Below are 288,358 nucleotides of genomic sequence, written 5' to 3'. Positions count from 1 at the left end.
CAGGGTCGTCAGAAGAGTTTTAACAAGAAGGGACCTGCCAGCCAAACTGGGAGCCACGTTCACTGAATGTAATATTGGAGTGAGCCAGACTGACTGCGAAGAATTCCAACTGCAAAGCAAGATGACACCCTCATACCTAGGACTGCTAGAGAAACAAGGACCTAGACACAGCCCCCTTTGAGTACAATGAACCCAGCCTGCCATAGATAATAATGTCTACCATCCATTAGCACCCTCTGTGTGAGGGAGTGCTCTGAGATAGAATTGAACTGGACTAGATACTTGCATGCATTTGGATCCCCGTGGGCTCTCTAAAGGCTGAGGGAACCTCAGTTGTTCAACAGAACTAGACCTAGTATAAACACTGATTGAGAAATTAGATTGGGACACCTCCCAACCAAATGACACTTCCTGTAAAACTTGTTAGAACTTCAGTGTTGTAGGGGAAAAAAAAAAGTGTGAAATGTATTTCTGATAATGCCGATAAGTCTGACAGCACATTTTGGCCTGCCTTCTTGCCTTCTTTAGCCTAAAGTATTCCTCCAGATCAGCCATTTCTGCCCCTGTCACCAAAAATAGCCCCTCAATACCAGAGTGCCCACTAGGAATGGCCCACCTGTGCTGTGAGGTCCCTCTAGCTGGATTCCTATAGCCCCCGGTTCTAGGGCTGGCTTAGTATTAGGATAAAACCAGTGGCCACTGATCTTCCCCCGTTGAGGTTACCTCTGTTGAGTTCAAAAAGCATTTAATTCAGAGGAATGTCCACTCTCATCCTTAAATGTTCAAAACTTCAGACTCTCCCCTGGCCACCCTGTCTTTGCTCATATGTGAAATAGGTGGGTACTTCTGTGGTGAGTTTGAGGGACTCCAAGGGAATTCCCTTGATATGACAAAATTCCCCACTGTACCCCCAAACCATGGGACATTAGTGATTCACTTGTTGGTTAAATATTAATTTTTAAACATACAAACATGTTTTGTAGGGATAAAGAGTAAGTAAATAGTTTTTTCAATCATTTTTTCTAGAAAGAAAGGAAGGGGGCAAAATCATAAAACTGGGTCAGAAGGTGAGGGTGGAACACTGACCAGGGCACATCTTTCTCAAAGGTGATGCTCACTAAGGGGACAATTTGGGAGTCATTGGCTCCCAGTCCTTCTCACAGGCCCAATGTCAGAAGCCTTTGCATTTGTGTCAACAAAATTGCAGGGAAGGTGTTTCAACCTGCTCTGAGGATCAGGCATCTAGCACTTCAAAAACATCTCATGAATGTCCTAGATAACAAGGGAAAATTGGGCTGTTATTTTAACCAGGTGAAAGCTCATTTGACACTTTCTGATTTTCTTGGCCCCAGAATTCAATCTCTTGGTAGCAAGGTTTTATTTTGTTTGTTTTTTCCTGAGTTATTTCTACCCCCTAGTCACCAAAGTTGGTTTAGTCACCAAAGAGCTATAATATTTGATTCAGTTTCATATAGAATAATTATAAAACAGATCAGAGAGGGGATCATTACAGAAATGGGAACCCAAAGGGACCAGGAGCACTGGACCTGGACTCATTGGGTTGGGCTAGCCATTGACACTGGAGCTGGCTGGCTCCTTAGCACCTGACGGCAGCGTTGTTTGTTCTGTAGGGCCAGACACCTGCCTCAGGGACTTCACCTACACCCGCATGACATACTTGGAATCAGTGCCTGTTCAGACTCTGGGAAGTCTTAGATAATGAGGTACCAACCTGTTTGTATGTGGGGCCACACCATGCAGACCTCTGTACAAGGCTTCTGGTACAGTCCAGAGGCCATTTCCAGGGCTGGAATGCCTCCGAGGAATTATCATAGAAGGCCAAACATCAGGGAAGGAAGTATCTTAGTTTCCCATGGCTGCCATAATAAAATACCATAAAATGGGTGGCTTTAAAGAATAGGAATTTATTTCCCCACAGCCCTGGAGGCTGAAAGTCCAAATCAGGGTCTCGGTCATACCAATTTCTTCTGTGGGCTTCTCTTGTAGTTTCTGATGATTGCCAGCAGGCAATCCTTGGTGTTCTTTTGCTGCTTATAGATGCATCTGCCTTCGTTGTCACATGGCATCTTCCTCTTTTGTATCTCTCTAAGTCTGTACTCCCCTTTATAAAACATCACTCAGAAAGGGTTAGGTTTACGACCCAACTGACATCATTATGGCCTCATTAATACAACAAGAGAAACCCCCTATTTCCAATCAGGATTACATTACAGGTACAGGGGCTAGGACTTGAATATACATTTTGGGGGGACACAACTTGATCTGTAACAGAAAGTGTGCCCAAGAGAGGCACCCCCAAAACTCTGGCTAGTTAGAGGAATAAAGGCTAACCCTGAGCAAAAGGTCAAAGCCTGCCAAATATGGCTTTTATTTTATAAACATTCTTTGAGCAACTTATTGCCTGGCAATTACTATAACAAGCCCTGGGAAACACTGGTGAACAAGAAACAAGAACTTGCAGTTCAGTGGGAGGTAGAGACTTGTGTAACTCAAATGTCAGACTCAAATCAAGTGTCCTCCCATGCAAAGTTCCCCTTCTCACTCCTAGAAATGTCCTAGCACAACAAGTACCACCCAGCCTATGATTTCCCATCACCACCACATGCCCTGCTTCATTTCTGCTCTGTAAAGGCAGCACCCATGCTCCCCCAAATCCCCTTCTCTCTTACCTTCCCCCAACCCTTCAGTACTTTGAAACTACTTACTTACTGGAGAGAATAACTCCACTTATCGATCATTCACAGATTCTCTGTTACCTTTTTTTTTAAAGAGAACACCAGGAAAATAGCTCCTTACCCCAGAGTGGAATCTCAGGTAGCAGAATTTCTGACACTGGGACAGAACGGTAAAGGAGATATTTTTTATTAGTGACATTATTTCAGAATTCCTGTTTATCTATATTACCTGACTGAATTTTATAACTCTCATATGACATAGTCATTAAAATCATATAGATAAGCATATAAAATGCAGAAATCTCTAGAGTTTTACATAAGAGCACATAGGAAATAAGCGAGAGTGAAGCTCGGAAGCTGGTTGTCTGACTCCAAAGCAGGGACCTTCCACTGCACAGTGCTTCCCTTAGCAATCCCTTTGTGGAAGTCTGCAGGCCATCAGCTGGTGTGAATTAGGGATGCACATGGACTCCAGTGGGCCAGCAATGTTTATAGGATTTCCATAACTCAAACAGGTACCTTGGGAATTACTTCTACTTTTCCTAGATGATCTGCCAAAAGCATTTCCCTTCCTTTTTACTCTGAACCTAGTTAACAGCTCCCTTCTAAAAAGTCAAGGTGTTGAGGGGAAGGTGTAGTAGCTTATGGAATCATGCCAATGTCCCCAGAGTCCTTGGGCATTTGCACATGGATTGGCCTGTCCTTTTCCCACCTTCCATGAACAATGAGGTCAGCCTTGATCATTGGGAACATCTCCTAGTGGGCCGGCAGCATGGGAAAAACACTGCCTGTTTGGTGGCCTTGGCCCAGCCCTGGCCATAAAAAAGGATTTCATATCATTAGCGACTTCCCTTTCACAGTTCGTTAGCATGAAATGTCTTGGCAGCTGAAATGACAATGGGGAGTCTCCTTCCTTACCAGAGATTTTACAGCAAGAGTTGGAAAACACCCCATCCTAAAAGCAGCCATGGCACAGCTGGACTTGCTGCTTTAATTTGTGGCTCTGACTGAACAGCAAATGCCTGTAGCAGCAGTCAGCTGGCAGCCAGATGGCAAGTGGGATTTAACTTCACACGGCAGATCTAGTTGATAAACTAGTTGAGTCTGGATGCCTAGCTTTGTCTACATTACTAGCAGGGTCTGCAACCAAGGTGAGCTGAGATAGTGGGGTAGGGAATCCCAGGTGGTCCCAGTGGAGTGTATCTATGTGTGTATACAGATATACACACATATACATATATATGTATATATTTATGAATATATACAAAACAAATAAATATTACACAATATTTGTTGTCTGTCTTCTGAAGAGAATGAGTACCTTTTCTAGGAGAATTAGTATTGAGTTAGGGCCAGAAAAGATATGAACGACTTGAAAACAATTGTTCCCAAGGTTGTTTGAAAGTTGCACTCCTTTAAAAGACAAAAAGAGAGTGAGTGACCCTGTTGACTAATGCAGTCACTCCAGCGATACATGAGGTGTTGTCCATAGCCAATGCTGTCCATGTGAAAATTCATGCATTGAACTGCACAGACTCGCAGGTCAGCTTTCCTTCTGTTTTGGGCCTATTACTACCATCAGCAGGCAGAGTTCACTCCAGCCCCAATTCTGCTTGCTTAACAGGTAGAAACTGAAGGTTGGAGGTAAGGGTGGTTTGGTGTAGAATTTTATCTCTGCTGTTTGCCTAGGACGGTGTGGCAAACAGCCTCTAAGATGGCCCTCAATGACCCCTGGTTTCTGGTATTCACATCTTTGTGCAATACCACCACCACCACCACCCCACCCAGTGCAGGTTGAACTTATTCACTTGTTTCTAATGAATATAGAAAGGTGATGGGATGTCACTTCCCAGATCAGGCCATAAAAGATTGTGGCTTCCATCTTGAGTTTTCTCTCTCTCTCTTCCTTTCTCTCTCTCTCTGTATGTGTGCGTGTGTGTTTCTCTCTCTGTGTGTCTTGGGTTGCTCACTCTGTGAGAAGTCAGCTGCCATGTTGTGAGGTTGCCCTGTGGAGAGGGACTAAAGCCCACTAAGAACTACATAAATGAGCTTGGAAGCCAAATCCCTCCACCTTCCTTCTCCCCTCTGGTCATCCTATGAGACCACAGTCCTGGCCAACAGCTTGTCTGCAACCTCAAGAGAGACCTTGAGCCAAGGGCACCTAGTTAGTCTGTGCCCTGATTCCTATGCACAGAAACTGAGATAATAAATGTTTGTTGTTTTAAGACATTAAGTTTTGGGAGTAATTTGTTAAACAGCAATAAATAACCAATGCAGGCAGCAATAGGAAGTGAGGGGATTCCACCAGTAACCATTGGGTAGATAGGCGAAGTGTTTGTAGAACTCAACGGCCAGTACACTCAAGCTATAAATGTGTCCTGATCTCAAGGAGGAGTTTTTCCAACCTAAAATAGGGGAATTATCAGCTGTGACTTACTGTGCATACAGACGCCTATGGAACACATTTCTAGCACTGTCTAGAGCAGCTTAAAAACAGTCCTGCCCTGAGTGCTTTCAAAAATACAGAGGGCCGTGTTCTACCCTAGGCTTACTATGGGTAAATATTGCTAGGCTAATCAAAACAGTAACGGACTCTAGTGTAATTCTGTGAATGGTTTGTTTTCTAATCATTTAAACCATTAGTGATGTGTTGCTCAAGCTAAATGTTTCAGAGGCACCATGGTATGGGAACAGAGATGTAGGGATTAGAGGCAGAAGAAATGGGTTCAGGTGGTAGGTCCTCTGTTTAGCAGTCATGTGACTTTGGAAAAGTTAACTAATGTCTCTGAGCATATTTCTTTTACTTTTTAAAAGAAGAACTTTTACTGTTTTCTTTTTTCTGATTATAAAAGTAAAACATAGGCCTTTGTACTTATTAGTATATTCCATATTTTTAGAAAAGGGTAAGTGTTATTTTTATAATCAGAAGAAAAAACAAACAAAACCAGGACCAGGCAACACTGTGTTCTGTTGTACATAAAGTCATCGACTTGAGAGCAACTAACAATAGCAACAATTTTTTAAATCCAAAATTATACATGACCCAGAAACCTCAAAAAACTAGTTTTATTTTCTTCCAGGCTAGTTTGAAAGGATTTACATTCATGTCTTTACACAGCTGTGATCATGCCATCATGTAAGTCCTTCACCCTGCTTTTAACATTACATTCTGGACACCTTCTCACATCATTTTAAGAGTTCTTCCAAAACATCAATTTTGGGGGCTTCATAATATTCCATTATGTAGATGTATCATAACTATTTCCTTATGATTAAGTATTTGGGTTATTTCCAGAGTTTTATCATTATAAAGAGCATTGTGAGAAATACTTTACATACAGATTTTGTCCACATTTTTATTACTTTCTTAGAAGGGAACCCTGGAAATGACATTACTGAGTCCAAAGGTATGAATACTTTTAAATGACTTGATACATATTGCAAATTGCTCTTCTAAAATTCTTAACCAAAGCATACTTTCTTCTCCTTTGCCAGCCACAATTTTGCATGTCTCAATGCAAACTTACCAGCATAAAGCATTATCTCCTTTCTAATCTTGATAATTTGATACTCCATAGCTTTGTTACTTTGATGGTCAAAATATGCTTTTGTGTTATTTTAATGTATGCTGCTTATAATGCTAATAGGATCAAGCAGTTTTCCTATATTTGTTATTGAGATTCTCTCTTAATTGGTAAAATGAAAACAGTAATCCCTGCCCATATCATAGAGTCTGTCAGTTTGTCATACTGTGGTGGCTGGCTTGTTGCTGCAATACTGGAAACTTTGCCACCAGTATTTCAAATACCAGCAGGGTCACCCTTGGTGGACAGGTTTCAGCTGAGCTTGAGCTTCCAGACTAAGACAGAAGGAAGAAGGACTTGGCAGTTTACTTCTGAAAAAAAAAAAAGGGCAGTGAAAACCTTACAAATAACAGAGAACCTCGTCTGATATACTGCTGGAAGATGAGCCCCTCAGGTTGGAAGGCACTCAAAATTTCCTCCGGGGAAGAGCTGGCTCCTCAAAGTAGCATCCACCTTAATGACATGATTGGAGTTAAGCTTTCGGGACCTTCATTTGCTGGTGTGGCATGACTCAAAATAGAAGAAAAAGCTGCAAACATCTATTAATAATCGGCATGAGGTATGAATCTAGGAAAAATGGAAGTCCTCAGAAATGAAATGGAATGCATAAAGATCAATATCCTAGGCATTAATGAGCTGAAATGGACTAGTACTGGCCATTTTGAATCAGACAATCATATGGTATACTATGCTGGGAATAACAAATTGAAGAGGATTAGCATCGTGTTTATCATCCAAACGAACATTTCAAGACCTATCCTGAAGTCAAGGCTGTCAAACTCCTAAAAACCAGTCACTAATGCCAAAGGTGAGGAAATTTAAGATTTTTACCAACTTCTGTAGTCTGAAATTGATCAAAAATGCAATCAAGATGCATTGATAATTACTGGTGGTTGGAATCCAAAAGTTGGAAACAAAGAAGGATCTGCTGTTGCAAAATATGGCCTTGGTGATAGAAACAACTCTGGAGATCACACGATAGAATCTTGCAAGACCAACAACTTCTTCCTTGCAAATACCTTTTTCAACAACATAAATGGTGACTATACACGTGGACCTTACCAGATGGAAAACACAGGAATCCAATCAATTATATCTGTGGAAAGACACAGTGGAAAAGCTCAAGATCATCAGTTAGAACAAGGCCAGGGGCTGACTGTGGAACAGGCTATCAATTGCTCATTTGCAAGTTCAAGTTGAAGGTGAAGAAAATTAGAGTAAGTCCATGAGAACCAAAATACGACCTTGAGCATATCCCACATGAATTTGGAGAATATCTCAAGAATAAATTTGATGCATTGAACACGAATAACTGAAGAAGACCAGACGAGTTGTGGGAAGACATCAAGGGCATTGTACATGAAGAAAGCAAGAGATCATCAAAAAGACAGGATAGAAAGGAAAGACCAAAAATGGATATCAGAAGAGACTGTGAAACTTGCTTTTGAATGTAGAGTAGCTAAAACAAATGGAAGAAATGAAGTAAAAGAGCTGAACAGACTATTTCAAAGGGCAGTTTGGGAAAACAAAGTGAAATATCATAATGAAATGTGCAAAGACCCGGAGTTAGAAAGCCAAAAGAGAAGAACACGCTCAGCATATCTCAAGCTAAAAGAAGTGAAGAAAAAATTCAAGCCTTGAGTTGCAATTTTGAAGGATTCTATGGGAAAATATTCAATGGCTCAGGAAAAATCAAAAGCAGATTGAAGGAATACACAGGGTCGCCAGAGCAAAAAAGAATTCATTGACAGTCATTTCGGGAAGTAGCATAGGATCAAGAACTGATGGTATTGAATAAGAAGTCCAAGCTGCACTGAAGGCACTGGCAAAAAAAACATAGCTCTAGGAATTGACAGAATACCAATTGAGATGTTTTCAACAAAGGGATACAGAGCTGGAGGTACTCACTTGTCTGTGCCAAGAAGTTTGGAAAACAGCTACCTGGCTAACTGACTAGAAGAGATCCATATTTGTGCCCACTCTAAAGAAATGTGACCCAACAGAATGTGGAAATTATCGAATAGTATCATTAATATCACACACAAGTAAAATTTTGCTGAAGATCTTTCAAAAGCAGCCACAACAATACATGAACAGGGAACTGCCAGAAATTTAAGCCAGATTCTAAGGAGGATTTGGAATAAGGGATATCATTGCTGATGTCAGATGGTTCTTGGCTGAAAGCAAAAGATACCAGCAAGGTGTTTACCTGTGTTATATTGACTATGCAAAGGTATTCGACTGTGTGGATCATAACAAATTATGGATAACATTGCAAAGAATGGGAATTCCAGAACAGTTAATTGTGCTCATGAGGAACCTGCACACAAAGAGGCAATCATTCAAACAGAGCAAGGGGATACTGCATGGTTTAAAATCAAGAAAAGTGTACATCAGGGTTCCATCCTTTTACCATACTTATGCAATCTGTATGCTAAGCAAACAATCCAAGAAGCTAGACTGTATGAAGAAGAAGGGGGCATCAGCGTTGGTGGAAGACTCATAAACAACCTGCAGATGACACAACCTTGCTTGCTGAGAGTGAAGAAGACTTGAAGCACTTACTCATGAAGATCAAAGACCATAGCCTTCTCAGTATGGATTACACCTCAAGATAAAGAAAACAAAAATCCCCACACTGGACAGACAAGCAACATCATGATAAATGGAGAAAAAGTTGACTTTGTCATGGATTTCATTTTACTTGAATCCACAATCAACACCCATGGAAACATCAGTCAAGAAATCAAATGACACATTGCATTGGGCAAACCTGCTGCAAAAGACCTCTTTAAAGTGTTAAAAAGCAAAGAAGCCACTTTAAGGACTAAGGTGTGCCTAACCCAAGCCATTGTAATTTCTGTCACCTCATATGCATGGAAAAGCTGGACAATGAATAAGGAAGACCAAAGAAGAATCGGTGCCTTTGAATTATGTTGCTGGTGAAGAATATTGAATATACCACAGCCTGACAGAAGAACAAGCAATTCTGTCTTGGAAGAAACACAACCAGAGTGCTCCTTGGAAGCAAGGATGGTGAGACTTTGTCTCAAGTACTTTGGACATGTTATCAGAAGGGACCAGTCCCTGGAGAGAGACATCATGCTTGATAAAGTAGAAGGTCAGCAAAAAAGATGAAGACCCTCAACAAGATGGATTGACACAGTGGCTGCAGCGATGAGCTCAAACATAGTAATGATTATGAGCATGGTGCAGGGTACATAGGGTTGCTGTGAGTCAGAACCAACTCAACAGCACCTAACAACAAATGAAATGATGATTGTGAACGCTTCTTATAAATGAAATTGTATGGCACTTATGGGTTGAATTGTGTCCCCCCAAAGCATATGTTGAAGTCCTAACCCCTGTTACCGTATTTGGAAATACGGTCTTTGCAGATGTATTACTTAACATGAGTTATACTAGAGTAGTGTAGACCCTACTCCAACATGACTGATGTCCTTATAAAAAGTGGAGAAAAGACACAGAGAGAGAGACACAGAGGGAAGACAGCCATGTGAAAATGAGGCAGAAATTAAAGGGATTCTGCCACAAGCCATGGAACGTCTGGGGCTCCCAGAAGCTGGGAGAAACAAGAAAAAACCTTCAGCTAGAGCTTTCAGAAAGAGCATAGCCCTGTCTACACCCTGAATCTGGACTTCTAGCCTCCAGAACTGTGAGACAATACATTTCTGCTGTTTTAAGCTATTGCTTTATGGTAATTTATCTTGAAAGCCCTAGGAAATAAATACAGGTAACTTTATATAACTTCTAAAAAAAGAAAAGGAGAATTCTTCTCTTTTCTTCTTATATAACTCTTATGGTCACAATTTAGTTGATAACTAATTTATGTGTAAACCATTCACGCTCATGGGGGTGTGGAACCAAGGGCACATCTCTCTAGTCCTCCTTCATCCTATACATTTCCACATCATGAAATCAGAGTTCAGTAGCATTAAGAGCTGAATGAAGGAACACTCTGAAATGATAAGTGGACCCAGGCAGCCTACATGGTTAGCTCCATGGAAATGAGAGTAGGGGCTCTCATATGTGCCTTGGTGATGGTAGGTGGTAGGGGTGAGATGACTTGGCCCATTGTGTATTTGTTTGTGGATCCAGCTATTTAACAGTGGCTCTTCACAGCAACTTCCTTCTCCTTGGCCAGCCATGTCCCCAAGTCACTGTTCAACTGTGGGTCACAGCAGCAACGACAGCTTTCATACAGCAGGGACCAATTCGTTGCAGCTTTCGACATACCCCAGGTCTGCGTCTGTAGAAACTGCTGATTTCAGCATGCAGAAATGATGGCAAGCATCAAGAGAAATCTAGAACTCTGTAGAATTTCTAAATTAACTAGATAACTTGTATATTTTCACTAATATAACTTGATTCTCTCACTCGTTTAAAAAAATAAAGTAAGAAATAAATAACATTATGATAAAGGCCTGAAAGTACTTGGATAAACCATTCGAGATCTTAAGTAATATGTGGTCTTCAAAGTATGGTAGATTTAAAATGTACTCAATGTTCAGTCAGACTACAACTTCACCATCAGAGGCTTGGAATTCAGCGTTCCCTTTTTCCATAAACTCTGTCCTTTGTGCCTGGCGGCGGCTGTCACGGAGTGGAAGTTGTGAGGGCATAGAATCTGTTCCTCCTTATTTATAATTAAAAAAAAAAAAAAAAAGGTATTTGCGGACCACTTGCACTAGTGTCTATAAATCCACAGTAAAGAATTTTGCCTTAGTAGTTCTAAGCAGGCTATTCTTTTTTTCTCCGAATTTATAGAAGAACTTTAAAGGCATTTTGTGTACATAATTATGCAGTTTGTGATTTAATTCAATGGGAATTTTGGCTGAGTATGGACTGCAAAATTAGTCTTTTTGGGTTCAATTCTCTTTCGTGTATCTTTCTCACGGTGTCTCTATAAATTTGTTTTCTTATAATTGTCTTCTGAAATCTCACACAATAAATAGTTGTCATGAAGAAAAACATCCTCTCCCTAACTTCTTTAAAAATGAGAGAGCCACCATTTTGCCTAGAAGGGCAGTTCAGCTATTACTGCCTTCTTTCTGATGACCAGATTTGTCTCTGCAACCCCGAGGAGTGAGTGTGTCTGTAATGCTGAGCAAGCTTCCACCAGGGAAGCCTGAATCAATCATTCCACCCACCACCTGGGGTCTGTAGCACTGGAAAAGCTTTGTCAGGATGCCACTGAGCTTACCATAGAGCAATGTTCCCCAACTCATGGCTGATTTGAAATGACCCCTGAAAACTAAAAGAAGAACCAAATGAAGCTTGCCCCAAGTGAGAAAAAGTCACTAAGGAACTCACCAGTTTGGAAATGACCATTTTTGACCTTCATACTGTCATATATGGCAACACTAAATTATTTGGAGTGGGCTGAACTCAAGGAAGGGCCTGTGTACACCTTCTAGCATCCTTCTTGTTGCAAGTTCTCTGGCCAGTGCAGGGTATGTACCATTGCTTTCTCACTTTATTATTAGAAATACTATTACTGTATTAAATGATAGTAAATAACTAATGTTTATTAAATATCAGATACTGAAAAAAGTGCTTTACATGAATTATATCACTTAATCCTCGCAATGCCTCAGTGAGGTACATGCTATCATTATCCATGTTATAGACTAGGAGACTGCGTTGGAGAGGTTATATAACTTGCCAATGCACTTCCCTAGGAATGAGCACAGTTGGAATTCAAACACAGGCAGTTAGACCCCAGAATCCAAGGCTCCTCACCATCATGAATACTGGATCCCCAAACAAACATACAGTGGGACAAGTCATCCCACGCCCACCACCTACCATTACCAAGGCAGATATGAAAGCCCCTTACTCTTCTTTCTGTGGAGATAGCCACGCAGACTGCCTGAGTCCACTTGTCATTTCTAAGTATCCATGGTATATAGCACAAACTACTATAGTGGGCAAAGCCATTAAATGGCTACAAGACCCACACTCATTTCTTTCCACTGTCTACCAGAGAGTGAAGAAAAAGGTCATCTGACCTGTAGGGAACCTTGCCACAGATCACAAGGCCAGCACTTTTTGTCTTTCAGAGCATAGTCAGACAAGGTAACTTTCCCTTTCCAAGGCTATAACTGGGATGGGAAGGCAAAACAGGAAGAAATAAAAATAAAATATTTCTTCCCCTGCTTGTCTCAAAGGAAGAGTTCCATAGAAACCTGAGAAACAGATTACCCAAGGATAAAATTTAACAAGTTTGATGTCCAGGATTAAAAATCTGATGCCACTAAATAATTGTTGGAAGCTTCTAGAGGAGCTTCAAAGAAATCATCCAAAGTCCCCCTCCCCCGCATGAAGGCAAACAGACTTACCTATTTTGCTCAAATAACACATGCCTTCCACATTTGTTTGCTGGCCATGTCCCTCCCCTATGAAGCACCCTCATAAGTGCTGCCATGCCAATCCTCTTCCACACGTTGCTGTAAAAAAAAAATTAGCACAGCGAGCTTACAAAAATACCTTGGGTCGGGGGGAGGGCATGGCTGGCAAACAAACGCGGAATGCACGAGTTATTTTCGTAGAAATACGGTAGTCACTGTAAGGGTTAATGTTATGTGTCCACTTGGCTAGGCTATCATTCTCAGTGACTTGGCAGGCACTGTGTAATCACCTTCCATTCTGTGATCTGATGTAAGCAGCCAATCAGTTGAAAAGAAAGGTTCTTTGGGGGTGGGTCCTGCCTCCAGTATATAAATGGATGTTCTGGCAAAGCTCTCTGTCTCTTAACCTTGCACTGTTCTTACCTCTGGGTTCTTGGGGGACATGAGCTTGCAGAAGTCTCTGGCCTGCCACCCGACCTGCAGATTTTGAGTTCCTTAGTCCCTGTAACAACTTGAGCCAGGAGAGGTCTTCAGCCTATCACCTGATCCACTGATTTGGGGCTTACCAGCCCCCACACTTGCATAAGCTGTTTCCTTGACGTAAATTGCTCTCTCTGTATATTTATATACACTTTGTTTTGCTCCTCTGGAGAACACAGACTAACACAGTCACCCATGCTTCTTTGCTGCCACGTTCTTCTTTGTCTGTTGCAATTACCACTGAGATTCTCCCCTGCCAAGAGTTTTCCCTGGGATCAAACTAAGCACTTTGGGAAGCAAAAGTAACTTTTCAGGTCACCAGGAACAGAGAATTTTAGCATCTCATAACTTCCATCAACTTAGTTGTTTCACATGGTGGACTGACAAGCCAATGCATCGGCAGGCACTGACCCTCCTTCCTCTGACTTTCTCAGTTTACAACTCAGTTCACTTCTCCTTCTGGAAATTTCTCTCTCACATGTGTACATCATGTCTGAGTTTCCTCTTAGTGCTTCACAAAGTCATCTCTCGTTTTCAAACTCTCTTTCCCTCCTTTATCCCTCCTTACTCCATTTGTGAACCTGAGAGTGAGCCTCATAACTCACGACTCCAAACCATAACAGTGGTGCTAGAGACACAGCCATGTAAAGGAAGAGGAAAGAGGAAGATGTGGAAGTAAAAGCTGAATAATATGAAGCTGAGACTATCAATCTCTGGAATTCTGGAACCATCCATTGAGCTTCTTCAGAATAACCCTTTATAAATAACCTAGAATCACAACACAATCTCCAGTTTGGAAAAGATCTTAGAGGTAATCTGTCTTACCAACCATCTGAAAATTGCATGTCCTTTACATCATTTACATATTCATTTAAAAATATAGCCAAGCTATCATTGGACCCCAGCACTGTGTCTGGTGATGGAAATTTGGGCCAAATGAGAAGTTGCCCTCCAGAAGAGGTCAGAGATGCATAGGGAGGCAGGCTCAGGTCGCTTGACTTGTGGGAAAGAAGTGGGGAAAGTTTTTGCAGACTAAAAGATGCTTTGGCTGGATCTGGGAGACAGAAGAGGACTCTCTTGGTTGCAAGTAACAGAAATAGCTTTCAAAGTACTTAGGCAAAACAAGGGATGAATTGGAAAGATATGGGCTCTCTCAACTTACTTAGGAAGGGCGGGCATACAACTGAGTCCCATGGTTTCAATGCTGCTTGGACTCTCCCCATATGCCTACTCTGGTATTCTCTGCACTTCAGTTTCATTCTCTCTGATTGCTGACTGGCTGGAAACTTGGTTACTTAAGGTTTCTACTTCAGATTGCACAGCTCTGCCACCAGACATGGACTGATCCTATTTTTCTGGTTTGAAAAAATCTGGGGATTGGGTTGGGGCTCACCACAAAGCTAATCAACTATGGCCAGAGAGCAACGCCACTTTATACAGATTGGGCCACTGGAGTGCAAACTGTACAACGGATGTTTTCCCAGAAAAGGGAAACTCTGGGGACTAAACAACTATTCCACTTGGTGTGTAACACAGACATGTCACTCCAGAGCACTAGTTTCACTTTAAATGGTTTACCTGGCTTCCAGCTCAGTGCTGTTCCAAGTACACACTCTCTGTACAGTGCCTACCACAATTAATATGCTCAATAAACATTAGTTACTTAGCAAATGGGGCTGGTGGGGGCAGTGGTTGTTCAGTGGTAGAATTCTTACCTTCCATGCAGGAGACTCAGGTTCGATTCCCGGCCAATGCGCCTCATGTGCAGTTATTACCCAACTGTCAGTGGGGGCTTGTATGTTGCTATGATGCTAAGTAGGTTTCAGTGGAGCTTCCAGACTAAGACAGACTGGGACAAAAGACCTAGTAATCAACTTCTAAAAATCAGCCAGTGAAAACCCTACGGATCACAACAGCCTGATCCTGTTGTATATGGGGTCATCATGAGTTGGGGTCTATTGGACATCAGCTTACAACAACAATATTTAGCAAACACAAGGGCACCATGACCAGGGAGAGTCATTTAATGGTGATAATGATGGTGATAATTAACAATTGAATAAGCTCCATGCTTCTAAATACATTACCCCATTTGATTTTCACCACTGCCCTATGGGGTCAGTTGTTGTTGTTAGGTTCCATCGAGTTGGTTCTGACTCATAGCAACCTTATATACCACAGAATGAAACAATGCCTGGTCCTGTGCCATCCTCACAATCGCTGTTATGCTTAAGCCCATTGTAGCCATTGTGTCAATCCATCTCATTGAGGGTCTTCCTCTTTTTTGCTGACCCCCTATTTACCAAGCATGATGTCCTTCTCAAGGGATTGATCCCTCCTGACAACATGTCCAAAGTGTGTGAGATGCAGTCTTACTATCCTTGCTTCTAAGGAGCATTCTGGTCCTACTTCTTCCAAGACAGATTTGTTCATTCTTTTCGCAGTCCATGGTATAGTCAATGTTCTTTGCAAGCACCACAATTCAAAGGCATCAATTCTTCTTTGGTCTTCCTTATTCATCATCCAGCTTTCACATGAATATGAGGTAATTGAAAACACCATGACTTCAAGGTGACATCACTGCTTTTCAACACTTTGAAGAGGTCTTTTGCAGCAGCTTTGCCCAATGCAATGCGTCTTTTGATGGCCTGTGGGGTAAATAAAAGTAGTATAGTGACTAACACTTAATTGATCATATACCATGTGCCAAGCACTGTTCTAAGGGCTATATATTTATTAATTCACTCAATTCTCACAGCAACCCTACAAGGCATATATGATTTTTATCCTGATTTTATAGATGAGAAAAATAAGGCACAGGGAAATTAAATAACACATCCAAGGTCACACAGCTTGTATAGAGCTAGGATTTGAGCCCAAGCAGTATGGTTCCTTAGTCCATGCACACAGGTTCTCTTTTGGTAAATTATTATTACCTTCATTTTATATTGGTGAGTTTGACTGATCAAAGCAAGGCCATAGTGAGTAGCCATAGTAATAGTAATAAAAATAACAACAGCTCATACATATTCAATACCCACTATATTTCAGGCCCTGTTTTGACATGAGAATGATTTCTCTAATTATTCTGAAAGGGAATCGTTATTGTTGTTGTTGCTTTGGGAAACAGGATCAGAGATATAAAGCCTGGTGCTGAATTTCACATGTTCATTTACATCTGCTCTTTGTTCTGGATGACCCTAGTAAGTCAGGAAGATCTTGGCCAAGTTAAGAGTTGGCTCACTTTGTAAGAAAACCAAATTCAGGTCTCAACAATGCTCGATCCAAGTCCTAGGGCTGGCTCTGGTAACTGCACAAGTCCTAATGCTTGCCCTGGCCCCTCGTGTCTTCCACACCCAGGTCTACTTACCAGAACATACACCCCTAGAGTGAGGAACCTGAGAGGAAGCTGGCTCTACCATCAAGTCCTTATCACATACGTGTCAGCTGCTGTGCCTGTCTGAGCCTCCTTTTCTTCATGCATAAAATGAGGCTAAAACTTTCCAAGTCTTTACTAGGACATCTATGACTTCTTCCTAGAGAGCATTCCTCTTTTAGAATTGTGTCTTTCAGGAATTCACAGGAAAATAGAACAAGTGATCCTGAGAGTAGGGAAGGCTATTTGAGGCCAAGAAGTGCAGCCTCCTAGGCATCAAACCTCTCAAGACCCTCTAATAAGCCCCTCCGTACAGACCCATTGATGGAGAGCATGAGTTCAGAGAAAACATGCAAATGACTTTTCATAGTATGTTTTCAAAGCTCCAGCACAAAAATTGCCTGAAGTCACACTTTTCCAAAACCAGTCATATTTAGAGGCATTTAAATCACAGCTCTTGCCCAGATCCCTGCTCCTGTTTCGTATTCTTCTGCTGTTTGGGAAACATTGCTGAGGCAGATTCTCCGAGAAGTTTCTGTTTTCCAGACTGTGGTTGAAATCGAAGCTCTGTGCATTTGCCTGCTGCCGTGGTAGAAGCATACACTGGATATAAGACATTGCTCTAAGCTGGCCACCTGTATTAAGGCATTTCATCCTCACAAAAAGCCTAGCAAGAGGGTTTTACTCAGAGGCAACTGATTCATGGAGGTTAAATAACTTGCCCAACGTCACTCAGCTGGTGTAACAAATCACTACAAGTTTGATGACTTGAAACAATAAAAATTTATTCTCTCACAGTTCTGAGAAGTCTAGAATTTTGAAATCAAGGTATGGGCAGGGCTGTGCTCCCTCTGAGGCACTACAGAGAATCTGTTCTTTGGATCTTCCAGCTCCAGGTAGCTCCAGGCATTCCTTGGCTTGTGGCTGCATTACTCCAGACTCTGCCTTTGTCTTCACATGGCCTTCTCTTCCTCTGTATCTGTGTCTTCTCCTCTTCTGTCTCTTATAAGGCCGTTTGTCATTGGATTTAGGGTCCACTGGATAACCCAGAATGATCTCATCTCAGGGATCCTTAAAGAATTACACCCACAAAGATACTTTCTCTAATTAAGGTCACATTTTACATGTTACAGGGGTTACGGCTTAGAAATATCTTTTGAGGGGCCACCATTCAACGCAATAAAACTGAGCAGCTGGGATTCAACCCAGGGGGTCCAGCTCTAGCGTGTGGTCTAGAAACCATTATGCTACACTCTCTCACGCATTGACTTTTCACAGGTTTTGGGAAAACGCCTGCTAAATTATCTGAGCTTTTCACAAATCATCGCAAGGTTGGAGGGTTTGTTTTTCTGTGCTAATGTTCTGCCCATGTTTCAAAGGGCAGCACTTAAATCCATGTCTACACCACCCCACAGATTCACTGACACAGGGGGCAGGAATACCAGCAAATTGGGTTACTTTTTAAAGAGAACTGGATTAAGTTCTGCAAATGTTAAAAGCTTGTATATTTTAAAAATTTCAAGGACAAGTATAAAACCTCGTTGCCTCAAAACCACAGTTGACAAAACCACCATTGATGAGGAATTGCTCTGTACGTAGATGACAATCTGACATAATGCAGCCATCGTCCAAAATATGAGTGTTAGGTCATTACCCAGACGCCAGCAGAGTGGGGAGGTCCGCCATAGTTTTTTTTCCAATGAGAGAACACAGATTTTTAAATGGAGTCTGCAACTTAAGTGTAGAGAATGTAAAGCTGTGGACAATCAATATTGTCATTTAAAGGGTGAGCTTTATTTCTTCTGAGGTAAAGTGAGGAGCCCAGGCAAGGCACTCACGCTATCAGCTATGATTTGAAACAGCTGAAAAATAAAAACCTCTCACAATAAGATTTTAGGAGAGAAACTCTGCCAGACCCTTAAGTGCTGTTCAGAATCATAAAAAGAAAGTAAACAACGCCAAAGGCCAGACGAACAAAAGGAAAATTCTTACATCGTTTGTTCTCGTCAAATACCACAGAAAGATAATCCGTGCTTAGGCAGTTCTTCTGGAGTCCAAATTCCTGCCCCTTGCTCATCTCTTCTTTCTGTTTAAGCTCCATGCTTTTCCAGCTGTCATTAAATCACTTACATTAGTGAATGAAGCCAAGGCATTTTTCAATCTAAAGCCAATGATAGCCTTGAGACAGATTCTGAATGCCTATATCACCTGAGCCTGACCAGGTGGGACACCACCTTGGCATCTGACATTTATGGGAAGATCAAGTCCGTTAGAAGAATCCTCATACCTTCACCACCTTCAGTTAGCCAAGAGCATGACACGGAGCAGGAGTCATTTGGTGGTGCAAAATGGTTAATGTACTCAGCTACCAACAAAAAGATTGGAGGGTTGAGTAGACCCAGAGGATTACAGCCATTGGAAATCCTATGGAGTGCTGTTCTACTCTGACACACAGGAGGTCAGCATGAATCAGAGTTGAGTTGATGGCAGCTGGGCTGTTTTGTTTTGTTTTGTTTGTTTTTCTGCTATGGAGCAGAGGTGCTGGTAATTAAAAAAAAAAAAAAAAAAAAAAAAAAACAGCTTACGAGAAAATGCTTTGGATTAAGCCTTCCAAACAAGAGGCATTTATTTTGTCAGACACCCAGAGTTGCCCTTAAAGACAAGCTAGAAGCTCAACTGGACATGAAGGAATGAGGAATGGAGGCATGACAAACTGGGTCACTGATTCTTATGTAACTAGTCTTGACTGGATTAACAAACATGGAGTGATAAACCAGCTAGCACCCGAATCTTACCAGCTACTCTGAAGCCTGCAGATTAACACCGTCCCTGAGGCTCGTGCTGTAATGAGGTCCTTCTGACAATTTACTTTTTTGGATGAAGTCCAAGGTGGAAATGTGCCACACTATAACCGGCATGCTTCCGAGAGATTCCAGAGTAGAGATGATATTACTTATTTAGACTGAAGGTTATCTGCTTGTCCTTCTCCAGATCCCTTCAAGCCAAGAGAAGGGTATCCTCATTAGTGTGAGATGACAAGGGTCTGGTTCCTTTTATTAGTGAGCTTTTTGTGTCTTACATCCTGTGGAAGATCTGAAAAGCCATTTCTTTTGGCCTCTACTTACTGACGTGGAAGTGAGGACAGCTGAAGCCTGGGTTACTGCTTATCCTTGTTGCTATTCATGGAGACTCTTGGGGAAATGTCCAAAAAGCTCTTTAGAGTTCTTGCAATTAATCCTGAAATTCTGGTTGCCACTCCTGGATAGAAACATATGGATCACAAATGGTTTGATTATTATTATTTCAAGAAAAGACTAATGCCTTATAATGGGGGTGTTAGGGAGGTGGGATAACACGGACAGGGAGGAAAAAAATGACATTTTAAAGGAAACTAGTGGGATTTGAGAAGGTCCATACATAACATCTCCCTTTCCCCCATCTGGACATCTGAACTAGTTCAGGGATAGAGAAAAGGCAAAGGGAGATCAAAATAACACCTTTGTTAAAGAAAATGGCTAAGCTGTATGACACGGCTTTAAGTCTATAAGCCAAATGGGCTTGCCTGCTCGGTGCCCCAGAATTAGGAAGCAGTATCTTTATCCACATGATTGTGGGCCGTCTAAGGAAACTTAAGCCTCCCCACTGAGGGACCCAGTAAAGAATGACAGAGGAAAGCAGAAAGCCAGCTTTTCAGGGGAGGCTGGTTCCATGGAGTCATTAACAAGTAAAACTTCCTGAGTCTTTACTCAGAAAATGGGAGGGAGGAGGGGCCTGGGCTGCATATGTCCAATTCCCTTCTCTTAGTTACCATTGGGTAACTCATCTCACCTTCATGGGGCATTAGGGGCCAAAAAAGGAGTAAGGGGGTTTAGGGAAACCCTTGCTCCTAGAAACTAAAAAAGTAAGGAGTGAGTGCTCAACCGTTAATAGGAAGGTAAATAGTTAAACTTATCTTCTTGAAACATACAGCCACTTGAGCACTGGAAGCCAGAAAAAATTCCTAGTTGTGTTCCTTTGGGTGACTCCTCCAGTGGAAACCTGTGGTGTGCAGAAATTCTTCACTGAGACCAGAGTTCTCACAGGGTTAGAGCCTCATCTATCTCTAGAGGACTCAAAGATATGTGTCCACAACCTCAAATCTGCCATGGATACATATGATGAAGGCAGCCCTGAATCTGAGTTTGATTTATGTGGAGTCTGGCATTTTTCATCATTGATGCTCACCATGACTGCACTTAGAATCATCTGGAGTTGGGGGAGATTTTAAAAACTGTGGATGTCTGAGCTCCTCCTCATACTAGGCATATTGGAAACTCTGCGAATGGCCTGGTGTGGATAGCTTTTAAAAGTGAACCAGGGGATCTTAATATGCAGCCAGGATTGAGAATCATTGATGTAGATGGTTTCCTTTGAGTGTTGATAATCCACTGCTTCTCAGGTGGGCAGAACCCTGAAGCAGGCAATGTATAATGTGGCTAAAACTGCTCTGGAGTCGGGCTGCTTGAGCTTGAATCTCAATTCTCCTCCTTACTGAATGTTGGTAAATTAACTAACTTTTCTTAGTCTCCAGTTTGACCGAGGTCATCCATAAAAGAGAATCTACTCGGGTGAGCATGGCTGTGCTGGCTTGGTCTTCAGCATTTATGATAGTCAACCCCAGAGGTGTTCCTTCTGTTTGATCCATCACCGTTTCATTTCTGTTACAAATGGCAGTGGCACACAGCTCTTCCATGCAGACACTGGGGATATGCTCCATGCCAGAAATTGAAATAGAAGGTACCATCCAAAAGTCCAGAGCTGAGTTTCCTTTGGTTCCACTCATTGAAAAATGGAGTTCCATAGACCGGTTTCACTCACTGCCCTATGGTATAAACGTTTCTTTTGGCTTATTCATAGTATTCACATTTAATTAGTTGAACTTTTATACTCTTGCATGATTAATTGCTGGTCCATATCACAGCTATCTAGCCTATAAGGACCATGACTTCTTGATATTTTCTTCAGAAAATCACACACTGGTGCTCAATCAATAAATAGTTCTTGATTATGGAAGTGATGATGATCTTGGAAGAACCCTGCTTATATAATTAAGAACTTCTAATCTTACACCTGAAAGGGACCTTAGAGATCCAACCTCATTCTTTAAGATGAGCAATCCAGGTCTTATGGCTGAAAGGCGACTCGCCAAGGGCCACACAGATTAGAGTCCAAAGTGAATCTTCTGCTTTAAGTCTGTTGTTCTTTCCCCTTTATCACATTCCCTCTCTAAGTGCCTTTATAACCTTCTCTCTCTCTCTTTTCTAAATCCACATTGTTCTGTTTTCTCTCTCTGCCCCCAAATGCTCTAAATATGTGAAGAAAGTAAATGCAGGAAAGATCTGAATATAACCCTCTGGCTTCTGTGTTTAGATTTCTCTGGAGGATTGGTTTTATTGCTTTCTAGCTTGTTCCTCTATCAACTTCAAGAGGAAAAGAATCCCTATGCTTTTGAACCAGCAACAGGCCGGTACACTCTACCATACGCCCGTACAGCCAGGCAGAGCCAACCACAACCCAAGGGCAACAATTCTTCCATCCTGCTCCCAGGAATAGAGTCCAGGTCAAGACAAGCAGACCTGCAGAGGGGTGACCCCTCAGCCCGGGCAGCCAAAGCAATATCTGTCATTGCTGTAGTTGGCTTTAAGCCTAGTGCCTTCACTGTCTGCCTTGATGGCTTTAGCTGTTAAAACTCTGTACAAAGGAAGCTCTCACAGGCTCCAGCCATGGAAGCCCTCTTGCCTTGGTTTCAGGAAACTGGGGTGAAATGGGCAGAACAAGAGTTTGTCCAAAGACCAAGCAGGACAGGAGGTTCCCACCATTTGGAAATCTATCTGTGTGTTCCTGAGACTTGCAGAACAAAGACCTACACATGGTTATTTTGGCAAGAACAGGAAGGTTTAGATTATCCTTTTCCACCCCATGAAAGTGGCCACCTAAGACGTGAGTTCTGAAGGAACATCTGTTTTAGCGCTAACAGAGCGTCTGTAAGGGCCTCACCGTGGTCTTCACTGCACAGCACAGGAATAGCAATGGGAGAGCTGCAGCTGTCGGATGCACGCATAGTTCAAGGTTTTGCCTCTCCCTTTCATCTTCAGTATTTCCAAAGTGACAGTGGACATTGAGTGTGCTCTGATGCCTTCAGGTCCCACCAGCAGCTCTGAAGTATCTTGTAAGGCCACATCTTGCCTCCCTAAGATGTTATTTTTGGAGAGGGCATTTGGGGAATGACAAAATTAAAATATCCAGCAAGAGACTTTGCATGTCTTTTGTGCATCGGGTGCCTGAGTGAAGGAATTGGATCAGGCAACATATGCTGCATGTAGGATGACTTTCTCCATCTGGTGCCCAGGTGTGAGGGTTCACCCCTGAGTCCTAGCTATAGATATCTGTAAGTAGGAAGAGGAAGACAAATCCCAGTTCGCCTACCATTTTTCCACAAAAATGGTATTAGCCATTGATGTGCAAGGTCAAGGTCCACTTTAGTTTTATTTGTAGATCAAGTTTAGCTACAATTAAATAATTGAACACACTAAGCAGGGGACCTGGGTTCGATTCCTGGCCAGTGCACTTCATTCGCAGCCACTATCCATCTGCCTGTGGTGGCTCTAGTGTTGCTATGATCTGAACAGCTTTCAGAGGAGCTTCCAGACTAAGACTGACTAGGAAGAAAGGTCTGATGATCCACTTCTGAAAACCAGCCAGTGAAAACCCTGTGGATCACAAGAGTTCCATTCTCCAACTGACCATGGAGATGGTTCAGGACTGGGTGGCATTTTGTTTCACTGTGCACGGGGTCACCATGAGTCAGGGGACAACTCAACAATAGCTAGCAATGACAACCTCTGAGTACTGTTGTGATGACTAAGAAGAATGGTTGTAAAAAAAATAACATATCACAAGGAAGCTACATCGTAAAAGCACAAGTCACTGGCTGCTATCATTATTATCGATTTTAGAGATGTGGACTACTCTCTGTTGTTGTTGTTAGGTGCCGTCAAATCTGTTCCCTCTCACAGTGACCTCATATAAAACAGAACGAAACACTGTCCAGTCCTGCACCATCATCAAAATCATTGTAGCCCATTGTTGCAGCCACTATGTCAATCCAACTCGTTGAGGGTCTTCCTTTTTTTCGCTGACCCTCTACCAAGCATGATATTCTTCTCCAGGGACTGGTTCCTTCTGATAGCAAGTCCAAAGTAGGTGAAACAAAGTCTCACCATCCTCCCTTCTAAGGAGCATTCTGGCTGTGCTTCTTCCAAGACAGATTTGTTTATTCTTCTGACAGTCCATGGTATATTCAATATTCTTCGACAATACCATAATTCAAATACATCAATTCCTCCTTATTCATTGTCCAGCTATCGCATGCATATGAGGAGATTGAAAACACCATGGCTTGGGTCAGGCACACTTTAGTCCTCAAAGTGACATCTTTGCTTTTTAACACTTTAAAGAGGTCTTTTGCAGCAGACTTGGCCAATGGAACACATCATTTGATTTCTTGACCGCTGCTTTCATGGGCATTGACTGTGTATTCACGTGAAATGAAATCCTTAACAACTTCAGTATTTTCTCCATTTATCATGGTATTTCTTATTGGACCAGTTGTGAAGATTCTTGTTTTCTTTATGATAAGGTGTAATCCATACTGAAGGCTGTGATCTTTGATCTTCATCAGTAAGTGCTTCAAGTCCTCTTCACTTTCAACAAGCAAGGTTGTGTCATCTGCATACTGTAGGTTGTTAATGAGTCTTTCTCCAGTCCTGATGTCCCATTGTTTTGCACATAGTCCAGCTTCCATCTTATTTGTTCAGCATACAGATGGAATAAGTATGGTGAAAGGATACAACTCTGACACACACCGTTCCTGATTTTAAACCATGCAGTATCCCCTCGTTCTATTCAAACAACTGCCTCTTGGTCTATGTACAGGTTCCTCATGAGCACAATTAAGTGTTCTGGAATTCCCATTCTTTGCAATGTTATCCATAATTTGTTATGATCCACACAGTTGAATGCTTTTGCAAGGTCAATAAAACACAGGTAAACATCTACAAGACCCCTTTCCAAATACCTCCAGTGTGGTAGGCAACTTACTATACCTAGAGGTGCTTGTTCTATCTTTTCCCATCTTTCACTGTTAGAATGTCCTCATCTTGAACCAAAATCTCACTCCCTTTATCTTCTGCTGTTTGATTTTTATCTACTTTCTAGAGGCACAGGGAAAAAATCAAATCCCTTTCCATGGCAGTGACTGGACCACTGCATTTCACAGCTCTAAGGGGCACTCTTCACATTGCAATCTGTGTAAATAGTGCCCCCTGGTGTAGTACTGACTGGACACGCAAGTAGGGAGGATGGAAACCAAAAAAACCAAACCCGTTGCCACAGATTCAGACTCATAGTGACCTTATCGGACAGAGGAGAACTGCCCCTTAGGGATTCCAAGGAGTGCCTGGTGGATTTAAAATGCCGACTTTTTGGTGAGCAGCTGAACTCTTAACCACTACACCACCAGGGTTTCCAGCGAGGGCAAGGATTGTGGAGAGTCCAGCCATATTCTTTTCCCTGAAAATCCCCAGTTAGGTAATTGATCACACTAATGCTCCACCTTCTTATCACAAAGCAGCTATAATTCTATCAATGCTTCTTCACAGGACACAACTTCACGTCAAACCCATTACCCCGTGGACCATGTTCCTCTTAAAGTAAGGCGTCCAGAACAAAATCAACATGCCAGTGTGACCATAGCCAAAAAAAAAAAAAAGCCAAGTAGAGTGAAATTTAACCTTCTTTGTTTTTCTAGGTACCATACTTAAGAGTGCCACTGTAAAAATACAAGTCAACCTTAGCACTTGTAGTAGGTAAAACAGTGTCCCCCGAAAATGCGTGTTTACCTGGATCCTCAGAGTGTAAACTGATTAGGAAATAGGGTCTTTGCAGATGTAATTAGTCAAGTTAAGGTAAGGTCATACTAGATTAGGGTGGTGCCTAAATCTAATGATTGGTGTCCTTATAAGAAGAGTAGACGTGTGGAGACACAGACATACGAGGAAGAAGGCCAAGTGAAGCTGGAGACAGAGATTGGAGGGACGCAGATACAAGCCAAGAAATGCCAAGGACTACTGGGAACAGCCTTTTTTGTTGTTTTTGTCTTTTCAAACTGTCTTTATTGGGAGTTCCCTGTGATACATCTGTGTTTTAAATATTTTGATGACTCTTGTCAAGTCTTAAGCAAGAAAAGAGGCAAAGAAGGATTCTTTTCTAGAGCCTTCAGAGGGAGCATGGCCTTGCTGAGCGCTTGGTTTCAGACTTCTAGCCTATAAAACTATGAGAGAACAGGTATCTGTTGTTTTAAGCCACCTGGTTTGCGACAAATTGTTATGGCAGGAAACCCTCCAGGTGTAGTGGTTAAGAGTTTGGCTGCTAACCAAAAAGTCAGCAGTTTGAATCCACCAGGAGCTCCTCCGAAACCCTATGGGGCAGTTCTATTCTGTCGCTATGAGTTGGAAGTGACTCAACAGCAACGGATGTGGGTTTTGTTTGTTTAGGAAACTAATAAATACAATATTTAATTATTTTTGGACAGTCATTTTGGCATTTGCTTAAATATTGTCCTGCAACATTTATTTGTTTTGAATTGCTATGTATACTTTTTATTGTTATTCCACTTTTTATATGTTTTTGTCTTTTCAAACTATCTTTATTGGGAGTTCCCTGTGATACACCTGTGTTTTAAATATTTTGATGACTGTCGTTAAGTCTAGTGCAGTGTCTGGGTCAATAAAAATGTATCTGACTTGAATATTTAAGTAGAACAAAAGCAAAGGGACAGTGCTTAGTAAAATTTAATATAGCCACTGTGACAACACAATAAATCCATTTTGTGTGCACTTGGATATTCCTGGGATAAAGTGCCCTTGAAGAAACGGTGGTAAGTTTTTGTTTGGCTAATGAATCATAATTCCCCAAACTGCAAGCATGACACGTATGGGAGCTCTTAGTAATAATTCTTCACGTGTGGTTTTCTCTCATGTTTTTTATATATGCAGTGATTTCCAAACTATGCTCTGTGGGTCTTACGAAGTTCCAAAGGGATGTATCAGGGATGGGGTTGGGGGGGCAGAAAGAAAGGGAACAAAGGGTGAGGCTCCCATCAGCCCTCTATTTCACCCAGAGCTGCTGGCTTTTAGTTGTAATGTGTACTGGACTTCCCTGTGTATTTCCTTTGGAAAAAGAATAAGTTTGAAAACTACCAGCTAAGCCACTCCCTGGACATCTCAGAGGGGTGGAGAATATGATCACTTCCATGTTTCTTCTCACTAGGTAAAATGAACTTAAAAAAGAGTCAAAAGTAGATTTCAAGTGCTCAAGTTGGCGCTTTGGGGTGTAAAACTCTCAACATCCCTGATCTAAAGGCAAAGTAAATCACACTGGCACCATCTGGGTTGGCCTCATCTAAGTTGGCCCCTGTGTAGAGGTGTTAGTTAAGCACACCGCCCCCCCCCCCCCCGCCGCCACCACCACCAAGACACGGCTGTAGATCGAACTCAGACCTGGAGGATCCTTGGGGTTTTGACAAACACCTTCTAAATCGTGCTTTGGATTTGTGATTTAATTTACTTCAGAACACTTTAGAGAGTTCATGGAGAACTCTAACCCTCCTTTTCTGATGGCAGGAAAGAAGGGGATCTATTCTGCTTTCTGAAGAAGATGAGCCCGTGGGTTTTGCTTATTCACAGATGAAAGACATATATTCCTTTCAAAACCCTTGGGACATACAGTAACCCACCCAATTTTTATGCTTATGGAGTTCTTTGGAAAGGAGGGAGCCCAGTTTTAACTTGTTTAGTCTTGTAGCTGAAGCCTTTTGAAATGTATGAAACTCAAAAATCCTGAGTTGGAGCCTCATTTTTGTGTAGATTGAGCATTGTCTTAGGTGAAGCCTCCCTGGTGTGTGAATTTTCTAAATTTTTGGCAGGTTTGCCTTTATTTCTGTGAGATAAGCCTCCTCACTGTGTTTTCCAGTTACTGTGTCCTCATGAGAATGTACTTTTCGGGAGAATAAGCTATTGTCAGTCTTCATTCAGTCAGAGTGGCCATTTTTCCTTGATACCGTTCATTGTTTCCAGGTATTACTGGCTCCCTGCTTTTCTAGCTTCTAAACAGTAAATAGTGCCTTTGGAATAAAAAAAAAAAAAATTTTTTTTTTTTTTTTTTTTTGGAATAAAGACTAATGCATTGCAGTGGCACTTTTCAGGAGACTGAAACCCCCATAAATTATTCTTACCCTGCATTCAATCTTAGGGCCCAGTCATTGCTTCTACATGTAGCAGGTGGACTCCACTGACGGAAACAGTTCTGCAGTACTCAGGGCAGCTGCTTCTGCTGCTTAGCTTTTAGAACTGCTTTTTTTTTTGTAATGAAGAATACATAGTAGTGATAATTTTCCTGAAATTCAAATTCATTTGATTTTATTTATTTGGCTTGTAAGTACTGCTTTTGCAGTAATGAAGAATAAATTGCAGTGGTAATTTTCATGAGATAAAAAAATCCCTTGGTTTTATTTATTTGGGCTGTAAGTACTGCTTTTGTAGTAAAGAAGAATGCATCGTACCATGTTTTGAAAAGCTTCATTAACAATGCTAAGGGCCACATAAACCAGGACTACTTCAGCCTGGACCAGAAGAACTAGATGGTGCACGGCTACAACAGATGACTGCCTTGACAGGGAACACAACAGAGAACCCCTGAGGGGGCAGGAGAGCAGTGGGATGCAGACTCCAAATTCTCATAGAAAGACCAGACTTAATGGTCTGACTGAGACTAGAAGGACCCTGGGGGTCATGGCCCCCAGAACTTCTGTTGGCCCAGGGCAGGAACCATTCCCAAAGCCAACTCTTCAGACAGGGATTGGACTGGACAATGGGATAGAAAAAGATGCTGGTGAAGAATGAGCTTCTTGGATCAAGTAGACACTTGAGACTATGTTGGCATCTCCCATCTGGAGGGGAGGTGAGTGGGTAGAGGGATTTATAAGCTGGTGGAATGGACACGAAAAGAGAAAGTAGAGGGAAGGAGTGGGCTGTCTCATTAGGGGGAGAGCAATTAGGAGTATATAGCAAGGTGTATATGAATTTTTGTATGAGAGACTGACTTGATTTGTAAACTTTCACTTAAAGCACAATAAAAATATTTTTAAAATAATAAAAATGTTAAGAAGGAGACTGAAATAAAATGTATGTGCAGCCTTTGCCAAGTGCCTTCGTGTTTTGCAAATTTTCAAGAAATAAAACTAAAAAAAAATTTTAAACCCAATTTTTATGTCATCCAGGGTCTGCTGAGTCACTGTGATCCCAGATAGTGGGAATCAAAACCTATAATGCATAACAAAAATTCTGAATTGGTCCTTTAAGCAGCATGTCTTCATTAGTGAAAACACGTTGTTGTTAGGTGCTGTCAAGTCAGCTCTGACTCATAGTGACACTATGCACAACAGAACGAAACACTGCCGGGTCCTACACTATCCTTACAATCATTGTTGTCCTTGAGCCCATTGTGCAGCCACTGTGTCAATCCATCTCATTGAGGGTCTTCCTCTTTTTCACTGACCCTCTACTTTACCAAGCATGATGTCCTTCTCCAGGGACTGGTCCCTCCTTATAACATGGCCAAAGTACATAAGATGAGTCTTACCATCCTTGTTTCTGGAGCATTCTGGCTGTAGTTCTTCCATGATAGATTTTTTCATTCTTCTGGCAGTCCATAGTATATTCAATATTTTTTGCCACCACTATAATTCAAAAGTGTCAATTCTTCTCCTGTCTTACTTATTCATAGTCCCGCTTTTGCATGCATATGAGGTGACTGAAAATACCGTGGCTTGGAAGGCAGAGCCAACATGGCACTAGACAGAGCACCATGCCATCCTTCTGCAGCAAAGACCTGAAAAACTAAAACAGATACAAACGTCAATTCTGGAATTCTAAGCATTAAATGAAGGAATAAAGAACTTGATCAAGTACAGAGTGGAAGAAGAAACTGACAGAGCATAGGACAGAGCAAGGAAAGAAAGCTATGGAGTGGAGATCCTCTGCCAGCTAACATGGCAGAGCTTCACCATCTTGGAGCACAGCCAGCAACAACTCTAGACTGGGAGTACGGGAAGGCAACTTCATGGAGCTCCCAACAGGAGACAGAGCACCCAGTAACCAGAGACACATGCTTTCCCACCCCTCACCCTTTTGCCCTGTATCCTGCCTCCACTGTTCTCAATAGGCCACCATTGCACCCTGTCTATGCCACCCCCATGGGCCAGCTCCCTCAGCACCATTTTTTTCTCTCTCTTTCCCTTTCTCCTTCTCACCTAGCCTTATGGGCCTTCTCCACCCCTTCTCAACTAGCTGTACCACACCATGCAGCAAGAGAGACACCAGCTCACTGTCACCCCAGTTCTGCCACAATCCCACGGCTGGCTCCCTCAGAGCCCTCTTCATTTTTTTCTCCTCTCTCCTTCCCTTCTTTCCTTTTCTCTCACCTGCCCACCTAGCCCCATGCACTGCCTCCACCCCTTCTTGACAGGCTGTGTGGTACAGCTCAGCTAGAGAACCACTGGCACATGGCTACCCTGGGTCTAACCCTCCCTCCCACCTGCTGGCTTCCACAGTGCCACCATTTTTTCCCTTTGTTTCTCCCTCTTCTTTCTTTTCATTTTCTCTCCCACCTAGACCAGCACATCACATCCCCTCCCTTCCAACTGGCCCTTAAGGCCGCCCCCCCAGTAGCCAGCTCCCATTGAGCCTTTTTTTCTTTCTTTCTTTTATCCCTTTCTTGCTTTTCTGTCCCCCTCCTGTCTACGCTCTTTGCCACCTCTGCCCTTTTCTGACAGGCTATGCTGTGTCACTCGGTGAGAGACACTGGCTTACCACCACCCCCAGTCCATCCTACCCCCACTGGCCAGTTCCCTCAGTGCCATTTTTTCTCTTCTCTCTTTCCCTTTATTCTTTTTCTTTTTCCTTCCCACCTAGCCCTGTGCACCACCTCTCCCCCTTCCTGACCAGCTGCACTGCAGTGCCCAGTGAAAGAGAAACCACCTGGCCCCTACCCCTACCAACCAACTTCCTCAGTGCCATTTTTTTTTAATTATATTTTTCCTTCTTTCTCTTTCTTTCCCTTCCTTTTCTTTCTCCTGTCCACATAACCCATGTACCATGTCTGTCCCTTCTCTATGGGCCAGGCCATGCCACTAGAATAGAAAGCCACTTGGACACAGACTCCTTCGGTCCACCCTTCCCCTATCTACCAGCTTCTGCCATGTTGCCATTTTATTGTCTTTTCATGTTTTTCCTTTCTTTCTTTTCTTTATTCCTCCCACCTAGCCCCATACACCACCTCTACCCTATCCTACCAGGCCACACCTTGCTGCCTTGGTGAGAGAGCTGCTGGCCTATGGTCACCCCACCCTTACTTGCTGGCCCCTGCTGCACTTTTTTTTTTTTTGCTTTTATTTCTCTTTCTTCTTTCTTTTCTTTATCCCTCCCACCTAGTTCCACATATCACACCCCCTCCCTTCCAATCAACCCTCAGGTACACCCTGCCCCCACTTGCCAGCCCATACCACACTGTCTTTCTCTCTCTTCCTTCTCCCTGGGACCTAGTCCCAATTCTACTACCCCCTTCCATGTTGGCCCCCAGGCCTACCCAGCCACCAACTGTCGGTCACTTTTTTTCTCTGTCTTTTCTACCTCCTCTCGACCTAGCCCTGTATGCCACCCCCACTTCCCACAGCTCCCAACATGCAGCTGTGGCTAGAGAACCCCCAGTGCTCAGGCCAGCCACCACATCTCAGCCTGCAACATCCCTCACTCCCACCACTTGACCAGTTGCTGAACAGTGGAAAGGGAACCTGTATCACCCCCCATTTGAGACCCTCGCCTATCTTGCAAGGGGTTGGGAAAGCTCCCACACTTCTGAACCAACATCAGGAGACAGACAGTGCCCTCACAGTCTGTCCTCAGCCATCTCACTAAACCAGTGTACAGCGAAGCAGGCTTACCCAGCCTGTTGCTGTCCTGCCCACCCAGATAAGGTGATAAGAACTACCATGACCACAGGCAAGCAAGCAGCAAAACACACCTGGCCCACCCACCCTGCCGTATCAAAACAAAACAAAAATCAGGGCAAAAAAATGAATATACAATCAATATATAAAGAAAATCATAACTTAATGCCTCGGAGACAGCAGACAATATTGAAACATCTAAAAAAGCAGAACAAAATGGCTCCAGCAAATGACCAAAATAAAGAATCAGGTGACCTTCCAGTAGAACAAAAGGCATTGGAACTACCTGATATGGAATTCAAAAGACTAACATTTAGGACTGTCCAAGAGATAAAGAAAGAAATGAAGGAAAGCACAGACAAAACCAATGAAAACAACCAAAATCAAGGAAAACGCAAACAAAACAATAGAAGAATTCAGGAGACTAATACAAGAAAAAAAGTTGAAATAAACAATTAGAAATCATACAAAAACAGCAACTAGAAATCAAAAAAGATAAGCAACAAAATTTTAGAAATGACACCTCAATAGAAAGTTTTGGGAGAAAATTTGAAACAGTGGTGATATTGAAGACAAATCCATGGATGCCGTTTCAGGAATATCAACTAATAAAATGCCGGTTCAAACTTAGGAAGGTAAGGATAAATTTCAAGGTAACCACAAAGAAAATTAAGCCTACTCATCAGAATAAAAAAGAAGAAAAGCATAAAGATTCAGTAAACACAAAATCTGCAATAACATAAGAAAAGAAAATCCACAACAAAAGGAACTCAGCACAGAAGAGTAAGAGTAACAAAGAAAATGTTGGCAATACAAAAAAAAAAAAAGCACACTGTGACTGAAATACTCATTTCTATTGATAATCACACTGAATGTAAATGGTTTAAATGTGCCCATAAAAAGACAGAAAGTGGCAGAATGGATAAAAGTACATGAACCATCAATATGCTGTCTACAAGAGACATGTCTTAGACACAAAGACATAAATTTACTAAAAATCAAAGGATGAAAGAAATATATCAAGCAAATGGTAACCATGAAAAGGCAGGAGTGGCAATACTAATCTCAGATAGAATAGACTTTAAGGCAAAAATCAACAATAAAAAACAAGGAAGGACATTACATAATGATTAAATGGACAATCTACTAAGGAGACATAACCTTAAAAAATATCTATACACCCAATGATAGGGCCCCAAAATACATAAAACAAACTCTAACAGCACTTTAAAGAGAAATTGACAGTTCCACAATAACAATAGGAGATTTCAACACGCCACTCTCTGTAAAGGACAGAACATCTAGAAAGAAATTCAACAGAGATACAGAGGATCTAAAGACCCAAATAAAAAAAAATCACCTCATAGACCTACAATGAACACTTCACCAAATAGCAGCAAAGTATACATTCTTTTCCAACACACATGGAACATTCTCCAGAATAGACCACATTTTAGACCAAAAAGAAACACTCAATAAAATCCAAAAGATCAAAATAATACAAAGCATTCTCTCTGACCACAGCACCATAAAAGCAGAAATCAATAACAGGAAAAGAAAGGATTAAAAAATTAAATACTACAAACTGAATAACACCTTGCTTAAAAACAGCTACATGATAGAAGAAATCAAAAAAGGAATAAAATAATTCCTAGAATCAAATGAGAATGAAAACATCTCATGCCCAAACTTTTGGCACACAGCAAAGGCTGTGCTCAGAGATTAATTTGTAGTGATAAAAACAAATATTAAAATGAAGAACAGGCCCAAATCAAAACTTTAGGCCTACAACTTGAAAACTTACAAAGAGAATGGTAAAAGAAGCCGACAGCCACCAGAATAACGGAAATAATAAAAATTAGAGCAGAAAGAAATGAAATAGAGAATAGGAAAAAAAAAAAAAATCAGTGAAACCAAAAGTTGATTCTTTGAAAAGATCAACAAAATTGACAAACCATTGGCCAAGTTGACAAAAGAAAAACAGGAGAGAAAGCAAATAACACAAATAAATGAGGGACATTAAACAGACCCAGCTGAAATAAAAAGGATCATAACAGAATGCTATGAAAAATTGTACTCCAACAAATTTGAGAACCTAGAGAAAATGAAACAAGTTTCTAGAAACACACTGCCTAGCTAAACAAACATAATACAAGAGAAAATCTGAACAGACCAATAACAAGAGAGGAGATTGAAGAGGTAATTAAAAAAAAAAAAAAAATTCCCAACAATAACAAAAGAAAGCCAGACAGCTTCACTGGAGAATTCTATCAAATATTCAGAGAAGAGCTCACACTAGTACCACTCAAACTATTTCAGAGCATACGTAAGTAAGGAATACTCCTCAGTTCATTCTATGGAGCCAGTATAACCCTGATACCAAAGCCACGAAAAAAGAAAATTACAGACCAATGTCTCTCATGAATATATATGCAAAAATTCTTAACAAAATTCCAGCCAATAGAATTCAGCATCATATCAAAGAAATAACACACCATGATCAAGTGGGATTCATGTCAGGTATGTAAGGTTGGTTCAACATTAGAAAGTCAATCAACATAATCCACCACATAAATAAAACAAAAAAATCAAACGATCATTTCAATCGATGCAGAAAAGGCATTTGATAAAGTCCAACACCCATCCTTGATTAAAAAAAAAAAATTCTCAGCAAAATAGGAATAGAAGGGAAATTTCTCAACACAATAAATGACATCTTTCAAAACAAATGGCCAGCATCATTCTCAAGAGACAGAGGCTGAAAGCGTTCCCCCTGAGAACAGAAAGAAGACAAGGATTCCCTTTATCACCACTCCTATTTAATATTGTGCTGGGAGTCCTAGCTAAAGTAATAAAAAAGGCAAGAAAAAGAAATAAAGGGCATATACATTGGTAAGGAAGAAGTAGAAATATCTCTATTTACAGATGATATGATACTATACACAGAGAATCCCAAAGATTCCACAAGAAAACTACTGGAAAGATTCAGCAGAGTAGCAGGATACAAGATTAATATACAAAAATCAGTTGGATTCCTATACACCAACAAAGAGAACTTCAAAAAGGAAATCAAGAAAACAATATCATGTATAATCACCCCTAAAAAAAAAAAAAAAATTCATGAATAAATTTGACCACGAATGTTAAAGAGCTATACAAAGAAATCTACAAAACACTACTGCAAGAAACCAAAAGCCCAAAACCCATTGCTGTCAAGACAATTCCAAGAAACCAAAAGAGGCCTACATAAATGGAAAAACGTACTACGCTCATGGATAGGAAGAATCAACATTGTGAAAATGTCAGTTCTACCCAAAGCAATCTACAGATATAATGCAATCCCAATGCAAATACCAATAGTATTTTTTAAAAAGATGGAAAAACTATTTACTAACTTTATTATGGAAAGGAAAGAGACCTTGGATAAGTAAAATATTACTGAAAAATAACAAATTAGGAGGCTTCACACTACCTGATTTCAGAAACTACTATACAGCCATGGTACTCAAAGCAGCCTGGTACTGGTACAATGACAGACACATAGACCAATGGAAGAGAGTGGAGAACCCAGACACAACCCAGACATAAATACATCTACCTAGGGTCGTCTGATCTTTGCCAAAGTTTGAAAGTCCATTAAATGGGGGAAAAGACAGTCTCTTTAACAAATGGTGCTGGCAAAATTGGGTGTACATCTGTAGAAAAATGAAACAGGACCCATACCTCAGACAATATACAAAAACTAATTCAAAATAGAATCAAGGTCATATTTTCCAACTAGTGATGTTTCTTCTTGTTTCCAGCTTTCACATTCCAATCACCAGTAATTATCAATGCATCTCGATTGCATGTTTGATCAATTTAGGACAACAGACGTTGGTAAAAATCTTCAACTTCTTCATCTTTCGCCTTAGTGGTTGGTGTGTAAATTTGAATAATAGTCATATTAACTGGTCTTCCTTGTAAGCATATGGATATTATCCTAGCACTGACAGCGTTGTACTTCAGGATAGATCTTGCAATATTCTTTTTGATGATAAATGCGACACCATTCCCCTTCAGTTTGTCATTGCCTGTGTAGTAGACCATACGGTTGCCTGATTCAAAATGGCCAACACCAGTCCATTTGAGCTCTCTAAATGCCTGGGATATTGATCTTTATGTGTTTCTTTACATTTCTGAGGACTTTTAATTCTCCTAGATTCATACCTCATACATTCCATGTTCTGAATATTAATGGATATTTGGAGCTGTTTCTTCTCATGGCACATCAGCAAATGAAGGTCCTGAAAGCTTGACTCTATCCACGCCATTAAGGTCGACTCTAAGTTGATTAGGCAGCCTTCTAACCTAAGGGGCTCTTCTTCTGGCACTGTATCAGGCAATGTTCTGCTGCTATTCATAAGGTTTTCATTGACCGATATTTTTTTTCAGAAGTAGACTGTCAGATCCTTCTTCCTAATCTGTCTTAGTCTGGAAGCTCTGCTGAAACCTGTTCACCAAAGGTGGCCTTGCTAGTACTTGAAATACCGATAATGTAGCTTCCAGAATCACAGCAACATGCAAGCCACCACGGTGTAACAAACTAAAAGACGAGTGGTGGAATGAAAACACAGAGCATCAACAAAAATTTCAAAGGAGAAAATAATTGAGTCTTGAAAGGAATATCTGAAAATGGGTCATTTACTTATCCCAGTTGTTGGTCTCCTCTGGACAATTTGCAAAGAGGAAAGGGTAGGTGGGTAGACATATTTCCTTTCTCCACACCTAGCCAGATTCCTGGAGGCCCGTGATTGGAGAGACATGGTAGGGCACCTGGCAACCACCTTCAATCCCCAGATTACAGTTTGTGGCTGTAGGGCCTCCTCTAAGAATCATATTTTAAAAAGGATTTGAGGATCAGGCCAAACTTCTCACCACTTTATATGAGCTATAAATATTTAGGAATATCTTAACTCTTGGTTTCATGTTGTAAGTGTAGATGGCAGAATTTCCCACACACTTGCTTAACACATGAGGATTTCTGCTCCCAAGTTTAAAGTAAAGAATTTGTTGGGGATAATTTTAAATAAAAAATAAAGATTAACTTTTTCAGAATTTTTTCCATAAGAAACAGAATAAAGTAGGAACTTACTCTCCGTCCCTCTCTTTGCAAAAACACCTCATTTTTAGCACCAGTAAGTGACTCTGTTACTTAACTCTGCTGATCCATTACTTCTTTGTCTGAAAAATGGAGATAATTATATATTTCATAGAGAGTATTTGGGTTGACTCAGTGAAAATGGATGACAAAATAATTAGGAGAAATCTGAATAAAACTGGAAAAGGAAGGTAGCAATAACTTACTGGCATTTGGCTAAGATGATGACCCAAACCCTGAAGCACTAAGATGGAGAAGGATGGGGAACACCATAAACGGTGAAAATGTCATTGCACCAAAAGAGGGGACATTGCTGCATTAGCTTTACCCACCTCATACTTATGGAGTGTCAGGGGAAAATCTTAACTGTGTGTTTAATATAAAAAAGAAACAAATTCAAACATAACGAAATATTTCCATTTTTCTTCTCTTTCAGCATTATAAATAAAATCAGTTCACGCCCAATAAGATGTAGAAGTTTTCTTCTTAATCTGTATTGCTGTTGTTAGCTCCCGTGGAGTCCATCCCCAACTCTTGGGGACACTTCACACAACAGAACTAAAGCCTGCCCTGTCCTGTGCCATCCTACTGATCAGTTGTGGATTAGACCATTGTGACTCATAGGGTTTTCATTGGTTAATTTTCAGAAGTAGATTGCCAGGCTTTCTTCCCAATCTGTTTTAGCCTGGAAGCTCCTCTAAAGCCTGTTCAGCATCATAACAACATGGAAGCCTCCAGTGACAGACTGGTAGTGGCTGTGCATGAGGTCTTTCGGCCAGGAATTAAATCTGGGTCCCCAACATAGAAGGTGAGAATTTTACCACTGGACCATTACTGTCTCAGCCTGTATTAAAAAAACAAACACACAAACCAAACCCGTTGCCATCAAGTTGATTCCAACCCGTAGAGACCCTATAGGGCAGAATAGAACTGCCCCATAGGGTTTCTAAGGAGCAGCTGGTGGAGTTGAACTGCTGACCTTTTGGTTAGCAGCCATAGCTCTTAACCACTATGCCACCAGGGCTCCAATCTGTATTAGCAGTTCTTAACATGCCAAGAATGTACGAGAGAAGCTGGTATATTGGTAATGACACATTAGATATACCACTTAATATACCAAAGGAGCTTCTTTAGAAGTAAATTTAGTTAAATTGATCTTTTCATTTTGAAGGATTCCAATCAATTTGATATTTTCAATTTCATTTAAGAGAACTCACATGTATTGAGTGTCTACACTCTATGGTGTTGTTAGGGTTAAAATATGATCATCTATAACTCATTTGGGCCTCTTTTTTTGTCTGCAAAGGACCTCTGCAACTAATCCTCATAAGTCACCATTCTACTGGGCCAGAGGGTAAAGGATGGGCAAACCAAACCAGTTGCCACTGAATGTATTCTAACTCATGGTGACCATATGTGTCTCAGAGTAGAACTGCTCCATGGGGTTTTCAATGGCTGAATTTTTGGAAGTAGATCAGCAGGTCTTTCTTCCAAGGTGCCTCTGCGTGGACTGGAATGTCCTACCTTTTGGTTAGCCGCCGAGCATATTAACTGCACCACCCAGGGACTCCCGAAGAGTGGACGGGGGCAGAAAATTTTCCATTTACAGGAGTCTTTGAATTCAAAACAGTATCTTAAAGTTTGAGTAGATTCTTTAGGGTAACCTAAGTATCTTTGGGAAAAATACTTAATCTTTCAGATTCCCTATCTCCCAGCAACCAATGGCATCAGGCTAAAGAGGAAAGCTCATATCCTCATGGCAATGAAGAAGAGGGTTCACCAGCTGGGTCTGTGACCCAGTGTGGTTTCTAGATCTGTATTCTGGGCACATGTCTGGTATCTGTGGCTAAAGTCCATGGCTGATATGCTGATAACACTCGTGGTCTGTTCTCTGCTGACCCCAGCTGCTGGTTCCCTCACGTGGTCTGGTTTGCAGTATTTTTGACACCTAACTGCTGATTCTATCATGCAACATATTCGCTGGTCTTTGGACAACTAGCTAGACACTCACTCTATAGTTTCCTGATACTACAGAGTCATGACCTTCCTCTCTACAGCCCCACATCTGTTGTCATTTTTAGTTGCCATAGAGTTAATGACGCCATACCTAAAAGCGGCCTCTACTCCACAGTCATTGTGTGAGGTTCTTTTTCCCCGTAGTGCAGCTTCACCTGGGACTGGTACAGTCTTCTCTAGGTCCCAGGAAATCTAGGAATTCCCACACTCTTTTTTTTTTAACCTCATGTTTGGAGAAAATCTATGCTGTATCCTAGATCATTATGCTACCACTTTGCCTTTCCAATCCACTACCCTAAGGGATGGCACATTTAATGCAGTAATTCTTTAAGGGGACTTAACATTTTGTCAGAGTCCCTGGGTGGTGCAAATGGCTAACGTGCTTGACTGCTAACTGAAAGGTTGAAAGTTGAAGTCCACTCGGAGATGCCTTGGTGGAAAAACCTGGTATCTACTTCCAAAAAATGACCCATTGAAAACCGCAGTTCTACTCTGAAACACATGGGGTTGTCATGAGTTGGAATCAATTATACATCAAATTCTTTTTTTTTTTAAAACATTTTCTGTCTCTGCCTAGGGGAACCTCTCTGCTCTAGGATTCCCTCAAAGTTATTTTACTTCCCAGAATCCTTTCCAGAGTTTTAATTGCCTAATGGGGATTCTCCTACGTAATATTCTTGCCCTCCTTGAGGCAGCACCTACTCTCTTCTTTCCCCAAGGTCATAACAATGGCAAGAAATTCATCAAAGGAAAACACATCAGGAAGTATTTTTAATTATTATCCTCTTTGAAATGATTTACCTTATTCAATCCTTGCAATAACTTTGGAGGGTATTTATTATTATCCCCATTTGAAGATAGGGAAACTGAGGCTCAAAGTGGCTACACTTTTCCCCAAGTGATTGAACCAGGGTTGACTCCAAATCCTGTGCCATTCAACCGGGCCACACTGCCTCCCAAGTACCTACCTAGAAGACGCAGACACTGCTAAGCCGTCTTCTAGTGACAGGAAGTTCCTATTCTGCCTGGGTAGCCCCAGAAATTTAATTGGATTCACTTTTCAGAGGCTCCCAATGCAGTGCAGGAGAGGAGAGTGTCACGGCCTTTCATGGTGCTTGATTAAAAAAAACCCATAATACATCATCACAGCACAGAAGTTTATCCATGAAAACAAATTAGATGCTCAATCATTTGTCACGATTCCCTTCAGAGTGAGCTAGAGGCTGCAGCGAAGAAGCAAGTTCACAATAAGCAACAGGAGAAGGTGAATGTAGGGCTTTTTAGAACAAGTCCAAACATTTGGCTGGAGCCCAAAAGACATTACTCTTTGTTCTTTAGGATTCTCTCCTACACAGTTTTCCAGAGGAGGATGAAATTCCTTGGATCATGTTATAAACATCCATCTGCCCCCTAATAGAAAGAACAGAAGACAAACATGCGCTGTAAGTCATCCGCCTGCCGAATGCGCTCTGCACACAGTAATATAACATGTGGGGTCAGCCCTGCGTCAAAAACCAAATACACAAGTGTAAAGGGATGGGAGGAAAAAGACAGTCTCCACATGGCCAGCCTGGGGAAGGGTGGGGTGTCCCTCAGGGGCGGGGTCTTGGGAAAGGCTTGTCGGGAGGAGCTGAGGAAAGCATGGCTTTGCTGGACTTTGCAGGGGACTGGGATAGAGACGGATATAAACGTGTGGGTGTGGGGGAGTGATCAGTGGGTTTGGGAGGAGAACTTGGGTGGGGTTGTGGGGGGCTGAGAGACTTTTTGGAGAGTACACACAATTAGGTATAGTCTAGAAGCAGTCCAAAGTTAAGAAAGAAGGCATCTTTCCGATTTCCCAGGCCTCCAATCTCCTTCTGGTTTCCCCAAATCTTCCTCTCTAGCCAGCTCCTCTTTGAACTCTAATCTACCCCATTGCCGTGGAGTCCATTCCATCTCATGGCAACTCCATGTGTTACAGAGTAGGACTTCTCCATAGGGTTTTCCTGGCTGTAATCTTCCTGGAAGTGGTTAGCCAGGCCCTTCTTCTGCAGAGTGGCTGGGTGGGTTAGCAGCCAATTGCAAACCATGTGTGCCACCTAGGCTCTAACTCTAAAACCTGTTCCCCCAAAAAGGTTTGCACCCTACCAAAATAGGCAGCACTGTAGACAGGCTCTTCCTCTCTTTCTTCTCAACTCTTTCCTCCCCGGCCAGCACAAGATTCTTCTTCTTTCTATTAAGAGGTATGACTTAAAGATGAATATTTATAACATGAACGAAGTCCTTTAGCGTTTTCCTTCCTCTCAAGCAACATATACATTCAGCCTTAGCCCTGGATTTCCTGGGTTGACCCTAGATGGCCCTTCCTGAGTGACCAATGAGTGGGCCTTTTCCTCACCTTTGTTAGTCACCACCCTTACCTTTGCCCCCCACCCCCAAGTTCACAATGCTCTTTTAGCCATGCTACTTAATTCAGGCATCATAACCCCAGTGAAAAAGCCCTAATAGAGCACTGGGTAAGGAGTGTGAAGGCCTGCGTTCAAATATTGGTTCTGCTTCAGATTAGCTGAGCTACTGAGAGCAATTATAATAATGGTGACAAGATCTACCATTGATTGAGCATCTAGTAGGACGCGTTGTATGCTAAGCACTTAGTTATTATTTTAGGAAAATGATTACCATTATTTTTAAATTCCTAGTAAGTAGAAGCTCTGGTATTTCATTAATTTATTGCATTCCTCTGTGATTATTAAGTTTAAAGACAAAACTCCCCTCACAACACTGAAAGGATGCTCCTGATTCTCAGGGTCAGCATGGGGGCAGACGTGGGAGTGAGAAGTCAGGATGTCATGGTGTTTTTTTCAGTGGCCTGGAAGGAGAGGAATCCCAGTGGGAAAACAGGTGGTAGAAGTAGAAAATGGCAGGAGGGCAAATCCCTGGAACACTTAGGGTATAGGCAGGAAGGAAGCAGGATGCTTCCCCGGATGACATGCATCCATGGCTTGAGCAGTGACCACTTCCCTTGGTATTGCTAAATAACTCCCTTGGTGACCTCACCTTGACGACCTTTGGGTCCTGCTTTGTAGGATTGGCAATGGTCAGTACCAAACTCAGTATGCAACCATGGCTCAGGCTCCTCGCTGACAGACTAACTGCATGTGACCTTGGGCAAGTCATTGAACATTTTCTGAGTTCATTTTCTCTCGTAAAGTAGAAACACTGACACGTACCCTACCTTGCAGGAGACCTGGGTTCAATTCCCTACCAAAGCGCCTTATGTGCAGCCACCACCCATCTGTCACTAGGGGCTTGTGTGTTGCTATGATGCTGAGCAGGTTTCAGTGGAAGCTGCCAGACTGACACACTAGGAAGAAAACCTGGTGACATACTTCTGAAAATCAGCCAATGAAAAGCCTATGGATCACAAAGTTCTAAACCACAACCAATCACAGGAATGGTGAGCAGGACTGGGTAGCATTTTGTTCCGCTGTGAATGGAGTCACCATGAGCCGGGAGCCGAATCCATAGCAGCTAACAACAACAACCCTACCTTACAGAATGTCGAGAGGATCAAATGTGATAACACCGAGGCCAATGTTTCAAAGCTCAAAGGCACAGTGTGAAGTGATGGGGCTGGACAAGTGAAGCCCCAGCTCCCTTTTAGCTAAGTTGCACTCGGATTTCACGATGCGGTGACCTTATTTATGGGAGAACAGAGTACACTCTTCCTTGCTAGGTCTCCAGGAGCCCCCACCACCCTATATGTCTACTCCTCGTTTCCTGCAGCTGTGGGTTGACAGAAGGCTCCTCAGGAGTGCTCACTCAACAGGCATCATTATCTTGTTTCTCTGTTGATAACCCAGTCTGGCCAAAGAATAAAAAGTTCTGCTTCATTCTGGCAGTCATTTTCCTCTTCACTCTAGAGTCGTTGAAAAAGGTCAAGTTCAGGGAACTGAATGCCTTAGAAAAGGATTCCCTGATTGTCTGGGAGAACTGGGTTCATAGTTAGGATGTGAGTGCCAAGATCCCTGTGGTTTTCTCGCTCATAGGGTTTTTATTTTTATTTTTTTAATTAAACCAAAGGTGGATTGTGTTGACCTAGGAATTAACTATGGCTGTATTTTATGGATAGTTTCAGGTGCTCTTTGTGAATTTTGTGATTCCTCACCCCATGCACTCCACCTCCCTCCATTTCTTTAGGGAAGGGTGGAGTGGTTTTTCAGTTATTGATTTAAATTAATCATAGCTCATCCTGTCCAAACACTGAACTGTGTACACAGGTGGACAGGCTATTCATCTTTAGGCATTTCAATCCTGGCGGCTTTTGCATATTGGTATAGATAGATTATCAAGCTGCAAAAATACAAGAATCATCTCCCAATGAGCCCTCTCATACAGCTTCTAAAAGGTTATGAAAATAGAGAAGAAGCATTCAGCTTTGAAATCTTTACTCTGATATTTTTAAATGGCTAATGTTGAGGAGAAGTCCCTGGGTGGTGCAAACGGTTAACACATTCAGCTGCTAACAGAAAGGTTGAAGACTCAAGTCCATCCCGAGGTACCTCTGAAGAAAGGCCTGGCGATCTGCTTCTGAAAAATCAGCCTTTGAAAATCCTATGCAGCACAATTCTACTCTTATACACATGGGGTTACCATGAGTCCGAACTGACTCAATGACAACTGATTTTAAATGTTGGGGGAATGAATTTAATTCTGCCTTTAATCAAACTTGTTGATCTCTTTGGAAAGCCCCAACTCTACTACTTAGCAACTGTGTATTCTTGAATAAATCACTTCACTTCTCTGCTCAGTTTCCTCATCTGAAAATGAGGGTGGGGTACGAAGCTATACTACCTAATTTAAAAATATATTTGTTTTAATTCTAATATGCCAAAGTTTCCTCTTCCCTACTATTTTATGAGCTGAGAGCAAGGATACCTTTTATTTTCTATTGCCATTAACACAGTGCCTTGCATGTGATAGATATTTGATATGTATTTGTCGGATGAAGTGGAATGGAACGGAGTTCATGGTAAGTGACACTAACTCAGAAAAGTTCCTCAGCAGGTTGATTTCCCAGCAGAAGCACTTTCAATCATCCTCATTTCACAGCGGGAAGAACTGAAGCTTTGGGAGGTGAGCTGATAGGCCCACAGGCACATAGTCAGTGAATGGCGGAGTTGAGACTACAACTCAACTTGCCTAAATCTCTGTCCGCCATCTTTTCCACCACATGCAACAGCCCCTCGCAACTTCCTTACATTTATTTAAGGAAGAAAGAAAAATAGATGATACAACAAAAATAAATGATTAATATATATGTACGTATACGTATATATAATATATTGAATATATATATAGTTGTTGTTAGGTGCCACCAAGTCCGTTCCAACTCATACTGATTCTACGTACAACAGAATGAAACACTGCCCAGTCCTGTGCCATCCTCACAATCATTGCTATGCTTGAGCCCATTGTTGCATTCACTGTGTCAATCCATCTCGTTGAGGGTCTTCCTCTCTTTTGCTGACCCTCTACTTTACCAAGCATGATGTCTTTCTCCAGGGACTGGTCCCAACTACTAATGCACGCACACAGACACACACACACTTTTTAAGCCAAACCCTTTGCCATCGAGTCGATTCCAACTCGTAGTGACCCCATAGGACAGCGTAACCCAGAAAAAAACAAACCCAGTGCTGTCGAGTCGATTCCAACTCATAGCAACCCTATAGGACAGAGTAGAACTGCCCCACAGAGTTTCCAAGGAGTGCCTGGTGGATTCAAACTCCCGACCCTTTAGTTAGCAGCCATAGCCCTTAACCACTACTCCACCAGGGTTTCCATAGGACAGCATAGAACTGCCCAATAGGGTTTCTAATGCTATAAATCTTTATAGAAGCAGAATACCATATTTTTCACCCATGGAGCAGCTGGTGGGTTTGAACCACTGATCTGTTGTTTAGCAGCTGAATGCTTAACCGCTATGACACCAGAGGTCATATATATATATATATATATATAACATATGCCAAACCTATTGCTGTTAAGTTGATTCTGACTCATAGCAACTCTATAGGACAGAATAGAACCGCCCCAAAGAGTTTCCAAGAAGCAGCTGGTGGATTCAAGCTGCTAACTTTTTGGTTAGTAGCTGCCTAGTTATCCAGTGCTGCTATAACAGAAACACCACAAGTGGATAGCTTTAACAAAGAGAAGTTTATTTTCTCACGGTAAAGTGAACTAAAAGTCCAAATTCAGGACATCAGCTCCAGGGGAAGGCTTTCTCTCTCTTTTGGCTTTCTCATCAATCTTCCCCTAGACTGGGAGCTTCTCTATGCAGGGACCCTGGGTCCAAAAGACATGCTTTGCTCCCAGCACTGCTTTCTTGGTGGCATAAGGTACCCCTGTATCTCTGCTTGCTTCTTTCTGTTATATCTCAAGAGATTGCCTCAAGACACAGTCCAGTCTTGTGGATTGAGTCCTGCCTCACCAACACAACTGTTCCCCATCCTCTCTCATTAACATCATAGAGGCAGGATTTACAACACATAGGAAAATCACACAATACTGGGAATTAACGGCCCAGCCAAACTGATACACACATTTTGGGAGGGACATAATTCAATCTATGACATTCCACCCTTTGGCCCCCCCAAAATCACATCTTTCAACATGCAAAACAAAATCACCCCATCATACAGCAGAAGTCTGAGCCCCAAGTCCAAAATGCAAAAATTCCTCTTCATCTGTGAAATCTGGAATACAAGCTATTTGCTTCCAAAGATACAATGGCAGAACAGGCACAAGCCAGACATTTCCACTACAAATGGGAAAAACTGGAGGAAAAGAAGGGGTAACAGGCACCAAGCAAGTCAAATGGCCCTGCCTTCCAGGCTGTAGGTATTGGTCACACTCTCCAGGTTCTGCGTGGAGGCCCCTCAGCCCTGGGCTTCAGCTCCATCTTCCAGGCCCACTGGGATGGCAGCTCTGCTCCCTCAGCTTTAGGCACACCATTATCCTAGTCCATCTGAGTGGCAACGCCACCCTTAGAAACACCAGAGGCCATGGCTCCACCCTTTGAAACCCCAGAGGTCATGGCCATACCTTTTGAGACAGAGGCACCTCAGCTTCTTGTGTTCTTTGTCTCTTCAGCTTCTACTTCCTGGTTTCTTGGCCTCTCGACTCCTTGGGCCTCACACCCACATCTGCCCTGCTGGGGCAAGTATTTCAAAGCATTGCAGCTCTGCCAATAAGTGCCTGGAGACACCCCACCCCACCAGGAAGCCTCCTGCACACAGGCACTCAGCTCTCTTGCTCCGTGGGTTGGCTCTAGCAGCATCTCGAGCTGGTCACCTGGTTCCATTGCTGCTGGTACTCTCCTGTTGGTGCTTCTCTGCCACTGCAGGTTCTCCACTGCTGTTGGTTCTCTATCCATTCAGAGTTTCAAAACCACTTCCACATTTTAGGCATCTGTTAGAGCAGCACCCCACTCTCTCGGTACCAAATTCTGTCTTAGATATCTAGTGCTGCTATAACAGAAATACCACAAGTGGATGGTCTTAACAAAGAGAAGTTTATTTTCTCACAGTAAAGTAGGCTAAAAGTCCAAATTCAGGGTGTCGGCTCCAGGGGAAGTCTTTCTCTCTCTGTCGGCCTTTTCATCAATCTCCCCCCAGACTAGGAGCTTCTCTGTACAGGGACCCTGGGTCCCGGCACTGCTTTCTTGGTGGTATTATGTACCCCTGTCTCTCTTCTCACTTCTTTCTTTTATATCTCAAGAGATTGCCTCAAGACACAATCCAATCTTGTAGATTGAGTCCTGCCTCACTAACGCAACTGCTGCCCATCCTCCCTCATTAACATCATAGAGGCAGGATTTACAACATGTAGGAAAATCATACCAAAATACCTGGAATCATGGCCCAGCCAAACTGATACACACATTTTGGGGGGGACATAATTCAATCCATGACAGCTTAACCACTATGCCACCAGGGCTATACATATTTGGAAGACAGGCCTGGCAGTCTGCTTGTAAAATGTCACAGCCTTGAAAATTCTATGGATCATCAGTTCTACTCTGCACACAGGAGTCTCCATGAGTTGGAATCAACTTGATGGCAACTAACAATGACAATATTTTTATAAAATCAGAGTCTCCACTTCAACACACCTCTTTCGGAGAAGGACAGGACATCCAGTAAGAAGCTCAATAGAGACATGGAAGACCTAATTACAACAATCAACCAATTTGACCTTATTGACTTATACAGAACACTCCACCCAACTGCTGCAAAGTATACTTTTTTTTCTAGAGCACATGGAACATTCTCCTGAATAGACCACATGTTAGGTCATAAAACAAACCTTTGCAGAATCCAAAACATCGAAATATTACAAAGCATCTTCTCAGACCACAAGGCAATAAAACAGAAATCAATAACAGAAAAACTAGGGAAAAGAAATCAAATACTTGGAAACTGAACAATATCCTCCTGAAAAAAGACTGGGTTATAGAAGACATTAAGGAGGGAATAAAGAAATTCATAGAATGCAATGAGAATGAAAACACTTCCTATCAAAACCTCTGGGACACAGCAAAAGCAGTTCTCAGAGGCCAATTTATATCGATAAATGCACACATACAAAAAGAAGAAAGAGCCAAAATCAGAGAACTGTCCCTACAACTTGAACAAATAGAAAGTGAGCAACAAAAGAATCCATCAGGTACCAGAAGAAAACAAATAATAAAAATTAGAGCTGAACTAAATGAATTAGAGAACAGGAAAACAATTGAAAGAATTAACAAAGCCAAAAGCTGGTTCTTTGAAAAAATTAGCAAAACTGATAAACCATTGGCCAGACTGACGAAAGAAATACAGGAAAGGAAACAAATAACCCAAATAAGAAACGAGATGGGCCATATCACAACAGACCCAACTGAAATTAAAAGAATCATATCAGATTATTACGAAAAATTGTACTCTAACAAATTTGCAAACCTTGAAGAAATGGATGAATTCCCAGAAAAACACTACCTACCTAAACTAACACAATCAGAAGTAGAACAACTAAATAGACCCATAACAAAAAAACAGATTGAAACGGTAATCAAAAAACTCCCAACAAAAAAAAGCCCTGGCCCGGACGGCTTTACTGCAGAGTTCTACCAATCTTTCAGAGAAGAGTTAACACCACTACTACTAAAGCTATTTCAAAGCATAGAAAATGACGGAATACTACCTAACTCATTCTATGAAGCCACCATCTCCCTGATACCAAAACCAGGTAAAGACATCACAAAAAAAGAAAATTATAGACCTATATCCCTCATGAACATAGATGCAAAAATCCTCAACAAAATTCTAGCCAATAGAATTCAACAACATATCAAAAAAATAATCCACCACGACCAAGTGAGATTTATACCAGGTATGCAAGGCTGGTTTAATATTAGAAAAACCATTAATGTAATCCACCATATAAATAAAACAAAAGACAAAAACCACATGATCTTATCAATTGATGCAGAAAAGGCATTTGACAAAGTCCAACACCCATCCATGATAAAAACTCTCAGCAAAATAGGAATTGAAGGAAAATTCCTCAACATAAGAAAGGGCATCTATACAAAGCCAATAGCCAACATCACTCTAAATGGAGAGAGCCTGAAAGCATTTCCCTTGAGAACGGGAACCAGACAAGGATGCCCTTTATCACCGCTCTTATTCAACATTGTGCTAGAGGTCCTAGCCAGAGCAATTAGGCTTGACAAAGAAATAAAAGGCATCCAGATTGGCAAGGAGGAAGTAAAATTATCTCCATTTGCAGATGACATGATCTTATACACGGGAAACCCTAAGGAATCCTCCAGAAAACTACTGAAACTAATAGAAGAGTTTGGCAGAGTCTCAGGTTATAAGATAAACATACAAAAATCACTTGGATTCCTCTACATCAACAAAAAGAACATTGAAGAGGAAATCACCAAATCCATACTATTCACAGCAGCCCCCAAGAAGATAAAATACTTAGGAATAAATCTTAGCAAAGATGTAAAAGACCTATACAAAGAAAACTACAAAGTACTACTGCAAGAAACTAAAAAGGACCTACTTAAGTGGAAAAACATACCTTGCTCATGGATAGGAAGACTTAACATACTAAAAATGTCTATTCTACCAAAAGCCATCTATACATACAATGCACTTCCGATCCAAATTCCAATGATATTTTTTAATGTGATGGAGAAACAAATCACCAACTTCATATGGAAGGGAAAGAAGCCTTGGACAAGTAAAGCATTACTGAAAAAGAAGAAGAAAGTGGGAGGCCTCACTCTACCTGATTTTAGAACCTGTTATACAGCCACAGTAGTCAAAACAGCCTGGTACGGGTACAACCAACAACAGGCACATAGACCAATGGAACCGAATTGAGAACCCAGACATAAATCCATCCACATATGAGCAGCTGATATTTGACAAAGGCCCAGTGTCAGTTAATTGGGGAAAAGATAGTCTTTTTAACAAATGGTGCTGGCATAACTGGATATCCATTTGCAAAAAAATGAAACAGGACCCATACCTCACACCATGCACAAAAACTAACTCCAAGTGGATCAAAGACCTAAACATAAAGACTAAAACGATAAAGATCATGGTAGAAAAAATAGGGACGTTAGGAGCCCTAATTCTAGGTATAAACAGAATACAAAATATTACCAAAAATGACATAGAGAACCCAGATAACTCAGAGCTCCTAAAAATCAAACACCTATGCTCATCTAAAGACTTCACCAAAAGAGTAAAAAGACCACCTACAGATAGGAAAAGAATTTTCAGTTATAACATCTCCGACCAGCGCCTGATCTCTAAAATCTATATGATTCTGTTAAAACTCAACCACAAAAAGACAAACAACCCAATCAAGAAGTGGGCAAAGGATATGAACACACACTTCACTAAAGAAGATATTCAGGCAGCTAACAGATACGTGAGAAAATGTTCTCGATCATTAGCCATTAGAGAAATGCAAATTAAAACTACGATGAGATTCCATCTCACTCCAACAAGGCTGGCATTAATCCAAAAAACACAAAATAATAGATGTTGGAGAGGCTGTGGAGAGATTGGAACTCTTATACACTGCTGGTGGGAATGTAAAACAGTACAACCACTTTGGAAATCTATCTGGCGTTTTCTTAAAAAGTTAGAAATAGAACTACCATACAACCTAGAAATCCCACTCATTGGAATATACCCTAGAGAAATAAGAGCCTTCACACTAACAGATATATGCACACCCATGTTTATTGCAGCTCTGTTTACAATAGCAAAAAGCTGGAAGCAACCAAGGTGTCCATCAACGGATGAATGATTAAATAAATTGTGGTATATTCACACAATGGAATACTACGCATCAATAAAGAACAGTGACGAATCTGTGAAACATTTCATAACATGGAGGAATCTGGAAGGCATTATGCTGAATGAAATGAGTCAGAGGCAAAAGGACAAATATTGTATAAGACCACTATTATAAGATCTTGAGAAATAGTATAAACTGAGAAGAACACATACTTTTGTGGTTACGATGGGGGGGAGAGAGGGAGTGTGGGAGAGGGTTATGTACTGATTAGTTAGTAGATAAGAACTATTTTAGGTGAAGGGAAGGACAATACTCAATACACGGAAGGTCAGCTCAAATGGACTGGACCAAAAGCAAAGAAGTTTCCTGGATAAAATGAATGCTTCAAAGGTCAGCGGAGCAAGGGTGGGGGTTTGGGGACTATGGCTTAAGGGAACTTCTAAGTTAATTGGCAAAATAATACCATTATGAAAACATTCTGCATCCCACTTTGAAATGTGGCATCTGGGGTCTTAAATGCTAACAAGTGGCCATCTAGATGCATCAATCGGTCTCAACCCACCTGGATCAAAGGAGAATGAAGAACAAGAACACCAAGGTCACACAACAACTATGAACCCAAGAGACAGAAAGGGCCACATGAACCAGAGTCTTACACTAGATGATGCCCGGCCACAACCGATGACTGCCCTGACAGGGAGCACAACAGGGAACCCCTGAGGGAGCAGGAGATCAGTGGGATGCAGACCCCAAATTCTCATAAAAAGACCAGACTTAATGGTCTGACTGAGACTAGAAGAATCCCAGTGGTCATGGTCCCCAAACCTTCTGTTGGCCCAGGACAGGAACCATTCCCAAAGACAACTCATCAGACATGGAAGGGACTGGACAATGGGTTGGAGAGAGATGATGATGAAGAGTGAGCTACTTGTATCAGGTGGACACTTGAGACTGTGTTGGCATCTCCTGTCTGGAGGGGAGGTGGGAGGGTAGAGAAGGTTAGAAACTGGCAAAACCAGCATGAAAGGAGAGACTGAAAGGAGGGAGCGGGCTGACCCATTAGGGGGAGAATAAGTGGGAGTATGGAGTAAGGTGTATACAAGCTTATATGTGACAGACTCACTTGATTTGTAAACGTTCACTTAAAGCTCAATAAAAATTATTTAAAAAAAAAAAATCAGTCTCCAATCAATGAAGCCTGAATTGTTTTTAAATTTTCAGTTAATGAGAGCAAATTTTATCTTAAAATTCAGAGAAAAACTTTGTATCCTCAACACATTCTAATGCAGCTAGATGGGGCTAGAGAGTGATAAGGAGGTGGTGCTATCTTACAAACAGGTGACTAGGAAGGCCTCTTCTATAGGGTAAAATTTAAGTGGAGACGTGAAGTAAGGAAGGGAATAAGCCATGGGGGGGAAGAGCATTCAGCAGAGAGAGAACAGAGCACGAAGGTGCTGAAGTGGGAGGGTGCTGAGGCCGACTTGGCTGGGGTGGAGTGAGGAATGGGAATAGATGAGGTCAGAGACATAATGTCCTCATTATATCTCAGGACATGGTGGACCTCTGTAAGGGCTTAATTACTTACTTAAATGACATGAAAGCCTTTGGAGGGTTAGGAGCAAAAGGGGAGAAGTGATCTAAGTTTTAGAAGGATTTACTGATGACTCTATGGAGATTCATCTGGGTTTTTTTTTAACGGGGTCTATGGAGATTAAACTATAGGAGAGTGGCTCAGTTAGCTAGTGCTGTTGTAACAGAAATACCACAAGTGGATGGCTTTAAAAAACCCAAATTTATTTTTTCACAATTGTAGAGGCTAGAAGTCTGAATTCAGAGCACTGGCTATAGGGGAAGGCTCTCTGTCGGCTCTAGGGGAAAATCCTTATTTCTTTTAGCTTCTGTAGCTATAGTGTTCCTCGGTTCCTTGAGATGTTCATACAGCAAATATCTCTCCCGGCCCCCCCTATTTTGTGCTTACTCCTGTGTTTAACCTGCTCTTTTTATAAGTCAAAGGTGATTAGATTTAGGACACAGCCTACACTGATATGGCCTCACTAACATAACATAAAACCCTATTCACAAACAGTGTTATTTCCACAGGTATAAGAGAGAGGATTCCAACAGATATTTTGAGGGAATATAATTCAACAATTGACAACAAGGAGCTAGTATGTGTGGGGCACCAGTCATAAATGCAGGAGAAGGATGATGGTAATTTTTTTTTAATAATTTTTATTGTGCTCTAAGTGAACATCACGTGCACCTTAGTCACTAAAGTGAAATCTTCACTTTTTAATGATTTAAAGAGACCTTTCACAGCAGATTTGCCCAATCCGATGCGTTATTTGATTTCTTGACTGCTGCTTCCAGGAGTTAGAGGTCAGGAATATAAGAAATAACCTTGTAAATCAAAGGACACTGAGATAAGAAACAGAACCAAAATAAGTGGTGAAATTCTGTCAAAAAGAAGACATGATTAACTGTGTCAAATGCTGAGGACTGAGATCTGATCATTGGACTTGGCAACATGAAGTTGTCAGTGAACTTGGCAAGAGCTGTTTTGGTAGAGTGGTGGAAATGAGAGCCTGTTTGGAGGGTTTCAAGAGAGAATGAGAGGAGAGAAAGTGGTGACTGCATGTACAGACAACTCTTTGTGGAGGGTGCATGTAGAAACAAGGGAGGTGCTTGAATGATAGTGGAAATGATCCCAGGCCAGAGAAAAACTGATGCAGAAGATAAAGGAGAATGGCTGGAGCTAAGTCCTTGAGTCAATGACAGGAGAAGGGATCCAGTGCACCTGTGGAGGGTTTGGCCCCAGGTTGGAGTCCAGACAGTTAATCACTGTAACCAGACAGCAGGCTGAGGATGGATGTGTAGATACAGCTGGTGGAAACAGTGGATGCTCTCTTCTGTTAGCTGCTATCTTCTCAAGGAGATAAGGAGAAAGGTCATCAGCTATGAGGGAAGAGGATGGATGAAGTGTTGGAAGATTGAGAAGAGTTGTGAAGTAATTGCCAAGGAGAATAATGGCCTCGAGAAATGAAGTAGGACCTCTGGACTCCTTGCACACTTTCTGGCACAGAGTCGGGCTCAATAAATCTCCCTCAATTGAACAATGACTAAGAAGCTAAGGAAGGAGCCAAATTGAGGATTCAAGTCCCAATATAGAGTACAACACAGCTCATCAGATTTGATTCCATATTCAATCATGCATATTTGGCCATTTTCCTGCAATTCCATTGAAGGAAACTATAAAAATTGTGATTTAAGCATCTTTCCTGGCAACCCAAAAAAGGGCTCGAACCTTTGCCAAATGAATGATAGAATTACAAAACCTCGTTTTGGAAAGCTCCTTTCCCCATTAGAGATTTTTATTGCCACATTTCATTTCCCGATATAGTATTGTTCTCTTCATTGGTACCTTGCATTCCTTACAGGTTTTGAAACATCGGTTCTCCAGCATCCATCATTTTTACAGCCCCTCTTGCCATTTTCCACATTAAAAACAAAACAAAATCTTACATTTCCTTTAGGAATGTCTTCTTAACTTTAAGTTTACAAATTTTTACTATTCCATAAATTTCCTTCTCACTACCCCCAGAGAAGTATCTAGTCAGAGAATTAAAATCTGTGAAACAAAGGCTTAGCATTCTTTTCAACTCATTCATCTACATTAGACAAGGTCTCCTGAGACTTCGACTGCCTTATAAATGGATGATTCACCTTCTTGCAGAGAATTTCAGTAATTTTTTTGTAACAAAGCTTTTGGTTTTCAGCCAGAGGTGACCTGTAGAAGCGTATGTTTTTAAAACCATGAGACTCACAAACTTTTACCAGACAACAATTCTCTAAAGACCTGTTGAAGGTTTTGCTTTTTCCTTTCTTTTTCCTAAGGAAACCTATCTCAGGTACTTTTGATTGAGAACAATTCTGCTGAGAGGCAAAAAAAAAAAAAAAAAAAAAAAAACTACCTTTAGAATTAACCCAAGTCTAGAACTTAATTATTTGGAGAAGTTTGCAACCAGGAGCTGTGCTTCTTTAGATAGATATAGAATAGATAAATAGATAGAAAATGTTTTATTTTATTTTGTTTTACTTTAATTTTGAGACATCAGAAAAATGTGGAAAATAAAAAAATCGCTGCTTTTTTACCCCACTCCTCTCTGGGTTCAATTTCCCTCTTCCTGAAGTATATACTACTTCTTTCAAAAATACTCTATGAATAGTAAACTCTCTCGGTTTTTGTCTGAAATGTCAGTATTTTACCCTGACTCTTGAATGATGATTTAGCTGGCTGTGGGATTCTAGTATGATTTTTATTTCGGTTCAACATTTTAATGTATACACTATATGTATCACTATATATCATCATTTGGTCTTTTTGGGACTGCTGAGAAGTAGTGAAAAGTCTAAACAATTCTCTTTTAGAAAATTGTTTTTTTAATTGGGATGCTTTTTTTTTTTTTTAACTGCACTTTAGGTGAAAATTTGCAGAGCATATTAGTTTCTCACTCAACGATTTATACCCAAATTGTTTTGTGATATTGGTTGCAATCCCCTTGATGCGTCAGCACTCTCCCTTCTACATCTCAGTTTCCGGTTTCCATTCCTCCATTATTCCTGTCTCTTCCTGCCTTCTAGTCATTGCTTTTGGGCAGGGGGTGTTGTCCTTTTAGTCTCATATACATGATTGAACTAAGAAGCATATTCTTCATGTAAGTTATTGTTTGTTTTATAGACCTGACTAATCTTTGGTTGAAGGGTGAACTTCAGGAGTAGCTTCAGTTCTGAGTTAAAAGAGTGTTCGGGGGCCAGAGTATCAGGGGTTCTTCCAGTCTCTGTCAGACCAATAAGACTGTTTCTGTTTGTTTGTTTGTTTGCTTTTATTTTGTTATGTTTTTTGTGAATTTGAATTTTGTTCTACATTTTTTTCCCACTGTGTCCGGGATCCTCTATTGTGATCCCTGTCAGAGCTGCCGGTAGTGGTAGCCAGGCACCACCTAGCTCTTTGGGGCTCAGGCTAGTTGAGGATATGGTACATCTGGCCTATTGGCCCTTTGGACTAATATTTGCCTTATGTCTTTGGTTTTCTTCATTCTCCTTTGCTCCAGATGGGATGGGATCAGTAGATGTACTTAGATGGCCTCTCGCAAGCTTTTAAGACCCCAGATGCTACTCAGAGAAGTTGGATGTAGAACATTTTCTTTATGAACTTTGTTATGCCAATTAACCTAGATGACCCCCAAGATCATGGTCCCCAGCCCTCAGCCCCAGTAACTCAGACCTTTGGAGTGTTTGAATGTGCCTATGAAGCTTCTGTGACTTTGTCTTACTCAAGCTGTGCTGACTTCCCCTATATTGTGTACTATCTTTCCATTCACCAAAGTTAAAACTTATCTACCATCTAGTTAATGATTTCCTCTTCCTACCCCTCCCCTACTTTATAAACATCAAAAATTGTTTCTTTCTTGTGTAAACCTTTTCTTGAGCTTTTATAAAAATGGTCTCATATAATATTTGTCCTTTTGTGATTAACTTATTTCACTCAGCATATGCCCTCCAGATGCATCCACATTGTGAGATATTTTGAGAACTCATCATTGTTCTTTATCACTGAGTAGCATTCCATTGTGTGTATGTGCCATAATTTGTTTATCCATTCATATGTTGATGGGTGCTTAGATTGTTTCCATCTTTTTGCTATTGTGAATAATGCTGCAGTGAACATGGGTGTGCATATGCCTCTTCATGTGACAGGTCTTATTTAGGATATATGCCCAGGAGTGGGATTGCTGAATATTATAGTATTTCTAGCTTTCCAAGGAAGTGCCGTATTGTTTTCCACAGTACTTGGACCATTTTACATTCCCACCAGCAGTGCCCAAGAGTTTCAATCTCCCCACAACCTCTCCAATGCTTGTTATTTTCTTTTTTTTGATTAGTGCCAGTAATGTTGGGGTGAGACAGTATCTCAATGTAGCTTTGATTTGCATTTCTCTAATGGCTAATGATAGTGAGCATTTCCTTGTGTGTCTGTTAGCTGCCTGAATGTCTTCTTTGGTGAAGTATCTCTTCAAATCCTTTGCCCATTTTTTAACTGGATTATTTATCTTTTTGTTGTTGAGATGTTGTAGTAGCTTGTAGATTTTAGAGATTAGTTGTTTGTCAGATACGTCATAGCCAATTTTTTGTTTTTCCCCAGTCTGTAGGTTCTCTTTACATTTTCGGTGAAGTGTTTCAATGAACATAAGTGTTTAATCTTTAGGAGCTCCCAGCTATCTAGTTTATCTTCTGGTGCTTGCCCATTGTTAGTTATGGCTTGTATTCTATTTATGCCATATATTATGGTCCCTAGAGTTGTCTCTATTTTTCCTTCCATGGTCTTTATAGTTTTAGGTTTTATGTCGAGGCATTTGATTCACTTTGAGTTAATTTTTATGTATAATGTGAGGTATGGGTCTGGTCTTTTTTTTTTTTCTACCCAAAGACAATCAATTTTATTCCTTAATACTTGTTCTTCTGTGTATGAATGATAAAATACTTTTTGAATTACCCTTTTTACTTAATGATATATTCCAAACATATTTTGTATCAATTTAAACATTTCTGAAACATCTTATAAAAGGATACAAAGTATTCCATTATATGCACAAACCAAAATGAGCTGTGGTCAGTTATTACACATTTTTCCTATTATAAACAATATGGTGATGAATAACCTTTATGCGTATCTTTGGCATACGAGTGAATGATTTCCCTAGGATAAATTTCCATAAGCGAGACTGCTGTGTAAAAGGACTCGAAGAGCTCAGTTTTTTGTCTTATCCAGACTTTTTTTTTTATTTTTACTGTGCTTTTTTCTTTTTTAAGTGAAAGTCTACAAATCAAGTCATTTGCTCATACAAAAATTTATATACACCTTGCCATATACTCTTAGTTGCTCTCCTCCTAATGAGACAGCACACTCCTTCTCTCCACCCTCTGTTTTCATGTCCACTGAGCCAGCTTCTGACGCCCTCTGCCTTCTCATCTCCCCTCCAGACAGTAAGTGCCCACGTAGTCTCATGTGTCTGCTTGATCCAAGAAGCTCACTCCTCATCAGTATCATTTTCTATCCTACAGACCAGTTCAATCCCTGTCTGAAGAGTTGGCTTTGGGAATGGTTTGTGTCCTGGGCTAACAGAAGGCCTAGGGACCATGACCTCTGGGGTCCTTCTAGTCTCATTCAGACCATTAAGTCTGGTCTTTTTAGAGAATTTGAAGTCTGCATCCCACTGCTCTCCAGCTCCTTCAGGGGTTCCCTGTTGTGTTCCCTGTCAGGGCAGTCATCAGTTATAGCTGGGCACCATCTAGTTCTTCTGGTCTCAAGCTGATGTAGTCTCTGCTTTATGTGGCCCTTTCTTTCTCTTGGGCTCATAATTACCTTGTGTCTTTGGTGTTCTTCATTCTCCTTTGCTCCAGGTGGGCTGAGACAAATCAATGCATCTTAGATGGCCACTTGCTATAGAGTTTAAAGACCCCAGACGCCACTCTCCAAAGTGGAGTGCAGAATGCATAATAGATTTTATTATGCCAGTTGACCTAGATGTCCCCTAAAACCGTGGTCCCTAAACCCCCACCCCTGCTACACTGGCCTGTGAAGCATTCAGTTTATTCAGGAAACTTCTTTGCTTTTGGTTTAGTCCAATCGTGCTGACCTCGCCTGTATTGTGTGTTGTCTTTCCCTTCACTTAAAATAGTTCTTGTGTACTATCTAATTAGCAAATACCCCTCTCCCTCCCTCCCTTCCCATTCTCGTAACCATCAAAGAATATTTTCTTCTGTGTGTAAGCTATTTCTCGAATTCTTGTAATAGTGGTCTCATGAGATATTTGTCCTTTTGCAACTAATTTCACTCAGCATAATGCCTTCCAGATTCCTCCGTGTTATGAAACGTCTCATGGATTCATCATTGTTCTTTATTGATGTGTAGTATTCCATTGTGTGAATATACTATAATTAATTTATCCATTCATCTATCAGTGGGCACCTTGGTTGCTTCCACCTTTTTGTTTTTGTAAACAATGCTGCAATGAACATGGGTGTGCATATATCTGTTAGTGTAAAGGCTCTTATTTCTCTAAGATATCTTCCAAGGAGTGGGAATGCTGGATTGTATGGTAGTTCTATTTCTAGTTTTTTAAGGAAGTGCCAAATTGATTTCCAAAGTGGTTGTACCATTTTACATTCCCACCAACTGTGTGTAAGTGTTCCAGTCTCTCCATAACCTCGCCAACGTTTATTATTTTGTGTTTTTTTGGTTAATGCCAGCCTTGTTGGAGTGAGATGGAATCTCATTGTAGTTTCGATTTGCATTTCTTGAACGGCTAATGATCTTGAGCATTTCCTCATCTATCTGTTAGCTACCTGAATGTCTTCTTTAGTGAAGTGTCTGTTCATATCCTTCGCTCATTTTTTAATTGGGTTATTTCCCTTTTTGCAGTTGAGTTTTTGCAGTATCATGTAGATTTTAGAGATCAGGTGCTGATCGGAAATGTCATAGCTAAAAACTTCTTCCCAGTCTGTAGGTAGCCTTTTTACTCTTATGGTGAAGTCTTTGGATGAGCGTAGGTGTTTGATTTTTAGGAGCTCCCAGTTATCTGGTTTCTCTTCTGGTGTTTGTGTTGGCGCTTTGTTTTTTATGGATGAATATTTTGTTTTGTCAGTTTTTAATGGACTTTGAACCTTTGTCAAAAGGTCAGCTGACCTTAGGTGGATGGTGTTAAGCTAGGTCCTCAATTCTGTTCCATTGGTGTACTTGTCTGTCATCGTTCCAGTACCAGGCCGTTTTGGCTACCATGGCTGTGTAGTAGGTTTTGAGATCGTATAGTATTAGGCCTCCTACTTTGTTCTTCTTTTTCAATAATGCTTAGCTTATCTGGAACCTCTTTCCTTTCCATATAAAGTTAGTGATTGGTTTATCCACCCATTAAAGAATGCTATTGGTATTTGGATCCAGATTGCATTCTACCTGTAGGTAGCTTTCATTAGAATTGTAGCTTTCATTAGAATTGACATTTTCACAACGTTGAGTCTTCCTATCCACTGGCATGTATATTTTTCCATTCACGTACATCTCGTTTGGTTCCTGCAGTAGTGTTCTGTAGTTTTCTTTGCATAGGCCTTTTATGCCCCTGGTCAGATTTATTCCTAAGTATTTTATTTTTTTAGGGGTGATTATATGTGATACTGTTTTCTCGATTTCCTTTTTGAAGTTTCTGTTCGTTGGTGTATAGGAATCCAACTGATTTTTGTATGTTGATAACGTATTCTCTACTCTGCTGAATCTATTAGTTCCAGTACTTTTCTTGTGGAAATTTTAGGGTTCTCTATGTATACTATCATATTTTCTGTGAGTAGGGATATTTTCACTTCTTCCTTTCCAATTTGGATGCCCTTTCTTGACTTATTGCTCTAGCTAGGACTTCTAGCACAATGTTCAACAGCAGTGATGATAAAGGGCATCCTTGTCTTGTTCTTGCTCTCAGAAGGAATGAATTCAATCCTTCTCTGTTGAGAATTATGTTAGATGGTGGTTTTGTATAGATGCTCTTTTTAGGTTGAGGAATTTTTATTCCTATTTTGCTGATAGTTTTTATCAAGAATGGGTGTTATACTTTTTCAAATGTCTGTTCTACTTTGATTGAAATGATCACGTGATTCTTTTCTGTTGTTTTATTTATCTGGTGGATTACATTGATTGATTTTCTAATGTTGAACCATACTTGCATACCTGATATGAATCCCACTTGGTCATGGTGTATTATTTTTTGATATGGTGCTGAATTCTATTGGCTAGAACATTGTTAAGAATTTTGCATCTATATTCATGAGGAGACCCTGGTGGAGTAGTGGTTAAGTGCTATGGGTGCTAACCAAAGGTCAGTAGTTCGGATCCATCAGGCGCTCCTTGGAAACTCTGTGGGTCGCTATGAGTTGGAATCAACTCAATGGCAGTGGATTTGGTTTTTTGGTTTATATTCATGAGAGATATTGGTCTGTAGATTTCTTTTTTTCTGGTGTCATTTCCTGGTTTTGGTATCAGGATTATGCTGGCTTCATAGAATGAATTCAGATAAGTATTCAGATAAGTATTCCTTACTTATCTATTCTCTGACATAGTTTGAGTAGTACTGGTGTAAGATCTCTGAATGTTTGATAGAATTCTACAGAGAACCCTTCCATGCCAGGATCTTTTGTTGCCATTGTTTTTGGGAATTTTTTTAATTACCTCTTCAATCTCTTCTGTTGTTATGGGATTGTTAAGATTTTCTGTTTGTGTTAGTTTAGGTAGGTAGTATGTTTTTAGAAATTTGTGCATTCCTCTAGGTTCTCAAATATGTTGGAATACAATTTTTTATGGTATTCTCTTATGATCCTTTTTATTTCAGCTGGGTCTGTTGTAATGTCCACCCATCTACTTTCTTATTTGTGTTATTTGCTTTCTCTCCTGTTTTTCTTTTGTCAATTTGGCCAAAGGTTTGTCGATTTTGTTTATCTTTTCAAAGAACCATATTTTGGTCTCATCAATTCTTTTTTTTTTTTTTCTGTTCTCTTGTTTGTTTCTGCTCAAATCTTTATTATTTCCTTTCTTCTGGTGGCTATTGACTTCTTTTCTATTCTCTTTCTGATTCCAAGCTGTAGGTCTAATGTTTTGATTTTGGCCCATTCTTGTTTTTTGATGTGTGCTTGTTGCTGTGAAGTTACCTCTGAGCACTCCCTTTGCTGTGTCCCAGTGGTTTTCATTCTCATTTGATTCTAAGAAGTTTTTTGTTCCCTGTTTGGTTTCTTCTATTACCCAGTTGTTTTTAAGCAAGGAGTTATTCAGTTTTTCATATTTGATTTTTTTTATCCTTGCTTTTCCTGTTATCAATTTCTACTTTTATGGCACTGTGATCAGAGAGAATGCTTTGTATTATTTCAGTGTTTTGGACTTTATTGAGACTTTCTGTTTGGCTTATTCTGGAGAAGGTTCATGTACTTTGGAAAAGAATATGTATTCTGCTGCTGTTGAGTGGAGTGTTCATTATATGTCTACGAGGTCCTGTTGTTCATTTGGCTTTTAGATCTTCTATATCTCTGTTGAGTTTCTTTATAGAAGCTCTGTCCTTTACTGAGAGTAGTTTGTTGAAATCGCCTACTGTTATTGTGGAACTGTCTATTTCTCTTTTTGGTACCATTAGAGTTTGTTTTATGTATTTTGGGGCCCTGTTGTTGGATGCATAGATATTTATTAAGATTATATCTTCTTGGTGAATTGTCCTTTTAATAACCATATAATGTCCTTCCTTGTCTTTTATAGTTAATTTTGCCTTAAAGTCTGTTGTATCTGAGATTACTATTGCCACTCCTGACCTCTTATTGTTACCATTTGCCTGATTTATTTTTTCCGCCCTTTGATTTTTAATAAATTCATGTCTTCTTGTCTAAAATATGTCTCTTGTAGACAGCATACTAATAAGTTGTGGTTTTTGTTTTTTCTTTTAAATCCATTCTGCCACTCTGTCTCTTTACAGGTGCATTTAAACCATTTACTTTCAATGTGATTATTGAGAGATGTTTATTACAGTCATATTGTGCTTTTTTTTTTCTTTTGTGGGGCTAACATTTACTTTGTTACTCCTACTCTCCTGTGCTGAGTTCCTTTTGTTTGTGGACTTTCTTTTCTTATGTTATTGTAGATTTTGTGTTTACTGAATCGTTATGTTTTCTTCTTTTTTTATTCTGATGAATAGATTTGTTAGCTTTCTTTGTGGCTACCTTGAAATTTACCCTTAACTTCCTAAGTTTGAACCACTATTTTATTACTTGACGTTACCTTGACTTCCTCTCCATTTGAAACTCCTATACCTACACCATTTATTCCCCCTTTTTTGTTTTGATATTGTCATCATTTACAGATTTACATCTATGTTTCCCTGTCTTAAGTCTTTTAGCTTAGTTTTATTATTGAGGCTTCTTTACCTAGAATGGTATCTGGCTGACACTGTCCTGTGTATTAGACTCCGGTTGCTCTCTGATGTTGTTGGTTCTCTAACTGGAGGACTCCCTTAAATGTTTCTTATAAGTTTGGCTTGGTTTTTGCCAGTTCTCTTAATTTTGGTTTATCTGGAAATGTCCTAATTTCATCTTTGTATGTGAGAGAGAGTTTTTCATTATATATTATTCTTGTTTGGCAGTTTTTTTCTTTCAGGGTTTTATATATGTCATCCCACTACCTTCTTGTCTACATAGTTTCTGTCAAGTAACCAGAACTTAGTCTTGTTGTTTCCCCTTAGTAAGTGACTTTTTGTTTTTCTCGAGATGCTGTCAGGATTTTTTCTATGCCTTTGGTTTTGGCAGGTGTGATTATGATGTGTCTTAGTGACTTTCTTCTACGGTTTATCTTACATGGGGTTCATTAGGCTTCTGGGATGGTCAGCTTTTCATCTTTTGTGATATTTAGGAAATTACCTGCCAGGAAATCTTCAATTTTCTCTGTGTTTTCCAGTTTCTTCTCCTGTTCTGGAATTGCAATCATGCTCAAATTTTTGCTCTTGACTGTTTCCCACATAATTCTTAGTTTTTCTTCATTTGTCTTCATTCTTTGGTTTTTTCTCAAAGTGGCACCCATGGATTTGTCTTCAATCTCACTGATTCTGTCTTTCATTGTTTTAAATATGCCCCCAAAAACTTTCCATTAAGTTGTCCATTTCTGAAATTTTTTTGTCTGTTTTTTGGATTTCTAGTTGCTGTTTTTTTATGATTTCTAATTGTTTGTTCATTTTGACGTTTTGTACTTGTATTATTTTTCTGAATTCTTTTATTACTTTTTCTGTTTTCCTTGATTACAGCTATGTTTTCATCTGTGATTTCCTTGATTCTTTCCTTATCTCTTGGACAGTCCTAAATATTGGTCTTTCGAATTCCATATCAGGTAGTTCTACTGTCTTTTCTTCTACCAAAAACGTCATCTGATTCTTTATTTTGGTCATTTGCTGAAGCCATCTTGCCCTGGTTTTTTATATGTTTCCATATTGTCTACTGTCTCCTAGACATTAAGGCACTATTGTCTTTATTTATTGGTTGTATGTTTGTTTGGTTCATCCTGCTTTTCTGTTTTGTTTTGATAGGTCAGGGTGGACAGGCCAGGCGCATTTTACCACTTGCTAATCTGTAAGTACAATGGTTCTCATCACCTTGTCCGTGTGGGCAGAACAGCAACAGGTGGGTGAGCATGCTTAGTAAGGTGATTGAGAGCAGACTAGATGGGCACTGTCTGTTTGCCGTTGTTGGTCCAGCACTGTCATAGATTGAATTGTGTCCTCCAAAAAATATATGTATCAATTTGGCTGGGCCATGATTCCTGGTATTGTGTGACTTTCCTACATGTTGTAAATCCTGCTTCAATGATGTTGATGAGAGAGGATGGGCAGCAGTTGTGTTAGTGAGGCAGTACTCAATCTACAAGATTGGATTGTGTCTTGAGGCAATCTCTTGAGATATAAAAGAAAGCAGTGAGCAGAGAGGCAGGGGGACCTCATACCACCAAGAAAGCAGTGCCAGGAGCAGAGCGTGTCCTTTAGACCCAGGGTCCCTGAACCTGAGAAGCTCCTAGTCTGGGGGAAGATTAAAGAGTAGGCTAACAGACAGAGAAAGCCTTCCCCTGGAGCTGACACCCTGAATTTGGACTTTTAGCCTGCTTTACTGTGAGAAAATAAACTTCTCTTTGTTAAAGCCATCCACTTGTAGTATTTCTGTTATAGCAGCACTAGATGACTGAGACAAGCAGTGTGGGAGCTTTCCCAGCCCCTTGCCAGATAGGTGGGGGTGTCAGGTGGGGAGTGGTGCAGACTCACTTCCTCCCATTCAGCAGTTGGTCAAGTGGTGGTGGGGCAGTGCTGGCCCAGTGCAGCAGCTGGCCTGAACATCAGGTGTGCTGTAGACATGGCAGCACATCTGGGGCTGGTGGAACAGGGTGTGACATACAGGGTTAGATGAGAAGAGAAAGAAGATAGAAAGATTTTTTTAAAAAAAAGAGTAACTGGTGGGTGAGCCTCTGGCCAGAGCTGGGAGCATCAGTAAAGGGGGGGAGGTGGTGTATGAGACTAGGTAGGAAGTAGAAAGAAAAGAAAAATAAAAGAAGTGGTGGCACAGTGGAGGTGGGGTGGACCTGGGGCAGCAGTAGATCGGTGGCTTTGCAGCTGTGGCAGCATAGAGAGATTCAGTAGCAGGGGTGGGGAAGTGACGTATGGGACTAGGTACAAGGAAGAAGGAAAAGGAAGTGAGAGGAAATAAATAAATAAAAGAAATTAAAAAAAAAAAAAAAACTGGCAGCTTGGTTGAGGCTGGTGAGCAGGCCAAAGGGCTGGCTGGAGCTAGATGGGAGGCAGAAAGAAAAGAAAGAAGAGATAGAAACAGAAGAAAAACCGAAAATGGGGCAGCAGGAGCTCACGGGTGGCAGCAGGGCAGATTCAGGGTGGCCGTGGGCCAATGGCTATCTAGTCAAGGCAGTAAGGTGCAGCCTGGTAGCATGGGGTGGAGGTGGCATATGGGGGTAAGGGGAAGAATAAAGAAAAGGGAAACACGGAAAAGAAAAAAAATGGTGGCATGGCAGAAGCTGGCAGGTGGGGGCAGGGCAGTCCTGGGAGAGTAGTGTACAGGTGGCTCTCTAGCCGAGCGGTGCGTCACGGCCCCTCATGTAGGGGTAAAGACAGCACATGGTACTAGGTGGGCAAGAGAAAGAAAAGGTAGGAAGCGAAAGACAGAGAAGACAAAAAATATACATGTCATTGAGGGAACTGGCCACTGGGGGCAGGGTGGTACTGGGGTGGCAGCGAGCCTGTGTCTGTCTCACTGAGTGCCATGGTGTGGCTTGTTGAGAAGGGATGGAGGTGGTATACGGAGGTAGGTAAGAGGGAGAAAGAAAACGAAGAAAGGGAAAAAGGGAAGGAAATTTATGCCATATATTAGGGCCACTGTCTAGGTTTTTGATGTTTTTAATGTCTATTTTATTGTTTTAGTCTCTTTTTTTTCTGTTAATTCTGGATAATTTTCTCAGGTAGATCTTCTAATTTGCTAATTCTCTCTTCATCTTTATCTAACCTGCTGTTTTATTTGTTTACTGAGTTTTTAGTATTTATGTTTTTTTTTAATACTAGAAATTCTATTTTTATAGTGTCATCCTTCTCTTATGCTTCTAATTTCTTCTTTTATGGCCTTAATCATTTAAATACACTTATTTTAGAGTCTCTAGTCAATTCTTTTATTATCTAAAATATTTGGGCCTCAACTCTTCTATTAGCTGGGTCTTCTGACTCTCATCATGTTGGTTTTTCTGTTTGTTCATTTAATCTCCTGTATTTTATTACTTTTTACTGTGAATTCCTCTTTAGTGGGACTTGTTTTTCTGTGAGGATCCCCTGCAGCCTTGGTTGGGAGAGCATCTCTCCTGAGAACCTTTTCACTTGCTTCTTTAGGTGCCCCCATGGTCATCACTGACTCTGGGGTCCTGGACCATGAAGGTGATGTATATGTGAACCCCTAATCTGCCAGGGGCTCAGACCTGGAGTTTCCATTTCCCAGGGTGCTTTTATTCACTCAGAGCCTAGATTGAGCTAGACAAGTTTTCCTATGATTTCTCTGGGCTACTGGGCAGAATGTTTTCTAATGCAATCTTTCATTGGAACAAGCTTTTCTTGCAGGCCTGTGAAAATATCTCTGTCTCTGCATGGCTATTAAAATCCTGGCCAAGGTAGTATCTGACCGACTTCTACTCCTTCCCCCGAGTGGCTGCAGCATCAACACTTGCTTTCCTAGATTTCAATTTTCTGTTCATTTTTGGAACCTAGATATTTCCCACTCTTCCTTGCAAGATGAAGCAAATATAATGGAACTTCCACAGATTTCCATCCCACACTGCCCCTCTTACTAGCAACTGCTTTCTGCCTTTCCTTCTATTACTAAGGATGAACTGTCTGTACCCATAAGGCCAAGCCCTCCTTGGTTCACTAACTCCTGTTTTTTCTCACTTGCTCAAGAGCATCACTCCAATAATTCTCCCTCTCTCTTGAACTAATTTTCGTCTTTTTCCTGGATTCGCCCTATCAGTATATAAATGTGCTGTTATTTTTTCTATCTTAATTTTTTTTTTCAATTCAACTTCCCTCCCTTCCAGCTGCTACCCCACTTCTCTGTTCTGCCTTATAGAAAACTTCTTAAAGTGTCTGCCTTCAATTCCTCTCCTCCATTTCTTTCATCTAGCCACTTCCAATCAGACCTTTGTCCTCGCCACTCTACCAAAACCACTCTTTTTAATGTCATCAATGGCGTCCACATTGTTAATTCAATTTTCAGTCATTATCTCTTAACCTAGTAGAAGAATTTGATGTAGTAAATCATTCCCTCCTCCTGGAAACTCTTTTATCCCTTGGTTTTCAGTACTGCACTTTCTCTTTTCTCATTAGCCACTTCTCAGTCTCCTTTGCTGGTTCCTCCTTTTCTCCTCAAACTCTTAACACTGGAGTGCCCCAGAATTTAGCCCTTGGATGTCTTCTCTTTTCTAATTATACTCAGTACACTGGTGGTCTCACCCAGTCTCAAAACTTTAAATGCCATGTATAGTACAGGCTCATGACTTCCAAATGTATATATCTAGCATGTATCTCTCTCCTGAATTCCAAATTCATGTGTCAAACTGCCTACTCAACAGATCCAATGGGCTAATAGTCATGTCCAACTTATCTTGTCCAAAACCGACCCCCTAATCTTTCCTACCTGTTATGCTCTACGTTCAATCTTCCATGTCTCAGATAATGACAGCTCCATCCTTCTGGTTATTCACACAAGAACCTTAGAGTCGCTCTTGACTTCTTTTCCTCCTCTTTTAATCTGGATGTGAAGCTCTGTATTCAGTTTTAGTAGACAATTCCGTTCCACTCAAATGAGTAAAATTGTGTGAACACAGGGCCAAGGGAGCCTAAATTCTGTTAGGGAGATTAAGAGAAGCAATAAGCATAATATAAAACTGAATATGCTAAATGAGAGGTGCAAAATGCTTTAAGAGTTGAAAGGAGGGTGAGATCATACCAAGAGGTAAAGAATCTGAATGGCATCTAGAAGGAAACACTTCTGATATATTCCTGAAGGATGGCAATGATCTGAGCAGTTAAGGTGGGAGTGAGTGGGAATTCTAGGAAAGAAAGCAGCTAAGCAAAACACACATCTTTCTCATTAGTTTTGACTTCCACTTGACTAGTTAAGAATCCTTCACTAGGATTCTTTCTGCCTGCCTTGGCAATATATTCCCTGGAAGCCTTTGGTAATGCCTTGACTCTCCCCTTTGCCCCTCACCAACTCTATCTCCCCCAAAATCACAGTTGCTGTGTTTTACTAACCTTAACTTCCAAACTGTCTCTCACAGGCTTCCCTTTCTGGATTCCTGTTACCACCATCCCCACCCACACTTCCTTTTCCACGTTATCTCTCTTTGATATTCTCATTACCTTCGGGCTACCTGTCCATTCTATCCCCTGCAGTCAGATTTGTGTTAAAGGGAATGCTGACTCCTTTGACCAACATGTAAAAGCCTCTTCTGCACTAGGTGCTATTCTCAAGGAGTTTATAAGCAAGCAAAAGAACAGATTTGGAAAGAGATAAGGGCACCAGAGTGCTACAAGTGCTTCTACAAACTGTACAGAGTACATTAGTCACAAATAAATAAATTGCAAATTGCTAGGGATGTTGTTGTTGTTGTGGGCCATCGACTCAATTTTGACTCATAGCGACCTTATAGGGCAGAGTAGAACTGCCCCATAGGGTTTCCTAGGCTATAATCTTTACTGAAGCCAACTGCCACATCTTACTCTCATGGAGCAGTTGGTGGGTTTGGACTCTCAACTTTTATTTAGCAGTCGAACGCTTAACAATTGCACAACCAGGGCTCCTAGCTGCTAGGGATAGGGGAACAATTATGGAAATCACTCAAAATCCTTCCATGGTTCCTCATAGCCTACAGAATGAAAATTGTCCACAACACATCCCTAGCTACATCTGTGGCCTTATTACTCCTTATCCCTTTTCATATACCCTACTGTCTAGCCCCACTTCCACTCATACCTATGCCCTGAATCTTCCCTTCTCCATGCCTTTGCTCATATTGGTCCTTCTGCCTGGAATGCCATTGCCTCCACTTGCATATTTAAATCCTTTTCAGCATGCAAAACATTTAGCACAGTGCCCTGCGTATAACAAACACTAAATAGTGTCAATCATCTTTACCATTATTATCATCATCGTTGCTATCTTAGAAAGATGAACTCAATTACTACTTGTAAATATGTAAATTCTCAAAACCATTCATTTTTTCTTAAGTTACTTAAAGTCTTTCTTGTTTTACGTATGTTCAATCTTATTTTCCCTGCCTTCTGAGGGCATGGAGTGTGTTACGTAAAATTTCATCTGTGGCACTAGAAAAGTGCCTAGCTAGTACACTGTCATCACAAACAGTAACTGGCGTAAGTGGAAAATGAATTTAAATAAAACATTTGTGTGATAGTTAAAGTTGTGTGTCAACTTGGCTGGGCCATGATCCTCAGTGGTTTAACAGTTACGATGTAGTTTGGCAGCTTTTTAATTATGTAATCCCCTCCATAATGAGATCTGATAGAATGTATTCACCTTCATGATGAGATTTATTGTGAGCAGCCAATCACTTGAAAGCAAGTTTCTGGGGGTGTGGCCTGCATCCAATACAGGTGGACTTTCTGGCAAGGCTTTCGCTCACTCTGAATCCTTCAGCTGGCTCCTGTTCATCTTGGGACTTGAGCTAGCAGCTTACTTGCTGTCTTTCCTGCCAATCCTGGGATACACTGGCCTTCATGGCCTCTGAGCCAGAAGCCTATCTGACTTTCCTATCTGATTTGCCAGAACCTGTGGCTCTGGGAGTCCGGAGAAGCCACCAGCCTGATGCACGAACTTTGGACTTCCCAGTCTCTACACCAGTGTGAACCATTTCCTTTATATATATACTGCACTGGTTTTGCTTCTCTAGAGAATCCAGCCTAAAACAATTAGTAAAGGACTCTTTTAACTAATTAAGTTAAACAGTAATAGAATAAACACCCAATCTAATTCAGCTAGGATGGCATAGTGAGTTGAATGGTGCCCACCTTCCAATAAAAATGTCCATGTCCTAACTCCCTGGACCTATGAATCTGACCATATCTGGAAAAAAGATCTTTGCAGATGTAATTAATTAAGGATCTCAAGATGAGATCATCTTGGACTATTTGGGTAGCCCTAAATCCAATGATAACTGTCATTTTAAGAGGCAGAAGGGAGAAGGAGGAGAAAAGCATGTGAAGACAGAGGCAGAGGTGGGAGTCATGCAGCCACAAGCCAAAGAACACCTGGGACAAGGAAGGATTCTCCTTTAGAGCCTTTGGAGAGATCGTGGCCCCATCAACACCTTGATTTCAGACTCTAGTCTCCACAACTATGAGAGCATAAATTTCTGTTCTTTTAAGCCGCCAAGTTTGTGGTGATTTGTTATGTCAGGCATGGGAAACGAATTCAGATGGAGTGAACCTCTGCACTTCCTGGTAATGTGCAGCCAAATGCCTTTAAGACAGAGCCTAACTGAGTGAGTCCAACCTGAGATCTCACCCTTCTTCAAGGTACCCTTACTCAGATAACGTGACTCCTACTCAGCAGGTGCCTGGCTTAGCCAAAGGAAACCACTCGGGGTTTAAACAGTTTCTAGGAAGAATTTGTAAGGAATCAGAGTTCATTTGTCAGTTGTGGATAATAGAGACCCAGGTGGGCAATGTTTTAATGACCTGAGCAAGAAGAATAATCTAAGTGGTCCTTGAGCAGAGCAAGAACGGTAACTTCATTTACGTGGTGCCCATCTGCCTATCCACTGCCCCCTTCTCCTGTCACTAATGCTGTGCCTCCCCTTGGCTGCTCTCAGAATCAACGTGAGTGAACATATAAATCATCCTTATCCTTGGCTCTACTTTACGGCTGGTTTGGTGGTTTGAGCTCTGTGTCTTGAATCCTTGCAGCCTAGCATAGCTTTCAGTCCTGGCAGCTTCCTGCCTTTTGCAGTCGTATACAAATGTCTGCTCTCTAGTGCAAGCCTGCACTTTAACAGTCATGATTGTTCAGGAAGAAAATATATGCTGGAGCCATCTACCATATAGGCGAGGCCAAGCTAAGCAGGATGGGGTCGGAGCTTATACTCCCGGGAGGAGGTGGTCAGCACAAGGCCCCAGGCCAAAACACATAGTATTTGTTTCGACAGTTCAGATATTTTAACTTCATCTCCTTAAACCCACCCCATTTGGTTTTTTTCTACCCAGATTTTGTGCAAGGACCTTAAAAAATTTCCACACCCACTCTCCCTACAACACACATTCTTTTATTCTCTCTCTTGGCTTGGGATTTTTTTTTCAAACCTTGTTCCAACTCAGTCTATACTTCACATTCTTATGTATTAAAAGTATATGGTAAAGCCAGCATTCAAGCCCAGGTCTATCTGGCTCCAAAGCCCATGTTCTTTTCTCTACATAGTGCTACATCTACTGCTATCTGGCTTGGGCTGAAGGATTCTCAGCCTATACTTCACTTTCTTATGTATCAAAAGTATAGGGTAAAGCCAGGATTCAAGTCCAGGTCTACCTGGCTCAGCCCCAGCCAGATAGCTCACAGCTCAGAACCGAAGGTGTTACACCCTACCATAGGATTTGTAAAATGGAGTAAGCCAACAGAAACTTTAAGATAGCATCTGCTCCTCTTTATTAAGGAAGCTAGAGGATAGAATAGAGGGTTCACTTTGGAAGACTTCTTCCTCCTTTCCATGAATTCAAGGGCTCCTGAACTGTCTATCTGCTCCCCCCTGTCCTGCCCCCCAATTCTAAGTCAGGGACTGGCCTGGCTTAGTGCCAAGCCACTGAACTGACAGATGTGCCTGATGACTCAGGGGTATGGAAGAAGATGGAGCAGAAGATAGCAAAATCGAAAAAAGGTGAATAGGGGTAGGGAGGCACCTGACTTCCCACCTTTCAATGTGGTAACAAAGATAGTAAGTTTCCCAGTGTAGTTCAGTCAAGAGGATACTGTAGAAGGTAGCTGGAGCTTAACCATTTGCACCACCCAGGAACTCCTGGGATAGGGGGAGATGAGACTAAAATTGTAATAACCAGATCAGACTACAAAATCATCAAGCCAAACTTAAATGTATTTGGATGAGTTGAGATACCTTTAAGACTCTGTCTTACATGATTTCCCCAGCTAGGATGTGTGAAGCTAGGGTTACACATCAGCAGGAAAGACCAATCTCTAGAAAAGGACATAATGTTTGGTAAAGGGCCAATGAAAATAAGAGAAAGCCTCAATGAGATGGACTGACACAATAGTCACAATAATGAACTCAAACATACCAATGATTACCGACATGGCACAGGACCAGGCAGCGTTCTGTTTTCTGGTATATAAGGTTGCCATGTATCGGAGCTGACTCCACATAAACTAATGATAATAATAAATATACGTGAGGTCAGTGCTGGTCAAAAATTTTGTTATTAGTTATTTGAAAACATAAAACAGTCAATGCTTGTGTTTTCCTGACACGGACTCATTGACCAAGGCTGTTACACACTCTGTTCAACCCTGGCCAAGTTTATTAACCTCCTGGGCCATTTTCTTCTTCTGAAGATGGGGTCATCCCATAGTACAGGGTGTGGGTTTAAGAAAGATCCTGCCCAAAACCTATAAATGTTAGTTCCCTGGCACTGAGAAGTAGGTGGAAAACTGATTAGCCAGGGAAAGACTAAGTTATCTATCCCACCCTTTTCATTAACAATAACTAAGTTGCCAGAGAAAGAGGGCACACCCTTTTTCCTTCTCATTCTAGGTCTCAGGTTAAATGTCACTTTCTCAAGGAGCTCTGTCTTAGTCACCCTATCCAAAGTGGGTGGTGCTTCTGTTATTCTTCAGCACGTTTCCTGTTATTTCCTTCTCAGTCCCAAATAGAACGGGAAGTTATTTAATTAATTTATTTGTTAAGTTGTTCCTTATTTGTGTCCTGCCCCCACTACCCTCTATGAGGTCAGAGACCTTCTCTGTATTTTCTCTCTTGTACACCCAGTGTGTGACACATCGTAGGTGCTCCTTAAATTTGTTGAATCTTATTTCTTAAGGCTCTGGGCCATGGATTTGAAAACTCTTTCCCCTATTTAGGTAATCCGAAATAAATTGTCTTCTTATTTTTGGTCCTTCCTGCTGTTGTTTGCTTGCTTCAGGAGAGGGAAAGTGAAATATACTCAGTTTTTTTTTTTTTTTACATTTTACGGAAGTCATTAATATAAATAGCAGAGTTGGTGAGTTTCAATACCTGAGAAAAAAAGCTCTGAGAATAATTGCTGGTGGAGCTATCCTCAAAAGATAATTTTCTCCTTTCCTCTTGAGCTAAAACTCCACAAATGTGTTACTATAGCAGCTTATTTCCTTACTGAAAGGAACACGAATGCAACCTATGAATTAACATCAACTATTCCCTCATGGTTCAGCGTCCCAGAGATGCTCCTCAATGTGTTGGGAGATGTACCAAATATTAGGTTAGTGACATGTGTGACACCTACACACTTGGGGAAAAAACATGTACGTACACAGACTATAATTTAGCCACATCAGGACTGCTGAACCAAAAAAGCAAAGAAATTGCACTTAAACATAGTGATGGGAAATCACATCAACAGCATTAGGAAGGAGTTATGCTTTCATTTGAAAAAATTCCCTCATTTTTCTATGGACCTTGGCTCAGCAAAATGAATAAATGCCATTGGAATGCTCTCTGATCTCAATCCTACATCTCAAGGCAAATTCAGTGGTCAGCTCATGGTCAGCTTCCTGTCATTAGTCAGGGTCCACATGAACAAGTACAGCTTTCAAGAAATAAATACTTTTCACAGGCAGGAAACCAGTAGCCACCTCTCCTGACAGTCAGAAGGAAGGTGGTGACATACAATGCTCTTCTATAAACTATAGAAAGGGCTCAGAAGCCTCCCAACTTGTCCCTGGCTGGAATCCCAAGAGACCCCATCCAGTCCCAGTGGTTTCTCAGAGGTATTGACCACAGAAGGTCATTCACTAAATGATGGCATTTCTTACCACATTGGTTCCACCAGGCACATCTCAGCATAGAAGGAGGATGTTTTGGCCGGTGCAATAGCCAGGACCAAGACTATGGAGGAACTTTTCTCTGTTACAGTACAGTGTGGCCTCGGAGATGTGTTCACAGCAATCCCAGTAAATCCAGGCCATTCTTTAGCTGTGGGCAGGCCTTTAAGCTTATGATCTACATCTCGTGGGCAGCCAAAAAAATTTTATTTTATTCACTTAAAAAACGTATAGGGTTGTCATGGATTGAATTGCGTCCCCAAAAAACATCTATCAAATTGGCTCAGTCATGGTTCCCAGTATTGTATGATTGTCTACCATTTATCATCTGATGTGATTTTCCTATGTGTTGTAAATCCTACCACTATGATGTTATGAGATGGATTAATGGCAGTTATATTGATGAGATCTACAAGATTAGATAGTGTCTTAAGCCAATCTCTTTTGAGTTATAAAAGAGAGAAGTGAGCAGAGAGACATGGGGACCTCATACCACCAAGAAGCACGGGAACAGAGCACATCCTCTGGACCCGGTATTCCTGCCCAGAGAATCTCTCAGTCCAGGCGAAGATTGACAAAAAGGACCTTCCTCCAGAGCCAACAGAGAGAGAAAGCCTTCCCGGTAGATGGCACCCTGAATTTGGACTTCTAGCCTACTGGACTGTGAGATAATAAATTTCTCTTTGTTAAAGCCATCCACCTGTGGTATTTCTGTTATAGCAGTACTAGGTGACTGAGACAAGGGTGTTTACTATGGGTGAGGAGCTGTGCAAAGCACTATGCGTGCATTTGTACGTTTACTTTCCACAACAATCTATGAAATAGGTACTAATATTATCATTCCTATCTGACAGATGAAAAAAACTGAGTCTTAGAGAGCTTAAAGGAGTTGCCCAAATTCCACGTATAAGGTAATGCCAGGACACTGCTTAAGTCTGCTTGACACCCTAACAAATATTCTTATCCATGATGCTACACTACCACTGGATGGAAAATCCCTATGATATGCTTCAGCTTAACTAAAGTTTCAGCCAGGAGGAGAGTCTAGGCTGGGATTGACTTAAAGAGGCCAAAGCAGAGGCTGCTTTGGAAGAGTAGATGTTGCCACTCAAGGTGGCCCAGGACCAGCAGCATCGTGTTACCTGATGAAGAATCTCAGGCCCACCCCAGACATGCTGACTCAGAATTTTCATTTTAACAAGATGCCTGGGAGAGCCATATGCATATTCAAGCATGAGGCACACTAGCTGATTTTATAGATTCTCTAAATAAACTTTGCAGAGAAATTAGTTTGTAACTGTAACAGAAAGTGTGAGCTCATGGAGGACAGGGATATTACAAAGTAAGTGTATGATGAATTTGTTGAATAAAGGGAAATTCAGACATTTTATGGTAGACATTATTTTGTGCCATCCAGGCCCCCCTTTGCTAATGCATCCCAAGTTCCACCTCCCACTCACCATCACATAATGTGACACAGGATATTAGGGAGCCTAGGTTGGAGACCTGGCTCTGTTTCTTCCAATCTCTAGCAGGTCACCGCTGTTCTGTGTCTCAGTTTCCATCACTGGAGGTAAAATATAATAGATAGTAAAAAAAAAAAAAAAACTAGATCATTGCAGGGGTATAAAGTCCAGCCATCTTAACACAATTGAGATAATGCTGAGGGGGCATTCTAGCTCAAGAGTCTGTGGGGTGGCTGAGGCCCTCCTGGGCTCACATCTCAGCTCAGTTTCTCCCTCTGGCCACTCCTGCTTCCTTCCCTTCCCTTTAGCAGGTGTTGGTTCCAAAATAACTCCATGAGTGTTGAACTCCATCTCAGAACCTGCTTCCCTGGGAACTCAAGCCGCAAGACCCATTAGAGGAAAATCAGTCATCATCTAAGCATCTAAAGTGGTTCAGTGTGAATGTATTGAGCAGCTGCTGGGTTGGGGAAAATCAGAAAGTAAATTGTCAGATTCTCCACTGGTCTCACCCTGTCTGGAGCAAGGGAGAAAGAAGAAAACCAAAGACACAGTGGAAAGATTAGTCCAAAGGACTAATGGACCACAACTACCACAGCCTCCACTAGTCTGAGTTCAGCACAACTAGATGGTGCCTGGCTACCATCACCAGCTCCTCTGACAGGGATCACAATAGAAGGTCCTGAACAGAGCTGGAGAAAAATGTAGAACAAAATTCTAGCTCACAAAAAAAGACCATACTTACTGGTCTGACAGAGGCTGGAGAAACCCCAAAAGCATGGCCCCTGGACACTCTTTTAACTCAGTACTGAAGTCACTCCTGAGGTTCATCCTTCAGCCAAAAATTAGACAGGCCCATAAAACAAAACGAGACTAAAGGGGCACACCAGCCCAGAGGCAAGGACGAGAAGCAGGAGAGGACAGGAAAGCTGGTGATGGGTAACCCAAGTTTGAGAAGGGGAGAGTGTTGACGTGTCGTGGGGTTGGAAACCAACGTCACAAAACAATATGTGTATTAACTCTTTATTAACTGTTTAGTAGGAAACTAATTTGCTCTGTGAATCTTCATCTAAAGCACAACAAAGAAAGTAAATTCTTAGGCATTTATTGCGTGATTCAGAGCTGTATACCCGATAATTCTGCAACACTGTAGTAAGTTTATACCAGAGTCTCTCATGTTATGCTACTATTAGTACTTTTTCCTGTTTTGAGGTTTTATGTTGTTATATTTTATCTCCAATTGGGGAAACCAAAACACAGAGAAGTGGTGACGTGCCCAAGATTGGAAGAAGTAGAGGTAAAGGTTGTCCATTGAACCATTGTGCTCCGTAGGGTTTTCAGAAATGGATCACCAGGCCTTTCTTCCTGGTCCATCCTAGTCTAGAAGCACTTCTGAAACCTCTTCAGCATCATAGCAACATGCAAGTCTCCACTGACAAACAAATGGTGGCTACACATGAGATGCATTGGCTGGGACTCAAATCTGGGTCTCCCATATGGAAGGCAAGAATTCTACAACTGAACCACCAATGCCCCCACCACCTGCCTCAACAACAAATAAACAGGAACTCATTGCTGTCGAGTCAATTCCAACTCAAAGCGACCCTATAGGACAGAAAAGTACTGCTCCAAAGCGTTTCTAAGGATCGGCTGGTGAATTCGAATTGCTGGCTTTTTGTTTAGCAGCCATAGCTCTCAACCACGGTGCCACGAGGGCTCCACCTGCCTCAGAGACTACTAAATGGTAGTTCAAAAGAACTGCATTCTTCTAAAGATGCAAAAATATTCACACAGAGACCCCAAGAGGCTCAGCTTTCCTGACTCCACGTGGGCCACAACATTCCAGCCCGTGTCACCCTCCCCTCCTCAGTGCTCTTCTGGCCATTACAGCCAGTATCACAAAGTTCAGGGCTGGATTACAGAATATCTTATCCTAGTGGAGCCAGTGTGCAAGACATGTGACCTGGGTAGGGCAAACCCCAGGAATTCAGTGGGTGCCATGGGTGCTCAGGAGCCTGTTGGTGTCCGGTGGATTACAGAGCTCTTGTCTGCTCTGTACCTTCTCAGACCACTTGGCTCTGCTGGGGCAGGGGAGGTGGGTGGGAGCAGCCGGGTGTTGCCCACCAGGATCTCAGCCAGCTTTCCTTGGCAGGAGCAATGCCTATTGTTGGAGCTGCTGTGTTGCCCATGGGCAGGAGCCAGTAAGGTGCTCCCCAGCACGAGGTAGCTGGGGCTCCTGGAGTCAGCCGGTCACTTGGATCCCAAGGCTGGTTTCTCACCTCCATCAGCTGAGCCGTCGTGGTGCAAACGAGTTATCTTCTGGTCAAGTTTGTGGATGAACAGAGGCTTTGCAAGAGGAAGGAAAAGAAATATTGGCTCAAAGCCAGTGTCTGGAGCTGGGGGCCAGGAAAGCTGCCCTCCCTCCCCTGCCTCTCTGCCAAGGCGTTTCCACTCTGACCTGCTGTGTCCAGGGTGGGCCATTCCTGGGACCCAGCCAGCTGTCAGGGCAGGATGGCGGGCAGCTTATCTGTGGGTGGGAGACACAGAAGGGAGAATAGTCGGCTTGGGTCCAGGGAGGGCAGATGACAGAGCCAGGAGAAGAAAAAGCTTTTCCTCCTTGAGAGTCTGAAACAGGAAAAAAAAACAACTTGTTAGACAAAATACCTTCATGTTTCATTCACTCAGCGGAGCAATGCAGAAGGTGGGTCAGGTGCTACAACTGGGATAAAGCTCACCACCTTCCTTCCCCCTCCCCGGTAAGGTTACCTGATAATGTGGCCTCACTCACCACCTTCCGCTGACTCCTCCCCTCCTCATCGTCCACTAAGGTACCAATGACATGAATACCCAGATCACTTTGTACGCTCTGGGGATAGTTTACAGAAAAGCCTCTGCTCTTCCTGGGACATGGCAGGGGGAGGCGCACTGTCTCAGTTGTCTAGTGAAATACTGCAGTTGTATAACAGAAGTACCACAAGTGAATGGCTTCAACAAAGAGAAATTTATTCTCTCACAGTCCAGGAGGCTAGAAGTCCAAATTCAGGGTGCCAGCTCCAGGGGTATGTTTTCTCTCTTTGTCACATCCGGAGAAATGTCCTTGTCATCAATCTTTCCCAGTCAAGGAGCTTCTCAGCACAGGGACCCCAGGGTTCAAAGGCATTCGTATCTAGCTCTTCTTGCTTGATGGTAATGAGATCCCCTTGTCTCTCTGTTCACATCTGTCTTTTATATCTCAGAAGAGATTGGCTTAAGACACAGCCTGATCTTGTATGTAGATTGAATCCTGCCTCATTAACATAACTGCTGTTTGAACTGCCCATCTTTATGTTTAGCAGCCATAGCTCACCATAGCTCTTAACCACTGCACCACAGGGATCCCATCAACTTCGTAGAGGTAGAATTTACAACACAGGAGGAAAATCACATCAGATGACAAAATGGTAGACCATGACACAATACTGGAAATCATGGACTAGTCAAGTTGACTTACATTTTTGGGAGGGATGCAATTCAGTTCATAACAGGTACAGACAGGTCCAGGACATGGCCAGTGTTTAGGACCAGGGAGTCCCTGGATCCCACAGGAGACCCTGACAGCAATCTCAGCCATCAGGGTTGGACAGCTGCCCCTTCAGATGTGCCAAGCACTGTTCTGCCATCTTGGACACGGTGTGTCTGCTCAGTTTCAAAGAGCATTTCCTGAGATAAGAGTGACGTTTATTAAGGCAACCTGGAAATTAAAAACAAGTGCTAGAGCTTCTCCACCCTCTGGCTTTCAAGGATGTCTGTCAAAGCCTGATGACCTGTGGAGAGCAGGGCAAGGGCAGAAACAGGTGGGAAGACAGCTCTGCTTCTCTCTGTCACTTAGTCCTGTGCTTTCTTCTCCTCTCTCCCAAGCTCTGAGCCTGCCCAAGCCCAGAGGGTTTCAGAGAACATTTGATCATGATAAGAGAAGTGGCCATGGACCACCTGGAGGCCAGCTGAGCAGGAAGGAGTCAGAGTGCACACAACTGCTGCTGCCTAGACCCCAGTTTCTCCCACCTTGCTGTCTGACAGGATCCATTCTATCCACACCCCTCCTATCTGGTCAGCCTGTCCACATTCCTGCCTTCCTCAATTCAGTAGAAACCTATAGTGGCTGCTTGAGGCCCTCAGACTCACATCCTTTAATGTGATTTTGAAGTCACCAGATCAATCCCCTGGCCTCCCTTCAAGCATCTCTCTCCATGCCCTGCCACCTCACACCCAACAGTCCAGGCTTAATGAGCCTCTTTTTTTTCCAGTTCTCAAAACCTATTTTACTTCCCCTCACCCCCAGACCTTCAAGCTAGCTGTCCCCTCTGCTTGGAGCACCTTCCCTAGGGTCTTCTCCTCGCTGTCCCACAAATCCCACTTTGCACATTGCCAGGCCAGTTCCTACTCATTCTTCAGAGCTTAGCTTAGAGTACTTCCTCTGAGAAGGCTTCCATTTCCGTTTTCCCCAGCCTACCCCCTGCCCTGTGCCAAGTGAGGTTAAGGGCCCTGAACTCCCTTGTCAGGGCGTTGCCACAGTGTAGACCAATCACTTGATGCTCTGTTCCCTACTGGATGGCTAACTCCATAGGCTTTGTGGCAGATGTCTTCACCACTGGGCCTGGCATTCACCAAATTTGTTGGACAAAAGATGCTATTAATTAATTAATTAACAAAAGGCCCAGAAAATAATTTGGTCAAATGCTTTTGATCAGCCCTGCCAGCTTTTTCCTCACTCCAAGGTCCCCTCCACCCACTAGGGAAAGGGCAGGAGTGATCCTCTGGGCCTCGATACCAGGACTCCAGTCCTCCTCTGCCCCTAATCCACTATGCACCTTCAGGTAGGCAGCTGCCCCTCCTGCCCTCAGTATCTCTGTGTGTTCCTCTCTGCCCACAACCCCAGAAATGAAGCAACCAGAGGCAGCTTGGCCAGTTCCCTTTTGGTGTGGGCTAGGTGCAGTCTGCTCCCCACCCTCTGCCTGCCATTTTGGGTGCAGGTCTGAGCAGCTGCATTATATGGGGCAGGGGTCTGATGGGCGGTTGTGCAGCAGTGCAATCAAAGCTGGAAGACTGCCTGGCTGGGGTCAGGGAGCGGGTGGGCCTGGGGACCCAGGGAAATTTCCCTAGATTCTTCAGATAGATACTGTACTTCTTACTTTGGAAGAGCAGGTAAGCTTTCCTCAGGGACCCAAGGATACACAGAATGAGGTTCTGTCCCGTACAAACAGCCCTCACAGTGCATGGGGATCGAGACAAGGGGTTCATCCAGAACAGAGGTAGAGACAGGAGATGACAGGAGGGGTAAGCTGAGAGTCCTGAGAAATTTTACCTGGAGGCCTTTTACCACCAGGCCTCGGGACAGAGAGCATGTTGCCTGCCTACCTGCTCCCCACCTCTCAATCTACTCCAAATAAAAAACCAAACCTGTTGTCATCGAGTCAATACCTACTCATAGCCACCCTATAGGACAGAGTTGAACTGCCCCATAGGGTTTCCAAGGAGCAGCTGGTGGATTCGAACTGCTGATCTTTTGATTAGCAGCCGAGCTCTTAACCACTGCACCACCAGGGCTCCCTTAATCTACTAGTCACTAAAACACATGAACCAAGAGAGCAGCACCTCTTTGTCTTTTACATTTTTCCATGTAAAAGTGTATAGTTGCACGTTTTGAGACCAAACAGCTAATAATTAATTAGTGAATCAAGATTCCACTTAAAATTCTCTACTATAAATGGTAGTCATTGGCCAGGATTGTCTGAGCTGGGTTCCTGACACCAAATGAAAGTCAAACATGCTAATTTGTTCATTGACCTTGATGACTTTAAAGAGCAACATCTTCTCTCACAAACAGAAGTTAGAATGGACAGTGTTAGAAGTCATGAAGCTGCAGGTATTCTTTCCTGATGCTTTTTATAAAGAAAAATACACTGATTGTCACAAGTTAAACCAAATGAGTTTTAGGGAATGAAAGTCTATCCCGCCATTTCGGAGGGGATGATCAGAATGCTGGGCAGAAAGGGAACTTTTCCCAGCTGTGGGGCAAGATTCACTCAGCCCCCTCTTTGGACATGCCTTTTTCTCCTTTTGTATTCCCCAGGGTTTCCAGGCTAGCTGGGCTTCCTAATTTGGAAGTGGCCACTGAGCAAACCCTGACAGTAAGTGGTGTCCTGCTGTGAACTCTCTGAGAGGCAGCCTCCCCCAGCCTGGTTACACAACAGGCACCTCAGTTAGCCCTGGTTAACTCCTCTGACAGTCTCCCAAGGCTTCTAGGCTAAATGACAACCCCGAGATGATCTCGCTCCCCCCATTCACTGAAGTTGCACAGGGACTGAGCCTGGTGCTATAAGGGCTTTGACCAGTGTCGCTCCAGGTCGCTCCAGCCTCTGGGAAATGTTAACAACAGGCGGTTCTGGGATTTGATGACTCTGATCCAGTCTGGGAGTTATGTGCCATTCTAGAAAGAGATTGAGTTTCCCGGTCATCCATCCTCTGAGCCTTGAAGTGACGAAGATGGGCTTTATACGGCACAGACATTCTCTGTTAGCCCTGTCCTCTGCCCCCTCGTCCCACCTTCCCCACCCTCTCACAGTGGGTGAGGCCGTGCCTGGACTCTCCTCTGAGGCAGTCCTAGGAGGCAGGGCCTTCATTTCTTTCCATTTGTCCTGATACCCAACACACCTCTGGCCTTGGCTTAGCCAAGACGTAAAGGTACTCAAAGGTAAACAAGCACTGATTGTGCAAAGACTGAGAATGTGAGCAAAAGAGAGGGAGGCAGTGGAGAGCGGAAGGAAGAGCCTTTATAAGTCATCCCGCCATTTTTCAGCCCTTTCCCCAGCCTTGCAGTTAAGTTCAGGCAGGTAAGTGTCCACAGAGGGGTGATGGCTTTGTCCACAGCTCTTGCTTGGGGTTCTCAGACAGTCCCTTGGTCTAACTTTATCAGTCATATGTGACAGGTGGGTGAACATTGTCAAAATTTATTTTTGCGTTTACTGCATAAATACCATTTCACCACTAAAGTAAGTTTTAAATAATATGAACATTTCCTAATCCCCAAAACACAACCGATTTTACTTTTACCTATTCCTTTTGATTGGCTTTATTTTAAGAGTTTTATTTTGGGCTTGGGTCGAGGGCAGCAAATTCCTATCCAAATCAACAAGGGCTCTTGTGGCAAGTTTTTGCTTGTGTGTTATAATTATCTACAGCTTCCAGCCTGAGAGCTCCTTGAGGGCAAGAGCCATGGCTTTCAATTTGGTATCTCAACATTTAGCACAGTGCCTCATACTTAGTAAGTGCTCATTAACGTTTGCCAAATGAACAAGCAAGTCACCCTAACACCAGGACCTTGCCAGAAGTGTGCATTTAACTCAATGGTAGGAGCACATATTATTTTAATATAGAAAAATAAGAATTGTCATGACAATAAAAACATGGCCACAGTAGAGCATCAGCAGGTCAGCAGAGACTTCAAGGTCAAAGCTGGAATCTTTGTGCATGCGTCCTGTGGAAGGAAGGATAGAAACAGGAGAATGAAGCTGATGACCTGAACCTTCAAAAGCAGGATGGGGAGAGGAGAAAATCACAGGTTGAGGCAAGTGGTTTGGAAGTGGGTCTGTGAATTGAAAGGGTCTGCTGAAGGGCTCTCAGAGTTGGTATCAGCATGTATTGTGGGGATTCTAAGTGTGGTGACTTAAAGGAAACTCATCAGGCTGAATATTAATGACTGCTCATCAATAACTGCTTCTTAAAGTAGAAATTCTGCTTTGGTTAGTATAATCATAGTTACTAGTGGGGACATTATGCTGTGGGCAAAATTAGTTGTGACACATGACCGTAACGTTATTACCCCATATATCTCACAGAATAAAATCTTTTATCAAAGGCAATAGAATTTGCTTTTTAGTGTTTCAGCAGAAATTTTTTATTTTTTCTATAAAAATATTTCCATAGTTATTACAAAAACATTTTTCGTAAGCCCAGTTTACATGTATCAATCTACCTATAAGGCTAAAATTCTATACTAATTTACCTTCTGAACCTTGTAATGCCCTTTGGTCAGAGCTGTCATTATTACCCAATTACAATGACACTTCAAATCCCGTGATTTCGTTCCCATGCGCTACAAGCAGGTGTTTTTGTTTTCGTTGTTGCTGGTGTTTTTTAGCTGCAGATTTTGCTCATTTTTCTGGTGTTGATATGTTGATACACAGTATGTTGTTGTTAGGTGCCGTCGAGTCAATTCCGACTCACAGTGACCCTATGCACAACAGAGAGAAACACTGCCCCATCCTGCACCATCCTCACAACTGTTGCTATGCTTGTGCCCATTATTGCAGCCGCTATGTCAGTCCCCTCTCTTTGAGGGTCTTCCTATTTTTCGCTGACCCTTTTCTTTACTAAGCATGAAGTCCTTCTCCAGGGATTGATCCCTCCTGATAACATGTCCAAAGTATGTGAGATGTAGTCTCACCATCCTTGCTTCTAAGGAGCATTCTGGTTGTACTTGTTCCAAGACAGATTTGTTCACTCTTTTGGTAGTCCATGGTATATTCAATATTCTTCACCAACAGCACAATTCAAAGGCATCAATTCTTCTTCGGTCTTCCTTATTCCTTGTCCAGCTTTGGCATGCGTATGAGACAATCGAAAACACCATGGCTTGGGTCAGGCACACTTTAGTCCTCAAGGTGACATCTTTGCACACACAGCACAGTCTATTTAATTCACAGGTGAAATCTAAATGCCTTCATTTATCTATTGGCTCTCAAAAGAAAATTCTAGGAAGGTCTCTATTTACCTCAAAGTACAGACTAACCATTTCTTTAGTGACAGGATGCCTGCTTTTCTGGTGGACACGTCTCTCTGCAGTAATGCAGGGACAACTTGGATTTCACTGGGCACCGGGGCTCTGAGCAGTCACGTGGCTGAGTTGACCTCTAGAAGTGGTAGTCTGTCCCCTAATCAGGGAAACTGGGTTAAGACTTACCTACCAGTTCTGAGCTTCTTAAGGAATTTTTGATCAGGCCTGGATTTGGGAGTTCTGGGATTGAGTAAGCCTTGGTTTTAAAAAATCAATTACATGTTATCATGATATAAAGACTTTTTTAAAGGTTTAGGCTAACTTTTCTCTGAAGACATACAGAGGAGGAGTGCAGCCTGTATGATGGATAAAGTGGATATGAGTTTTCAGATTGTGAATGAGTTAGGTAATGACACTGCAGAAGTCATAAATAAGCAATAAAGTGCACATTTTGGAAGTACGTCCAACAAATCAACCTTGCTTGAAATCTCATCCATCTCCTATGACCCTCCTGTCCAATCAGCCTAATCCTATGGAACAGTCCTTCTCAATATCTCTTACATCCTTTATTTTCTTGGTCTACTGCCACGGTTCTAGTCCAGGTCCTCATTACGTCACACCTGGATTATTGCAACAGCCTCGTCACCAGTCTTCCTGTCTCCAGGTTCTTCCTGCCCCCAATCCATTCTTCATACTGCCACCGGGATCAGTTTTTCCAAAAATACAGCATTCAAAGTACCCCAACTCTGCTGAGAAACCTCTGAGTGTTTCCCATTGCCTTCTGAGTGAGATCCAGATCCACAATCTGAGAGTCAAGGTCCTTCAGACTCCAGTCCACCTGTCCAACCTTCTCTCCTTCCACTGCTCAAAGCTCCAGCCAGGTAGAGCTGCTCAGTGGCCATTCCCAGAAGCCTGCGCCTATCTGTTAATTGATCCTCATAGCCACCCTCCACCCTGCCCTTCCCTCGAAGGTCTTCCCCCTCCTCTCTGCCTACTCCAACCCAAGCTCTCTCTTAGGGCTCCACCCCTAAAGCCTCCCTCAACCACTTCAGCCCACCCTGGTCTAATAGAGTGGCTTTCTTGTCTTGTATGACGTCTTCTGTGAGTGTTTGTATTTCACTAGAAGCCTCCTGAAGATGCAGAGTAACTTTAACCGAAAATTAAAAAATTAGAGGAATTTCATGGAAGACCTATGGTAGAGGAGCTACTTTGGGGTCAGAGGGCCGTGTAGGGGACTGCGTACTCAGCCCTAGCTCTATTTCCACACTGCCTCTATCTCAGAAAAGTGACAAGGAAGCTTGTGCTAGCTCTGCCAATGAACCCTGGTTAAGCACTCAGCTGCTAACTGAAAGGTTGGTGGTTGGAACTCACCAACTGCTCCATGGGAGAAAGATGTGGCAGTCTGCTTCAGTAAAGATCACAGCCTTGGAAACCCTATGGGACAGTTCTACTGTGCCCTATAGGATCGCTATGAGTCAGAATTGACTTGACTTCAACAAGTTATGATGCCTCTCCTTTGGTCCTGTTCAGTAGAGATTTGGGTTCATACTTGCACTCTCCTTATTGTGCACCACTGCATTAAAAAGGGCTCTATTTTTGGAAACACTGGTGGCGTAGTGTTTAAGTGCTATGACTGCTAACCAAAAGGTAGGCAGTTCGAATCCATCAGGTGTGCTTGGAAACTCTATGGGGCAGTTCTGCTCTGTCCTATAGCATCTCTATAGGGTCGCTATGAATCGGAATCGACTCTACAGCAACGGGTTTTTTTTTTTTTTTTTTAATTTAGAACTATAATTTTAAACTACAAAAAAAAAGAAACTATATATCTTACTAATTTTAAAGCTATATATTGTTCCTAAATCTAATAATATATGTTGTTTTGAGACAAAGAAATAAGAAGGATATGGGAACAGGCCAAGAGGAGGTAACAGAGCAAGAGGAGGTATTTGTTTTTATCAATTTCTGTTTTAATGCATCCATAAAAGTCTGCTTTGGAAGAGAGAAGCCATTCTAGACGTATCAACCAGGAAATCAGTTCACAGGTTACAGCGTTAGCATCTATAGTAACGCAGGACCACTGCTAGGACTGGAGCGACAGGAAGAGGAGGCGGAGGTCCCAGAGCCCAGCAGCCAGGGCCATGTGGCAGGGGCTGCTCAGCAGGAACTGGGACCGTGAAGGGAGGGGCTTCCCTACAGGACCCAGAACCAAAGAGGAAACACAACCACTGCCAGGGATGCCCTGGAAGGGGGGAGAATATGAGAAATAATGTGCTTATCTCTTTCTTTCAATCCCCAGTACTCTAGCAATCCCTCCCTCTGGAGTAAACTACAGGAACCCTGAAGGGCAAGGGAGCCTGGAAGAGTAGAAACAAATATATGAGCAAACTGGCAGCTGAGTAGCACATCTACTTACGCTACCTCCTTAATTCCCATCCCTTCTTCCTCCTCAGCCTTTAGATCACCCTCCTCATGCCTGTCAGTCTCTCGGCCCTTCCTTGGGACCTCTCACTATCTTCCAGAGGGTCGACAGATGTCCTCATGACCTTGACCTCTGCTGGACCAGCCGTGACACCCATGGCCCTCTCTGCATTTGGTCCTGAGGTGCTGAGCACTGATGGAAGACAGACACAAAGATGTGCTCACTGAAGCCATCAGACTCCAACTTTTTAGCCTCCACGTGGCCCTCATGGCTGCTGGACAATCCTTTGAATACCTTTTGTTGACTTTCAGGCATCTCTCATCTTAGCTGTCCTGAATCTTTCCCCCTTTTTATGTTTACCACTCACTCTCCTGAGATACCTGAGACCTTTAGACCAGATTTTTCTCAATGTCTCTCCTTTCAACCCCCATTCATTCTCTCTTCCTTCTGTTTCTGAGAAAGAGCACTTATCTTTCTTGTCAGCATTAACCACTGACCTGCTCTCTTGATCCTGTTCCCTCTTGCCTCCTCTGTAACTTTGCTCCAGTAACTGCCCTTTATTTTTCTGTTTTAAAACTTCTCTCTCCCTTGGTTTCATTCCATCTATGTGTAAATAAGCACATGTCTTCCATTCCTGCAAAACAACAAGTCCTTTGACTCTTTTTAGCCTTTTAAGCAAATTTTCTTTCTACTTCCCTTCAAATTTATTGAAAGAGTAGATGATATCCAAGATTAACTTATATGATCTTGTTTTCAAGACTTTGTGATTGTCCACTCCAATGACCTCTATCCATCTTCTTCTCTGTAACTGCCCCAGAATTTCACGCCATTGACAACCTCCCCCACCTTCTTTCTAGAAATTCCTCTCCCTTGATTTCTTTTAGGTGGCCCTCACTGTGCCCTCTTCCTCTTACTCTCTCTGATATCTCTTTTGTGGGTACTTTTTGGTCTGTCGTGATCCTCACTTGTCTCTGGCTGCACTGCTCCCCCACTGGCTTTTGTCAAGCCTTAGTTGGCTGACTCCAGGGGAGAACTGCCTGCTCAGGAAGGGGAAGACCACAGGATTAGCTGGGGCCCTGGCTAGAGGGAGGGAGTACATTCTGGTGATGTGCACAGTTGCGTTGGGGCTTAGAACTCATTCTTGCTTGGTTGCAAAAGGACTATTTTAGACCCTGTAGAGTTGGCAGGAGTCCCTCGTACACCCATGTTTCTGTGTTAACTGCTTGTCACTTGTCTCTCCCTGGGGCTATTCCAAAGAGTATGGAAGAAATTAATAGCTGTAAATGACTGAAGCCCTCCAAGTATGCTTTTATTTATGCATAATTCTGACAGATTTCCTCCTTATTGAGAAATGGCATGTTTCTTATCTTTTCAGAAAGATTACTCTCTAATCTGAGAAGCGGGGCTGTGCACAGTATATACCCCATGAGGACTGTGGTTCCTATGGAACCACTTCATCTTTCATTTGGATTATTTTTCCAGTAGGGCCCCTTCTTGCCTCACCATTACCACTGCCTTTTCTACAAACAGAAAAGTTTGCATACGTGTACAATTAACTGCACAATATGCCTCTATACCTCAAGTCAACAAAGTAGCATAGTGTTCTACGGTAATAAATGGATATTAGCTACTCAGAAGATGATAAAAGTTTGTCTTCTGTTTTGGGTAGCACAAGATGGTGTATCAAATCACCATTTGTGCTTTAGGGATGCAATGTCTTAAAAACTATACACACACTGAAAAAAATGGAAAACTTGCATACTTGTGCAATTACTTTAACTTAACTGCACAATATATATCTATCGTCAACTCAACAAAATTGCATAGGGTTCTATGGTAATTAATGTAGATTAACTACTCAAAAAATGATAAAAGTTTATCTATCTCTGTCTTGGGTAGCACAGGGCAATTTATCAAATGTCAATGGTTACACTAACATTTACTTTAGAGAGATAATTGCAAGGGTTGAAAAACCTATTGAACCCATCAGATTGTCCACACATCAGCTGGTTTTCATCCCAACCATTTTATAATCTAAAGCAGGAAAGCCTTTACTTCAGATGCAACCAAGGCCATACCCTTTTGCTGCATTTTTTTTCCGAAAAGGTTCCATGGCCTTAGCAACCCCGACTAAGCTTCACGCTGCCCCTGGCCTCCTGTGAGTGACTCTGCGTCTAAAGACAGCTGGGTGGGGTGAGAGCTGACCAAAAGTTCTAGATGGAATTTCCACCTACGGAAAATGTCTCTAACGAGGCAGATATGGCCTCTCATCAGCAAGAGGCCAAATAATCTGTGAACTACCTTTGTGTAGTCAGTTCCTAAGGTCCTGAAGGGGCAGTAGTCAGGTTATCTCCCTTTGTTGTATACTTGGTGTCATGGTTTGAATTGTGTCCCCTGAAAATATCTGTCAACTTAGCTGGGTTATGATTCCCAGTATTGTGTGATTGTCTACTATTTTGTCGTCTGATGTGATTTCTGTATGTGTTATAAATCCTGTCACTATGATGTAATGCGATGGATTAGTGGCAGTTATATGGATGAGATCTACAAGATTAGGTAGTGTCTTGAGCTGATCTCTTCTGGGATATGAAAGAGAGAAGCAAGCGGGGCGACACAGGGGATCTCACACCACCAAGAAAGCAGTGCCGGGAGCAGAGCGCATCCTTTGGAACTTTGGTTCCTGCGCTGAGATGCTCCCAGACCAAGGGAAGACTGATGTATCACAAGGACCTTCCTCCAGAGCCAATAGAGAGAGAGAAAGCCTTCCCATAGAGCCAGTGCCCTGAATTCAGACTTCTAGCCTACTGGACCGTGAGAGAATAAACTTCTCTTTGTTAAAGCCATCCACTTGTGGTATTTCTGTTACAGCAGCACTAGATGACCAAGACACATGGTTTGAAAGTCCACGTTACTCACAAAATAACCCTTTTCTCAAAGTTACAACCTGTGATTCAACATTGAAAATATAGAAACATCAAATGGTTTGATGCTTCTTGCTGTTTTTGTGAAAAAAATCAAATATTGCCCAGGTGTGCTTCACTGTGCACAAGAATATAAATAGTTGCATGAAGAGCCCTGATTTTCATTTTCCCATTGGCACTCGTTTCTGGGGTGTTTTGGCTTTATTTCAGGTAGAACTTCATTCAGCAGTGGCCTCTGAAAATGAGACTTTGCCCTGCGCACACTTGAAATTCTTTATTAAGTAAGCAATAGCTCATAACAACTGATCAACTTCCTCTTTAAAGAAAACTTACTTTTGTAAGAAAATCTTTTTGTGTACTTAAAAATCCTTTGTAAAATAATTACCCTGACTCACCCATTATGTAATCTTCACCTTTCTTAAAGTTCTTGTTGTTTTTAGTTGCTGTTGTGTCAGCTCCAAATCTCAGTTTTCTTTAAAGCCTACCTGTATCTCCGACATTGGTTTGTTATCCAGTCGTGTAAAGTTTCAGGTTCAAAATTGGTACTTTCAGCCAGTCAAACCTTACTTTTGAGAAGGAGTAGGTGGCAGTTCCATCCTTCTCCTTGCTGTCATTACTTTGTTCATCTCTTCCTCTGACAGTGGTTGATGAGCTGCTGCTTGCTGGGCAATGTGCTGGACTTTGTAGATCCCAGAGTAAAAAAGACCCTCAATGAAGGAGATGACTTGTAAGCAGCCATTGCAACAGAGTAGATAATTGCCCCCAGAGAGGCTCCTAGAGTAAGTACTGACCCGCCTTGCTTGAGAGAGTCAGAGAATCTCCACTAGGAGATGGCATTCGAGCTACAATTTGCAAGAGTTTTCTAGGCAAAAGAATGAGAGGGAAGCCCTTTGAATTTAAAGAAGCAGCAGCAAGAAAATGCTAAGATTGTATGAGAAGTATTTGCTGGTGCAAGGTGAGGAGCGGCAAATCATGAAGCACACACATATACACGTATGTATAATTAACTCTCTACTATATGCCAAGCACTGAGATTAGAGTGTTTTTATAAAGTCATAAAGTCAATTATCATTGTTTATGGATCCTGTATTTGCAAATTCACTTACTAAAATTTAGTCGTAACCCCAAAATCAATACTTGTGATGCTTATGTGATTATTAATGGACATAAACAGAGAGGTGAAAAAATTGAGTTGCTCGTTATATGCATTCCCAGCTGAGGCTGAACAAGGTGACACTGTGCCTTCCTGTTTCAGCTCTTACGCTGTAAATAAGTGTCCTTTTTGCAGTCTATTTTCGTGGCACATTTTTCACTTTGTTGTGCTTTTTGTTGGTGATTTCACTGTTTAAAATGACCCCCAACCATAGTACTGAAGTGCTCTCTAGTGTTTCTAAGCGCAAGAAGGCTGATATGTGCCTTATGGAGAGAATGCTTGTGTTAGATAAGCCCTGTTCAAGCATGAGTTATAGTGCTCGACTCATAGTTGGCCATGACCTGAATGTTATTATGTATTAAGTAAGGTGTCTTTAAGCAGAAACACACAAAAAACAAGGTTGTGTATTACTCAGTTGACAAAAATGATGTGACCAGAGGCTTGCAGGAAACTAAACCTGTATTTCTCCTAAAAGCAATGGTTTAGTATATTGCTAATTCAGTGTTCACAGCGACTTTTTAGAGTGTAACAACTGCTTCTTCTTGTCAGTAGCTTCCAAATCACGGTCTCACATGGCTGTACGAGATTAGTGGTGTCTGAATTGCATGCCCAATCCCTAACTGCAAGGCAAGTTTGGAAAGCAACTTCCAACTTCTCCCTTACACATAAGGAGGCTGTTATGGTGAGATGTTCAAAAGTTGTTGGGTGGTCAAAAGCATGACAGAAATCTCCTAAACCTATTCAAACTACAGATCAAGACATACTCATAGTGACCCCATAGGACAGAGTAGAACTTGCCAGTACCACACTTTCAGAGGAATATTTGAAAACTGGAACAGAAAAATTTTAGCAGGGATGGTGAAGGAGCCTGAAGCCGGGTCTCAGAAGGAGTGTTTTTGTAGATTTCAGGATATAAGTCCCAGTCTTCAAAGGCCCATGATTGAGGTTTCTTCCATGTGAAGGGCTTGCACATGGGAGAGATCGGGCTTGTCTTATGTGTCTTTAGATAGCAACACCAGGACCACGAGGTGATATAGTAGCAGGATACTCCATCTCTCAAGTAGCGTGCTCCAAAGACAGATGGGTTGTCCCAACAGGCAATAGATTTACTGCCACTTGAAGTCTTGACACAAAGGTAGGATGACAAAATTTGTTGTGGTTGTTAGTTGTCATGGAGTTGGTGTCAACTCAATGGCAACTGCATGTGCTGGGGGTCCCTGGGTGGTGCAAATGGTAAAGCTGAAAGGTTTGAATTTCAGACCCACCCAGAAGCTCCTTGGAAGACAGGCCTGGTGATCTGTTTCCAAAAGGTCACAGCCTTGAAAACCCTATGGAGCTGTTCTACCCTGCACAAATGGGGTCACTAAGAGGACAACAAGATATGGGGGTACAAACAAGAGATTCAAGTATCAGGTAAGAATTGTATTAGAGGGTCTCTAAGTTGTCATTATTTTGTTATTACCCAATAAATGGTTTTTTAGAGGTACTGAGGACCATATCAGGAAACCCCAGTGGTGTAATTGTTAAGAGCTATGGCTGCTAATCAAAAGGTGAGCAGTTGGAATCCACCAGGCACTCCTTGGAAACACTGTGGGGTAGTTCTACTCTGTCCTATGGGGTCGCTATGAGTAGGAATCAACTCAGTGGCAGTGGGTTTGGCTTTTTGGTTAAGGGCCAAATCATGGAGCCCTGGTGGCACAGTGGTTAAGAGATCAGCTGCAACAACTAGCCAAAAAATAGCCAAACCCACTGCTGTCAAGTCAATTTTGACTCATAGTGACCCTATAGAACAGAGTAGAACTGCCCCATAGAGTTTCCAAGGAGTGTCTGGTAGATTTGAACTGCCGACCTTTTGGTTAGCAGCCATAACACTTAGCCACTACACCACCAGGGCTGCAACAACTAGACTAAACCAAAAGCTAAGAAGTTTTCTGAACACAGCAAACACTTCGAAGGACAGAATAGCAGGGACAGGAGTTTAGGGACCATGGTTTTGGGGGACATCTAGGTCAGTTGACATACCAGTTTATTAAGAAAATATTCTGCATTCCACTTTGGTGAGTGGCATCTAGGGTCTTAAAAGCTAATGAGCAGCCATCAAAGATGTATCAATTTGTCCCAACCCACTTGGAGCAAAGGAGAGTGAAGAATACCAAAGACACAAGGAAAATATTAGCCCAAGAGACAAAAAGGGCCACATAAACCAGAGACTCCATCAGCCTGAGACCAGAAGAACTAGACAGTGCCCGGCTACCACCAATGACCGCCCTGACAGGGAACACAACAGAGAGTCCCTGACAGAGTAGGAGAAAAGTGGGGTCCAGAGCTCAAACTCAAATTCGTGTAAAAAGACAGACTTAATGGTCTGACTGGGACTAGAGGAACCCCAGAAGACATGGCCACCAGATTCTCTGTTAACTCAGAACTAAAACCATTCCCGAAGCCAACTCTTCAGGCCAGGATTAGGCTGGACTATAAAACATAAAATAATACTTGTGAAGCATACGTTTCTTAGTTCAAGTAGATACACAAGACTAAATGGGCAGCTCCTGTCCAAAGGTGAGATGAAAGGGATAGTAGCTGGTTGAATGAAGATGAGAAACCTGGGGTGGAAAGGCGGAGTGTGTTGTCACATTGTAGGAACAGCAACTAGGGTCACATAACAATATGTGTATAAATTTTGGTACGAGAAACTAACTTGAGCTGTAAACTGTCACCTAGAGCACAACAACAACAGAAAAACAGATCTGTTGCTAACCAAAAAGTTCAGAAGTTCGAATCCACCAGCTGTTATGGGACAATTCTACTCTGTCCCGTGGGGTCACTGTGAGTCAGAATCAACTCGACAGCAATGGGTCTAGTTTTGGTTTTTTTAAGGGTCAAATCATAATTCTACATAGAAGCAATGTTTTTAAGGAGAAAATGCTTGATATTTTTTCTATCTTGTCCTTATATTTTATTTTCTGATTCCTAATTCCTTATTATTATTATTTTTTTAACAGTAGGTAAGTAACATTTTTGAACAATATCACTTGTTCCCATTCTGATCCAAAGTCTGGCTTTTAATCTCAGGCCACTGTCATGTTGGAGTATTTGACCTGCCTTTTGTGTTCTGTATGTTTTCATCTAAACGACAGGCAGGCAAAGACTGATCCTCCAGTGGCGATGCCAAAGGTTGACTTGATAGAAGTTGATGAATTTATAGAGGAACTGAACAATTTGAATCTTGGTTGTTATTGTTGTTCTATGTATGCAATTTCCTGTTTGCATTCCAACCCTTGGCAGAGAAGCCGTGGTCAGCTGCCCCCATTCATCCTCTTCACACAGAGGTCATGGTGGCAGGCATCAGGGCTGAAAGTTGCCTCCACCTTGGCCTATTTCTTTCCAGATACATTTACAGGCACCCACAGAATCTGTTTGGGAAGGTTACACTTAAAAATGTAAATCTAATGTAAAGATTTTTAAGCTAACAACAACAACAAAAAGTCAGGATTTTTTCCTGGGATTTACCCTAACCTTTTATTGTTCTAATCCAAACCCCACATTGTTTGGTATGACACAGATTTCCTGAGTGACCCAGACACCATTAGCAGTGGGCACTTAGGCCTTTCTATGCTTTTTGGTGCAACGGGAAAACAGCTTCTGTTCATCTGCAAAGCACCGTTATGGGTAGGTTTGCAGACCAAACCAAAACCAAACCCACTGCCTGTTGAGTCGATTCCGACTCACAGTGACCCAGCAGGACAGTGTAGAACCATCCATAGGGTTTCCAAGGAGCAGCTCGTGGATTCAAACTGCCAACCTTTTGGTTAGCAGCCGTAGCTGTTAACCAATGTGCCACCAGGGCTTTGGTTTGCAGGCCAGAAGCCCCAATTTGTGAAATTGTCACAGATCCTGTGTGTGTATATATGTGTGTATGTGCGTGTGTTTGTGTGTGTGTGTGATAATGATGGTGGTGGTGGTGACGGTGAGGATAGGGAATGAGGTGTAGGGAGTTGCAAAAATAAAAAATCCTGGTGCTTTGTGAAGCTTTCATTCCAACCTGTACTTCACAATAATGAAAAGTAATTTTTAGTATACTCACAGCGATTTGTTTCGTTTTCCTTCATTCTTAGAAGACATCTCTTTTGGGTTGTTTTGTTAGAGTCCCAAGCAGGTAACCAGGCTTCAAGAGAACAGAGTGCGTCTTCACCAGCAGGTGTTGCAATTAAATAAAATGCACAACAAAAGAGACTCTGGCAGATATTCACCACATGGATAATGCAGTTCGGTATGGTGATTAGCATAATCACCCATAAATGACTGTAATTAGTCATCTTTTAATACAGCTAAACCAAGTCAGAGTTTCTCTTCTTAGACGTTCTCTAGACTCTATAAATGGAATATGTGTGAAGCATCTCCCTGACATTCTGTTCAGTCTAATTCTGCCCTTACTGTTCCCTCCCTTGTTTCCCTTTCCCCACCCCCACTCTTTTCCCCTCCCCTGCAGTCGATCCAGCCCCTACACCCAGCCCAGAAAACACTTTTCGCTCTCAATTCCTCTCTCAGTTCTCATTAAAGAAGAAGCTGTTGCATCTGCCCCTGCCCATTCCACAAGTGATCAGAGTTCTACATGCCATGTGCCCTCCTCTTGACCTAAAGCTGAGTTCCTCCCGTCAGCCATCACCTGCCCCCAGGCCTCCTTTACCCCTATCGCCTTTCTTAAAGACCCCTAAAGAGCACTTCAGCTGTCCCTGCTCCCAAGCCCTACAGGGGCCGACTGGACTTATAGGTCTGACTGGCTTAGGTGGGTGGCTGTGAGTGGTGCTCAGCCAAGAGGAGGGTGATGGCAACGGCACCAAACGCTTCTTTACCCTGAAGCCTGCACTCCAGGGGAGAGGGCAGGAAAGCAGGAGGAAGGAGGCTGCATGAGAGGCGAGGCGGAAATGGATGGAGGGGACCAGATGGCCAGGAGCCCTCTGTCTTGTCCCACAGGAACATTAACCCTGTGCCCTGACTCCTGTTCCAGAACACAGAGGCTGTGGCCAGGGCAAGTGGCCTGTACTGTTCTCATGCACCTGCTCCACCCAGAGCTCACCCAGTGCTGCAGCAGGACAGAGACCCAGCCACTCCCACCCCATCACATGCATGTTCAAAATGTGTACAGTCGAATGTCAGAGAGCAGAAGAAGGACGCAGCTACAGAGGGTTTGAAGCAGAGCCCAAAGAGGTGTAATGGGACCCCACTGTACCCCCCTTAGCAGTACAAGAGTCTCATCTCATCTCCACACAGCCACACACACACACACGTGCACACGCACACACTCACTTAGACCCCTTCAGTTCCTTGAGGTTATGTGTAAGAGGCAGTCACAGGAGCTTGGGAAAACAGCAGGAGGTTTCTGAAACCTGAGGAGGTGGAATATGGTCTTTTACTGACATACTTTCTATTTGCCTCAGGCTCTCCAGCCACTGCTCCCCCACCGCTGCCCCCCACTGGACTCCCCAAGTCTGGCTAAAAGAATCTCTAATTCCTGGGACTCTAAGCTCTTCTCCTCAAACTTAGGAAGCTGATGACTCGATAAAGCATTCTCATTGCCTCAGCAATCCAATTTGCTTATACTCTGGCCCTCTATCCCTAATTAGGCATGTCCTCCCTCCCAGGAATTCCCTGAGATTCTCCTTCATTGGAAACCCTGGTGGTGTAGCAGTTAAGTGCTATGGCTGCTAACCAAGAGGTCAGCAGTTCAAACCCACCAGGCGCTCCTTGGAAACTCTTTGGGGCAGTTCTACTCTGTCCTATAGGGTCGCTATGAGTCAGAATAGACTCGATGGCACTGGGTTGGGTCTCCTTCACTGCTCTTGGCTTCCCATCACTGGCACAGAGCACTTGGCCCTTGTCACCTCTCTGCCTCCTTACTGTCAAGGACATCCACTGAACTGGCCTGCTTTTGCCTTAGGGACCAGGGGAGGGAGAAGAACCCAGAGGAGGGCCAGGAGCATTAACTACCAAAATGGAGGAATGAAAACAACTGGACTATTTAATCTTTACAATTAAATGCTTTCAATACAGTCTCTGATATTCATTCAAGAAATATTTATTGAGGGCTGCCTCTGCGATATCACTGTTTTGGACTCTGTGGATTCAGAGGGAAAAAGACAAAATTCCTGACCTTATGAAGCTTACATTCTAGCATGAGAAATAGGCAACAAACTAATAAATATATATAATATAAACCCAGCTAGCATAGTTCCTTTTTGGGTGACTGGAACCTGGCCCTCCTCTGTCTTATGTTTGGAGATTCCCTGCCCCATGGGTTATTGTAGGAATGTAGAGCCCACATCCCACCACATAGAAACCAAAAGTGCCAGATACCAGTTTTATCAGCTGCCCATGTAATATAAGAACTTAATAATAAAAAAGAGTTAATAATATGGGAAATTGGGCACAGGGTATATGGGAAATCTCTGTACTATCTTCTCAATTTTTCTATAAATATAAAACTGCTCCAAAAAAAATCAAATCTCTTTTAAAAACTTACTTTGGTTCCTCTATGAAGGATCCTCTGTAGAGGAGCAAGAGTGGAAGCAGAAAGACAAGTTCAGAGCCTATTGTGATGGTCCCGAGAGACAGGGAGATGACTTGTTCTATATCTAGACTTGGGTGTTTGAGGTGGGGCTGGTGAGAAGAGGTAAGATGAGAGGAATATTTTGAAGAGAGAGCTGACAGGTCTTGCTGTGCATTAGATATGGGTTATGAAAGAAAGAGAGACGTCGAGGATGACTCCAAGGTTTGAGGACTGAGCGCCCCTTCCCGAGGTGGGAGAGATGGATGGAAAGGCAAATTGGAAGGTGGGAACAACGGGATCAAGAGTTTTGCTTTGGACCTGTTGTTGTTGTTAACTACTGTCACATCAGCCCCCAATTTATGGCAACCCCAACCAGAATGGAATAGGACTGGTTTGTGACCCATAGGGTTTGCATTGGTTGATTTGTTTTGGAAGTAGATCACCAGGCCTTTCCTAGTTTATCTTAGTCTGGATACTGAAACCTGTTCAGCATCGTAGCAACACGCAAGCCTCTACTGACATACAGGTAATGGCTGTGTTCGAGGTGTATTGGCTGGAAATTAAACCCAGGTCTCCTACATGGAAGGCAAGAATTCCACCACTGAACCACCACCAGCCCCTTCCCTTCTGTCTCCCTAGCAAGTGTGAAACACCTATTAGAGATCCAAGTGGAGAAAGAGTCAGCAGTTGTATAGGAGACTCTGGAGTCCAGGGGAGAGGCCAGGGCTGGAATTAAGCATATGGGATTCCTCACATATAGAGGGAATTTAGAGCCTGAGACGCGCTTACTAAGGAAGTGAGTGTGGTTAGAGAAAAGAAGTCTAGAGACTGAGTTCAGCGGAGTAGGGGACAGAGGTTAGAAAGAGGGGTGCGTGCATCCAGGGGGACTGCTGTGTCCTGGGAGCCAAGAAAAGAAACCCTGATCTTCACCAGGCCCCCAAGGGCTTAAAGAAGATGTTTCTACACAGTCCCATTAAGCAGGTAAGACACTGAGCTCGGGGATGACTTCCTTGTTTAGTGCCCACCAGTGGAAGCCCTGCACTCCGGAACATGCTCTGGGCAGACAGCAGTGAGGCCACACACCATTCCAGACCCTTCTCTCTGAAAAGAGCTCTTTGTAACTTCTTTAAGAAGGAAACACCTCTGTCAGGGGAGGAATATTGTTTGCTTTCTGTTACAGCAGACTTTCACTTAGGATCAAGTTCCTTGCCAGCCCCATCCCCACAGGGAGCAATAAGTGAAAGAGGAGGAAGGGGATACCCCAGATGCTATAGGAGCCAGTGGGGATCATGGAGGCAGGAAAGGCTCTGGAGAGTTTAAAGTACCCTTCACATAAACCTAGTCTCTCTCAGCTAGAAACTCTCTTCTCTTCCACAGGCCTGTCCCCTCCAGTCCCAGCTTGACTGTCCTGAAAAATGACATAAAGGCAAGTCCTTTGGGGGTCACCGAAGTGGGTTGGTTTAACCTTTTGATGTCTGCCAGCTCTTTCCAAAGAAGGATAAACCCAACCATTCCTTTAGTCACCCAACAACCATTTGTTTAGCAACAACTTTGGGCCAGGCCATCTGCTGGGTATGGGGATAGAGCCTTAAAGAAGACAGCCTTGTTCCACATTTTCCCTCAACTTACAGTCCAGTGGGAAAGCAGAAACTAAATAACCACAAAGACAATTTTGCAATTACAGATTCAATTAGGCCATAAGGGATGATGATGATGGATGGCCCTGAAGGAGCCTGAGAAGGAGATCAAAGCTGAGGAATTGCTTCTCAGGATCCCCAGAGGCTGAAAGGCTCTGTAAAGCAGGAGGTGGAGGGCAGCGTTCAGAAATCTATCACCTGTGCTTCCAGAAGCAGGCCAGTCTCTGCTATGCTGTGGTAAGGTTGCTGCAGGTCTCCAAAGTTCAGACCAAATAATGGGGCATGGAAAAAGGTTATTCTTGGTAGGAACTAAGAAGCTGAATCTGGCACAGGACTGCTGGTGCAGAGGGTGTGTTCTGCCCTCTTGGGATGGCAGCTCTGTGTGTAGCAGTTGGTGTCCTGAATGGCCCAGGGCTCCTGAAGCTCAAGTGGCAGTAACCCTACCATTGTCACCAAAGATTTGGGAATTCTTTGTTGAAAGAAGAGCGGAGTGAATGTCTAGGCCTCTCAAGAAAGCCAAGGGGGAGGCTTCCTTAGAGTTATGACTATCTCCCAGCCTTAAATCTACCCAGCTAAGTCTGAGTATACTCACTCCACACCACTTCCACACACAGGCACACACACTCTGACAGAGGGCAGGACAGTGAAGACCGTCGGGGGAGGAAGATACAGGCTCCTTCAATTAACATAAGTGATTTGGATTCAAACGTTGTTTTATTTAATTTTCTGGACAGTTGAACATTAAGCTAAACGTTCCTTTTGTGTTTGAAAATAGTTCAGTCCCTTTTCTTACATGAATCTAATACACTGAAGGTGATGAAATTGTTCTTGGACAAATGAGGAAACTGAACACTCAAGAGCTTTATTCTGAATTTAAGAATTCATTGTATTATGGTTGTAAATACAGGAGCTTGGGTTAAATGTATGGTAAAGATGTAGAAAGGCTTATGTGTAGAAGACATTAAAATTCTCAAGGTGTTTCCATTATATTATTGCATTTGCTCCTTGCAATAGTCCTGTGAATTAGGCAAGAAATATTTCATTTTATAGATGGTGAAACTTACGTCCTGAGACCTTAAGTAACTTACTCAAGGGCCACATGGTTAATTTTTTTCTTTTCTTTTTGTTTTCAGTTCCACTACAATGTTCCGTTATACTATCTTCACAATTCTGGAAACAAATAAATAAACGAATTACACACACACGTACACACCTGCAAATGTGTGTATGTATATATATTAAATATATGCATACATAAACTAAATTTATAGTTACCTTAATAGTCACCTCAGCCTAAAATTATAGTGCAGAAAATAAAATTTGTCTGAAAAAAAACCCTTTAAATTTACTGTTTTTTTGGGTAATTAAATTTTACTGCATTTTGTTTTAATCCTGGTAATGAAATTTTGCAAGTAGCCCAGAAGACTTCCCGTAGAGTCCCAAATAAAACGCACATGGATCATATACATGTCCAACTCAATTACATGGGAGTTATAAACCCTTAATTTCAACTGTTCATTGGAATAAAAATCTGTACTTCCTTTTTACCAGGTTTAAAAAACAAGACTAAGGAAAGGGAGAGGTGGTGGAATCTTTGTTTCTTTTGTCAATCCGTAGCGCCATCTGCTGGCAAGAAGTAAAATCATGAGGCATTGTAATAATGCAAATGAGGGTTTAGTGAGGGAAAGACAATTTTATACCCCAAGACTTAATGGGGTATACATAACGAATATATAACGTGTGCACATTTTAATTTTAGGTTATGAGATCCTTAAGCAGCTTACAGAACAGATCATATGACATTAAAATGTTGTGTTGTTGTTAGGTGCTGTCGAATCGGTTCCAATTCACGTTGTTATTGTAGTTAGGTGCCATCAAGTTGGTTCCAACTCAGAGAGACCCTGCGTACGACAGAACGAAACGCTGCCCAGTCCTGCTCCATGTTCACAATTGTTGCTATGTTTGAGCCCATTGTTGCAGCCACTGTGTCAATCTATCTCATTGAGGGTCTTCCTCCTTTTTACTGATCCTTTACCTTACCAAGAATGATGCCCTTCTTCAGAGACTGGCCCCTCCTGATAACATGTACAAAGTAGGTGAGACAAAGTCTTCCCATCCTCACTTCTAAGGAGCATTCTGGCTGTATGTCTTCCAAAACAGATGTGTTCATTTTTCTGGCAGCCCATGGTATTTTCAATATTCTTCGTCAACACCATAATTCAAAGGCATCAACCCTACTTTGGTTTTCTTTATTCGCTGTTCAGCTTTTACATGCATATACGGCTATTGAAAATACCACGGCTTCGGTCAGGTGCACCTTAGTCCTCAAAATAAAATACAATTATTTAATTATGCACAACGTAATGCTTAACAGCATTAACTTTGAAAAAGGATAAAAACTTAGTTGAATTTTAGCTAAACCACTTAGCAATTGTGTGACTTCTTTTACCCTCATTCTTCTTTTCATCTGTAAAATATAAATAATATATTCATAAGGTCATTTTGTGGATTAGATAATAGAAGTAGAACTTAGCACATTGCTAGCAGAACTACGTACCTATTTTCACATGACGCATATTGAGCACATGCTAAAGGTAGGAATGTTCTTCACCACAATCCTGTTAGATGGAGACACTCTGCAATAATAGGTACCATGCCCAGGTTACATAGCTAAGGGAGATCCAGGTTTGAGTTCAATTTTCCATTTGGTTCCAAAGTCTTTATCATTTCTACTACATCACGAAACACTGCAACATGCTCTGAATTCCCTTGTAATGCATCTCTGTGGATGTTAGCTTTGTGGCCATCAGTGTGGCTCTGCTTTTCACACACCCACGTGGTCCCAACCCTTGGAGGCCCTGATGCACGTATCTCATTGTATAGATGCGCCAAATTTGCAGAACAGTGCTACACATATATAATTAAGGCAATAGTTTCGGGAAGATTCTTAAAGAGCTTGATATGCAATCTTGATCATAGCCAAGGTTGAAAAGACTGATAAACAAATAATTTTACATGTCCTAATAGCATTTGAATTCCTCAAGGGCAGAGTCATGCTCACTGAATGGATGAATGAAGAGACCAGGTCTTTATTAGGTTCTTAAAAGCAGGAACCTCAAATTCTTGCCACTCAAGCACATAGTGGCTATTCATTTGAGATTTATCGAATTGAATTAGGTTGATTAAAAATTGCCCATGAATTATTTCTGATAGACAAACCAGTCTAGAATGCCATCTTTCCCCTTTTTTAATAGCTAAATCTGAAGGGAATTTCTTTCAATTCAAATTTCTTCTCCAAGGAATATAAGACGATTTTACCGAGGTTCTAAGGTATTGACAATTAGAAACTGAGAAAATGCATACATAAATCATGAAATTTTATTGCCAAAATTGGAAAAACTAAGGGGGTTTTGCCAGTCATCTGTTAATGACAAAAGAAACCTAGCTCAAAAGAGTGTTTGAGTACGAAACAAAATCACATGCAGGGAACACAGAGCAGAGTGCTCACTTCATTCTGTCACTCCAAAACACATGCCCTGAGCTCCTCCTCTGTGCCGGGAGGACAGTGTTCTAGCACTGACAGTATGGCAGCAACGAGAGAGACAAAAGCTCACTCTCCTGGAGCTTTCATGAAGGAGGGGGGAGGTTCAAACAATAAGCAAATGAGAAATGCTAAGGAGCCATGGTGGCATAACTGTGGAGTGCAAGGCTACTAACAAAAAGGTTGGTAGTTTGAACCCACCCAACCAAGGCATGGCTATGTACAACAGTAAAGATCATAACCTAGAAAACCCTGTGGGGTAGTTCAACTCTGCCGCATGGGGCCACTATGAGTTGGAATCGACTCAACAGCACCCAACAACAACAACATGGAGAAAAGCAGAGCAGGGGGAGGAGATAGGGAATGCCAGGAGACTCTGGCTTAGGTAGAACAGTCACCGAAGGCCTCACCCAGCAAGCAACATTTGAGCAAAGAGCTTCTGAAGTGAGTGAGCCTTGAGGATATCAGGGGAAAGCATTTCAGACAAAGAGCACAGGAAGCATAAGGCCTGAGGTTCAATGATTGCCAAGAGGCGTTCCCTCCCACTTCTACTCCTGTACTTGAGTCCTCTGATTTTCCCCATGGTGGCTCCCATGATCACATTGATTGAAGACACGTAAGTATTGGCCTTGTCCATGGACGTAGATGCAGGGACATCATTGACAAAGACCTGATCTTGCAGTTGCCTCAAAGGACAAAAAGAAAAATTGACTAAGGTGAAGTTCTCTGTGGCAAGACCATGCCTGTATTTTATATGTCTTTTTTTTATGTTTTTATTTGATCTACAACATTGGATAGGATGACTTAGTTTCCCTGATAGACCACAGGACTCTACTTAGCGTCTAATGTCGGTAGAATATGGGGCATTTTCAATAGAATACAGGGGACTACAACTCTGTTACTCTGTATGAACAGTGTTCTAAAATCCACTCAGCTCTGACATTTTATAATTCTATAATATATAAAAGGAGCAAAGGGAAAATTCATTACCTGTACTAGGGGTTTGAATGGGCCATTGTGGGTTGACCTGGAGACCCAGAAAACATTTATAACACTCTCTCTGTAGAAAAATGAGCTCCGAGTTTCCAGTGCTACACTTACAGGCCTTCAGAACATAGACCATTCATGAACTGGAGCCTCCCTGTGGTGGGTAAAAATGTCCCCTGTGGCGTTGGGCAGGAAGAGATTAAAGAGCAAGCCCAAAGCTACTGTAGCTGGGAGCATTAATGGGGGAAACACCGATCATGACAGAGAGCCCAGACGAGAGCCGCAGCTGTAGCATCACAGGGCCGGTGCTATTAAAATGGGCAAGCCGCGATTTGTAGAGGACCTCAGAGCCTTCTGTAGAAACCAACTGGTAAAGCTTGGTGAAGAGGAAGTCTGAAGAAATGTTAATGTGTTTGCATTTTGGGGATACAATCCCTTCTTTCTTCCTAGTCAGCCTGAATCATCATCTGACTCTAGGGTTCAGATTGTTAGAGCAAAAATGCAAGGTGAGAAAAAAATTGATATTTTGAATAACGGCTTTAGTTATTCAAAATAAGATTTTGTAGCAAGACATTAAGCTGGAAAAATAGGTTACGTTCAGAAAAAAGAAAAAATATATAAACCCGTTTATCTCTTTTTTTAATATATGAAAGTCCAGACAGGACCGTAAAAGTCCGTATGTTGTTGTTTTGTGCCCCCGAGTTGATTCTGACTCATAGTGACCCTATAGGACAGAGTAGAACTGCCCTATAGGATTTTTTAGGCTGTAAATCTTTTTTTTGTAATCTTTACGGGAGTGGGGACGAACCCTGGTGGCGTAGTGGTTAAGAGCTGCAGCTCTAAACAAAAGGTCAGCAGTCCAAATCCACCAGCTGCTCCTTGGAATCCTATGGGGCAGCTCTACTCTATCCTATAGGGTTACTATGAGTTGGAATTGACTCAATGGCAACGGGTTTAATCTTTACAGGAATAGACTGCCAGGTCTTTTCTTCTGTGGAACCACTGATGGATTCAAACCACCAACCTTTCAATTAGCGGTAGAGCACTTAACCACTGTACCACCAGAGCCCCGTAGAAGTTCACATAGGAAGTAAAAAAGAGGGGAGGGAAAAGCCTTTCCCTTTAGCCCAAGGAAACATAGGGAAGGAACAAAGAAGTTGATCAGTGGGTCACACAACCAGTTCTCCTCCATGCCCACCCTCATCTATACCTTGGTGTGTTTGTGGGGGTAGGGGTGGGGGGGCAATGGTTTTCAGAAATATCCCACCAGGTAAAAGAACATGTAGCCGTGGTATGCTTTTCCCAGGATGAGGGACTCTGAAGCCTTGTACAGCAGTGCTACTGAAAGTATGGCTCACAGAACTTTACCCCTCCACTATTTTAGGAGATAAGTACCGAAACTGAGAGTAATGGTTTAGAAACTTCTATGGCAAGGGCTCTGACACTGTCCAAACCCCCAAGCATAAGTCTGTGGAATCACCCCATTGGCCAGGTTGGAGGCGACACTCATGAGCTGTGTCACAGCTGTGTACTAGGCATGGACAGTAAGACCACATGACAACCACGGTCAAAGATAAGCCAAGAGTGTAAAAAGTTTTGAGAAAATGTAAGCATTTGAATATTTTAACTTGTTATTTTGATAAAGCCTGCATTCTTTTAATCAAGCCTATTTTTTAAACTTACAGCTTAATGTTACCAACTAAACTGTTGTTGTTATTAGCTGCCCTGCCTGACTCATGGCAACTCCGTGCACAATGGATCAAAAAGCTGCCCGGTTCTGAGCCATCCCCATGATTGGCTGCAGATTGGACCATTGCGATCCATGGGGTTTTCACTGACTGGTTTTTGGAAGTAGATTGCTAGACCTTTCTTCCTAGTCCATCTTAGTCTGGAGGCTCCACTGAAATCTATTCAGCGCCATAACAACAAGCAGGCCTCCACTGACAGACAGGAAGTGGCCACCCATGAGGTGCATTGGCCCAGGTCTCCTGCATGGAAAGCGAGAATTCTACCATTGAACCACCACTGCTCCCACTAACTAAATTGGGGAAGTTAAATTTTTATTTTTTATTTTTAATTCTACTTGATATACAGTGAAAAAAGCTTCCATGGACTTTTTTTGTAAAAAAAGAAAAAAAAATTTATTTTTCTGATTCAAGAAATAAATGTCCATTTATAGAAAGTTTGGAAAATACAGAAAAAGCTTATTTCCTAGAATTCAACAATGCATAAAGGTCTCCACCAATTTCTATTACATAGATATGTATGTTTTTTTTTATGCTTTTTTGGCAAGAAAAGACACAGTAGCTGTAAACCAGATAATGAAAATGGAAGTAATTCCAAAGAAATGAAGACCAAAGGAATTCATAGAGTTTTACTATAAAGTATAATGCCTACAGATTTTGCATCCATGTTGAAGATGTGCTAAAACCACAATATACAGAAATACTGGCTAATGAAGCAATGAAACCATCCAAACGTGAGTGACATTTATATACAAGAAATTTAAAAAAAAAAAAGAGCTAACAGAAGCAAATGTTCAGTATTTCTCATTTCGATTCTTAAAAATTAGCACTCCGGGAGGAGGAGACAAGATGGCAAAATAGACAGACGCTTCCGTCGAGGCCTCTTTACAACAAAGACCCCGAAAAAACAAGTGAAACGAGTATATTTGTGTCAAGCTGGGAGCCCTGAGCATCAAAGGCAAGCTTAGACAACGAACTGAGGGGCAGGGGAAGGAACAGACCGTTCAGAAGTGGAGAGGAGTTATTGGACCTGAATCGCGGGGAGCCCTCAGGCACCATTCCCAGAGCAGCAGTGGCGGCAGGCTGGTCCTAGCATTTGGCCACAGTTTCCTCAGGGAGAAGCAGCCAGCCACATAGCCCACTCACACCTCCAGAACCTGAAGAGAAGGGCACTCTTGGCAAATCTAAGTACTTGCGTATATTTTACCCCACCCCCCATCCCCAACCCAGCTTCAGCGGCTGAATCCCTAGGCCTGAGATAGACCCTGGTGAGCTCCTGGAGCCGTCCTCCTGGCCTTGGGGAAGGAAAAAATTTCCAACTGGGTGGAAAAGATAATTTGCTAGCTCCATTAACAGGGGGAGCTAAGGACAGAAGTGGCTCCTGTCCAGGCATAAACCATCCATGGAGCTTGAGCACCTTTCCCTTCTGCGTGGACCCGTCTGGGCCTATTTCGGGAGAATAGGCCCTTGTTGGCAAACTCCAAACATTTCAGTGGTGCGGTGGAGAGGTGGGTGTTTGACGTTTGACATTGCTTTGCCTATTAAACAAGGTCCTCACTTACCCACAACAGGGGCCTAAGGACTGGGGTCTCCACTTGGGTCACCCAGCCACCCGTGACAGGGGCCCAGGGATAACTGGTACCTCCCAGTCCTTACACCAAAATCTTTGGGTGCCCATGTTCCCTCTGCAGAGCCCACCCACCAGCATGCTCTAGGAAGCAGAGACGCGTTTTCCTCAGAGACACTTGGGGGTTGGTTCTCAGCCCCCTGCCTTGTTCAGAGCGTGACCCCCCTGCTGTAATCAGATACGGGTATATACGCCAATCAACCCTGCCCCTCTAAGACTGTAGTACAGAGCCTTTACCACACACTTGATATCAGCTACCTGGAAACCTGAGCTGAATTCATACAAGAAAACTGAATGGACCCCTTGACTGATATACCTGATAACAGCTCTAGCCAGCTGGGGACAGGACACCAGAGCTCCAAAGGCAAAAATAATCAAGCTAGCTCACTCAAGCAACCCATAGGGGTATACAAAAACAAACCAAAGCAAGCAGCTACGACACAGTAAGCAAGCATAAACGAATACAATAACTTACAGATGGCTCAGAGACAACAGTCAATATCAAGTCACATAAAGAAACAGGCCATGATCACCTCAACAGGTTCTCAAAACAAAGAATCCAGGGATCTTTCAGATGAAAGTGCATTCCTGGAATTACCAGATGCAGAATACAAAAGTTGAATATACAGAACCCTTCAAGACATCAGGAAGGAAGTGAGGCAGTATGCAGAACAAGCCAAGGAACACACAGATATAGCAACTGAAGAAATCAGAAAGATTATTCAGGAACATAATGAAAAGTTTAATAAGCTGGAAAAATCCATAGACAGCAATCAGAAATTCAGAAGATTAACAATAAAATTACAGAATTAGACAACTCAATAGAAAGTCATAGGAGCAGAATTGAGCAAGTAGAAGCAAGAATTTCTGAACTCGAAGATAAATCTCTTGGCACTAACATATCTGGAGAAAAATCAGATAAAAGAATTTTAAAAACTGGAAAAAAACCTTAAAAATCATGTGGGACTCTATCAAGGGAAATAACCTACAAGTGACTGGAGTACCAGAACAGGAAGGGATAGCAGAAAATACAGAGAAAATTGTTGAGGATTTGTTGGCAGAAAACTTCCCTGATATTGTGAAAGATGAGAAGATATCTATCCAAGATGCTCACTGAACTCCACATAAGGTAGATCTTAAAAGAAAGTCACCAAGACATATTATAATCAAGCTTACCAAAACCAAAGATAAGGAGACAATTATAAGAGCAGCGAGGGATAAAAGAAAAGTCACCTACAAAGGAGAGCCAATAAGAATAAGCTCGGACTACACGGCAGAAACCATGCAGGCAGAAAGGCAATGGGATGACATATTTAAAAAATTGAAGGAAAAAAATTGCCTGCCAAGAATCATATATCCATCAAACCTGTTGCTTAAATATGAAGATGAAATTAAGACATTTCCAGATAAACACAAGTTGAGGGAATTTGTAAAAAAACAAACCAAAACAACAAGAAATACTAAAGGGAGTTCTTTGGTTAGAAAATCAATAAGATCAGGTATCGACCCAAGACTAGAACACTGGGCAGAGCAACCAGAAGTCAACCCAGACAGGGAAATCAAAAGAAAAAAAAAAAAAGGCAAGTTTTAAAAAAAAAAAAAAAAAAAGCCCAAACAGGGTAACAGGGCTGTTATTATATAAAAGAAGACAACATTACAATAATAAAGAGGGACTAAGAAATGTAATCATACACCTTCCATATGGAGAGGAAGATACGGCGATACAAAGAAATAAAAGTTAGTTATACATTTAGAAAAATAAGGGTAAATAATAAGGTAAACACAAAGGAGACAAACTATCCTACTCATCAAAATAAAATACAAGGGAAAAATACAGACTCAGCAGAAACAAAATCAACAACAACAAATATGAGGAAAGGACAATACATAAAGAAAATCTACTCAGCACATAAAATCAAGTGGGAAAACGAAGCTGTCAACACACAAAAAAAGACATCAAAATGATAGCACTAAATTCATACCTATCCATAATTACCCTGAATGTAAATGGACTAAATGCACCAATAAAGAGACAGAGAGTGGCAGAATGGATTAAAAAACAAGATCGGTCTATATGCTGCCTACAAGAGACACACCTTAGACTTAGAGACACAAACAAACTAAAAGAAAGGGCCAAAATCAAAGAACTATCCCTACAACTTAAACAAATAGAAAGAGAGCAACAAAAGAAACCCACAGGCACCAGAAGAAAACAAATAATAAAATTAGAGCTAAACTAAATGAAATAGAAAACAGAAAAATAATTGAAAGACTTAACAAGACCAAAAGCTGGCTTTTTGAAAAACTCAACAAAATTGATAAACCATTGCCCAAACTGACAAAAGAAAAACAGGAGAGGAAGCAAATAACCCAAATAGGAAATGAGATGGGCGATATTACAACAGACACAACTGAAATTAAAAGAATCATATCAGATTACTATGAAAAACTATACTCGAACAAATGGGTGAGTTCCTAGAAATGGGTGAGTTCCTAGAAACACACTACCTACCTAAACTAACACAAACAGAGGTAGAACAACGAAATAGATCCATAACAAAAGAAGAGATTGAAAAGGTAATCAAAAAACTCCCAAACAAAAAAAAGCCCTGGTCCAGGCAGCTTCACTGCAGAGTTCTACCAAACTTTCAGAGGAGAGTTAACACCACTACTACTAAAAGTATTTCAGAGCATAGAAAAGGATGGAATACTACCAAATTCATTCGATGAAGCCACCATATCCCTGATACCAAAACCAGGTAAAGACACCACAAGAAAAGAAAATTATACACCTATATCCCTCATGAATGTAGATGCAAAAATCCTCAACAATATTCTAGCGAATAGAATTCAACAACATATCAAAAAAATAATTCACCATGACCAAGTGGGATTCATACCAGGTAGGCAGGGATGGTTCAACATAAGAAAAACAATTAATGTAATCCACCACATAAATAAAACAAAAGACAAGAACCACATTATTTTATCAGTTGATGTAGAAAAGGCATTTGACAAAGTTCAACACTCATTCATGATAAAAACTCTCAGCAGAATAGGAATACAAGGAAAATTTCTCAACATAATAAAGGGCATTTATACAAAGCCAACAGCCAACATCACCCTAAATGGAGAGAGCCTGAAAACATTCCCACTGAGATCGGGAACCAGACAAGGATGCCCTTTATCACCACTCTTATTCAACATTGTGCTCGAAGTCCTAGCCAGAGCAATTAGGCTAGATAAAGAAATAAAGGGCATCCAAATTGGCAAGGAAGAAGTCAAAATATCTCTATTTGCAGATGACATGATCTTACACACAGAAAACCCTAAGGAATTCGCAAGGAAACTACTGAAACTAACTAGTTCAACAGGGTATCAGGATACAAGATAAACATACAAAAATCAGTTGGATTCCTCTACACCAACAAAAAGAACATCGAAGAGGAAATCACTGAATCAATGCCATTTACAGTAGCCCCCAAGAAGATAACATACCTAGGAATAAATCTTACCAGAGATGTAAAAGACTTATACAAAGAAAACTACAGTACACTTCTGCAAGAAACCAAAAGAGACTTACTTAAGCTGAAGAACATACCTTGCTCATGGATAGGAAGACTTAACATTATAAAAATGTCTATTCTACCAAACGTGATCTATACATTTAATGCAATTCCGATCCAAATCCCAATGACATTCTCTAATGAGATGGATAAACGAATCACCAATTTCATATGGAAAGGAAAGAGGCCCCGGATAAGTAAAACATTACTGAAAAAGAACAAAGTAGGAGGCCTTCACTCTACCTGATTTTAGAACCTATTATACAGCCACAGTAGTCAAAACAGCCTGGTACTGGTACAACAACAGATACATGGACTAATGGAACAGAATTGAGAATCCAGACATAAATCCATCCACATATGAGCAGTTGATATTTGACAAAGGCCCCAAAACAGTTAAATGGGGAAAAGACAGTCTTTTTAACAAATGGTGCTGGCATAACTGGATATCCATCTGCAAAAAAATGAAGCAAGACCCATACCTCACTCCATGCACAAAAACTAACTCAAAATGGATGAAAGACCTAAATAACAAACCTAAAACGATAAAGATCATGGAAGAAAAAATAGGGATAACGTTAGGAGCCCTAATACATGGCATAAACAGTATACAAAACATTATAAAGAATGTAGAAGAAAAACTAGATAACTGGGAGCTCCTAAAAATCAAACACCTATGCTCATCCAAAGATACTATACTGAATTATCTGAGTGGGCCTGACATAATTACAAGGGTCCTTATAAGAGGAAGTTGGAGGGGCAGAGTCAGAGAAAGTGTGAGGACAGAAGCAGAGTTTGGAATGATGTACAATAAAGATGGAGGATGGGACCACAAGACAATGAATGCAGGCAGCCTCTAGAAGCTGAAAAAGACAAGGAAATGGATTGTCCCCTGGAGCCTCTGAAGGAAGAATGGCCTTGCCAATACCTTGATTTTAACCCAGTGAATCCCATTTTGGACTCTGACCTCCAGAGCTCTAAGTGAACACATTTGCATTGTTTTAAGCCACTATGTTTGTGGTTATTTGTTACAGTAGCAATAGGAAACTAATAGAGATGGAAACTACATTCCCCAGAAACCTTTTTCCTGTTTGTTCAGGTCAGAGTTGTTCAAATGTGGAACTTGGACAAGATTTGGAAAACGGAAATGAAGCAGTAGTGATTACCCTCTGAAGCCCTTTGTGATGAGATCAGGTACCCTGTAGGCTCTAGTTGGCGTCACTCTCTTCCACTCTTTGTCCAGTTCTTCCAGACAGCTGGTACTGCTGACCAGCAGTGTCCCAGGCCCTCCACGAGATGTTTGGCTGTGAACTACACAGAGACAACAGTGCCCCATAGGTCTCGCCACAAGCTTCCCCCATCATCCAATTTTGGAGGCTGGACACTTGGCTTCTCAATGCCGCTGCCTTCTCCAACCTGACCTCCCATGCCGGAACTTCCAGATAATTCCAAAGATTTTCCAAAGCGATTATGCTAATTGACTGTGCAATGAATAATAGCTCCTGTTCTTTCAGAGCCTCAACAACACTTGGTATTGGCAGATTGTTACATTTTGGCCAATCTAGAAGCTATGTGATGCTATCTCCCTGTGGTTTTATTTAGCATTTCCCTGATGATTAATGAGGTTGAGCATCTTTTAATATTTTTAGTGGCTTTCTGGATTCCCTTGTTTGTGAAGTGCATGTGACAGTTGCTCATTTTTCTACTAGGTTGTCTGGCTTTTTCTTACCCATATTAGTCCTTTGTCAGGTATACGTATTACAAATATCTTATCCCAGTGCGTGACTTGCCTCTATGCTATCTTTTAAAAGCTCCTAATTTTAACGTGATCAAATTTATTCAACCAATTTGTTTTCTTTGTTTTTACGGTTAGCACTTATTGTGTATATAGTAAATATATATATGTTGTTGTTGTTAGGTGCTGTCAAGTCAGTTTCGACTCATAGCTATCCTACCTACGATAGAATGAAACATTGCCTGATACTGCACTATCCTCACTATCGTTTTTATGTTTGAGGGAACTGTTGCAGACACTGCATCAAACAACCTCATTGAGGATCTTTTTCATTGGCCCTCGACTTTACCAAGTATGGTGTCTGTTCCAGGGACTGAGTCCTTCTGATAACATGTCCAAATTACTTGAGACGAAGTCTCCCCATCCTTGCTTCTAAGGAGCATTCTGGCTGTACTTCCTCCAAGACAGACTTGTTCATTCTTCTGGCAGTCCATAGTACATTCAATATTCTTCACCAACAACGCAATTCAAAGGCATCAATTCTTCAGTCTTCCTTATTCATTCCCCAGCTTCTGCATCCATATGAGGTGATTGAAAATATCACAGCTTGGGTCAGGCACACCTTAGTCCTCAAAGTGGCATCTTTGCTTCTTTAAACTTTAAAGAAGTCTTTTGCAGCCAATTTGCCCAATGCAATACGTAGTATAATTTCTTGACTTCTGCTTCCACGGGCGTTGATTGTGGATCAAAGTAAAATGAAATTGTTGACAGCTTCAATCTTTTCTCCATTTATCATGATGTTGCCTATTGGCCCGGTTGTGAAAATTTTTGTTTTCTTTATGTTGAAGTACAATCCATATCGAAGGCTGTAGTCTTTGATTATCGCCAGTGCTTCAAGTCCTCTTCACTTTCAGCAAACAAGGCTGTGTCATCTACCTAGCTCAGGTTTTTAATGAGTCTTCCTCCAAATCTGATGCCATGTTCTTCATATACTCCAGCTTCTGAGATTATACAGATTAAATAAGTATGGTGAAAGAATACAACCCTGATGCACACCTTTCCTGACTTTAAACCACGCAGTATCCCCTTGATCTGTTTGAACGACTGCCTCTTGATCTATGTACAGGTTCCTCATGAGCACAGTTAAGTGTTCTGGAACTCCCATTCTTCACAATGTTATCCATAATTTGTTATGATCCACACAGTAAAATGCCTTTGCATAGTCAATAAAACACAGGTAAACATCTTTCTACTATTCTCTGCTTTCAGCCAGGATCCATCTGACATCAGCATTTCCACGTCTTCTTCTGGATCTGGCTTGAATTTCAGGCAGTTCCCTGTCAACGTATTGCTGTAACTGCTTTTGAATTATCTTTAGCAAAATTTTACTTGTGTGTAATATTAATAATATTGTTAATATTGATAATTTCCATATTCCATTGGATCACCTTTCTTTCATCTTCAACTTGAACTTGCATATGAGCAATTGATGGTCTGTTACTCAGTAGACCCCTGGCCCTGCTCTGACTGATGATATTGAGCTTCTCCATCATCTCTTTCCACAGATTTTTGATTCCTGTGTATTCCATCCAGTGAGGTCCACGTGTATAGTCACCATTTATATTGTAGAAAAAAGGTATTTTGCATACACTAAGACACACAGCAATTCTACTCTTAGGTATAAAAGCAAACCAAATCAGTTGCCGTTGAGTCAATTTCCAACTCTTGGCCAACCTATGCATGTCAGAGAAGAACCATGCTAATAGGACTTCAATCATTGACTTTTCAGAAGTAGATCACCAGGCTTTTCTTCCGAGGTACTTCTGTGTAGACTCAAACCTCCAACCTTCCAGTTAGCAGCCACGCTCTTAACCGTTTGCACTACCTAGAAGCACTCCTAAGTATATAGCCCTAGAAAAACTCTTGTAAATTCTCCAGGTGTGAGAATATTGATAGCAGCATTATTTCTAATGGGGGGAAAAAAAGAAACTTGGAAGCTTTCTATATGTCCACCAACAGAAGAGATAAATACACATAAGCATGTTCACACAATGTAACTAACGAACTACAAATGTGAGTCTCACAAACATACTATTAACTGAAAGAAATAATTCCTATTCTTGAAAATTCAAAATTAACCAAAGTTAAATAGTATATCATTTAAGGATAAAAACAGAAATGTTCAGCTTTAAAGAGAAGGGGACATTTATCACAAACATTGGGATTGAGGTCACTTCTGAGGATGGGAAGAGCATGTGAGATGAGAGGGCCTCACAAACGGCTTCTAAGGTGCGGGCAACATTCTATTTTTTAATCTAAGAAATGCTTTCACAGCCTTTTGTTTTATTATTCTTTGAAATGCACATACGTTTTATAGATTCATTATTATATTATCTATTTTCCCTATAAAACATTTTAACAGGTATTTTTCTCCCAGCTATCATCTTTGTCATCCTGGTTTAAGTGAGCTGATTAGTAGATAATGAATACTTTAGGGGAGTAGTTCCTAAAAGCCAGCTGTGGTCCTGTTGCATCTGTATCAGGTGGGCTGTGTGTTAATAACAGACTGTGAGCCCCCACCCAGGCTAATGAATGTCCAGGAGTCTGCATCATTGTGTCTAGGTAATTTCCTGTCTAGATTTGTTGGGCTGCCAATGGAGAAACAGCTCACTGCAATCAGCCTGATTGTCAGGAGTGCCCTACTGCCCTCTTGTGGCCATTATTTCCATTCAGCCATGCCTGCCCCCAAAGGAGCAAGAGATCAGATTCTGTCCTTGCATGGGTGGCCTGTCTGGGTTTGCTGATGGCTTTGAGGACCAGCACAGTTGGGCTAGATGCCAAAACACAACACCTAGAGCCCACTACTTTGTCTATTATATCTGTTGAAGTCCTAAGTGCTGTAGCCCAGCCTACATTCCTGTGCTTCCATCCTACTCAAACTCTCCTACCGCCTGGTGCACACTGCCTGTGGAGATCTCAACTCTGGACTCTGCACCTCCACCTGGACCACCATATGCACACACCTTCTACATTATCTGGCCTCCTTTTCTGCCTGAACAAATTACATCTGTGGTCTGCCTAGGCTCCTGGTCTTGGCCTCTCTTGGATGATCCTGTCCTACTCTGACTTTCACAAGGCCAGGGCTGTGATGAGGGCAAGAGTCAAAGGCTACAGAGAAATGCTCCCCTGAGACAGATAGATGCCCTGAGGCTGTGTTGGAAACACTCAGTGCCTGCTGCTTCTTGCCCTGCTTAAAACGGGCATGTTCACTCAGAAAGATCATGGAATAGGTGCAACTCAAAGGAGGGGCCTAGCCCAGATTCCAGGGGTAGGTTCCAAGTGTGTACAGTCCCCACTTAATTCACTCACCTCTGTGCCCAGCCCAGGTCCCGTATGAATCCTGAGTTTAGGTCCTGTTAAGATACAAGGAGGGCAGTAGTGGTTGAGTGGTAGAATTCTTGCCTTCCAAGCAAGAAACCCAGGCTTGATTCTCCACCAATGCACCTCATGTGGAACCGCCGCCCATCTATCAATGGAGGCGCGCATGTTGCTATGATGCTGAACAGACTTTTGCAGAGCCACCAGACTAAGACATACTGGAAAGAAAAGACTGGTGATCTCCTTCTGAAAATCAGCCACTGAAAATCCTATGGATCACAATATTCTGATTCTATTGTACACGGGGCAGCTAACAACAACATTATACATGGCCACTGACCTCTTTCAAGTGAATAAATCCCTGCTTCCTCCCCCAGGATATCACAACCCACCCAGTGGAAGGCAGTGAGGTGTAATGATTAAAAATATGAATTTGGTCAGGAATAGGAGGAGGAGATGGAACTTTTGTCTAATTGCCTCCATGAACAACTACCTACCACCTTTGCCATGAGACCAGAACAACTGGATGGTGCCCAGCTACCATTACCGAACATTTTGATCAAGAACTCTATAGAGGAATCCAGATCAAAAGGGAAAAAACGCAGAACAAAATTTCAAATTCTCATGGAATCCAGACTTTCTGGAAGCATGGACGCTGAGTGAACTCCTGAAACTATTGCCCTGAGATAATCCTTAAATCTTAAACCGAAAATATTCCCTGAAGATTTCTTAAAACCAAATAATGGTTTAGCTTAACTAGTAAAAAATGTCTGCCTTGAGCATTATGCTCTTTTAAGAACTATCTATACGGGATCAAATTGACAAGGGCAACTGGAAAGATTAATAGGAAACAGGGCAGTGAGTTAATGGGGGAGGAACAATTCAGAAAAGGAGGGTGAGATTGGTTGCACAACTCAAAGAATATAATCAATGTCACTGAATTGCATGTGTAGAAACTGTTGAATTGGTTTATGTTTTAAAGTGTATATTTGCAACAACAACAAAATAAATAATTTTTTAGAAAATGTGAATTTGGAATCAGAATTGAGTTGGAATCTCTGCTGGCTTATCATTTGGGTGGTCTTGGGCCACTTGTTTTAATGTCTCTAAACCTCGATTTCCTCATCTGTAAAATGGGGATAATACTATTTAACTCAAAGTTTGTTGTGATAATCAAATAAGACGGAGCCTGAAAAAAAGTGCTTATCACATTTTCATATATGTGGAAGTGTCTAATAATTATTATTTGTTATTATTTATCCTGAACCAGGTCTTTTAGGGTTCAAATGGCTGTCTTTCAAGGGTGGAGTCATTTGCAGCCTCAAGCAGCCAGAAAGAACAAACCATCTGGTGCCCCAGGGCTCCTTTAGTAGTAGCAGCTCCTTGGGATTTCTCCAGGGGCTGTTTCAGTTTGACTCCATTCTGTCTCCTCCAAACCCCATCATTATTCTGGCCTAGCTGTCCCTCCTAGGACTGTACCTCCCAATCGAGTCTGCAGAGGGCCCTGCCCAGCAGGAGCTTGCAGGTCTCTTTCTTTCCCACTCTCCTGCTGGCCTTCTCCCCCTCCTCCCCCACCACTTCCTCTCACTTAACACTGGCAGCCTGCTAAGAACACGCAGGGATCCTGTTTTACCCACATCCGTCTACTCTGACTCAAAGTCTGGGGTTGATGCTTCTTGGTTCAGAGAATACTGCGTTTTTTAAATCAGGTGTCACATAATTGCATGCTTTAAATGCAATGATTGAATGCTTCAATGAAACTCTTCAGAGAGCCCAAGAAAAAAATGTGCTTCAGTGCTTTGTTGGGAAGTCCTCTGCGCATATGCTTAGCATCTCCAGGGATGTGCCTATCTTCAAGCCTGCTTTCCTTATGCAATGCTTTCTCCCTCAGACCCTCGAAGTCTCTGTGGTGAGGAGCACATTACCCCCTGCTTCAAGGCTGCAACTCCAGGGCTCCTGAGATGGCCCATTTCTGGGGATAATAGCATTGACCCAAAGCGACCTTCACCTGACTCACTAGAGAAACTTCTTCATCCGTTAGGCCATGGAGCCTGGAATGTTATCTCCAGTACTGTGAGCACACTTGCCTTGCCTGCAACCATAAAAGAAACTCTTTTTTTTTTACAATTAGGCATGGGGGAAAACGAAAACTCCATGGTAACCTTAAGACCTGAGTTATGGATCCAACTCTGTGCTCATTGGCTCTGTGGCCTTGGTAAGTTATCTTCCCTCTGTGGGCTCATCATCTGCCAAATGCGAGGCTGAGCCAGATGACCTAAGAGGCCTCTTCTAGCACTGATGGGCCCACGGACAACATCACGTTCACCAGCACACAAGAAAGTCAGAGTTGCTCTTTCTGCGGCACCAACCTTCTGAGAAGCTCCAATCACCCAAACAATATGCCTGTGCTTTACCCCTTAGTACAAATTCAAAGGTAGGTCCTTGATTCATCTAAGACACAGCTCCAATAATGAAACTTGCTTGAGGTTACAAAGGGAATCAATTTCTGAAGCCAAAACAGCAGTGACTCAGTCTCCCTACCAGAACCTGAATTTATTTCATCAAGAACACCCAAGACTGAAACAACCCCTTTTTTTAAAAAAAAAAAAAAAAGAACTTGATTGATTTGTACCCATACAAAACTTCTTTAAACTTAATTTTTAAAATTGTACATATTTAAACAAATAAACTGTCATCATTCAGAACTCTCTCTTTAATTAAACTGCACGAAGAACATTTGGAAATTGCAGTGAACTACATCTATCTCTCCATTTATTTAAAACCAGTTTAAAGGGGAAAAAAAAACTGTGTATTTTTTTAAATGCACAGCCCACATGCCACGGTACAGGAGCTATATGCTCTATACACAAACCTTACTGTCCCAGAAATCAAGCTTCTCAACACTGGCTCAGTCCTGAGTAATGAATCCCAAAGGTCAGTCAGGCTCCCAGGAGGGAAAACCACTGAAAGCAAACATTTTTCCCAAGGCAACACTATCTTATCTCTGACTTATCTTCCCTTATCTAAGAAGAGAGGATCAAATTCTTCTGGCTTTCCCGGAACAGCCCTTGTACCTTTGGAAGCAATGCAGATTCTTGCTTTCCTCTACCTAAATCTCGACTTTCACGCAACTTTGTAAAAGGGAATTAGGGATTTTACAAGATTATATGGTCAGGAAATCTCTTTTCAGATCTTTATGATTAAATTTATCACTACTATTTTTGCAAATAAGCTAGTTTATCTCAGAAAGTCTTTCTATCCCACCCAGGTGGGAAAACAGGCAAGAGTTTCTGAAACCCCCCAGAGATGGGGTGGATGGTTGGGGAAGCAGAAGTGTTGAGAGGGCCAGAGACCAGAAAAAGCTTGTGGTTGGGATAAAAATGAAACGAAATGTTGAACCTTGAAATTAAAGGCCACGGAAATAAAAACAGACTTCAGCAGCTGATGCTGGAGCGTGAAACCCAAAGACAGGGTGGAGGTGGGGCTGGGGGTGAAGGAGGGTAGGACAAGCTCCTTGTCATTGGAAGTGAATGAGAACAGAACATGGTTACAGGGGCAGGAGGACAGGATGATACTCGAGCCTCTCCTAGAGCTTGCCTGCCAGCACACCCCCAGGGAGAAGGAGGGAAGGTGAGAGAGGAGGGGAAAGAGTCCTGAATCTGACTGAGTGGTTACCCAAGTAGAGATGGTTTTCAATCTCAAAGTCATTGGGTTGCCTTAAACTGGCAATTTTTTCTATCCATGTTGATAGCCAGAATTAAGAGTTCCACCACCAAGTTCAGTTATAAGGAGCGTGACCTTTCTGCACATTTGAATCTCGTGACTGAAAATTTTACTGGCTATACTAGCAATATTTTATTAAGGGCTGTTTTAGCAAATCTCTATGAAATATTTTACCACCTCCCCCCCGAAAAACTAAGGCATTTGTCAGCATGTCTTAAGACAAATTTAACCCAAAGCTTAATAGGGAAATTAGCTTTGACAATATCAAGACTTTTTCTTAATATCGAATAATAGAATGGATCAATATTCCTAGTATGTAGTGTTCTAGTCAGTGTTTCTCATTCTTAAATAATATATGAACGCTTTTTAAATAAAAAAGGACAAACTCCAACAGGATCCCTGTGTTAACTTACTTCTATTATAAACAAACAAAAAACCCAAATCCACTGCTGTCCAGTCTATTCTGACTCAGAGAGCCTATAAGACAGAATATAACTGCCCCATAGGGTTTCCAAGGCTGTAAACCTTTACAGAAGCAGGCTGCTACCTCATTCCTGAAGAGAGGCTGGTGAATTCAGCAACTTTTGGTTAGAGGCTGAGTGCTTTATCCACTGCACCATCAGGGCTCCAATTTCTGTTACAATGTTTTTTAAATAAGTACAAACATAAAACTAGGTGTAAAATCCTTGTTTAAGGTCCCATTATAATTATAAGAGAAAGAATATAAATGAAATATAAACAAAATCAATATAATTCAAGTTAATTGGTTGATGCTGTTTTGCCAGAACTAAATTGCTACTGAGAGGTTAACTGACACTTCAGTGCAGGTCCTTTGTGTTCAACATGTTTATCCTGCCGCCCCCGGGACCACTCGTCCCTTCTGCTCCTTTTCTTTATTCTGCTAATGCCCAAAGGTAGACCCAAAGTCCCACGGTCATTGCAACCTGCATGGATTGAGGGGGCTCCCCAGGCCCGAGCAGTCCAAAGCCCAGAGTCACTAGCGCTTTTGTCATTAAACTGGGGAAGGAACTCCACCAACACTCAAGATTCTAACCTACTACCATATAAGGAAATTGGTGTTGTGTCTCGGCTATAAACCCCCACATTCTACTTGTCATCTGTCGTCAGACCCACAGCAGTCCTGTCCATGGCCAGTCACACATTTCTCAGTGGAAAATGGATGAAAATGTGCACTGAGTGCAACTCGGCTTTGGAACCGTGTTTATATAGGGTAGTAAAGAAAGGTTCCAGTGCATTCCTCCATTGTGTACACTTTTTAACTGAGTGATCTCACCCAGGTGTGAATGTGTGAATAGATCACTTCTCCCAAATATTTACAATTTAACTTATTTATTTTTCAGTAGATGAGGCTGCCTCCCACAACAGAGTTGCAAATGCCAGTTACTCTTCCAAAATAACATCCTTGTAGCTTCGGCATTGAGTATGGCCAGTCATGGCATTAAGACATAAGAAAAATCTGGAGACATTTCCCTCACTAATATGAAGAAAGAGATGCATGTGTAAAGACTCCTTCCCTTCTGCCTTTTGAAGCAGTTGCGTGAGGACTTGATTCCCGGAACTGTGGCAGCCATCTTGCAACATGAGGAAAAAGACCTGAGGATGCAAGTCAGTAGGCTGTGGGCAGTTGCACGGAAATACAGAAAAAACCTGGGCTCCTAGTGATGCTACTGAGATGCTGAATTGCCCCCAGGCTTTTTGTTATGTGTGATTAAAAAAACCCTTAGTGGTTGAGCCATGTCAAGTTGGTTTTCTGTTGCTTGCAGCCAGAAGCATCCAATCAATACATTAAAGGTTATAAAGGGACGACTAATTCTCATAACCTGTGAGAATGGCAAAAAATCATTTGAATTTGTGTTCTTTTCTTCCTTTTATGATTCTATTGGATCTAGAAAAATTAGACAGGGAGAATCAGGTACATGGGATTTCAGATACTATCACTAGACATTCGTTACAATCATTTTAAGTGTTTAAAGATTTTTTAAAAATTTAGTTTACCATCACAATGGGACAAATTGCAGACGAAGTTGCTAATGGGGTGGAAGAACAACAGTGACCTCTGACCTCATTAGTCAAGGTGTCATGAGATAACAGAATAGTCTTAGATTTTGTTATTAGCCCAAGAAGGTGTAGTCTGTGCTGTAGACAGGATATACACAGAATTAGACAGCAAGCTACTTGGTTACACACTATAATACCCTCATAAACAGCAGATTTTTTTTGGTTGGTTATCATTGGGAAGAAGTACTTGGGCTAGATCACTATTACAAGGAATAGTAATATTCTTAGTCTGCATCCTGATAGTATTAAGCATAATAAAACTTATCTTCTATTGTCTCACACACTTAAAAGACAAAAGAAAGCCTTGGGCTAAAATGTTGATCTACATTGAGTCTGCTCATCTCACCAATGCAATTAATGAGAACGTCGCTCATACTTAAGATCCTGGTAAAGAACGAGATGGTATCCAGTGGAAAACCAGCACTGTGAGTTTAATGAACCTTCCATGGCCAACATCGAGGAGCCCAAGTCCAGATATTGATCATCGATGTGTTATCTCCAATCTCTGATCAAAAGGAGTGAGTGATTTAGGAGGTTAATATTGGAGCCATTATTCCCTGTCCTTGAGTATAAAAAACGTGACCCAGTTGGAGCTGAATTCACAAGGACTCACAAGAACACATCAAGTGGGCCCTGAGATATAAAGACAATAGCTAGGACAATCTTGGAAAACATCTTTTAGAGAACCTTTCACATAAAAAATCATAAACAGCACAAAAGACTCACATACTCTTATCTTTTTCTATTAGCATTTAGTGAATAATAAAATTTGTTGAACTAATGAAGACCCTGTTGAGTGTCATTACTGAAACTTGTACTAATGATTATTAAGAACGACAATTCACAATTTAGAATCATGGTGTTTTAGCAGTTTCTAGCCAATCTGTGAAAAGGTGAAGCTTTCAAGGATTTTACCCATTTAGTAATGTTAACATACGCTAATGATTCTGTAATATTCCTTGGACTCAGGCAGACATGGCTCTGGCAGCATGCCTGTCCATTTCCCACTTTTGCCTCTTTGAACATATGCTGAATAAAACCTTCCTTTTTGCTTTACTATTAAAAAAGAATTTTTTTTTAATTTAACTATAGTAATTCGCAGAAACCCTGGTGGAGCAGTGGTTAAGTGCTATGGCTGCTAACCAAAGGGTGGGCAGTTCAAATTCGCCAGGTGCTCCTTGGAAACTCTATGGGGCAGTTCTACTCTGTCTTGTAGGGTGGCTATGAGTCGGAATCGACTTGATGGCACTGGGTTTGGTTATAGTAATTCCCAATGCTTTGGCTTTCTACTTTTAAATGTTATATTTCCTTTTTTTATCATATTCTCTAGACCCAGTTTCTTTTCTTATGGCTTTCTTGGATCTACCTTCTACAACATCCTTGAGATAGTATTCCTGAAACCTTTCTTCTATTAAAAATGCTCACCCAGCTCGTTCCTATTTTATCCTCTTCCATTTCACTTAATCCGTCTCCCCAGTTTTGCTGAAGGCATCTCAAACCATAGGGTTTTACATAAATCACAGAATATACAAGAATTCTCCTTTCAGAAAAAAAATATATTGCTTGAGTCTGCCAGCAATTGGCAGCGCTGGTGAATGTATTCTTAGATCCAATAGCGTATAAAATCTGAGCATGAATTTGTACGTAAAAATTAGGATAGTGCAGTTGGATAGACAATGGTATTACTTTAAAATCCTTAAGTGCAAGAGGGCTTGGTGCGGTTACGTTAATGTGTTATAGTGTGGCATGAAGCATTCAAGATAGCATTGTACAAAGACAAGAGAAAGGCTGAAAAAGACATTATCCAACGCATACCATGTGTGCATTGGATCCACTGCTGTGCATCGCAGAATTCCACATCTGGGTCTCAGTTATACATACCACCTCCCACTTGGTGCGGTTGACCATGTTGGTTGATTAACCCCAAACCATCTCCAACCTCCTCCTGTCTTTCATTCTTCCACTCTGGAGGTCAGGAAGCCATGTACCTCCTTTCCCAATATCCCTTGTAGCTGGCATGGCTATGTGTCCCACTTCTGGCCAATGAGCTGCAAGCATAAGTTTCATGGGGGTCTCTGGGGCAGTTTTTCCTTTCCTGCTAACTGGTACCATGTCTCTGTCTTCTTTCTGCCTTGAGCAAGGCGACTATTAGGAAAAAAGCCAACAGCAAAGATGATGGAGCAGAAGGGGAGTCTAGCCTTTGATGCTATCATTGATTGATAAGTCAATGCCAGCAACCACTTGCTTTATTTTTAAAGCTACTGTTCATCAGATTTTATTGTTGTTACCTGTAGCTAGAAGTGTTCCTAACTGATATATCAAAATCTTTCTACTTTCTTCTCAGACAAAAGTTCTTAGAGATGATTATATTTAGAGCATGTGGCCAAACAAGCTCACAAAAGCATCAAATACATTCTCCACTATCAACCTTAGATGAATAACCTTTCCCAGGCACCCTCTTCTTCCTAATATTACAGTCTTTTGCCTAAAGAGTTGCAACTGCTACTGGCGAGTGTTATGGATTGGATTGTGCCCCCCCAAAATATGTGTTGTAAATCTTAACCCTTATACTTGTGGTTATACTTCCATTTGTTAATGGGTTTTCTTTGTTATGTTAATAAGACAGTATTAGTGTAGGATGTGTCATAAGTCAATCTCTTTTGAGATACAAAAGAGATTAAACAAGCAAGTGAGAAGCAGAGATAGGGAATGACAGATGCCACACCATGAGGATTTCCCTGGCCATCCAGTCTAAACCTTCTTCTCTATCACATTCCCCTGTTCTAGTTCACCAGAGCCTTAGCAATGCTGGAATCTTATAGAGTCACTACTTTGTCTATTGTCTCTCCCCCTCCACTATAATGTTGTCACCTTAAAAGCAGTGACTTCATATGTCTTGTTCTTTGCTGTATCCTTGATCTCAGAATAATGCCAGGCATGTAGTAAGTGCCCAGGGGACACTAGGATACAGTCAAGTTTATAAATATATAACCCTAATTCACAGACTTGCAGCAAAATCTTCTAGGCCACATAAACATACACTTTTTCCTTTCACTTAATCAAAGCCCAAAAAGATATATCAATGTGGACTATAAAGTCCTCATAAAGACATCAGGGAGGCAATGTCAGTACTCTGTGACTTTAGATACTAGAACAGTTTTAGAAATAAGCAACTGCCTAAATGATGTGATTTCAGCGGTCCAGGTACCACCTCCTGCCCCTAAAATTCTTCTAGGACAGAACTTTTCAACCTTGGCACTATTACATTTTGGGCCAGATAAGTCTTTGTTATGGGGGGCTGTTCTGTGTATTATAGGATATTTAGCAGCATTGAGCCTCTGATCTACTAGATTTTAGCACCCCGCCTATTCCCTCCCCTGCCCTGTAAATTGTGACAACCAAAAATGTTGCCAAAAAGTGCCAGATTCCCCTAAGGGGAAACTTGACTTAGATTGAAAACCACCACCAATGGCTTACTGAGGTTAAAAGCACATCTAAACCTGTTGCTATTGAGTCGATTCCGACTCACTGTGACCCCACAGGACAGAATAGAACTGCCCCATAGGGTTTCCAAGGAGCGACTGGTGGATTCAAACTGCCAAACTTTTGCTTAGCAGCTGTACGCTTAACCACTTCACTACCAAACCAAACCAAAACCAAACCCAGACCGTCGAGTCGATTCCAACTCATAATGGCCCTATAGGACAGAGCGCCCCATAGAGTTTCCAAGGAGCGCCTGGTGGATTCAAGCTGCTGACCCTTTGGTTAGCAGCTATAGCACTTAACCACTACACCACCAGGGTTTCCACTTCACTCCTAAAAGCCCATAGAACTATTAAAATGCAAATTCCTCTAGTAGTAGTCATAAAGTAGTCTTACTTCATCATTCATTTATTCAACAATTAATTTTTTCGTATATACCATGGACTAAGTTCTGTAATAAGTGCCAGGGGTACAAGAGCAAACTAGACAGGCACAGCACCTGCCCTCACAGAGCTTCCGGTCAGCAGGGACACAGATGGAGAAACAGGCAAGAGACAAATGCTGAGTTAGGGCCATGATGGGGGAAGTGTGATTGGGCACAAGTTGTATAACCTCTAATCACCATAGCTTTGTCATCTGTAAAATGGAACTAATAGTACTTACATCATAGGCTTGTTGTAAGGATTAACAAGAGGTTGTTGTAACATGGAAAACACTTAGAAAAGTGTATGATTCGTTGTAAGCATTGTTATAGTATCACAAAAGAAATTTTACATAACCGTATGGAAAAAGCTAAGAACCAATAGAAAAACTGTTTGTGGGCATTTAAAATTGTACACCACTTGGAGGGCAATTCGGCAACATCTATCACAATTTTAAATATATACTGCTTTGACCCAGAAATTTCTGCGTATTTAAATAATTTGGGAATTCAACTGTCAATGCCCTCCAGCCAGAGACCAACAGGAACACACCTGTAGTTTGCTGCCTCAAGGGGAACACACACCACAGAAAACGTGGAGTGTCTCAGTATTAGGCTGTTGGAAAGAATGTGTTATCGGGCTTGGGTTTTGATTGGGTACTTTGCAGAGGGTCTAAGGAAATAGAGTTCCCTGGGTTGTGCAAATGGTCAGATGTCCAGCTACTAGCCAGCAGTTCCAAATCACCCAGAGATGCCTTGGAAGAAAGGCCCCGCCATCTGCTTCCAAAAGAGTACATCCATGAAAACACTCTCTGTGCACATGGGGTCACCATGAGTTGGCATCTACTTGACAGCAACAGGCTTTTGGTTTTTTGTAAGGAAACGGATGTTCGCTCTAGATAGTGTGTTGTAAGAAAGCAGTGGCAATTCTGTGATTGAGTATCTGGTAAATCTTATCTGTAAGGAAGGCAGTCTAGAGCTAGATTAAAGCTATAATTGGTAGAGAAGTCAGTGAGTGTTTGGCATTTTGTGCTGCACAGTGACCTTGTCTGAAGTGGACATTGTGTGAGATGTTGAGAGCAGTTTAGCTGTGAGGATCAGATCAGTTTGTCATAGCATGGAGGCCTGCTGCATGAGGTCTGATCCTGGACATGAGGGGCTGCTTTATTTTTCTTTCTCATAACAAACATTCTGTGAGTCATTGTTTTTAATAACAAATAATGGAACTAACTTAAATGCCTGTTAGTTTAAAGGCTAATTAAAAATTATCCTCACAATGAAATACTGTTAGCTATCAAAAAGGAAGAGGTATACATGAAATGATATATATGATATACCAAGTGAAAAAAAAGCCGTGAAATATTATGTGCATTTTAAACCATGTATGTAACAAACACACATAACATGGACCCAAAGCGCTATAGACAACATCTACCTCTGGAGAGTGGGGTGGAATGGAAAGGGCAGGGACTTTAACCCGTTTCTTAACATAGTTCTGTACTTTTAAGGCAAGAAGTTGAATTACTTTATTAACAAAAAATATTTTTAAATCATGATGAGCAAATAAGGCTGGTTTTAAATATTCAATAATGCCGTTCTCCTTGATTAGAAATGCAAGTAACATAGAGATAGTTCTTAGCCCTATTACGTTGTAAAAGTAAATTAATTTGGCTTCGCCATTCCCCCAGGGACCTATTTTACTCAGGTAATAGTCCTCAGGGAACACCTGGAGGGAAATAATCTTTCATATGTTTTCTTTGGGTGAAATATTGATATACAAGATTCTGAAAATTTTGTTAGTTTTTTTAATAGTCCTCAGGGAACACCTGGAGGGAAATAATCTTTCATATGTTTTCTTTGGGTGAAATATTGATATACAAGATTCTGAAAATTATTAAGGTAATTAACTGATGTTGGATTACATTAAGTTCAGAAAAGTGCCAAATCCATTCCTTCTTCCTATACAGGACAACACCAACAATCCTATACAATGAAAAACCAGGATATCCAGTCTTAATAGAAAGCTGAATCAGAACTGGGAAGAGTAAGTTCTTATGGTGAGCTTCAAATATCAGAGAAGTTGGTACCTCTAATGTCAATTCATTTGATTATAAACACAGAATGAATTCATTTCTCCAAACTGCTGTCAACTGTTCTCCATCAAATCCCTTTTGTCCACTGGTTGCTGAAAATGGTTAAGCACCCAACTGCGAACTGAAAGGTTGGTAGTTAGAACCCACCCGGGGTGCCCCAGAGGAAAGCCCTGGCAATCTGCCTCCAAAAATCCTTGAAACCCCTATGGAGTGCAGTTCTGCTTTATACATGTAGGATCACCATGAGTTGTAGCTGACTTAATAGAAACTGGTTTGGTTTTTTGGTTTAGTTAGCGGATTTCCTTAATCATACTGTAATCTGACCCTACAACTCTTCAGTTACAAGTTAAAGGAGATATATATTTAAAATTGTGATAGCTATTGCCAAGTTGCTCTGTGAATGTTGTACAATTTTAAATGCTCACCAACAGTTTTTCTATTGGTTGTTAGCCTTTTTTCACATTGTTACATAAAATGTCCTTTGTTATAATATATCACATCCTGAGAATTACGTTCTGTGAGAAAAGGAATCTGGCAAACACAGAACAACTGTGCCACAAACAACTAACCTGGATGATAATATACCTGTTGGCCAGGTAATAAAGAGCAGGTACTGCTCAGATGATGATCGATTCATTCCAGGCCACAAAGGCTTGCTAGAACATGCAGGCTCTGAGAGTTGACAAGCAGGACTCAGAGTGAGCGTGCACCAGAGGGAAAAGATAACCCACTCTGAGAAAAGCAGGGCCAGCTTCCTGTCATGGTGAGAGAAAAGGAACTGTATTCTCACTGCTCTTGCTGTTTAGCAGAAGAAATTGTAAAGAGGACCTCTAATAAAATGCTTTTTTCCAAAAGCAAAATTTCATTTGGCTCATTTCAATGTGGTCTTTGAGCCTCTTTCTGCAATTAAAAATAAAATAAGAAACCAAAAGTAAATGAACGAATGAATGACAGAATCAACAATGGTTCTTCTAGAATGAGGCTGCCAAACCTCATTTCAGAAACCCTGGTTGGTGTAGTGGTTAAGTGCTACAGCTGCTAACCCAAAAGGTCGGCAGTTGGAATTCACCAGGCACTCACTGGAAACTCTGTGGGGCAGTCCTACTCTGTTTATAGCTTCACTATAAGTCAGAATTGACTAGATGGCAGTGGGAACCTTATTTTCACTTTAGAAATTCAGCAATAGATCATTACTTATACATCTACATGCACTATTTCTCAAATGGTGGTGTGTGTAACATCAACTTGGGATAAACTTTTGAATGCAAATTCCTGGACCCCATGTCAGAACTTGTGGGTCAGAGAAACTACATAATCAGCAAGCACCCTAAATTATTTATGAGCATCCAAATACCCCATTCTTTCAGCTTTGTCCTCTTAATTGCAAATGCTACCTAAAAGATTTTGTGGGCCTTGAAAAGCAAAAACCAGTGACAGTAACACATCTTAAAGTATTTCTGTATTTAGAAAGAATTTCAAGCACTGGATAGTAAAATCCTGTGAGAAAAGTTAGTTCAATAAACAGTGTTGGGCTTCGGCAAATTTTAGGCCTCTGAGGTGAAATCAAAATTTTCCGTTTTTATTTCTGGAAACGTCATTTCTCCTTTTTCAGCTTCCGTACAATTCATACTACATGACCAATGGGGCTTTCTCCTCTGTAAGCTGTTCTTACTTGGCATTAGTCAATCAAAAAAAAAAAAAAATGGTTGTATTATTGTTGTGTAACAACCCAGCAGCACCTGGACCCAAGGTTGGTCACGTCTCCAAGAGATTAAAGTAAGACTCTGGAACCAGCGATGGTGACATATGATTTATTAGGGGAGCTTACTTACGGGGCAGTCAGTTGGTCCAGGGCAGCGGCTGGACCAGTTTAGCGCTCCGCAGCCACCTAGCAAGAGACACAAGCTTATATACCACTCCAGCTGGGGCTAAGGATTATTGTTTTCCCTCCCAAGTCCTTGGGCAGCCAGCGTTCCCAGGGATTTCATGTCCAGACCCAGGTGTTTTTCTTCTTGTTGCAAAGGCATTCCTCAGCCTTGGCCACCAGCCCAGTCATGCCACTCCCAGCCTTGTACCTTATCCCAAGTCCATCGTGAGTTCATCCCCAGCAAAGCTGCCTCCATTAGGAGGGGATGCATATAGCTGAATAGCATTACCCTACAATTAGCCCTCTTTTTGTGACTTTAGCTGATCTCCACCCATTCCCAGGACAAGATATCCCAGCACAGGGTTTTCTGGGAAAAGAAGTTTTTATATCAAAAGGGCATCTTCATCCCCCAGGCACTGCTGACCATTACTACCTGGCCCTGGGAGCGCTCCTCTGCAACCAGCTACCTGATTGAAGATCTACCTCCCCTTCTGCGGGGTTGACTTAAACTACTAGATCTGGCTCTCTGGTTAGCTTTCCCTGAGCCTGGGCCACCTCATAACCCAGCCCCTGTTAGAATCCGACTAGCTGACTCTGATGTGTTTCCACCCAAATGGGCCCAGGATTAAGAATTTTGTATTATTAGCCTTTTAAGAGGAGACTTCAAAACCACAGGAGTATTATTCTTGTGGATAAGTCGCTGTTGTCAGTGTTAGGTGCACATTAGTATCATGAGGGGAGCTTTAAAACTACTCATGCCTGGGCCCCAGCCCCACAGATTTTGATTTCATTGGCCTGGCATGGGTTTTTTTTTTTAAGTCCCCAAGTGATTCTAATGTGCAGCAAAGTTTGGGAACCACTGGGTTAAGATATGCTGATCTTCAAGAGCTACCGCTAGGGATCTTGGAATAAGTTGGGGGTGGGCAGGCCTGGGTGAAAGGAAGCCCAGTGCCTAAGAGGTGTAGCAAACTCAAGACAAGCCAGTGTGTTACGGACATCCAGGAGTTCTAAATGTGGAGATGCAGGCATCTGAACCGTAGAAGTCTTCACAGGTCAGGGATAAGATGTTCCCACCATGGGTCAGGAGATGCCAGGGCTCCTAACTGAAGAGAGACCTGAAACTAGAAAAAAGGAACAAGGTTTAGTCCCTCAGGAAGCACAGGCAAAGGCTAGGCTGGCTGTAAATGCCCAGGAAAGCAGGCTGGATTTCAGAGCAGGATTAGAGCCCACTTCCGGAAGTTAGGATATAAACCAGTCAGTGGGGTGAAAAGCAGTTCACACACAGGCTGTTCATGTGCAAATCTGAAAAACATTCTGGTTGAAAACTTAAGAATTCAGATGTCTAGGTATTTTTAATTATCCATCCATTCAAGGAACACTGATGGCACAATGGGTAAGCACTCAGCTGCTAACCCAAACATCAGCAGTTCAAATCCACTAGTCTGCTCTGCAGAAGAAAGATGTAGCATTCTGCTTCCTAAAGATTTACAGCCTTAAAAAAAAAAAAAAAAAAAAATTTTTTTTTTTTTTAAGCCCTGTGGGGCAATTCTACTCTGTCCTATGGGGTCGCTGTAAGTCGGAATCGACTCAAAGGCAGTGTATTTTTTGGTTTATCTATCCATTCATTCATTCAAGATATGCATTACTGAGTATCAAGTAGAAAAACAAGTGAGACATGGCCCATACGTTTAAGAAACATTATCCAAAATTCAGAAATTAAGGGAGAATAGCATATACTTTCAGTACTGAGTCATGGCTCATCAAGTCTCCCTAAACACTAGTTTTCTAGGAGAATGTGTCTGAGTTTGACTTTACTACTTACTATTAATTAAGAGCTTAGATTCTATAAAGTTACATGTAAATACATAGATCTTGTCTGATAAAGATAAAAAATAATTTCATTCTGGTGGGAGAGCTGTCTTAGTCTAGTTTCTCTAGAGAAGCAAAACCAGTAAAGTGTATAAATATATACAGAGATCAAGGAAATGGCTCATGCAGTCGTAGAGGCTGAAATGTTCCAAGTCCACGAGTCAGGCTGGGGGCTTCTCCTGATCCACGTAGCTGCACGGGCTGGTGAATTCAAGATTGGCAAGTCAGACAGCAGGGCTCTGGCTCACAGGCTGCAAAAACCTACAGATCCCAAGATCAGCAGGCAAGAAGGCAGGTAAGCTGCTAGCTCAAGTCCCAAGAACTGGAGGTTAGACTAACAGGAGCTAGTTATAGGATCCAGTGCCAGCAAAAGCCCACAAACCTTGCCAAAAAGTCCACTTATATTGGATGCAGGCCGCATCACCAAGGAAACTCCCTTTTAACTGTTTGGCTACTCGCAGCAGATCCCATCATGGAGGTGATCACACGATGAGATTTGATATAATGTGATCACCTCCATGATGAGATCTGCTGTGAGTAGCCAAACAGTTGAAAGGGAGTTTCCTTGGACTGCCCAACTACATCATAACTGCCAAACCACTGAATCATGGCCCAGCCAAGTTGACACACAACCTTAACGATCACAAGCGCTAACCCCAAAAGTTACAGTTTTATTGCCCTGCAAGTTATCAACCAATTTTGTCCCTAACTCAGCAACCTTACTTCAAAATAGCCTTCCTGGTGGACTATGTAACTCTGTTCCCCTAGTTCTCATTAGAACCAGCTTGGCCATTTTACTAGTTCTCTTATTAAGAAATTGAATAAAATATGTGATATGTATTCATTCTTTGTATGAGAGTCATGTTGTTCACTTTTTGAAAAATATACTTTGATACTATCCTTGAGTAGGTCACAGTCTAATGGGAAAGGAAGACCTAAAAAAGAAGGAATTGCAATACAATTCTCTTTGTGCTATAATAGAATATCTAAACTACTTGAGGAGCACAGAGCAGGAGTGCTTTGATTGCTGAATTTTGAAGAGGAAATCCACGAGGTGATGGAGTGGGTCAATTTCAGCCAAGGAAACAGAGAATACATTGGCATAAATGTGTGAAAGAGCATGGTGTGTTCAGGAAACAGCAAGGAAGTATCTAGAGCAAAAGTGTTTGGAGGTGTTTCTCAGGTAACCACACTGGAAAGCAGAACAACAGGGAATGAAAAACAAGGGAGAAAAGATTTTTAGGAGGAAATGATCAATATTATCCATTGCTCTAAAACCATAGTTCTCAACTGGGGGCAATTTTGCCGCCCAGGGGGCATCTGGCAATATCTGGGAATATTTCTGGTTGCCACAACTGGGGAGATGCTACTGGTACCTAGTGAGTAAAAGCCAAGGATGCTGCTGCTACAAAGCACAAGACAGGTCTTACAACACAGAATTAAACAGCACTAAGTGTCAAGATTGCCAAGGTTACGAAAACTTGCTCTACACAAAAGCCACCGATCTGGGAAAGGTGGAGGTCTTTGACGTCCTGGTGGGAACAGTTATAGCGCGGTGGTTTCTGCAGCTTCTGAGAAGGGGGCGGGAAGTCAGGAAGTAGAACCTGTGAGGAGAAACTTCTCTCAAAGTATTTGGTAGCGAAGCATGTGAGATAAGATATGAATATGAGAGGAGACAGGGTTAATGCAAGGCTTTTAAGGAAGGATAATTGGCAGTTCCAAGTATCTTAAAATACTTGGATCATCAACTTTTCATTTCACATTTAGATGTGTGATGTCTGATGTCAAATGTCAGCCACTGCAGCAATGCATTATTTTGATAAAAGATCTTTACAGTTTCTATGTCTTAAAAGAGGGAGAAAATAATGTTATGTATCTATGGCCATAATTCCATAATCACAAATATTAGCAAAGGAAAATCATGACTAAAATTGGGTTCTCATAACTGAATATTTTATAAAAATCTTTTAAGTTATTATACTGTCATTCTACAAAATCATATTGCATTTCTGCATACAAATATTTAAATTATTCAAATTAGTTTATTAACAGACTTTCACTTATATAGATGTCCCTTGACTTACCTTTAGTTTTGTGCTTCCTGCAGCTGAGTGGCTACCTAATCATTACGTCTAGGACAAAGTTCCCCTTAGAAACTTCTGTTTGAAAAATGGGAGGTTTCCATTACTAAGAGAGGGAGCAAATGTAATGTCATTAGGATCAGAATTGCCTCTTTTTATTTTTTTAAGAAGAGTTGAAGGATTGTTTTGCCTCAAGTGAGAAAGTCAAAGGGCCGTGTGGCTGAATGGGTATTTCTTTTCTTCTGGAGGCCACGGCTGGTAATAGGAGGAATTCTCTTCATTTGCCATAGCTGGGGGTAGGGTTTCTCTTCTCATTGGATGGTTATCAGCTGCAGCAGCTGGCAGGGACAAGTTCACTTTTTTATTTTTTTTAAGTGGAAGCAACCAAGGCCATAGCAACAAATAGATGATTTCGGTTGTTAGGTATTCTCAGAACTCAGCTGAAAACCATACAGTATGTTATCATACAGATTATAAAGAATTTTATGGGCTTGCTCAGGAAACTAGTCACCATTTATAATACAATTTTCATGGGAAATACGTTTTTGGTTCTAAATAATCGGACTTCAATGATTAGATGGCAATATATATGGTTGGTAGATTGCTTTATGACAGTCTTTAAAACCATTATGGTAGTGAATTTCAGTTTTCATCTTTTTCTAGATTCACTTCTTTGAATGAGAGTCCAAATAGATGACTTAATTATAATGACAAGAATGCAATTTTATAAAGTAGAAAAAAGGTTTTGGTAGTGATTGTTTAATTAACACGTCTCCATTGTAGCATACATGAGCAGATCCTTGCTAAAGATTTATTTTATACCAAGAGGCTCTCTCTATCTGCTGAACAATTTCTTGAAAGAGATCTGTTCCTAAGGGGAGAATAACATTTCTTTGTATTGCCTGAGGACAACGGGTCTGGAAAACTGCTAACCCAATTCTTTTCCTAGCAAAACATCACACAAAAATGACATAATACCTAGGTCCAAAGGTAAATTTTTTGTTCTGTTTATTATGTATAATTAAAGTCATCTAATTATTTTAACTATTTTTCACATACATGTATTATAATAATATTTTGTCTAAATGATGGATATTCAACTTTATTTTCAATCTGCCCCAAACAGTAAAACTGACCTTGGCTTGTGAAGTGGACAAATCTACTGTCAAAGATGACCCTGAACATTTTCCTCAGGACGAAGAATGAATGCAGGAGGGAGGAGCAGAATTACTCTTGACTCTGAACCTGTTGCATTCCATTTTAGATCGTATCTGAGGCTGACTTTTAAAAATCAGAGTAAGAATGTGACTTCAAAATCTTCTGCAATTTCTAAAGTCTTTATAACTTCCTTCCTGTCTTGAAGCATCACAGAAAAACTGCTGATAACCATTGAGCAAGGTTAGTATGTCTTTCTGAAAATGATTATTTCTTCATTGAATGAAAACTTAATTTTTCTCACAGAATACTTCTAACAGGAATGCTGTCTCTTAATGAGGTTTAGTTTTAATAAATGTATTCTGCATTGAATTACTATTGCTAATTTTTCATTTATGCATAGCTTTCTAAAAGTACTTTTTTTGAGTCATTCAGTACAGAAACACTGTCAACCCTTTTATTGTATTTAAGTGATTAGTCATTTACTGCACTAATCGTTTATTCTACGGAAATACTAAATAAACTTATCCTCTTGCCTTTTCAAAAGAAAGCATTTTCCCCAAGAGAAGCTCTTGGTTTAGTCATCTTTTTAGAATTGTGTGTGTGTGTTATTTTCTTTTGTTCTACGGATCTACTAAAATTAAAAAACAAAAAAAGTTTAGACACTATCTTTTTCCGCCACCCCCCCGCCCCGACCTCTATTCCTAGCCTAACCTGAAGATGATAGACACCGTAGTTTTATATCCTGTGGTTGAGATAGTGGTAAGCCCCTACGAGGAAGCTCTCCATGGGTTAAGCGCTCTCTCCTCTAAAGGAGGATGTCATGAGTAGGAGCCCACTCAAGGACAACTAATAGTAACAGTTCTGAAGGCTTTAAGTTGGTAATTAAGGTGTTGGCAGGGCTGTGCTCCCTCCGGAGGTTCTATGGAGAATCCTTCCTTGCCTCTCCTAGCTTCTGGTAGCTAGCTGTTAACATTCCCTGACTGGTGGCTGCTCACTCCAATCTCTTCCTCCATCTTCACGTGGCTTTCTCCGTGTCTCTCTGTGTGTCTCTTAAAAGGTACTTGTCATTGGATTTAGAACCTACTTGGATAATCCAGCATGACAGCATCCAAGATTCCTTAACTACATCTGCAAAGGCCATTTTCCAAATAAGGTCACATTCACAGGTTCCGGGGATCAGGACGTGGATATACATTTTTTGGGTCAGCATTCAACCCACACCTGTTGCCATCAAGTCAATTCCAACTCACAGCGATCCTATAGGAGAAAGTAGAACTGCCCCATAGGGTCTTCAAGGCTGTAATATTTATGTGGGCAGATTGCCTCGTCCTTCTCCCATGGAGCGGCTGGTGGATTTGAACCACCAATCTTTGAATTATATTTAGATTTTTACAAATGAAGAAATAGAGGATATGAATTAGAAAATTTGAAGTGGAAAAAAAAAATCCTTAGAATGTAAATTATAATATCTGACCATCACCAATCCCTAAACTTTCAAAGAAAATCCAGATCAAATTTCTAACAAAAAGAAGTTTATCTTCTCAAGGAAATAAAGGCAGAACGGTTGATTACACTGTCTTAGTTATCTAGTACTGCTGTAACAGATATACCACAAGTGAATAGCTTTAACAAACAGAAATTTATTTTCTCACAGTTTAGGAGGCTGGAAGTATGGATTCAGTGTGCCAGCTCGAGGGGAAGCTTTCGCTCTCTGTTAGCTCTGGAGGAAGGGCCTTGTTTCTTTTCAGCTTCTGCTCCTGGGCAATCTTCATGTGATGTAGCATCTCTCTTCCCCCATCTCTGCTTGCTAGCTTGCTTGTTTCATCTCTTTTATTATCTCAAAAGAGATTAAGACACACCATACACAAATACTGCCTCATTAACATAACAAACTCATTCCCAAATGGGATTATGACCATAGGTATAGAGGTTAGGATTTACAATACATATTTTTGGGGGGCACGTTTCAATCCATAACAATTACCTTCTAACTACACAGCTCATTTTCTTTTACTGGTCCATTCACTGGGTAATTCAACAGGTGATAAAATAATTGGAAATAATTAAACTATAAGATTGAAAGTTAACTATATAGTGTATTGGTAACGGTTACTAGGCTACAATTAACTTTATCATTTAATTGCTTTCTGGAAATAACATGATTTAGATAAAACCAAAAAGAAAAGCAAAATAAACAAACCCAAAGAACAAAAATCTTGACACACACTTCTAATGTTACTATATCAAGGGCTACACATTTCCTAATAATTTCCCCTTAAACGTACATATTACTTTCAAAGAAATTCTTTCAGATATTTATCTAATATAGAAAACCACACCATGCCAGGTGTTTGGAGCACAAAGATAAGTGATACTATCTTTGCCTTGAAGATGTTCACAGGCTCATGGAAGCAACTGTCACTGAGTAAACAGCGATGATACAGGCATAACATACGTGTGCTCAAAGACGGGAGGGAAGGATTGTATTCAGTTAAACTCAACCTTCTACAAAAAGTTCGATGAGGCATCAAAGAATACAGCTTTTGGAGATGATAAGATTTGTGCAGAAGTTGCTCAAGGGAAGTTGATTGACCTTGATCTTGATGGACTGATTTTTGACAAAGTAGCAGAGCATTCTGGGCACAAGGAACAGCATGAAAAGGAAACAGAGACTGGAAAGTGCTTGGCTTGTGGGGAGTTTATAGCTGAAACATACGATGACGCCTACAGGAAGAGGTGGGGAAAAGCTGGAAAAATAGCTGTGGACAAACTGTGAAGGGCCTGGAGGCCACTCATAGCTAATGATTGTAACGCTGTACTAGTATAACAACTAACAACAAGTTCGTAGTGTTTTTGTTTCTTTCCTCCAGGAGTTCCTTTTACACTATACACTCCAAGTTGGGGGGAAGGGCATTTCTTCTTCTTATGCCATTACTTCAACAGTGTCTGGTAAAGAGTTCATCTCAAACCAGGCTACTCAGTGTTTTAACTTTACCAAAAATCAATGGCTATCATTGCCCATGAGTTTCTATCTCTCAGATAATTTTTATTGATCACAGAATCAAAGATATTGGAGAACAGGCAGGGGTGCAGGTATTTGATAGGAATACAGCGAGATTCCAGCTATTTTTCCCATCTTTCTGAACTTGAAGAAATCAGTACTGACTGACATCTGCCTTTGTCTTAAGAATCAAGAGTTGGTAGGCCCTGTTCTCAGTCCATACCCTACTCCACACGTTTATTAAATGCCTCTCCTAACGGAGAGATTGGAGGTTCAAGTCCACCCTGAGGCATCTTGGAAGAAAGGCCTGGTGAGCTACTTCTGAAAAATCAGCCACTGAAAACACTATAGATCACAGTTTTACTCTGACACACTTTTTTTTGTTTGAACTGAGGGTGTAGCAGAGTACAACTCAGTGGGCTGATCCTGTGAAAGCTTACAGCTCTAGGTGCTTTAAGTTTCATTTCAGTTATTACTGAGGAGACAGTAATGTTTCTTTTGTATCCAAACCTTGTTAAAACAGAAACCTATTATCACAGGTCTATATTATATGGTATTCTGGTTAAATAAAGCAAATATTACCTGTAACGTCTTTGTAAACCATAATAAAATGGGAGGGAGAGTGGTTCTTTAGAAGGAATGCTTTGTTTCAAATCTGTGGCAAGTGAGAGGTTACGTATTAGTACATTTTTTCCCAAAAGTTCTCTAAGTTCAACATAACCTATTTTTAATAAAATGACCTTGGCTAGGCTTACGTATTCATTAGTGTGGCTTGCTTGAAGTTCAAAAAATATCTTATATTCTTAAGATCCATATAATTCTTAATCCCCGTCAATGAAGTGTTCTATGCATTGTAAAACTGGCCTTCTGATTTTTTAATAGGGCAAGCGTTACATGACATATAGAAGTGTACCGTTTTTAATCCTGTTCGGCACAAGGCCAGGGGTGGGGGCAGGGGCGGGGGCGGGGGCGGCAGGGAGATGAGAGTTAGGAATTAAGCTCTATGCAAGCCTACTTTTAAGTGATGGCAATACAGAAAGGGGTTTGTAGTTTTTAAAGAGTTTATCTGGTGGAGCTTCATTTTATTTTCATTACACAAACCTCAGAAAGTGAGCTGGGTGGAATTCTGAACGTTGGCCATGCTGAGAAGATAGTGGTTTTCATCTGAAAGCAACTCAGAAAGGTGGGAGGCAATGGGCTTGAGATTCAGCAAGTTGCTGTAAAGAAGCAGAGATGTTTACTGCAACATGTCCACGTTTGACCACCTTATAGAGAAAGGTTCAAGGCTGTGCCCTGAAAGGGGCTCAAGATAAGGCTTAAAATAGAGGAGGTGGGTGGGTTTGGGCGGCGGGAGTGCCTGGAGGGGCGGTGGGTTTGGGCGGCGGGGTGACCTGAGGGGATCGGGCCGCAAGGTGGAGGGCGCGCGCCGGGCCTCGCACTGGGTCAGGTGCGGATGGTCTTGAGGCGCGGCGCGGCGGTCCGGCGAGAACAAGGGCATCGAGGGAAGGCGACATCCCAGCAACAATGCCGGGCCCGGCCAAAGCGCCCGCCAGGGCTCGGTATTCTGATTTGTGAGCGGTGCGCTGGGAGCTCGGCCCGGGCCAGTTGAACGCTCCGCGGGAAGAGGCGGGAACCGCGGGCGAGCGGCCGCGGGCTCCTCCCCCGGCACCTCCGCTATCGGGTCAGGACTCGGCGGCCGCGGCGCCGTACTCGGGACCCGCCGCTCCAGGGCTGCTTTCCGCCCTCCACTTTCCTCTCGTCTGCCGGGCCGCAGGACCCCGGTCCCCCCCAGGTGGAAAGCCCGCGTGGCGGATACAGGTGCGCGCTGAGGCGGGGAAGCGAGCTAGGGCGGGACACGGCCGGGAGCAGGCGGGGAACGGCGCACTTCCGGCGGCGGAGGAGATGCTTCCGGGTCGCGTAGTGTCTTCCTGGCCGCCGTCGACGCTGCGGTCGTCACCGCCAGTGGTCTGTGTGGGTCTGTGCGTCGTTCTGGCAGGCAGTGCTACTGTGCCTCCTCCAGGCTGGAGAGGGGACCCGCGGCGGCTCCCTCGGGCGAGCCCGCGCTTCAGAAGCTCTGGTCCCTCGGTCTTCCGTATATCAGCGCAGGTCGCCCCTTGCGAGATGAATGGGAACCTGCCCCGCAAATCCGGAGAAATTTCAGCCTGAGACACCTTTCCAGCTCTCACCTCGGCCCCCTGGGGCTTACCTATCAGCCTTGACTGTTCAGCAGGCTTTTTTTTTTTTTGCTCAAACTCGGATCCTCTACCTATTTTACACAAAAACTAAGACCAGATCGTCATTGCAACCATTTGCAAATAAAATAAACATCAGGGAGCCCTAAATTAAAAAAAAATTATAAAATAGTATAACGAAAATCTGGTGAAATATGAGTATTAGAATTCACTTCGGAAGTATCAGATTATCCAGGCCCTGCGAAGGATCTGATAGTTTATTCAGTAAAGCCTCAGGGCAATTTAAACCTCAGACATGCTCATAACCCATAATGTTTACCCTTCTTGCTAAATTTTCAATTTACTTCCCAAGTTTATCAATGTGGGTTTTGTTTTTCCCCCAAGGTTCTGCTGATGAATTTTAAGAGGATGTATATACTACATATATGCTAAGCATAATTTTATAAAGCATAGTTTCCATATCTAAAAAATCAAGAAGATGAAAATTAGATAATTTTTAAGTTAATTTTTCATGAAGTTTCTATAAAGGAATTTTAATGTAGCAATTTCCTTAGTCTTAATATTTTGATGATTTATTAGAATTCTTGATTCTCTCCAAATAACCTTTAATTATGTATTATTAATTTCAGGTGCTGATAATTTATATTAAAATAACGTCTATCCCTCGTTATTATTAGTGCCTTACAAATTGAAACGTGTATCAGGAATAATAGTTAAGATCTGGTTATTAAAGTATTAGAATTTTAGTATTTAGTCAATGAAAATTTTAATGTGTTTCGATACTGAAATACAGCTATACACTACTAATTTGATAATTAAAAGTAAAAAGGTTATGAATGACAATACAATCTTTGAAAAATTGCACTGCAGGAAGGCAGGTGCTCTGATTTAGTACATTTCTACATTAGTTTTTTTTTTTTTTTTTTAAGTTATTGGTGGCATTTTTCAAGTAATTGCCTTAGAAGCACGTTCATTTTATGCTGATACAAAACAAACATAGGTGGGGCCATTGGTCTATAATTGTGGTTATTTAAAATAAATACCCCTTCTATTAATTCTCGTTTTTTCCAGTTAATTTTCATAGTTCTGAAACCATTTTTCAGCTCTGAACAGCTCTGCCCAGTTAGTGTTCTCCTTCATGTCCTTGTTGATGTTCTCTGAATCTTTATCATGGTAGCAATGCATCCAGGAGTTAGGAACAGATACTTTGAAGGGTGACAGCTCTCTTCCGAGTTGGGTGGTCCCTGGGCAAATTATTTGACAACTGTATACTTCAGTTTTCTGACCTGCAAAATAGAAATAATAGGACCTGCCTCAAAGATAATTTGGAATAGCTGTAATTCCTAAAGAAAGGTCAAACAAAATATAATACCCTTTCCCACCTGTTTACACCTGGTCTTGTCTCAGGGATAAGGCCTCCTGAGGTAGATTTTTTACTCCTATTTATCTATTAAATGGAAAAAAAGATTAAATTAAGCTATGTTTCTTTTTATATATATAATTTTTATTGTACTTTAAGTGAAAGTTTACAGATCAAGTCAGTCTCTCACACAAAAACCCATGTACACCTTGCTACACACTCCCAGTTACTCTCCCCCTCATGAGACAGCCCGCTCTCTCCCTCTTCTCTCTCTTTTTGTGTCCATTTCGCCAGCTTCTAACCCCCTCCACCCCCTCATCTCCGCTCCCGGTAGGAGATGCCAACATAGTCTCAAGTGTCCACCTGATCCAGGAGGCTCACTCATCACCAGCATCCCTGTCCAACCCATTGTACAGTCTAATCCATGTCTGAAGAGGTGGCTTCGGGACTGGTTCCTGTCCTGGGCCAACAGAAGGTCTGGGGGCCATGACCACTGGGGTCCTTCTAGTCTCAGTCAGACCATTAAGTCTGGTCTTTTTATGAGAATTTGGTGTCTGCATCCCACTGCTCTCCTGCGCCCTCAGGAGTTCTCTGTTGTGTTCCCTGTCAGGGCAGTCATCGGTTGTAGCCAGGCACCATCTAGTTCTTCTGGTCTCAGGATGATGTAGTCTCTGATTTATGTGGCCCTTTCTGTCTCTTGGGCTCATAATTGCCTTGTGTCCTTAGTGTTCTTCATTCTCGTTTGATCCAGGTGGGTTGAGACCAGTTGATGCATCTTAGATGGCGCTTGCTAGCGTTTAAGACCCAGACACCACTCTCCAATGTGGGATGCAGAATGTTTTCTTAATAGATTTTATTATGCCAATTGACTTAGATGTCCCCTGAAACTATGGTCCCCAGACCCCTGCCCCTGCTACACTGGCCTTCGAAGCATTCAGTTTATTCAGGAAACTTCTTTGCTTTTGGTTTAGTCCAGTTGTGGTGACCTCCACTGTACTGTGTGTCGTCTTTCCCTTCACCTAAAGTAGTTCTTACCTGCTATCTAATTAGTGAATACTCCTTTCCCACCTTCCTTCCCTCCCCCATCTGGTAACCACAAAAGTGTTTCCTTCTCAGTTTAAACTATTTCTCAAGTTCTATAATGGTGGTCTTACACAATATTTGTCCTTTTGCAACTGACTAATTGCAGTCAGCATAATGCCTTCCAGGTTTCTCCATGTTATGAAACGTTTCACAGATTCCTCATTGTTCTTTATTGATGCATAGTATTCCATTGTGTGAATATACCATAATTTATCCATTCATCCATTGATGGGCACCTTGGTTGCTTCCATCTTTTTGCTGTTGTAAACAGTGCTGCAATAAACATGGGTGTGCATATATCTGTTCGTAGAGAGGCTCTTATTTCTCTAGGATATATTCCGAGGAGTGGGATTGCTGGATCATATGGTAGTTCTATTTCTAGCTTTTTAAGGAAGCGCCAAATCGATTTCCAAACTGGTTGTACCATTTTACATTTCCACCAGCAGTGTGTAAGTGTTTCATTCTCTCCACAGCCTCTCCAACATTTATTATTTTGTGTTTTTTTGGATTAATGCCAGCCTGGTTGGAGTGAGATGAAATCTCATTGTAGTTTTGATTTGCATTTCTCTAATGGCTAATGGTCGTGAGCATTTCCTCATGTGTCTGTTAGCTGCCTAAATGTCTTCTTTAGTGAAGTGTCTATTCGTATCTTTGGCCCATTTTTTAATTGGCTTATTTGTCTTCTTGTAGTTCAGTTTTTGCAGTATCATGTAAATTTTAGAGATCAGATGCTGATCGGAAATGTCATAGCTAAAAACTTTTTCCCCAGTCTGTGGGTAGTCTTTTTACTCTTTTGGTGAAGTCTTTGGATGAGCATAGGTGTTTGATTTTTAGGAGCTCCCAGTTACCTGGTTTTTCTTCTGCATTGTTAGTAATGTATTATATACTGTTTATGCCATGAATTAGGGCTCCTGATGTTGTCCCTATTTTTTCTTCCATGATCTTTATCTTTTGAAGTATTATATTTAGGTCTTTGATCCATTTTGAGCTCATTTTTATGGATGGAATGAGGTATGGGTCTTGTTTCATTTTTTTGCGGATGGATATCCAGTTATGCCAACACCATTTTTTAAAAAGACTGTCTTTTCCCCATTTAACTGTTTTGGGGCCTTTGTCAAATATCAGCAGCTCATATGTGGATGGATTTATGTCTGGATTCTCAATTCTGTTCCGTTGGTCTATGTATCTGTTGCTGAACCAGTACCAGGCTGTTTTGACTACGGTAGCAGTATAATAGGTTCTAAAATTAGGTAGAGTAAGGCCTCCCACTTTGTTCTTCTTTTTCAGTAATGCTTTACTTACCCAGGGCCTCTTTCCCTTCCATATGAAGTTGGTGATTTATCTCTACATCTCATTAAAGAATGTCGTTGGAAATTGGATCGGAATTGCATTAAGTCTATGGATCACTTTTGGTAGAATAGACATTTTTATAATGTTAAGTCTTCCTATCCATAAGCAACGTATGTTTTTCCACTTATGTAGGTATCTTTTGGTTTCTTGCAGAAGAGCTTTGTAGTTTTGAGATAATTTTACTTCTTCCTTGCCAATCTGTATGCCCTTTATTTCTTTACCTAGCCTAATTCCTCTGGCTAGGGCTTCCAGCACAATGTTAAATAAGAGCAGTGACAAAGGGCATCCTTGCCTGGTTCCTGATCTCAAGGGGATTGCTTTCAGGCTCTCTCCACTTAGGATGGTGTTGGCTATTGGCTTTGTATAAATGCCCTTTATTATGTTGAGGAATTTTCCTTCTATTCCTATTTTGCTGAGTTTTTATCATGAATGGGTGTTGAACTTTGTCAAATGCCTTTTCTGCATCAATTGATAAAATAATTTGATTCTTGTCTTTTGTTTTATTTATATGATGGATTCCATTAATTGTTTTTCTAATGTTGAACCATCCCTGCATACCTGGTATGAATCCCACTTGGTCATAGTTTGAATTATTTTTTTGATATGTTGTTGAATTCTATTGGCTAGAATTTTGTTGAGGATTTTTGCATCTAAGTTCATGAGGGATATAGGCGTGTAATTTTCTTTTCTTGTGGTATCTTTACCTGGTTTTGATATCAGGGATATGGTGGCTTCATAGAATGAGTTTGGGAGTATTCCGTCCTTTTTTATGTTGTGAAATACCTTTCGTAGTAGCAGTAGAACTCTGTAGTGAAGCCATCCGGGCCAAGGCTTCTTTTTTTGGGGAGTTTTTTTTATTACCTTTTCAATCTCTTCTTTTGTTATGGGTCTATTTAGTTATTCTACCTCTATTTGTGTTAGTTTAGGTAGGTAGTGTGTTTCTAGGAATTCATGCATTTCTCCTAGGTCATCAAATTTGTTAGAGTACAATTTCTCATAGTAATCTGATATGATTCTTTTAATTTCATTTAGGTCTATTGTAACATCACCCCTTCCATTTCTTCTTTGGGTTATTTGCTGCCTCTCCTATTTTTCTTCTGTCAATTAGGCCAATGGTTTATCAATTTTGTTGATTTTTTCAAAGAACCAGCTTTTGGTCTTGTTAATTCTTTCAATTGTTTTTCTCTTTTCTATTTCATTTAGTTCCGCTCTAGTTTTTATTATTTGTTTTCTTCTGGTGCCTGAGGGTTTCTTCTGTTGCTTTCTTTCTATTCAAGTTGTGGGGATAATTCTTTGATTTTGGCACTGTCTTCTTTTTGTATATGTGCATTTATTGATATAATTGAGCTCTGAGCACCACTTTTGCTGTGTCCCAAAGGTTCTGATAGGAAGTGTTTTCATTCTCATTGGATTCTGTGAATTTTTTTATTCCATTCTTAATGGGTTTTTTTTTTTTTTAATGTCTTCTATAATCCAGTCTTTTTTTGAGCAGGATATTGTTCAGTTTCCAAGGGTTTGATTCTTTTCCCTGCTTTTTCTGTTAATGATTTTCACTTTTATGGCCTTATGGTCAGAGAAGATGCTTTGTAATATTTCAATATTTTGGATTCTGCTAAGGCTTGCTTTATGACCTAATATGTGGTCTAGTCTAGAGGATGTTCCATGTGCACTAGAAAAGAAAGTATACTTGGTTGCTGTTGGGTGGAGTGTTCTGTATATGTCTTTGAGGTCAAGTTGGTTGTTCGGGGCATTTAGATCTTCAGTGTCTTTACTGCACGTCTTTCTGGATGTCCTGTCCTTCACTGAAAGTGGTGTGTTGAAGTCTCCTACTATTATTGCGAACCTGTCTATCTCACTTTTCAATGCTGATGGAGTTTGTTTTATGTATCTTGCAGCCCTGTCATTGGGTGCATAAATATTTAATATGGTTATATCTTCTTGGTATATTGTCTCTTTAGTCATTATATAGTGCCCTTCCTTATCTTTATGTTGGATTTAACTTTAAAGTCTATTTTGTCAGAAATTAATATGCCACTCCTGGTCTTTTTTGATTGTTGTTTGGTTGATATATTTTTTTCCATCCTTTGAGTTTTAGTTCGTTTGTGCCTCTAAGTCTAAGGTGTGTCTCTTGTAGGCAACATATAGATGGATCTTGTTTTTTAATCCATTCTGCCACTCTCTGTCTCTTTATTGGTGCATTTAGTCCATTTACAATCGGGGTAAGTATTGATAGGTATGAATTTAGAGCTATCATTTTGATGTCTTTTTTTGTGTGTTTTTGAGAGTTTCTTTTTCCCACTTAATTTTATGTGCTGAGTGGATCATCTTTATATGTTGTCCTTTTCTCGTATTCGTTGTTGTTCATTTTGTTTCTGCTGAGTCTCTATTTTTCCCTTGTATTTTATTTTGATGTGTAGGATAGTTTGTCTCCTTTGTGGTTACCTTATTATTTAACTCTATTTTTCAAAATTTAAACCTGACTTTTATTTCTTTGTATTGCCTCATCTTACTCTCCATATGGAAGATCTATGACTACATTTCATAATCCCCTTTTATTGTTTTAATGTTGTCTTCTTTTACATAATAACATCACTGATACCCTGTTTTGAGCTTTTTTTTTTTTTTTAGTCTTGCTTTGTTTTTTTGATTACCCTGTCTGGGTTGACTTCTGGTTGCTCTGCCCAGTGTTCTAGTCTTGGGTTGATACCTGATACTATTGATTTTCTAACCAAAGAACTCCCTTAAGTATTTCTTGTAGTTTTGGTTTGATTTTTATGAATTCCCTAAACTTCTGTTTCTGGAAATGTCCTAATTTCACCTTCATATTTAAGAGACAGTTTTGCTGGATATATGATTCTTGGCTGGCAATTTTTTTTCCTTAAGTTTTTTTTTTAAATAAGTCATCCCATTGCCTTCTTGCCTGCATGGTTTCTGCCAAGTAGTCCGAGCTTATTCTTATTGGCTGTCTTTTGTAGGTGACTTTTCCTTTACCCCTAAAATCCAAAAATCCAAACCCATTGCCGTCGAGTTGATTCCGACTCATAGCGACCCTATAGGGCAGAGTAGAACTTCCCCATTGAGTTTCCAAGGAGCGCCTGGTGGATTTGAATTGTCAACCTTTAGGTTAGCAGCCATACCACTTAACCACTGCTGCTCTTAAAATTCTCTTTTTATCTTCGGTTTTGGCAAATTTGTTTATGTCTTGGTAACATTCTTTTATCATCTACCTTATGTGGAGTTCGACAAGCATCTTGGGTAGATATCTTCTCATCTTTCACCATATCAGGGAAGTTTTTGCCAACAAATCTTCAGCAATTCTCTCTGAATTTTCTGTTATCCCACCCTGTTCTGGTACTCCAATCACTCGTAGGTTATTTCTCTTGATAGAGTCCCACATGATTCTTAAGGTTTCTTCATTTTTTTTTAATTATTTTATCTGATTTTTCTTCAAATATATTAGTGCCAAGTTATTTATCTTCAAGTTCAGAAATTCTGCCTTCTACTTGCTCAATTCTGCTCCTCTGACTTCCTGCTGAGTTGTCTACTTCTGTAATTTTGTTGTTAATCTTCTGAATTTCTGATTGCTATGGATTTTTCCAGCTTATTAATTTTTTCATTATGTTCCTGAATAATCTTTTTAATTTCTTCAGTTGCTTTACCTGTGTGTTCCTTGGCTTATTCTGCATATTGCCTCATTTCCTTCCTGATGCCTTGAAGGGTTCTATATATTAATCCTTTGAATTCTGCCTCTGCTAATTCCAGGAATGCACTTTCATCTAGAAGATTCCTGGATTCTTTGTTTTGAGAGCCTGTTGAGGTGATCATGGCCTGTTTCTTTATGTGACTTGATATTGACTGTTGTCTCTGAGCCATCTATAAGTTATTGTATTAGTTTATTTTATGTTTGCTTACTGTGTCATAGCTTCTTGCTTTGTTTTGTTTTGATATGCCTAAATGGGTTACTTGAGTGAGCTAGCTTGATTATTTTCATCTTTGGAGCTCTTTCGTCCTGTCCCCAGATGGCTAGAGCTGTTATCATGTATATCAGTCTAGGAGTCCATTCACTTTTCTTGTATGAATTCAGCTCAGGTGTGCAGGTAGCTGATCATCAAGTGTGTGGTACAGGCTCTGTCCTACAGTCTTAGAGGGGTAGGGGTGATTGGGTAGGTACCAGTATCTGGTGGCAGCAAGGGGTCACACTCTGAACAAGACAGGGGCCTGAGAGTTGTCCCCATGTATCTCTGAGGAAAGCGTGTCCCTAATCCCTAGAGCGTACAGTTGGGTGGATTCTGCAGACAGACCATGGACAGCCAATGTTTTTGGTTGTAAGGACTGGGAGGTAGCAGTTATCCTTGGACCCCTGTTGCAGGTGGCTGAGTGACCTGAGTCCTTAGGCCCCTGATGTGGGTAGGTGAGGACCCTGTTTGATAGGCAAAGCAATGTCAAACTTCAAACACCCAGCTCTCTGCCACACAGCTGAAAAGGTTCTAGTGTGCCAACAAGGGCCTATTCTGAAATAGGCCCACACAGGCTTATGCAGAAAGGTACTGAAAGTCAATGGACCGTTTATGCCTGGACAGGAGCCGCTTCTGTCCTGAGCTCCCCCGTTTAGTGGAGATGGCAAGTTATGTTTTCCCCCAGTTGCAAATTTATTCCTTCTCCAAGGCCTGGAGAATGACTCTAGGTGTTCACCCAGGCCTATCTCAGGCCCAGGAGAATCAACAGTCGCTGAAGCCAGCTTGGGGGCGGGGAGGGGAGGGGCAGTAAAATATACACAAGTACTTAGATTTTGCCGAGAGCACCGTTCTTCTCTGGTTCTGGAGGTGTGAGTGGGCTGTGTGGCTGGCTGCTTCTCCCTGAGGAAACTGTGGCCGAATGCTAGTACCAGCCCGCCACTGCCGCTCCAGGAATGGTGCCTGAGGGCTCCCCCTGATTGAAGTCTGGTAACTCCTCTCCACATCTGAACCGTGTCTTCTTCTCCTTGCCCCTCAGTTCGTTTTCTAAGCTTGCCTTTGATGCTCAGGGCTCCTGGCTTGTGATAAATATACTCGTTTCACTTGTTTTTTCTGGGTCTTTGTTGTAAAGAGGGCTCGCCAGAAGCATCTGTCTATTCTGCCATCTTCTCTATTGGCTAGAATTTTGTTGAGAATTTTTGCATGTGTATTCATGAGAGATATTGGTCTGTAATTTTCTTTTTTTGTGGTGTCTTTGCCTGATTTTGGTATCAGGGTTATGCTGGCTTCATAGAATGATTTCAGAAGTATCGCTTTCTTTTCTATGTTCTGAAATAGTTTGAGTAGTACTGGTGTAAGCTCTTCTCTGAATGTTTGGTAGAATTCTCCAGTGAAGCCAGGGCTTTTTTTTTGTTGGGAGTTTTCTCGTTACCTTTTCAGTCTCTTCTCTTTTTATGGGTCTGTTCAGATTTCCAACATCATTTTGTGTTACTTTGAGTAGTTAGTGTGTACCTAGAAATTTGACATATCCTCTGGTTTTCAGATTTGTTGGAGTATGGTTTTTCATAATACTCTGTTATGATACTTTTTATTTCAGTTGGATCTGTTGTAATGTCCCCCATTTCATTTCTTATTTGGGTTATTTGCATCCTCTCGTGTTTTTCTTTTGTCATTTTGGCCAGTGGCTTGTTGATTTTGTTGATTACTTCAAAGAACCAACTTTTGGTTTTGGTGATTCTTTGTATTGTTTTTCTATTCTCTAATTCATTTATTTCTGCTCTGATCTTTATTATTTCCTTTCTTCTGGTGGCTGTGGGCTTCTTTTGCTGTTCTCTTTCTATTTGTTCAAGTTGTATAGCTAATGTTTTGATTTTGTCCCTTCTTTTTTTGCTGTGTGCAGTTGTTGCTATAACTTGACATCTGAGCACTGCCTTTGCTGTGTTCCAAAGGTTGTGGTATTATGTGTTTTCATTCTAGTTAGATTCTAGGAATTTTTTGATTCCATCTCTGATTTCTTCTCTTATCCAGTGGTTTTTAAGCAGGGTGTTATTCCGTTTTCATGTAATTGATTTGTTTTCCTTGCACCTCCTGTTGTTAATTTCTACTTTGATGGTGTTGTGGTCAGGGAAGATACTTTGTATTATCTCAGTGTTTTGGATTTTGTTGAGGGTTGTTTTGTGGTCTAAGATGTGGTCTATTCTGGAGAACATTCCACGTGCATTGGAAAAGAATGTGTACTTTGTGGCCGTTGGTGGAGTGGTCTGTATATGTCTATGAGGTCAAGTTGGCTGATTGTGCCCTTTAGCTCTTCTGTATCTTTGTTGAATTTCTTTCTAGATGTTCTGTCCTTTACCGAGAGTGGTGTGTTGAAGTCTCCTACTATTATTGTGAAAGTGTCAATTTCTCTTTTCAGTGCTGTTAGAGTTTGCTTCATGTATTTTGCGGCCCTGTCATTGGGTGTGTAGGTGTGCATTATGGTTAAGTCTTCATTATGGATCATCCCTTTAAACATTATATAGTGCCCTTGTTTGTCTTTTGTGGTAGATTTTGTTTCAAAGTCTATTTTATCTGAGATTAGTATTGCCACTTCTGCTATTTTTTGGTAGTTATTTCCTCGATATATTATTTTCCATTCTTTGAATTTTAATAAATTTACATCTTTGTTTTTAAGGTGTGTCTCTTGTAGACGGTGTATTGATGGATCCTGTTTGTTTATCCATTCTGTCACTCTCTGTCTCTTTATGGGTGCATTTAGGCCATTTACATTCAGTGTAATTATTGATAGGTGTCAGTTTATTCCTGTCATTTTGTAATGGTTTTTTGTGTGTGTGTGTGTGCTGACATTTTCTTTGTTCCTCTTACTCTCCTGTGCTGAATTCCTTTTGTTTGTGGATTTCTTTTTTGTTTCTTTTGTTTTTATTGAGATTTTATGTTTTTCTTCTTGATTTTGATGAGTAGGTTTGTTAACTTTCTTTGTGGTTACCTTGACATTTACCCTTACTTTTCTAGGTTTGAAATAGCCTGTTATTACCTAGTATCACCTTGCCTTCCTCTCCATTAGAAAGTTCTATACCTATACCGTTTATTCCCTCTTTTATTGTTCTGACGTTGCTGTCATTTACAGATTAACCTCTCTGGTTCCATGTTGTAATTCTTTTGGTTTTGGGTAGTTCTTGAGAGTTCATTTCCTAGGTTGGTATATGGTTGGTACAGTCTTGCGTCCTATATTCAGGCTGTGGTCTGATGCTATCTGTTCTTAGACCAAAGGGCTCCCTTTAATAATTCTTGTACTTTGGTTTGGCTTTTACATATTCCCTTAATTTCTGTTTATCTGGAAATGTCCTAATTTCACCATCATATTTGATTGAGACTTTTGCAGGATATATTATCCTTGATTGGCGATTTTTTTCTTTCAAGGCTTTATGTATGTCATCCCATTGCCTTCTTGCCTGCATAGTTTCTGCCAAATAACCAGAGCTTAGTCTTACTGTTTCTTCTCTGGATGTGACTTTTCCTTCTTCTCAAACTACTCTCAGGATTTTCCTTGTCTTTGGTTTTAGCGAGTATGATTATGATATGCCTTGGTGATTTTCTTTTGGGGTCTATATTGGCTTGAATTGACCTGAGGCTCCTGTGCTGAGATGCTTCCAGACCAAGGGAAGTCTGATGCATCACAAGGACCTTCCTCCAGAGCCGGCAGAAAGGAAAAGCTTTCCCTTGGAGCTGATGTCCTGAATTTGGACTTGTAACCTACTAGGTAGTGAGAAAATAAACTTCCGTTTGCTAAAGCCACTAGATGACTAAGACAAAATTTGGTACCAACAGTGGGGTGCTGCTCTAACAGATACCTAAAGGGAAACAGTTTTGAAACTGTGAATAGATAGAGAAGCAGCAGCAGTAGAAGACTGGCAGCAGCCAGAGGATGGCAGCAGCAGAGGACCGGTGGCAACACGGAACCTGCAGTGGCAGAGAAGCGGCAGCAGCAGAAGCAGACCAGCACAAGATGACACTGGAGCCAACCCATGGAGCAAGAGCTGAGTGCCTGTGTGTAGGAGGCTTCCTGTTGGAGTAGGGTGCCTCCGGGCACTTACCAGTAGAGGTAGGCTTGCCAACCCACAGAACAAGAGAGCTGAGTGCCTTCTGGCTGAAGTTTACTGGTGGAGATTTACTGGCTTTTGGAACGCTTGCCCCTTCAGGGCAGATGCTGGCATGAGGTCTGAGTTGCCGAGAGGCCAAGAAACCAGGAAGCAGAAGCTGGAGAGACAAGAAACACAAGAAGCCGAGCTGCCTCAGTCTCAAAAGATATGGCCACGACCTCTGGGGTTTCAAGGGTGGAGCCATGGTCTCTGGTGTTTCTAAGCGCTGAGTTGCCATTCAGATGGATTAGGAGAATGGTGTGCTTAAAGCTGAGGGAGCAGAGTTGCTGTTCCAGTGGGCCTGGAAGGTAGAACTGGAGCCCAGGACCGAGGGACCTCCACTCTGTATCCGGAGAGTGTGGCCAATACCCAGAGTCTAGAGGGCAGGGCCATTGTGAAAATTGTCTCAGGGAACAGAGGATAATTTTCAGAGCCTTGAGGGCTAATGTAATGTGTTCTGCTGACTTGCTTGGTGCCTGTTATTCCTTCTTTCCCTCCATTTTCTCCCATTTGTAACGGAAATGCCTAGCTTGTACCTGTTCTGCCATCGTACCTTTGGAAGCAGGTAACTTGCATTCTAGATTTCACAGATGCGGAGGAATTTTTGGATTTTGGGCTTGGACTTGTTTTAAGACTTTTGCTATAATATGATGGGTGAATATGTTTTACATGTGGCAAGGACATAAATTTTGGGGGGCCAAAGGGTGGAATGTCATGGATTGAATTGTGTCCCCCCAAATATCTGTCAATTTAGTTGGGCTTTGATTCTTAATATTGTGTGATTGTCCACGATTTTATGTGATTTTCCTATATGTTGTAAATCCTATCCCTGTGATGTAATAAGATGGATTAGTGGCAGTTATATTGATAAGGTCTACAAGATTAGATAGTGTTTTAAGCCAATCTCTTTTGAGGTATAAAAGACAGAAGTGAGCAGAGAGATACAGGGACCTCATACCACCAAAAAGCAGTGCCAGGAACAGAGTGCATCCTTTGGACCTGAGGTTCTTGCGTTGAGATGCTCCCAGACTGAGGGAAGACTGATGACAAGGACCTTCCTCCAGAGCCGACGGAGAAAGAAAGCCATGCCCTGGAGCTGATGCCCTGAATTTGGACTTGCAACCTAGTAGACAGTGAGAGAATAAACTTCTCTTTGTTAAGGCCATCCACTTGTGGTAGTTCTGTTCTAACATCACTAGATGACTAAGACATGGTCTATCCTATATGAGGTTCATTCAGTGTCTTGGATAGTCAGCTTTTTACCTTTCATGATATTAGGGAAGTTTTCTGTCAGGAAGCCTTCAGTGATCCTCTATGTGTTTTCCATATTCTCCCCCTGTTCTAGAACTCTGATCACTCACACATTTTTGCTTTTCATTGTATCCCACATAATTCTCAGGGTTTCTTCATTTTTGCCTGTTCTTTTTTCTGATTTTTCCTCTGTGTTGTATCCACATGTTTGTCTTCAATTTTGCTGATCTTGTCTCCCATCATTTCAGACTTGCTCCTCAGCCCTTCTGTGACACTGTCCATTTCTGAAATCTTGTTTATCTTCTGGATTTCTAATTGTTGTTTTTGTATGATTTCTAGCTGTGAATTTATTTTGGTATTTTGTTCCTGGTTTGTTTTCCTGAATTCTTCCATTTTCCTGTCTGCATTTTACATGAATTTGTCTGCCTTTTTCCTGAATTTGTCTATTTTTTCCTCATTTTTGTCTTCATTTTGTTTCAAGTCTTGGATAGCTCTAAATATTAGAGATTTGAATTCCCTAACAGGTAGTTCTAGTGCCTTTTCATCTACTGGGAAGTCATCTGGTGTTTTATTCTGGTTGCCTACTGGAGCCACCCTGCCCTTTTTTTTTTTTTTTTTATGTTTTGATATTGTATGTTGTCTTTGGGACATTCGGTAGTTATTTTCTTCATTTATTGATTGTATATCTGTTTGTTTTGTCTTGCTTTTTTGTTCTATTTGTGTTTGAGCAGGGCCGCGGTGCACTTTGTTTACTCATCACTGGTCACAATACTTTTCACCTCCTTGTCCAATGGGCAGGGCCAGTTGCTCAGCTATGGTGCAGCAGAGCAGGTCTAGTTGAAATGGAGGGACTGGCATGGGTTGTTTGTGGCACATACTAGGGCCAACAGGTGGCTTGGGAATCAGTGCTGGGCAGGTTCCGGTAGGCTGTGCCTGTGCAGGTGCTCTGTCTCCTGGTGGGAACTTCGTGAAGCAGCTTTGCAGTACTCACTGCCCACTGACCTCCGATGTGGGTGGGGTGAACCCAAGTGGCACGGATGCTGCAGTTCTTGGCCTGCCGAGCCACCACTGCCAACCAGGAAGTGCCGAGGTAGAGAAGTGGGGAGAGTATGTGGGGTGGGAAAGCGTGTATCACTGGTAAATGGGTACTCTGTCTTCATGAGTTTTTATGATATTGGTCTTATACAATATTTATCCTTTTGTGATTGACTTATTTCTCTCAGAATAATGCCCTCCAGATTCATCCATGTTGTGAGATGTTTCACAGATTCATCATTGTTCTTTATCACTGTGTAGTACTCCACTTTGTGTGTGTACCATAGTTTGTTTATCCATTCAGTTTTTGATGGGCATCTAGTTTGTTTCCATCTGCTTGCTGCAGTGAGCATAGGTATGCTTATGTCTATTATGTGACAGCTCTTATTTCTCTAGGATATATTCCTAGGAGTGGAATTGCTGAATCATACAGTGTTCTTATTCCTGGTTTTCTAAGGAAGCGCCATATTGTTTTCCAAAATGGTTGTACCATGTTGCATTTCCCAGCAGTGCATAAAAGTTCCAGTCTCCCCAGAGCCTCTCCAGCATTTGTTATTTTCTGTTTTTTGATTCATGCCAGTAATGCCAGGGGCAACATGCTATCTCATTGTGGTTTTGATTTTCATTTCTCTAATGGCTAGTGATCACAAACATTTCCTCGTGTGTCTGTTAGCCATTTGAATGTCTTCTTTGGTGATGTGTCTGTTCATTTCCTTCGCCCAATTTTTAATTGCATTGTTTGTCTTTTTGTTGTAGAGGTGTTGGGTTTTCCTACAGATTCTTAGAGATTAAACCTTTGTCAGATTTGTCATAGCTGAAAATTTTTTCCCAGTCTGTAGGTTCTCTTTTTAATCTTTTAGTGAAGTCTTTTGCTGAGCGTAGGTGTTTAATATTATAAGATTCCAGTTATCTAGCTTATCTTCTGGAGTTTGTATGTTGTTAGTTATGGTTTGTATCCTGTTCAGGCCGTCTATTAGGGCCTCTAGTGTTGATCCTATTTTTTCTTCTTTGATCTTCATAGTTTTGGGTTTTATATTCAGGGATTTGATACATTTTGATTTAGTTTTTGGGTATCATGTGAGGTATGGCTCCTATTTCATTTTTTTACAGATGAACATCCAGTTTTGCCAGCACCATTTGTTAAAAAGACCTGATTTTCCCCACTTGGTGGACTTTGAGCCCGTGTTGAAGATCAGATGACTGTAGGTGGATGGCTTTACATTTGGGTTCTCAATTCTGTTCCATTGGTCAATATGTCTGTCATTGTACCAGTACCAGGCAGTTTTGACTACCATAGCTGTATAGTAGGTTCTGAGGTCAGGTAGTGTGAGCCTTCCTGCTTTATTCTTCTTCAATAGTGCTTTACTTATCTGAGGTCTCTTCCCTTTCCATATAAAGTTAATAATAAGTTATTCCATCTCTTTAAAGAATATTGTTGGTATTTGGGTCAGGATTGCATTGTATTTGTAAATCACTTTAGGTACAATTGTCATTTTCACAATGTTGAGTCTACCTAGCCATGAGCATAGTATATTTTTCCATTTATGTAGATCTCTTTTGGTTTCTTAAAGTAGTGTTTTGTAGTTTTCTTTGTATAGGTCCTTTACATCCCTGGTTAGATTTACTCCTAAGTGTTTTTTTTTTAGGGACTATTATGTATGGTATTGTTTTCATGATTTCCTTTTCATTGTTCTCTATATAGGTGCATAGGAATCCAACTGATTTGTGTATGTTTATCTTGTATCCTGCTAATTTACTGAATCTTTCTATTAGTTCCAGTAGTTTTTTCCTGGACTCTTGGTTTTTCTATGTATGGTATCATAAATCATCCACAAATAGGGACAGTTTAACTTCTTCATTACCAGTTTGGATGCCCTTTCTTTTTTCTTGCCTTATTGCTCTAGCTAGAACTTCCAGCACAATGTTAAATAGAAGCGGTGATAAAGAGTATCCTTGTCTTGTTCCTTTCTCAAGGGGAATGTTTTCAGCCTTTCTCCATTAAGAATAATGTTGGCTGTTGGTTTTGTGTAGATGCCCTTTATTATGTTGAGAAATTTCCCTTCTATACCTATTTTGGAAACCCTGGTGGCATAGTGGTTAAGAGTTCAGCTGCTAACCAAAAGATCGGCAGTTCAAATCTACCAGGTGCTACTTGGAAACTCTATGTGGCAGTTCTGCTCTGTCCTATAGGGTCACTATGAGTCAGAATTGACTCAATGGCAATGGGTTTGGTTTGGTTTTTACCTATTTTATTGAGAGTTTTTACCAGGAATGGGTGTTGGACTTTGCTGAATGCCTTTTCTGCATCAATTGAGATGATCATGTGACTCTTTTATTTACGTAGTGGATTATATTGATTGATTTTCCAGTGATGAACCATCCTTGCACACCTGGTATGAATCCCACTGGGCTGTGGTGTATTATTTTTTTTATATGATGCTGAGATCTGTTGGCTAGAATTTTGTTGAGAATTTTTGCCTATATATTCATGAGAGATAGTAGTCTGTAATTTTCTTTTTTTGTGGTGTCTTTAAAAAACCTGGTTTTAATATCAGGATTATGCTGGCTTCATAGAATGAATTTGGAAATATCACTTCTTCTTAAGGTTTTGAAATAGTTCAAGTAGTGCTGTTGTAAGCTCTTCTTTGAATGTTTGGTAGAACTCTCCAATGAAGCTGTCTGGGCCAGGGCTTTTTTTTGTTGGGAGTTTTTTTTTTTCTTTTTCAAGCTTTTCTCTTATATAGGTCTGTTCAGATTTTCACCATCATTTTGTTATTTTGGTTAGGTAGTGCGTTACTAGAAATTCATCCATTTCCTCTAGGTTTTTTAATAATGTTAGAGTATAGTTTTTCATAGAACTCTGTTATGATTCTTTTTCTTTCAGTTTGGTCTGTTGTAATGTCCCCATTTCATCTCTTATTTGGGTTATTTGCGTCCTTTCGTGTTTTTCTTTTGTCAGTTTGGCTAATGGTTTGTCAATTTTGTTGATTCCTTCAAAGAACCAACTTTTGGTTTTGTTGATTCTTTCTATTGTTTTTCTATTCTCTGTTTCATTTATTTTTGCTCTGATTTTTATTATTTCCTTTCTTCTGGTGATGGTGGTCTTCTTTGCTGTTCTCTTTCTGTTTGTTCAAGTTGTGTAGTAATGTTTTGATTTTGTTCCTTCTTTTTTTTTGTAGAGCGCATAAATTGCTATAAATTGGCTTCTGAGCACTGCCTTTACCATGGCCCAAAGATTTTGGTATGATGTGTTTTCATTCTCATTTGATTCTAGGAACTTTTTATTTAGTCTTAGATTTCTTCTATTACTCTGGTTTTTAAAGCAGGGTGTTATTCAGTTTCCATGTAATTAATTTGTTTTCCTTGCTCCTCCTGTTGTTAATTTCTCCTTTGATGGTGTTGTGATCAGAGAAAATGCTTTGTATTATCTCAGTGTTTTGGATTTTGTTGAGGGTTACTTTGTGGCTAAGATGTGGTTTATTCTGGAGAACGTTCCAGGTGTGTTGGAAAAGAATGTGTACTTTGTAGTTGTTGGATAGAGTGTTCTGTATATATCTATGAGGTCAAGTTGGCTGATTGTGCCCTTTAGCTCTTCTGTATCTTTGTTGAGTTTCTTTCTAGATGTTCTGGCTTTTACCAAGAGTCGTATGCTAAAGTCTTCTACTATTCTTGTGGAACTGTCAGTGGGACACAGCCCATCCAGAAGGACTAGATAAGGCTCATGTAGCTAAGTGGGTGGGTGAAAGGAAAGGAAGGAAGGGAGAGAGAGATATGAAACTAGATTAAAAAACAAAACGAGAGATAAAGGCACATGCGGCTAGGTGGTCGGGAGAAATGAATGGAAGGAATGTAGAGAGAGACAAGAAACCGAGGGAAAAAAAAAAGATGCCAGGTGGTTGGGAGGAAGGAAAGGAAGGAAGGTAGAGAGAGACAAGAAACCAAGAAAAAAAATGAAGATAAAGTAACACTCCCAAGGGAATGTACTGGAAGTGGGTCCCCAGCTGAGCGGCGCTGCACAGCCCATCAAGAATGAGTGGAGATGACACATGGTGCTAGGTGTTCAGGAGAAGAGTAAGGAAAGACTGTAGAGAGGGGAAAAAAAAACAAGGAAAAAAAAAAAGAAAAGAAAAATGCCCCGATGGAGCCCACTGGAAGTGAGTCCCCAGTTGAGTGGTGCTGCACAGCCTGTCAAGAAGGAGCAGAGATGGCACACAGCACCAGCTGCTCAGGAGAAGGGTAAGGAAGGAAAGTAAAGAGAGACAAGACACTGAGAAAAGAACAGAGAAAGAAAAAAAGGGTACTGAGAAAGCCCACTTTTGTGGTGGCGCAGACCAGGGATGTGGCTCCCCAGCTGTGTGACCCTGCACAGCCTGTCTGGAAGGAGCAGAGATGGCACACAGTGCCAGGTGTTCAGGAGAAAAGAAGGGAAGGATGATAGAGAGGGACAAGAAATCAAAAAAAGGAAAAAAAAGAAGTCCCCAAGGGAGCCCACTGGCTTGGTGGCACAGACACGGCAAGCAGCACTGCACAGCCCATCCAGAAGGGGTGGAGATTGCACACAGTGCCAGGTATTCAGGAGACAGGAAAAGAAGGAAAGTAGAGAGAGAGATGAGAAACTGAGAAATGAAGAAAAGCAAAAAGTAAAATAGAAAAAAAATGCCCTCAGGGATCCCACAGGCATGGCGATGCATACTGGGGAAGTGGTTCTCTAGTTGAGCTGTGCTTCACAGCCTGTCAAGAGGGAGCAGAGATGGCACACAGAGCCAGGTGCTCAAGACAAAGGAAGGGGAAGTGGAGAGAGAAAGAAAAGAAATCAAAAGAAGCCAAAAAAAGCAACAACGGCAACAAAAAATGGCACTGACAGAGCCAGCTGGTGTGGGCCAGGCAAATCCAAGTCACAAGGAGCCTACGTCTCCCATTTAAGTGACCATGGCCCAACAGGAAACAGCAGAGGCTGAGCAGGGCAAGAAGGGTAAGGGGTGGGAATATGTGTATAGCTGGTTACTGGGTGCTCTGTCTCTTGCTGGGAGCTCCGTGAAGCTGCCTTCTTGTACTCCCTGCCTGCCGTTCTCGGTGGCTGAGAAGTCCAAGATTGCGATTCTGTGTCTCATTAGCTGATAGGGGACCTCCACCCTGTATCTCTCCTTGCTCTTTGTTCTCTGTCAGTTTCTTGTTCCATTTGGTGCTTGGTTGAGTTCTTTTTCTCTTCATTTGATGCCTAGGATTCCAGGATTGCCATTTGTCTCTGTTTTACTTAGTTTTTTGGGTCCTTGCTGTAGAGGCACGGCATGTTGCTTCTGTCTGTAGTGCCATGTTGGCTCCTCCTCCTCCTTCCTGTTATTTTTCTATAACTTAAAAAAATGTTTAGCCCTCAAATGATAAACATATTTTAGTTAACTACTGTGTATTATGCTTATTGAACTAGTGTCTGTGGTGCTGGGCATATCGTAGTGAAGAGAGTCGACTATAAGGCCCCAGATCTCTTGGCACATACAATCTGTAATGTATAATCACATTAATGCCTCCCACAATACAAGCAAAAAATGGGAGTGTACTAAATCAGCATCAACATAGTAACTAACGTTTCTTAAGTCTTTATTATGTGCCAAATACTGTTGTAATCACTTTATATGGGTTGTCTCATTTGATACTTACGACAGCCCTGTCATGGGAGGACTATTATCCCCATTTCACGGTTGAGGAAGCTGAAACACCATGTCGAAGGACACACAATAGGAAACAACAACAACAAAAAAAAACCCAAAAGAGCTGGGATTCTAACCCAGGCGACTCAACTCAGAACTGCTGCTTCTTAACCCTTTCACTGTCCTGGTAGACGTTCCCTTTCCCCTGCCAAGGTTCTGTTCAACAATCTTGCCAAATCTATTATTCTATGAAACATATTCTGTAAAACGTAATGTATGAAACAAAAAGGCCACTTCGCATCCACAACGGCTATCATATAGTCCATGCCATGCAGGAGAGAATTTAAGCATTTGTATAGACCTCCCCTCACTGTCGTAAAGTCAACTCCGACTCATAGCGACTCTATAAGACAGAGTAGAGCTGCCCCATAGGATTACAAAGCTGTAAATCTTTATGGAAGCAGACTACCACATCTTCCTACCATGTATAGTCTCACATGCTGTTATTTTAAATACGTTTCTAACAAACTTGTATGTCTGATTCCATAGCCCACAACAGCCTGGAAGGATCATGCCAGGGACTGGGTAAAAGATATAAGAAAAGAATTCCTATGAAGCAGGCAAAATTATAACCAAAAACAAAAAAAGTGAAAGTTTACCAATGAAGGAGAAAAAATAAACCAACTAGGATTAAAACAAACAAATAAAAAGATAGCATTTATTTCCTTGGAAGGACACAAAATTCATTTTTATAAAAATTTTCTTGATTTTTTTAAGAATAAGTGAAATAACATTGTTTTTTCTACATAAGGATTATTAGAAGATACATATTTGGAAATACATGACAAAATAAATATAAAAGTAAATTTTAATCATATGGAAATTTCACCATATGTAGAATAATTTTATGTTTATCTTTTAACTACTGTGTCCCCAGCATCTAATACAATGCCTGGTATATAGACAATTGTTGACTGAATGGTAAATGAATGCTATATAAATGAGCATACTGTATATGTTATTTTAAGGAAAGTAAATGACTTTTTAAAAATATGTGATATAAGATGCTGTATTGAAGTAAAATGTGCGCAGGATTTAGAATGGAAAAAATCAAACTTCTCCTTTCAACTCTGCAACTGAACAACTTTGCCCTGAGCAACTTTGTCCTTTACTTAGTCATGTATTCTAACAAAGGAGTTGGAATGTGGATTTCTAAGTGCTCTTCCAGTTTTAAATTACATAACTATTTACTAGGAAAATCATTCTTTTACATGGATAGAATGTTCAAATATGTGCTTCATTGTTGTAAAATATTTGGCCAGCATTTTTGTTTGTTTAATACTTCCTTGATGGATCATGGAGCCCTGATAGCACAGTAATTAAGTGCTGGCTGCTAAAACCACAGTGTCGGTGATTTGAATGCACAGCTGCTCTGTGGGGGAAAGATGTGGCAGTCTGCTTCTGTAAAGATTTCAGCCTTGGAAATCCTATGGGGCATTTATACCCTGTCCTAAAGGGACACTATGAGTTGGAATCTACTTAATAGCAGTGGGTTTTTTTTTGTTTTTTGATGGGTCATGAGTTATGACTTCCTAAGATAATTGTAGGATAAAATAGGTTAAAAAGAAATAAAAGTAGAAGAAATTCGGCACTTAAAAAAAACACACATAGAATATATTAACCCCAAAGATAGTTTAGTAGACATTTGTGAGCTTAGTTTTTTCTTTCATCTCATTAAATTTCTTTTGTTGGGGAGATACTAAATTTTTGAAGCATACATTATACTACTTATATTTTGTTCTTAATTCTCAGTTACTATGGATTTTCAAAGAGGAATCAGAAGTTTCAGAGAGGTGGAGTTCTATGGGACCCTATAGATTGTTCTCCCTATAAAATGTTATTTTATTAATTGTTGCCTTTAATTTCCCCTCCAACAACCATCGGTGGCAGTGCTGTAATAATCCACTCCTTGAGAAAGTGTCAGGGAAAAAACAAAAATTGCAAGTCAACGTACTGCAATGGACACTTTACCATAATTTTTAATATTTCTCTAAAGTTGATAGCAAAATTTAATACAGGTGTTTACCTGTTTACAAAATAAGGAAAATTAATGGGAAAATATTTTTGGGAACTTCAAAGTCTTCAAAAATGTCTCACTATATTTTATTCTAATTACAAAAATTTATCATAGTACTAATATACTTACTGCTCTTTTAAAGTCTCAGAAGGAAACTCACCCACCAAACCCAATGCCATGGAGTCTATTCAGACTCACAGCAACCATGTAGGGCAGAGTAGAACTGTCCCATAGTAGCTGCGTTTATGACTATAACTAAATGCCAACTTAATCTTTAGCAAAAATCCCATCTTGATTAATGTTATCGCCTGTCCCTGTTCTTAAAGTCAGAAGACCACTAAAGGAAAATGTAAATATATAGAGGCCTCTTTGCTTCCAAAAGGAGCCCTGGGGGTGCAGTGGTTAAAGTGCTCAGCTGCTAACCAGAATGTCCCTATGGGTCATAATCAACTCAGCGGCAACAGTTTTTTTGTTTTGTTTTGTTTTGTTCTATCTGAGTTTGTATGGAACGAGGAGGGCCAAAGCTTGGGCCTTGGGAGTGTGTGTGTATGAAAGCTCAGAAAAAGGAAAGAGGTCAAAGAAATGACTTTTTTATAATTAAAAAAAGTAAAAATTTGAAAGAAAACAAAAGCATTGAGGCCTCAGACTTAAACAGAAAAACAGGGAACAGAGAAATTCTGGTTCAGAAATAGGAAAGGAATGCAACCTGCACACCAATCAGCATTTCCGCTTTCCATGTCACGTAAAACAGAGATGGGGTAGATTACAGACTTGCCAAAGCTCTCTAATATACTTCACATTTCAAAACCTGGACTCTAAAAGATGTCGTTTTATTACTCTAAACTTAAGTACTAACGTGAACTAAACCAAACCAAAGCCCTTGCTGTCGAATCGATTTTGACTCATAGCGACTCTAAGAGTGCCTTCTTGGCCTGGATTGAAGACTGGATAAGACTCAGAAATGAGCACAATAATTTTATACAAATAAAAGATTCAGACAGTTAAGAATAATCTGAATTCTTCAATCATTTTCTGATAAATTTATAGTGCTGCCTTTTCCTCCATAAGACTCTTTTAAGATATACCCAAAACCAAACCCACTGCCACTGAGTCAATTCTGACTCATTGTAGCCCTGTAGGACAGAGTAGAACTGCTCCATAGAGTTTCCAAGCCTGTAAATCTTAACAGAAGTAGACTGCCACATCTTTCTCTGCAGGGCGGCTGGTGGGTTCAAACCGCTGACCTTTCAGTCAGCAGCCGGTGGTTAACCACTGTGCCACCAGGGCTCCTCTTAAGGTATACAGTAAAGGGTAAATTTCAGATCAGCCATTCAGAATACAGATTTTGAATTCAGATTGATAACTACTTTATATTAGACTTCGGTGATGTGCTTTAAAGTAAATACTTCCATTTGCTTCACACACATTATAAAAGGAATTACTCATAATATATTTTAGTTTATGATTTATCGAGTGTTTTTTCATGATGTAGACTTGGCTTTTGTTGATTGAAAAAGCACTAATATTTTTATCATGGACAAAGACAGAAACAGCATTCATTTATATTTATGTTTTTAATTTTAGAAACAAAAACCAAGAAATGTCTCATTCCACAAGCAAAGGACTGATACTTGGCATCACAGTGGGAACTGCTGGAATCACCTTGCTTCTTTTTTGTTACTACAAGGTCCGTAAACCCAGGATAGCAATGAATTTACCTAAACTTCTTTCTCTGGGTAGTACATCTGATTCAGTGACTTTACAAGATAAAATATATAATGACCAAGGAACAGCAGTGGTCTTCCAAGGAAGGCAACTTCAGATACTGGAGAAGTTAAGTGAGGTACTAACAAATATGGAAGAACTCAAAGAGGAAATCGGATTTCTTAAAGAAGCTGTTTCAAGGCTGGAAGAATGTGTACAAGGTGAACTTGGGGGGAAGGTGACAGTTCATAGGGTAAGTCCTCAGCACAGAGCTAGAAGAAGAAGGCTCGCCACAGTTCAAAGTTCAGCAACAAGTAATAGTTCAGAGGACGCAGAAAGTGAAGGAGGGTAAGTTGCCTTAAGATGTTTCCCATGTGGAACTGATTATTGATTACAGTTATTGCTGTTAATATAGTATTGCTATTATTTAGGTATTTCCACCAAGTATTTCAGGTCATGTATTCTGCTATGAACAAGACATAAAAAGGAGTGATTATTTTGGCTTAGATTATAATTAAAACCATATTCAGTAGTGGTCAGCGTTTAAGATAGTTTAGACCTCATTGATAAAAGCAAGGTAAATAACGTAAGTAGTAGCAGGTGGCGTCATGTGAGTGTTGAGGAAGACAGTAATTTGCTAAAATATGTAGCCTATTTTTATGTGTGGCCATTGTGTGACTCCTTATATAGGAGCTTTCCAGACCAGCACTGTCTAATAGAGCTTTCTATGATGGCAGAAAGGTCCATCTCTGTGATGTTCAGTATGGTTGCCACTAGCCACCTGTGTCTAGTGCAGATGAGGGACTGAATATTTTATTTTAATTAAATTTAAATAGCTACATAGGCTAATGTCCACTAAATTGGACATGCAGGCCTAAATAGACTAGAGAATATATAAGTAATTCAGTGTCATTCACGTGTGGAGTAATCCGTTGAAGTCTAACACCAAGAGCTTAAATGATACTCTTTCATGAAAAAAAACAAGTGATTTATGAATGAAGTAATTGTACTTGATTGTTGTTAGTAAACGAAGGAGCACTAGTGGCATTTTGAATCTGGAGATTTGCTTCTGTACAGGTTACAGCCAAGAAAACCCTATGGGGCAGTTCTACTCTGTAACGCACAGCGTCTCCATGAGTCAGGGGCTGACTTAAAAGCAGCTAACAACAAGAAGTGACTGTGATATAGCTTGAAATTCTTGAGAGTAAATGTGTTTCAAAGTTAGACAAGTCTGTTAGGATTGTATAGTAACCATATGGGCCTCTTTTCTTTTTTTTCTTGACCTAGGTATTTTCATATTGATGTAAGGTTGATATGATACCCTCTGGTGGTATCGACAAAACACTGTACTGCTTATTTGAAAGTAAAAAATCCCAAATCTCCCTCCAAGAGAACACAAGCATAATACAAGGCATAGTACCTAGTACCTTAAAAAAATGTGAACGTAATTTATAAATGATAGAGGATGGTGATAGAAGGGAGACTTCAGACAAATACAGGCTTTTGAGGTTTTGTTTAAAACATTTCCTTAATTTTATTTTCATGAGCCAAAATATAGACCTTGCTTTTTGCTCATTTACATTTTTTATTATTACCATTACTACTTTTGTCAAGTCAGTTTTAGTGTTGAATTTTAGTTTTTCAAGACTTTGAGATAAATACAGATTCAGATATTCATTACGTGATGATTTTGTATTCCTAACGTTGTAGTAGTCCAGATTTGCAAAACAAAAAAATTGTTTCAGATCTTTTTTTTTTTTCAAATAATACATTGCACATATAATTGGATTCCTCTTTGTACTCCTTTCTCTCAGAAGTAGCCATTATCCTGAAGTTGGTGTACATTCTTCCCTTGGAAGTTTTGAGGTTTTTCCTACTGGTGCATTTTCATATAAACAATACATAAATGGCCTTTTGTTCTTAAAATTTACATAAATGGCATTATATAGTGCATGGCATTTGCAACTTGTTTTTTGCAGTAAACTTTTTTTTGAGATTTCTTCCATATTTATACATGTAAACATATTTCATTCTTTTCATTTGCTATACTGTATTTGATTTGAACTAAACTAACTCCGTTTAGTTCTTTATTGCTGGGCGTTTAAATTACTTTTTTGTTCTTATAAACAACTCTTTATTGAACATTGTGATGTGTAAGGTCGTGTGTCAACTTGGCTGGGCCGTGATTCTCAGTGGTTTGGCAGTTATGATGTAGTCTGGCAGTCGTATAATGATGTGCTCATCTCCATGATGAGATATGATATGATGTGATCACCTCCATGAGGGAATCTGCATGAGTAGTCAGTCAGTTGAAAGGGAGTTTCCTTGGGTGTATAGACTGCATCCGATACAGGTAGACTTTCTGGCAAGGCTCATGAGCTTTGCTCTCACTAAGATCCTACAGCTGGCTCCTGCTCATCTGACCTCCAGTTCTTGGGACTTGAGCTAAGAGCTTACCTGCCATCTTGCCTGCCAATCTTAGGATTCATTGGTCTTTGCAGCCTATGAGCAAGAGCCTACTGTCTGACTTGCCATTCTTGGGTTCATCAGCCCCTGCAGCTACATGAATCAGGAGAAGCCTCCAGCCCGTCCCACAGACTTGGGACATTCCAGCCCCTACAACCACATAAGCTATTTCCTCAATATAAATCTTTCTCTATATGTATATTTATACACTTTACTGGTTTTGCTTCTATAAAGAACCCAGCCTAAGACAAATATCTTTCTTCATAATTCCTTAAATACATGTGTAAGAATTTCTTGAAGCTCTATAAGTGAAATTGCTGAGTTATAGACTCAATGAATGTATTATTATTATGTATTGCTAAATTATTCTTCAGAGGGTTTGTACCAGTTCACCTGTAAGCAGTGTATAAGATTTCTAATTTCCCTATACAATTTATTATATTGTTAGGCTTTTTAATATTAGCCAACCTGATGGAGATAAAGTGGTAACTCATCATTATTTTGATTTGCATTTTTCTGAACACTAATACTGGGCATCTTTTCAATGTTTATTTGCCATTAGGCTTGTGAATTTCCTTAAAAATGAAAAATAAATAAAAAGGAAAGGCATTACTAACAGCTGAGACCCCCGTTATTCATTCCATGGGAATTTCTACTCTGTGCCAGGCACCATCTGGGTTATGGAGATACAACAGAGAACCAAACAGTCTCACAAGGCAAACAAATTAGAATGTAACCACGCGTTAAAGAGAGATGCCCTTCAGTCTAGGTTTTAACCAGGGCCCAAAAGGCCAAGAACAAAGCCAACAGTGCCAAGTACCCTTGCATCCTAAAGCCAGGTGCCAGACCCACCTGGGCAGGGCTCTCTGAGAGATGGAAGCCGCTGTCAGCATGAGCAGTCATGCCCTGCAGCCTATGAAAGGAGGTGGCTTGTAAGGCTGAGACATACATTTCTCTGGGGGAAGTTTATATGCTGGACATCCACCAGTGTGTGTATGGTGCTGAAGCTGTGGGAGTAGATGAGATTGCTCAGGCAGTACGTGTGGCATGGGAAAAGAGGAGAGTATGAAGTTCAGAGCCTTTTGGAACCAGTACTGAAGGAGTGGGCAGAGGTGGACAAACCTGCAAAAGAGAACTGATGACTGGTCAAGGGAGTGGAAAAGAACCAATGGAGAAAGACATCATAGAAACCCAGGGAGATCAGAATTTCGAGAACAGTGTGGAAGACCACAGGTTTTGGAATCATTCTGACCCAAGTATGAATTCTGGCTCAGCTTCTAACTAGTTGTGTCCCTTCAATTCTCTGAACATGAATTTATTCATCTTAAAATGTGGCTCATAATACACGTCTCATGTTGCAGTAAGTCTTAAATTGGATGATACAATGCTTTGCGTTGTGTCAAATTTATAGTAAATTCTTAAAAAGAATGAGGGGGGAAAAAATCCCAGTTCTGTGACTGCACGGATGTTACAGAAGGAAATAGTTGTCAAGTCCATCAATATTTCTTTCCCAGATCCTGTCCTAAATGTTTGATGTGTATTTTCTCATTTAATCCACACAATAACTCTCTAGGGTAGATAATACTATTATCCTCATTTTAGAGATCGGGAAATGAAGTCTAGGAAAGTTTAGGGAGCTCACTAGTAAGGGACAGAGTCTGTATACTTAGGCACTGTATTACACTGCCTCTTTCTTCCTCATCCTCATGTAAGATGTCAGAGACTGCTCTAAAAGCATTGTCCTGGAAGATAAAGGGAAGAGGGATAAGGCCATACTGTATTTGAAATACCTGCTGAATTCAGACTACCCCTCAAGGTGAGTACCTGTCATGGAGTGAATTATGTTCCCCCCAAGAATGTGTGTATTAACTTGGTTAGGCCATGATCCCCAGTATTCTGCGGTTGCCTTCTATTTTGTGATCATAACTTTACGTTAAAGAGGATTAGGGTAGGGATTGTAACACCACCCTTACTTAGATCACCTGCTTGATCCAGTGTAAAGGGAGTTTCCCTAGGATGTGGCCTGCACCACAACTGTGAGGAATGAATTTGTGAAGTGAGCTCCAGTATCCTCGAAAACTGCTGTGACTGCTATTTTATGCAAATCAGATTTGACAGTGGGAACTGCCCTAACTGAATTAAGACACCTAACTACAATGAGGCTGATTGGGCCCTGTGGTTGTAGGGGCCAAGTGGCTGCACTCAATCGGCAGAGACAAGGTGGGCATGGTTACAGTAATGGACAGCGGAGTCAAAGCAGTAATCAGAGTAGTCTGAGTTGTATAGACTTATGGCATTGGCTACTTAGTCATGCTGTCCCTAGGAGTGAAATAGATAGGAAGTCTGCTAAATATTGACTTGATCTGTACAAATGGATGCATTCTAGGACAGGTGAACAGCAGTCTAACTAAAATCGCCAGGATAGAGAGTCATGGTCCCTCAATCAATTCCACATTTGAGTGAGTTTAATGACCCACAATCCCTTGAATGAAGGGGAGACTGGGTCCCCTTGAGGAAGGACTCCAATACACTGCCCAAAATTTTTACTGTTAATCTTGCTCCTAGCCTTCCCCCGAGGGATCTACAACCTTTTAGGAGAGTGACTGTTCATTGGGGAAAAGGAAATAATCAGATATTTGGGGGATTCTGAACTGACACTAATTCCAGGAAACCCAAAATGTCACTGTGGCCCACCAGTCAGAATGGAGCTATATGGAGGTCAGGTTATTAACGGAGTCTTAGCTCACATCAGTGGCACTGTAGGTCCAGTGGGTACCTGAACGCATCCTGTAGTACTTTCCCCAGTTCTAGAATGCATAATTGGAGTAGATATACTCATCATTTAGCAGAACCCCCACACTGGATCCCTGACAAATGGAGTAATGTCTATTATGGTAGGAAAAAGCCAAGTAGAAGCCATTAGAATTGCCCCTGCCTAGGAAAACAATAAACCAAAAGAAATACCGAGTTCCTGGAGGAACTGCAGAGATTAATGTCACCATCAAGGACTTGAAGGATGCAGGGGTGGCGATTCCCACCACATCCCCATTCAACTCGCCTATGTGGCCTGTGCAAAAAATAGATGGATCTTGGAGAATGAAAGTGAATTATCAAAAACTTAACCAGGTGGTGACTCCAATTGCAGCTGCTGTTCTAGATGTAGTCTCATTACTTGAGCAAATCAGTACGTCTCCTGGTACCTGGTATGCAGCTATTAATCTGGCTAATGCCTTTTTCTCTATCTTGTTTCATAGGACCATCAGAAGTAGTTTGCCTTTATCTGGCAAGGCCAGCAATACACCTTCACTTGCCTACCTAAGAGCTATATCAGTTCTCCAGTCCTATGTCATAATTGGCGTAGTGGTTAAGTGCTACGGCTGCCAACCAAGAGGTCGGCAGTTCAAATCTGCCAGGCGCTCCTTGGAAACTCTATGGGGCAGTTCTACTCTGTCCTATAGGGTCGCTATGAGTTGGAACTGACTCGATGGCTGTGGGTTTTGGTATGTCATAATTTAGTCCACAGGGACCTTGATCGCCTTTCCCTTCCACAAGACATCACACTGGTCCATTACGTTGATGACATTATGCTGATTGGACCTAGTGAGGAAGAAGTGTCAATGACTCTGGGCTTATTGGTACAACATTTTCGTGCTAGAGGATAGGAATTTAATCCCACAAAAATTCAGGCACCTCAGTGAAATCTCTAGGGGTCCAGTGGTGTGGGGCGTGTCAAGATATTCCTTCCAAAGTGAAGGAGAAGTTATTGCATCTGGCTTCTCCCACAACTAAAAAGGAGACACAACACCTAGTGGGCCTCTTTGGGTTTTGGAGGCAGCATATTCCTCATTTGAGTTTGTGCTACTCCGACCTATTTATCAAGTTACTCAAAAAAGCTGCTAGTTTTGAGTGGGACTCAGAACAGGAGAAGGTTCTGCAACAGGTTCAGGCTGCCTTGCAAGCTGTTCTACTACTTGGGCCATAGGATCCAGCTGATCCAATGGTACTTGAAATGTCCGTGGCAGATAAGAGATACTCCTTGGAGTCTTTGTCAGGCCCCTATTGGTGAATCACAGCACAGACCCTTAGGATTTTGGAGCAAAGCCCTGCCATCCTCTGCAAATAACTACTCTCCTTTTGAGAAACAGCTTTTGGCTTGTTACTGGACCTTAGTAGAGACTGAATGCCTAACCATGGGACACCAAGTCACCAGGTGGCCCAAGCTTCCCATCATGAACTAGGTGTTGTCAGACCCACAGAGTCATAAAGTTGGATGTGCACAGCAGCACTCCATCATTAAATGGAAGTGGTATATAGGAGATCAGGCCCAAGCAGGACCTGAGGGCACAAGTAAGTTACAAGAGGAAGTGGCCCAAATGCCCATGGTCTCCACTCCTGTCTCATTACCTTCTGTCTCCCATTCTGCACCTATGGCCTCATGGGGAGTTCCTTACGATCAGTTGACTGAAGAAGAGAAAACTCGTGCCTGGTTTACAGATGGTTCTGCGCCATATGCAACTTGAAAGTGGACAGTGGCAGCACTTTCTGGGTCCCTTTCTGGGACCTCCCTGAAGGACAGTGGTGAAGGAAAATGCTCCCAATGGGCATAACTTCGAGCAGTGCACCTGGTTGTTCACCTCACTTGGAAGGAGAAATGGCCAGATGTGCGACTATATACTGATTCATGGGCTGTGGCCAATGGTTTGGCTGGATAGTCAGAGACCTAGAAGGGACATGATTGGAAAATTGGAGACAAGGATTTAGTGGGGAAGAGGTATGTAAATATGCCTTTCTGAATGGGCCAAAGAAAGGAAGATATTTGTGTCTCATGTGAATGCTAACCAAAGGGTGACCTCAGCAGAGGAGGATTTTAAGTCAAGTGGATAGGATGACTTGTTCTGTGGAAACCACTTATCCTCTTTCCCCAGCTACTCCCATCATTACTCAATGGGCTCATGAACAAAGCGGCCATGGGGCAGGGATTGAGGTTATGCATGGGCCCAGCAATACGGACTTTCACTCACCAAGGCCAAGTTGGCAACAGCCACTGCTGAGTGCCCAGTCTACCAGCAGCAGAGACCATCACCGAGTCCCCGATATGGCACCATCCTTTGAGGTGATCAGCCAGCAACCCGATGGCAAGTTGATTACATTGGACCACTTTTAACACAGAAAGGGCAGTGTTTTGTTCTTACTGGAACAGACACTTACTCTGGATGTGGATTTGTCTTCCCTATATGCAATGCTTCTGCCAAAACTACCATCCATGGACTTACAGAATGCCTTATCCACCATCGTGGTATCCCATACAGCATTGCCTTAGACCAAGGGACTCACCAGCGGGCCCGTGCCACACTGGCCATACCATGTTCCCCATCATCCTGAAGCAGCTGGCTTGATAGAAAGATGGAATGGCCTCCTAAAGATACAATTATGGCACCAGCTAGATGGCAATACCTCACAGGTTGGGGCAGTGTTCTCCAGGAGGCTGTATGTGTTCTAAACCAGTGTCCAGTGTATGGTGCTGTATTTCCCATAGCTAGGATTCATGGGTCCATGAATCAATGGGTAGAAGTGGGAGTGGCACCACTCACTATTACCCCTGGTGATCCACCTACAAGTTTTTGCTTCCTGTCCCTGCAACCTTATGCTCTGCGGGTCTAGAGGTCTTAGTTCCAGAGGGAGAAATGAAGTGGTTAAGAGCTTGGCTGATAACCAAAAGTTTGGAGTTCGAATCTACCTGTTGCTCCTTGGAAACCCTATAGGGCAGTTCTACTCTGTCCTGAGGTCACTATCAGTTGGAATCCACTTGATAGCAAAGGTTTTGAATGTGGTGAGGTAATTCACTCAGGGTGGCTAAATACGTAAGTGCACATTTCTCTATAACTGAATTCAAAGTAGCTCACGAGTTACTTTGACTAACATGGAAAAGCTTGAATTTGCCAATTCAAGTTAACTCAGTCAATTGCAGTTGAGAGCTAATCTCCTCATATTAAAGACATTTGGGTATCTCCCTTTTCCTCCTTCTTCTGAGATGTAACCTAGGTTTCTGAAGGACTTTTCATTGAGGCTCAGGAGGGGGGATGTTTAGTCCTGGCATCAATCACTGTGCTCACTGGACTCCAGCTCAGATGGAAAGCTGTGTGGGGTACTTTGGAAAACTCTTCTAACGTTGACTTTGGGGGTTAGACCCAGATGTTCTAGAACAGAGCTACTCAAAATGTGGTCTTTGGACCAGCAGCATCAATATCCCACTTAGCCCAGAGCCTTGTTGGAAACGCACATTCTTGGACCCCATCTCACACGAAGTGAATCAGAATCTTGGCATTTTAGCAAGCCCTCCAGGTGTCTCTGATGCACCTTAAAGTTTGAGAAACTGTGTTCTAGAAGATTTCTTAACATTTATCTAAGATATCATGATGAAATTGTATTTTTAATGTGTGGTTACAGTTGGGTTATGGTTACAGATATACCAGATGCTCATGAGGAACAGCGAGGTATAATGATTGAGCATTGGTTTTGGTGGGAATAGAGGAACCGTAGTATGAGAGGAGTCCCTGGGTGGCATAAATGGTTAAGCACTTGACTACTAACTGCAGGGTTGGCAATTCAAATCCACCCAAAGATGCCTTGGAAGAAAGACCTGGTTATTTACTTCTGAAAGATCACAGCCATTCAAAACCCTATAAAGTAGATTTCTGCTCTGGAACACGTCACCATGAGTTGGAATCAGCTCAACAAGGGAAGGAGGAGGTATAGGCGGCCATAGGACGTGAAGAAAGCAGAGGTACCTGGAGTCAAGGAATTGATAGAATAAAGAGAGTTGGGAATGGGTTGAAGGAGGAGCATTTTTTAGATGCTTGTTATTATGAGGGGTTACTGCCTTCTTTTGGGCTAAGTCTAATTTTAGTCCCCTTAAGAATAAGCATTGAAGGGGCAATTTTAGAACATCTAGTGACTTAGGTAAGTTCTCTACCCAGAATGATACTAAACAACTTCCAGGTATCTCTTGCACTAGTATGAGATTTCTCTTCCTTTCAAATGTCTAGGCAGATCTGGATCCCCACTCCTACCCTCTAAACACGCACACCCACACACCTTTTTCGAATGGATAACCATATATTTGCCTCATTTGAGGGAGTGATCTGACCTTTTTTATAACTTCCTTTGAGTGGAAATAATTGGCAGTATTGAGATCAAATCATAACCTTATCATCTCCTTTGGGGTTGCTCAGTGGGCAGGTACTTCTAAGTTTCTTGTAGAAACTTTTCGGGCATTACATATTCTGTTGCTGCAGTTTGCAAAAGATGTACTTTTGGAAAAGGTAATCACAGATCTTGGTGTGACTTAGGGACAGCAGACAACATTTTCACGAGAAAGGGAAAAAATAATAGATTGCTGTAGGGAGAGATAGCCCTCATTAGGCCTCTTTTGTGCCCACATGTCTCACCTGGTATAGCCAAGAATGCAAGGCCCTGACCCCTGTTTATCAGGGCCATTTCTCAGGTTTGTGGCAAGAAATCCTGAGGAACAAGGTAGTATTTTCCTCCAGGACTAAGAGTTAGTTTAACACAATTGCTTATTGCTTGCTATAAAAATGGAAGATTCCCTTAGCTCAGTATCCCTTTCCTGTGAATGCAGGTACCTTCTGGACCCTCTGTGTTGCCCTTGTGGGACTAGGGTCAAAGAGAATCAATACAAATATGCTGATGATCATGTTGCTTTCTGTGCCATGAAAAATGAAGTCCTATCTCTGACCCAGGAATCTTGTGTCTTCTGCCAGCATCTATAAAACAGTAACAGATTAATTTATGGTGCAGTGGTTAAAGAGATCGACTGCTAACCAAAAGGTCAATGGTTCAAAACTACCAGTGGCTCCATCAGAGAAAGATGTGGCAGTCTGCTTCCATAGAGATTTACACCCTATGGGGTCACTATCAGTCAGAATTGACTCAATGGCAGTGGATTTGTTTCGTTTTTGTTTTTTTTTTTGGAGGAGGGTACGTAGGGTAAAATCAAATCGTAAGTCTGACAATTGTATGGTGAGAATTAGAGAGCTAAAAGGCAGAAGAATAGATGTATTTGAATTGTGGAGTTGCAAAGTTTACTGACTATATCATAGACTGCCAGGAGGACAAAAAAAATCAGTCTTAGCAGAAATACAGCCAGAATTCTCCTTAGAAGCGAGGATGGTGAGACTTTGGCTCACCTACTTTGGACATGATATCACAAAAAACCAGTCGGTAGAAAAAAAAAACCATGCTTGGTAAAGTGAAGCCTCAGCAAAAACAAGGGAGACCCTCAGTGAGATGGACTGACACAAAAGCCACAAAAATGGACTGAGAATGCCAACGATCAGGGAGGTGGCATAAGACTGAGCAGTGTTTTGTTCTGTTGTACACAGAGTTACATGAGTATGAGTGACTCGACAGCAACTAACAACAGCAAGACCTCTGAAAAGGAATGTGTTCAAGTTTCCCAGAGTAGGGATTCAGGAAGAGAACAACAGGAGGTGGTGGTGGGGTATAGTGTCAGGGTTTTGGGAGATTAAGAAGAGTATTTGAGGGGTTGCTTTATTCCATAAGTGGCTATACACGCTCATACACCTATTATGGGGACAGTGCTCTAAGTTGGGTTGAAAAGGGAGAGGACGATGTTTGTTCACCTAGTGACCATTAACTTTGCCTTTAGGTAGGTGTAAGCTGTTTCAAGTGGTAATGAATAGTGTCTCAGCAGACCTCCATCATCGCGCACATGCTCAGACAAGCAGATACCACTTTGCTAGCAGGGTGAGTGAAGGTTGTTTCCTTGTTCAGGCAAGGACATTTCCTCCTTATTAAGTCTTTTTTTTTCCTTCTCAGTATAACTTCAGGGCGAAGTCTATAAGAGTTGCCCTCCCATTTCACTGGAGGGCATAAAAACCTGGGGTAAGGAGAATTCAAGCGAAAGAGTGAATTAGCTAGCTATGGATGTAGTAGTAGCTGGTGGGAGAGAGAGAGAATTGTATGGCGATCATGTATGTTATTGCCCTCATCCTGCCTTTTCCTTGCCTCTTGTTTGCTGGCTCTTCGAACATAATGAAGGGTAGAATAAACATTCCACAGTCACTCAAATTGCAGCTTTTCAGAAAGCTAAGTCACAAAAAAATCTTATTCTAAACTGATGTCATTGGATTCTAGAGTCTGCTTTCATCACATTCTGTGTTATTGCTATGCTAATTCCACGAGCAGCTTAAGCATTCAGTCTTCTGGCTTGTTCCATCTACTCGGGCATTTCACGGCTTAAGGATGATGGCCTAGAAGGGAAGGGTTTTTAAAGATTTACTTTGGATTGAATACAATATGGGAAAATGCTTAAGGTAGGTCTTTAAAAAACAAGACAATACAAAACAAAAAACAGCACTCCTCCCCATTTCATGTGGTGAAGGATGTTAGAAAGATTCATAAACCAAGCTTTAATGCTCCCTTTTCCTTCCCACAATAACTGGGTATCTGGAATGTCTAGATATTTACCTGAAATACTTTCTCCAGAGAGGTTCTGTTTCACCCATAGTTAGTATTTTTAGAGTGCAAATAGTTAACAGGGTATTATTCCATTTAACTCCTTTCAATGCAGTAGTTTAATAGCCTAAAAGAAATATTATAATTTATTATTTTAAAAACAGGAAATTCTACCTTTCCTTTCAGGGGGACCCTTTAGTCTGATGCCCTCTCATAGATTTCCCATGATCTTTCTTTCTGCCAATTTCCCTGAGTCTTTCAGCTTACTTCCCAAGGTTTAATGAACTGGGCAGGCACTGTGTAGATAATTTAGAGATAATATTTTAGACTCAGGCATTCTTTTGGGTACATCTCTCTGAATATTATCTTCAGCTGCCAAGTTTTTCTTATTCCCTGTTGTTTCCATATTGGTAAGGTGGATATTTTTCAGGAGGCTTGGCGGGTCTCCATCTCTGCTTCCTATTTTTTTTCCTCACTTCACACTTTTCTCACTCCAGCTGCTGCAACAAGGACCAGTGTTTCCAACCATATTGTCCTGAAGAACAAGTTACTGCAGAATTCCAGTACCTTCGAGCCTCTTCTGTTACTCAACCAGATATACCTCCTGGTCGTTTAACATCTCATCCTCCTGTAACACACAGAGTCAGTTCATCTAAAAGAAGTCATAGTTTACCTACTGAACTAAATGTATCTGCTGTCATATCTTTATCTGGAAAAAGACATTCTTTATTGTCTAAACTTAAAAACAGTGCTTCCCTTTCTAAAAACCAAAGTAGAGCTAACTTTGATTCTCAAGAAAAATTAAGCCTCAACGATTTAAACTCTTCCACAAACCTTTTTGGCTCTAGATCCAGAAGATTTTTCTCTGCCCCTAGACTAAGTGTAATTTCCTGTTACCAGAATGCTACTTTTTTTGATTCTCAACCAACTTGTCAGAAATTTTTGGCTCTAAATGAAATTGGACTATTTTCTAAAGACCCAAGTACTGCTGATACTCAAAAACATGCAAGATTGTCTGCTCCTGAATATACCAGTAAACATTTTATGAGTATTGAAACAGCAGATACGTCAGCCCCTAAAAGCATTGATAAAGCCACTTATTATCAAAACACAGCAGCCTTCATTCCTCATCCAATTGGTGTTTCTTCTTCCTGGTCACAAAATAACGTTGCCACTGATATTCAGCAAAGTAACCAATTAAGTAAAGATCCAACAGATTCCCTCTATCCTGGTTCTCAAAGTCATAATCCAAACTATTCTGCAGCTTTGGTTGATGGATTTTCTTCAGGTTGTAAAAACAGCTCCTGGTTTACCCCGTGTCAAAGTATTACTTCATGCTTCTTTCAAGATGGAAAAGTTGTTGACTCACCCGAAGATGAAGACAAATCTTCAGCTGTTGAAATTCCTAACACAAGGTCTCCTCAGACTTACTCTCTCAGAAAAAAAAATCAGAAGTTTTTCTACCAGCCACTGTTGGTAGTCCACAGAAATCCCTGCTCAGTTCTCATAGAAGCCCCTCCCCTTAATAAGCTTCGCTGCATTTTCTGAAAAAGATCCTTACGTTGCACTTTGAATCTAGTTTTAATTGTTGTATTTTTTTTTTTTTTTGAAAGATAGTTTGTTAACAGTATTGGAATATGGAAGTCAAAGATTTTTTCCTCTGTTTCAGGTTTTTTACTGTTTTGAGACCGGCTGGTCCCCAGTTTTTGAGTGACTATTGTAACACTTCTATGGTCTGAACCTAGTATCAAGCTTTGATGTACCGTCTTCTATATGCACTCCATTCTTTGGGAGTCTAGGGCCTTATTTTATCCTACTGTAATCATTAGAAATAGTATTCCTACATAATGTATAACCAAACCCACTGGTGTCGAGTCCATTCTGACTCATAGTGACCCTGTAGGACAAAGTAGAACTGCCTCATAGGATTTCCAAGGCTGTAAATCTTTTCAGAAGAAGACTGCCACATATTTCCCCTGAGGAGCGGCAGATGGGTTCAAACTGCCGACCTTTAATTAGCAGTGGAACGCTTTAACCATTGCACCACCAGGGCTACTGTACATAATGTATAAAACCAAAGGAAAAAAAAAAAACAAGCCCATTGCCGTCGAGCCGATTCTGACTCATAGTGACCCTATAGGACTGAGAGTTTCCAAGAAACATCTGATGGATTCAAGCCACCAGCCTTTTGGTTAGCAGCCATAGCTCTTAACCACTGCGCCACCAGGGCTCCACATAATGTATAGAGCTCTATTAATCATTTTTCCCATTTTTTATTTACATCAGCCCCGCTAGCCATGGTGTTTCTTATGCCAGATAGCCGACTGAGAGATGTTTTTGGTAATACAAGGATAAAATTATAAGTAAAAATAAACACGTAAATAAAGTGAAACTATATAAAAAAAAATATAGAACAGATAAAAACCAGATTCTTTAACTGAGTAATTTTAATACAGATTTCTGTGTTCACGTTTGTATACGCACAAATCTGAGAATTCAGAGAACTCTGAAATCATAAAATAAAAAGCCTATATACTAGACTCTAAAATTTTTATTTTTTAAAGTGAATATGTTTCAGAATTTTTCCATCACATTAAACAAAATTATAAATATATTTATCAAAATAACAAATGGGTAGAAAATGAATATTGGCAATTAAAAACAGTAAGTTAGGATAAAATAAGATTTTGTAGAAGAAAAGCAATTTACATTATTTTCAGTAATTTGTCATCATTTCATTAGTTGCTCCCCAAAACTGTGTCATTGAGATAAGATGTTGTTTTTATTTTTGGATTTTTCTCTTCCTCTTAGCATGTACCTTTTAAAAAACAAACAAGGATGAGATACGATAAAGTCAAGGAAAGAAACTGAATCAGGGTGTCTGAAGTCAGAAGGGCCACAGTACTGTAGCCAGGAATCTTTTTGCCTGTTTGGATGCAGCTCACTACCACTATACTTCTGTAAATACACTACTTCATTGTGGTGCAGCAGTTAAGTGCTCAGCTGTTAACTGAAAGAAAGTTCATCCGTTTGCACCCACCAGCTGCTCTGCCAGAGAACAGAACTTGTGATCTGCTCCCCTAAAGATTACAGCCTAGGAAACTCTATGGAACAGTTCTGCTCTGTCCTCTAGGGTTGCTATGAATCAGAATCGACTCGAGGGCACAAAACAACAACATTCGTGTAGTAAATAATGTCATTTTTTATTTAAATAAAGCAACCACGCCTGCCTTCAGAGATGCCATGGTTGCTATTGATGCAAATAGTCGAATGTGCAGAAATGAAGGGATATCATTAAAAGTACATGAAGAGACAAAAGTTTCAAAGTACATTTGGCATTGTAAGGTGAGCTTCTTCAGGCCTGCTAAAAGAGTGTTGGAATATTGAAGGTTTGACATCCGATAATATATGAAATGACTTTTCCTTTGCCCTAGCACAAAACTCAGCTCTAACCCAAAGTTATAGATGGGGCTGAGTTCTCCCAGGCATGTTTAGATATGCCTTATTTTTTTCGATTTGTTTTCAAAGATTTCTCTTATAATTTTCTGAGAAATGCCCAGTTATAAATAAAAGACCCCTGTCCAAAGTAGGAAAAACAGCTTTCCCACAGATGGGCATTTTTTTAATGTGAAAAAGAGACTAGCCTGAATGTTCTCTTTTGTTTCGTTGGCCAGTTGGCCCACTGGGTGGCAGAAACGGTTTGTGCTCCACTACTAACTGAAAAGTTGATGGTTTGAATCCATCCAGTGTTGCTTGGGAAGAAAGGCCTAGCTATCTGCTCCTGAAAAATCAGCCACTGAAAACCATAGTTCTCCTCTGACACACGTGGGTTCGCCAGGAGTCAGAGTTGACTGGATGGCAATGGTGTTTTGGCGGAGCCCTGGTGGTGCAGTGGTTAAGAGCTACGGCTGCTAACCAAAAGGTCAACAGTTTGAATCCACCATCTGCTCCTTGGAAACCCTACATGGCAGTTCTACTCTGTCCTGTAGGGTTGCTATGAGTAGGGATTGACTGGACAGCAGTGGGTTTTCTGGTAAGTTCTATGGGGAGCCCTGGTGGTGCAGAGTTAAAGCCTCAGCTGCTAACCGAAAGGTGGGAAATTCAAATCCACCAGCTGCTCCATGGAAAAACGATGTGGCATTCTGCTGCCATAAGGATGTACAGCCTTGAAAACCCGATGGGGCCGTTCTGGCCTGTAGGGTTGCTATGAGTCAGAATCAGCTCGATTCTGGGTGTGGTTTTTTGGCCAAGTTCTGTGGGGAAATACTTTTGGGGCTTTGGTTAGAATGGCATTAAAATCATGGATTAATTTGGGGTATGAAATTGTTTTAATATAAAGTTTTCCAGTCCAAGAATACAAAATCTTTCTCCTTTTATTTGTGTGCTTTTTAATGTCCTCAGATGATATTTTGTAGTTACCCTGGAAGGGACATAAAAAACTTTTATGGACTTTTTTCCTAAGTACCTTATATTTTCCTGATATTATGAACAATGTTTCATAAAATTACACTTTTTAACTTGTGTTCTAGTGTATAAGAACACAATTGATTATCAAAAATTGATCATAAATCTTAGTTTTAACTACTTACCTGTAAATTCTTTCAGGTTTTCTATTCTATTGACTAATCTTCAAATATTGACAATTCTTTTTCTTCTTTCCCAGTTTTTATAATTTTTATTTGTTTTTCTTTGATTACTGTGCTAACAGGACCTCTCATACAGTGTTGAATAGATACAGTAATATTGGACATCCTTGTCTATTCTTGATTTTAAGGAAAATGCTTCTAATGTTTCATCATTAAGTGTAAATATATTGTGATTTTTGGTAGGTAACCTTTATTAGATCAGGAAAAGCCTTTCCATTTCTTGTTTAAAGATTTGGTATTTCTTTTCTCCTGAAATGGTGTTATAATTTCTTGATTTTTTTTTTTTTTTAACAACCACTGAAGTGATCATATAGTGTTTCTCATTTTATCTGTTGTCCTAGAGAAATTTTCTAGTGTTAAATCGTGTTTGAGATTCCTGGAATAAAACATTTTTGGTTATGATACATTCTTTCATGTTTGTTGTAATGCCTTGGCTACTTTATGTAGGTTTTTTACAGCTATGTTCATGTGTGAAATTGGGCTATAATTTTCTTTTCTGACACTATCCTTGTTTGGTTGTTAACTAGCTTCTTAAAAATGAGCTGAGGATTGTTCCCTCTTTTTTAATTCTTTTTTTTTTTAACTTTTTTTTATTGTGGTAAAAGATTAGGTAGGTAGGTAGGTAGGTGGTAGGTGGGTAGGTAGGTAGATTAGATAGATGATAGATAGATAGATAAAGATAGATAGATACATAGATAGATGATAGAGAGACACACAAATGTACATATAAAACAAACAACTTTTTTTTTTATAATTGTACTTTAGGTGAAAGTTTATAGCTTAAGTTGGTTTCTCATACAAAAATTTATACACACATTGTTATGTGACCCTAGTTGCTATGCCTGTAATGTGACTGTACAGTCCTCCTTTCCACCCCGATTTCCTGTGTCCGTTCAACTTGCTCCTATCCCTTTCTGCCTTCTCATCTCCCCTCTGGACAGGAGCTGTCCTTTTAGTCTCGTGTATCTACTTCAACTGAGAAGCACACCCTTCACGAGTATCATTTTGTATCTTACAGTCCAGTCTGTTCTTTGTCTGAAGAGTTGGCTTCGGGAATGGTTTTAGTTCTGGGTTAAGAGAGTCTTCTCCAGTGAAGCTGTCAGGGCCAGGGCTTTTTTTTGTTGTTGTTGGGAGCTTTTTAATTACCTTTTCAATTTCTTTTGTTATAGGTTTATTTAGTTGTTCTACCTCTGTTTGTGTTAGTTTAGGTAGGTAGTGTGTTTCTAGAAATTTGTGCATTTCCTCTAGGTTTTCAAATTTGTTAAGAGTACAATTTTTCATAGTATTCTGTTATGATTCTTTTAATTTCAGTTGGGTCTGTTGTGATATCACCAAGGGCGTTTCTTATTTGGGTTATTTGCTTTCTTTCCTGTTTTTCCTTTGTCAGTTTGGCCAATAGTTTATTGATTTTGTTAATCGTTTCAAAGAATCAGCTTTTGGTCTTGTTAACTCTTTCAATTGTTTTTCTATTCTCTACTTCATTTAATTCTGCTCTAATTGTTATTATTTGCATTCTTCTGGCACCTGAGGACTTCTTTTGCTGCTGTCTTTCCATTTACTCAAGTTGTAGGGTTAATGTTTTGATTTTGGCCCTGTCTTCTTTTTGGATATGTGCATTTATTGCTATAAATTGACCTCTGAGCACTGCTTTTGCTGTGTCCCAAAGGGTCTGGTAGGATGTGTTTTCATTCTCATTTGATTCTATGAATTTCTTTATTCAGTCCTTAACTTCTGCTATAACCCAGTAGTTTTTTAGCAAGGTGTTGTTCAGTTTCCATGTGTTTGATTTTTTTTCCCTTGCTTTTTCTGTTACTGATTTCTACTTTTATGGCTTTATGGTCAGAAAAGATGCTTTGTAGTATTTCAGAGCTTTGGATTCTGTAAAGGCTTGCCTTATATATAGCCTGATATGTGGTCTGTTCTGGAGAATGTTCCATATGTGTTGGAAAAGAAAGTATACTTGGCTGCTGTTGGGTAGAGCATTCTGTATATGTCTATGAAGTCAGGTTGGTTGATTGTGACATTTAGATCTTCCGTGTCTTTGTTGAGCTTCTTTTTAGATGTTCTGTCGTTCACCAAAAGTGGTATGTTGAAGTCTTCTACTACTATTGTGGAGTTGTCTTTCTCTTTTCAATGCTGTTAGAGTTTGTGTTATGTATTTTGGAGCCCGGTCATTGTGTTTGTAAATATTTATTATGGTGATGTACTCCTGGTGTATTGATCCTTTAATTATTATATAGTGTCCTTCTTTATGCTTTGCGGTGGATATTGCTTTAAAGTCTGTTTTGTCAGAGATTAATATTGCCACTCCTGCTCATTCTTGACTGTTGTATGCTTGATATATTTTTTCCCATCCTTTGAGTTTTAGTTTGTTTATGTCTTTAAGTCTAAGGTGTGCCTCTTGTAGGCAGCATGTAGACGGATCATGTTTTTTTTAATCCATTCTGCCACTCTGTTTATTGGTACATTTAGTCTGTTTGCATTCGATGTAATTATTGATAGGTAATTTTTTTTTATGAGTTTAGTGCTGTCATTTTGATGTCTGTGTGTGTGTGTGTGTGTGTGTGTGTATTGTTGACAGTTTCTTTGTTCCACTTAATTTTCTGTGCTGTGTCATTTTTCTTTATGTATTTTTTTTCCTTTTTTTCATTGTTGATTTTGTAATTGCTGAGTCTTTGTTTTTTTCATGGATGCGTAGGATTGTTAGTTTCCTTTGTGGCTACCTTAATATTTACCCCTGTTTTTCTAAGTTCAAACCGTCTTTTATTTCCTGATATCAAATTTGACTTCTCCGTATGAACGATCTATGACTACATTTTTTGGTCCCTCTTTTTTGTTTTAATGTTGTCATCTTTTACATATTGACATCTCAGTTTCTTTATTTTCAGTGCTTTAGCTTTGATTTACCTTTGTGACTTCCCTATCAGGGTTGATATCTGGTTGCTCTGTCCTGTGTTCTAGTCTTGGGGAGTTATCTGATGTTATTGATTTTCTAACCTGAGGACTCTCTTTGGTATTTCTTGTAATTTTGGGTTAGTTTTTACAAATTCTCTAAACTTCTGTTTATCTAGAAATGCCCTAATTTCACCATCACATTTTAGGGACGGTTTTGCTGGATGTATAATTCCTGGCTGGCATTTTTTTTTCTTTTAAGACTTTATATATGTCATCCCATTGCCTTCTTGCCTGCATGGTTTCTGCTGAGTAGTCTGAGTTTAGTCTTATCGACTGTCCTCTGTAGATGACTTTTTATTTACCCCAGTCACTCTTAAAATTATCTCTTTATCTTTGTTTTTGACAAGTTTAATTATAATGTTTCTTGGTGATTTTGGGGGTCTACTTTGTGTGGGGTTCAATGAGCTTCTTGGATAGATATCTTCTCATCTTTGACAATATCAGGGAAGTTTTCTGCCAACAAATCTTCAACAATTCTCTCTGTGTTTTCTGTTACCCCCCCCCCCCCACATACCATTATGGTACTCCAATCACTCGTCGGTTATTCCTCTTGATAGAGTCTTACATAATTCTTAGGGTATCTTCTCTCTTTTTTTTTTTTTTAATTCTTTTTACCTGGTTTTTCCTCAGATGAGTTGGTGTCAAGTGCTTTATCATCAGTCTCACTAATTCTGACTTCTGTTGCCTCATTTCTGCTCCTATGACTTTATATTGAGTTGTCTAGTTATGAAATTTTATTGTTGATCTTCTGGATTTCTGTTTGCTGTCTCTCTGTGAATTCTTACAGCCTGTTAAATTTGTTGTTATGCTGTTCTATAATATTCTTAAGTTTCTCTATTGCTTTGTCTGTGTGTTCTTTGGCTTGTTCTTGCTTTTCCTGATCTCTTTAAGAGTTCTGTATATTAATCTTTTGTATTCTACCCCCAGTAATTCCAGGAAGTTCTCTTTCTCTGGAAGATGTCTTGATTCTTGTTTTGGGAGCTTGCTGATGCCATCACAGTCTGCCTCTTGACTATTGTCTCCAAGCTGTCAATAAGTTATTATATTTATTTACTTTATGTTTGCTTACTGTGTCCTAGCTTCTTGTTTTTTTTTTTGTTTTGAAATGCCCAAATAGGCTGCTCGTGTGAGCTAGTTTGATTATTGGCACCTTTGAAGCTCTAACATCCTGTCACCACATGGTTAGATTTGTTACTGGGTATATGAGCCCAGAATCCATTTACTTTTCTTGTATGGATTCAGATCAGGCGTCCAGGTAGTCAGTCACCGAGTGTGTGGTACATGCTTTCACCTACAGTTGTAGATGTGCAGGGGTGATTGGTGTAGGTACAGGTTTCTTGATGCAGTAGGAGATCACACGCTGAGCAAGGTAGGGGGCTGACAGCTGCCTCTGAGTGTCTGGAAGGAAAGTGTGTCCCTGTTCCCTAGAATATGAAGGTGGGTGGGTTTGCATCCAGACTATAGGCACCCCATGCTGTTGGTTGTAAGGGCTGGGAGGCACCACTTATTCTTGGACCTCTGTCGCAGGTGGCTCAGTAAAGTTGGTGGAGCTACCAGTCCTCAGGCCCCTGATGTGGGTAGATGAGGACCCTGCTTAGTAGGCAGAGTGGTGTCAAATGTCATGAAGCTGCCACTCCACCATATAGCTGATACAGCTGAAGTTAGGCTTCAGGTATATATCCTGTTGTACTGTGCTAATGAGGGCCTACACTGTTGAGATGGGCCCACACAGACAGATCTGTGCAGGGGTGAAAGGCAAAGGAACTGTGCCTGCCCTAAGTTCCCAGCTTAGGGGAGCTAGCAGATTATTTTTTCCTGTTTGTTAATTTGTTCCCTCTCCAAGGCCAGGAGAATGGTTCAGGACACGTGATGGGTCCTACTTCTTGCCCAGGGGAAAGGGAAATTCCTGAAGCTGGCCCAGAAGCTGGTACTGAGTGGTGAGGGGGCAGGTAAATGGGAGACAGGTTTTTCCTAAATGGGTGTTTTTGATCCTTGTAGTAGGTCAGACACATCTACTTACCTTTTGCCAATTCAGCTCCACTTTTCACTAGTCCTGGAGGCTTGAGTAAACTCTCTGGTTTTGTTCAATTTTGAGATAATCTTTTGTGTATGGTGTGAGGTAAAGATCTACCTTTTGTCTTTTGCATGTAGATATTCACTGTTCCTAGCACTATTTATTAAAAGAGTATTTGTTCCTTCATTGAATTGTATTGGCACTCTTGTCAAAAACCAATTGATCAAATGTAAGGGTTTATTTCTAAACTCTTAATTCTATTCCATTGATCTATATATCCATCCTTATGGCAGTGCCACACTGTCTTGATTACTGTAGCTTTGTAGTAAATGTTGAAGCCAGGAAGTGTCAGTTTGCCAACTTTGTTTTTCTTTTAAAAGATTATTTTGGCTATTCTGGGTCTCTTGCATTTCCACATGAATTTTTGGGGATCAGCTTGTCATTTTCTGAAGAAAAACTACCGGATAGAATTCTAATAGTGATTGCATTAAATCTGTAGATCAAATTTGGGAGTATTGCCATCTTCACAATGCCAAGTCTTCCAACTCATGAACATGGGATATCTTTTGATTTATTTAACTCTTCTTTAATTTCTTTCAATAATATTTTACAGTTTTCAGTGTACAAGTCTTACACCTCTTTTGTTAAATGTATTCCCTGATATTTTAATGTTGTAAATAAAATTGTTTTCTTCTTTGCATTTTCAGATTGTTCATTGCTGGTGTATAAAAATACAACTGATTGTTGTATATTTATCTTATATCCTAAAACTACACTGAACTTGTTTATTCTAATAGTTTTGTGTGTGTGTTTTGATTCCTGGGAGTTTTTTATATAGATCATGTCATCTGCAGATAGAGATAGTTTTACTTCTTTCTTTGTAGTCTGAGTGCCTTTTATTTCATTTTCTTGCCTAATTGATTGGTTTCTTCTTGAGCAGTTATGTTTTTCTAGGTGATTGTCTGTTTCATCTAAGTTTCCAAATGTATTAGCAAAATCTGTGCTCTATCTGTACTAATAATGACTCTTTGGTTCATTGCTAATATTGTTTGTTAATTCTTTTACATTCTCTTACCTTATTATGTAGGTTCTCTTACCTGATTATGTAGGTATGTATTTCAGAAAACTTTTTTATACTTTTTGAAATACACATGCAGAAAAGTATACAAGCCATAATTATACATATCAATGAATTTTCATAAACTAAATACAACTTTGAAACCAGCATCCAGATTTAGAAACAGAATATTACCAGCATCTCAGATATTCCCAATATGCCCCCTTCCCATTGCTCTCTGCCTCCTGGACCCAATAGGATAGCCCATATTGATTTCTAAATACATAGACTGGTTCCATTTATTTTTCTATTTTCTATAAATGGAATTATACAGTATGTACTCTTTTGTGCCTAGCTTCTTTCAATTAACATTATGTTGTGATAGGCATCAATTTTGTTGTGTGTAGTCGTAGGTTGCTCATTTGCATTGCTAAATATTCTTCCATTGAATAAATATAGGCATTTCAACAGCTTCTAGTTTTGAACTATTATGATTGAGAAAATATATATACACATTTTGGAGGGTATATACTTAGGAGTGAAATTGTTGGACCGTAGAGCATGCATATATCAGCTGGGAGATACACTGCCAAACGTTTCCAAAGTGGTTGCTCCAGTTTACCCTCCCATGAGTCATGTATGAGGGTTCCATTTGCTCCACATCCTCACCAACACTTGATATTTATATGTTTTTCATTTTGGTAGATATATAGTTGGAAGTGTATTTTTTAAAATATTGTTTTGTTTTTTTACTTTTTAGTGGTGATTTCTAAATTAGTTTCATTGTGATCAGAGAACATGGTCTGTATGATAAAAAATGTTTGTTTGTTTGTTTGTTTGTTTTGGTAGCCTTGTATATGTGGCAGTTTTTACGAATGTTACATGTGTGCTACAGAAAAATGGTATTCTCCAGGTAGTCAAAGTCTGATTGTATATTGTAGGTTGGATTTGAGCTTGTTAATTTTGGTGTTTAAATCATCTGTTTCTCTAAGAAGCAAGGTTGGTGAGATTTCAGCTCACTTATTTTGGAAACATTATCAGGAAAGACCAATCACTAAAAAAGGACATCACGGCTAGTAAATTGGAGGGTCAGCCAAACAAGAGAACCCTCAATGAGGTAGATTGACACAAAAGCCACAACAATGGGCTCAAACAGTAACCATGATGGTGGCACAGGTCCAGGCAACATTTCCTTCTGTTATATATTGGTTACCATGAGTCAGAGCCAACTAACAACAGGTAACAACAATCTATCAACTACTTAGAATGTTATGTTAAAAATCTTCCATTATGATAATGGTTTCGTTAGTTTCTCTTTGTATTTATGTCATTTTGTGTTTTTTTTTTTTTAATATATCTGAGGCTCCTGTTTTCAGTTGAGTACAAGTCTAAGATTGCCCTGTCTGCCTCATGGATTGAATCTTTTCGTGTTGTTTTTTGTCCTTCTTTAGGTTTAATGCTTTTTGCCTTAAAGACTACTGTGTCTGATATTAATCTAGTCACTTTCTCTTGGTTATTATTTTCCTCTTATATCTCAGGTGCATAGAATTGGATTAAAAACTATCTTTAGCACATGACAAACTCTGATCATTGGTCCTGCATGTCCTATTTTTGTTCATTTATTTAGTCATTATAAATAATGTAATAATCATCAGCAAAAACTACCAAAGATAGGACCTAGATAGTAATCCCCATCAAATCATTTGACTCCCGCTGCCTCCCTTGACCTGAGGGTAACTATCATCCTGAATGATAATCTAATCTATATTGTTCATTCCTTGCTTTCTTTTTTATATAGTTTTATTATGTATATTCCTAAAAATTAATATTTAATTTTAGTTGTTTATTTTAGAAAGGGATCACACTTTACATAATTTTAGGAGCTTATTTTTCCACTAGGTCCCTAGGTGGTACAGATGGTTTGCACTCAACTACTAATCTAAAGTTTGGCAGTTCAAACCCACCCAGCAGTATCACGGAACAAAGGCCTTGTAATCTGCTTTTGTAAAGATTACAGACAAGAAAACCCCATGGAGCAATTCTACTCTGTTACACATGGGGTCACCATGAATTGTAATCGACTCAATGGCAATGGGTTTGTTTTTATTTTTCCGTTTACAATAACATAAATTTGTTAAAAATCATCCACATTTTGCATGTCACTGTAGTTCACTCATTATGATTATTGTGTAAGATTCACTGCTGTCTCTTGATGGGCATTTAGGTTGTTTCCTGATGTCTGCTATTGTGAAAGTACTGCTGTGTCTGTTCTTACACACGTCTCCTTTTGTACATAAGCAAAAGACTGGGTCCTAGATGGTATGTGAACATTCAGTATTAGGAGATAATGCCAAAATACTTGCCCAACTCGTTTCACCAGTTTACATTCACATCAGATCCTGCGGGTTGACATCCTCTCCAACATTTGGTATCATTAAATGTTTTAAATTTTGCAAATGAAATACATGTAACACAGTGCTCTTTGTGGTCTTTATTTGTGTTTCCTGAATTACTTGTGAATGTTGAGCATCCTTTCATATGTTTATTGGCTAAATGTATTTTCTCATTTGGGAGATGCCTGTTTATATATTTTGAGCATATTTTTATTGAGTTTCCTATGCTTTTCTTAATGAATTATAGTAAATATTTATATATTCTTAATGTTAATCTCTGCCAGGGTATGTATTCCAAGATATTTATTCCTGGTTTTTAATTTGCCTTTCTGTATTTTTGGAGGTGTCTTTTGATTAACAGCAATTTTTCATTTTAATATAGTCGAATTGATTAATAATTTATTTTACAGTGAATGTTTTTATGTCTTGGTTAAGAAAACTTTCCCTACTCCAAGGACTGAAAGATAGTAACCTAGAATTTTTTACTGAGAGTTAAAAATATTTTTTAATGTTTAAGTCCTTATCATCTAGAGTTTTTTTTAATTATGATTATAGAGATTCAATTTTATATTTTTCCATAGAGATAACCAATTTTTTTCCAGCTTAGCTCTTTAATTTCTCACTGATTTAACATGCCACCTTTTGTTGTGCACCACATATTCACATATGTGGGGGTCTGTTTCTGGGCTCTGGTCTATTCTGCCAGTCACACATTTATACCCGGGCAATACCACATTGTCTTTAATTATTATAACTTTATCCTCATGTCTAGTGGGGTAAACCTTCTCTCCTTGCTTTCTTTCAAGAGTGCCTTGTGCATTCTAGGCTCTTTATTCTTCCATATAACATTTAGAATCATCTTGTTAAAATCCATGAGAATTCCCGTTAGATTTTTAATTTGAAATTGCATTAAACCTGTATATTAATCTGGAAAGAATTCACGTATTATGATTTTTTTTTAATCTTTCTAGCCATGAACATGAGCTATTTTCCAAGTATTTGGGTTATTTTTAAACGTCTTTTAACGCAACTTTTCATTTTCTTCATAGAATTTTCTCATATCTTTTTATTAGGTTTATTCCTTAGGTGTTCAGTGTTCCCTGAGATCATTGCAAATGGAATGCTCACTTTAATTATGCTTTTTAGTTTAGTTTTTTTTCTTCTGATATATAGAAATGAAAATGACTTTTGTATAATAATCTTATATCTAGCTAACTTGCTAAACTCTCCTGTGACTCTCATAATTTGTAGTAGAAAAGTATATCCTTTCCTACAGTGAGGTGCATCGAACAAGAATGTGAAATAGGCAAGGAAGTAAACTTTATGGACATTTGAGAAACAGCTTACCAGACAGAGTGAACAATAAATATAAAGGCCCGAAGGCAAGAATGTTCAAGGAATATCAAGGAAGCCAAAGTGCCTCGAGTACTCTGTGTTGGTTGGAGAGTGGTAGGAGATGAGGTCAGAAGTGTAGAACTAGATCATGTAGGGCCTTGTAACCCACTGTGAGGAGTTAGGTTTTCACTCTGATTTGGTCATCCATTGGAGGACTTAAGCAAAGGAGTGACATGATCTCATTCAAGTTTTTAAAAGGTCATTCTGGCTGCTGTGTTGAAAATAGTATAAGTGTTAAAGACAAAAGCAAGGAGATATGATAGGAGGTCATTGCAGTAATGCAGATGAGATGATGATGATGATGACTTAGACTAGGGTAGTAGTGGTAGAGATGGAGAGAATTGGCAAGATTTAGAATATCTTTTGAAGGTGAAACCAACAGGATTCATTAACACTGTGTGTTGCTTAGAAGATAAAAAGAAAAGTCAGTGGTGATTCTAAGATTTTTGGTTTGAACAACTAAAAGAATGGAGTTTTCATTAATAGAGAATTTTGCTGAAGAATTTGATCATCATTTCACATAATGTCATCTTTATAAGGACTTTGAAAGAAATTAATTTGGGTCATAGTACTGGAAATAATTGCACTTCTCTTGAGAACTTTCTTTGGTTTTATTTAATGAGGGCTGGGAGTTATGTGACTAATTGCTTGGCAGTTAGAAGATAATAGAGCCACATTTGTGTCCCTTCTAGCAAGTGTATAGATATCTAAAGTTGTGTATTTTTTTTTTAATTTACTTCATTCACATTTCCTTTTATCTTTTTTTCTCAATACATAATAGAATGTAATGTTTTCTATGTTATACATCTTTATACACCTTCTTCAGATCTTTTTAGAACAAGGCATGCGTTGAATAAAAATGAATCATTTGCATTGTATGCCATCAGAAATTTCAAAGTAGCATTAATTTTTAAAAACTAAGAAGTTGGAACATCATCTTCCCCAGAAAACCCAGTGCCGTCAAGTCAATTCTGACTCATAACGACCCTATAGGACAGAGTAGAACTGCCCCATAGAGTTTCCAAGGAGCACCTGGTGGATTCGAACTGCCGACCCTTTGGTTAGCAGCCATAGCACTTAACCACTACGCCACCAGTGTTTCTGGAACATCATTTTACACTATATGTATATATAAAACCCAAACTAAACCCATTGCCGTCGAGTCAATTCCAACTCATAGTGACCCTATAGGACAGAGCAGAACTTCCCCATAGGGTTTTCAAGGAGTGGCTGGTAGATTTGAACTTCCAACCTTTTGATTAGCAGCTGAGCTCTTAACCACGCACCACCAGGGCGCCATATAGATATATATATGCGTATATATACACATATATACATATATATGCATATATGTGTATGAGTTGGAGTCACCTCAACAACAACGGGTTCATATATACATATACACACACGTATGTGTGTGTATATATGTGTGTATATATACACACACGTAAAGAGAGAGACTGCTAAGTTTCTACAGCTCTGTATCATACATTCAACAACCTTCATTGAATACCCACTATATGCCAGGAGCTTACTGCTCTAGGCACTTGATACACCAGTTAATAAAGCAAACAACTCTACCATCAAGGAACATGCTTTCTAGTTGAGGGATACAGGCAAAAAACATCACATGTAATAGATTAGTAAGTTATATAGTATGTTAGAAAATGATACTTGCTATGGAAAAGAAAAGAAAAACATGATAAGGGAGATTGGAGATGAAGGTTGTGTGGGTGGGGCAGAGTGGGGAGGTTGCAGCATTAAATAGCATGGTCTGGATGGGTCACACTGAGAAGATGACATTAGAACAGAGGCTTGAAGCAGGTAAGGGCATGGTTAATTTGGCATTCTGAGGGAAGAGCATTCCAACAGAGGGGACACCCAGTGCAACAGTCCTGAGGTAGAAGTGTGTTTGGAATATTTAAGGAATGGCTAGGAGCCAGAGTGGAGTTGAATAAGTGCAGGGAAGAATCCTAGGAAATGAGATCATAGAGATAGTAGGGTTGGGGGACAATTCAGATAGGGCCTTGTGTGCTGTTGTTTGAACTTGGGCTTTTTCTCTGAGCGAAAGGACCCATCATTGCAGAGTTTCCATCATGAGTGGCATGATTTGACTTGCATTTTTAAAAGGATCACTCTGGCTATTATTGCTTAAATTTCAAAGGAGTTGATGATTATTTCTACAATTTTAGGTATATTACAGCTAATACTGACACAGAAGAACAGAGTTTTCCAGTCCCTAAGGCATTTAACACACACGTAGAGGAATTAAACTTAGAAACCCTTCTTCAGAAGGCAGATCATTTACGTGTGAATGAGTCTGGCAAGATGGAGAGTTTCGAACTACTTTGTGACCATAAGGAGAAGGTAAGAAATATGTAATAACATGTTCATATAGTTTTAATTTTTAATTTAATTTAATATCCTGTTCATATTATGACCATACAATTATTTCATGGTTTACCAAGTTAAATGATTGATGTATAATTTTTCTATAAAATGATTAAAATTTTTAAAAAGTAAATGTAAAAGTTTATTAAGCTCTAAAGTCATAAAAATGAGAACTAGAGCTATGATTATACAGATTTATTTGATTTTCTACTAATTTTATATATTCAATAAATATTTTATAACAAATAAGGTATGGGCCATTATGCCAAGGCACATAATACCGCTTCCCTGGAGGGAGAAAAACTATATTTTAATTTTTCTATTTTTTATTTGTCAACACCACAGCTATCAATGTGTAAAGCTATTTCTACCACTAGTCATTTTTCAATGTTTAATGTTGGGCCTGAACTGGAAAAGCTATTCTTTCCTACCACCACCATCAAAAAGAGAAAAAAAAAAAAAGTATTTGCAGCATCCCAAGGAGAAATTTTGGTGTTGGCAAAGACTATTGAATATACCGTGGACTGCCAAAAGAACGACCTAATCCATCTTGGAAGAAGTACAACCAGGATGTTCCTTAGAAGCAAGGATGGCAAGACTATATCTCACATACTTTGGACATGTTATCAGGAGGGATTAGTCCCTGGAGAAGGACATCATGCTTGGTAAAGTATGACGTATAGCATTAGCAAAAAAGGGGAAGACCCTCAACCAGATGGACTGACACAGTGGCTGCAACAGTGGGCCCAAGCATAACAACAATTGTGAAGATGGTGCAGGACCAGGCAATGTTTTGTTCTGTTGTGCATAGGGTCAGTATGATTTGGAATCAACTCAACAGCAGTTAACAACAACAAGGAGAAATAAATGTCTTTCTTTCCCATGTGCAAGCTAAGTCTAACCTTTTTCTGAGTATTTAGCAATTCTAAACATATTATTTGAAAGTTATTTTAAAAACAGGGTTATATTGGCATTCTAAATTAAAAAATGTGGCTACTCCTTTGAGCATACGTGATCCAGCTTACAGATATTGTTTGAAATGTTCATTGAGGTATCGTAGTGGCAGTAGATAACTTAGGAAGGAAAACAAGAAGAGGCTGCTACAGCCCAGAGAGGACAATGGTATGTATAATGGGGATTTTGTGCATTGTGGCCCCTATCAATTCTCTCGTCTACACAGGTAGAGATAGTATCTTGGATAATATTAATTTCAAGATCCAAGTATAATACTGTATTAGGTCACATTTCTAAACCATGAATATTTGAATTTAATATGTTATATATTGATACATGCTTAAACCCCGGTGGTATAGTGATTAAGAGCTATGGCTGCTAACCAAAAGGTCTGCAGTTCCAATCCACCAGGCACTTCTTGGAAACTCTGTGGGACAATTCTACTCTGTCCTATAGAGATGCTATGAGTCGGAATCCACTCAACGGCAAGGGGTTTGGTGTTTTTTTTTCTTTTTTTTTTGATACTGTACGTAGAGCCCTGGTGGTGCAGTGGTTAAGAGCTTCAGCTGCTAAGCAAAAGGTGGGCAGTTCAAGTCCACCAGCCACTCACTGGAAACCCTATGGGGCAGTTCTACTCTGTTCTGTAGGGTCACTATAAGTCAGAATCAGTATGAGTCAGAATCAACTTGGCGGCAATGGGTTTGGTTTGGTATACTGTACATGGGGCTCTGGTGGTACAGTGGTTAAGAGATGTGGTTGCTAACCAAAAGCTTGGCAGTTAAATCCACCAGCTGCTGCTTGGAAACTGTATGGGGCATTTCTACGGTGTTCTGTAGGGTCGCTATGAGTTAGAATCAACTCGACGGCAGTGGGTTTGGTTTTTTGGTTTTATACTGTACATAGATTCAGCCATCTATAAATACCAGTTTACCTGTCTGATTTTTAAAAGTTGCACTAGAAAATATTTACACTGTGGTCAAGCTAATGAGTTAACCTAATGTGCAATTCTGTCTTTTCAGTTTAAAGATGAAGTAGAGTTTATTTGGCGGTTAGCTCGTGCTTATGGGGACATGTATGAGTTATCTACAAATACACAAGAAAAGAAGCATTATGCTAATATTGGTAAGTATCTTTTAAAGATTAATGTCCTCAAGTGGCAATTGTAATCTGCAATAGACCACTAATGAATTTGAATTAAATTTTCTTAAAACCAATATGTTTAATCTATTTTAATATATCCTGGTACCAAAAAAAAAATATGTATATATATATATATATATATATATGCACACACACACAACCTCAGGACAGAAAAAAACATTTTTGGAACTAAAGTATGGTTTCTTAAGAAAAATGAATGCGTTAGAATGTTGTCAGGTGTCAAGTCAATTCCAACTCTTAGCGACCCCGTATGACAGTAGAACAGTAGAACTGCCCCATAGAGTTTTCTAAACCAAAAACACCAAAGCCATTGTCATGGAGTCTATTTCAACTCATAGCGACCCTACAGGACAGAGGAGAACTGCCCCACATGATTTCCAAGGAGCGCCTCGTGGATTAGAACTGCCAGCCTTTTGGTTAGCTGCCGTAGCTCTTAACCACTATGTCACCAGGGTTTCCAAAGACCCCAGAGTTTTCTAGGCTGTGATATTTATTGCCAGGTCATTCTCCTGCAGAGCCAACAGTGGGTTTGAACCCCGGACTTTCAGGTTAGCAACCAGAGCATTTAACCATTGCGCCACCAGGGCTCTTTGCATGTTAGAATAAGCAAATGAAAAAACTTAAATTTCAGTTTTAAGAGTTATAAAATCAGACACAAGACTTCAAGTGATAGTGTTTGAGAAACAATAATAGGCAGAGAGGACAGCTGTCTTCAGCAGTAGTCCTTGGTCACAGTTAAAATAACACGCCCTCCTTCCGGTAACATATTACATTACTGTAGGCGCCACAAAGAAGTAACCTCTAGGTACGTCAAAGAAATCCCATTGTAACTTTAGTTCCTGTGTTTTTTTCAGAATTTATCTTGACAAACAAGACAAAACAAGGTTAGCTTAGAGTTAATACTTGTTTAAGCTGAGTGATGGGTACATGTTGGTTCTTCATACTGTCCTCTATACTTTTTGTCTGTTTGAAATTCTTAAATTAAAAAAAAAAAAAAAGCCAGAATGTTGAATCATTTTTTTTTTTTTTTTAAATCTCACCTTAACTCTTACCTGGATATCAAAACTTTTTCTTATAAAACCCCCTTAACTGCCATCTCTCTGAGATTGAGAGTAGTAGTTTGACATCAAAACCTCATTAATTCTTTTTTTTTATTTCAAAGTCATCTCTTTTCCAGGTTTTCCTTCTCTAAGATAGCATGAGGAAGAAGAAACAGCAAGAAGGAAAATGATACTACATATCTCCTCTTAGTCTAGTTCCCTCTTTTTATTCCCAAGAAGAAAGTATTGCCAAACTTCACATGTATTACAAACTCCACAAGTAGGTTTCCTTGCCAATTGGCCTCTGCACTTTAATTTTTCTCCCCTGGGAAGGAGGATGAGGTAATTCCGCTGACCTTCTTGTTTTACAGATTCATCATTGGCTTGGGGAGGGGACAGTTTTTCTGTAGCAATCAATCTCTCAGGCTGTATACAAAATGGAATTCCAGAGAAGAGATTAACTGCAGAGTAAATAAAAAGTTAACCAAAGAAAACAAACTAATTTATTTTCAAATCTACTGAGAAAAGCAAAGCCTGTCTATGTAAACTATTCCAGTGTTCTTCATTATTAAACACATTTTTTTCTTAAGCACTTGCTTGAGAAACCTGAGCATTGTGTCAGGAGGTAGGAATATGATAACTTTGTGGCTTTTGAGGTAGTATTATTCAAATAATCTTAGGTATAAAGAAACAAAAAGAGTATCCTTAAAGGAAATGCCTGGTATTAAGAGAGTACATAATGGGAAGGAGGATATGATGGCAGAGCGAGGTCGATGTAGGGAAGTCTGCCTTCAGAAGTAACCGTTTCACGCAGGGAAAATCACTTTGGATCTTTATATTTAAATGGAGTAGGAGTTTAATTGAGTTAATGCATGAGATGGCGAAAATGGAAAAGAAAAGCTGGAGGAAGTTTGGGGGCAAGGATGGAGCTTAGGATTGGAATAGAGTGTATCTGAAAAAAAGAAAGATTTATGGTGCCAAAGAAAAAGCAGTAAAGCCTCAGACGTGTAAGTGTTCATTCAGATATTGAAATATATTTTTAAAGATTCTCTCCATTTAAGAAATATTTATTCAGAATTACTCTGTCCAGGGTCAATGTTTAAATGAGGGGACAAGGGAGGGAGAGGAAGGAGAGGTGAGTGATTTAAATATGAGTAAGATGACCCTACACACTCAAGGAAGAGATCAATATGGAGACAACCAACTATCATACAGTGTAAAATTAGTACTAAGCATGTGGCAAAGTAACGACAGAGTCCGTTGGAGCTGAGAACAAGGCAAAGGATGTGGACAAGCCATTGAAGGATACTGAAATTCAGTATGGGGAGAAGAAGTGCCAATGTTATCCCTCTTTGTCATATGACGGACACTGTTAGGCTAAGGGAATACTTAATCACTGGAGAGTACAGAATTCTTTCATAAAACTCAAAGTGGGATACACTATGCAGTATGTCTTCTGAAGCACCACAACTGGTCAAAACTTGCATTCCAAGTGAAATATGAATCTTATATCTTAAAAGGAACATAACTATAATTTTCATAATTAAGTGATTGATATGAATGCCTCAGATAGGTTACAAAATAGTATCCTGTAAGAGAAGCAGCTTTCTCTTTAAGCTACAGTTGTATAAGTAGGTGTACCCGTCTTTATTCTACCTAGCTTCCTTTTATATTTCTATATTTTATTTATATGTGTACCGATAGAATTTCCTCTTCATAGGCTTGTGGTAGTCAGCTAAAAGCTGTTGCTCATTTGGCAATACAGCCGAAATGGTGGTTGAATTTTTAATGTTTGTACGTTAAAGAGTATTTATGTTTATCGTTCATTTGAAAATTTCTAACTCCTTTAATATGTCCACAGTGGAACATCAGTTATTATTAAAATGCTTCACTTTTTATTTTTTTTCCAGTTTATGTAGATTTCTGCAAGGGCATTCTCTTAATGAATGGAGCTATAGGGTATCACCTTAACAAATAAACAGGACAGTAGTTTTAGAATTAAAACATCCTTATTTATAAAGATTATCTCAACCACTTATTTAGAAGAGCATTTTGCAGGTCATTGGGTATTTTGGTCAAAATTGGAGCAGGGAAAAAAAGGATGAAGGAGTAAAACAAAACGAACGCTTTGGAGAAAGATTTTCAGAATGCAGTTCTGTTTTGTTGCGAGCATTTTGATTTTTCTACCCATTAGACAAACCTCTCCCTAATTATTGAATTATTAAAAGGTATTCTAAAACTAAATAAAATGATTTGGGGCAATCATTTATGTCACTGAGCCTGTTCATTATCATGATTAATGAGAGAGCTTCTCTGGGAAGCCTTTTCTTACTCCAGGGTGCTCTGCTGTGCTCTGTTTATACCTCGCTTATTTTTTGCATATAATTTGTTTATGTAGCTGCTGCCTATTGGACTATGAGCTCTTGGAGGTCAAAGATTGTGTCTTAATTTGATTTTTTATTCCTAGAAGCTCACACGATGGGGCAATTAGTAGGCCCTCAGCAATGTTTGTTGAAGTGATGACAGAATCTCTATTATGATTTTAAATAATGGTTGAAGGACTTGCCTGGCCCTTGGCTAAATCACTTAGTCCAGTAGGTCTCAAACTTGAACGTGCAGTAGAATCATAGAGGCTCACTAAAAAACGGATTGCTGGACCCGACTTTGAGTATTTCCGATCAAGGAGGTCTCCCAAGTAGCTGAAAATTTGCTCTTCTAACAAGTTTCTAAGTGACACCCTTTCTTCTGTCCTGGGACCATAGTTTGAGAATTACCAACTGAACTGAACAATTTGTTCCTACCAACTCACAGAAAGGTACTAAGTATAAGCACATTTATTTTTCAGGAAAAACCTTGGGTGAAAGAGCTATTACGGTAGCACCCACGAATGGATATTGTCATCTGTGGTAAGCATACATGATTCAGGCAGTATTTTAAAATTCTAATATGCCACTTTACAAATTACAATAGATTTTTTAATATTATTGACTCAGTTTACCCGTGAGTCACATTTAAGAATATATTTAGTAGATAGCACAGTACTATTCTTTTTCTGTTTGTTCTCATGTATTTTTCATTATGCATATTTTAAATTTATTTAAGGTAAATTTTCATTGAAGATTTCTCAAGTGAATATACCAAGTCAAATGGTTTCGAACATAAATTTCAGTTAAGAATGGTTTAACATAGCATTTTGCTTGAAGACAACTAAAATGATGTAGAAAGAATGCTGTGAAGAATAAAATACCTTAAAATGTTCTATATATAAAAAATAGTATGTTTAAATAGATAATATTTAGTTGTAAAGAATTTCCAAATTATTTTAATATAATTTCATAAATTATATTTTCATATATTATAATTTCATATCTAATAATATGTACATTACTAAATATAAATGTCTCTCCATATTATTTAGATCTTTAATATCTTAGAGCAGTGTTTTGGAGCTTTCAATGTACAAATCTTGAACTTCTTTTGTTAAATTTATTCGTAAGTATTTTTGTTCTTTTTGATACTATTGTGAATGGAATTGCATTCTTAATTTCATTTTAGGAGTGGTCATTGTAACATATAAAAAATATAATTGATTTTGCTGTATTATATTGATTTTTTTAAACCTGTGGCATTGTTAAACATGTTTATTAATTCTAGTTGTTATGTTTTTTGTATTTTCCTCTTTTGCACTGACCCTATACTCTGCCAAGCATGATGTCCTTCTCCAGGGACTGATCCCTCCTGACAGCATGTCCAAAGTGTGTAAGATGCAGTCTCACCATCCTTGCCTCTAAGGAGCATTCTGGCTGCACTTTTTCTAAGACAGATTTGTTCGTTCTTTTGGCAGTCCATGGTATATTCAATATTCTTCACCAACACCACAATTCAAAGGCGTCAACTCTTCTTCGGTCTTCGTTATTCATCGTCCAGCATTCCCATGCATGTGATGTGATTGAAAATACCATGGCTTCGATCAGGCACACCTTAGTCTTCAAGGCGACATCTTTGCTTTTCAACACTTTAAAGAGGTCCTTTGCAGCAGATTTACCCAATGCAATGCGTCTTTTCATTTCTTGACTGCTGCTTCTGTGGCTTTTGATTGTGGATCCAAATAAAATGAAATCCTTGACAACTTCAGTCTTTTCTCCATTTATCATGATGTTGCTCATTGGTCCAATTGTGAGGATTTTTGTTTTCTTTATGTTGAGGTGCAATCCATACTGAAGGCTGTGGTCTGTGATCTTCACTAGTAAGTGCTTCAAGTCCTCTTCACTTTCAGCAAGCAAGGTTGTGCCATCTGCATATTGCAGGTTGTTACTGAGTCTTCCTCCAATCCTGATGCCCCATTCTTCTTCATATAGTCCAGCTTCTCGTATTATTTGCACAGCATACAGATTAAATAGGTATGGTGAAAGAATACATCCCTGACACACACCTTTCCTGACTTTAAACCAATCAGTATCCCCTTGTTCTGTCCGAACAACTGCCTCTTGATCTATGTAAAGGTTCCTCAGGAGCACAATTAAGTGTTCTGGAATTCCCATTCTTCTCAATGTTATCCGTAATTTGTTATGATCCACACAGTCGAATGCCTTTGCATAATCAGTAAGCCACAGGTAAACATCCTTCTGGTATTCTCTGCTTTCAGCCAGGATCCATCTGACATCAGCAATGATATCCCTGGTTCCACATCCTCTTCTAAAAATGGCCTGAATTTCTGGGAGTTCCCTGTCGATACACAGCTACAGCTGTTTTTGAATGATCTTCAGCAAAATTTTGCTTGTGTGTGATATTAATGATATTGTTCTGTAATTTCCACATTCAGTTGGATATGAGAATAGGCATAAATATGGATCTCTTCCAGTCAGTTGGCCAGGAAGCTGTCTTACATATTTCTTGGCATAGACCAGTGAACACCTCCAGCGCTGCATCTGTTCGTTGAAACATCTCAATTGATATTCCATCAATTCCTGGAGGCTTGTTTTTCGCCAATGCCTTCAGAGCAGCTTGGACTTCTTCCTTCAGTACCATCGGTTCCTGTTCATATGCCACCTCTTGAAACGGTTGAATATAGACTAATTCTTTTTGGTATAATGACTCTGTGTATTCCTTCCATCTACTTTTGTTGCTTCCTGCGTCGTTTAATGTTTTCCCCATGGCATCCTTCACTATTGCAACTCAAGGCTTGAATTTTTTCTTCAGTTCTTTCAGCTTGAGAAACGCCAAGTGTGTTCTTTCCTTTTGGTTTTCCATCTCCAGCTCTTTGCACATGTAATTATATACTTTACTTTGTCTTCTCAAGAGGCCCTTTGAAATCTTCTGTTCAGTTCTTTTACTTCATCAATTCTTCCTTTTGATTTAGCTGCTCAACGCTCAAGATCAAGTTTCAGAGTCTCCTCTGACATCCATCTTGGTCTTTTCTTTCTTTCTTGACTTTTCAATGACCTCTTGCTTTCTTCATGTATGATGTCCTTGATGTCATTCCACAACTCGTCTGGTCTTTGGTCACTAGTGTTCAATGTGTCAAATCTATTTTTCAGATGGTCTCTAAATTCAGGTGGGATATACTTAAGGTCATATTTTGGCTCTCGTGGACTTGCTCTGATTTTCTTCAGCTTCAGCTTGAACTTGCATATGAGCAATTGATGGTCTGTTCCACAGTCGGCCCCTGGCCTTGTTCTGACTGATGATATTGAGCTTTTCCATCGTCTCTTTCCACACATGTAGTCAGTTTGATTTCTGTGTGTTCCATCTGGCGAGGTCCATGTGTATAGTCACTGTTTATGTTGGCGAAAGAAGGTATTTGCAATGAAGAAGTCGTTGGTCTTGCAAAATTCTGTCATTCGATCTCCAGCATTGTTTCTATCACCAAGGCCATATTTTCCAACTAGTGATCCTTCTTCGTTTCCAACGTTCGCATTCCAATCGCCAGTAATTATCAATGTGTCTTGATCACATGTTCGATCAATTTCAGACTGCAGCAGCTGATAAAAATCTTCTATTTCTTCATCTTTGGCCCTAGTGGTTGGTGTGTAAGTTTGAATAATAGTCATATTAACTGGTCTTCCTTGTAGGTGTATGGGTATTATCTTATCACTGACAGTGTTGTACTTCAGGATAGATTTTGAAACATTCTTTTTGACGATGAATGCAACACCATTCCTCTTCTAGTTGTCATTCCCAGCATAGTAGACTATATGATTGTCTGATTCAAAATGGCCAGTACCAGTCCATTTCAGCTCAGTAATGCCTAGGATATCAATGTTTATGTGTTCCATTTCATTTTTTGACGATTTCCAATTTTCCTAGATTCATACTTCGTACGTTCCAGGCTCCAATTATTAATGGATGTTTGCAGCTGTTTCTTCTCATTTTGAGTCGTGCCACATCAGCAAATGAAGGTCCCAAAAGCTTTACCCCATCCAAGTCATTAAGGTCGACTCTACTTTGAGGAGGCAGCTCTTCCCCAGTCATCTTTTGAGTGCCTTTCAACCTGGGGAGCTCATCTTTCAGCACTATATCAGACAATGTTCTGCTGCTATTCATAAGGTTTTCACTGGCTAATGCTTTTCAGAAGTAGACTGCTGGGTCTTTCTTCCTATTCTGGAAGCTCCGCTGAAATCTGTCCTCCATGGGTGACCCTACTGGTATCTGAATACCAGTGGCGTAGCTTCCAGCATCACAGCAACACGCAAGCCCCCACAGTACGCAAAGTGACAGACACGTGGGAGAGCGACCCTATAGATTATTAAATTTCCTCTTAAGCATTGCTTAAGGAGCCGTGGTGGCACAAGTGGTTAAGTGCTCGACTGCTAAGCAGCGGTTTGAACCTACCAGCTGTGCCGGGGGGAAAGATGTGACAGTGTGCTTCCATAGAGATTTATAGCCTTGGAAACCCTATGGGGCAGTTCTACTCTGTTATATAGGGTTGCTTTGAGTCGGTATTCGACTCACTGACAATGGGTTTGGTTTGTTTTGGTTTATCGAAGTCTCCAGCTCTTATTGTTAAGTGATCTATTTTTCCCTTCACATCTTTCAGTTTTTGCATCATGTATTTCCAGCCTCTGGTGTTAGGTGCATATATGATTATAACTGTTATATTTTCCTGACAAATTTACTATTTTTCATTATAAAGTATTCCTCTTTATCGCTAGTAACAGGTTTTGTCTTAAAGTCTATTTTGTCTGATTTTAGTATTGTCATTCCAGCTCTTTTATGGTTACTGTTTGCATGGTATACACCTTTTTCTATCATTTTACTTTCAACTTATTTATGTCTTTGAATCTAAAATAGGTTTATTGTAGAAGCATGTAGTTGGTTCTAATTTTTTTAATCCAGACTGACAATATCTGCTTTTTTTTTTTGTAATATTTAATCTACTCACATTTAATGTTATTATAGACATGGTAGAATTTACATCTGCCCTTTCCTGTTTGTTTTCTATATCTCTCATGTCTTTTTTGTTCTTTTGTTCTCCTTTACTACCATATTTTATATTAAAGATAATTTCTAGTGTACCATTTTAATTCCTTTGTTCATTTTTAACTTTGTCTTTGATATAATTTTAAGTGACTTTTCTATGGATTCCAATATGCACCTTAATTTATCACAATAGATACGTTAAAATGTAGAATATCTGCTCCAGTATAGGTCCATCCCCTCTTCCCTCCTTTGTGCTATTATCGTCATATATATTATGTCTATATATGTTCTAACCCAGACAATATCAGATTTATTGCTTTACAGACTCTTTTGTCTTTTAAAGACATTAAGAGAAAAAAATTATATGAAGTTTTTTATATTAACCTATATATTTATCATTTCTGGTACTCTTCGTTTTTTTTTTCTGTGAATTCAAGTACCATCTGGTATCACTTCCTTGCTCCAATATAACTCTATCTTCTCCCCCTCCTTTGCATTATTATTGTCACATATATTGCATCTTTGTGTGTTATCAGCTGAACAATACAATTCTATAATTCTTGTTTTATGCCATTGTACTTTTGATTAGTTGAGAGATAAAAAGAGAAAAATGTATTTATACTATCTTTTGTGATTACCTATGTAATTATGTTTACTGGTGCTGTTTGTTTCTGGAAGTGGACTTGAGTTACGATTTGATGTCACTTCTTGTCAGTCTAAAGAATTCCCGTTAGTATTTCTTGTAAGGTAGATATGCTGGGAACAAATTCTCTCAGTCTTTGTTTACCAGGGAATGTCTTTATTTCACCTTCATTTTGTGTTACATTTTATTAGTAAATAAAAACACCGGACACCTGGTTAAATCTGAATTTTATATAAACAATGTATAGTTTTTTTAGAATAAATATGATCCATGCAATGCCTCTCCTGCCTGCCTCTCCTTTTAGCCCTCTCTCTCTAAGTGGTGTCTCTGTCCTTTAGTGACTCAAGCCAGAATTCACCTCCTTGTAGCTTGACTCCTCCCTCTCACATTTCATCAAGTGCAAAAGCCTCATGAGTCTATGTCCTAAATTTATCTTAAATTACTCTCCACCTCCACTGTTATTTCTCTAATAGAGGTCACCATTATCTCTGACTTTAATGGCAACAGCTAGCTTCCAAATTAGTTTTCCTCTCTCCAACCTTGCTTCCAGTCACCCTAAAATCAAAAACCAAACCCATTGTCATTGAGTCCGTTCTGACTCATGGCTACCTCATGTACCACAGAGCAGAACTGCCCCCACAGAGTTCTCTTGGCTGTCATCTTCATGGAAGGGGTCCCTGGGGGTTGCAAATGGTTTGCGCTCAACTATTAACCCAAATGTTGGTGATTTGAACCCACCCAGTGACACCACAGAATAAAGACCTAGCAACCTGATTCTGCAAAGATGAGAGCCAAGAAAACTTCACAGGGCAACTCTACAACACATAGGGTTGCCACAGGTGGGAATCAACTCGACGACAATGGGTTAATCTTTACCGCCACCTACAGCAATCTAATTGCTATCTAAAATGCAAATTTAGTCATGTGAACCAGAAAGTAAGTTCAGTGAGGTCAGGATCAGGGTCTGTCTTTCTCACCTCTGCATCCTTGGTGACTTAGTGATTCATTCATTCAACAAACATTTATTGAGTCTATTTCATACTAAGAAATGTTCTAAGCACTAGAAATTCAGTATTGAATAAGACAGACAAGATCTCTGCCCTCGAGGAACTTAGATTATAGTGAGAGATGACAGGCAAAAGCAAACAAAAGCTAAACAAATGAAGCATAAGGTATGATGCAGATGCAACTTACGGTGTGGCAGAGTGACCAGTGGTCTGTTTTATATAAGGTGGTCAGGGAAAACTCCAAGGAAGTGAATTGAATGAATGGCTGTCTCTCTCCTCCCTATAACTTTTTCATGGATCTTTATTTCCTTCATGTGATCTACAAGGCCTTGATTTTTCTGGTTCTTATCTTTCTTGTTGCAAAGTTAATCTTTAGCCACTTTTGAGCATTCTGTACACTCTAGTCAATTTGAATTTCAGTTCCTCCTTCACAGTGGTGTGAGAACCACTTGGAGGATTGTTAAAACACAGATTACTGGGCCCCATACCTAGAGTTACTGATTCAGTAGATCTGGAATGGGGCTGAAGGATTTGCGTATATAACACACTCCCAAGTAATACCTATGGTGCTAGTCCAGGAACCGTATTTTCTTTTATTTTGGTAAAAGTATGCATGGCCAAAGATACACCATTTTTAACTATTTCTGCATGTACAATTCAATGGCATTGGTTATGTTCTTCAAATTGTGCTACCATTCTCATTATCCTTTTCCACATTATTCCACCACCATTATCTTAAAGTTGCTGCCCCCTAAGATTCCCATCTAACCTTTTGAGTTGCCATTGTCAATTTGATTTCACATAGATAATTCTTTAAAAGAGCACAGTGCTCAAAGCAGATGTACTTTACTATTAAAATAAGCTAGTTTTGGGTTGTAAGAAGACTTCAGGGGATAGTTTTGATTTAAGGTTTAAAGTTTAAAGATTATCTAAGGGCAGTAGTTTTGGGGACTCATCCAGCCTCAATGGCTCCAGAAAGTCTAGATTCCATTGAGAATTTGAAATTCTGTTGTACATTCCCCCCCGCCCACCCTTTTTATTAGAATTCTTCTATACAACCTTTGATCAAAATGTTCAATAATGGTAGCTGGCACCATCCAGTTCTTCTGGTTCATGGCAAGGAGGGTAGTTGTTTATGGAGACAACCAGATACACATTCAGTTTTCTCCTTTGATACCTGACTCTCCATCTTCCTCTGTTGCTTCAAATGAATGGAGACCAGTTGATGTACCTTGGATGGCTGCTTGCTAGCTTTTAAGACCCCAGTCATTGTGCCACGAACTAGGAGGTAGAACAGAAGTACTGAGAAACAATATCCATTTCATCTTCATTTTTGAAGGATAAACCCCTTTGCTGATAGTTTTGCTTTATATAGAATTCTTATTTGACAGGTTTTTTTTTTTTTTTAACATACTATATATATAGTTCCATTATCTTCTGGCCTCCATGGCTTCTAATGAGATGTCAGCTATTAATCGTGTTGTAGTTCTCTGTACATGTGAGTCTTTTTTGTTGTTGTTGTTCCTTGTTTTGCTCTGTTTTTTATCTTTGACTTCCAGCATTTTGACTATGTCTGCATGTAGATCTTCTTGTATCTACCCTACTTGTTTTTTAAACTTTTTAATTAATGTTTTTCATCAAATTTGGGAAGTTTGTAGACATTAATTTCCCTGAATTTTATTTATTTATTTATTTATTTCTCCCCTCCTACTGGTACTCCCATTATGCCTATATGGGCATGCTTAATAGTGTCCCACATTTCTCTGAGTCTCTGTTCATTTTTTCTTCATTCTGTTTTCTGGATTGTCTAGTGTCTATTGACCTATTTCCAAGTTTACTGATTCTTTCTTTTGCCAGCTCAAATCTTCTTACAGTCCCTCTAGTGAATTTTTCGTTTCATATGTTTGTACTTTCCAATTCCAGAATTTCTGTGTGGTTCTTTTTTATACTTTCTAGCTTTTTACTGTCATTCTTTATTTAATGACTCAGTGTCATATACTTTCCTTTAATTCTCTAAGCATGATCTCCTCTAGTTTTTTGAACATTTATAATAGCTGCTTTGAAGTCTTTAAGTCCAGCTTCTTGTCCCTTTCAGACATAGTTTCTGTCGGCTTTTTTTTCCTTTGTATGGGTCATAATTTTCTTATTTTTTTGCCTGTGTCCTTTTTTGGTTGAAAAGTGTCAATTTTAGATAATATGTTACAGAATCTCTGGATTCTGACTCTCCATAACACCCAGGGAGTTTTTGGTTTGTTTATCTGATTAGTGACTGCCTGGCCTAATTCTGTGGAGGCCATTTCCTCCCACACTATGCAGCCACTGATGACTCTTGTTTTGTTTTTCCTTGTTTTTGTTTTTAAGCCTGGCTTCTTTTGGTGAGCATACCTTAGCAATAAGCCAATAATTGGTCAGAAGGGGTGCTTAAACACCTTCAGCCATTAAGGATTCCACCTTTTGCCTGTGGATCATGTATAGCTCAGGGAATGCACTCAAAGTTTAGGCAATTTACAAGTCTGCTCTGGCTTTTACTTTCTTCTGCAAGGCATCAAATTTAGTTCAAGATTAATGACTCAGGATGCAGAGCCAACATGCTGCAACAGACAGAAGCACCATGCAGTCCCTCTTCAGCAAAGATAAAAAACTAAGTAAAACAGATGCAAACGTCAGTCCTGGAACCCAAAGCATCAAATGAAGGGTCAAAGAACTAGATCAAGCACTGAATGAAATAAGAAGTTCACAGAGAACTAGGATTGCTATGGCGTGGAGGTTCTCTACCAGCTAACATGGCACAGATTCGCCATCTTGGATTCAGCCACTAAGAACCACAGACAGGGAGTATGGGAAGGCAACTTCACAGAGCTCCCAACAGGAGACAGAACTCCCAGTAACCAGGGATGCACGTTTTCCCACCTCCTACCATTCTTCCCTCTATGCAGCCTCCACCACTTCCAGTGGGCCACACTGCTTGGTCAAAGAGATACCAGCTCACTGCCCCAAAGGCCAGTTCCCCCAATGTCATTTTGAAATTTTTTTGGCTTTTTTTTTTTCTTCTCTCTCCTCCTCTCCTTTCCCTCACCCAGCTAGACCCATGTGCCATCCTCACCCCTTCTCAATGGGCTGTGCCACACTGCTGGGCTAGAGAGCCACCCACATGGCCTCCCAGGTCCTGTGCCACCGCCACCAGCCGTCTCCCTCAGCACCATATTTTTTCTTTCTTTCTTTTCTCTCTTCCTTCCTTTCCTGTCTCCTGCTCACCTGCCACCTAGCCCCCTGTGCCATCCCCACCCCTTTTTGACAGGCTGTGCTGTACCACTTGGCTAGAGAGCCACCAGCACACAGCCTCCCCAGGTGCATGCCACCATTGGCCAGCTCCTTCAGTGCCATATTTTTTTGTTTTTGCTTTTTTCGTTTGTTTCTTCTCTCTCTCTCACTTCCTTCCTTTCCTTTCTCCCACCCACCTAGTCCCATGTGCCATCCCTATCCCTTTTCGAAGGGCTGTGCTGCACTGCTCAGCTAGAGAGCCACTGGCACACAGCCTCCTCAGATCCATGCCACCCCCACCAGGCAGCTCCCTCAGCACCATATTTTTTTTTTATCGTTGTTGTTTCCTTCTCCTTTCCTTTCCTTTCTCCTGCCCACCTAGCCCCATGCACTGCCCCAACCCTTCTCGACGGGCGATAATGCACTGCTCAGCTAGAGAACCACTGACACATGACCTCCTCAGATCTATGCTACCCCCACCGGCTGGCTCCTTCAGCACCATATTCATGTGTGTGTGTGTTTTTTTTTTTCCTGTATTATTATCTTTTTGTTTTTGCAAGGTTTTTTTTTTTGTTGTTGTTTGTTTCTTCTCCCTCTACCCCTTCCTTCCTTTCCTTTTTCCCACCCACCTAGCCCTGTGCACTGCTCCCACCCCTTCTTGAAGGGCCACACTACACCACTCGGCTAGAGACCCACTGGCACATAGCCTCTCAGGGTCTGTGCCACCCATGCAGGTCAGCTCCCTCAGTGCTGTCATTTTCACTTTTCTTTATCTTTCCCCTTCTCCCTTTTCCTTCTCCCTCCCACCTAGGCCTTGCGCTGCCTCCCTCCCTTCCTGAGGGGCTGTGCTGTGCTGCCCAGCAAGAGAGACACCAGCTCACTACCACCTCAATTCTGCCCCAACCCCAATGGCCAAGTCCCTCAGCATCACATTTATTTTTTGTTGTTGTTATTTTCAATTTTTTGTTTTTGTTTCTTCTTTTGCTTCTTTCATTTCCTTTCTCCCGTCAACCTAGCCCCATGCACTGCTCACACCCCTTCCCAACAGGCTGAGATGCACTGTTTGGCTAGACAGCCCCCAGCACATGGTCTCCCTGGCTCTGCCCCACCTCCAACCACTGAATCCTACCATGCTGCCATTTTATTTACTTTTTTCCTTCATTTTAGTTTGCTTTTTTCTACTTCTGTTTCTTTCTGTTCTTACTCTCACCCACTTAGCTCTCCACATCACATCCTCTCCCTTCCCTCTGGCCCATCTGCACCATGCGCTGAGCACCGCAACCCCAAGTGACACCAACATGGACACCCAGGCCCCTATATTCTGTCCCACACTGCCCCCCGACCCAGGCCTACTGGCCCCAGTTTGTACCATAAAGGACTGATCCCTGCCCTTCCCCCTGGCAGGACCTGCCTGCTGCACCATAGCTGAGTGACTGGCCCTGCCCACTTGGACAAGGTGGTGAGAAGTATCAAGCTCACAGAAGAGCAAGCAACAAAATGCACGCAGCTCGCCTGCCTGGCATAACCAAATAAAACAACAGGATGAAACAAACAAATCTACAATGAATAAATGAAGAAAATAATCCCTGAAATATCCTGGAGACAGCAGACAACATCAAAACACAAAAATACAGGACAGAATGGCTACAGTAAGTTACCAAAATAAAACACCAGATGACCTTCCAGTAGAAGAAAAGGCATGGGAACTACCTGATAAGGAATTCAAAAGTCTAATATTCAGGGCCTTCCAAAAGATTAGGAAAGAGATGAAGAAAAATGCAGAGAAAATCATGGAAAATATGGACAAAATTAGGGAAAACAGACAGTGCAATGGAAGAGTTCAGAAAAACAATACAGGAACAAAATGTCAAAACCTAGAAATCATACAAAACCAGCAATTGGAAATCCAAAAGATAAATAACAAGATTTCAGAAATGGACAGTGCAATAGAAGGTTTAGGAACGAATTTAAAACAATGGAAGACAGAATCAATTAAATTGAAGACAAATCCTTAAATACCACTTTGTTTGAGGAAAAATCAGAGGAAAGAATAAAGAAAACCTGAGAATGATGTAGGATACAATCAAGGGCAAAAATAGGTGTGTTATCAGAGTTCCAGAACAAGGGGAGAAAATGGAAAACATGGAGAGGATCATTGATTTGCTGACAGAAAACTTTCTTAATATGAAAGATGAAAAGCTGACCATCCAAGAAGCTCACTGAACCCCATATAGGGTAGATCCCGAAAGAAATTCACCAAAAGATATCATAATCACATTTGCCAAAACCAAAGACAAAGAATCCTGAAAGCAGCTCAAGAAAATTGCAAAGTCATGTACAAAGGGGAACCATAAGACTAAGGTCTCATTACTCGGCAGAAACCATGTAGATAAGAAGCCAATGGGATGACATATATAAAACCTTTAAAGAAAAGAACTGCCAACCAATAATAATATATCCTGCAAAACTGTCATTCAGATATGACTGCAAAACTAGGACATTTCCAAGTAAACAGAAATTAAGGAAATGTGTAAAAATCAAAACAAGCTTTAAAAAATTATTAAAGGGAGTCCTTCAGTTAGAGAACCAACAACATCAGACAACAACCTGAATCTAGGACACAGGGCAGCATCAGCCAAAAACCAACCTAGGCAATGAACTCTCAAGGATAAAACAAAACTAAAAGATTTACAACCAGAGACTTAATCTGTAGATGACAACAATGTCAAAACAATAAAAGAGGGAATAAATGGTGTAGGTATTGACCTTTCAAATGGAGAGGAAATCAAGGTGATATCAAGTAATAAAAGATTGGTTTAAACTTAGGAAAAGAGAGGTCAATTTCAACGTAACCACAAAGAAAGTTAACAAACCTACTCACCGAAATAAAGAAGAAAAACATAAAGATTCAGTAAACACAAAACTTACAAAAAGGACAGAAAAGAATATCCAGAAAAGAATTTAAAACAGGAGAATAAGAGGAACAAAGAAAACATCAGTACCACACACCAAAAAAAAAAAAAGCACTACAAAATGACAGCAATAAATTCACACCTATCGATAATCAAATTGAAAGTAAATGGCTTAAACGCACCCATAAAGAGACAGTGGCAAAATGGATTAAAAAAAAAAAAAAGGACCCATCAATATGCTGTCTGTAAGACACACCTTAGAAACAAAGACATAAATATATTACAAAATCAAAGAATGGAAAAATATATATCAAGCAAACAGCAACCAAAGAAGAACAGGAGTGGCAATACTAATCTCAGATAAAATAGACTTTAAAACAAAGTCCACCATAAAAGACAAAGAAGGACATTATATAATGATTAAAAGGACAATCCACCAGGAGAACATAACCATCATAAATATCTACATACCCAATGACAGGGCTCCGAAATACATAAAACAAACTCTAACAGCACTAAAAGGAGAAACTGGCAGTTCCACAGTAATAATAGAAGACTTCAAAACACTACTCTCAGTGAAGGGCAGAATTTCTAGAAAGAAACTCAACAAAGGTACAGAAGATCTAGAGGCCACAATCAACCAACTTGACCTCATAGACATATATAGAACACTCCACCCAACAGCAGCAAAGTATACATTCTTTTCCAATGCACATGGAACGCTGTCCATAATAGACTACATCTTAGGCCACAAAGAAACCCTCAACAAAATCCAAAACATTGAGGTAATACAAAGCATATTCTCTGATCACAATGCCAAAACAGTAAAATGAATAACAGGAAGAGCAGGTAAAAATAAACAAATAGGTGGAAATTGAATAACACCTTGCTTAAAAGCCAGTGGGTAATAGAAGAAATCAAAGATGGAATTAAAAAATTCCTAGATTAAACAAGAAGGAAAACACATCCTACCAAAACCTTTGGAACACAACAAAGGCAGTGCTCAGAGGTCAATTTATAGCAATAGATGCACACTACAAAAAAAGAAGGGACAGAATCAAAACAAGAGAAGAGATTGAAGAGTAAAAAAAAAAAAAACCTCCGAACAAAAAAAAAAGTCCTGGCCCAGATGGCTTCACTGGAGAATTCTACCAAACATTGAGAGAAGAGCTCACACCAGTACTACTGAAACTATTTCAGAACATAGAAAAGGAAGGGATACTACCAAATTCATTCTATGAAGCCAGCATTACCTTGATACTTGATACCAGGCACAGACACTACAAAGAAAGAAAATTACAGACCAACTTCTCATGAATATAGATGCAAAAATTCTCAACAAAATTCTAGTCAGTAGAATTCAGCATATCATAATATACCACCACCAAGTATGCATAGGTGGTTCAACATTAGAACGTCAATCAACGTAATCCACCACATAAAACAAAGGGATCACATGATCATCTCAATCAACACAGAAAAGGCATTCAATAAACACCCATTCCTATAAAAGCTCTCAATAAAACAGGCATGGAAGGCAGGTCAGAGAGCGGGGCTTTTTGCTTACGCTGGATTCTGCATCTGGATCCTGTTCATCTGACCTCAGGTTCTTGTGACTTGAACTAGCTGCTTACTTGCCTGCTGATCTTGAGATTCATCGATCTTCACAGCCTGTGAGCAAGAGCCTTGCTCTTTGACCTGAGGATCTTGGGTTCACCAGCCCCTGAGGCTAGGCAAATCAGGAAAAGCCTCCAGCCTGACCCACAGGCTTGGGACATTCCAGTCTCTACAGCCGTGTGAGCCATTTCCTTGATATAACCAAAACCAAACCCAACCCAGTGCCGTCGAGTTGATTCCAACTCATAGTGACCCTACAGGACAGAGTAGAACTGCCCCGTAGAGTTTCCGACGAGCGCCTGGCAGATTTGAACTGTCGACCCTTTGGTTAGCAGCCGTAGCACTTAACCACTACACCACCAGGGTTTCCATATACCTTGATATAAATCTCTCTCTATATATATTTATACACTTTACTGCTTTTGCTTCTCTATAGAATTCTGTTTAAGACAGTATTACAATTATAAAACACAAATAAGAAATATATGGTTTTAAGTTATTATGATTCCCTTTGTTTTAGTTGCATTTTTATAACATTTTTAAGTCCCATTTAGCACTGTCTACGCCCAAATAAAAGCATCTTAGGTGCTAAGAACATATAATATTAACTGTATGTATTATGACCCTCCCCCCAGCCTTTTTTTGTAGGTGTCATTGAGTTGATTCTGACTCATAGTGAGCCTATAAGATGGAGTGGAACTGCTCCATAAGATTTCTTAGGATGAAATCTTTACAGAAGCAAGTTAACAGGTCTTTTTTTTTTTTTTTTTTTCAAACCACTCACCTCTTGTTTAGCAGCAAAGTGCTTAATCATTGTACCACCAGGGCTCGTCAGTCCTAGGTTTCCAGAAATCCACCCCTCTTTTCGGGTTGTTTTATTTCTCTAGGTGGCACTCTTAGCTAAAGTCTCTCTCAGAATGGCTTCCTGTCTACAAAGTCCACATTTGTCCCACAGAAATTCATTTTGGCCCCACTTAACTGCAGTCCATTCTCCCAAAGCAGAACCTGTGTGTTTACTCTGTCATCACCAGGGGGAGCTCCAGTCACAAACTCACCTCTTAAGATTTTCCTGGGCAGGAGCCAGATAATATTTTATGTCCTTCCAACTACAAGGGAAATATGCCAAAATACGAATAGTTCTTTGTAAGCTGCTCTCACTTGACACTTGTCTTAAGATGAGATGTAAGCCTAGCCCCTCCCCTCACCCATGAGAAGGTGGGGGATAGAACCCACAGCACCCTGACAGCTCTGCCCACAGAAATTCTCACTCCCAGTGTCTTCCTCTTCCCAGTGAATTCTTTGCCTTCTCTTGTATAGCCTGGAGATGGGTGAGGGGCTAAGCCTGCCAGAACCTTAGCATGACTTCCTTAGCATGTCATGCGTGGATGATAGAGCATCTTGCTTTACGAATTGCAGTACCTAATACACAAAGTGTTGTTCGTGCCTTTGAAGCCCCTGCCAAAACTACAGGAGAAAGAAAGGTTATTTTGCAGTTAACATCTTGGTATATCTTTAAAATCACTTCTCCAGTATATAAGGGTCTTAGCTATTATTTCTATAGCCAAGCTTATCTGTTGTTGTTGTTGTTAGTTGCCGTCTGGTCGATCCTGACTCGGTGCAACCGCACACGTGCAGAGTAGAACTGCTTCATAGGGTTTTCAAGGCTGTGACCTTTCTGAAGTGGATTGCCAGGCCTGTCTTCTGAGGTGCCCCTGGGTGGGTTCAAACCACCAACCTTTCAGCTGGTAGTTCCGTGTTTGACCATTTGTGCATAGGGACTTAACCATTTGTGCCTAGGGACTTAACCATTTGTGCCTAGGGACTCCATAATATGTACTAATAAATTGACTTATGTATGTGTTAAGGTACTTCTGCTCTTCTGTTTGTAGTGGTAACTGTGATGAATTTGTACTGATCAAGACACAATCTCTTTCTTGATCTCCTTTGATATGGGAAGTGTTTGGGAGCTGGTTAGCCACATTAGGATGCAGAAACAACACCCAAGTGCTGCTCTTTACTCTGAGCTTCTCCTCTTCCTCCTGGGTTGTTCGTCCTCTGCTGTCCTCTTCCTTCTCCCATACATGCATCTGCACCCATGAAGAATCACATTAAAAATGTACATTTGATTCGAGGACATTTAACAGTGTGAGTTTCCAAATTCTCACAGAGGAACAATGTCGAACCTTCTCCAAGGGCTTCGTAAGGACCTCCAAATCTATCCTGTGCGGATAGATCATGCTTAACTCTTCCCTAGTGGGCTGCCCTGTCTGTCTTGCACTAATCAGACTACTTCTCTTTTGTTCTTTTGTTTTTGTTTTTTCGCACTTCTTGTTGTGAACTAATTGCTTTGTTTATAGCCATGGAATTTACCCCAAGGTTAAATTTTATCAACATACACATAGAATAATGATCAAATTGTATTTCCCATGATTTCTTATTCATTATCAGTTTTTAATTTTAAAAAAAATCAAATTGTAATCAGTTGATTAAAATTTAATACACCTGAATGTCAATTATATCTGAATTCTTAGAATGTATTATACCGTATGTTTATGCAAATAATGTGTGCCTTCTACATTTGTTTGCAAACCACATCCTTCCCCTGAGAGGTATTTTTGTAAGTGCACTGATTTTTTTCACAGCAACAGGTAGAAAACGTGCATTATCTGAATAAAAATATAGTATCTACTGAATATAAGAGTTCTCATTCAATTAAATAGTAGAGGTCTAAAAAAATGATGGAAAAGAAATTTAAACTTTGACTTGAGAAACAGTTGGTAAAATTTAGGTTAGCTATTTCAATAATTAATTGTAATAAAATTTTGAGAAAAGATCTTATTCTGCCAAAATTTTTATCAGAATGTTAAGATGTTAATAAAGCATTTTTTTCATTCATTCAGCATAAATGGCAAACTGTGGTCAGCAGGCCAAATCCAACTCCCTGTTTTTGTAAATAAAGTTTTATTGAAACATAGCCATGCACATGCATTTGTGCAAAGTGACAGAGTTGAGTAGTTAGAGCAAAGACTGTCTGGCCCCAAAGCATAAAACATTTACTATCTGACCCTATAGCAAAAGTTTGCAGACTTCTACTTTGCAGTGTTATGTGATGGTTTGTAAGCTTCAGTTTGAAACAAAAGATAAAATCTTTAGGGATAATTATTGTGAAGGATAGGAATCTCTGGGTGGCACAAACGGTTAAGTGCTCTCCTATTGACAAAAAAGCTGGTAGTTCAAACCCACCCAGAAGTGCCCTGGAAGAAACACCTAGTGATCCGCTTCCAAAAGGTCATAGCCTTGAAAACCCTATGGAGCAGTTCTACTCTGCAACACATGGGGCTGCCATGAGTTGGTTGATTGAACAGCAACTGGTTTGGTTTTTATTGTAAAGGATTAATATTTAGGGAATATTAATTTTAAAGGCTTGTTTTCTATATTCACCTTTTCTAAAATGAAACTGCTTCGTAACTTTAACATTGCATAAACTTTCTATAATATTCTGTTGCTTTTATTATACCAGCCTAAAATACTTCTGAAATCTAGAGAGTAAAGTTACAAATGGATTTGCAGTTTGTTGGCCAAATGGGCCTGACCCTAATTATAAATAATGTCTTACAAATTTGTTGTGGTCTACTGTTCACAAATTACATCCACATGCCTTGTAGCATTGATTCACAGGATAGCCTGTTTCCACTTTACAGATGGAGTAAACAAAGCACTGTGTGTGTGTCTGTCAATTAATAGCCAGGGTCTCACAGTAAGTGGAAAAACAAACTAGAACCCAGATCTTGGATCCTTATAATACGTGATATTTTTTCTATTATACTACGCTGCATCTGCTGTCTCGCAGTATAAATGGCATTGGTGCTGAACCAAGAGTCCTGCAGGAAGACTCATGGAGTTGGTTTCATAATTGTTGAAACAGTAGTGTTTATCAGTTACTAAGGATATTAACCCCCACGTGTCTGTCAGTTTGTCATACTGTGGGGGCTGGTGTGTTGCTGTGATGCTGGAAGCTATGCCACCGGTATTCAGATACCAGCAGGGTCACCCATGGAGGACAGGTTTCAGCTGAGCTTCCAGAATAAGACAGACTAGGAAGAAGGACCCTGCAGTCTACTTCTGAAAAGCATTAGCCAGTGAAAACCTTATGAATAGCAGCAGAACATTGTCTGATATAGTGCTGAAAGATGAGCCCCCCAGGTTGGAAGGCACTCAAAAGATGACTCCACAAAGTAGAGTAGACCTTAATGACATGGATGGGGTAAAGCTTTCAGGACCTTCATTTGCTGATGTGGCACGACTCAAAATGAGAAGAAACAGCTGCAAACATCCATTAATAATTGGAACCTGGAATGTACGAAGTATGAATCTAGGAAAATTGGAAATCGTCAAAAATGAAATGGAACGCATAAACGTCGATATCCTAGGCATTACTGAGCTGAAATGGACTGGTGTTGGCCATTTTGAATCAGACAATCATATAGTCTACTATGCTGGGAATGACAACTAGAAGAGGAATGGTGTTGCATTCATCGTCAAAAAGAACATTTTAAGATCTATCCTGAAGCACAGCACTGTCAGTGATAGGATAATATCCATATGCCTCCAAGGAAGACCGGTTGATACGACTATTATTCAAATTTATGCACCAACCACTAGGGCCAAAGATGAAGAAACAGAAGATTTTTATCAGCTGCTACAGTCTGAAATTGATCAAACATGGAATCAAGATGCATTGATAATTACTGGCGATTGGAATGCAAAAGTTGGAAACGAAGAAGGATCAGTAGTTGGAAAATATGGCCCTGGTGATAGAAACAATGCTGGAGATTGAATGATAGAATTTTGCAAGACCAATGACTTCTTCATTGCAAATACCTTCTTTCACCAACATAAACGGTGACTATACACATGGACCTCGCCAGATGGAACACACAGAAATGAAATTGACTACATGTGTGGAAAGAGATGATGGAAAAGCTCAATACCATCAGTCAGAACAAGGCCAGGGGCCAACTGTGGAACAGACCATCAATTGCTCATATGCAAGTTCAAGCTGAAGCTGAAGAAAATCAGAGCAAGTCCACGAGAGCCAAAATATGACCTTAAGTATATCCCACCTGAATTTAGAGACCATTTCAAGAATAGATTTGATGCATGGAGCACTAGTGACTGAAGACCAAACGAGTTGTGCAATGACATCAAGAACATCATCCATGAAGAAAGCAAGAGGTCACTGAAAAGACAGGAGAGAAAGAAAAGACCAAGGTCGATGTCAGAGGAGACCCTGAAACTTGCTCTTGACCATCGAGCAGCTAAAGCAAAAGGAAAAATTCATGAAGTAAAAGAACTGAACTGAAGATTTCAAAGGGCCTCTCGAGAAGACAAAATAAAGTATTATAATGACGTGTGCAAAGAGCTGGAGATGGAAAACCAAAAGGGAAGAACACACTCGGTGTTTCTCAAGCTGAAAGAACTGAAGAAAAAATTCAAGCCTCGAGTTGCAATAGTGAAGGGTTCCATGGGGAAAATATTAAATGATGCAGGAGGCATCAAAAGAAGATGGAAGGAATACACAGAGTCATTATACCAAAAAGAATTAGTCGATATTCAACCATTTCAAGAGGTGGCATATGATCAGGAACCGATAGTACTGAGGGAAGAAGTCCAAGCTGCTCTGAAGGCATTGGCGAAAAACAAGGCTCCAGGAATTGATGGAATATCAATTGAGATGTTTCAACAAACAGATGCAGCGCTGGAGGTGTTCACTGGTCTATGCCAAGAAATATGGAAGACAGCTTCCTGGCCAACTGACTGGAAGAGATCCATATTTATGCCTGTTCCCAAGAAACGCGATTCAACTGAATGTGGAAATTATAGAACAATATCGTTAATATCACGCAAGCAAAATTCTGCTGAAGATCATTCAAAAACAGCTGCAGCGGTATATCGACAGGGAACTCCCAGAAATTCAGGCCGGTTTCCGAAGAGGACGTGGAACCAAGGATATCATTACTGATGTCAGATGGATCCTGGCTGAAAGCAGAGAATACCAGAAGGATGTTTACCTGTGTTTTATTGATTATGCAAAGGCATTTGACCGTGTGGATCATAACAAACTATGGATAGCACTGCGAAGAATGGGAATTCCAGAACACTTAATTGTGCTCCTGAGGAACCTTTACATAGATCAAGAGGCAGTTGTTCGGACAGAACAAGGGGATACTGATTGGTTTAAAGTCAGGAAAGGTGTGTGTCAGGGCTGTATTCTCTCACCATACCTATTTAATCTGTATGCTGAACAAATAATCCGAGAAGCTGGACTATATGAAGAAGAACGGGGCATCAGGATTGGAGGAAGACTCATTAAAAACCTGCATTATGCGCAGGACACAATCTTGCTTGCTGAAAGTGAAGAGGACTTGAAGCACTTACTAATGAAGATCAAAGACCACAGCCTTCAGTATGGATTACACCTCAACATAAAACAAAAATCCTCACAGCTGGACCAGTGAGCAACATCATGATAACGGAGAAAAGATTGAAATTTTCAAGGATTTCATTTTACTTGGATCCACAATCAATAGCCATGGAAGCAGCAGTCAAGAAATCAAAAGACACATTGCATTGGGCAAATCTGCTGCAAAGGACCTCTTCAAAGTGTTGAAGAGCAAAGATGTCACCCTGAAGACTCAGGTGCACCTGACCCAAGCCATGATATTTTCAATCACATCATATGCATGTGAGAGCTGGACGATGAATAAGGAAGACCGAAGAAGAGTTGATGCCTTTGAATTGTGGTGTTGGCGAAGCATATTGAATATACCATGGATTGCCAAAAGAACAAACAAATCTTTCTTGGAAGAAGTGTGGCCAGAATGCTCATTAGAGGCAAGGATTGCGAGACTGCATCTTACATACTTTGGGCATGTTGTCAGGAGGGATCAGTCCCTGGAGAAGGACATCATGCTTAGCAGAGTACAGGGTCAGTGAAAAAGCGGAAGACCCTCAACGAGGTGGATTGACACAGTGGCTGCAGCAATGAGCTCAAGCATAACAACGATTGTAAGGACGGCACAGGACCGGGCAGTGTTTCATTCTGTTGTGCATAGGGTCGCTATGAGTCAGAACCAACTCGACGGCACCTAACAACAACAACAAGGACAGCAATGCAAAGAAAATACAGAATTGTTGTTAAAGCATGTAGAGTTAGAATGACCTCTAGATGGAGGCAATAGGCCATACTTCAAATTAATACTCTTTGGAGTTGCCGTGAACTCTAGGGTTTGCAAAATAAAACTTTAAATTAATTTTTTTGTGGACAGTATAAAAAATAACACGCACATACACACATAGGCAGGTTGTTGAAAGAAAAGTAGTGATGACCCTTTGTGAGAAAGTGACCACGTCCCCTTTGAATTTGTGATATGTAGGAAGATAAATAATATTTTAGGCTTTAAAGAAGATTTCAAATAATATTATAAGATTAGAGTCTAGTGAAATTATTTAAAAGGAAAAACATGTCTGTCTTAGTTTTCTAGTGCTGCTATAACAGAAATACCACAACTAGATGATTTTAACAAAGAGAAATTTATTTTCTCACAGGCTAGTAGGCTAGATGTCCAAATTAAGGGGAAGGTTTTCTCTCTGTCAGCTCTGGACGAAGGCCCTTTTCATCAGTCTTCCCCAGGACTACCAGCTTCTTCTCCTAGGAACTCTGAGTCCAAAGGACATGCTGTACTCCCAGCACTGCTTTCTTGGTGGTATGAGGTCCCCCTGTCTCTCTGCTCACTTCTCCCTTTTATATCTCAAAAGAGATTGGCTCAAGACACAATCCAATCTTGTAGATTAAGTCCTGCCACATTAACATAACTGCCACCTATCCCACCTCATTGACATCATAAAAGTAGGATTTATAACACGTAGGAAAATTGCATCAGATGACAAAATGGTAGACAGTCACACAATACTGGAAATCATGGCCTAGCCAAATTGATACACATATTTGACAATATCTATTTGATATAATGGTATTTATAAATCAACATTTTTGTCTATTCCTTCACTCAGAGTGTGCTGAGACAGCAAAATATAAGCCTAGAGATGTGCATAAGTAGTTCTGCTTTTGAGAAAATGGAACATGAATCCTACCGCTGTAGACCAGTGAACACCTATGCCTTTGAGTCCAGCACAGATAATTAATTGGATTCTTTTATCAATCTATAGAAAGCAAGTAAGGTCAAATAGACTTAACATGAATTTTTCCAAAAATGTGAAATGATCTGTTTTTTGCTAGTAGATAGAGTAGGAAAATTGGCCTAGTATATCTGTATTGAAACAAGGCCTTGAGTCAGGTTCACTCATAACATCTTTGCAGACAAGATGCAGAAACACAAGCAAGCTGCCAGGGTACTCATGCTGATGAATGGTGTGAGCCTCAGTGTGTCGGATAATAGATCACTGTCAATCTAGAGCTGATTCTAGGGCTCCATGTCTATACCTTCGACCCCAGTATGTCCAGTAATTTTGTCAGTGGATGGAGACACAGACATTTATATACTTCTAAACATTGCAGATAACAAGAATTAGAAACACGGTGTATGGTAGATATAGTAATTCAAAGATTTTAACATGTTGGAAAAGATAGCTAACAAGATGTGGATTAGTAGGGATAAATCTGGAAGGAGGGATGAAGAAAAACGTGTCAGAAGTGCCTAAGGACATTATTGTCATTGTTAGTTGCTGTCTATTCTGACTAATGGCAATCTCATGTGTTACAGAGAACTGCTCCGTAGAGTTTTCATGTCCATAGCCTTAATGGAAGCAGATCACCAGGGCTGTCTTCTGTGGTACCCCTGGTTGGGTTCACATCACCACCCTTGAGGTTGGCAAACCATTTGCGCCATTTAGGGACCTTCTAAGGGCAATAGGGAAAAACAAATGGAAGTGTATTAATAATTGTGACCATTATGTATCAATATTGGTTCAGTTGTGACAAATGTGCCATGGTAATATGTTAATAGTGGAAAATGGGAATGGGATATGCTGTACTACCACTGTAACTTTTCTGTAAGTCTAAAACTATTCTAAAATTAAAAGTTCATTTAACTTAAAGTGGCCTAAGATTTCAAGTCCAAATAATTTGGAAAATGATAATGCCCCCATAACAAAAATGGAAAGTTTGGAGATGTAGTTTTGTGGAATTTTGGGAGGATTGTACTTGCTTCCACAATGTGGAAACTCTTTGGGAGGAATAATAGAACAGAATGGCACAAGAGAACCCGGTGAGGACTGAGGTAGTAACGAAAGTTTTCACAAGGGAGCACAAGAATCTTTTTCCAGACTCTGTTTTTCTTAAATGCTCAATATTCGGACAGATTAGTAGTGGGGGCAGAGATGTAGGTATATGAAGTTCAGTCTGGTCTTGGAAGTTAAGAGTAGTTGTTGTTACTGTTGTTCTTGTTAGTTGCCACTGAGACGACTCCGACTCATGGTGACCTTACATATAACAGAATGAAGCATTTCCCGGTCCAGCTCCATCATCGTGATTATTATATTTGAGCCCAGTTCATCTCATTGAGGGTTCCCCCATTTTCACTGACCTTCTTCTTTACCAAACACGATGCCTTTTCTAGGCATTGGTCTTTCCTAATAACGTGTCCAAAGTAACTGACGTGAACTCCCGCCATCCTCACTTCTAAGGAACATTCTGGTTGTATTTTTCTAGTATCCCCTAGTCTAGTTAAGTTCTCAGATTACTTTTCATAGATTGATTTAGTCATCATTCTTGCTCTTCTTTAATGTCAGTATAGTCTAGTTAAGTTCTCAGATTACTTTTCATAGATTGATTTAGTCATCATTCTTGCTCTTCTTTAATGTCAGTTATATAGAAACTGAAAATTAAAGTGGTCAAAAAAAATCATACCTGGAAAGTGGCCATTTTATTGGCTGTGCAGAGGTTGTGTGAACTTTGTGATCTTGTGTGTCAAGGAACAGTCAGTCTTACTCTTCTAAATTAAGGAAATCGTTCACTTCATTTTTGTACTTGGAAGTTATGCTTATTCACAGAAATGATTGAGATAAATAACATCCAAAATTGTATTTTCATGTCAGTTATTTGACAATGCAAGTGAAAATTAACACCTATACTTGAAATATTTAGGTAAATGGAAATTTCGCCTCAGGCAATAAATGCTCCGAAATACTTTGCAGACTTTTGCACAGAAACGTGCTCCATGTGAAAAGAAACAGATTCCTAATTTTTAGAGTAAATAAGCAAATTACTGAACAATTACTGCAATATTTGTTATTTATGTAAATTTGTGTTCCCAAAGGAAAAGGGTAAATAATCCTATTTACCCTTTTCTAGGAAAGGTGGAGGAAGATGGTGAGTTTTTGGAAAAAGCATATTCTAAAATTATCTTTGACTTTATTTGCATTTAGTCGTGATATTTTTATTTCCAAATGACTTTAAAGTAAGGCATGAAATTTTTATTTTTATTAAAGAGGGAAAACATTTTAAAAGATTAAGAAACTTTTAATAATGTTTTTAAATTTCTAAATCTGTTGACACAGTATGTTTTCCAATTAAATATTTATGTAACAATACTTTTCCTGAGCGTTTCTTTGTGACTTTGACGTTGATGCTGATGTTGCTAGTGACTGCTAACCTTTACTGAAACTCTGTGTCAGGCACTGTTCTAAGCACGTTGCATATTTTAGCTCATTTTACCGTCATAACATTTTTTTTTTTTAACATACATATGAAATAGGTGGTATTAGTATTCCCAGTTATAGATGAAGAAACTGGCCTCATGTTAATGTCAACTATTGACTGTTTTTAGGACATTTGATTCTATATGATACTTTTGCTAAATATTGATGTATGAGTAGAGATTTTTTTTTTTAATGTATCATTTGGTAGTACTTGATTGAAAGCTTATACCATCCACTGTTTTTATCTTTTTTAGGTTTGCAGTTTTGTGTGGCTATGTATCTGAGTTTGAGGGCTTACAAAACAAAATCAACTATGGGCATCGCTTCAAGGTATTTTTTGATATTAAAAATGGTTTATTATAGCTATATATTCCATTAACAGATATTAATCTAATTATTCAACAAATTCCGCTTTAGGGATTCATCTTTTTTTTTTATACAGTGAGAAAATAAAACGCAGTCTTTAAATAGTGCCACAACAGAAAGAATCAAACTATTTGGGTGATTAAAGATTATTTTATTTTAGATCCTGAAAGAAGTCACATAGTAGATGAGTATCATCTTTTTCAAAGAGAGAGAATTACAACTTCAGTCTTCTGGTCATCAGCTCACCGAACTCATAAGTCATAAGCATGATAGAGAGTAATTAGTTAACATTCTCTGCATATTACTTGGTGCAGGGAAGCAGGATCCAATCTAAGGCTTTAAATTTACTGTGGTAGATGAACCAAATAAGTAATCCACATACATTAAAAAAAAAATTTTTTTTTTTTTTTTTATAATTTGCCTCTGGTTATAACAGCTCAATAAATAACCCCTCAGGGGCAATAACTACAGGATGGGCAAACAGTTCTTTCTTGTTTTCCAGCTTCCTATAGGCATTTTGACAATGCCAGGGGGTTGGATTCCTCTGCCGTCTGTTACTCCTTCCTCTCTCACACTCTACTGCGTGTCACTTGATATCTGTAAGCTCACTTCTGAATGACTGTGTGTTAGCTAGGCTAGTCATAGGTAGGCACACATTTTGACTTGGATGTTTTTTATTTTTATAGTGACATTTTGGCTTTAAATCATATGTAGCCTTATTAAATCATAGACAAAGCTGTGGCTCTGGTTGTGAGCAGTCATTTTTGATATTTGAATGATCGATAAGAATTAATTTTATAACTGATATGGATTATTTGGGGGGAAGGAGACAACATTGGAAAGCCACCTTAGAGTTTACTAGACTTTGGTACAGTTCCATTCAGCAATATCTGAAACTTGGGAGATGACGTTTCCTTTGGACGTTTCTTTCAGGAACATCTAGATAAAGCAATCCAATTTTTACCTGAAGAACCCTTTTTGTATTACCTCAAGGGAAGATACTGTTATACTGTAAGTTGAACACCTTTATCTATAAATCTTACTTGAATGTACTATGATTATATGATACATTTTAAGAGGCATTCATTTTTTATTCTTTTACCCAGTGTATCCAAACCAACCAGTTGCCATCAAGTTGATTCTGACTCATGGCAACCCCATGTATACTGTGGGAAAACTGTAAAATCAATATATCTGTATTCATATACTCTTATATGAATTTATAATTTATATCTTTTCTGATTTAAAATAAATTAATAATTTATGTTTTGTTATAATTTATGTGTTACAATTTACAAACTCATATTTTATGTTTATAAATTTATAATTTATATACATTTATATTGGAGCCCTGGTGATGCAGTGGTTAAGAACTCAGGCACTAACCAGAAGGTCAGCAGTTCAGCTGCTCCTTGGAAACCCTATGGGATAGCTCTACTCTGTCCTATAGAATTGCCATGAGTTGGAATCGACTCGATGGCAACAGGTTTGGTTTTTTGGTTTGGCATACATTTATCACATATTTTATGTATTACATATAATGTACTATTTGCTACTTTACATATGTATACGTGTTTCTCCTTTCCTGCCTTTCTATCCCCTTGCAGCAGTCACTTTGTCTCCCTTGTGGCTCTCTCTCTCAGGTGGGGCTCCACCCTTTGCACACACGCACCCGTAGAGGTGTTCTACTCCCCAGTTCTGTAGGAGGACCTTCTTCATTCAGCAGTTCATTGAGCATAAACTATGTGCTAATTAACTGGTCAGAAGATGAATAAAACACTGTTCTTGCCTTCAAGGAACTTCATTTAGAAGGGGATATGAGATGTATAGAAATAGCTAAAATAAAGGTAGCTGGTCAGCCTAAGACCCAGTGCCTGAAATGACATTATTTGTTTAACAAAATGTGAAAATATAAAGAGATGCGTGAAAAATTGCCATGAGAGGGAAATGCTGTTTCTAAGTTGGAATCGACTTGACAGCAACTGATAACAACAGAGGAGGTAATAGGGAACAGAGAAGAAGCAACATTCAAAAATAATGGCTGAGAACTTTATAAAATCGTTGAAAGATACAAATCTTCCCGTTCGGGAGCTCATTGAATCCCAGGCAGGATAATTACTAAGTCCTATGAGTAAAGAGTTAACAAAAGCCTCTCTCCGGCTCTCTGCAGACAAATTTGGCCTTCCAACTCCCTTCCCCTGGAAGCCTAAGAAAGATAGAATGTGTTACTAAGCAACATTGCTTATGGTAAAACAATTCCTAGACTGGAAGGCTGTGAATGAAGTTTGAATACTTGATGAGAAACAACAGCTTTGGGATCCTCGTTGTGATGACTTTTGTAGTTGGCCATGGCCCTTGCAGGGATTTTGAACCTATGCTCATTGGGCTGTTGCGAGAGATATTGTTTCCTATTTGGGACATAGAGCTTCTGAGCCAGGATCGCTACTGCTTCCATCCAGTGGGACTTGTTTCCCTGCACCTGTGCTAAGTAAAACTGATCCCAAGTGTGGCTTATAGTAGTCATGTGAACCAAAATGTCTGGTCAGGGTTGCTAGGACCAGTAGGGTGTGTTGCAAGTCCACATCCAGATGCATCGAAGTGAAAATGCGAAACACAAAGACAAAAACATTAAAAGCAACCACAGAAAAAAATTACACCATAACAAAAATTAGACTGCCAGCTGACTTCTTCACAGCATCAATGGAAGTCTTGAGAAATAATTTTTTTTAAGTGCTGAGAAAAAGTAGTTGTCAATATAGAATTTTATATCCAATGAAACTATCTCTTAAGAATGAGAGCAAGATAAAGAGAAAACAGAATTTACCACCCCAGACTCTTAGTAAAGGAACTTCCAAAGGGGAGGCAGTTCAGGGAAGAAGATGATCCCAAAGGAAAGAATAAGATGCAAGAAAGAATGACAACCAGGGAAGTGATATGTGTTCATAAATGTAATCCAAATTTGACTTAAAAAGCAATAATGTCTAATTAATAATGTTTTGAATATCAACATACTAAATAAAACAAGTACATTGTTCCACACTACTTTGGCAATTTTAAATTCTCTAGGGTTGCTGTGTCGAAATCAACTCAACGGCAGTGAGTTTGCTTTGGTTTGGGGAGTTATATAAGTATGTAACTGGACAAGGATAATCACCTTAATACATGGCCAAATTGCTTATCCTGAAGATGTTTAAATGTATTCTCTAATTTTGGCTCCTCCAGAAGTTAATTTTCGTATTTCTTTTACCAGTCATATAAAGTAACTTTTTCAGCCATATAGAAATCCAGGCTTTTTGTTTTACTCTACGTTATAAGCACTGGCATCTTTTTTAAAGAGCGTGTTAAAAACATGGTTACTTGAATGAAGAGTATTGAAGGCTTAAGTTTGCCAAATGCTTACTTTAAAACAATATAAATATGGGTTATTAAAGTTGTCTACTTGAGTATAAAATCTATGTAAAACTCTCATAATAGAGGAAAAATGTTCAAAGGCCTGGAAAAAATATTATGTTTGTTTTTATAAAAATGTGCTACTGGATGGTCTTTTGAATACACCTCTAGAAAGTTCTGTAGAAATTTTGGTAATTTGGTTCAGAAAGTAAAGTTCTTCATGAGAAGTTAAACTTTTTCCTAGAGTACAATCCAAAATTCAAAGCTGCTTTCTGAAAATATACTGTTAGTTTATGGCGAGGCAAGGTGACAAAGCTAGAGGTTGAAAAGGATTTGACAGAGTTTTTCTCTTACTCCAAGATGTCAGGCAGTTTTTATAATGTTAGAGATACTAGTTACAGCATTTGGCCCAATACTGGAGTAAAGTAGAAGTGTTTCTGCATACGTTTATTGTTTTCCAGATCAAATTTCAGTATGTTCAATTAAATCACTTCACAAAAGAAGATTTATGAGTGACGTGTAAGCACATGGATATTCAGCATCATTAGTCATTAGAAAAATGTAAATTAATACCACAGTGAGAGACCGCTGCACACGCACGGTTTTGTTGTTAGCTGTTGTCAAGTCAACTCTGATTCAGGGCAACCTTAGGAGAAACAGAATGAAATGTTCCCTGGTCCTGTGTTATTCTCACAGTCGGCAGCATGTTCCAGTCCATCATGTGGTTATTGTTATCAAAACCATCTCACCAAGAATCTCCCACGCCTTCACTGGCCCTCTGTTTCACTAAATTGATCCATCCTGATTAACATGCCCAAAGCAAGTAAGTTAGTTGAACAATGTTTTGTTGTGATTCATAAAGTTTTCATTGGCTAATTTTTGGAAGTACATCACCAGGCCTTTCGTCCTAGTCTGTCTTAATCTAGAAGTTCCACTGAAACCTGTCCACCATGGGTGAGCCTGCTAGTATTTCAGACACTGGTTGCATAGCTTCCAGCATCACAGCAATCTACAAGGCACCAGAGTACAGCAAACTGACAGACAGGTGGCAGACATGCTTACCACAAGGGCTAAAATTTAAAAACATTGACAATATGAAGTGTTGACAAGGATGTGGAGCAATTGGAACGCTCACGCATACTGATTGAATTGCAAAATGGCACAGCCGTTACTAGTCACTGAAGAAAAATTAAAATAAATAACGTCACACAAAGACTAGTACATGGATGTTCAGAGCGGCTTTAGCAGTATAACACGCATAGCAGTGCAACCTGGATGACTCTCCAAAGCATTATGCTAAAAAGCTTCACATAATTCCAGTGATGAAATTCTGGAAAAGGCAAACTATAACGACAGGTCAGTATTGCCTGGTGTGAAGGCATTAACTGCAGAGGGGCATGAGAGAATTTTGAGGAGTGATGGAAATGTACTATATGTTGATTGTGGTGATTACAGGGGTATATGTATTTATCAGAACTCATTGAACTGTACACCTAAAATGGATGAAATTTTATTTTATCTATATTGTTGTTGTTGCTAGGTGCCATCAAGTCAGTTCTGACTCATAGTGACCCTATGTACAACAGAAAGAAACACTGCCTGGCCCTGCACCATCCTCACAATTGTTGCTATGTTTGAGCCCATTGTTACAGCCACATTTTATATATACTATATTTTTATACTTCAATAAAGCTGGTTTTAAAAATATCATAAGGACTAAGAAACAGAAAGTAAGTATATGGAAAAAAATGTATTAGGGAAAGAAAACAAAACCTGTTGCCATGGAGTCGATTCCAACGCATAGTGACCCTGTAGGACAGAGTAGAATTTTCCCATAGGGTAATGGTAGATTCAAACTGCTGACCTTTTGGTTAGCAACTGAACTGTTAATAACTGCACCACAAGGGCAAATAGTAGCCCAAATAAAGTTGGTATACATACATGAATATTAGAAAAAGTAGATTTTAAGTCTAAAGCATCTCTAAAGAGGAAGGTCTAACATTTCTATACTAGTATGTTCCTATTAAAAGTCTCAAAAATATAAAATAAAAATTGACCTAATTATAAAGATAAATTGTGCAGATCCACCTCACAGTAGTAGATTTTTACCCACCTCTTTTTTTAATTAATAGAACAAGCAGACAAAAGAAATATTATTAAGAATGTAAAATATTGGAACCTTACATTTAATAAGCTTAATCTGATAAACCTATATAAAACTTGTACTTAGTCATTGGAGAATGCACATTTTCAAGCATATGCAGAATGTTTACTAAAATTGACCATATATTAGACCAAGAAGCAAGTCTTAATAAATTCCAAAAAAAATTATATTGTACAGAGCATATTTTCTCATCACAGTGCAGTTAACTTAGAAATTAAAAAAACAAAACGGTGTAAAAACATAAATCTTTAAATAAGAAATTATGGGAAATGATCATTAAACCCACAAGGAGATGCCATTTAATTCCTACTCATCTGATAAAAATTTAAAATAGCAGTATGAGGTGTTGTAAGGCTATGGGGCAACAGGAATTCTTACACTGTTGGTGAGAGCATAAATTGGCAAACAACCTTGGCTTTTCAATTTTATTATTTGCCCATCTTATGATCCACACTGGTGACTACCCTAGAGAAACTCTCAGCAATGTGTTCCGGAGGCATGTACAAGAATGCATACAGTAGCCTTGTTCATAAGATCAAAGATGTAGAAAAGACCAAATATTCAGGGATAAGAGTGAATAAAATAAATGTGGATACGTGTTTAAATGATGGAATAATTCTATTATTAAAATGACTGAACTTCAGTTACAGTCATCAACCTGAATGAAATCTTAAAAACATAATGTTAAGCAAAAAAACACCTCTATGGTGCTATAGACAGAAGCACCATGCCACCCCTCTGCAGCAAAGACCCACAAAACTAAATAAAACATATATAAACACCAGTCCTGGAACCCTGAGTGTCAATGAAGGAATAAAGAACTCTATCAAGCACTGAGTGGAATAAGAAACTGACAGAGAACAGAGAATCAGGAGAGCTATGGAGTGGAGGTCCCCTACCAGCTAACACAGCACCAATTCGCCATCTGGGACTACAGCCACCAAAGAACTCAGACAGGGAGCACAGGAAGGCAACTTCAGGAGCTACCAACAGGAGACAGAGCAGCCAGTAACCAGGGATACATGCTTTCCCACCCCCCACCCTTCTTCCCTCTACCTGGCCTCCACTGCTTTCCAATGGGCAATGGTTGCTGGGCCAGAGAGACACCAGTTCACTGCTGCCTAGGTCTGCCCTGCTCCACCAGACAGCCCCTTCAGTGCCATTTTCTTTCTTTGTTGTTGTTGGCTTTTTTTGTTGCTTCTGTCTCTCTCCCTTCCTTTCCTTACCTGGCCCCATGTGCCATCCCTGCCCCTTCTTGTTGGGCTTTGCTGCACCACACAGCTGGGGGGCCACCTGTACAGGGCTTCCTCAGGTTCTGTGCTAACCCCACCAACTGGCTTGCTTAATACCATATTTTTTGGTTTGTTTGCTTTGTTCTTTTTTTTTTTTTTCTGTTTCTTTTCTCTCTCTTCTTCTTCCTTTCCTTTCCCCCACACATCTAGCCTTGTACACTGCCCACATCTCTTCTTGAGGGGCACCACTCAGCTGGAGAGTCATTGGCATGGCCTCCCCAGGTCTGCGCCATTGTCACCGACCAGCAACCTCAGCACCATTTTATTTACTTATTTTTTGTTTTTCTTTCTTTTTTGTTGTTGTTGTTTCTTCTCTTTCTCCATTCCTTTCCCTTTTTCCAACAACCTACCCTCATGTGCCATCCCCTCCCGCCACTTCTTGGCAGGCTGTGCTGTACTGCTTGGCTGGAGAGTTTCTAGAACATAGCCCCCTTGGTCTGTGCTGCCCGCACAGGCCAGCTCCCTCAGTGCCATATTTTTTATTTTTCTTTACCTTTCCCCTTCTCCCTTTTCCTTCTCCCTCCCACTTAGGCCCTGCACTGCCTCTGCCCCTTCCTGGTGGGCTGTGCCATGCCACCTGATGAGAGAGACATCAGCTCACAACCACCCCAATTCCATCCCACCCCCAATGGCCAGCTCCCCACCAACATATTTACTTATTTTTATTTGTTTTTGTTGATTTCTTTTCTGTCCCTTCTTTCCTTTCTCCCACCTACCTAGCCCCATATGTCACCCACATCCCTTATCAACAGGCTGAGCCACATCAATCGGCTAGAGTGCCACCAGCACACAGCCTTGCTGGGTGTGCCCCTCCCCTCCTGGCCAATGCTACCGTGCCCCATTTTATTTACTTTTTTTCTTTAATATATTTGCTCTTTTTTCCTTTTGTTTCTCTCTCATCTGTCTTCTTTTCCTCATATACTTAGCTCCGCACATCACATCCTTTCCCTTCACTCCTGCCTATTTCCACAGTGCACGATGCACCACACCCTCAAGCAGCACCAAGAAGGTCTCCACACCCCACCCTGCGCTGCCCCCCAGCCCCATCCTTTCGGCCACAATCAGTCAACTTGACCTCATAGACATATACAGAATTCTCCACCTGATAGCAGCCAAGTATATACTCTTTTCCAAAGCACATGGAACATTCTCCAGCATAGACCACATATTAGGCCATAAAACAAGCCTTAACAGAATCCAAAATATTGAAATATCACAAAGCATCTTTTCTGACCATAAAGCCACAAAAGTAGAAGTCAATAATAGAAATAGCAAGGAAAAAAAGTCAAATACATGAAAACTCAACAATGCTTTGTTCAAAAACTACTGGGTATAGAAGAAATCGAGGATAGAATAAAGAAATTCACAGAATCAAATGAAAATGAAAACACATCTTACCAGAACCTTTGGGACACAGAAGAGCTGTGCTCAGAGGTCAACATATAGCAATAAATGCACACATCTAAAAAAGAAAGTGCCAAAATCAAAACATTATCCCTACAACTCAGAGAGCAGGAAAAAAAAAAAAAAAAACCTGAGAGACTAGAAGAAAGGAAATAATAAAGATTAGCACAGAAATAAATGAAATAGAGAATAGAAAAACAGTTGAAAGAGTCAACAAGACAAAAAGCTCGTTCTCTGAAAAGATCAACAAAATCAATAAGCCATAGGCCAAACTAACAAAAGAAAAACAAGAGCGGAAGCAAATAACAGAAGTAAGAAATGAGACGGTGATATCACAGCAGAGCCAACTGAGATAAAAAGGATCGTAAAAGAATACTATGAAAAATTGTATTCCAACAAATTTGAAAACCTAGAGGAAATGGACAAATTTCTAGAAACACACTTATCTACCTAACACAAACCGAGGTAGAAAAACTAAATAAACCCATAACAAGGGATTGAAGAGGTAATTAAAAAAAAAAAAACTAACAACAACAAAAAAGCCCTCTCCCAGTGGGCTTCACTGAAGAAGTCTACCACACTTTCAGAGAAGTGTTAGCACTACTACTATTAAAGGTATTTCAGAGCATAGAAAAGGAAGAAATACTCCCAAATTCATTCTATGAAGTCAACATAACCCTGATACCAGAACCAGGCAAAGACACCACAAAAAAAATTACAAACCAGTATCCCTTATGAACATAGAAGCAAAAATCCTCAGCAAAATTTTAGCCAATAGAACTCAACAACATATCAAAAAAATAACTCATCATGACAAAGTGGGATTCATACCAGGTATGCAGGGATGGTTCAACATTAGAAAAACAATCAATGTAATCCATCACACAAATAAAACAAAAGACAACCACATGATCTTATCAGTGGATACAAAAAAGACATTTGACAAAGTTCAACACCCATTCCTGATAAAAACTCTTAGCAAAATAGGAATAGAAGGGAAATCCCTCAACATAATGAAGGGCATTCACACAAAGCCAACAGCCAACATCATTCTAAAGGGAGTGAGTCTGAAAGCATTCCCCTTGAGAACAGGAACCAGACAAGAGTGTCCTTTATCACCACTCTTATTCAACATTGTGCTGGAGGCCCTATCCAGAGCAATAAGGGAAGAAAAAGAAATACAGGGCATCCAAATTGGTAAGGAAGAAGTAAGTGTCCCTATTTGCAGGTGGTATAATCTTATACACAGAATGCCTTAAAGAATCCACAAGAAAACTACTGGAACTAATAGAAGATTTCAGCAAAGTATCAAGATGCGTAATACACATACAAAAATCAGTTGGATCCCTCTGCACCAACAAAGAGAACTTCAAAAAGGAAATCACCAAATCAATACCATTTACAATAGCCCCCAAGAATATAAAGTACTTAGGAATAAATCTAACCAGAGACATAAAGACCTATACAAAGAAAACTACAAGACACGACTGCGAGAAGCCAAAAGAGACCTACATAAGTGGAAAAACATACCTTGCTCATGGATAGGAAGACTCAAAATTGTGAAAATGTCAATTCTACCCAAAGTGATCTACAGGTACAATGCAACCCCAATCCAAATTCTAACGGCATTTTTTAACAAGATGGAGAAACAAATCACCAACTTCTTGTGGAAAATGAAGAGGCCTGGGATAAGTAAAGCATTACTGAAGAAGCAGAACAAACTGGGAGGCCTCACATGACCTGATTTTAGAACCTATTATACCACCATGGTAGTCAAAACAGCCTGGTACGGGTACAACAACAGATACATGGGCCAATGGAACAGAATTAAGAACCCAGACATAAATTCATCCTCCTATGTGCAGTTGATATTTGACAAAGGCCCAAGTTCATTAAATGTGGAAAACACAGTCTCTTTAACAAATGATGCTGGCATAACTAGATATCCATCTGCAAAAAAATGAAACAAGACTAATACCTCACGCTATGTACAAAAACTAACTCAAAATGGATCAAAGACCTAAATATAAAATCTAAAACAATACAGATCATGGAAGAAAAAATAGGGACAACACTAGGAGCCCTAATACATGGCACAAACAAAATACAAAGCATAACAATGCACAAACACCAGAAGAGAAACTAGATAACTGGGAGCTCCTAAACATCAAACACTTACGCTCATCGAAAGACTTCACCAAAAGAGTAAAAGAGAACCTACAGACTGGGAAAAAGTTTTTGGCTATGACATATCCAATAAGGGTCAGATCTTTAAAATCTCCAAGATACTGCAATACCTCAACAACAAAAAGACAAATAACCCAATTAAAAAATGGTCAAAGGATATGAACACACATTTCACCAAAGAAGACATTCAGGCAGCTAACAGGTACATGAGGAAATGCTTGCCATCATTAGCCATCAGAGAAACACAAATAAAAACTACAATGAGATACCATCTTACCCCAACAAGGGTGGCAGTAATCCAAAAAACACAAAATAATAAATGTTGGAGAGGTTGTGGAGGGACTGGAACACTTATGCACTGCTGGTGGAAATGTAAAATAGTACAGCCACTTTGGAAAACGATGTGTTGCTTCCTTAAAAAGCTAGAAAGAGAAGTACCATACAATCCAGGAATCTCACTTCTTGGAATGTATCCTAGAGAAATAAGAGCTGTCACATGAATAGATATGCATACACCCATGTTCATTGCAGCACTGTTTACAATAGCAAAGATGGAAACAACCTAGGTGCCAATCTGCAGACAAATGGATGAGCAAATTATGGTACACACACACAATGGAATAGTACACAATAATAAAGAACAATGATGAATCTGCAAAACATCACACAACATGGATGAATGTGGAGGGCATTATGCTGAGGGAAATTAGTCAGTCCCAAAAGGACAAATATTATATGAGACCACTGCTGTAAAAACTCATGAAAAGGTTTACACACAAAAAGAAACAATCTTTGATGGTTATGAGGAAGAGGACGGATAGGGATGTAAAAACACTAAATAGACAATAGATAAGTGGTGAAGGGTAAGACAGTACACAATACTGGGAAAGCCAGCACAGCTTGTACAGGGCAAGGTCATGGAAGCTCTATAGACACTTCCAAACTTTATGAGGGACCGAATTGCTGGGTGAGGGCTGTGGGGACCATGGCCTCAGGAAATATCTAACTCAATTAGTATATCATAGTTGATAAAGAATGTGTTCTACATTCCACTCTGTTGAGTAGCATCTGGGGTCTTAAAAGCCTGTGAGAGACCATCTAAGATACTCCATTGGTCTCACCCCTTTGAGAGGAAGGGAGAATGAAGAAAACTAAAGATATAAATGAAAAATTAGTCCAAAGGACTAATGGACCACATCTACCATGGCCTCCACCAGATTGAGTCTAGTACAGCTAGATGGCGCCCAGCTACCACCACGGGCTGACCTGACAGGGATCACAATATAGGGTCCCGGACAGAGTTGGAGAAAAATGTAGAACAAAATTCTAACTCACAAAAAAAGACCAGACTTACTGGCCTGACAGACCAAGAGTATGGCCCTGGGACACCCTTTTAGCTCAGTAATGAAGTCACTCCCGAGGTTCACCCTTCAGCCAAAGATTAGACAGGCCCATCAAACAAAATGAGACTAAAGGGGCACACTAGCCTAGGGGCAAGGACTAGAAGGTAGGAGGGGACAGGAAAGCTGGTAATAGGGAACCCAAGGTTGAGACGGGAGAATATTGACCTGTCCTAGGGTTGTTAACCAATGTCATAAAGCAATATGCTTTGTACTAACTGTTTAATGAGAAACTAGTTTGTTCTGTAAACCATCTAAAGAACAATGAAAAGAAAAGGTTTAAACACAGAAGAAAGCATTCTTTGATTGCTACAAGGTTGCGGGGGCAAGGGAATTCACTAGCTAGATAGTAGACAAGGATCATCTTCGGTTGAAGGGAAGGACAACACACAATACAGGAGAAGTCAGCACAACTGGACCAAAGCAAAAACTAAGAAGTTTCCTAAACACATCCAAACACTTTGAGGGACAGAGTAGCTGGGGCTGATGCCTAGGGACCATAGTTTTGGGGGACATCTAGGTCAACTGGCATAGCAAAGTTTATTAAAAAAATGTTCCATATCCCCACTGTGGTGAGTGGCATCTGGGGTCTTAAAAGTTTGCGAGTGGTCATCTAAAATGCATCAGTTGGTCCCAACCCACTTGGAGCAAAGGAAAATGAAGAACACTGAAGATACAAGGAAAATATTAATTAGCTCAAGAGACAAAAGGTCCACATAAACCAGAGACTCCACCAGCCTGAGACCAGAAGAACTAGATGGTGCCTGGCTACCACCAGTGACCACCCTGACAGGGAACATAACAGAGAGTCCCAAACGGAGCAGGAGAAAAGTGTGGAGCAGAACTCAAGTTCACATAAAAAGACCAGATTAAACAGTCTGACAGAGACTGGAGGAGGAACCCTCAAAACTGTGGCCCCCGGACACTCTATTAACCCAGAACTAAAACCATTTCCAAAGCCCACTCTTCAGACAAAAGATTAGACAGGACTATAAAACAAAAAATAATACTCATGAGGAGTGTGCTTCTTAGTTCAATCAGGTACATGAGACCAAATGGGCGACTCCTGTCCAGAGGCAGGATGAGAAGGCAGGAACGGACAGGAACTGGCTGAATGGACACAAGAAACCCAGGTAGAAAGGGGGAGTGTGCTGTCACATTCTGAGGATTGCAACTAATGTCACATAACAATATGTGTATAAATTATTATATCAGAAATTAACTCGAACTGTAAACTTTTACCTAAAGCACAATTTAAAAAAACAAAAAACTTTATAAGATACCATCTCACCTTGACATTTCTGGCACAAATCAAAAAAAAAAAAAACCAGAAAATAATAAATGCTGGAGAGGCTGTGGGGAGACTGGAACTCTTATGTACTGCTGGTGGGAATGTAAAATGGTACAACCATTTTGGAAAACGATATGGCGCTTCCTTAAAAAGCTAGAAATAAAAATACCATACGATCCAGCAGCCTCACTCCTAGGAATATATCCTAGAGAAATAAGAGCCGCCATATGAATAGGCATGTCCACATCATGTTCACTGCAGGACTATTCACAATAGCAAAAAGATGGAAAAAACCTAAGTGCCCATCAACACATGAATGGATAAACAAATTATGGTACATACACACAATGGAATACTATGCAACAATAAAGTACAATGATGAATCTGCGAGGCATCTCCCAACATGCATGAATCTGGAGGGCATTATCCTGAAAGAAATAAGTCAATTAATCATGAAAGGACAAATACTGTATGAGACCACTATTATAGAAACTCACGAATAGGTTTACTCACAAAAAGAAACAATCTTTGATGGTTTTGAGGTGGGTGGGGGATGGAAAAAACACCAAATAGACATTAGATAAGTGGTAACTTTGGTGAAGGGTAAGACAGTACACAATATTGGGGAAGTCAGCACAGCTTGACCAAGGCACGTCTTAGAAGCTTCACAGACACATCCAAACTCCTTGAGGGCCCAAACTAATAGGCTGAGGGTGGAGACCATGGTCTCAGGGGACATCTAGCTCAATTGGCATAAATAGTTTATAAAGAAAATGTTCCACATCCTACTTCAGTGAATAGTATCTGGGGTCTTTGGGAGCAAGGGAGAATGAAGAAAACTAAAGACACAAGGGAAAGATTAGTCCAAAGGACTAATGGACCTTAACTACTACAGCCTCCACCAGACTGAGTCCAGGACAACTAGATGGTGCCTGGCTACCACCACCAACTGCTCTGACAGGGATCACAATAGAGGACAGAGCTGAAGAAAAATGTAGAACAAAATTCTAACTGACAAAGAAAGACCTGACTTTCTGGTCTGACAGAGCCTGGAGAAACTCCGAGTATGGCCCCTGGACACCCTTTTCACTCAGTACTGAAGTCACTCCTGGGCGTCACCCTTCAGCCAAAGATTAGATGGGCCCATAAAATAAATCAAGGCTAAATGAGTACACCAGCCCCTGGGCAAGGTTGAGAAGGCAGGAGGGGACAGGAAAGCTTGTAATAGGGAACCCAAGTTTGAGAAGGAGAGAGTGTTCACATGTTGTGGGGCTAGCAACCAATGTCACAAAACAATATGTATATTAATCGCTTAATGAGAAACTAATCTGCTTTGTAAACCATCTAAAGTACAATAAGAAAAAACATGTCATAGGAGAAAAACAACATTGATATCCTTTTTACAAAGTTTAAGAGTGAAAATAAGCATACAAATGAGTAAAATTATGTAGAAAAATAAGGCAAGAAATGTAAAAAAAATAAACAACAAAAAAAGAGGATAATGAAGACCTAGAAATCCAAAAGATGGGATTGGGAAGGAAGACACGAGATGGGGTTGGATGGCGTGTCAACTGTATCAGTACTCCTTAAAGTATTTATTTTTGAACCAGTTTAATCTTTCATAATAAACATCTAATATCCATATTTGGAAAAAAATTTAAAAATACAGTAAGAAAAAAGATAGCAACCCTAGAGGACAGGCAGAGCTGCCCCATAGGGTTTCTGAGGAGCAGCTGGTGGATTCGAACTGCCAACCTTTTGGTTAACAGCCAAGTTCTTAACCACTGTGCCACTAGGGCTTCAAATAAAGAATCGTAATGTGAAATTTAGCTTAGGTGATTAGTGATAAGAAAACAATTTGGAATTCTAAAAAAAATCAAAAACAAGAAACAAAAGTGCTCCAGAAGTACTATTTCGAAAACAATTTGTGTAGCTGCTACACACCATCCAAGTGCTGTGTGGTCATCTCAGTCAGAGTCACAGATCTGAGGGACAAACAGGGTTGGCATTATTCCCCTCTCTACTGCTTTTTCTATGGTTGAACACAAATCTTGATTATGAGTATTTCAAATTGTTTTTGAAATAGTGCTTCTGGAGTTTTTTCTTTTTTAAGAGTTAATTATGAAAAAAGAATGCAAGATATTAATACCATAAAGGTGCTATCTGTTCTATATATATAAAAACCCACCACAGCTGTTGAGTCAATTCTGACTCGTAGTGACCCTGTAGGACAGAGTGGAACTGCCCCATTAGGGTTTCCAAGGCTATAAATCTTTACGGAAGCTGACTGCCACATTCTTCTCCAGAGGAGCAGGGCTGGTGGATTCGAACTGCCGACCGTTTGGTTAGCAGCTGAGCTCTTAACCACTGCCTATATATTATATATACATAGTTATATATATATATATATATATATATATATATATATATATATATATAGTTATATATCTCTGTATTTCGGCCAAAATATGAACAACTTTCTAAGAATTATATTGCTTTGTATTTGCAGGTCTCAAAGCTGACCTGGATTGAGAAAAAAATGGCTGCTACTTTGTTTGGAAAAATACCTTCCTCCTCTGTAGGAGAAGCTTTGCACAATTTCCTTAAGGTATATTTTGTGTTTCCATTATTTTAATGTCAAACAGGCTACCATCTACACCAGCCCCTTCTACCTTTGTTGCCAAAAACTCCTTCTCTTCTCTACGCATAGATATCTGACTGAAGCCCCAGTTTGTATTCTAGTGTTGGCGTGTTCTGTTTTAAGCCTCTTATAATGTGAGTTGCGTTTTAAATTGAAACTACGTAGAGCAGCTAGTTATACCCTAAGTCCTATACATAACAAACTACTGTAAAAAAAATAACTCAGCAGCCTAAATGAAGGTTACAGGCACCTCAGCCCTCACTAGCAGACGGTGGGAGCAGCTTCCAGGTCGTGTGAGGACATACAAATGCAGTGTCGTGATAATTAGGCTTGGTCCCGAGTACTCCTGATTAGCCCTTTCATTACTACGTTTTTTTCTCCTTAAAAATTTTTTTTTTTTCTGATGGTATGTGTTTTCAGTATTGGAATGCATGCTTACTAATTGATTGTTTAAATTTTTGGTTGGTAATATGGATTTTGAGAAATATGATCTGGTAATACAAGCCACCAATGCGGTGAGTGGCACTGTGGTGCCCCTAATCTGTGATGTGATAGTATACCAATGAGAGTTATATAAATAATTTATATAAATAATTTCTAAATATGACATGGAAAAACCAAAACAAACCCATGAGGGCTCCGTAACTATCACACAGGAGAGCCATAATTATGGTTGCAAGCCTTATAAAGGAAAAAATAAAAAGTAAAAGTTTACGAAACGAACACATCCAGGAAGCATCACCTAATAGAATGTTCAACCTGCACAGCAATGAGGCTCCAACTCAGGTCTGCTGAGCTTCACGCATTTCAGAAGGGACCCACCTTGACACTGGATGCATTAGAACTAGAATAGTGCCCTATTCCTGAGGTCCAGAGGCATAGAAAGTGGCTGGTACACCGTTAACCCAATAGTAATGAAAAAGTAAGCTTAATATGTTGTTACTGTTTTTCTTAGCTAATATTGAGTCAGCTATGACTCATGGTGACCCCATGTACAACAGAATGAAATATCACCCGGTCCTGTGCCATCTTCATAATCATTGGTATGCTCAAGTCCGTTGTTGCAGCCACTGTTTATTTTAACTGCCTTCCAACCTACAGGGCTTATCTTTCAGCATTGTATCAGACGATAGTCTGTGTGACCCATAGGATTTTCACTGGCTAATTTTTGGAAGTAGGTTGCCAAGCCTTTCTTCCTAGTCTGTCTAATCTGGAAGTTCCACTTAAACCTGCTACCATGGGTGACCCTGCTAGTCCTTAAAATATCAGTGGCATAGCGTCCAGCATCATAGCAACACACAAGCCACCACAGAATCTTACAGTTATCAAAATGTCTTTTCTTTCCCCACCTACCTATTTCAGGTTCTTGAATATATGGACAAAATTCAGCTCTGAACTGTATTGTCCAACATCTTGTACATGCTAATCTTTTTTGATATATTTTTGGGTTGATTTTGTAGAGCTGAGTTGGAATTTAGCAATCATATTGCCTAAGATGCGATCATATTGTCTAAGTTAGTTTCATCTCACTTTACGTCTCGGAATGATGGCCAGTGGCTGCCTGAGTGCTTTGTGAAAACATTAAGTGTTCTGAGATCAAGCGTGAGCCCAGCAGAAAAGAGTACAGGGAAGAAAAGCATGATGGTCATATGTTTCTGATTTAAAGTGATCTTTTTTTGTTCATTTTTTTAAGAAGGGAAGAAAGATTTGAGGGACTTAATTTGTCCAGTGTCACACAATGGTAAATCAAAGAGGTGCTCTTAAGATACAAATATGTCTAAGACTACATAATCCCCATGTCTTCCCATTTTTCTACCACAGAGAATTAGTTAGCCCATCTTAAATTTTATAAGAATATGGATCACAGTATGACTACTAGCTGAAAGGTTGATAGTTTGAACCCACTCAGAGGTACCTCAGAAGACAGGCCTGGCAATCTGTTTCCAAAAGGTCACAGCCTTGAAAACCCTATAGAGCAATTCAACTCAGCACACATAGGGTCACCATGAGTTAGAGTCATACAAACCCACCTGGTCCTGCGCCATCACCACCGTCATCTTTATGCCCGAGCCCATTGTTTCAGCTACTGTATTAGTCCATCTAGTTGAGGGTCTTCCTCTTTTTTGCTGACCCTCTGCTTTACCAACCATGATGTCTTTCTCCAGGTACTAGTCCCTCCTGATAATATGTCCAAAGTGCACGAGACGCAGTCTCGCCATCCTTCCTTCTAAGGAGCATTCTGGCTGTACTTCTTCCAAGACAGATTTGTTCGTTCTTCTGGCAGTCCATGGTACATTACATGTTCTTCACCAACACCATAATTCAAAGGCATCAATTCTTCTTTGGTCTTCTTTATTCATTGTCCAGCTTTTGCATGCATATGAGGTGATTGAAAATACCGTGGCTTGGGTCAGGCACACCTTAGTCCTCAAAGTGACATCTCTGCTTTTTAACCCTTTAAAGAAAGGTCTTTTGCATTAGATTTGCCCAATGCAATGCGTAGTTTGATTTCTTGACTGCTGCTTCCATGGGCATTGATTGTGGATCCAAGTAAAATGAAACCCTTGACAACTTCCATCTTTTCTCCATTTATTATGATGTTGTTTTTTGGTCCAGTTGTGAGGATTTTTGTTTTCTTTAGGTTGAGGTGCAGTCCACCTGGGGAGCTTTAAAAAATGCCAACCCAGGCCACAACCCAGACTAATTATTTAAGAATCTCTGGGTCTGTGACCCCAGGCACCCATGTTTTGTTTAATTATTGGGTATAATTTATATACAATAAGATGCACCTATTTTAAGTGTACTGTTCGTTGAGTTTTGGCAACGTGCATGTCCACATAACCACCACCATTTGCAGATATAGCTCATTTCCATCACCCCACAGTTATCTTTATGCCCTTTTGCTGTTAGTTCCCCCTACTGCCTGCCCTAGGCAACCATTGATCTGCTTTGTTATTACAGATTAGCTTTGCCTATTTTAAAATTCATATAAATGGAATCATACAGTTTGTACATGATACTGTGTACTGTGATAAATATTAAGTTAAAGAAGTTTCAGAAAAATATGTAAAAATAGTCCCATTTTAAACAATAAAAAAAAACAATTATCTATTTTGTTTGCATATGCTCGGTAAAGGTCTGGTAGTATGCAAGTTAGATTGTTGACAGTGGTTACCACTGGGGATGAAATTGAAGTTAAAGATAAAATTAGAAAGTAGGAACTTTCATTTTATAATTTTGGAAATTTCTGGATTGTTAGTCTTTTATAAAGCAAGCATTTTTTAAAAATTTTTTAAAGTATTCCCCTTCTCCTGGGTTCTGTATCCCTCTGGGTCAGGGTCGGTTAGGACCCTAAGCCCTTCCAACAGAAAAAGCTGACTCTGCAGCGAAGATTGACTTAGGTTCTAAGAAGAGCTGTCTCTAGCAGCAACGCCAGGTACCTTTCTTCTGAGGTTTCTCTGGGTGGGTTCGAACTGCCAACCTTTTAGCTAGTTGTCAAGCTGGCTATAGATTTTTTAGTTAATTAAGTAATTAATTTTTATTGTGCTTTAGGTGAAAGTTTACAGAGCAAATTAGTTTCTCATTAAACAGTTAATATACAAATTGTTTTGTGACATTGGTTGCCAGCCCCACATTCTGAATGTGTCAATACTCTCCCCTTCTCCACCCTGGGCTCCCTGTTTCCATTTGTCCAGTTTTTATGTCCCTTCCTGCCTTCTCATCTTTGCTTTTGGGCTTAAAGATTTAAGTTGTTTCATAGATCTATCTTTCCTTCAAAAGGACTTGAAATGATGGACTTCAGATATTATTCAACTTATATGGAATGTGCTAAAACTGTAATAAATCAAATATTAATCTTGTGAATGATACTTGCCATGGGATACCAATCAGGTTCTACTCTCACTTCCTACATAGACTGTGATCTTGTCCTTGGGATAGTATATCGCCAGTTATTTTCGTTCTTCAAAAAAGACAAAAGAATAGAGAAGTAGAGAAGGAGGGCTGAGCCAAATGACTTCTGAAACCTTTAAGTATCTCATTGCTTTGTAAGCTTTATGACCATAATAATCAACTTCATTTTGACGGCTACATTCAAAAACTCTCTCTGTTTCTATCTAAAAGATAACTTGAACTGATAAAATCAGATGGGAACCAGCTGAACTAAATTCTTGGGGCAACTTCATTAATAGTATTTGATTTATTGAAATATATTCTCTTCATTTGTTGTTATTGTTGTCAGTTTAATATTGTCCTGTTATACTCTTGTCTGTTTTCTCTTAAAATCAGACTGAAGAACTATGCCCTGGTTATTCCAAGTCCAATTACATGTACTTGGCAAAGGTAATGAAGACCACTGTTCTACTATTATTTTGAATTCATTTACTTGAAAATGTGCTTACCTTTTAATATTATCTTTCATCTCTAGTGTTATTTAGATCTTCATCAAAACCATGATACTTTGAAGTTCTGTAATTTGGCATTGTCGCTTTCTTCTGTTACCAAAGAGGTAAGTCCCAACAGTGACAACGAGTGCTATTATCTTATCAGTACTGTTCTAAGCTTAAAATAAAAACAACTGAATTAGATACATTTCAGGTTTTATTTTATACTAAATCATTTTGACTTGGATTTTACATGTACTGTGAAGGAGCCCCTGGGTAGCGCAAATGGTTAAGTGCTTGACTTCTAGCCTAAAGGTTGACAGTTCAAACCCACCTAGAGGTACCTTGGAAGACAGGCCTGGTGATCTCCTTCCAGAAGGCCACAGCCTTGAAAACCCCTTGGGGCAGTTCCACTCTGCACATGTAGACTCACCATAAGTGAGAATCAGCTCGACGGCAACTAACAACAACAAGAACATGAAGTATTAAGATGATTTTTAAAGTTGCTGTATCTTCTTAGAATAACCCATTACCAGGGGACCCCTTGTATTTTTAAAAAGCAGGCAAATCAAGGGTTAGCAGTTAAAACATATCCTGGTGCTTGTTGTGGGGTGTTAGAAAGCAGGATATGGGACAGCATGATGCTGGGGAGCTGAGGGTTAAACTAAACTATGACAGGAAGCAAACTAGGTAGACAGGCTGCCCAGCTTAGAGCTAGGTGAGTGTACAAGGGGTTGCCATCATCAGCCCCCACCTCACATCAGGGTGTGGCTGTCCAAGGCCATGTAGAACATTAGAAATATATATATATATTTTTTTCGTTTTTGGCCTTTGGATACCTACCAAAAAAGGTAGTAACTATGGCATTGTATTGTTTCTTGCCCTCTTAGTAAGTGGCAGCTCCATCCACCCAGCTGGGAAACCTGGTGCTCTTCATTGACACCTTCTTCTGGCATATGTCAGAGATATCGCAGGCTCTGTTGCAGATCACCACAAAAAAGAGAATATTGCAGTAAAGCGAGTCATACAAATTTTTTGGTTTTCCAGTGCATATAAAAGTTATGTTTACACTATACTAGTCTATTGTATGCAATAGCATTATTTCTAAAACAACGATGTACATACCTTAATTAAAAAATACTTTATTGCTAAAAGATGCTAACCATTACTTGAGCCTTCAGTGAGCCGTAATCTTTTTTTGCTGTTGGAGGTTCTTGCCTCGATGTTGATGGCTGCTGACTGATCAGCGTGGTGGTAGCCGAAGGTTGGGGTGGCTGTGGCACACACATAGCATCACAGCAACACCCAAACCACCACAGTATGACAAACTGATAGACGCGTGAGGTTAAAATAAGAAATTTGCCGCATCAATTGAGTCTTCCTTTCGTGAAAGATTTCTCTGTAGCATGCAATGCTGTTTGATAGTATTTTACCCACAGTAGAACTTCATTCATAATTGGAGTCAATCTTCTCAAACCCTACAGCTGCTTTATCAACTAAATTTCTGTAATATTCTAAATCCTTTGTTGTCTTTTCAACAATGCTTATAGCACCTTCACCAGCAGGAGATCCTATCTCAAGAAGACACTCTCTTTGCCCATTCATAAGAAGCAACTCCTCATCCATTAAAGGTTTATGACATTGCAGAAATTCGATCACATCTTCACGCTCCACTTGTAATTCTAGTTCTCTTGCTATTCCCACCAAATCTGCAGTTATTTCCTCCCCTGAAGTCTTGAACCCTTCAAAGTTATCCATGAGGATTGAAATCAACTTCCCGACTCCTGTTAACATTGATATATTGACTTCCTCCCATGAATCATTAATATTCTTACTGGCACCTGGAATAGTGAATCTTTTCCAGAAAGTTTTCAATTTACTTTGCCCAGATCCATCAGAGGCATCACTGTCTATGGCAGCTGTAAGCCAAAACCAAACCAAACCCATTGCCATCAAGTCAATTCCAAGTCGTAGCGACCCTATAGGACAGAGCAGAACTGCCTCATAGGGTTTCCGAGGAATGGCTGGTAGATTCACACTGCTGACCTTTTGATTAGGAGCTGAGCCCTTAACCACTGCATCACCAGGGCTCCTTATGAAATGTATTTCTTATATAATAAGACTTGAAAGTCGAAATTACTCCTTGATCCATTACTGCAGAATGGATATTGTGTTAGCAGGCATGAAAACAACATTACTGTCCTTGTACATCTCCGTCAGAGCTCTGGCGTGACCAGGTACGTTGTCAATGAGCAGTGATATTTTGAAAGGAATCATCTTTTTTCTGAGCACTAGGTCTCAATAGTGGGCCTAAAATATTTAGTAAACCATGTTGTAAACAGATATGCTGTCATCCAGGCTTTGTTGTTCCATGTATAGAGCACAGGCAGAGGAGATTTAGCATAATTCTTAAGGGCCCTAGGATTTTCAGAATGGTAAATGAGGATTGGCTTCAACTTAAAGTCACCAGCTGCATTAGCCTCTAACAAGAGAGTCAGGCTGTCCTTTGAAGCTTTGAAGCCAGGCATTGACTTCTCTCTCTAGCTATGAAAGTCCTAAATGGCATCTTCTTCCAATGTAAGGCTGTTTCATCTACACGGAAAATCTGTTGTTTAGCGTAGCCACCTTCATCCGTTATCTTAGCTAGGCCTTCTGGGCAGCTTGCTGCCACTTCTACAGCAGCATTTGCTGCTTCATCTTGCACTTTTATGTTATGGAAGTGGTTTCTTTCCTTAAACCTCATGAACCAGCCTCTGTTGTTTCCAACTTTTATTCTGCAGCTTCCTTACCTCTCTCAGCCTTCATAGAACTGAAGAGAGTTAGGGCCTTCCTCTGGATTAGGCTTTGGCTTAAGGGAATGTTGCGACTGGTTTGATCTTCTATCCACACTACCAAAACTTTCTCCGTATCAGCAATAGGACTGTTGTACTTTCTTATTATTTATGTGTTTACTGGAGTAGCACCTTTAATTTCCTTCAAGAACTTTTCCTTTGCATTCACAGCTTGGCTAAGTGTTGGTGCAAGAGGCCTAGCTTTCCGCCTGTCTCGGCTTTCGTCATGCCTTCCCCACTAAGCTTAATCATTTCTTGCTTTTGATTTAAAGTGAGAGATGTATGACTCTTCCTTTCACTTGGACATTTAAAGGTCATTGTACGGTTATTAATTGGCCTAATTTCAATATTGTTGTGTCTCAGGGAATAGAGAGGCCCCAGGAGAGAGAGAGAGAGATGGGTGAATGACGAAGCAGTCAGAACACACACGACATTTATTAAGTTTACTATCTTATATGGGTGTGATTTGTGGCGCCTCAAAACAATTACAATAGTAACATCAAAGATCACAGATCACCATAACAGATATAATAATAGTGAAAAAGTTTGAAATATTGTGGGAATTACCAAAATGTGACACAGAGACACGAAAGGAACACACGCTATTAGAAAAATGGCACCAGTAGACTTGCTCGCTGCAGGGTTGCCACAAACCTTCAATTTGTAAAAAATAAAAAAGCAGTATCTGAGAAGCGCAATAAAGCAAAGCGCAGTAAAACAAGGTATGCCTATATTTAATGTCCATTCTCCATACTAGACAGTCAGTTCCAAGAAAGTAGTAATGCCTTTTTTGTTCACTGCTACATCCCTGGTGCCAAGTATAGTGCCTGGCACATAATAAACACTCAACAACATTGGTGGAAGGAATCCAGAGACTACTAATCATCATATAAAGAAAAGTAACAATGATGATGATGATAAAATAGGACTGGTAATAACTATAACCAAGAAAATTGGACACTCTGGAAGTATTTCTGTAACAAGCAAAATGTTCTTGTTTTTAGGTACCATTGAGTTGATTCCAATTCATGGTGACAAGGAAAATAGCCTTAGCAAATATTTTCTGCATTACATTTTTTACCTTCAGTGATGTCTCCATTTAATATTCCTAGGAATTTTTTTTTTCAAGTAACTGTAAATGTCCTCTCAGCAATATCTGAATTTCTTTTTCACTAAGAAAACAGGATGGGGTGGGTTATATGTGGTACCCCCTATCTCTATGGCATTTAGTCATTTGTGACATATCTTCACACTGCTACTCAAATTGAGGATGTCAGTTATTTGGGCACTAGACCCGTGATCCCTGCCTATAAGGAGATTTTCTTTCCCAGAATTTGAGAGTGCCGTATTTTTATTATTCATGTGGACTTTCCCTGACCCTAGGATGGTAGTCTCAGGTTCTGAGAAACATTCCTTTGTCACAATAAAAGGGATTGCTGTGTCTAAGGCAGTGTGAGGATAATTGCTGAATGAAAGGATGATTTCATCATCAGCTTGAAAATTATTTGTCTGAAGGTAGTATTAAAGCTCACTGACTTGGAGTGTACTGAGAAAATGTACATTAAAAAAGCATTATGTAACATTTAGCTTTACAATGAGAGTGTACTAGTCTGCTAAAAACTACATTTTAAAATTGTAGTGATACTTTAAGGTAACTTTAATCACCCTTCTAAAGACAAATAGACTGTTATAGGGCAGTGAATACATTGTATCAACCAAAAAACCAGACCCATTGCCCTTGAGTTGATTTCAACTCATATTGACCCTATAGAACAGGGTAGAGCTGCCCCATGGGGTTTCCAAGGAGCAGCTGGTAGATTCGAACTGCCGGCCTTTTGGTTAGCAGCCAATCTGTTAACCACTATGCTACCAAGGCTCCATAAAGCAACCACAAAAAAAGGGGTACCCTTTGGGGATACTTAAAGTAAATGCTTCTTTATATTTAGGAAGTGGTGTAGTGTGTTTGTCTTGTAGTGATTTTGAAGGTTTCCTGGGTGGTGCAGATGGTTTGCTCTCGACTACTAACTGAAAGATTGGCAGTTTGAATCCGCTGATGGTGCTGCAAAAGAAAGACCTGGTGATCTGCTTCTGGAAAGATCACAGCCAAGAAAACCCTATGGAGCTCAGTTCTACTTTGTAACACGTGGGGTCGCCATGAGTTGAAATCAACTCAACAGCAGCGAGTTTGTTTTTTGTTTTGTTTTCTTTTGTGTGTTTGTTTATAGTGGTCTTTGAAGTTGAATAAAGTCCTGAGCTGCAGTCCCAATCAGTTTGAAGCTATAATCCAGTCTTCTAATGTAGGTTGGGAATTATCACTCTAATTAGTAGCCCTTCTTAGTAGTAAAATCTTGTCTCAAGACATCATTTTAGTTTTTCAAAGAGGTTTAGAAACTATAATTAGTCCATAAATGTCCACCTAGCTATCCTGTGAGAGATATATAAGAATGCTACAGCTCACAGTGATAAGTGGGTCACATACTGAGGCCCAGAAATATTGTCCAGGGTCTTGTTTGCTAGAAATTCTTATTTGCCTGTTTCTTTCTGGTTTCAGCTTGTTTCTTGTAGATGAACTCACCTATGCTATCCATGTCTGGAGAATTTATTCTTCCTTGTTTGTTTAAAAGTTTATAAGGCTATTATAGGATGGACAAACTTTTCCCACTCTCTGAAGAGCCATTTTCATGAGTTACAGGAAGGGTTACTCTGCTTATAACTTGCTACTTCTACTCTTTCAGCTCTTACTTTCTTTTCATTTGCATTCAAAATGTATTCGTTCTTAAGATTTCCCAATATATAATGGCTTTGGCTATAGGGTCGCTATGAATCGGAATCGACTCAACGGCAATGGGTTTATATTTCTTTTGGTTGGTCTTAAGAACACCTTAAAGAAGTTTCTTAGATCTTCTTTTAATTAATTTCCTCAAAATAACTGATGATGTATCATCAGTTTGGGATCAGTCACTCTTAACCTGTACCCAGTCTAATAAAGTTGACGTTTTATAACCATTTCACAAATCCTAGGAGTATAATAACAATTTAATGTAAGTATCATATTTATCCAAAGTCTTTACAGAACATTGACGTATTGTCCAAAAACATGTATTTTCTCGACAACTTTCAGGTCAAATAAATTTGTATGTTTGAGTGTGTGTGTGTGTGTGTGTGTGTGTGTGTGTAAAAGAGAGATTATCTCTATTCATTTACATTGGGTTTCCTGTTAAAGGCTTGGAAAACAATGAGAAAGGCAGACACCATCTTTGCCACCGTGAATCCTGTTATCTACCAGGAAGGGCAGATACTGAACAAGTAATAGCAATAAAGTACGATGATTGTTATGGAAATGGAAGCACAGGGATTTATGAGAAAGTAAGGTTGGGGACCACACCGTGGGCCAGGGGATAAGAAAGGGCAGCTGGTGATATATGACCTGAGATTTCGAGGAAATTAGGATTTAAATCCAGTGGTTTAAATCTTTAACAGGTAATGTGGTAAGACTTTTTAGACAGGCACAAGAGCTACCATGTGGAGACTGGCTTGAATCGGAAGGGAACAAAACTAGAAGCAGGGGTACCATGTAGGTGACTGCTGCAATAGTGCAGACCTGAGGTGCTGGCCTGAAGAAGGTAATGGCAGTGATAGTGCAGACCTGAGATGATGGCCTGAAGAAGGTGATGGCCCTGAGGATGAGGAGGAGGGAACATATTTAATAGATCTGTACATAGTATTCTTAACAAGACTTGGAGATTGCATATCAAGGGAGAAAGAAGATTCAAGAATGACTTCTAGGTTTCTGTCTTGGGAAACTGAGCCAAGTAGATGAGGTGCCCTTTATTGGCACATGGAATAGTGGAGAATCAGGTTTAGTGGAAAGGTGAGTTCAGTTTTGGACGTATTGAGTTTGTGTTTGTGAGATTTTCAAATCCAGTAAATGATTGGATTTGCAGCATATAAATGATGTCCGAAGCCACAAGTATGGAAGACACCACTCATTAGAGGTTATGTAGTATGTGAAAAGCAGAGGGCTGAAGATCAACCCTTGAGAAGCTTCAACATAGCTAGATGGGTGGAGGAAGAGGAATTTGCAAGTGAGACTGAAAAGAAATGACCAGAGATAAGACATACAATGATACTGGTGAGGAGTGTGCTTCTTAGCTAAAGTAGACACATGAGACTATGTAGGCAGCTCCTGTCTGGAGGTGAAATAAGAAGGCAGAGGGGGAACAGAGCTGGTTGAATGGGCACAGAAAGTACAGGGTAGAGAGAAGGAGTGTGCTATCTGGTTGTAGGGAGAGCAACTAGGGTCATATAACAATGTGGGTAGAAGTTTTCGTATGAGAAACTGACTTGAATTGTTAACTTTCACTTAAAGCACAATTCAAAAAAAAAGGAAGAAGTGAGCAGAGAAGATGTTGCCTCAGAAGGCAAGGGATGTGGAAGTGGTCAAGTCTGTCAGATACTATCAGGAAGTTAAGAAAGCAAAGGACTGAAATGAATCTGTTAAGTGTAGTGATGTGTACATCACTGATGACCTTAACCAGGACTGCTTCACTGGAGCGACAGAGGTGAGACAGCACGCAGAGTGACCAGTGGTGAGAAACTGCAGTTTGCTATGCAGATGCCCTTCCAAAGGCTTTGATGGGGGAGGGAGGAGAGCTGTAAGGTGGAAGTTATGGGGATGCTTGAGTTGAGGAATAGTGTATTTGAGGTGAGAAACATGGGAGCATATTTAAGTGATAATGAGAAAGGGCCACAAAGAAAGAAGGATTGAAGAAAGACTGTAGAGACAGAGGAATAATTGGTTGAATAAGATCCTGAGAAAACCAGAGAAAATGGTACCTACACGTTAGGGGCCTCTTCTTTTGTCACAGGCTAGGAGGAGAAGCAGATGGGTTTATAGATTTGTAGTGATCCAGGGTGAGCACCAGAGAGGGAGAAAGGAGAACGGATATAGGCTTTTATTAAGAGAGTGAATGAAAGTAAGTCAAAACAGGAGAAGGTTGATAGAGAAAAACAAGGAAAAATTGCTTAAAGAACCTGTTGATGTTGGAAAAATTGGTACAATTACTGAAGGTAATTGGATAAATGACCCAAAAGGCAGTTCTTCTGATTAGCAGCCAAGCACTTTAACCATTGCGCCACCTGGGCTCCTTGTTCAGAGAACAAGATGGCTATTTCAGGGGAAGAAAAGTTTTATGTCATGGCACAGACCAGGGTGTGTTGACGGAATGACGGGGAAGGAAGGAGATGAGGAGGCCAACTTGAAAAGGCCAGGGTATTGGATACATAGGCCCTGGGGATGCTAGAGTCTCCAACAGTGATGGTAGAACTTGGTGTGGAGAGGGAGAGTGACCCAGGTGCCAGAGTCATTAAAAACAAAGTAAAAATACAAAGGAGAGTGCCCAGTCTGTTAAAGTATTAAAAGTGATGTTGTTGTGTGTCATCGAGTCGATTTCAACTCATGTTGTTGTTAGGTGCCGTCCAATCAGTTACAACTCAAAGTGACCCTGCATACTACAGAGCAAAGCACTGCCCGGTCCTGTGCCTTGCTCACAATCATTGTTATGCATGAGCCCATTGTTGGAACCATTGTGTCAATCCATGTCAAGGGTCTTCCTCTTTTCCTCTGACCCTGTACTCTGCCAAGCATGATGTCCTTCTCCAGGGACTGATTCCTCCTGACAACATGTCCAAAGTATGTAAGACGCAGTCTCGCCATCCTTGCTTCTACAGAGCATTCTGGTTGTACTTCGTCCAAGACAGATTTGTTCATTCTTTTGGCACTCCATGGTATATTCAATGTTCTTTGCCAGCACAATTCAAAGGCATCAATTCTTCAGTCTTCCTTATTCATTGTCCAGCTTCCGCATGTATATGATGCAATTGAAAATACTGTGGCTTGGGTCAGGAGCACCTTAGTCTTCAGGGTGACATCTTTGCTTTTCAACGCTTTAGAGATGTCTTTCACAGCAGATTTGCCCAACGCTTTGTGTCTTTTGATTTCTTGACTGCTACTTCCATGAGCGTTAATTATGGATTCATGTAAAATGAAATCCTTGACAACATCAATCTTTTCTCCATTTATCATGATGTTGCTTATGGATTCAGTTGTGAGGATTTTTGTTTTCTTTAAGTTGAGGTGTCATCCACACTGTAGGCTGTGGTCTTTGATCATTATCGAAGTGATGTCCTCTTCATTTTCAGCAAGCGAGGTTGTTTCATCTGCATAACGCAGGTTGTTAAAGAGTCTTCCTCCAATCCTGATGCCCCATTCTTCTTCATACACTCCAGCTTCTTGGATTATTTGCACAGCATACAAATTGAATAGGTATGGTGAAAGGATACAACCCTGATGCACACCTTTCATGACTTTAAATCACACAGTATCCCCTTGTTCTGTTCGAACAACTGCCTCTTGATCTATGTACAAGTTCCTCATGAACACAATTAAGTGTTCTGGAATTCCCATTCTTTACAATGCTACCATAATTTGGTATGATTCACATAGTCTAATGCCTTTGCATAGTCAATAAAACACAGGTAAACATCTTTCTAGTATTCTCCGCTTTCAGCCAGGATCCATCTGACACCAGCAATGGTATCCCTGGTCCCACATCCTCTATTGAATCGGGACTGAATTTCTGGCAGTTCCCTGTCGATTATACTGCTGCAGCTGTTTTTGAATGGTCTTTAGCAAAATTTTGCTTGTATGTGATATTAATGATATTGTTTGATAATTTCCACATTTGGTTGGGTCACCTTTCTTGGGAATAGGCATAAATACAGATTTCTTGCAGGTAGCTGTCTTCCAAATTTCTTGGCATAGATGAGTGAGCGCTTCCAGCGCTTCATCCGTCTGTTGAAACATCTCAGTTGATATTCCATCAATTCCTGGAACCTTGTTTTTCACCAGTGCCTTCAGTGCAGCTTGGAACTCTTCCTCTAGTACCTCTTGAAATGGTTGAAAGTCAGCCAATTCTTTTTGGTATAATGACTCTGTGTATTTCTTCCATCTCCTTTTGATGCTTCCTGCGTCATTTAATTTTTTCCCCATGGAATCCTTCACTATTGCAACTCAAGGCTTGAATTTTTTCCTCAGTTTTTTCAGCCTGAGAAATGCCAAGCGTGTTCTTCTCTTTTGGTTTTCTATCTCCAGCTTTTTGCACATGTTATTACAGTACTTCACTTTGCCTTTTCGAGCCGCCTTTTGAAATCTTCTGTTCAGTTCTTTTACTTCATCATTTCTTACTTTTACTTTAGCCACTTAACGTTTGAAAGCAAGTTTCAGAGTCTCTTCTGACATCCATTTTGGTCTTTGCTTTCTTTCGTGCCTTTTTAATGACCTTGTTTCTTCATGGGCGATGTCCTTGATGTCATTCCACAGCTTGTCTGGTCTTTAGTTACTAGTGTTCAACATATCAAATCTATTCTTAAGATGGTCTCTAAATTCAGGTGGGATATACTCAAGGTCATACTTTGGCTCTCATCAACTTGGTCTCATTATCTTCAGTTTCAACTTGAACTTGCATATGAACAATTGATGGTCTGTTCCGCAGTCGGCCCCTGGCCTTGTTCTGACTGATGTTATTGAGCTTTTCCATCTTTCCACAGATGTAGTCAATTTGATTCCTGTGTATTCCATCTGGTGAGGTCCACGTGTATAGTCACCGTTTATGTTGGTGGAAAAAGGTATTTACAATGAAGTTGTTGGTCTTGCAAATTCTATCATCCGATCTTCAGTATTTTTTCTATCACCAAGGCCATATATTCCAACTATTGATCCTTCTTCGTTTCTAGGTTTTGCATTCCAATCACCAGTACTTATCAGTGCATACTGATTTTATGTTCGATCAATTTCAGACTACAGAAGCTGGTAAAAATCTTCAATTTCTTCAACTGTGGCCTTAGTGTTTGGTGTATAAATCTGAATAATAGTCATATTAACTGGTCTTCCTTGTAGGCATATGGATATTATTCTATCACTGACTTCGTACTTCAGGATAGATCTTGAAGTGTTCTTTTGACGGTACTTCAGGATAGATCTTGAAGTGTTCTTTTGACGGTGAATACAACACCGTTCCTCTTCAAGTTGTCATTCCTGGTATAGTAGACCATATGATTGTCTGATTCAGAATGGCCAATACCAGTCCATTTCAGCTCACTAATACCTAGAATATCGATGTTTATGTGTTCCATTTCATCTTTGACAATTTCCAGTTTTCTTAAATTTATACTTTGTACAGTCCACGTTCCAAATATTAATGATTGTTTGCAGCTGTTTCTTCTCATTTTGAGTCGTGCCACATCAGCAAATGAAAGTCACAAAAGCTTGACTCCATCCACGTCATTAAGGTCAACTCTACTTTGAGGAGGCAGCTCTTCCTAGTCATCATTTGAGTGCCTTCCAACCCGAGGGGCTCATCTTCTGGCTGTATTTCAGACAGTGTTCCACTGCTTTTCATAAGGTTTTCACTGTCTAATTCTTTTTAGAAGCAGACTACCAGGTTCTTCTTCCTAGCCCGTCTTAGTCTGGAAGCTCAGCTGAAACCTGTCATGGGTGACCCTGTTGGTATCTGAATACCAGTGGCATAGCTTCCAGCATCACAGCAACATGCAAGCCCCCACAGTAGGACAAACTGATAGACACAAGTAGAACTGTCCCATAAGGTTTCCAAGGAGCAGCTGGTGGATTTGAACTGCTGATGTTTTGGCTAGTCGCCTAAATTTTTAATCACTACACCACCAGGGCTCCATGAGAGAGAGTAATTATTAATGGCTGTAACCTCCCCCCAGTAATATCCTTCAGCCTCTCTTCCATCTCCTAAAACATACTCTCTTGGCAAATACATTGCTAGTTATGCAAAAATGACTTCAAAATAAGTCCCCTAATAGGAGTTCTAGGGAACACTGTGGAAATGTCAGAGGAAGAGGGGAGGAGTTGAGAGATTGAATCAAGGGAGAGAAAGCATAGAAGAGCAGTATTAGGGTAAATACATCAAAGAGGATTAAAAGCCTGGAGGACATCCATTGTGGACAGTGACTGAAGAAAACACGTCTGGGAGGTGGTGGTTTTAGCTGGTTTTTTGAGGTAAAAAGCCGTGCCAGCTCCCTCAGCTCATAAAAAATATAAGACTTGGGTGGAAGCCCTGGAATGGAGATAAATGTGTGTGTGTTGGGAGTCAGGATTGGGGCAGAGGACTGGGGGATTCAGCTTTGTGATGCCTGGGTATAATTATTGCTGAGTCATGATCTTAATTTTAAACCTTTCACTATAAAAATTTTTTTTTTTTTAATTCACTATAGTTTGTGAATATTCATTTCTTTAGGCATCTAATTAAAACAACTTTCTCATCTATGTCATTCTGTAAGGAATTGATTCCTAGATATGGAAAATGGCTTGTGAGTACCAGCGTCTTACTTAGCAGGCATTCCTTGAGGATCTTCTAGGTACCAGGCACTGAGCTAGCCCTGGGGTTACAAATGTAGACATGAATCTCAATACTTAAAATTATAGATTTTTATAAGTTCTTATAAATGACACACTAATATGCTGGATATCATTGATTTTATTTTGTCACAAGCTTTAGTAAATATTGATTTGATAGAAGGTAAACTTCTAGTTTATCAGATATGACAAAGTAATCAGTATATTAATGTTTATGGTTAAAACTATGGTTTCAGTACAATAAAAAAAAACTGTAGAATAAAGTAACAAGAAGCTAAAAAATAAAAAACAGAAACCTCCTAGAGAACTTTCCATTTAAACGATATTTAACAAACGGCTACTTCTAAATATCTGCCTTGTCCCATTTTCCTCATCTTTTTATTTTAAGTTTGTTACATTCCTCAAATTCTTTTTGGTAGATGCAAAGTCAATGTTTCTTAAATGCAAAAAGGCATAAAAGTGCCCTACCATCTGAATTTATTGCCAATTTTTTCTAACTTCCATACTTGTTTTAAAGAAATAACAATGCATGACATTCTATAAAATATATTACATGATTTTTAATCTTAAATATAAGCTATCCGATAAAGTTAATAATGAAATTTGTGTTTTTCTGGCTCTTGTAGCGGAATCTCAGTTTTATTCCAATCTTACTGCTAGGGCTAGGGCTTCTTCACATCCTGTAGTTGAAAAGAAAATTCTTAACACACTGGTAGGATCCAGTATGTCAGCTTACAAGGAAGGCTTTTTCTTTCCTGTATCCCACTGCTCTTAACCTGGTGGAGAAAAAGCCCAAAACAATACTCAGCACTGTCCGCGTTCTCATAGATCAGGATCGTGCCTGGTCCTCAGAGATCCAAGGTTTCTTTGTAATGGTCTTTCAAAAATATGCCCTCACTTAACAAAAATCTGTTTCAAAATACTGAGAATATTAGGATGAATGTGTGAAATTTTATTATGTAATTGCATGTCTATCTTTCCTTTATAGGATAAAGAAGCACAGAAAGAGCTGGAAAGAATGATCACTTCCTTGAAGAGATAAATAAAAGAACTTGCTCTCCAACAAATCAGATGTGGTCTACTAAAATTTAAGCTAATCAAATGTGTGTTTTTACTATCCTTTTTCATTTTCACGTAAGGGTTTGAAGTTAAAACCATGTTTCTGAAGGAGGCATTCTGCTAGTAGCACTCCGGAATTAATCATGTTACTTGGACAATCTATTTACTATAATGTAAGGTCAAAATGATCTCTAAATGTGTATGCTTTATATTTTTCCTATCAATAAGCTATAGTCTTCAGAATATTTCTTTAAATAAAATATGTAAATTAGTACAATAAAATGAACTTTAGTATTTTATTTTCGCTTTCATGGAGACTGCAAATAATTTCATTAATGCAGATGAAAAGTGGAAAAAACGGGCAAAGGACATGAATAAGTTTATAGAAGAGGAAAAACAAAAGAAGAAAAATATTGAAGCTAGTAGTCTGAGAAATACAGATAAAAGTACAATAAGATACTCTTTTACCATCAAATTAGCAAGGATTATTTTTCTTTCAGGAAACATTCAGTGCTGGCAATGGTTCTCATACTCTGCTGGCAGAAGGGTGTTTTGGCACAAACATTTGGGAAAATGTGTCTAGAATCCTAAAAATGTACCGAGTCTTTAATCTTATAGTGCTGTTTCATGAAAATAGTCCTAAAGAGAAAAAGTCCTAGGATTTATACACGAATGTTCATAACAGTATTCTTACAGCAAAACACTACATCCAACAATAAGAAAGCAGCTAAGCATATTAGAATAAAACTAGAATAGAATATTATTTTGACATTAAAATATTTACAAATATGATATAAAGAAATACACAGAGCATCTTAAGTACTGTACAAGGCAAAACTGCAAATACATTATCTTCTCAATTATATGAAAAAGGGCACAGAAGAGTGTCTACTCTGAAACACACTGAAATGGTGGTAGTTCATATTTCTGTGGGGCTGTGTTTCATTTCTTGAATTTTCCAACTTTTTATTAATATCCAGAAACTAAGACATGAAATTTTGGGGGGGTGGGGGGGCTAGGACTTAATTCCCATACCTAGCTACCCTTTAACCAGCCTCATCCTAAAATTAGGTTAAAACTTGAATTTCTAGTTTGCTATCCCAAATACACACACGTTTACATACTCAAAATTGGAAACTCTGACCTGGTAACACCAGTTCATCAAATCGGACTGTTTTCCACACCTCATCTTTTTAATAGTCTATTGAGACACTTGGATAAGTCCAACTGGTTCTTACCCACTTTCCTGTGATAACTGGTCTGACATTGAAACTACTGGGAAGAGTCTTGCAGGTCCCATCACAAAGACACAGTAGTGGTTAAGTGCTATGGCTGCTAACCAAAAGGTTAGCAGTTTGAATCCTCCAGGCACTCTTGGAAACCCTGTGGGGTAGTTCTACTCTGTCCTGTAGGATCGCTATGAGTTAGAATTGACTTGACGGCAATGGGTTTGGTTTTTTTTTTTTTTTTTTGGTTTTCTTCTAAAAGTGCAGTAGAACCTGACCCAGTGACACACAATTATAACCTCGCAAAAGACCTCCAGCACAACTTTGGAAAGGGGGAGTTCCAGTCCAGAGCTTTATGTTCAATTTCAGAAGCTAAGAGTCAAAATTCATGTTAAAATTTCTCATACAGCATTAAAGAGGTAACAGTATTCCACTAAAATTTTAACAACTGTGACTTACATGTAATGGCAATGTTAATTATCTTTCTTACTAAATAGCAAATGGCCTTCATTGTAACATGAAAACCCATGCTACCTCTCAATTGTGCCTCAAAGTTGTTTAGAAAACTTTTTATTTAATAATATTTGTATACTTTTGGATTACCAAAAGCAGTGTCAAAAGCAGAATGGGACTATAAAGATAATCTTCTAGACCAAACTTTTCATTTTACAAATGAACACTCTAAACTCCAATGCACAGTCAAGGTCAGAGAACTGCTTACTGGTCGAGCCAAAACTGAGTTCCAGGTCTAGGGATCTCATGTCTTCTCCACTCTTCTTTGAGCACAGGGCTTTTTTTTTTTTTTACATTTAACTGGTTGAACTCCTTTGTGCCTGACAAAATGTTGGGGCTCTGGGGATAATAAAAAATAGTAACACTTAAATTCTAAGCATTTAACTATATTAACTCATTTAATCCTCATAAAAACCCTATGGGAAGAAATTTTTGTTATCCCATTTACAGACAGGGGAACTAAAGCACAGAAATATTAAATAAAATGCCGAATGCAATCAGCATAAAATTTGAACTTGAGTAGTTTGCTTCAGAGTCCTTGTTGTAGTCTGAATCACTGTGCAATCCTGCAAGCAGATGAGGGTGGGGGAATGGGGGGAAGCAGGAACAAAAAGGAAGTTTTATAATTTTTTGGCTTTACATGTAAGTCTATGGTCAGTTTTGAGTTAATTTTTGTATATGGTGTGAGGTACGGATCAAAGTTAATTTGTTGTGTATCTGGATATCCAATTGTTTCAGCATCACTTGTTGATTTTTCCACTGAATAACTTTTGCACCTTTGTCAAAAATCCGTTTTCTATATATGGGTGAGTCTAGTTCTGGACTCTCCATTTTGTTCCTTTGAACTATTAGTTGATTTTAATATCAATACTCTGTTGATCACTCTAGCTTTATATTAAGTCTTGAAATCAGGTAGTTTGAATCCCCAACTTTGTTACTTTTCAAGCTTGTTTTTCCAATTCTAAGCCCTTTGCATTTCTATATGAGTTTTAGAATTTTTTTTTTTTTCTATGCAAAAATCTGGCTGGAATGTTGATTGGGATTATATTGGTGAATTTGAAGAGAATTGACATCTTAGCAATTTTAAGTCTTTCAACCCATGAATATGGTATATAGGTCTTCTTTAATTTCAGCAAGATTTTATAGTCTTCAATGTACAAGTCTTCCACATTTTTGTCAGATTTCTCCCTTAGTATTTCATATTTAATGCTATTGTAAATTATGTTCTTACTTCCATTTCTAATTGCTCATTGTTTATGGAAATACAATTGATTTTTGTATGTTGATCTTGTATCCTGCAACCTCTCTAAACACATATTTCTAGTAGTTGTTTTTTGTAGATTCCGTTAGATTTTGTACGTAAGTGATCATTTCATTTGTGAATAGAAGACAATTTTACTACTTTATTTCTAATCTGATAGCTTTTAATTCTTTTTTGTTTTTGTTTGTTTTGTTTTATTGTACTATCTAGGTCTTCCAATACACTGTTGAATAGAAGTAATGAGAGAGAACATTATAATGTAATAACATTATACTGTTATCTGTAGGTTTTTTGGAGATACCCTTTATCAGGTTGAAGAAATTCCCATTCATTCCTATTTTCTGAGTTTTCCTATAGAATGAATATTGAAAATTTTTTAAACCAGCGTTTAATGAGATGATCATATATTTTTTTCTGTTTTAGTTTGTTAATGTGGTGAATTATATTGATGGATTTTTAATATAAAACAACCTCACATTCCTAGGATAAACCTAAGTTGATCCTAATGTATTATCTTTCTTTACTGGATTTTATTTGCTAAAATTTTTGTTGAGAATTTTTGCATCTATGTTCATGATGGATGTTGGTCTATAGTTTTTTCTTGTAATATCTTTATCTGATCTTTGTAACAGGGTAATCCCAGGCTCATAGAATGAGTTGGGAAGTATTCTTTCCTCTTCAATTTCCTGAAACTTTGTGTAGAATTGATGTTTTTTATTTTTTAAACATTTGATAGAATTCACTAATGAACCCATCTGGGCCTGGAGTTTTCTTCTTGGAGGAGGTTTTTAACCACAATTTCAATTAAAATTCTTTTAATAGATAAAGGACTATTTATTTTTCTTCTTGAGTGCGATTTGGTAGTTTGTATCTTTCAAAGAATTTGACTTATTTTATCTAAATTGCCAAATTTGTTGACATAAAGTTAATAATATTCCCTTATTATCTCTTTAACATCTATACAATCTCTAGTGATATCATCTGTCTCACTCCTGATACTGATAGTGTTTTTTTTCTGATCAGTCTGGTTGAAGGCTCATCAATGTTTTTGATCTCAAAAAAACAGATTTTGGTCTCACTGATTTTCTCTATTTTTCTGTTTTCTATTTCCTCAATTTCCACTCTGACCTTTCTTTTCTTCTATTTACTTTGCGCCTTATTTGCTCTTCTCCTAATTTCTTAAGGTGAAAGTTGGAGTCACTGATTTGAGACTTGTCTTCTTTTCCAGTGTAGGCTTTTAGCACTATAAAATCCCCCCTAAGAACCGCTTTAGCAGTATCCTACAAATTTTAATATATTGTGTTTTTATTGGAAACCCTGATGGCGTAGTGCTTAAGTGCTAAGGCCGCTAACCAAAGGGTCGGAAGTTCGAATCCACCAGGCGCTCCTTGGAAACTCTATGGGGCAGTTCTACTCTGTCCTGTAGGGTCGCTATGAGTCAGAATTGACTCGATGGCACTGGGTTTGGTTTTGGTTTTTGGTGTTTTTATTTTCATTCAGTGAAAAATGCTTTCTAATTTCACTTTTGGTTTCTTCTCTGACCCATGAGTTATATACGTCTTTAACTTATCACAGTCTAACTTTAAGTGATATTATACAACTTCACATATAGTATAAAAAAACTCATTGCCATCGAGTCAATTCCAACTCACAGCAACTTTATAGGACAGAGTAGAACTGCCCCATAGGATTTCCAAGGAGTGGCTGATGGATTCGAACTGCTGACCTTTTGGTTAGCAGCTGAATTTTTAACCACTGAGCCACCAGTGCTCTTCATGTGTAGTATAACAATCTTAAAATAGTATGCTTCTATTTCTCCCTGTCCAGACAATGCCATTACTGTCATACATTTTACTTATGCGTGTATTATAAACCCCATAAAATATGATGTTTTTAACATCACATAAATATGTTATCAGATCCCTGGTGGCACAGTGGGTAAGAGCTCAGCTGCAAACCAAAATGTCAGCAGTTTGAATCCACCAGGTGGTCCTTGGAAACCCTAAGGGACAGTTATGCTCTGCCCTAAAGCGTCACTATGAGTCGGAATCAACACGAAGGCAATGAGTTTTTGTTGTTGTTGTTTATGTTATAAATTTTCTTGTTCCTTTGTGTAGAATGCATATGTTAGAAACCCCATAATATATCATTAATATTTTTGCTTACTCAATTATTTTTAAAGAGATTTGAATGATTATGAAAACATCTTACATATTTAGCAATGAACATTCCAGTGCTTTTTGTTCCTTGTGTAGAACCATATTTTCATCTGATATGCCTTTTTTCCTCCCCTTCGGCTTTGCCTGAAGTTCTTTAACATTTTTTATGGTACAGATCTGCTGGTGATGAATTCATTCAACTTTTGTGTATATGAAAAGGTCTTTATTTCACCTTCATTTTAGAAGGATATCGGCAAGGGCGGGGGGCAAAGTATTTTAGAAGAAGCCCTGGCAGCACAGTAGTTAAGCACTTGGGTGCTAACTGAAAAGTTGGTGGTTTGAACCCACCAGCCGCCCTGCAGGAGAAAAATGTGGCAGTCTGCTTCCGTAAAGATTACAGCCTTGGAAACCCTGTGGGGCAGCTCTACTCTGTCCTATAAGGTCACTATGAGTCGGAATTGAAAGAATGGCAGTGGGTTTTGGTTTATAGTATTTTAAGTTGACTTTTTTTTTTAATAGTTTAAGGATACTACTTTACCATCTCCTCACTTGCATTGTTTCCAACAAGAAATCTTCTTGTCATCCTTTGTTCTTTATGTAATGTCTGATTGATTTTAAGATTTTCTCTGTAAAAAAAAAAAAAACCCAGTGCCATCTTCTCTGTATCTCTAATTATATCTTGATTATGATGTGCCTTGTCGTTTTCTTCATGTTTTATGTGCTTGGGGTTCATTGAGCTTCTTGGATCTGTGGGTCTATAGTTTTCATCAAATTTGGTATATTTGTTAGTAGGTTGCTTTAAACTGTCCCACAGCTCACTGATGCTCTGTTAGTTGTTTGTTTTCTATTGTTGTTGTTTGTTTTTAATTCTCTTTTTGCTCTCTATTTTGGATAGTTTCTAATGCAATGTCTTCAAGTTCACAAATCTTTTTTTCTGCAATGTCTAATCTACTATTAATCCCATATTTTCATTTCACACAGTGTCATTTTTATCTCTAGAAGTTTGATTTGGGTCTTTTTTATATCCCACATGTCTCTGCTTAACCTCTTGGACATATGGATTACAGTTGTAATAACTGTTTTAATGTCCTTGTCTGGTAGTTCTAAAATCTGTATCAGTTCTGGATCAATTTTGGTTGACTTATTTTTCTATTTATTATGTGTCATATTTTTCTGCTTTGTATAGTTGGTAACTTTTATTGGGTGTCAGACGTTGGCATTTTACCTTGTTTGCTGCTAGATACATACATATATATATATATATATATACACACACACACACACATACATTTCATTCCTGTAAATATTCTTGAGCATTGATCTGGGACACAATTAAGTTATTCAGAAGCAGTTCGATGCTTTCAGGTCTTGATTTTTTTCAGGTCTTGATTTGTTAGGCAGGACCAATGTACACTCTAGGGCTAATTATTCTCCATGATTGAGGCAAGACTCCCTTTGTACTCACCCAATCTGCCATGAACCATGAGATTGTCCAATCTGGCTGGTGGGGAAGAGGAAATATTCTCAGCCCTGAGCTGATCAGCTGAATACTCAAGGGAATGCTCTGAAAATCACCAGTTTTTTCTCTAGTGCAACTCTCTTCTTTCCAGTACTCTGACCTTCAAATTCTACCCAGCTTGGTCTTCCCAGACTCTCAGCTTTGTCCTCTTAACTTAAGGAGGTTGCTGGACTCCTTTTGGCTTCCCCTTCTGTGCACCATGACCTGGAAACTCTCTCAAGGCAGTAAACTGGGGCAAGTGCAGGGATCACCTTTTTTGTTATCTCTCTTTCAGGGCTCACTGTCTGTGATAGTTAAGATTGTGTGTCAACTTGGCTGGGCCATGATTCTCAGAGGTTTGACTGTTATGATGTAGTTTGGCAGTTGTATGATATTGTGATCACTTACATGATGAGTTTTGATATAATGTGATCACCTCCATGATGGTATCTGCTGTGCCTAGCTAATCAGTTGAAAGGGAGTGTCCATTGGCGTGTGGCTTGCGTCGAATATAAGTGGGCATTCTGGCAAGGCTCATGGGCTTTTGCTCGTTCTGGATCCTGCAACTGGCTCCTGTTCATCTGACCTCTGGTTTTTGGGACTTCAGCTAGCAGCCTACCTGTGGTCTTGCCTGCCAATCTTGAGGTTCATTGATCTTCACAACCTGTGAGCAAAAGCCGTGCTCTCTGACCTGCTGATCTTGAGTTCACCAGCCCCTGCAGCTGCATGAATCAGGAGAAGCCTCTATCCTGACCCACGGACTTGGGACATTCCAGCCTTTACAACTGCGTGAGCCATTTCCTTGATATAAATCTCTCTATGTGTATACTTATATGCTTTACTGATTTTGCTTCTCTAGAGAACCCAGCCTAAGACACCGTCCTTCCCTTGCTGTCCAATATCTTGCAAACCATTGTTTCATATATTTTGTCTGTGTTTTAGTTTTTGCAAGCCAGAAATTATAACAGGACAGTTGCATCTCTACAACATTTTAATATAAAAAACCATCCACCCCTCCCCACACTTCCCAGTCCTGTAAGCCCTTATTCTATAGATAGCAAACTCAAAATTATTAAATTTCTTTTTTAAACATGGTTTTATGTTTCAAATGCAGTCACTCTATAAAATAAAGCAAGTTAAGCCAATTATACTATGAAATTAATTATTTAATTGAACTTTGCTTAGAACTCTGAAGTAACTTTTTGGGTTTTTTTTTTTTTAATAAATAGTATCCTTAAGCTTTGTCAAATAACATTTGCAAGTGAAAAGTTAAGTTATAATTATCCTCCTTCCTGAGTGCTTTTTGTTTATACATCCCAACTAATTTAAAGTTACAAAACCTGATTGGGAAAATAGCCTGATGAAAATTACATGTGGGAATGGCATTACAAATTATTAATGCCACATAACCCTGGCTCTAGCAGAGCCTAATTGGACAGCCCCTTCCCATCAGGCAGACTGGCTTCTCTATGTTGAGTGTGTAACTCATCTGGAGCCCAACATTAACTGTTCCAGTTTTTAAGAGGTCCTAGTCATAAAGATAGTGATTTTCCAACCAAGCCATTAATTCAGTTATTTATTTTGTCTCTTTGTTTGAAGTGAATATTATTTCCCTAGAGTTCTTCAGTCCTAGGATCTCTGTGTACTTGGCAATTATAATTAACCAAGCATTTATTGAGCTAATATTATGAAACCATCCAAGGGCTTACTCAAGTTTTGTGAGGCCTGAAGCTTACACAATTTGGTAACTCATTAAGGAAAAGAATACAAAATTACAAATGTAAAATTAGACATGAAAGTGACTCATTTAGAATAAAAAAGACATTACCACAAATTATAAGTTTTTAAAAGCTGACAAAGAATATCACAAAATTCAGGAAAATAACAATATTTCATTATTATTTATTAACTATATGACATACCTCTAGAATACTTTTTTCCCTATATTTTGCCTCATACTTTTTGTTCACTTCATCTTCTGTCATCAATTTTTTAATGCCATTTTCTATAAAAAGGACAGAAAAATCAGTCTTCATATAGCATGATTGATTGAAATTTGTTGTTTATTACTAATGGTTTGAAAAGCTTCTCTCAGCCTCACTTCTTGTTGGTAATGGCACACAGTAACTTTCTCTGCAGCGCTTCTTCCCCAGGTGAGTCCTTGGAGAACTCCAGTCCTTTGAGCCCTGACACCTCTGCAACTCCTCGTCCAGCTCTGCCCATCCTTGGCATCACTGGTTCCCACCTCCGTACCCGAGGTCTATACGGGTCCCAGAAAGCACTGAAGCTTGGGTTGTAGTGGGCCTGAGCAGGGAACTGAACAGCACCTTTGTTCACATCCTTCTCCTTGTGACAAAATTCAGGTTCTGAAGCCCAGTGCAGACCCTCCACAAGAAAGTGTCTCTGGGGCCTGGCTGCTGTGGATGTTGGAAGCAGCCTGCCAGTCAGGCAAACACTAAATCCACCAATAAGATGTGAAGGAGTTGCCAGGCTGAGGCCTGTTCTCCAAGCCTCCAAGCTTTCTTTGTGGGGCTGGGGCTACTCTCCCTCAGGGGTCGGGGGTGGGGGCACAGCCCAGCTTTAGAAGGGGCCCGTGCAAGTGAGGTCACCCGAGTGTCAAGCTGCATTAGGTCTCTAGACCAACATCATGCAAAATGCTGTTGGTGAAGCAGGACGCACACCGTGGAGCCTCTGCTCCCTGGTCGCTCATAATGTAGAAACAAAGAGCAGATTAGTGCCACATCTTCTACGTGGCCTACAGCATACAGGCCAAGGTCCTCAGCACGCTCCTGCCCAGGCTGCCTTTCAGCAGACCATCTACCATCCCACCACCACACACAACACACTGCATTCCAGACAGACTTGATTGATTGTTGCTCTAACCTGTCTAGTGTCTTTCTGCCCTTTTGCTTGGATTTTTTCTGCCCTTCCCTGTGCCCACTCATAGAATTCTCTCTCTCCACTGTAGGTCTGGCTTAAGTGAGGAAAGCTGTGTCACAAAACCCCCCTCCTTAAAACACCAGAGCATTTTGTGTGTGTGTGTCCTATTTTAGCTCAACCAACCATAGATCTTCAGCAAGGTGAGGGCAAGGACCGTGCACTGTTCACCTTTGTATCACCTGGCCTAGCATGTGTGTTCAATCAACATTCATTGAACCACACAAAACTCAAGAAAATGAAAAACATTTCACATGTTACTAAGGTTCCTAAATGAGAAAACCCAGAAAGCCATTGCTACCCTCAGGTATGATGTGACCGTGGAGGAAAAAAAAAAAACAAACCCATTGCCAACAACAACAACAAAAAAAACCCCAGTGTCCTCGAGTCAATTCCGACTTATAGTGACCCTATAGGACGGAGTAGAACTGCCCCATAGAGTTTCCAAGGAGCGCCTGGAGGATTCAAACTGCCAACCCTTTGGTTAGCAGTTGTAGCACTTAACCACTACGCCATCAGGGTTTCCAGTTGCCATTAAGTTGGTTCCAACTCACAGTGACCCTATAGGACAGAGTAGAACTGCCTTATAAGGTTTCCAGGGAGCAGCTGGTGGATTCAAACTGCGGACCTTTTGCTTTGCAGCCAAGCTTTTAACCATTACACCACCAGGGCTCCATGACAGGGAAGAGCAGAGGAAAAGGGAGAAGAGGAGGACAGAGGAGAATGGAGGGAAGGGAAAGCCCAGCAAGTCAGAAACTAGACAACAGACTTACAGTAAGCGATGCCGAGACTTCAGATCCATGGTACTCTCTTACTCCCCTGAAAACAATGCCCAAATGTTGACATTCTATTTTCGTTTTTACATTGAGTGGTGTACAGACCACATACTAGGGTTAGTCATTGTGGCATTTCTATAACCCAAATACTTTCTTTTGTCTTGAAATTGTAATTTTTATTTCATTTCTAGGCTTCAGTTTTCGGCCTGTTATTTTAGTAATAAAGTAACATCTGCAGTACCCCAGTGTGAAATTTAAAAAGATTTAGAGGAGTCAAGGTGGGGGGAGTGGTTTATTCCAGGTAGCTGGGTAAGAGTGAGTGTTCTCTGGGGATTCCTATCTCCTGTGCTCATTGCAAACAAATTGGAAAATGAAAAGATGGCAGAGGATTTTTATTGCTTTACAGACCCAGTCCTACGACGCATATGTTTATAATAGCATTTTAAGGGTTTTTTGTTTAAACAAATGCAAAAAGCTCTGCTTTGTATTTATACTGAAGGAGCCCTGGTGGCACAGTGGTTAAGTGCTTGCCTGCTAACCAGAAGGTCAGTGGTTCGAACCCACCAGCTGTTCCATGGAAGAAAGATGTGGCAGTCTGCTTCTGTAAAGATTACAGCCTTGGGAACCCTATGCGGCAGTTCTGCTCTGTCCTATAGGGTTGCTAGGAGTAGGAATTGACTCGATGGTAATGGGTTTATTTTTGGTTTTAATATTTATATTAGATTTCACTTTTCCAAAGTGATTTTACATCTAATATTTCAGTGAAACCTCTGAGCTCACTTTGGTAGATTAAGAAAGTGACGACATCCTCATTCAACAGTAACAGAAACTGGGACAAAAGTTCGATTTGTGAAGGTTACATGCCTAGTTAAAGAGAGAGAGAGCTAGACTCAGGTCTCCTGACTTCCAGCCCTGGCCTTGCAGTGTGACATGGAAGAGAACCCTACAATCAGTCTTAAATCATCTGAGATTTGAGAGTCCTTAGGGACTAACTCTTTGTTTCCTTTTCTTTTGTTTCCTTTTTTTTTTTTTCATGAAGTGCTTAAAGCAGCTAAAAGAGATGTTAAAAACATAGACTTCTTGAAATTTGTATAATCGTTAACTTAGCTAAAAACATAGAAGTATCTCCCACAGCGGGGGGAAATGGCTCATTGGAAGTGGAAACAGATGGGCTCTGGAAAGGAAGTTTGTTGTCCATGTAAGAAATTCATGGGAATGACCTAGAAAGATGCCTTATTCTACTTAGGGGTGTGTGTGTGTGCGTGTGTGTGTGTGTGTGTGTGCTGAAGTGTGTGATGGAGAAGGGGCTAGAGTGATGGAGAAGAGGTAAGCAGATGAGCAAGCGCTGGCTGCAGCCTACCTGGCCAGAAGCCTGTCACTGACCAACTCTGCCCGTCTCTTGGGGAGAACGGGGATGCTTCCTCTGTCCATAAGGAGTCCCTGTGTGGTACAAATGGTTCGTGTGCTCAGCTGCTAACCATAAGGCTGGAGGTTCAAATTCACCCAGAGGCACCTGAAAAGAAAGGCCTGGTGACCTACTTCCAAAAAACCAGCCCTTGAAAACTCTAGGGAGCACAGTTCTACTCTGACACATGTAGGATCACCATGAGCTGGAATCGACTCCCTGGCAGTTGGTACCGGTTTTCTGTGTGCCCCATGCTGTGTGCCTCAGAAGACAGGATGAAAGAAAGCCTGGATGGCAAGAGCAGCCCAGGAGGCAGGGAACAGGTTGATGCAAGTCATTCTAGACACAAGTGGTACCAAGCCATTTTATTTTTTTCCCTGTGGAAAAGGATTAAATTACTGTTTTCTCTTCCAGTGAAGCATTTCTCCCCCTATGGGAGACACTTGTATGTTTTTAGCTAAGTTAACAATTATACAAATTCCAAGAAAAAAATAATTAATTACCGAGCTTCTTAAGAAATAAATCCGTTTCATAGGTACAGGAATGTGGTTTACATGAAGAATAGCAGTCAAGAGAAAAATTAGAGTATAGAGGACCAGTAACAATGAGCGAGATATCATATGACTTCAGGCCAGCAACTATTCTTTTGTTTAAAAAAAAAGGGGGGGGGGGACAAGTAAAAGACACTAAAAAAACCCATTGCCGGTGAGTTAATTCCGACTTATATCGACCCTATAGGACAGAGTAGAACTGCCCCATAGGGCTTTCAAGGAGTCGCTGGTGGATTCAGACTGCTTCCCTTCAGGTAAGCAGCCATGCGCATAACCACTGCACAACCAGGGCTTCTAAAAAACAATAGAAATTATTTAAATAGTAAAAACTTGGCTGACAAAGTATTTAAGTCTGGATAGTTAATAAGCAGAATCTCAAATCATCTCCATTTGATAGAGGATGGCCCTGCCCTGTTAAAGTATGCTTTTCAAAATGTTGAAAATGTAATTCTCATAAACATGTATAGTGAGCATGTGTATATAGAGTCACTGGAATAAAAGGAAAAGAGGGAGAGGGAGAATGATGGAGAACAATTGCTAAGTTACAGAAGGAACAGGGAAATAAAACCATAATCTTGCAGGTCATCTCGGCCAGACAGAAAAAAAAAAAAAAAAAAATTGAATCTCTACCAGCAAGTCATTTGCAATTTATCAGTGATCTACAAGTTAATATGTAAGTTTACAGGATCAGTAAAAAAAAAAATCAAACCCTTTGCTGCCGAGTCAATTCCGACGTGTGGCGACCAGGAGTGGAGGATCAGTAGGACGTAGTAAATCAGAGTTACATTTCCCTAGGGCATTAAATGAGCCTTAGACAGGCTTCTTAGACAATGATCCAATATAAAATTGATAGGACATACAGTCATCTTTTGGCCTTATTTTCACATTTGAATTTCTTCTCAATTCTCATTACACATACACCCCATGCAAAATGAAAATGCCAGAGGAGAGTGTGAGGTGTGTACTGGATAATTTTATGTCCAGTTGGTTGGTCAAATACCAGTTTAGGTGTTGCTATGAAAGGTATTTATCTGTAATCAGCATTTAAATCAGCTGACTGTAAGTAAAGCAGATGACCCTACATAATGTGGGTGGTTCTTATCCAGTTAGTTGAAGGCCGTAATACGAAGAACTGAGGTTTCCCAAGGGAAATGGAATCTGCCTCAAGACTATACATAGATATCCTGCTGGAATTTCTAGCCACCACCTGGTCTAGTAAGTGCTTCAAGTCCTCTTCACTTTCACTAAGCAAGCACTTACTGATGAAGATCAAAGACCACACCTTCAGTATGGATTACAGCTCAATATAAAGAAAACAAAAATTCTCACAACTGCACAACTGGACCAATTACCCATCATGATAAATGGGGAAAAGATTGTAGTTGTCAAGGATTTCATTTTACTTGGATCCACAATCAATACCCACGGAAGCAGCAGTCAAGAAGTCAAAAGACGCATTGCATTGGGTAAATGTGCTGCAAAAGACCTCTTTAAAGTGTTGAAAAGCAAAGATGTCACCTTGAAGACTAAGGTGCGCCTGACCCAAGCCATGGTATTTTCAATTACACCATATGCATGTGAAAGCTGGACAATGAATAAGGAAGACAGAAGAAGAATTGATGCCTTTGAATTGTGGTGTTGGCAAAGAATATTGAATATACCATGGACTGCCAAAAGAATGAACAAATCTATCTTGGAAGAAGTACAACCAGAATGCTTCTTAGAAGCAAAGGTGGCGAGACTACGTCTTACATACTTTGGACATGTTGTCAGGAGGGATCAGTTCCTGGAGAAGGACATCGTACTTGGTAGAGTACAGGGTCAGTGAAAATGAGGAAGACCCTCAACGACATGGATTGACACAGTGGCTGCAACCATGGGCTCAAGCATAAAAACGATTGTGGGCATGGCACAGGATCAAGCAGTGTTTCGTTCTGTTGTACATGGGGCCGCTATGAGTTGGAGCTGACTCAATGGTACCTCACAACAGCAACAACACCTGGTCTACCGATTTTGAACACAACACTGCCTGAGTTTCCAGCCTGTCACCTAGCCTGTGAGCCCCACAATCTTGTGAGCCAATTCCTTAAAATAAATCTCTATATCCATATGTATATCTACAGATATATCTATGTTACTGTGACTACCACATGAGATTGTGTCATTTCATTTAATTCAATTTTCTTTTTCTCGTTGGTTTGCAACAATTAATGTGGTTACTACTTGACCCCAGCAATATGGTCAATACCAAAGCTGGTATTGAAATCCCATAACCATACTTACTTATAAGGCAATCAGCCAGAACATGCTTTTATTATTGTTGTTTTTAGATTCTCTTCGCAGTACAATTCATTACTATTGTGTGTGGCCTTTCTAGCCATGGTCTTATAACTCCCACCCAGATGATTGGGTGAGATTGTGTGATAGGGTAATCCAAGGGGATTAGCCAGTTTTGCCTTAAAAGAGAGCCAATTCCAGAGCAGGGAGAAAGAGCCCACCACCACCAAAGAAGGAGAGACCAACAGAACAGACCTGGCAACATGAGACAGCACGGTGGGCTTCCTGGCCCGTGGAGAGAGAAAGCTGAGTGCCTTTGGGCAGAGACTGAGGGCCAGGGAAATGTGTGCCTGTGAGCATGTTTGAAAGAGGCTGTCCTGATGAAAGAACTGTATCCTGAATGTTCCTGAGCCTGAATTGTAACTGTTACTTCCCTAATAAAGTGCATAATCATGAGTATGGTCTTTGAGTTCTGTGTGGCCATTGCAATGAATTATAGAACACAGCAGAGAAGTAGAGAGTGCTGTGCTAGGGTTGGTTGGTATCAGAAGTAGTAAAGGTGGTGGAGAGAGAAGGAGTGTCTGACCTCCACTTTATAGGAATCAGCCTTGGGCTGTTGATCTTGGTTCTTCTTCCCCCTTGTGAAGTTGGAGGAGGTTTAGACAATACCCCCACGCCATTTTTACACTTATCTTAGTGAAAATATAATCACTTAGAAAGTTATTGAGAAGAAATTGCAGATTATGGTCCCACACATCCTCAGACTCTGGGTCCAGGGACCTCAGACTGAGAGGTAATGATAGAAATACAGTGCAATCAGCTCTAGGGATGTAAGGCAGGGAGACACCAACTCTGCCTGGAGAGGTCAGGCTTCTGAGCCTTCCCAGAAAGATAGCATTTAAGCTTAATCTTGGATGATGAGTTCTTTATCTTTGAGGTAAAAGAGAAAGAAATCCAAGCAGAGGACAGCGTTTATATAAGGTCTTGAAAAATTAATCGAGAAAATGGCAAAAAGCTTCATATGTCCTGCCATACGTTACCAGGGGTGGAAACTCCTGGAACCAGGAGTTTATACTTTATTCCATAGAAAATAGGGACCCATAGGCAACCTTTAAAACAGTATCTTGGGCTGCATTGTGGAGGATGGACTTTAGCTGGACAAGTCTATGACAGGAAGGAAAAGATTGGAGGCAGCAAGAGCCCAACCTATTATCCCCATTTTACAAACATGTGGTTTTATGGCGAAATGTTGATTAAATGAGATTTCATGAAGCGTCATTCAGTTCTTCAGTGGTACTCAGAGTCCAGATACCTTCCCCCAAAGGATGTTGAGGTTGGGAGTCACTGACTAAACAGGTTGGTGTGCCCTTGAGAGGATCTGTGGATATTATGGTATGGTGGGAGAATTGGAAGGAAAGGAAGGCTCAGAAGGAAAGACCAAACCCACTGCCATCAGGTCGATTCTGACTCGTAGGATCCCTGGTGGTGCAGTGTTTAAGAATTTGGCTGCTGACCAAAAGGTCGGCAGTTCAAATCCACTAGGCACTCCTTGGAAACCCTACGGGGCAGCTGTACTCTGTCCTATAGTGTCCTTGTGACTCAGAAAGAAAGAGGACAAGTGAAAAAGAGGGTGAGAGAGAGAGACTAGCCTAGCTGGGCACATATTTATGGGATCCTTGTTGATGTGACCAACTTGAAGATAAAGTGGTAGCCATGACAGGGAATCAGGAAAGCTCTTCACAGCAAGATCCCTGATGTGTTGTCCGGGAGCACCCAATACCTGCTAGGCACCACACCAGGTGCCCGAGATCTGTGTGATCTTGGGCAAGCCAAGTGCCCATTATGGAAATACTTCCATCTGCTCTGCCCAGCTCAAAGGATTCACATAATGATGTGAAACAACAAGTATAAATACAGTTTGTGAACAGTGATTGGCGGTACCAAAGGAAGAATTGAAGTTTGCTCTGAGTTGAGCCTTGCTTGTAACATCCACTCACTTCTCTGTTGTCACCTATGATTTCCAGAGGAGCCCTGGCCTGCATGGACTTATAGAGACCAAACCAGAGTCCAGATACCTTCCTCCATAGGATGTTGAGGTTGAGAGTCATGAACTAACCGTGGACGATGGTGCAAGGATGACCAAGTCTGGATAGTGCAGCAAGAAGACGCTGATTGCAGGCAAGTTTATCCTGCAAGCTGCTTAATTGCCTGGATCTTGGCAAGGCAATGATGCATCTTGGAGACCTTAAGTCCAAGGCAAAGTGCAGCCAAAGCAAGTGTTTTCCTATGGGGAGCTCACATGAAAGCTCTGCTCTTCTGTGGTGGGTATATGTAACTCTTCAGCCAGTCTAATTACCCACACTGATACAGACCCTCAGGTTCCTGCTGGGTGAAAACGGACCAAGAGATGTGCTGTACTGGGTGGCAAATCAGTGTTCTTTCTGCTAAATCCACCATGCGGAGCCAGAAATTCACCATGCTAATGATGGTGGAAGGATGACCAAGTCGCCCCAGATTTCCTGGTGGCTTTATTGTCTATTCCCAGGGAAAGAGTGAGTAGGAATCAATAGCAAAAGACAAACAGAAAAATGTGTTGCTGCATTACTGGAGTCTATTTATTTCCTAGAAATTTAGGTTTCTGGGAAAAAGTATCATGATATAAAAGAAAAAAAAGTATTGAACGGGGAATCTGGTTCATATCTAGGCCTGACACTTGCTGCCAGTGTAAACTTGAGCAAGTGACTTAAGCTCTCTGAGCCTCAGTTTCCTCATCTGTAAAATAGGAATAAAAATTCCTACTGTGCAGGATTTTCTTTGGAAGATTACATAAATGTACAAAAAAATAAATGGCACATAGAAATGGAAATTGTTTCTCAGCCACCCTCCCTGAGGGACAGAGACTTTTCCACTTTGGTTTTTTTACAGATACTCCTGAAATGCCACTAGAGTGTCCCACAAATAGTAAGAACTTGATAAATGTTTGCTGACTATTCCCCTAGATTCTGGTTGTTTAGTAAATATCTATGGAAACAGGCTCAGCAGTGAGCTTACAGCCAGAACCAAGAAAGTGCAAGGCAGCATCAAAGGCACAGTGTGTGAGGCCCAGGGACAAGAGCAGTGCCTCTCAGTTCTATCACACACTTTAACACCTAGCCCTTTGGCTCTTTTAATACTCCCCACAAGGTCATTACCCACATTTCACAAATGAAGAAACCCAGGCTCCCTGAGACTAAATAACTCATACAGAGCAATAGAGCTAGGGCCTGTCTGAGCTGAGATCAAATCTAGTTCTATCTGGGGTACTCTTTCAGAATGAAGTGGTGAGAGAATGAGGACTTTAAGAAAAGACAAAAATGGGATATTCTCAGGGGCTTTGTAAGCTGGTAAAATAAAAAATAAAATGGGTTTTTTTTTTTTTTTTTTTTTTTTGCTATTCTCTCCCTTTCCTACTTTTCTTCCTTTTCTTTTCCATTCTTTCCCCACGTGGACCATAGAAAGGCACTTACTGACTCCCAAGCTCCCAGGGAGGACATTAGGGACTTTCCACTCCAGGGCATCGGCCTCTCCAAGGGGGCCTGGGCTGTGTCCCTAGGGCCTGCAGGGTGCATCAGGTCAAGTGAGGGCAGACTCCCCTTAGAGTCTTGCCTTGCGCAAGCACTTTGCTCTTCCCTCCCTAGGGTGTTTTTGGTTTTTCCCAACAACCAAATAAGCTGAGTCCTGCGTTACTGGTTCAGTTATCTCGGTTCACAAGAATAAGAGCCAAGGAAAACTGATACCGTGCATTGTGTAAGCTGTTTTCTGGGAAACTGTACTGTCTCCTGTGTGGTTCAGGGCTGGTTACCGCTGTCTGCCTCCCATACCTCTGTGGAGCCAGCTGGTCGTTTGTGAAATAGTCTCCAGCATTTGAGGGCATGAATTGTGTTCTCCTTTTAATGTCCTTGCTATGGTACAGCTGGACGGTAACCAAACATCTTCAATCTTTGTGTCCACGGCATCTAGAATAAAGCCTGACACTAGCAGATACCCAGAAAAAGGCTGTGGAATACATGAGTAAATAAAATCAGAATGGAATGAGTTGATTACACTGGATGCCTCTCGAAAGCCCACAGGATTGTGATAGGCAGATCCCCCGTGTGGCCAGAATTTCTGATGCCACCTCCTCCCTGGCACCCAGTGGGCAAGCAGCAAGAAATTCAATCTACGAGAAGGGTGATGTGGAGTGGGAGGACATAGAACACCAACTCTGAAGCCCAGCAATGAAAAGACCCTATTCTTTCAGTACACGTGAATGACTTTGTGTGTGGGTGTGGATGGGTGTGTGTGTGTGTGTGTGTGTGTGTGTTTGTGTGGAGTCACCTCCGAAGAGGCCAGATGCAAAAAAAAAACACACATATTTTATGGTTCCATTTATATGAAATTCTCAGAAAAGGTGAGTCTATACAGACAGAAAGCAGACCTGTGGTTTTCTTAGGCTACGGGTGGAAGCATGGCTTTGCTGTAAATGAGGATGAGGGATGTTTCTCAGGTGGTGGAAATATTCTGAAACTGGACTGTTCTAAAACTGGATTGCTCAAGTCTATAAACTGTCTAAAAACCATTCAGTTGTACACTTAAAATAGTAGAATGCTATAAGTAAACTATACCTTAAAAAGCTGTTTTAAAAAGAGAGAGAGAAAGGGGACTCATTTCCCAAGAAGAATGTCGATGTTTCATCCTGGTTGGAAATGAAGTTCTTCAAACAAAACCTAACTTGGGACTCCAATATATGAATTGAGGTGGAAGTGGGTGGACATGGGCTCCATTGGTCTTCTTCTCTGACTCCCTCCAGTCACCTCTGTGAAGCTCTGCAGATTACATTGACTGACATGGCCCATCATCCTCCAGGATGTTTGGACAATAGATGGTTATCTTCTCTGGACATTTTATGTGGCTTCCATATGCTAAGCCCTATGGCTTCCCACATGATGCTTTTCAAAATGACATCCTTCCACCTTGCTCTTACCAGTAAATTGGCTGACTTTTGCTCTTTTTTAACAGTTTTATTGAGACATAATTCACATACCATACAATTCACCCATTATAGTGTACAATTCAGTGGTTTTTAGCGTATACGCAGAGTTGGATATCCATCACCACAATCAATTTTAGAACATTTCCATTAGGTCAAGAAGAAACCCTATTAAGGTTAGAGTTGCACAGCCAATTATTGTAATTGCTGTCGATGAGTTATACACCCATAAAAAGCTGAACTAGCAAAAGTTGTGTGGTAGATATATTTACCAAAAAAAAGGAGCTGCTGAGGCTGCTTATATACAATTGTAATGGTTAATATGGTGTGTCAACTTGGCTGGGCCATGATTCCCAGTTGTTTGTATGTGATCGCTCCTGTGATGGAATCTGCTATGAGTAGCCAATCAGTTGAAAGGGAGTTTCCTTGGGCTTGCAGCCTGCATCTGAATATAACCAGACGTTCTGGCTTTTTGCTTGTTCTGGATCCTGTGGCTACCTCCTGTTCGCCTGACCTCTGGTTCTTGGGACTTGAGGTATCAGCTTAACTGCCAATCTTGGGACTCACTGATCTTGGGATTCGTCGATCTTCACAGCCTGCAAGAAAAAGCCCTGCTTCTCGACCTGCCAATCTTGGGTTCGCCAGCCCCTGTGGCTACTGTAATCAAGACAAGCCTCTATCCTGATCTACGGACTTGGGACATTCCTGCCTCTACAATCACACGGGCCCTCTCCTTGATATTAATCTCTCTCTGTATATTTATACGCTTTACTGGTTTTGCTTCTCTAGAGAACCCAGCCTAAGACAACAGTAAAAAACTTCATGGGATTTGGTTCCTTGGCTTGAAGGTTTTCCTAGTTAATTTGTCTTATTACATGTTTAGTGCTTCTGTTCTACCTCCTGGTTTGTTGCATAGTGCCTGGGGTCTTAAAATCTTGCAAGTGGCCATTCAAGCCATGACAATTGGTCTCTATTTGCCTCAAGCAACAGAGGAAGGAGAGTTAGAAACAGGAGGAGGGATGGAACGTGCAGCTAATTGCTTCCATGAACAACTGCATCCAGAAAAACTGGATGGTGCCCAGCTACCACTACTGAACATTTTGGTCAAAGATTCTATCGGAGAATCCTGATCAAAAGGGGGAAAATGCAGAACAGAATTTCAAATTCTCATGGACTCCAGGCTTTCTGGACCCAAGGAGACTGGATGAACCCCTGAAACTATTGCCCTGAGATAACCTTGAAGCATAAATAACCCCTGAAGTCTTTTTAAAACCAGACAATAGCTTAACTAGTAAAAGATGTCTGCCTTGAGTATTATGCTTTTTTAAGAACTATCTATATGGTATCAAAGTGATAACAGTAACTCAAAAGATTATATAGGAACCTTAGGGGGCAGTGAGCTTATATTAATGGGGGAGAAACAACTCAGAAAAGGAGGGTGAGAGTAGTTGCACAGCTAGAAGAATGTAATCCATGTCACTGAATTGTACATGTAGAAATTGTTGAGTTTTGCTGTGTATAATCTCAACAACTGGTTTTCACTGGCTAATGCTTTTCAGAAGTAGACTGTTGGGTCCTTCTTCCTAGTCTGTCTTAGTCTGGAAGCTCAGCTGTAACCTGTCCTCCATGGGTGACCCTGCTGGTATCTGAATACTGGTGGCATATCTTCCAGCATCACAGCAACACGCAAGCCCCCACAGTATGACAAACTGACAGACACATGGGGAGTGTCTGTATGCTGAGCAAATAATCCGAGAAGCTGGACTATATGAAGAAGAACAGGGCATCAGGATTGGAGGAAGATTCATTAACAACCTGAGTTATGCAGATGACACAACCTTGCTTGCTGAAAGTGAAGAGGACTTGAAGCACTTACTAATGAAGATCAAAGACCACAGCCTTCAGTATGGATTGCACCTCAACATAAGGAAAACAAAAATCCTCACGAATGGACCAATGAGCAACATCATGATAAATGGAGAAAAGATTGAAGTTGTCAAGGATTTCATTTTACTTGGATCCACAATCAACAGCCATGGAAGCAGCAGTCAAGAAATCAAAAGACGCATTGCACTGGGTAAATCTGCTGCAAAGGACCTTTTTAAAGTGTTGAAGAGCAAAGATGTCACCCTGAAGACTAAGGTGTGCCTGACCCAAGCCGTGGTATTTTCAATCGCATCATATGCATGTGAAAGCTGGACAATGAATAAGGAAGACCGAAGAAGAGCTGATGCCTTTGAATTGTGGTGTTGGCAAGGAATATTGAATATACCATGGACTTCCAAAAGAATGAACAAATCTGTCTTGGAAGAAGTACAACCAGAATGCTCCTGGTACGACCAGAATGCAAGGATGGTGAGACTGCGTCTTACATACTTTGGACATGTTGTCAGGAGGGATCAGTCCCTGCAGAAGGACATCATGCTTGGCAGAGTACAGGGTCAGTGGAAAAGAGGAAGACCCTCAACAAGGTAGATTGTCACAGTGGCTGCAACATTGAGCTCAAGGATAACAACAACTGTAAGGATGGTGCAGGACCGGACAGTGTTTCGTTCTGTTGTGCATAGGGTTGCTATGAGTTGGAACCGACTTGACGGCATCTAACAACAACAATCTCAACAATGACAACGAAATAAAATAAAATAAAAAAAGAATAAACTGGAAAAAAAGAAACCCCATATCCACTAGCAGTCACTCCCTATCCTCCCCCCCTCCCCCGCCCCACTCTCCCAGCCATGGGAGACTACTAATCTACTTGGATTAGTAGTCTCTGTGGATTTGCCTATTCTGACGTCTCATATAAAGGGACTCATACATAATATGCGGTCTTTTGTGATTGGCTTCTTTCACTTAGCATAATGTTTTCAAGTGTCATTTATGTTGTAGCATGTATCAGTAATTCATTTCTTTATATTGCCAAATAACATTCCGTTGAATGAGTATGCCACGTTTACTTATCCATCCATCAGTTGATGGGGATTTGGGTTGTTTCTACTTTTTCTTTTCTCCTTTTTTTTTTCTTTTTCTTTTTATAGTCCCCAGGCCCCAGCCCCAGCTACTCTGTCCCTCAAAGTGTTTGGATGTGTCCAGAAAACTTCTTAGCTTTTGCTTTGGTCCAGTTGTGTTGACTTCTCCTATATTGTGTTGTCCTTCCTTTCACCGAAGTTGATCCTTGTCACGATCTAGTTAGTGATTTCCCCTCCCTCTCTCTCCCCAACCTCATAACCATCAAAGAATGACTTTTTTATGTGTTTAAACCTTTTCTTGAGTTCTTATAATAGTGGTCACATACAATATTTGCCCTTTTGTGACTGACATTTTACTCAGCATAATGCCCTCCAGATTCGTCCATGTCCTGAGATGTTTCATGAATTCATCATTGTCCTTTCTCATTGCATAGTATTTATTCCATTGTGTGTATGTACCATAATTTGTTTATCTATTCATTTGTTGATAGGCATTTAGGTTGTTTCCATCTTTTTGCTATTGTGAATAGTGCTGTAATGAACATGGGTATGCGTATGTCTATTTGTGTGACGGTTCTTTTTTCTCTAGGATATATTCCTAGGAGTGGGATTGCTGAATCATATGGTATTTCTATTTCTAGCTTTTTAAAGAAGTCCCAAATAGTTTTACAAAGTGGTTGTACCATTTTACAATCCCACCAGCAGTGCATAAGGGTTCCAGTCCCTCCATGACCTCTCCAACATTTGTTATTTTGTGTTTTCTGGATTAGTGCCAGCCTTGTTGGGGTGAGATGGTATCTAATTGTAGGTTTGATTTGTATTTTTTTTTTTAATGCCTAATGATCACAGGCATTTCCTCATGTGTATGTTAGCTGCCTGAATGGCTTCTTCAGTGAAGTGTCTGTTCATATACTTTCCCATTTTTTAGTTGGATTATTTGTCTTTTTGTTGTTTAGGTGTTGCAGTATCTTGTAGATTTTAGAGATTAGACCGTTATCAGATATGTCATTGCCAAATTTTTTTTCCCATTCTATAGTTTCTCTTTTTACTCTTTTGGTGAAGTCTTTTGATAAGCATAAGTGTTTGATGTTTAGGAGCTCCCAGTTTTCTGGTTTATCTTCTAGTGCTTGTGCATTGTTAATTATGGTTTGTATACTATTTAAGCTATCTGTTATGGCTCCTAGCATTGACCCTAATTTTTTCTTCCATTATCTTTATCATTTTAGATTTTATATTTAGGTCTTCGATCTATTTTGAGTTAGTTTTTATGTATGGTGTGAGGTATGGGTCCTGTTTCATTTTTTTACAGATGGATATACAGTTACACCAGCACCATTTGTTAAAGAGGCTGTCTTTTCCCCATTTAACGGACTTTGGGCCTTTGTCAAATATCAGCTGCTTATATGTGGGTGGATTTACATCTGCGTTCTCAATTCTGTTCCAATGATCTATGTGTTTTTTTGTAGGGGAAAAACATCACAAAGTTTAGTAAAGCAAAAAGAAAGTTTTATTCATGAAGGCAAAAGTTGAGAAGTGGACAAGCATGCTGCCAGAGCTAAAGTCTGTCCAAATCCAAGGAAATATTACAGAATAAACCAGAATGGGAAAATGGACAAGCATGCTGCAACAGCCATGTCTGTCCGAGTCCAGAGAATATTACAGAATAGACAGAAGTGGGAAAACAGACAAGCATGCTGCTACTGCTGTGTCTGCCTGAGTCCAAGGAAGGTTACAGAGTCATCAGTATACATTAACATTACAAATGGGCAAAACCATTGAAAGCTTCGCCTTTTCACAGATTGGCTAGATACTGTCATCCTACATTTTGAATTGTCTTTCTTAAAGATCATTGGTACAGGTTTCAGTAACGACAGTCAGGACGGTCTTCGTTGGTCTAACAAATTCCTATTCACTATATGTTCATTGAGGAAACCCTGGTGGCGTAGCGGTTAAGTGCTATAGCTGCTAACCCAAGGGTCAGCAGTTCAAATCCGCCAGGCGCCATAGAAAAAGATAAGAGTGGAAAGTCTTTTGTGTTCTGGCTTGTGTGAAAGTTTCCCTAAAAGATCTTTTCCAAGATTATTCTATCTATTGTCTTTATCTCAGGACCCAGTCTATGTGTCCTTGTGAGTCCTTGTGAGCTCTCATGAGCCCAACTCCAGCTGGGTCACATTCTCTATGCTCAAGGACAGGCAATAATGATTCCAACATTATTTCCTAAATCTGTTTGTTGTACCAGTACCAGGCTGTTTTGACTACGGTAGTGGTATAATAGGTTCTAAAATGTTTCCACTTTTTGACTATTACAAATGATGCTGCTATGAACATTTGTATAGAAGTTTTTGTGTGGACATATTTTTATTTTATTTCTCTTGGGTACATACTTAGTAGTGGAATTGCTGAATCATATGGTAACTTGATGCCCAACCATTTGAAAAACTGCCAGACTGTTTTCCAAAGTGTCTGCATCATTTTACATTCCCACCAACAGTGTAAGAAGGTTCCAGTTTCTCTACATCTTTGTAAACACTCGTCATTATCTGTCTTTTAATTACAGCCATCTAAACAGATGTGAAATGGTATCTCATTGTGGTTTTGATTTGCATTTCACTGATGGCTAATAAGTTTTAGCATCTTTTCATGTATTATTGGCCATTTGTATATCTTCTTTGGACAAATGCTTATTCAGGTCCTTTATGCATTTATTAATTGGGTTGCTTGCCTTTTTATTATTGAGTTATAAGAGCTCTTTTATATAATCTAGGATAAGTCACTTATCAAATATATACACCTAGCTCCAAATTGTTGAGTCCCTGAAGCCAAGTTTGTTTAGTAGTTATACGTGGCTTTTCTCTTGGTCAGCCTAGTCTCATTCATTTCTGCTCTTTCCTTCTGTGTCTTCACTCCACCCCATCCTTAAATGGCTCATTATACTTGTTGAGGACAGAAATTATATCTGCAATTCCTTACCAAAAATACACTGCTCACTCTGTTTTAATCAGAAAATTTACAGAAATGGAAGGCTGTGGCTAGCCAAAAGTGTCAATTAACAGTTAACAAAACTTCTTTTGTCGAGGGGAAAAAAAAAATTCTAATATGTGTGCATTCACTTTTTTCTGCTAAAGAAGACAGAAAATGAGGTTGTGGAATATTTCTGATGATCGAGAATTTTGCAGTGCTTCAGACCCATCCTTCTGAACTCCATTTCTCCTTTATTTGGTAAATATGTTTGTATGTAATGAGATGCTACGAGATATGGGACGGGGGACAGTAAAGGAGGCTTTGCTTCAGTCCTCCCTGCCTGAGGCTCTGTATATGCTGTCTTTTCTTGTGCTTTCCTTCTTATACCTAGAGGTAGAGTAAAACTACTGGGTTCACAATGATATTAGTGTATACAGCAGGTGCTAAAATGCCAGCCAATCACAGGACTGGGATCTGGGCCCCAGTAAATAGTTGGCCTTGCTGAAGTGGCTGCTTTCTTCCAGCACCTTACAATCTTCTCTTTCTCTCCTCTCCCCACCTCCTCTAGGACCCCTGCAGGAGAAGGGAGTACTGGAAATTTACAGGTTTCCTGTGGCCTCGTTTTCCAAAGGAAGGCACAGGAGGACCAGTACATCCCAGAAAGTTTCTGGTGTGCAAACTAGCCCTGCCCTTGGGGGAGCAGGAACAGAGCTGATATGTAAAAGCCTGGGATGGGACTCCAGCTGTTAAAAGAAAGCTGATGACTCAGAGTTGGAGTCAGCATATCTAGAAAGGGATCTCTGACTAACAAAAGATAGAACTGAGCAGTCATAAATCCTTCCCAGTGAAACCTGCTACCTCTGGGGCTCATCCGGGAAGGAAACAAGTTACAAAAACTTCTGGACTGTATCCTGCACAGCCCACATGAGCAACAGTGAAGAGGGGCTTATTTACCACTAAACCCATTGCAATTTAAGATTTAGGGAGAATACAAAGCCATGAGCTGGTAGGTCTCAGTTCCATTTAGAACTTCACAATAGATTTTAAGGTACAGTCTTAATTGATTAATTAACTCATTCTGATCATTCAACTAACAGGTATTGCACCGAACTAGGTGATAGGGGTATAAAATAAAACTTAGCTAATGGCCTCGAGGAGCTTGCTTGTGGTTTAAACATCTTATGGTTTAATATTCTAGTCTGTAAAATATGGAGAACATGGTTCCATCCTGTTTTCCAGGAAGCTTTTCTCAAATGGGGTTCGCTGCTTTATATAGTGTGAGGGCTTGTTGCTTATTGCACTGTTGCCTTGCTAGGGCAAGTCACAGCTGGAAAACCAGCCTCATGAGGAGCAGCTGCTTTCTTCCTTGGCCAGCAAAAGCCACAAAGCCCTGCGGCTGGATGGGATCATTCTGCTGTGACAGGGGAAAGAGGAAGATCAAATGGAAACCTAGGGGTCTTGTCTTGTGTTCTCGTGAATGACATTCCAGGGTTCTCACAGGATGCTAAATCCCTTCTGAGAGTGAAATGTGAAGGCTCTAGAAGTAAAGGCTTAATCCAGCCTTGTATTACAATTGTTAACACATTTCTTTCACATGCTGAATTTTCAACTCCTCAATAGCACCTCTGCTACAATTTGTCTGTCAGTTTGTTATACTGGGGTGCCTAGTGTGTTGCTGTCATACTGGAAGATTTGTCACTGGTATTTCAAATACCAGCATGGTCACCCTAGGTAGACAGTTTTCAGTGGAGCTTCCAGACTAAGACAAACTAGGAAGAAGGAATTGACAGCCTAATTCTGAAAAAATTGGCCAGTGAAAACCTTATGAATAGCAGCAGAGCATTGCAATGATTTATACGTCTTTTTATCATCTTGCTTCCCCAGTCTTCCGTGCCTAATAATAATTTAGGTATGAGCATTGTTACTCTCATAGCTAATATTTGCTGAGTGCTTTCCCTATACTTTGTGCTGAGCTTGTAGCCAACCTTTTGGTTAGCAGTCTGAGCTTTTAACCACTTTGCCACCAGGGCTCCAGTTCAAATCCACCAGCTGCTCCTTGGAAACCCTATGGGGCAGTTCTACTCTGTCCTGTAGGTCACTATGGCTGGAATCAACTCAATGGCACACAACAACAACAACAAACTTGTGGCATGCATTATTTACTTGAATAGTCATAACAATTATGAGTTTGGGGCCTCATTATCGCCATTGTAAATGTGAGAGAACATTCACTTAAAAAAATTGAGTGACTTGTACAAATTCACACATCCCTACAAACTGACAGACAAGATTTGAATCCAGATCTGTATAACCCCTGAAAAAAAAGCTCTTAACTCTACATGAACTCCATGTACCTGACACCATGTCCCTGTGTGCCATACATCCCATCCTCTTGCACCTTCTCAGGGGCTTCACACCTACAACTGTCTCCTTTCTGTCCTGCCTTGTCCTTTCTTTCTCACTGTTGGCTCATTCTTACCAGCATGCACACAAACCTAAGTATCACCTATTTTGAAAAAAAAAAAACACCATACATCCCCTGTAAGGAACAAATTTTTTTTAATTCTCTTGGGACCCAGACCTTCTGGAAACAAGGGTTGAAATGACCCACTCAAACTATTGCCCTGAGACAATCTTTGAGCCTTAAACCTTGAGAAAAATGGTTTCCAGGAAGTCATCTTTAAGTCAAACAGTAGTTCAGCTTAATTAGTAAAGAATATTTGCCTCAAGCATTGTGCTCTTTTAAAGAATTACCTGTGTGTAGTCAGTTTCCACAACGGAAACTCTGAAGTCAGACTTGAAGATATGTTTTAAGGTAAATCAGTAATTATCTGAATTGTTCTTCAAGAAAATGATGTAGAAAATCCCACATGTTCAGAAGTCACTATGTAAACACTATTCTGGCCCTGTTTCCATGGCAACGTTCAATTCCTAGCAATAAGTTTAAGTATAAAAATCTGTAAAGATTTTTTTCTTTGGAATATTTTTAACTTTCTTGCCAGAAATGTTGCCCCAATTTGTCAACTGTATATTAAACATTGTCAATTTCTATTATTGGCTTAATATTATTTTTCTTTTAATACCTTACCCCACAGATAGTACTGATATCTCTGATTATTCTTTTGGGTACCTGAAAAAGCAAGCAACATAACCAGCCAATTACATGTTTTCAGGTTTCAGACATTTTAGAAGGACCTTTAAAAGCCCCTAGGAGCATTGGTAGTGCAGTGATTAAGCGCTTGGCTGCAAACTGAAAGGTTGGTTTGAACCCACCATCCATGCTACAGGAAAAAGATGTGGCAGTCTGCTTCCTTAAAGACTTACAGCCTTGGCAGAGCACACATGGTGCTATAGACAGAAGCAGCAAAGACCTGAAAAAAAAAGTAAAACAGATACAAATATCAATCCTGGAAACCTAAGCATCAAATGAAGGGATAAAGAACTAGATCAAGTGCTGAACAGAAGAAGAAACTGACAGAGAATGAGAAGAGCTACAGAGTGGAGGTCCCCTGCCAGCTAATGCAGCACAGCTTCTCTATCTTGGAGCACAGCAAGCAACAACCCTGGCAGGGAGTACTGGAAGGCAATTTCACAGAGCTCCCAACAGGAGACAGAACGACCAGTAACCAGAGAAACACACTTTCCCACCTTCACCCTTCTGCCCTGTACACCACCTCTGCCACTTTCCAACATGCCATAGTTGCTTCGCTGAAGAGACACTGGCTCACTACCACCCTGGGTCTGCCATGCCCACAACTGCTGGCTACCTCAGTGCCATTTTTTTTCTTTCCCTCTCCCCCTTTCCTTTCTTTGTCCCTTCCACCTAGTCCCATGCACCACCTCCCCCACTTCCCAAGGAGCCACATGCACCGCCCAATGAGAGAGACACCAGCTCACCACCACTTCAGTTCTTCCCCAACCCACCAGCTGGCTCCCTCAGTGCCAAGTTTTTTTTCTCTCTCTCTTTCCCTTCCTCCCTTTCTTTCTTTTGCCCTCCTAGCCATATGCCACTTCCACTCCTTCTCAACGGGCAATGCTGCACTGCTTGGCTAGAAAGCTATTGGCACACAGCCTCCCTAAGTTAGCCAGGCCCCCACCTGCCGGCTCCTTCCACATTGCCATTTTTTGTTTTGGTTTCTCTGTTTCTCTTTCTTCCTTTTCTTCCTCCAACCTAGCCGTGTAAGCCAACACCACCCCATCCTACTAAGCCACACCTTGCTGCCTTGGCTAGAGAGCCACTGGACAACAACTGCCCCAGGACTGGCCCACCCCACCCACCGGCTCCTTCTGTGCCACCATTTTTTTTTTTTTTTTGCTTTTGTTTCTCTCTTTTCGTTCTTTTTCACTCCCCTCCCTTCCAGCCAGCCCTTGAGTCTGCCTCACCCCTACTTGCCGGCCTCCACCACACTGCCAGTTTTTTTTTTTTCTTTACTCTCCCTTTTCTTCTCCCTCAGACCTAGCCCCATATGCCACCTGCCCCCTTGCTGCTGGAACCTGCCACACCACCACGACTAGAGAGCTACTGTCCTGTCACAGCCACAGGTCCACCCCCGCCCCACTGTGCTGCCACTTGTTTTTTTATTTTACTTTCTTTCTACCTCCCACCTAGCCTTGTAAACCATCGCCCCCTGCTTTCACACTGGCCTGCAGATCCACCTAGCCCCCACCAACTGGCTACATTTTAAAGTTTTTTCTCTATTTTCTTTCTGTCCCCCAACTATTCTCATACACAATTCTCCCTTCCTATGGGCCCCCGAAATACTGCCACAGCTACAGCACCCATGGTGCTCAGGCCAGCCACCACAGTGGGCCCACACTGTCACCCCACCACTTGAAGAGCTGCTGAATGGTGGGAAGCAAGCCCACACCAGTTCACATGCAACGCTCCCGCATATCTGGTGAGGGGCTGAAAAATCTTTTACACTGCTGGAAACAGCACTCACCAAGTCTGCCCTCAGCCACCTCACCAAAGCAGTGTACAGCAAAGCAGACTCACTCTGACTGTTGCTCCCCTGCCCACCAGACAAAAAAAAAAGGCAGTGAGAATTATCATGTCCACAGATGAGTAAGCAGCAAAACATAAAAAAGGGCAAAAAAAACGAACATAAAGTCAATAAATAAAGAAAACAATAATGTCTCTGAGACAGCAGACAATATCAAAACATATAAAAGATCAGTACAAGATGGCTCTAGCAAATGACCAAAGTAAATAGATGACCTCCAAGTAGAAGAAAAGGCATGGAACTACCAGATATAGAATTCAAAAGGCTAATGTGTAGAACTCTACAAGCGATAAGGAAAACACATATGTCATGGATTGAATTATATCCCCCAAAAAATGTGTGTATCAGTTTGGCTGGGCCATGATTCCCAGTATTTTGTGGTTGTTCTCCATTTTGTGATTGTAATTTTAAGTTAAAAAGGATTAGAGTGGGATTGTAACACCCTTACTAAGGTCACACCCCTGATCCAACGTAAAGGGAGTTTCTCTGGGATGTGGCTGCATCACCTTTTATCTCTCAAGAGATAAAAAGGAAAGGGGAGTGAGCAGAGGGGGGACCTCATACCACCTAGAAAGCAGTGCAAGGAGTGAACGTGTCCTTTGGACCCGGAGTCCCTGCATGGAGAAACCCCTAGTTCAGGGGACGATTGCTGAGAAAATCAACAGAGAGAGAAAGCTTTCTCCTGGAACTGATGTCCTGAATTTGGACTTTTAGCCTACCTTACTGTGAAGAAATAAATTTTTCTTTGTTAAAGCCATCCACTTGTGGTATTTCTGTTATAGCAGAACTAGATACTAAAACAACAGGCAAAACCAAGAAATACATAGCCAAAATCAAGGAAAACACAGACAAAGCAATTGAAGAATTCAGGAAAATAATACAAGAACAAACAAATATGAAAACAAACAGAAATCATACAAAAACAGTAGCTAGAAATCTAAAAGATAAACAACAAAATTTCAGAAATGGACAACTCAAAAGAAAGTTTTAGGAGCTAATGTAAAACAATGGATGACAGAATCAGCAAGATTGAAGACAAATACATGGATGCCACTTTGAAGAAAAATCAGAGGAAAGTATGAAGAAAAATGATGAAAACTTAAGAATTTTGTGAGACACAAGTGCAAAAATTTGCACATATCGGGGTTCCAGGAAAGGAGGAGAAAATGGAAAGCACAAAGAAGATTGTTGAATATTTGCTGGCAGAAAACTTCCCGAATATGAAAGATGAAAAGCTGACCATACAAGAAGCTCAATGAACCCCATATAGGATAGACCCTAAAAGAAAGTCACCAAGACACATCATAATCATGCTTGCCAAAATCAAAGACAAAGAAAGAATCCTGAGAGCAGCTTGAGAAAAACAAAGTCACTTATAAAGGGGAAACAATAAGACTAAACTCTGATTACTCAGCAGAAACTATGCAAGCAAGAAGCAGTGGTATGACATGTACAAAACCTAGAAAGAAAAATTACTGCCAACCAAGAATACTATATCCTGCAAAACTGTCTCAAATATGATGATGAAACTGGGACATTTCCAGATAAACAGAAATTAAGGTCATTCACAAAAACCAAACTTACAGGAAATATTAAACAGCAACAAAAAAAGAGCAAGAGTGGCAATACTAATCTCAGATAAAACAGGCTTTAAAACAAAATCCACCATAAAAGACAAGGAAGGACATTATATAATGATTAAAGGGACAGCCCACAATGAGTACAAACTCATAATAAATATCTACGCCCCCAATGACAGGGCTGCAAAATACATAAAACAAACTCTAACAACACTGAAAAGAGAAATAGGCAGTTCTGCAATAATAGTAAGAGACTTCAACACAGCACTCTTGGTAATAGATACACCTTGTAAAAAGAAACTCAGCAAAGATTCAGAAGATCCAAAGGCCACAATCAACTAACTTGACCTCATACATAGAACACTCTACAAAACAGCAGCAAAGTGTATATTCTTTTCCAACGCACATGCAATATTTTCCAGAATAGGCCA

At 40.4% G+C, this 288,358-nt stretch overlaps 1 protein-coding gene and 1 long non-coding RNA gene across 2 annotated transcripts; one reads left to right on the top strand and one right to left on the bottom strand.

Annotated features, from left to right (window-relative positions):
- Positions 1-135,250: 135,250 nt before the first annotated feature.
- On the bottom strand, positions 135,251-138,240 carry LOC126068076 (uncharacterized). Its single transcript, XR_007515540.1, has 3 exons — positions 137,725-138,240; positions 137,206-137,278; positions 135,251-136,346 (listed from the first exon to the last, which is right to left on the bottom strand). It is a non-coding gene; the product is annotated as an uncharacterized LOC126068076 (long non-coding RNA).
- Positions 138,241-138,275: 35 nt separating this feature from the next.
- Positions 138,276-255,997, top strand: RMDN2 (regulator of microtubule dynamics 2). Its single transcript, XM_049870451.1, has 11 exons — positions 138,276-138,441; positions 162,290-162,757; positions 191,026-191,200; positions 193,198-193,300; positions 197,225-197,285; positions 222,212-222,287; positions 223,257-223,334; positions 237,961-238,059; positions 242,380-242,433; positions 242,519-242,599; positions 255,736-255,997. The coding sequence occupies exons 2-11, from the start codon at positions 162,306-162,308 to the stop codon at positions 255,787-255,789; spliced, it is 1,233 nt and encodes a 410-aa protein (XP_049726408.1). The 5' UTR covers positions 138,276-138,441; positions 162,290-162,305; the 3' UTR covers positions 255,790-255,997.
- The last annotated feature ends 32,361 nt before the right edge of the window (positions 255,998-288,358 follow it).

This window comes from Elephas maximus, chromosome 26 (assembly GCF_024166365.1).
Source record: "Elephas maximus indicus isolate mEleMax1 chromosome 26, mEleMax1 primary haplotype, whole genome shotgun sequence".
NCBI classification, from domain to species: Eukaryota; Metazoa; Chordata; class Mammalia; order Proboscidea; family Elephantidae; genus Elephas; species Elephas maximus.
This window is presented reverse-complemented; position numbering and strand designations above follow the sequence as displayed.

Coding starts and splice junctions, on each gene's coding strand:
- RMDN2 (XM_049870451.1), top strand. CDS start 162,306: ATGTCTCATTCCACAAGCAAAGGACTGATACTTGGCATCACAGTGGGA. Junction 238,060..242,379: donor CTTTGCACAATTTCCTTAAG/GTATATTTTGTG, acceptor TCTTAAAATCAG/ACTGAAGAACTATGCCCTGG. Junction 242,600..255,735: donor TTTCTTCTGTTACCAAAGAG/GTAAGTCCCAAC, acceptor TTTCCTTTATAG/GATAAAGAAGCACAGAAAGA.